We start from the raw sequence: 278,926 nt of genomic DNA, 5'->3' as shown, positions 1-278,926 counted from the left end.
GGAGAGGAACAGGGGTGACCTTAAAGCAGCCACACTGCAAGGTGTTCACCCAGCATGCACCGTGCATTCCTTATGCCTGTGTAAATGGAGGGTCTCAAGATGCTCCCCAGTCCCTCCTTCTGAGAGGGACAAACAGTCTAACCCAGCTGTGAGGATCCTGGGCACCCAGGTCCAGCCGCACTGGTGAAAACCGAAGTGGGTCTGGCTCAGAGGGTAGTGCAGTGTGACAGGGACTCAAACAGGGCAGGAACCTGGAGGCAGGAGCCGATGCAGAGGCCATGCAGAGGCATTCCTTACCCATCATGCCTTGCTCGCCCTGCTTTCTTATAGAACTCAGGACCACAAGTCCAGAGATGGCACCACCCGCACGGAGCCAGCCCCCCCCCCATCGATCTCTAATTAAAATGTTCTACAGCTGGATCTTAGGGAGTCATTTTTCTCAGGTGATGTCCCCTCCAAGCAGATGAGCCTGGTTTGTGTCAAGTTGACAGAAAACCAGGGGAGCAACCTTGTCTCAAAAAAAAAAAAAAAAGCAAACAAACAAAACAAACAAACAACAACAACAAAAACAGAAAAATAGAAGGTTAAACATTAAAAGGGAGAAAATATATAAATCTAAAATTTATTATCTAACATATATAAAGAATTCTGTCGACTCAAAAATACAGACAACCCAATTTAAAAAGTAGATAAAAGACTGTTGTTGTTGTTTCATGACAGGGTTTCTCTGTGTAGCCTTAGCTCCCCAGAAATTGAACTGTAAACCAGGCTGGCCTTGAACTCACAAAGATCTGCCTGCCTCTGCTTCTAAATTCTGGGATTAAAGGTGTGCGCTACCACCGCCACCACCAGCAGCAGCAGCAGTAAGAGACTTTTTGAAACAGGGTCTAGCTCTATATAGCCACAGCCAGCACTCACTATGTAGACCAGGCTGTCCTGGAACTCATAGAGAGGCACCTGCCTCTACATTCCGATTGTTTGGATTAAAGGTACCTGCCCTTTCGCCAGGCTTTTATAGACATTTTCTGAAGGTTCATAAATAGCACAAAGGCTCAAAATCATCAGTAGTTAGAGTGGTACAAACCAAAGCCACGGTCAGATCCCCTTTCACATCCACAGATAGCTACGAGAGGAGAGACTGAGGCTGACAGGTGCCAGGTCCTGGGGACGGTGTGTCAGGGAGGCAGGAGCCGCAGCAGGATGGGGAAGAACAGGAAGGAATACTCCGGATTTTTGTGCTGACTGAGTGTGGAGGTGGATGTGAGCCTTTGCGAATACACTTAAAACCGCTCGACTGAACGTTTTTCACGAGGTGAAGTATATGGTATGTAAATTATATCTCAATAAAGCGGCGATAAAAATACAAGGGAAAGGGCAGATGAGATGCGTGAGTCAGGCCTCCGTAAGGCAGCGTTAAAGAGAAAGGGAGACCCAGAGGACGGGGTGGGTACACACACTACATCTTCATCTATCTCGGTGTCAAACAATAGCGGCCAAAACCCATCAGTCGTACTGTGGAGGTGGGATCGGAGAGCAGCAGAAGAAACCACGGAAGAATTAAAGTTGATTGGGCTATGCTTATCATCCGGAGAGTCCTTGCCTAGCATGTGCAAGGCCCAGCACTACATAAATCGTCATGACCCACGTCTCCAATTCCATCACTCCGGAGGTAAGTCAGGAGAGACTTGGAACTTGGGTGTCATTCTCTGCTACATAGCAAGTTCAGAGCCAGCCTGAGCTACAAGAGTCTCTCAGAAAAGTTGAGGGGAGGTTGGAAAGATGGCTCAGCGAACAAGAGCCCTTGCTGCTCTTAACCAGGGATCCAGAGTCTGTTCCCAGCACCCACAAGGAGCTGCTTACACCTAAAACTCCACGGCCGGGGGATCTGACGCCCTCTTCTGGCCTCCTCAGGTGCAGCATGCACACTGCGCGCATCGTACACTCAGGGACGATACAGACACATTAAAAAAGAAGAGAAATCTTCTTTTAAAAACAGTAATTAGGGGTTGGGGGATTTAGCTCAGTGGTAGGCGCTTGCCTAGGAAGTGCAAGGCCCTGGGTTCGGGTCCCCAACTCCAAAAAAAAAAAAAAAAAGAAAAAAAAAAAAAAAAAAAAAAAACAGTAATTAGGAGTTGGGGATGTGGCTCAGTGGTAGAGCTCTTGCCTAGCAAAGCGCAAGGCCCTGGGTTCAGTCCCCAATTCAAAAAAAAAAAAAAAAAAAATTAAAGACAGGCTAGGCTGACTCATGACAGGCTTCAAATTGGTAGTTCAGGGATACTAAGCCTAAATCTCTGTTTCCAAGAACTGAGCAAGTCCAAGCAAGCCCAGGCCTCAGAAGCTGCCCCAAGAGACTGCCACCTGGCCTGGGGCAAGGACAACGGGTCAGCAGGAGTTTCCAGACTTCCCCAGCAACAGTTTCCAGCCCCTCCCCCTACCTCCCACCCCCTCATACCCCAGCAATGGTTCTGGAATGTCCCGAGAGAGAGAGCGAACAGATTAAGATAGAAGTCACCTGCTCCTCCCTGAAACTCCCCTAATGTGCTTTTAAATGAGACCTGCGAGCCCATCTTGGTAATGGGAGACCCCAGCGTGCTAGACTCCTGCAGAATAAAATGTTCTTTGCTTTTGCATACTACTTAAGTCTGGGGGTATCGTTCTTCGGAGAATCACGGACCCTTACAAAAGCATAAAATGGTTAAAAACTCAGGGATTGCTGCGCTTGGGACTCTTGTCCTCTTGTAGCCTTGTCCTGCCTCAGTGTGAGGGCTTTTGCCCTGCCTTACTGTGTCTTGTTTGTGTTATTTGGTCGTCGTCTCTTGGATGCCTGCTCCTTTCTGAAGGGAAGCAGAGGAGGAGTGGATCTGGGGAAGAGGGAGATGGGGGAACTGGGAGGAGCGTAGGGAGTGGAAACTGTGGTCCGGTTGTATTGTATGCGAGAGGAATCTTACAATTAAAACAAAAAATCTAAGAGGCCCAAGTGTGGCAAACAGTGCAAGCAGGCTGTGCCCTTTCCTCTTCCCTCTGGTTGGATTACATTCCCAAGGCTGGCCCCCAAGGTCCATTCCCTTGTAGGACCATTGGCTCATTCCTGAGACCAAACACCAAGGTCCAGCAGTCATAATGCTATTTGGCAGCACGGACTGACCTGTCCAATCAGGACTTACCAACTCATCCTAACACAGACTTCCCCTTGTTCTCCTTAAAAACCAGTCCTGCAGTCATGCCTGCTGCTGCTCCTTTGACAGATCCAGAGGCAGCCTCGCCACCCCCTACACTAACGAACCCCCACCCCTCCCTCCTGGGTTGAGAACGTGGTGTCTGGGTGTGTTCTGTGCCGACTGAGGTTGGGGGGTCGGGGCTTTCACGGGCATAATCGCAAATTTCTGCAACCCAGACGCCCTGGAGGCAGAACCCAGCAAAAGCAAAAAAAGAGAAGCATCTGAGGTCATGCTGGAAGTCACACTGCAGAACAGGCTAGAGTGGGAAGCCAGCGTTTTCAAATTTCCTTTCTTGGGGCCGGAGCGTGGTCAGGAGCATTGGCTGCTCTTCCTGAGGACCTGGTTCCATCCTCAGCTCCCACACGCACTCGCTACTGTCTGTGACTCCAATTCCAGGGCATCCACTGCCATCTACTGACCTCCATAGACACCAGGCACAGACATACATGCAGACAAAACATATATACATAAAGTGCATGTTTTAGTTCATTAAAACTGTTTATCCTCATGCCTCAAGTTCCGAATGAGATTCCATGGGCTTTCACCACCACACCTAGCTAAAACCAATTCTAACGCATGCATCCATACATATATACTCCAGGTCTTTGAGGTGAGAAATCCACTTCCCAGCATCCCCGTGTAGACTGAAGACCAGCTAAGACATCCAGCCTTATACACCGAATAACTACTGGATTCTCGGACCTTCTGTTGCTAGACAGCCATTGTTGGACTAGCTGAACATACACATGCACGGAGAGAGAAGAATTTACTCTGTAAGTTCTGCTGCTTTAGAAAATCATGACACACACATACATATACACACATAGGTGTATACACACATATATGTATATTTGGCTTGCTGCTTCATTCATTCATTTTTATCTTTTTACTGTTTTTATTTATTCTTTGACAATTTCATATCTGTGTGTACCATATATATATATATACACATATATATGTGTGTGGTATATATATATGTATATGTATGTATGTATATATATATATATGTAATTTGCAGTACTTTGGGTTGAATTCAGAGCATTATGTATACTAGACAAGCACCCTTACCTCTGAGTTCAGTGCACAGCCCTCCTTTTTTTTTTTTTTTTTTTTTTTTTTCTTTTTTCGGAGCTGGGGACCGAACCCAGGGCCTTGCGCTTCCTAGGCAAGGGCTCTACCACTGAGCTAAATCCCCAACCCCACAGCCCTCCTTTTCTACTTAATTTTGTTACTATAAAGTTAAAAAAAAATTCTTTAAAAGGCAAGCGATCATTTTCCCCTCCCGATTGACATGAGGACAGGAGAGCTTTGAAGGAGGCTCTGGATGAGCAGCCAAGCTCTGCACTGAGCCTCTTCCAGGGACCTGACCATAACGGAATCCTTGTCTCTGCCTCCCGCCAGCCCCGCTGCTGCTGTCCCTGGAATCTCCTGCTGTGGCAGATGTCCCTGCTCAGGCCTGAGCAAGGGTAGTGACTGACACACACAGTTTACCCCCAGCCAGCTGAAAGATCAAAGTGACACTTTGTCAAAAATGGAACGGTGTAAGGAGTTAACTGTAAAATTAATTAAATGTCATGCACTCAAAAACAGGACAGCCAGGGATGGGAGTAGAGCCACAGCCCCGCAGTCGGCTCGCCATGCCTCAGCTTTCACATACTCTTCTGTATTGCCCCCCTACCGTGCCAAGAAATTAGGGGTTTGTGCTGGCATCCCTGATACCTCTCCTCAGCTTCTATTGCTGAAATCCCAAGCCACCCCTCTCCCAGGTCGGATGCATGGCTCAGCTAACACACAGAGCAGACAGCTATTTCATCCAGGACTCAAAAAAAATTTTTTTTTTGAAAGCAAAAAAACAGTGTGTAAGGTAATTTTGTTCCAGATCTTTCCCTCCGAGTCATGAACATAATAGATTTGACTTTTTACTCGTGTACCCCCCTAAGAAGTATAAAAGAAAGGTTACACTGGCAGGCAGCTAGAAAAGCGTTTAATTAATCCCAAAGTGTGCACTTCGTTTGGAAAGTGCATTACAGAAGAACCCTGTGTCTACTGAACTAGATCCTTCAGGCTATTATGCCTCGTGCTGGAGAGAGTTTTCTGAGGGAGCCAGTCCCTTGCGGTCTGGAAGGCACTGCTATTAAACTGAGGTCTATGCAGGGACCAGGACTGAAGATGCTGAGAGTCCAGGAACTCTCCCCACACAGCAGGGACCGGTGTGTCTATGTTTGTAGAAGATCTGGACCCAAAGGCTGTGGGCTTCCTTCCTCTCTCCCGATGGTCGAAGCTGCCCAGATGGCTGGCTCTCTCTAGGTCATCCCCATCTGTGCAGCAGCAAAGGTATGTCCGTCTTTGGCTTGCTGGTTCATTCATTCATTCATTCATTCATTCATTCATTCAATCATTCATTCGTTTTGATGTTTTCTTACTATCTTTTATTCCTCGGCAATTTCATATGCACATACGATGAGTCTTTTTTGGATTTTTATTTTATTTCGTAAACGTGTCTGTTGTCTGTGCACACGAGTGCAGGTGTCCACGGAGGCCAGCAGAGGGGGTCAGATCTCCTGGATCTGGAATTGCAAGGCAAACTCTGGTCCTCTCCAAGAGCAGTACACACTCTTAACCAGGGACCCATCTCTCCAGCCAAATAAAATGCATCTTGATCATCCCCACCCCAGTTTCCCCTCCCAACTCCCCTCAGATAATCCCAATACATTCGCTCCCACATTCGTGTCTTCTCTAGATCTCTTTCTTTTTTAACTTTGTGTGTGTTGACTTGCATATATGTGCATCACGTGCATGCAGTGCTCATTCGGGACGGAAGAGGGCGCTGGATCTCTGGGCACTGGAGCCAGCATGAGAATTCAGAAACTGAACCCAGACCCTCTACAAGAGCCGCGACCGCTCTTACCACCTGAGCCCTCTAACCGTGCCCGCCTCCTTCCTCGCTCAGTGGCTTCAGTTGGTGCTGTCCGCTGGAATGCTGGTTGACCTCGTTGGCTTACTAAGGCCTTCCGGCAGATAGCCACAGCTGTGACCAGACAGGTCCAGAATTCAGTGTTTCCCAGCGCCCCTCCCTGTCTTCTTCCATGTTCCCTGAGTCTTGTGGGGTTGATAAAGATGTCCCATTTACGACTGCGCACTCAATGCTCACTTCTTCTCAACGCTTTGACCAGTTATGAACCTCTGCTTTTTTTTTTTTTTTTTTTTTTTTTTCTTTTTTTTTTCGGAGCTGGGGACCGAACCCAGGGCCTTGCGTTTGCTAGGCAAGCGCTCTACCACTGAGCTAAATCCCTAACCCCATGAGCCTCTGCTTTAACTGCTGCCCACAGTACAAAGAAGCTTCTCCGAGTGAGGCCGAGAGCCACAGTAACCTGTAGGAGGACAGACAAATATTTAGAAGACAACTTAATAACAGCTTCCCCCTTTTGAGCCTATGACCTCCTAAGGCATGGGCTTTGGACCAGGTTTACAGTCCGGAAATCTCTACTGTGCTCAAGAAACATCTCAGAAGAGAGGGGTATGAAAGATTGTAGGAGCCAGAGGACCAGGAAGTCTCCTGTGAAGTCGCGCCTCCTAGATAGGACAGGGAAGAGACGCCCATGAACTCTCCACAACACAGCTGCTTAGGCAGGCTTGAATAATGACAACACTGGTTGTCATGCCAACATGGATGGGGGAAATCTCACAGGGCCCCACCCCTAGGCAAAGAGCCGCCAATTAAAGGCTTACGGAGAGGGAGAGTTCGTCCTCCCCAGAGACAGCCCCCTAAACGGTCGTACTGATAGCAAACAGTCAGCCTTTAAAAATATACATATAAGCAACACTAAACGGACTAGGCAGCTGAATTGATTTGCATATATGCGTGTGTAACAACAACAATTAAAGAGTCAGAGGGCATAAATTTGAAAGGGGGGGATACATAAGTGCGACTGGACTACAGAGAAGGAGCTCAGAAACAATGTAATTATATATTTTTTAAAGATTATAAATACAAGGTCAAGAGAAGGTAAAAATCGCCAATTCAGAGATACAGGGGTTACTTTTAAATCTCTCTGGTTCTCCTCACCAGCCTTGGTGCTGTCCCCAGAGCAATCCTGTCCTCCCTGTGCACACTCCCCCAGACTCACCAGAAACTGGTCGTCTAAAACAGGGGGGAAATGCGGTTGTGTTTTAAAATCTTCTTTATCAGTTGGGTGAGTGACTTAGGAAAACAAGCTTAGGATGCTAGACACGGCACTCACCTCGACATGGTGTCCTCCACCCATAGGAGGTCAGAGTCTCAGGAGTGCAGAAAGCAGGACTGCAGGGCTGTGAGGAGGTGTTAGAGGGTGACAGGCTCTGTTCCACCCCAGCAGAGCAGCCACTTAGGTGGGGCATACCTATAAACCCCAGCACCTAGTAGGCTGAAGCAGGAGAATTATTATAGATCGAGATGCCTGGGCTATGGACGGAGCTCCAGATCAGTGAGGTGGGCTATCTCAGAAGGAAAGAGAAAGACAGAGAGACAGAGACAAAGAGATAGAGAGAGACAGAGAGACACACAGAGTCAGAGACAGAGAGAGAGACACACAGAGAGACAGAGAAAACAAGAGATGGGAGGGGCGTTCTCTAGGCTCCACCCTTTACTGATGAGCTATTGGCAGTCCACAGCTGCTGAAGAGGGAGGGTCATCTTCGCTGAGGAGTGGCCGCTGGTAGGTTCCCCATGCTCTGGTGAATGTCCCCACACTGACCTACGGGTAGGCAACACGAAGAAAACTTAACAGATTATCAAAGGTGGAGGAGGAAGAGAAGTCGTGAAGTTGGGAGGGGAATGTGTTGCTCGGTTACGAAAGAAATCGTGGGGAAGTGATATATTCATTGTATATGTGTAGAAAATTCTTTAAAGGTGGAAGAAGGAGGGATGGTGGCTGCTAGGGTCAGGACTGGGGGACGCTGAGTATTAGTTAGAGATAGTTTGACAAGACTACGAGTTCCCAAGTCAGCCAGTGGTGACAGGTGCCGAGGAAACTGAACATTCCCGGTGCCACAGAGCCACTGAGAAGTGGCCGAGATTCTAAGTCTTCTGAAGCACACATTTTACCATGATTTAAAGGAATTAATAATGAAGGGGCAACGCACAGGCTGTTCTATTAAAAAGGACATGGTGTTCTGCCTTACTGTAGGTGTTAACATGTCTCTGACTGCAGAACAGCTTGAAACCTGGGGCTAAGGTGCTTCAGTGGGTATTTGAGGGCGAGCCTGGGGCCAAGGTGCCTCCGCGGACATCTGAGGGTGAGCCTGGACTCTTCAGAGGTCTGGGAGGAAATGTCTCCTGCTCCTGAGTAATGACTGTGGTTTTCTGGCAAAGACTAAGGAGGAAGGAACTAAAAATACTTATTGGCCACTCTGCCAAAACTCCACAGCGCTCGGAACGCACCAGGCCAACATGTTGAAGCACTCTCCAAGGGAGAAGGATAGGCCTAAACACCAAGGTCAAAGTCATGTTATGCATTCCCTTCTGCCTCTCAGGGCTGCTGTTGTACAAGAGACAGGATGTCCAGTACTGCCCCCAGATAGCTCACTCTCCATCCAGCACAGAGACAGTATCCAGAGGAACTGGCCAGGTTCCCAGTCTGAACCCCCAGAGACACCATTCAGGCACCCAGCCTTGGGACCCAATAGAACTACCAACCAAGGCTGCAGGAAGCCACGCCCAGCCTGGAGGAAACCACGCCCAGGCTGTAGGAAGCCCCGCCCGGATCACCTACAAAGGCGAGGCAGCAGGAGAGAGGAGAAAAGGAGTAGGGAGACGTTCAGAAGGCTTATGCTTCTTTCTATGAGCCACTCTAACATGCACAAGAACTGTGGGCGATCTGGTCAGGATACCAGCGCTGACACAGCAGGTGTGGCACACAGCCTGGACCTGACCCATTTAACAAGCGCTCCGGTGTGCCAAAGCAGCTGGCCCACGGGACCACAGGGTGAAGAAGAAGCAAAATCTTAACAGGCATAGCAGGACGCGAGGTGGGGGACCCAGGCATGATGAGTCCCTGAAACCTGTCTTCACCTTGCAGGTTGGCATTGAAGCAGATGTCAGAAAGCTCTGTGCCCGTTAGTGTGGAAGAATATGACTCTCCGCCCAGCACCTCATTGTGGGTTTGGGACATTGTGGACCATAAAGGGGAAAGTGTGTCCTTGCAGGAAGGGTACATACTGACCTAAATTGGTGTCTTGGGCACCTCGTTCTGAGTCTTAATTTCCTTACTTAAGCAAGACTAATGAAGGCCGTGGGGCACGCATGCCTTCGCTGCCAGCACTCTGGAGGCGGAGCCAGCTGCATCTGCCGGTTCAAGGCCAGCCTGGTCTATAAGCCAGTTCCTGGCCAGCCGGTGCTACATAGTGAGACCCGGTCTCAATCGATCGATCAATCGATCGATCAATTGATCAATCAATTGATCAATCGTTAAATAGATAAATAAATCGTCACTGAAGCACAAAGGGGACAGTAGTCCTAAGGACTCCAACCTTTATCTTTATCTTTATGTTAAGAGTTAGAGTCCACTCAATTTTTAAAATGGTTTAACTGCCTATTTCTGTTTTTTCCAGACAGTGACTCGTGTACACCAGGCAAGCCTCGAACTCTCACTGTGTGGACATGGATATTCCAACCTTCCACACTTCCTGGCTCTGTCCAGGACTATAAACATGCACTACCACAGCACACTAAAACCCACTCTTCTTTTTTTATTTTTATTTGATGCATATGGGTATTTTGTCTGCATCTATATCCGATCACCACATCCATGTCTGCCTGGTGCCCTCGAAGTCCAGAAAAGTGTGCCAGACACCCTGGGTGGAGTTGTAGACAGTCGTGACAGTCGTGAGCTATCCCACGGGTACCGAAATTTAAACTCTGGTCCTCCGGAAGAGTCAGTGCTTTTTTTTTGTTTTGTTTTTTGTTTTTTTGTGTGTGTGTTCTTTTTTTCGGAGCTGGGGACCGAACCCAGGGCCTTGCGCTTCCTAGGCAAGCGCTCTACCACTGAGCTAAATCCCCAACCCCAGAGCCACTGCTCTTAATAACCCAGCCGTCCCTCCAACACCATCTCTCCTGCCCCCTAACGTCCACGATAACCTGCATGCTCACTTTCCACAGTACCGCTGTCGCAGGTGGGAAACCGGAGGACTGAAGTGGTCCAATCAGACCCCGACGGGCTTCGGGCGACTCAGAGGAGCAGGCAGGAACTCAGCCCGCACCCGAGGGGGTGTCAGCTATTGAGTCCTAAGACTGAGATCTTTCCTTCCCTGCACCAGATTACAGAGCCTGGACCCTGGCCAGGATATAATGTGTTATAACTTAGAGTAAGTTATTCAAATTATGATCACTTCAGGAACCATTTTTTTATGAGAAAATAAATTTTAAATAATAGCATTTTAAACTTTTTATGGCTACATTCGTCATGTGACCTGGGACAAGGTATATTTTTGCACCAAAATGGGACACATTAATTATTCCAAAGTAGCACTCACTGAGCATCAACCTTTGGGGAACGAAAGGACAGAACCTGACGGCCATTTTTGCCGCCTGCGACATGTGAGCCCACACGGGGTGGAAACACACACATGCACACACACACACACACACACACACACACACACACACACACACGTAAAGATACAGCAGTTGAGTCTGTAGGCCTAAAATAGGTCCCAGAAAAGCCACCGAAGAGTCCAAAACAGAGCAATAGACTCAGGTACAACTGTGTGTGTTATACGCGTGTGTATTTGTATGTATACGCATGCATGTGCACATTTGTGTGTATTTGCATGCATGCAGGTGTGTGTATGAATGTGTGCAGGTATGTGAGTATGTGTGCACATGCATGTGTGTGCATGTGTGCATTTGTGTGTGTGTGTCTGTTTAGCCATTAATTAAACACTAAACCTTAACTTTAGTCAAATCTTCCCACATCTTAAAAACAGGGAGAGAGAGAGAGAGAGAGAGAGAGAGAGAGAGAGAGAGAGAGAGAGAGAGAGAATTCTATTAATCAATAATTCTCTACCTCTCTTGACATTCCTCTGGGAACACAGAGAGTCCAAGCTCACTCTCTGTCCATGCAGGTTATTGGGATCAAACCATCCAAAGTTGGGCAATGGGAAGTACAGCTTTCTCCACAGAAAACCCACAACACAAGACTTTGTTTACCGAGAGCCATAAACAGGGCTGGAGAGACTGCTCAGCAGGTAGGAGCACTTGCTGCTCTTCCAGGGGACCCAAGGTCAGCAGTTACCAGGGCGTTGGGTGGCTCACAAACTCCAGCCCCAGGGGATCCAAGGACTCCCTGGCTTCAGACGCACCTGCACTCAAACAGACAGACAGTTAAATTTGAGCTTTTTGTTTAAAACTGTTAGGAATTTTGCCAGCGATAGCTCAGGCTTATGGCTTGGGCAAGTTTGTACAGTGCTGTTAAAATCCACAGCTGAAAGCCTACGGAGTCAGAGAATCGGTAGCCGGAATGATGGGGGGGCGGGTACTGTGGAAGTCACGCTGGTTGGTCAGAAGGTGTTGGGGGCGGGTACTGTGGAAGTCACTACAGGCTAGCTTCACAGGCAGGTGGCACTATGACCCGTTGCACACGCCCTTACAGCCTTGCCTTCCCATCACGATGAATGTATTGTCCAACTGTAAGCCACAAGAAACCCTTCCTTCAACTGCACCACAGCAATGATGTGTGCACTAATACACTCCCCCTTAAAAGCAACCGCACGTCCTCTCCAGCGGCGCCCATGAGGAAATACTGTTGTGTGGAAGACACCAAGGCTGCTTCATTGGGAACATGCTAGAGAAGGGGATCCAACTGACCTTCACTGGTTTCTTCAACCAGAATCAGGAGAGGCAGCCAGAAACAAGGGGTGTGAGGACGGCAAGCTCCCAGGGACCTGGCTCTGCACCCAACATGACCACACTAGCGGCTTCAATTTTGTTTGTTTGTTTCCTCTTTTGGTTGGTTGGTTGGTTGATTTATTATTTGTCTGTTTCTTTATTTTTGGTGGGGGAACATGGTTTTTGGAATTGGTTTGTGTTTTGTGGAGTCCCACCCCCCGCCCCCGATTCTTCTTTAATTTAATTGACACAGTTAGCCCTGACTATCCTGAAACTCACTCTGTAGACCAGGCTGCCCTTAAACTCATCAAGATCCACCTCCCTCGGGGTTGGGGATTTGGCTCAGTGGTAGAGTGCTTGCCTAGGAAGCGGAAGGCCCTGGGTTCGGTCCCCAGCTCCGAAAAAAAGAATTAAAAAAAAAAAAGATCCACCTCCCTCTGTCTCCGGAGAACTGGGATTAAAGGCGTTCATACTCAGCGCTTCAGGTCCCACCCCACACCCATCCCCAGTTCCTTGAGTATTTTTTTTTCCCTTTTTACAACCAGAAGAGCCCTGTCTTAAACAAGGCATCTTAAACTTAATTGCTCTTTTCAGCTGAGTGAGGGAAGAAAAAAGGAAAATATCCACTCCTTCATCCAGCACATGTCGGGAGCTCTCTGTGCGCCCGGGGCCGCTCTGTGAGGCTTTGGGGAGGTGAGGGTACAACAGTGGTCCTGGCCATGGACCCAAGTCCTTACGCCGCTCTGAGTGGAGGATATGATGAAGGGTCCCCAGGCACTGAAACAGCCACCTCACTTTCCAAACTTAAACTGAGGTGCAAATTTGCACTTTGCGTGAAAACGAGATGCAAATGTTCGATAATAAACAAGCGTATGTAAATTTATTTCCGTCCCTGCCCTCCGCTCCCCGCCCCCTCCCCATTTCCCCTGGATCTATAATCCTTCTACCGCCATTAAAAAAGAATTTAAAACAAACAAACAAGGTTTATCCTGAGAGCTTTGCACAGATTAGTTCTCACGGTGAGTAAAGCCCACGAAAGCACAGCTTCCGCCTGCAGAAAACCGGGATAACAAGGCCAATATCCATGGAAACCGACCCGAAACACGACATCCGTGACAGATCCTCGAAGGGACAGATAACCAGACCAGATGACCCTGTCTTAGGAATCTCGCTGTGGAATCTTCAGAGGGCCCCAGGAGAGGTCCACGCTTCAATCCCACACAGGATTTCAAGAAATCGTCTCCCCAAAAAACAGTCAGGGGCCTGCTGCCTGAGGGGCTAGAGGGGGCGGGAGGAGCAAACACTTGTTTCGGAGGGAAAGCTGAGCCCCACCTTCTCGGTTCACCCATCCCCTGGGGCTGTCAATAGCTCTTCCACCAAAGTTGCACGGGTCTGGGGAAATTTGCTCCAAACTTTGGGGAAAGGATAGAGAGGTGGCCCAGTCAGTAAAGTGCTTGCCGCACAAGCTCAAGATCCTGAGTTTGAACCCCAGGAGCCATGTAAAAAGGTAGGGCATGATGGTACACTCTTGTAATGCCTAGGGAAGTGGACACAGACAGGAGACATACCTGGAGCTCGATAGCTGAATTGGACAACCAGAGTAAGGGAGACACTGTGTCAAAACGGGCACCAAAATGGGCACTTGAGGAGTGACCCTCCAGGTGACCTCTGTCACACACACACACACACACACACACACACACACACACACACACACACCTTTAGAAAAAGGCTCTAACAATTCTCAGAGACTTCGTAGAGACCATGATGACCCACACGACCCCAGCAAAGCCTGGCCTATTGACATTTCTCGTTTAAAGTTTCTAGTACGGTCAGAGGGGTTCTTTGCAGTCCCAGGCACGGGAGGACAAGACTGGCTAGCAGCTGTCCCCTCTTTCTTTGCCAACTCTAGGCTGAACATAATTACAAACCTCCCTTCCTTGCTTCATTGGGGCCTTGGTGATAACTTCTGAGAGAAATAGGACTGTATAAATCACAGACAAAAATCTAATTACAACAGAGGAAGGCAGGCCTGCGAAGACAGCCCTAAGGTCGGCCGAAGGAGACTGGAATTGATTTCTTCATGAGGTCACGCACGGAGCAAGCAGCCTCCGGCCAGATGTGACCTGGCAAGCGCCCACATCTGCTACAAAGTATCCAAACTGCTGTTCCTCTCTGTACTCAGAAACTGATGGATGAGGCGGGGAGCAGGGGCTGTGCGCGCGCGCAGCAGCTGCTTGGCAGGCGCGTAGAAGGCTGCGGACCCGGCTACTCCGAGGTCCAGTCTTCTGAGTCAGTGAGTTTGATAATTGAGTTTATCCTTCACAATGAGCAAGATTCCAGCAAACCTAGACAGGACTGTGGAGAGCTTTTTGTGCTTCCGTGCTTCGTGAGCGAGGGCCATTAGCTTCCTGTGGCCTGCTTTTGGACATTCTGCCTTCGCTAGAGCTGGGATGGCACTTCGGTGTGGTTCTCCAGCCTCAGTGCCATTTCAAAACAATACACACACACACACACACACACACACACACACACAAAATGGGGGAGGGGCATGGTGGTACACACTTGTAATCGCAGAAATTTGAAGGTAGAAGCAGGAGGAACACAAGTTTCACAAGTTCCAGGCCAACCTGGGCTACATAATGTAAATTCTAGGCCAACTTGAACCATCTAGAAAAACCCATGGTGGGGGGAGGGGAGGGGAAGAGAAGAGAAAGGAGGGGAGGGAGAGGAATGGGAGGGGAGGGAAAGGGGAGAGTAGAGGGAAGGGAGAGGGAGGAAAGATAAGAGGGGGACTGAGGGAGGGAGGGGGAGGGGAGAGTCTTCTCAGACAAACCTGTCAGCTATGAAGATGCAGTTCTGAGGGTGATATTTAAAATACAGGCTCTACGTATGAGACAAGGCTTAGTAAGTAAAGGCCATTCCCACCAAACCTAACGACCTGAGTCCAATCCCCAGGACCTACATGGTGGATGGAGAGAACCGACTCTCATCTGGTTCTCTTACCTACACACATCCGCACACGTGCCCACATACATGCAGACACCCACACAATACATACGGTTAATGCGTGTGCGTGTGTGTGTGTGTGTGTGTGTGTGTGTGTGGTGTGTAGAGACTTTTATATTTTAAATGCCTTGTATCTTTGTGTTGTTTGGATTTTTGATGGATTTTTTTCCTTCTCTCTTTTTGGTTAATATCTATGTCTGTGTGCTGTGTGGATATAGGAATTACAGATGACCGTGAGCCACCCAACGTAGGTGCTGGGAACTGAACATGCGTCCTCAGGAAGAGCAGCAAGTACTCTTAACTACTGAGCCGTCTCTCCAGTCCTCAAACCCTTTTCCTCTGTTTTAAGAACGTGTGTGTGCATCTGAGGGGGTACAAACACACATGTGTTTGTGTGGAGGTCTGAGGAAACCTGGGGTGTCATTCTCAAAAAAAAAATGCCACCTTCTTTAAGACAGTCTCTCAAGGGCCTGGACGTCCCCGCTTAGGATAACTGGCTGGCCTTGGATCTCTGCCTCCCCAGCGCTGAGATTTCAGGGATCTGGCATTAAGTCCCATTCTTTCTTCTTCTTAAGTCCCATTTCTTCTTCTTCTTCTTCTTCTTCTTCTTCTTCTTCTTCTTCTTCTTCTTCTTCTTCTTCTTCTTCTTCTTCTTTTCTTTTCTTTTCTTTTTTTCGGAGCTGGGGACCGAACCCAGGGCCTTGCGCTTGCTAGGCCAGCGCTCTAACCACTGAGCCATCTCTCCAGCCCCCCGTTTCGTTTTTTTAATGTGAGTTCTAGACATCACACTCAGACCTTCACAGTTAGGGGGTGACTGTTTTATCTACTGAGCCATCTCCCCTGCCGTCGTCGAATTTTTTTTTTGTTTTGTTTTGTTTTGTTTGAGACAGGTTTTCACGTGTAGACAAGACGACCTTGAACTCTGATTCTCTCGCTTCTTCCGCCTGTCGGGTGCTGAGGTCACAGACGTACGCCATCCGCACCTGATGGCCCGGTCTCTAAGGTTATCCCGAGAATCGCAGAGACACAGCACTAAGAACCTGGGCAGGCAGAAGCACTCCGCTCAGCCAGCCCGGCTTACTTCAGTCCTGCTGGAACACACCAAGGGGCCAAGCAGGGCTGCCCCAGCCGAGCCAAGTCAGGGGACCTGACATCCACCGCCATCGCGTAAGTAGCTGTGTGTATCTCAATCGACTGAGCGTTCTTTTGTGGGTTATTTATTTATGCCTGCATTCGTAGATAGCTCCAGTAACAACCTAGAAACGCCAGACTCCAGAGAACAACGAGACAACGCAGAGGAGCCAAAGATAAAAGGCCTGGCGCGCGCAGAAATAATAATAAAAAAATCAATTCGGTTTCACAGATTACAAGTGGAAATTCCCGGGCGGGGGGCGAGGGGGCGGGGGGGGGATTCTGGAGACGGGAGAGAGATTATATTTTATGGGGGAGGGATACGATAACCGTTCTCTTCCCCGATTGTCTCTGAGTCACAGATTCACGAGGCGCACACACTGTCAGGATAATCCTAACAGGAAATCAATAGCATCTCCTGGATTTGAAAAGACACTATCTCGGCACGCCCAGCTCAGCTAACCAGGCTACACAGGATCTCCACAGAAACTTGTCAGACAACATTAATCTCGGTCCCGGGACCGTGAGTCGCCCTTAAACCCAAGTCTTGGTTTACTCCGAAACTGTCCTGATAATTTTTGAAAGAAGCAGTTGTGTTAGAAAGCATTGTCCTGGGGTTGGGGGTTTAGCTCAGTGGTTAGAGCGCTTGCCTAGCAAGCGCAAGGCCCTGGGTTCGGTCCTCAGCTCCGGAAAAAGAAAAAAAAAAAAGCATCGTCCTTCCTTAGACCCGCAGAACCCCAAGTCGACTCTGCACGACCCTGTCTCCTTGGGTAAACCAGATGCTCTCGAAAGCCTTCCTTACATCTGCGCTGTGTGATGGCCACGTCATCAGCCACCAGAGGCGGCCTCTGTCAGGGCAGATATGGCAGTGAGAGCAGGCTCAGTGGGATTTATGAGAACGCCCGGGGTTTTTTCTCCTTTTTTTTTCTTTCATTGAACTGAAACAGAACCCGAGTTAATATTAGAAAAAAAAAAATTGGGACTGGTGTCATCTTCCCGCTACAGGGCCTCCATGGCCAGCCTTGAACATTTACTATGAGCATTTTCTAGCTGAGTCCAAGCAGGATGAGGTCCTGACAGGACAAAGACTACAAATCCTGGCATTACCCCAATGGGGGCTCTAACGGTCCTCTGACTAAAGCACCTTTCTTTAGCAAGAAACTAATTTAATTGTTACAAAGCATCAAGCTTATTAGTGTCAAGTTTGGATTTAGCAATTGGCTGTGCCCTGGTATCAGTTTGCTTGGGCAGCCATAGCAAAGGAAGAGAAACTTGGGAGCTCAAACCCCAGTTTCTTTCTTTCCTTTTTTTCTTTTCTTTTTTTTCTTTTTTTTTTTTTTAAGATTTATTATGTATACAGTTTTCTGCCTGAATATATGCCTGTACACCAGAAGAGGGCATCGGATCCCATTACAGATGGTTGTGAGCCACCATGTGGTTGCTGGGAATTGAACTCAGGGCCTCTGGAAGAACAGTCAGTGCTCTTAAACTGCTGACCCATCACTCCAGCCCCAAACCTCAATTTCTTAAACAGTATACATGATGCTATATGGCATCCCATAGCTGAACACGGGAAAGGAAAACAGAACTTGCCAGCAGTGAAGGTTTTCTGAACAGTCAGTGACCGAAAAATTAACTCAAACGCACAATGAGTCTGAGGCGTTCCTGAAAGTACCTGCCCACGTTGCACCTCGAAACTCCACTGTGGCCCTGGTTCTGAGCAAACAACCATCACGACACCCAAAGCGAAAGGATGCTGCCGGAGACCCCTCAGTTCAGATCCTGTGCTGTTGTCCACTGGGAGCGGCCATGTTTTTACTGCACATACAAAGTTTCCCACCCAGACACACAAACACTACAGTCTAATTCAGAATACAGAGCTTTTCAAATTCTCTTCCTTGGGGCTCCTCCGCGCACACACGCACCAAATCCGCGTGGCCTCAGGTCAGACTGCGTCAGAGTGTTTGTTTTTTAACGTCCCTGTCTGAGTTCCATAAGAAAGAAGTGATCAATATATTTTGATTTAGATTAGAGTTTTCAAACATTTCTGAAATGGCCCCATGTGGTGGCTAGCATATGCGTAACCCAGGCAACAGCACTCTTTGGAGGTGGGGCCTTGGAGTGGGCGTGGCCTTGTTGGAGTAGGCGTGTCACTGTGGGCGTGGCCCTTAAGACCCTTGTCCTAGCTTCCTGGCAGTCAGTCTTCTCCTAGCAGCCTTCAGATGATGTAGAACTCTCAGCTCCTCCTGCACCATGCCTGCCTGGATGCTGCCCTACTCCCGTCTTGATGATAACGGACTGAACCTCTGAACCTGTAAGCCAGCCCCAATTAAGTGTTGTCTTTATAAGAGTTGCCTTGGTCATGGTGTCCATTCAGAGCAGTAAAACCCTAGCTGAGATGACCCCAAACAGGTCTCTGTCACTTTGTACTATGTACTTGTGCCAAGCAGAGCCCTCAACATTGATATTTTTATAAAATCAAAGGATCAATAACTCGGAAGAACACTGATGATGGGCTACAACCTGCAATACAGACATCCAGCCAAGGCTTCTGCGCGTGAGGATAAGCACAACCGTATCATTATTACACAAATGTGCTTTTGTCGTTAGTAAATGGTAAAATTACATGTATACTAGAGAATTGTTTTCAAACAAATATCCTGAGAACTGGGGAGTTGGCTGGCTCAGCAGCTAAGAACATCTGTTGCTCATGCAGAGGACCTGGGTTTGATTCTTGGCACACAAGTGACGGCTCACAGTTCCAGGGAATCTGACGCCCTCTTCTGGCTTCCATAGGCATTAGGTATGCAGGTGATTTATAGACGTGTGTAGGCAAAGCACTCATACTCATTAGAGAGATGATAGATAGATACATAGATGATAGATACATAGATGATAGATAGATAGATAGATAGATGATAGATACATACATAGATACATAGATGATAGATAGATAGATGATAGATAGATAGATACATAGATACATAGATGATAGATAGATAGATTGATAGATGATAGATAGATACATAGATACATAGATGATAGATAATGATTGATAGGTAGATTGGTAGATGATAGATAGATAGATAGATAGATAGATAGATAATGATTGATAGGTAGATTGGTAGATAGATGATAGATAGATAGATAGATAGATAGATAGATAAATAGATAGATGTCACTTCTTTTAAAAAAAAATTGGGCTTATTATATTCCATCATAGGAAAGGGAAGTTTTCACAAGGTCCCACCCCTCTCTGAATCTGTAGGTGGTGAATAATTAAATGATTACTAGACACACATTTTCTTTTCATTTTTTTTTTTTTTTTTTTCTTTTTTTTTTTTTTTTTTTTTTTTTTTTTTGGTATTTCAAGACAAGGTTTCTCTGTGTAACAATTCCTGGCTATCCTGGATTCACTTTGCAGACCAGGCTGGCCTCGAACTCACAGACATCCATCTGCCTGCCTCTGCCTCCCAAGTGCTGGGATTAAAAGCGTGTGCCACCATGCCCAGCAAGACAGACATGTTCTTTTTTTTTAAGATTTTATTTATTTATTTATTTATTTATTTATTTATTTTACATAAGTACACTGTAGCTGTCTTCAGACATACCAGAAGAGGGCATCAGATCCCATTACAGATGGTTGTGAGCCACCATGTGGTTGCTGGGATTGGAACTCAGGGCCTCTGGAAGATGAGTCAGCGTTCTTAATCGCTGAGCCATCTCTCCAGCCCAACAGACATGTTCTTTAGTCGTGTAGCCACTGGTATGCTACCCATACTCCTGTAAATATCCCCTCACCGAAGCTACTGTAAATAAATCGAATTAAACTCAGTGGTTCACAGAGCCCAGGAGAGAGGTGTGGAAGGAGGCGTAGTTGCAAAAGGAGATAATTGGGAGAGAAGCCGGGAGCGAGAGGCTAAGAAGGGCTGAATATAATCAAAGTACATTATGTACACAGATGGAAACGTCGTGATGAGATACAAGACTGTGTATAACCGTATATTCTAATAAAAACTTTTTAAAGATTTCTGGGGTGGGAAGAGTCATGAGGGGAGAAGCCTAAGAATCCCCAGCCTAGGCAACGGAAACTGCTTCTCTCCAGTCTGAAAATGCAATTCAATTCTGGGTGTTGGCACAGTTGTGCTCTCTCTGGCTCTGCAGGACGGTTCCTCCTGAGCCTTCCATTTCTGCTGCTTGCCTGGTGTCTCTTGGCCTCTAGCTGCATTGCTTCTGCCTGCCGCACAGCCAGCCTCTCCCTGTGTGTCTCCACACCGCCTTCCCTCTGCCTGTGTCTGTGTCCAAGTCTCCCACTTCGTAAGGACGCCATTCAGTTTGGACTAGGGCCCACTCCAGCGGCCTCATTTTAATTTAATTACTTAAAAGGTCCTAGTTTCTAACACTCTCAGGCACTGGGTGTTAGGATTTCCTTCAAGGTATGAATTTAGGGGACCCGAGTCAATCTAGAAGAGCCTGTTCCCCCGAAAGGAAGCTTACATCCTGTTAAGTGAGATTAGATGACCCCAAACGTGAGAAGGCTGTACCGAAGTTTCTAGACCTTCACATAGTTGACCACATAATCTTGTCTTATGGTGAGTATTATGTGCATTGTGTGGGCTCTGGAAAAGATCTCTGATCTCTACTCATAGGAACCTCAAATATCTCCATATATTGCCAGATGTCCTCTTAGGGGGCACCACGCACCACGCACCACGCACCACGCACCACGCACCACGCACCACGCACCACGCACCACGCACCACGCACCACGCACCACGCACCACGCACCACGCACCACGCACCACGCACCACGCCACGCACTCACGAGACCACGCACCACGCATTCACGCACCACGCACCACGCACTCACGCACCACGCACCACGCACCACGCACCACGCACCACGCACCACGCACCACGCACCACGCACCACGCACCACGCGCACAGAGCAGTAGGCATCCTGGACTCAGTGGAATGCAGGTCAAGTTTCTCTTAAAATTTTTTTTAAATTTTTTTTTCTTTTTTTTCGGAGCTGGGGACCGAACCCAGGGCCTTGCCTTGCGCTTGCTAGGCAAGCGCTCTACCACTGAGCTAAATCCCCAACCTGCAGGTCAAGTTTCTCAACCCTGTAAGAGGACCGAACACTTGGGAGAGGACCAGGTGATCCGAGCAATGAACCCCAATCGACTCGCCAAGCGTCTGCACGCAGGCATCAATCAATTCAACAAGTATTCGCCAAGTACCAAGTATGTTTCAGGGCTGATCTGGGAACTGCAGGGAAAGCAGAGGAGATGTTTTAAATCTGTCTTAACTATCATACGTTTCAGTGGGAAGACAGTAAATAAAATATATAGTACAACAGGCTCTGGTATTAAAATATAGTACAACAGGCTATGGTGTATGCGAGTGAGGAAACGCACAACAGTAAGAGTGTGAAGTGTCGGGCTGGACAGATGGCTCGGTGGTTAAGAGCACTGACAGCCCTTCCAGAGGTCCTGAGTTCAAATCCCAGCAGCCACATGGTGGCTCACAACCATCTGTAATGAGATCGGACGCCCTCTTCTGGTGTGTCTGAAAACGACAGTGTACTTATATATAATGAATGAATAAATAAATCTTTAAAGAAATAATGAAGTGTCGGGAGGGGGCAGTGCTGACATGTACAGCTGGTGGCCTAAAAGGGACCCAGATGGAACGGACCTAGGAAGAGAGGGCCCTTAAGCCACATAGAGTGGGAGCCGCCAGGACAAAGGCAGAGGTCTCTGGAGTTCCCAACAAGCAGAAGGCCGAGCCTGAAGAGAGGATGACCAGGAGGAACCTGAGGGGCAGTCAACAGGAAGAGGTGGGGGGGGAAACAGTCAAGGGGAAGAGGTGGGAAGGGCACAGTGGTCCCCTCTTGTCCAAGTGCCAACACACCAGCACAGTATCCACCTCTACAGATGCTAGGCTTCCTGTATATCTACGCCACCGTAAAGTTGATTGGTCAGGGCTAGAGAGATGGCTCATCAGTTACGAGCACCGACTGCTTTTGCAGAGGGCCCAGGTCCAGTTCATTGCATCCATGCAAGGCAGCTCACGGCAGCCTGTGACTCTAATACGAAGCCCTCTTCCGACTCCCTGGGCTCCCGACACACGTGGTGCAGACACACGCATCAGGCGAGCACACGGGCACATACATAAAAAGTATGTTCTTTCAAAAGTTTAATTTGTAAATTAGGCCCAGTGAGGCCCTGTCTCAGAAAGGACGGGGTCAGGGGCATGAGAATGAACAGTGTTTGCCAAGCTTGCACTGAGCCCTGGCTTTGTGCCCCTGGCACCACACATGTGTGGTGTTGCACACTTGTGATTCCTGCCCTTGGGAAGTGAGAGGAGAGAATCACAAAGTCACTCTACAGTACGAAGCAAGCTGGAGGCCAGACATAGAACCCTGTCTTAAAGGGGCTTGCAGCTAAGACTAAGGACATGAGTTCAATCCCCAGGACCCGCACGGCGGAAGGAGAGAACTGACTACCACACAAACATAGTAGTTTGTACTCACACGCAGGTGTGTACATGCACACAAGTTAATAAATGTGCAATGAAAATTCGCCACAAGTCTTTCTCACAAAATACAGTGCCCTCAGATTTCTTTCCCTGGTGACGTGGGGTATATGACGAAATGAGGTTTAGGGAAAGACATAAATACAGCGCCAAGTAAGGTCACATGATCACCGTGGCGCCGGCCGTGGTCGCTGATCAGACGATTGAAATGAAGCCTGCCGAGTGGGTAGCTCATCCAGAGTGGATCCTGCAGGCTCACGTCTTGGGTGAGACGTGGGAAAGACTCGAGGTTTCATCCCACCGTTCAAAACAGGGTACAGCTTTTAACCTGTTTACTTCAGTTTTGGTGCCTTGGACCTCAGAGAACCCAAACCACAAAAGCAAACGACAGAGAAAAGGGATTTTCTGTCGTGTGTGGTTTCCAGGACGAAGCTCTAAGAGATCTGATGGCCCGGATAAGCTGAACCCAGGGTTCCCTTACTCCCCACAGGGTCTTAAGAGGAAGGGGCAGCTCAGCACTGTGCAGCTGTGTTCTTCCCTCCCACGATGCTCTACCTCCCAACACCCAGAGTAGCTAAGAGCCCATGAGCCACCTCTGAGAGGGTGAGCCGAAATAAATCTCCCCTCCTGCCAGTTGGTACCTCCAGGCATCTCACTACAGTGTAATGGCGACCTGAACTCTGGACACTTTTTCCAAGTGTGTCTTGTGGGACAGGGTGCCGCATGTGTGTGTTCATGTGTGTGCGGGGGTCAGAGGTCAGCACTGAGACCTCAGTTGCTCAACACCTTACGTATTTTTAAATGCTTGTGGGTAATTTTCCTGCGTGTGTGTGTGTGTGTGTGTGTGTGTGTGTGCACGCGCACGCACCACATGCGTGTTTGTTGCCACAAGAACCCAGAAAGGGACATCAGATCCCCTGGAATCCCAAGGGATTATAGATGGTAACTGTGAGCTGAACCTAAATCCTCTGCAAAAGCAGGCAGCCCTCTTCACTGCCGAGCCACCTCTTAAGCTCCTAGGAACCCCTACTTTTTGAGACAGGATCTCTCGCTGAACCTGGGACGTCTAGGTTTGGCTACCCTGGCCGACCAGCTTCCTCCCCAGTACTGGCATCAGGAGGCCGCAACTACACAGCTCATTTTGTTGGTGCCGGGGATCTGTCCTCAACCCCTCATGTTGCTGTGGCTTCATGCTTTGGTGACAGCTACCTCCCCAGGCCCCAACGACCTTTCTCATTTTTCTTGGAGCCAAGATATTACCGTGTATCCCTCGTTATTACGAAACTCGCTGTGTAAACCAGGCTGCCTCTTTCTCACAGCTCCAGTTGCCTCTGCCTCCGCTTTCCGAGATTGGAGGCGTATACTACCCTGCCTGGTGTGTAGCTCCGTGCATTTAGTATATCCCCACGGCTGTCCCACCGTTCATCTTTGGGACCTGGGCGTCAGTCCTGGGACTCCTCATTGATGTCTGTAGCAGAACCAGGGACAAGCTGACCTAAAGCCAGTGCTCAGAATGTCCCCCCTTTCCAGAGAGAGTTCAGATTATGCCCCGTGTCATGGTATGGTTAACGGTGACTCTTTTCACTCTGAGAAGTAATTCTAAGATTACACCCACCTTAGGCTCACTTTCTCTGCCATGAAGTCACCGAGTGGCGTCTCTCGTCTCTGGGGTCTCTCTCTCTCTCTCTCTCTCTCTCTCTCTCTCTCTCTCTCTCTCTCTCTATCTGTGTGTGCCTGCATGAACGCGGGTGTTACACACGTGTATCTCATCCATACCTGCCACAGCTTGCTGGTCCATGAGCTTTAGGGGATTCCCGTCACATCCCCTCATAGGGGTGTGCACCGACTCCTCGGCGTAGGAGGGGATTCACGCTCAGTCCTCTCGCGTATTCGCTAAGTGCATTCACCCCTGAACCACCTTGCCAACTTCCAAAGGGTGCAGACCTTTGACGACTCTGAAGGCCAGAGGGTGCCGCGTGTTGGTTGGAATAGGATTGGCCCCCACAGGCTTATGTACTTGGGTGCTTAGTTGTTAGGGACTGGAACTGCTTGAGAAGGATTAAGAGGTGTGGCCTTAGGGGTTGGGGATTTAGCTCAGTGGTAGAGCGCTTGCCTAGCAAGCGCAAGGCTCTGGGTTTGGTCCCCAGCTCTGAGAAAAAAAAAAAAGTGGTGTGGCCTTGTTGCGGGGAGCATGTCACTGGAGATGGGCTTAAAAGTTCAAGCCAGTCCTAGTCAGTCTCTGTCTGTCTCTGTCTCTGTCTCTGTCTCTGTCTCTGTCTCTGTCTCTGTCTCTCTCTCTCTCTCTCTCTCTCTCTCTCTCTCTCTCTCTCTCTCTCTCTCTCTCCTGCCTTCAGATCCAGACATAGAAGTCTTGGCTACTCCTCCAGCAGGTCTCTGCCTGTGTGCTGCTATGCTTCCTGCTGTGATGATAATGGACTGAACCTTTGATCCTGTAAGCCGGCCCCAATTGAATGGTGTCTCTTTATAAGAGTTGCCGTGGTCACGGGGTTCCTTCACAGCAACAGAACACTAAGACAGTGACCGGTTGCCCCAACTCCATTCCTAGAAATGCTTCCCACGGGCTCATGGATTTGAACACTTGGCCCACAGTGCTGGTGATGTTAGGGGAGGGTGTTAGGGGTGGGCACAGCCTTGTTGAAGGTGTGTGTCAGTAGAAGCCTTGCCCACTCATAGTTCAGTCTCTGCGCGAGGGTCGAAGATGTGAGCCCACAGCTGTTTCTGCCGACATGCCTCTGCTCTGCCCTCACGGACTCTGTAAGCCAAGTTAAACGCTTCCTGCCTTATACTGTCTTGACCATGGTGTTTATCCTGGCAAAAGGAAGGTGACTATGACAAGGACTGACTAGAGTCTGCCTCTGTTGGGACCCAGAAGCCTGAGCAGGAGACGACCAGCAGAAAGCAGATGTCCACTGGGGGTTGCAAGTGCGTACAACAGCCTGGGGTTCACGTCTCTCTTCTGATGCGCGAATGACACATCTAGATTGGTAAAGACTCTGGCTGTGACGGTGCCCTACCCCGTGGGGACCATCTGCTTATTTATAGCAAATCTCCCCTTACCTGTTGACATTTCCGCGCACATGCCAAAGCTAATAGAAATCGGGAAGCAGGAGGGAGGTGGAGATCTGGGGTGTTGGGGGTGGGCTCCACCTTTCATTAGCCAGGCAGGCTGGCGTATATGGTTAGAGACCAGGGAGTTGGAGATACTCAGCTCAAAGTCCCCTGGGGTGTGCTCACAATGAATGAGACACAACAACAGGCGAAAACAATGGTGTTTCGTTTCATTCTGAAGTTTACACGTACAGTGGTCTACCCCAGCCTTCTGTATCCATGGAAACCAGTTATGATGCTACAAAAGAGGATGCTGGCTACTGCACGAGAAAGGAATAGTAGCAATGGAAGCTAGCTTTGAAATGAGCCGTGGGCAGCGGGAAAGACTTACACGCCCAGATCACAGTCTCTCTTTTCTTTTTTTTTTTTTTTTTCTTTTCCCCGGAGCTGGGGACCGAACCCAGGGCCTTGTGCTTGCTAGGCAAGCGCTCTACCACTGAGCTAAATCCCCAACCCCCAGATCACAGTCAATCACCAAGGCAAGCCTGGGCAGAAATACAAGCGGGAACTTGGAGTCAGAAACTGAAGCAGAGGCCATGGTGGAGTGCTGCTTACTGGCTTGCTCCCCACAGGTTGCTCAGCCTGCTTTCTTTCTTTCTTTTTTCTTTTTTTTCTTTTTCTTTTTTTCCGGAGCTGGGGACCGAACCCAGGACCTTGCCCTTGCTAGGCAAGCGCTCTACCACTGAGCTAAATCCCCAACCCCTCAGCCTGCTTTCTTATAGAACCCAGGACCACCAGCCTAGGAATGACACCGCCCAAAGTGGGCTGTGCCCTCTCAACCAGGCAACCAAGCTAGGTGGTGGTGACTCACACTTTTAGTCCCAGCACACAAGAGGCAGAGGCAGGCAAATCTCTGAGTTTGAGGCCAGCCTGGTCTACAGAGTGAGTTCCAGGGCAGCCTGGACTACACAGAGAAACCCTGCCTTGAAACCAAAGTGGGGAGGCGTTAAAAAGAAAGTAAGACAACACCTCACAGGTTTGTTTACGGGACATTCAGATGGAGGCATGTTCTCAATTGAGGTTTGTAGCAGAAATGGTGGGGCCACTTCTGCGTAAACGGGGTGAGGCTGGGGGTGGGGTGGGGGCAGGGGTGGGGGTGCAGCTGCTAAAGCGTCTCCCACAGGAGGACCTAATTGAGGACTGCCTGAGAAACCATGGATTGCTGGTGCAGACAATGCCAGCCAATCGGGAACCGCTGTTTAGAAGAGATACTTTCTTGGGAGCAATGGGGATGCGGGAGGATGGTATTAATGGAGCTTGCTGCTCCCAGAGTCTGTGTTCTTGACTCTGCGCTATCTCACCTCCAACCCAAGGGCAGGTAGGGTCAGGCAATGAGTAGTCCAGGGCACAGGCAGCCTCTGGCACCCAGGTTCCTTCTTCCTAGATGACCCTGGCTGTGTCAGGTTCATTAAAACAAAACAAAACAAAACAAAACAAACAAACAAAAAAACCCAAACCAGCCAATGTAACTCACTCATCCTACGCTTAATTCTGACCCTCTGGACAGCTGGGTGGCACACGCCTGCACCTTTCTGCTTTATTTTCAAGATTAAAAACAACAGGGTTTTCCCTCTGGTCACTGGAAAAGGGCTCCCTGCGTAGAGCAGTGGGCTGGAGGGCAGAGCTCACACTTGGGATAAGGTGTCAAATCTAGGTATCAAGCAGGACCACCATCCTTCGGAAGGTTCTTCCTGGTTCCAGGGACAAATGTCCTTGGCTTTGGGTCACGTAGCTCCTATGTCTGCCTTCACCCCCAAGTCTTTTTCTTATAAGAACCCTTATCATTAGATGTAAGGTCACCCCTAAATCCAGGGCAATTTAATCTTGAGTTCCTCAGTCTTATCTGCAGAAACGTTCCCAAATTAGAATCGCATTCCCAGGTCCTGGGGGTCAGGACTGAGATGTACCCTCGGAATGCCAACGTCTCCTTCCAGGGGACTTTGACGGGCAGCTTTGGTGGTTTGCAACCTAAGCCTGCATGGGTGTCTCTCTGGGCCTCCAGGTTTTGGCTGATTTCAGAGGAGTCAGGAGACCAGTTCCTACTATTCTCAGACCCCGGTATGCAAGGAAGCATGAGCTGTGCGGTGGTAATTCCAAACACTGTAACCACGACCTCTTTGTTCGCCTGCCTATTTTCCGAGAACCTCGTGGGCGACGGGGAGACTGATTCTGGAGGTGCGCCTAGCTCAGGGTGAGGACTCCCTTTGGGCTTCCTTGAGAAAAAATGTATCTGTGAATCCTCGGATCTTCCCCCACTCAAATGACCCCTGCCGTTGGCTTAGCAACCGGCTTATACTTCCAACACAATCAGACAGGTTTGGAGTGAGGAGGATCGAAGAATTAGGGGGAGTCAGAAATGCTCTCACACTTACCAGCCTCCGCCACTCCACCTCAGAAGGGATTTTGAGAGTGCCATGCTCTATAGAGAAGGGAGGGGCTGTACTCGAGGCGTTCGGTGATTGATACGACCCTGCCAAGCTCCTATCTAGTTTTGGGGGCTGGCAGAAGGATCAGGCAGCAGGAGAGAGCCTGTTTCTCCAGGAAGCTGAATAATCTTGGAGAAGCCCCCCACTTTGGTGGCCCTTCCTGCGGCCTTCCTGTGGGGAAGCAGGTAAGTGTGAAGCCTCGGGCAAGTTCATTAGCTTGTCAGCCTTGGACAGGGTTTTGGCGGAGGGTTCTGGTGGTGATTTTCTTCTCTGTGAAATAAAGACCAGGGTGACAAGCTGCCTGTTAGTACATCCATCACTGCCTTCAGGACTCAGCGTTGTGCCTCCAGGAGCATGCTGGGCTCTAGTGTAGCACGCTGTGCCCTGAGCACGTGGTGGCTTTGCAGTTGTGGCACTGAGCCCCTGAGAGAATCTACCAGTCAGGAGAATGTGGAAGAAACCCCTTTGCATCTCGACTGCCACTGCAGAAGCACTCTCTGTTCCTGTGACCTACAGGGCCTACAGCACCTTCTCAGCCAATAATGCTTGTAGTGCCCAGGCCCGGTAAGCCTGACCAGCTTAATACTAGAAACCAGGAGCAGGAAGGCAAAGTCAGGGGGGGGACAGGGGGAGGGGAGAGAGGGCAGGAAGGGGAGGGAGAGAAAGGAGGGAAGGAGAGGGGAGAGGAGGGAGAAACGGGGGAAGAAGGTTGGGAGGGAGAGAGGGAGGGAGGATGGAGGGAGGGAAGGAGGGAGGAAGAGAGAAAGGAAGGGAAGGGGGAGAGAAGGGAGGAAGGAGAGAAAGGGGGGGGAAAGAGAGGGAAGGGGAGGGATGGGGATGGAGGGGAGAGGGAGAGGCAGAAACAGAGAGACAGGGAGGGGGAGGGAGGGAGAGAGAGACAGAAACACGGAGGAGAGGGAGGAGGAGAAGGAGAGGAGAGAGAGAGAATGTGTGTGTACCTTTGTGTCCAGATGTGTGCAAGAGGAGGCCAGCTGTTAGTCTCCTGTTGTCACCCTCTACCTTACTTTTTGAGACAGTGCCTCACTGAAAGCTTGCTGCTACAGCTGGACAGCTCCAGGGATGCTCCTGCCTCTGTTTCCTCGGTGTTGAGGTCAGACACCGCACCTGGCTTTTTTACCTGGGTGCTAGGGATCTGAACTCACACCTTGAGCTTGCACACTAAGCACTTTACCAGCTGAGCCATCTCTCCAGCCACACGTGAATTCTCGACAGCCTAAGAATGCCGGAGTGCAGCCACACAGCCACAAATGGTCCCTCTGGGACAAGCGTCTGAAAAGGATGTCTTTTCCCACACATCTTCCCCCTCTCTACACTAAACCTCCAGGTGCAGTTTTCTCTGCCCTGTTCTGCTTTCCGGGCCCACAAGTCTGCCTCTGCTGGTGAAGGGACACTTAAAGCGGTTCCACAAAACTAGGAAGAGGGTTTTGGCCCAGTAATCTGCTTGCTTCCCTGTGCAATGTCCTTATCTCAAACTCAGAGATGTTATCTGGGAGTCAGAGCTGTTGAGTGGACGATATAACATTCCCCTGCCTCGGGGGATCATAGATAGCATCTTTCCACACCACATACCCCAAGGAATTATAAAGCAAAGCCCACGTTATCAAACACAGCTAAGAGTCCTCTGAAACGTCATCATACAAATTAATCTAAAAGAGAGTAAATAACTGTCTAGGAAGCCAACAGTGAGAAGGGACAACCTAAGTCTGGGTCCCTGCTGCTCTGCTCGGATGCCCACGGACTTCACTTCTCCAAGCCTAGCTTGCTTCAATGTAAAAGGAGGCCATTCATAATTACATCAGAATTGTTGAAAAGATTAAGTGAGATCGTTAATCAAGTAGCATAACACCTGGCACGTGGCAAACGGTCTTTACGAGACACGTCAAGCTTTTAGTTTTGGGGTTGGGGATGTAGGTGAGCGGTAGAGTGTCTGCTATAGCATGCCCAAGGCTCTGGGTTCAGCGACACGCGCACATTTGCACACACACACACTATACCACACACACACCACACCACACACACACCACATACCATACCACATAGACTACACATACATCACCCACATACCACACACCACACACATGCTATACACATACATCACATACACACACACATACCACACACACATCCACAAACACCATACATACTACATACCACACACACACACACTACACCACACTACACACACACCACATACCACATCATGCACACTACACACCACAAGCACACACACACACACACACCATACACAGACACACATACACACACCACACACACACCACACCACACACACACATACACACACACAACACACAACATACACCACACACACAAACACAACAAAGACACACACAACACAGACACATAAACACACCACACACACAACACACACACAAACACACACAACACACACACATACACACACACACCACATACCACATCATGCACACACACACACACACACACACACACGCCATAAAGATCTGTTTCGTTTCACTTCAGAAGCTGCTAACTGTTAGACACGGTCAGATAGTGGTTGGGGAAAGGGATACAGAAGTTCCTATAGCCTTATGGACACCTTCACTATCCCTAGCCCAGGGCAGCTTACTTACCAAAAACTAATGTGTCCTAATGGATGGTGACTGCTAATTCCCATTTTCAACCTGATGGGACTCAGGATCCCTACAGAAACCAATCTCTGGGCGTATCTGTGTGGAATTACGTGGATTAAGTTATCTGAGGTTAGAAGACTTGCCCTGATTGTGGGAATTGCTATACTCGTCTGCCCTGGAGTGAATAAAAAGGAGGAAGAGGAGTGGAGAGGTGGCCAGGTTAGAGCATCCATGGCTCCTTCAGACAACCTGTTGGTTTCTTATACCCAACCACATCATGCCATGTGGCTCACAACTGCCAGTAAGAAATCTCTCAGTGAGAATGCATCTCTCTCTGCTTCCAGTCTATAGATGTGGTGTGCCCAGCTGCCTCCCCACTGCAGCTGCAGCATGACCAGCTGCCTCCCCACTGCAGCTGCAGCATGACCAGCTGCCTCCCACTGCAGCTGCAGCATGACCAGCTGCCTCCCCACTGCAGCTGTAGCATGACCAGCTGCCTCCCACTGCAGCTGTGGTGTGCCCAGCTGCCTCCCCACTGCAGCTGCGGCATGACCAGCTGCCTCCCCACTGCAGCTGCGGCATGACCAGCTGCCTCCCCACTGCAGCTGCGGTGTGCCCAGCTGCCTCCCCACTGCAGCTGCAGCATGACCAGCTGCCTCCCCACTGCAGCTATGATGTGACCAGCTGCCTCCCCACTGCAGCTGTGGTGTGACCAGCTGCCTCCCCACTGCAGCTGTGGTGTGCCCAGCTGCCTCCCCACTGCACTGTGGTGTGCCCAGCTGTCTCCAGCTCCTTTCACAGTGCCTTCCCTGCCAAGATGACTGTACCTTCAAACTGTGAGCCAAAATGACCCCTTCAGGACATTCTGTTGAGTCGATGGGAAAGTGACTAGCCTGGGGAGGGATCTCCTCCTAGGACTTCTGCCACACCCGACATGTGTGTGCTAGTCACAAGTCACATGTGCTGCTTCCGGAAACCAGGGATACTCTGCATCAACAAGGCAGAGGGCTTGTGCCGGACTAAGCAGAGATGGTGCTGGAACCCCACTCCTCCTTAGGAAAGACATCATCTGTCACAAGGACCAAAACCACTTCCCTAAAGCAGAGCCCAATCTGGGAGAACCGGGTCAGGTGTACACTGCACAACGGTAACACTCCGGGAATTGTTGAACATTCTACTGCTGACTTCCTAGAAGCACTTCTGCTGGTAGCTTGGCTTTCTAGCTGACAGTAAGGACAGAATTTTGAAGTTTCTAATTCAGAAAGCTCCCAGAGGTCAGAGCTCCAGAACCATCTCCTCCCTCCCTCCTCCCCGCCCTTTCCCAGGCCTATCGGCCTGTCTGCCTGTCTGTCCTCCATGCACACGTAGAAGCAGAAGTCCTTGTCAAGCATCATCTTCTACTCCTCTTCACGTTGTATTTTGAGACACTAAACCTAGAGTTTGCTGGCTTGGCTCAGCTGGCTTACAGAGCACCAGGGATCCACCTGTTTCTGTTAATTCTCAGCGCTGGGGTCCCAATGGTGCGCACCACACCTGACTTTCACTTGGACGCCAGAAACCCAAACCCAGGTACTCATGCTTGCGTGGCAGACACCACACACTAAGCATGTCCCTGGTCCATATTCTTATTTTTTGTTTTATTTTATGTGTTTGGGTGTTTTGCCTGCACAGTATGTCGGTGTATCATCTGCAAAACTGGTACCCACAGGGCCAGAAGAAAGTGAGGGACCCCTAGAACTGCAGCTACAGACAGTTATGAGCTGCCAGGGGTTGCTGAGAATTGAACCCAGGTCTCCTGGGCCATCTCCAGCCCCATTAGTCCCTGTATTGGATCATAATAAAGCATAAAGGACATAGCTTTCCATCTTAACACCTTTTATTTGGGTTTTTTGTTTGTTTTTTGGAGGCAGGTTCTCTCTTTGTAGCCCAGGAGGGCCTCATACACACAGTCCTCTTACCTGGGATCAGGGGTTGCCAGCCCATGTCAGCCTCTCATACACAGTCCTTTTGCCTGGGACCACGGATATGCCATCGAAGCCTCACACTCACCCACTTCAGCAGCTAAGTCCACCCCGTGTGACCAGCATCCGGGACACTTGACCTTGTATATCCAGACTCATTCAATAGCTTTTCCAGACTCCCTCCTTCAAGGACCCCCCAATATTTTTTGTAAAATAAAATATGTAAAATCAAGATACAAACTAACCAGCCAACAGTTAAAAGGAAACTCTTCAAGCCAGACCTAACTTTGTGAATAACACGGGTCCCCATTCAACCATCAACAAAGTTGCCTTGACTGTCTCTTATTGGAGCTCTCACTGGGTAGGGAAGGAAGGCGGTCAGCACGTGGTCCAGATGTCTGTGCTTACCCTAGCCCAGAGCCATGGGATTGGGAGCAAGGCTATTGTCCCCATAGAAAAGCACCAGAGAGGTTCCTCACCCTCCCTCAAGTGAGAATCACAGAGAAACAACCAACAATGGATAAGGAAGAAGGCCCCATAGACATGGATTCTGACATGCCTCTATCCCCTGTACTCTGGACACTAAGCAGGAAGATTCCTATGACCTTGGGGCCAACCTGACTACATGGGGAATCCAGACCAGCCTGGGCTACTGGGCTAGAGTGAAAACCTGTGTGTGTGTGTGTGTGTGTGTGTGTGTGTGTGTGAGAGAGAGAGAGAGAGAGAGAGAGAGAGAGAGAGAGAGAGAGATTTGGCTGCATATATGTCTGTCTAAGGGTGTTGGAGCCCCTAGAACAGGAGTTACAGACAGTTGTGAGCTGCCATATGGGTGCTAGGAATGGATCTGGTCCTCTGGAAGGACAGCCAGTGTTCTTAACTGTTGAGCTCTCTCTCCAGCCTCAGGAAACTGTGTCTTAAGGTAACAAGGCAGAGTCTAGAGAGGTGGCTCGGCAGTTAAGAGCTCTTTTTGCTCTTCCTGAGGACCCCGATTTTATTCTAAGCACCCACAAGGTAGCTAAAAATTGTCACAAACTTCAATTCCAGGTGGATCTCTTAAGTTCTAGGCCAGCCTGGTCTACAGAGGGAGTTCCAAGGCTACACAGAGAAACCTTGTCTCAAAATAACCAACCAAATGAAACAGAACAACATAAAAACAAACAATAACAACAAAAACCCACAATGTTTTCCCCTAGTCTACTCAACCCAGAACACCACCACCCAATCTTACAGGTGGCTTAATAACCAAAGCTCAATCAAAGTGGGTCTAAGTATCAGAGCCATCCTGTACACCAGATTCAGTAACAAAAAAAAAAAGTTATTTTGTGAATTCTTTTTTGTTTGTTTGGTTGATTTGTTTTGTTTGCTTGATGCTGAGTCTCTGTCTATAGCTTGGCTGTCCTAGAACTTACTCTGTAGACCAGGCTGTCTGGGAACTCACTGAGATCTGCCTGCTTCTGCCTCCCAAGCACTGGGATTAAAGGTGTGCGCCACCAGCAGCTGCTTTAAATTAAAAATAATAATAAAAAGAAAAACTGTGTGCATTTTATTTCATATTAACTATACTTCAGTAAAACAGTACAAGAAAAAAGAAGAAAGTAAGCAAATTTTCTAGAGACTTAAATTGCTGGAGGAGGAGGGAGAGGCCGCAAAAGAGAGAATAAATGAACCTTAGGGTCTAATATACTTAATTGGGGTCCCAAAAGTCAAAAGAAAAGCATTTTCAAACGTCCATACTAGAAGCCCAAGGGGATGAAATTGCATCACCCAAATTCTGGAGAACAAAACAACAGTCATAGTAAAAATTTCTGCCTTTCTCTATTCTTTACAGATAGAAAAAAGATTTTTCAGATAAACAAAATGGGAGAGAGCTCTCCAAGAGCACTCGGCGCCCAGAGAATTCCACATGGAGTTTTGAAGCTGAGGGTCAATGACCCCAGAAATTCAACACAGGATCCAGAGCAAAGAAGTTCAGGGAGCATTCAGAGAATAAGCAAAAAAGAAAAATTCTCTCCCTGGAACGGAAGATTCTGGAAGGAAAGTCAGGGGCATGGCCCTGAAAGACACGAGCATCAGATCACCCATGGCAGTTACTGTTGCTAAGCCAACTTGATAGGATGTAGACTCACGTACACGATCAGCCATCTTAGAAACTCACGTAGGGAGAACTCATCTTAAATGTGGACAGCTTTGCTCATGCCCGGGGTTCTGGACTGTGTGAGAAAGCCGGTAGTCTAAGCTTAAGTAAGGGTGAGCCACCAAGCAGTGTCTGTCATGGTCTCTGCCTCCGGCTCCTGCTGCAGCTTCTGCCCTGACTTCCCTCATGATGGACTGTGACCCGGCCTGCAAAATAAACCCTTTCCTCCCCTAATTGCTTTTGCTCAGAGTATTTTATCTCAGCAACAGGATGTAACGAGAACAGTGAGGGAAATATAGACTCCAGGAGAAGGGTTAAAGCCGGGTAGTCACAGAGGGAGAAGGTTGGTAACATTGTTAATACTGCCGGGAGTTCTGGGAGAAACCATTGGGTCTGGGTGGTCTTCCTGACAGGCAGGCTCCTGGTTTCCAGGAGTTACAGAGTGGGTATAAAGGCAGCAGAGGGGTGGGGGGTGTTAAAGCCGTAGCTCGCTGTAACCCTCAAGCTACATCAAAGATGTTGCTCCCCTCCCAAGTCAGCCTTCTTCCAAGGCTTCCCCAGGTCTGCAATGGGCCTTTATCACTAAGTAGCTCGAACTGGACTGCAGGAATGACACCCTCCCCAACTCCTCCCACGGGTCTCCCAGATCATTCTGTCAGCAGCTCCTGCTGGTCCAGATCCAGTGAGATGTCAGTCTGCTTTTCTGTTGCGGTAGTAGAATTCCTGGGACCAGAGAGTGCACAAAGAAGTAAGGTTCAAGTGGCTTGCAGGGTTGTAGGCTGAGCCCGTTCTGCTGCTGGGCACGGCTGCTTGGGGAGGCAGAACTGGGGGGGGGGTGTTGCCAGGCTGTAGGAAAGTTCTGGGGCACTGCACTGGGAAAGTGCAGTCTGAGACTTGAGAGAGCCGGAGCTGGTTAGGGGGCTCCCTGGACCGATGAGGTCGGGACCTTTGGGTTCTCAGACTCTTGGACATCCAGGTGCCCCTGGGGAGGAAGAGCAGAGAGAACCGAGTCAGAGGCTTGTGAGCTGGGGACAGTGTCTAGCGGGGGGGGGGGGGGGGGGAGGGGAAAGGGTAAGGGGTCGGGGGAAGGAAGCTCTGGCTTGCCCCAGGGTAATTGTCCTTATCTTGAGACTCCTTATATGGGAGATTAGGCTGCAGCTCTATAGGCGAAGGCCTTCATGGCTCCCCATGGAGGAAAATAGATTCATAAAACCATATCCACCTTCTCAGGGTAGTCCTGAGATTAAATACCTCTTGCAGGGAGGGATGTCTGGGAAGGGAAGCTTATTGGCTAAGCCCTCGGGCCTCTAGGTACCTCATTAGCATAGAGAACCCTGTTTTGAGCCTTTGTGTCCAGACAGAGTTTCTTTTATGTCAGAAGCATGGCCCGTGTTCCCAGGCAGGAGTCTGGCAGGGAGCTGGGAGTCACCTAAGCCTCAGGTGTGCCCACCGAGTCGTCTCCGGGTCTCAACCTGCTCTACCTTACCAAACTTCCTGGCATGGTTTTACGTCCTACACTTAAAGTTTGGGAGGTTGAAAGTCTGAAGGTTTAGTGCTGGCCATGGTGAGGGTCTTCCAGAAAGGCCACATCAAGGGAGATGGTTTCGCAGCTGAAACTCCAGTGAGAAGAGAGATTGGGACCTGAGACAGGAGCCCCGAGACTGCCCCAAAAGAACCACATTCTTCCTTCTGGGATAGCACTGCCCAGTGACTACTCCTCTCTCATGTCATCCCACTGAGGACCAAGCTTCTTTTTTTTTTTTTTTTCGAGCTGGGGACCGAACCAGGGCCTTGCGCTTGCTAGGCAAGCGCTCTACCACTGAGCTAAATCCCCAACCCGAGGACCAAGCTTCTAACGCTCATGCCCTTGAGGAACAAACAACGTGCAAACCGTAGGAATGGGTAGCCTCTGTCTGACCATTGCTCCTGTCTTGCTCCAAGGCCACCTTCGTCCTGCCCCCAAGTCACGTCAATGACCTCACTACACACAGTGACCAACCCGTGACACACAGGCCACATGCACCCCAGATGGCTGTGAATGTGGCCCAACGTATTTGTAAATAAATGACCGAACATCTCAAGGTCAAGAGGTTGGGTACCCTTGCTCTAACTTGTTATTTTAGGTGTTGAAGGGGATAGAACTCACAGCCACTGCACAACTTAAAACCCTTTGATGGCTTCTCGCTGTAGTCAGAAAAACATTTCAGTTCCTAATCGGTATAGTTAAGCCCTGCCCCATGACTCCTCCCAGTTCAGCTCTCTAATTTTCTCGATACTTCCCTTGCCGTCATCAGCTGCACATGCCTGGTCCCTACCTGCATCAGCCACACGTGCCCTGGCTCCCCACCTGGCCCCAGAGCACGCCAAACTCCTGCCTCTCTCCCAGCCTCTGCGAAGGCAGATTCTTCCTCCAGGGCTCTTGAGGTTGGCAATTCACAACTTCCTCTTTGGACAGGTTTTCCTGGACCAAGGCAGTTGGTCTTTTACATAGAGCACTGTCTGTCACAAATCACCTTGCATACGGATTGACTTTTTTTTTTAAATAGTTTATTTATTTATTTTATGTGTATGAGTACACGGTGGCTGTCTTCAGACACACCAGATGAGGGCATCCGGTCCCATTGCAGATGGATGTGAGCCACCATGTGGTTGCTGGGAATTGAACTCAGGACCTCTGGAAGAGCAGACAGTGCTCTTAACCACTGAGCCATCTCTCTGGCCCCCCTTGACTCATTTTTAAGGTTTACTTTACTCTCATCCAGAATGACAATATCCATTTGAGCAATTGATGTGTTCCTTATCTTTGTCTTAGAGCACAAAGAAACCATCACACATTGTTAAAAGTAAAAAGTGTGGGGGTGGGGATTTAGCTCGTGTGAAGAGCGCTTGCCCAGCAAGCGCAAGGCCCTGGGTTCGGTCCCCAGCTCCAAAAAAAAAAAAAGGAAAAAAAAAAAAAAAAAAAAGTAAAAAGTGTCCTCCAAGAGCCAGTGGCCAAGTCCTCTGTGTTACAGTAGGATCCTGGCCAGGACGTTTTAGGCCTATGCTATTAGAGGCAAGATCTTCAATAACTCAAACAGTAAGGTGCTCATCTGGAAGAACATTTTAAAATGGGAGTTGACAGTGGGTTACAGGGCACATTCTCCTGGGCTCTGCAAGGCCCTCTCCCTAACACCTGACAGCGGAGATCCCCAGGTTCATTGTGACCCTCTGCTAGAATGTCCTCTTCCCTGTCACCTGACAGCTGAGATCCCCAGGTTCAATGTGACCCTCTGCTAGAACATCGTCATCCATCCAACTTTCTTTTTTTTTTTTTTTAGGAGCTGGGGACCGAACCCAGGGCCTTGCACTTGCTAAGCAAGCGCTCTACCACTGAGCTAAAACCCCAACCCCCCCATCCAACTTTCTTAACTGCTGAGCCATCTCTCCGGCCCCCTGACTTGTTTTTTTGTTTTTTGTTTTTTTTGTTTGTTTGGTTTTTGTCTGTATGTGTGCAAATGTGCAATCACGAGTGCGTTCTCTCTCTCTCTCTCTCTCTCTCTCTCTCTCTCTCTCTCTCTCTCTCTCTCTGTAACTCCACAAGCACAGAAACCCCTCTCCCTCTGTGAGTTGCTGAAACTCCGGTGTGTCCATTCCTAGACTCTACTCCAACTGCAAAGACAAGTGGGGCGGACACTGTGAGGAGACCCGGGGTTTCAAAAAGAAGCATGCGTAACAGTGTGGTCACCCAACACTGAGACCAGCAGAAGTCAGAGAGCATGAACTTCATACTCGCCAAGACCGTAGATTCTCCTGTCAGCCTGGGAGGAGTCAGAGAAAGATGACAGATGAATGGGGACAGCTGTGGCAGGCAGGACCAAACACGAAGGTGCTGGATCACCTGACCGTCCAATCAGGCACGCTGGGTCTTCCCAAGGGAGCTGATGGGCTGAGGGTAGCTTAATAGAGGCTGAGGCTGCTCAGACGACTGAATGGGCAAAGGTACCTGCGTCTGTGCCTGAGGACCTGAGTTCCGTCCTCGGGAGCCATGTGACGGAAGGAGGTCCCCTGAACACCTGGATCGGATGACATTGCAGGGGAAATGCTGAACCCCAGGGGCAGAAGCTGGGGATTAGAGATTTGGGATGTGTGCTTCATGCCAAACCAGTCAGTTTGGGAGTATCTAGTATGTCTCCCTGTCTTGATTCAATGTCTCCAGAGCCTCCGAGGCTGCCACTGGGGTTAGGTTCTCAGCCAGTGTGGATCAACCTCTCTGTGTGGCTGGCAGAGACAGGTGTGACTCTTCCTCTGGGTGACCCCGCTGCAATTATCGCCGTGGCTAAAGATGTCCGTGACAAGCCACTGAGTGCTCGGAGAACAGATAACATCAAGGAAATTTAATTCTTGAGTGCCTGCAAATTCCCTCTTCTCTTCTGTAGCTCAGGCTTCGTCCCTATCTGTCGGCTAACGGGGTTATCAGCCCTCGTGAGGGACAGGAAGAATGGGCCATGAATGGTAAGCAAGCACTAAATCCCAGCCCAGACTCCATGGCAGAGGAATAATAAAAAGATTATAGGTGATTCCTCCTCCTTAGTTACAGACAGAGAGCAGGGATTCAGGGGCTGGAGGAAGGGCAGGGCGGGCCGGCTGCTCCCCTCTCCTCTCAGGGCTAAAGGAGGTGAGGAAAGACCAGAGGGCATCTAGCTGGAGGCTGCAAATGAACTTATAGGACGCCCCGCGTGTTCGTGGGGCTTCCCGTGACCACAAGCTTACAGACAGCAAAGTTTATTTTGGCTCACGACCAATTGGCCTGACATTTTGGGGGCCTGTCACATACCAGGACAGAAGCAGAGAAAGCATGACTCACAGAAAGGGAAGAGGAGATTGGGGGGTCCATGTCTTAGTTAGGGACGCTACTCCTATGATGAAGCACGGTGACCAAAAGCAAACCGGGGAGGAAAGGGTTCACTTGGCTTACACTCCTATAGGGTAGTCCGTCCCTGAAGGAAGTCAGGACAGGAACTCAAACAGGGCAGGAACCTGGAGGCAGGAGCTGATGCAGAGGCCATGGAGGGTGCTGCTGACTGGCTTGCTCTCCATGGCGTGCTCAGCCTGCTTTTCTATAGAACCCAGGCCTACCAGCCCAGGGACAGCACCACCGACCATGGGCTGGGCTCTCCCCATCTAATTTAGAAAAGCCCTACAGACTGGCCCACAACTGCATCTCACGGAGGTATTTCCTCACCGAGGTTCCTCCTTTCAGATGACTCTAGCTTGTGTCAAGGTGACATAAGACTAGCCCAGCACAGTCCCGTAAGCCCTGTTGAGGGTACAATAAAGAACTAAGCCTACCCACACAGCTCTGCCCCCGAGAGTCCCCATTGACTGCCACCTACACCACAGTGGGGAAGAAGCCTATAACACACGCACACTGGGAAACATTTCTAATCCAAACCGTACCCTGCTGAATTTGAGTTTCAGATAGTTAGTATATCATCCCACAGTTAATGATATCAATCTCATGATGGTCAATATGGACTGCAACATGACGGGCACTACATTGGGGTGTGTGTGTGTGTGTGTGTGTGTGTGTGTGTGTGCATGCGTGTGTCCATGCACGCCTCTGAGCACACAGAGAATCCGACAACAGCTTTTTTTTTTTTTCCTTTTTCCTTTTTTCTTTTTTTCGGAGCTGGGGACCGAATCCAGGGCCTTGCGCTTGCTAGGCAAGCGCTCTACCCCTGAGCTAAATCCCCAACCCCCGACAACAGCTTTTAAGAGTCTGTTCCCTCTCTCCCCCCCTCTCTTCCTTGTGGGGTCTGGGGATCAAACTCAGATCGGCACACTTGGCAGCAAGCTCCTTCACTCACTGAGCCATATTGCTGGCCTGTACTGTGTTCTTGGCTGCAGATGCCATGTGACCCAGCAGCGGCCTCCTCAGGTTCCTACCATCAGGACTTCTTCTGCAGGATGGACCACACCTGGAACTGTGAGCCCAATGAAACCCTTCTCCCTTAAGTTGCTCTGGCCCCGTGTTTTGTCTCAAGGAGGAAAGTAGTTGACTCAATTACTCTTAAGCTACGTAGCTACTGTTTTCTGAAATGAAATCTCAACTCAATAAATCCTTTATTTAATGCGGCAGACCTGGGGTTGGGGATTTAACTCAGTGGTAGAGCGCTTGCCTAGGAAGCGCAAGGCCCTGGGTTCGGGTCCCCAGCTCAAAAAAAAAGAACCAAAAAAAAAAAAAAAATGCGGCAGACCTATCTCGGGAACGTGCTAGAAGGGAGGATCGCAGAACTGGGTTAAGTCATCAAACAGAAGGAACTTCTTGCCTGTCTATGGAGCGGCTACGTGAGAGCAGAACATCTTAGGGTCCTTGTGAATGTGTGACGCCGGAATGAGTTACTGTTTGAAAACCGAGAGGCCACACATGGGGCTCACAGTAGAATCCCAACAGTAGAATCCCAGCATGTGTGAGGTTGAGGTCAGAGATCACAGGTTCAAGGTCCTCCTCCGAAACATAAGTAGTTCGAATCCCCCCTCACCCCTGGGGTTATACCAGACCCTGCCACAGGAAAATAGAAAATAAAAATAAAAACAAATAATAAAGGTGCGACGGTTCGACAACAGCTGCATGTGTGTGTGTGTGTTCTGTGTGTGCACTCATAACAGCGTTTGTGTGTGCATAAAATAGAAACGACGTGTATCCATAGTTACAAAAACAAAGGTCTTGGGTGCTGGAGAGGTGGCTCAGTGGTTAAGAGCACTGACTGCTCCTCCAGAGGTCCTGAGTTCAAATCCCAGCAACCACATGGTAGCTCACAACCATCTGTAATGAGATCTGATGCCCTCTTCTGGTGTGTGTGAAGACAGCTATAGTGTGCTCATATATATATATATATATATATATATATATATATATATAAATAAATAAATCTTTAAAAAAACCCAAAAAACAAAAAAGGCTCACACATAAAGCGAATCTTTTAAAATGCATTGCGCATGTGTTAGCATAAGTTTTGCTCTGCCCCTAAGTCACAAGTTGCTTCGGAAAGTGCCAGGCCCTGGACGACAGTGGCTTTTTGGCACTTACTCTGGTTCCCAGAGTATGCCGGATGTGTGTTTTTTAACTTATAAACTTGTACAGCCCTTGGTTCCCATTATTTTGCCCACAGCACCTCAGGGTTTTTGGGAGGGGAGAAAGGAAAACAGCCAACCCTGGAAATAAACACATTCCCCGGGCCCGTGGTGTCTGGAAGTTAGCTCTCTGTTTGTCACAGCTAGTTTCCAACGAAATAGCGTGGGCCCAAGAGCAGACAGCCCCAGAGCATCCCTGAGTCGTTATTTATTCTGTCTGAGTGGTGATGAAAACCAGGTCATTCTCAATCATAGAAACACAGACCTGGGCATCGTGTAACATACCTTACGTTCCACTTATGTAACGCCTACAAGCTGTGTTTCCCTTCCCGAGCAAAGGAGGGACTGCAAGCATTCCTCTCTGCTCAAGTGAGCACTGCAGCCCAGTTACCAGTTAATACCTACAAACCTAAGGAAAAAGGAGGCAACTCAACAGAGAGAGAGAGAGAGAGAGAGAGAGAGAGAGAGAGAGAGAGGGGGAGGGGGGAGAGGGAGGAGAGGAGGGAGAGAGAGGGGGAGAGAGAGAGAGAGGCGCCCGTACACTTGCACACACAGCCTCTGTATGAAAATGTCAGCAGGTAGTTTAGCCCTAACCACAGCTCTGCAAAGGAAGGGAGAGAAGGAAGGCCTACAAGCCTGCAGGGAGAGGGCTGATGGATCACGGCTGTGGATGCTGTCATGGGGAAGCCTACCAAGCTTTTAAAAAAAAAAAAAGCTATTAATTTATAACCTGGGCCAGCAGCCTCCTGCAGGCTGACTCCACACCTACATGTCTCCAGCCAAAAGATCAATCCTAAGAGGAGTGGGCATCTTGGAAGGGACACGACACAGGCCCAGATGGCGCACATCTGGCTAAAAATTAGGATGAGAAAGGAATCAACCTCTCCTATCTACAGACAGGTGTTGGGATTTCCCAGGATACCAGCTTATGAAGGGCAAGCCGATGGCTGTGTGGAAGAACAACAAGGATCCCCGAGAAAAGATAGAGGTCATGTGATCCAACAGGTGGAGGAGCCTGAGCTGCTGCCCACCCCTTGATAACATAATTTCCAAGACACTTAAAATATTTAGATTATTGTAACCAAGACATTTTTAATAAGGCACCAAACAGCAGGCACCAGGTTGAAATCAATTAGACTCCGCTGCTAAATTATACGGGAGGAATTTCCGGCAGAATGGCTCTGAGGTAGGAACCACAGGTATATGTGCACGCCAGACGCAATTAAGAACCAAATGGATATTGCCTCCTCATTTACCCGGCAGGAAAAAAAAATGGCCAGGTGCTCCTAAATTCAGGGCAACGGTTAAGAAAAACAAAACAACACAAAACAAAAGCAGACGATAAGGCAGCTTTTGTGGACCACAAAGGGTGTAGGCAACCATTTTGGAGGTTTCCTGAGCTCGTGGAAGTCAGCATGTGAAAGTCAGGGAAGCCACCAGCGGCTTCCCTCCGGGGTTGGCTAGTGAGATGCGCGCCTGGGCTCAGGGTGGCTTTCCAACAGGCTCCAAAGGAGGGGAAGAAGCTCAGGCATCCCCCACTCGCCACCACCCAGAACCCGGGCCATAAGGGTCTTATATGTGTAGTGTGGCCCTGTAGGATGCTCCCCACCCACACATGTACACACACACCACATAACCCCCACTCTCACAACTGTACACACACACCATACCTACTCACACCCACTCACTCACTCACTCACTCACATACACACCCCCACACACAATTGAACACTCACCTCTCCACACACACACATATCCCCGCTCATATACCACAACCCCAACCCCACTCACACCCCAACACACTCTCACAGACTTCATACATGCTCGTACACACATAACACATCCCCTCCTCACACATCCCACACACTGGTATACACACCACACACACACTGAAACACATACCACATCTCCACCCAAACACCACACCTCCACCACACACTCCAAACACGCTCGTACACACACACACTCACACATATACATACACCACAATTTCATGCACACCTTACACGCTCACACACACACACACACACACACACACACACACACACACACACACACACACACACACACACGCCTTAACAGAAGCACATGCAAAGTTCCCGGCCTCGCAGCTTCCGGCCTCGGCCACGCGGGGGCGCAGTGCGCAGGCGCGTCCCGAGGGTTGCGGTGAGGCTCCGGGCCGCCAGGGGCCGCTGTGGCGTAGGCGGAAGACGCGCTGGGAACACCAGGCAGCGCCGTACCCTCTTAACTACGGCCTCGCCGGTTTGGCGGGGTGAAAGGTTGCGAAGATGGCGACGGCCTTGAGCGAGGAGGAGCTGGACAATGAAGACTATTACTCACTGCTGAACGTGCGCAGGGAGGTGAGGCCCGCGGCGCGGCGTCGGCCGGGCTGAGGCCCGGCTCGGTGGTTCTGGACGGTCGGACGGGTGGCTCTGGCTCCGCAGCGGCCCCGGCAAGGCCACGGCCCGGCCAAGAGGCCGCGTGACCCCGCCGCTGTGCGCGCCTGCCAGCCATCGAGCTGCCGGCACCGCCGCGACCCTCGCGCCCTGGCGCGGGTCCAGCGTCCGCCCGGCTCTCCACGTCCTGTGCGTGGTGTGCACCGTGCTCAGACCGGGTCGGGGCCCACGCAGTCGCTGGACCGGGACGAGAGCCCCGGGGAAGCCGCTGCAATGGGGTACCCGGTCCCCGCGACCCTGTCCCACGCTCCCCCTACACACTCCTGCCATAGACTAGGGGTTAGGGTTATCGTCCTGAGACAGCAGATGGGCAAACGGAGCCCGGGACACCAAGGTCAAGCCTCTCCAGGGCTCAGTCGGACCTCTCAATCTCTGATGCTACCGAAGCGGAGTCTACCCGCACAGGCTAGCGTTTCGTGCCCTCCTTCAATCCCTTGAGCCTTTGCCCAGAAATTAGAGAGCAGGACCTCCCCGGCCTGGACTCAAGGGGCGACGGACGAGCAAGAAGTGCTAGGCCAGAGACGCACCAGCGCTCTGACTAGGCTTCGGCATCCCAGTCAAGTGGATTCGACGCGGTCTCCTCGAGAATAAAAAGTCAGCCGAGAGACCCACACTGTCTGGCACGTGTATATTTCTCAGACGTTCTTATTTCTCGATGGCTAGTCCGCACTTGAGCTCTGTCAGAGAAGGGTTTCCGGAAGGCTTCCAAGGTCACGTCATAGGGTGCATTCGTGATGTCTGTGGCTGCTGGGCCCAGGCTTCCAGCCGTGCCAAGACAAGTCCCAATCCTGTCTTTTAGATTTTTCTGGTAGTGATCAAAAGTAGCCGAATTGGGCCATCAGCAAAGCTAGTCCAATTACCAGTAAACGTTAGTTTGTGTGCTAATAACATCTTTCCGAGTGTTTTGTGCACAGCTACCTGTTGAAAGAACTGTCTTGATGTCTCTTTAAATTGTGAGAGCCACCCTCATAAAAATCGAGGGAACAAACAGGTGTAATTCATCCATGGGCAGACTAACTCCAGAAACCCAGCTCTTGAACTCCACTGCTGCCTCAGTTTACCACTCCACAGGCGGCAAAGCTCTTTGTCCTGATACTGCGCTCTGTGTCAGCCACTGCTTACTACAGAAACTGCCCCGGAAATGTTTCCTGGACTTCCGGGTCTTATTAAACTGCAGCTGGGCACCTGGAGAGTCTCATTCTGCATTTATAGCTGAACTGTCCTTAGACTTTGAGCAAGTTGTTTCTTTGACTCCTAGTCACTTAGCAGTTGAATGGAGCTGTAAATTTTCCCCTGGGTTGTTTTGGTTTTGTTTGTTTGTTTGTTTTTCTTACACTGGGTCTCTGTAGTGCTGGCAAGAACTCACTGTATAAACCAGGCTAGCCTTCAACTCTCAGAGATCTGGCTGCCTCTCAAATGTTAGGAATAAAGGCAAAGCCACAATGCCTACATATTTCCTGGTTCTTGAGAAAGCAAAGTGGTAAAAGGAGCCGACCTTTCTGGGATGGGTCTGTTGTTTTGTTTTAAGTCTCTCAGTGTCCTGGCTAGTCTGGGCTGTTAGCATCCATTTACCTGTTTGCCAGAGCTCCTGAACCTGTGCCACTGTGGGTGTTCAACGACATGTGAGCCCCCTGGGACTTGAGGCCTTTGATTGCTACTGCACTGGGATAGGAGCCAAAGAAACACTTCTTTTAAAGGAATGCTTACTTCTGCCTGTGAGTGCAGGCACTCCCCACATTTATAACTAGATGAAGTCCTCACCACACAAGCCTCTGTCCCGTGCTGTTCTTGTCAGCACATTCAGTGTCGAGTGCCATCATATCTGCTTGCTGACTTTGTGGCTGCTGCTTCTACTGGAAAGAAAGCTGTGAAGATGGTGACATTGGTGCTTACTAAAGGTTTGCTTTATTTTCTCAAACCTAAAGTAGAAATAGCATGCTTTAGCTGGAGACCAAGCAGGAGAAATCTTCATTCTCAGGCTAGCGTGTGAGAGTGTGTGTTTGTGTTGTGCGTTGATGAGTGTCTGAGCAGCTGCTGCGTTTGCTGTCTGTTCTGACCCTGGTTGAGTCACTGTAGGAATCCACTCCTCTTCCCACCATCACTCAGAAGTGCCTTCAAAGGGCGTTTTCAGAATGATCGGCGTCCCAGCAGGCTCAGTCTTCTCCCTAGGAGAGCTGCAAGAGAAGCAGCTCTGCAGAGCCAGGACATTCATTCTGTGCGCAGGTTATAAGCACTGAGCTGGGCTGCATTCTGTTGGTAGAATGTTTGTCTGACATGCATGAAGCATGGTCCACACCAGGTACTGCATCTACTGAATAAACTGGGCACAATGGCACTTGGGAAGTAGAAGCAGGAGGTTTAGACATTCAAGGTCATCCTCAGCTACACAGTTAGTTTGAGGCCAGCCTGGGCTACCTGAGATCATGTCTCAAAAAGGTAAAGAAAAAATCAGATGCAAAAGAGAATTTAATAAAGTAATAAGTGCCAGAAATCTCCCTTCTTAGGTTTTAAACTGCACATTATCACTCTGAATCTCTATGTCAGGAGGTAGCCAGGACAGCCAAGTCCTGCTGTAAACAAAGCTGATGGCCCTAGTGAGGCAGCCCCTCCCACTGTTGTGGCGCTTCACCCTCACCCTCCTAAGTCATTCACCGTTAGTGGACCTCACCGAACCAGGTTGGCTATGTGGTTTTGTGGTGTTAGATGCATTATCAGGATTGAAATCAGACTCTTCTGATCTCTGGGGTGATTTTTCTAAACTGTATGGAGAAAGAATTCCTCAACAACAAATTAGCATTAAATTTACCGATTGTTAGCTTTTTGCAGGATTGTTTCCTTTAGATTTGTCTGGGTGCTGTGCATGAATATGCATATGTGCACATACGCATTCCTGTGGGTAGTCATGAGCTATTGGGGGGCACTAGGAACTGAACCTTGGTCCTCTACAGCAAGTGTGCTTAACCACTGGGTTATTTCTATGGCCCTTTTATAGAATTCTTAAACTGATATAATTTAAACCCAGTTTATTCCTAAATAATATGGTCTGGTTTCTTCTTTATTGCTCTTATTCTATACTTTAAAGAATTTCATTTTAGCAATGCATTCTGAAGCAGTAAGATTATCATGAGTTCATGATATCAAGACCAGCCAGGTCTATATTAAAAACAAACAAACAAACAAACAAACAGAAACCCTGTCTAAAGAAACCCGACTGGTCATATGTAGTTTTTTTGATCAGCCAACCTCTTTTTCAAAGCAGGGAGGTTTGGAGTACTGGGGCTTGTTTTTCGTTTGTTTGGTTTTTGTTTTGCCTGTCAATCGTGTCTGTGGCGCTTTGTTTGTCTGAAAGTCAGAGAACAATTTGCAGGAGCTGGTTCTCACCTTGTGTGATGTGGGTTTCTCTTCATGAGGTCAGTAAGGAGTGTCCCATGGACACATGTTCAAAGTGTGACACTTGTGGCAGTGATTGTGAATCAATGTTTGCCTTGGGCGTGTAGGGTCAGGCCTGGCTGTCCGCAACCAGAATTGTCCAGGTAGCTACATTCTTTCTGACCAGGAGGCTCAGGGCCAGGAATCTTGCCTGCACCTGGCCTGCAAGTTCTTAGCAGTGGAGACACCAGTGCTGAAGAGAACACATGGGCTTCGTCCCGGTACTCCTGACAGGAGGTGTACTGCTCTGCCTGCTTTCGTTTTTGTGTAATTATGTGTAGTGCTTATTGTATGTGTGCACATGCATCATGTAATTACATGGATGGGAGTCAGTTCTGTCCTTTCATTGTAGGAACTCAGGGCATCTGGCTTGGCAGCAAGTTCCCTTACCCACCAGATGACAGCGTACAGGCCAGTCTTGTTTTCTTTGACACAGAAATGTGGCTAACAGGCTGGGTGTGGTAGCACATGCCTTTAACTCCAGGACTCCAGAAACGCCTGGAAGGAAGTAACGCTGTATAAAGCGCGTACTGTAAGCTCAGGTTATACACCCTGCCGTTTGGGTGGACTGTGTGTAAAGAACTGGACAGAAGCAGTTATCCCGGTGATGGGAATGAGGTTCTGCTTATTGTGAAGCTATACACAGCATGGTGGAGCGTGGAGGGTAAACACAAGGTCAGGAGTTCAAGGTCCACATCAGCTCTGTTTGAGGATACCCTGGGCCACATGATACCCTACAAAAGACAAACCAAAAAGGCATGTGTGTGTGGACAGCCTTAGTATATATGCCTTGCACTGGAGACGTGACTTGGTGGTAGAGAGGTGCCGTGTGCACAGAGACTGGGCTGCATCTTCAGTACCACAGGAAGAGAGGGCGTCAGAATGTATGCATTAGGTAATTGTGCCCAGTTTACCGTGCTCCTTCTTGTCCAAAGAGCTGAATTTCTTTTTCCTAAACAGTATTGCTGTCCTTCGATCCATGCTTCCTGCAGAGTTGATTTAGGGTGGGGACTCTGCTGGAAGGTGAGCCTTAGCACGAGATGTCCCACAGAGCAAACATGAGAGATGGGAAGTACAAATGGAGGGGACACAGGTGCTCCAAAGAGAGAGAGAGAGGCAGGCGGGAAGGAGCTGAGGAGCAGGTGCAGCCAGGGTGACAGAGGCAGGTATGAGAGCCAGGCAGCCTGTGGTGTGGACAGCATGGAGGGTGCTTGGCCAGGTTCAATGTCCTCTCAATGTAATTAGCCAATAATACAAAGTTAAATTTACTTCGTTAATGAACCATAAGCCAGTTAAGACCTTCCTGCTTTGGGCATTTCAGTAATAGCTTCTTGAAATTTTTATGCTCCGGTTTTGCATTACCCAGTCAAACACTTTCCTCTCAGATTTCAATTGAAAGCTTTTGTGTTTATTGTAAATTTGGTAATAAAACAATAGAGAAGAAAATACAGGGCTCTGCTTAGCTTAGTTACGGGGCTGGACGTCTACTTTTATTAACTGCCTGTTTTAATTTTGCTTATTTCATTTATAGCTTCCTTGTTCAAATAAGGATTTAAAACAACAAATTAATATATTGTACACGTTTCAAAGAGGAGCCAGGCACACATCTCTGACAGGGAGAGACAGCCGCTGGCAATGTTGCTTCCTTGCTGCTGTTAGGATAAGGACGCACTGTGATTCCACTCTGAAAGGAACAGCCACCTTTGAGTTTCCTGAACTGTGCGATCTACTCCTCTGTGTTGGAGTGCAGTGTTCCTTCCCTGGTGTATAGAAGCCCAAGAACTCTCGAGAAGGAAAATGCCAAGCTAAAAGAGATGGGCTGCTAGCAGTGCGCCTGAGTGGGCAGGGCGGGGCAGATGTGCACAGAGGAGATTAAGTTCCTGTTGGGGAGATAGGGTCTGACCTACCTATGTTGATGGAGTCCAGAAATTCCTTCCACAGGAAATCTGGAGCATGTGTCTCAAGGGCACTAGATAAATACGTGGGCATGACCAGGAAGAGTCATGAAACCCAAGGTATGTCACAGTAGAGAGACGGGTGAGATGTGGTATGTCTCCTTGGTGACAGAGCTCAGACACAGAGAAGGGCGTCTGGTGGTGTAGCCCAGCTTCTTGAACACTGAGTTCCTCTGCATCTGTTGGTGGTGTGCACAGATTGTAATGGAGCCTCAAAGGGTGGCTTTAATGAAGACAGTCTCCCACGTGGGGTGGGGTCAGATATGACGTAAGGCAGCCTCAGCTGAACAGATGGTAACTTGCCCAGTCTGAACCTGTCTCTTCACCCTTAAAGTCGGGCAGTTCTGCTGTCTGCAGGGCTGAAGTGCGCTACATATCTGATACTTCCTGTAGAGACGAACATACAGTTCTCTGCACACGCCAGTCTGCCTGCCTGTCTTCTTTGCAGGGAATAAAAACGAAGAGTTGGGTGTGGTGTCACTGGATGGTGGAGGCTGGAGACTGGGGAGTCAGGGTCAGCGCAGGCCGTGTGGAGAGCTGGCTGGGTGTAGTGTACGCCTGCGTTACAGCACTTGAGCCAGATTGCAGGGACGGCTGAGTAGAAGGCCAGCATGTCTGTATAGCAAGACTTTGTCAAAAAAGAAAAGAACAGGTTGTCTCAAAAAAAGTGTGTGTGTGTGTGTGTGTGTGTGTGTGTGTGTGTGTGTGTCGGTGAACGCTGTAATTAGCTGCTGACGTATGCAGAGGAGTCCCTGGCAGTCCCCCCTGTATATTTCCTTGAGTGGGCGTGCAGGTCGTTTGGACACCCCGCCACCCTTGCCTCTAAGACTTCATCTCCTGTACCCCAGGCTTGTGAACCCACTGGGTATTGGAGGGCAACTGCACTCCTGATCCTCTCTCCTCCATGCCTCAGTGACTGGTCTCTTAATCCCTCTTATTTTCTGAGTTAGTGTTGAAGTTGGACTCCACTAAAGAAATTAGTGGGGGGTGGGGGAATAGAGAGACAGATACTCCCAGATCATAATGCCGGTGTGGAAGAGGTCGAAGGACAACTGCAGGGGTCATCTCTCTCCTTTGGGTTGTCACCTTGGCAGCAAGTGTCCCATCCACTGAACTGTGTCACTGGCCCTGGATCCATTTTGAAAGCGTTTAATAAACCAGATGTTTTATGTTTCCTCTCTGCTTTGTGGTGACATTTACCTCTTGCACTGCAAAGAAACTGATGAGTTCCTGCATCTGTCACCACCGTGTTCCCTGCACAGAGATAGGAAACGCCCTGGTGTGAGGTGACTGCAGTTGCCACAGTGCATTTCCACAGCACTTCAGCCGAACAGTACAGGGCTGTTCTTAACAAACGCCTGAGAAAGGGATGAGCAGAGGGACAGGTGTCCAATGAAGCGCCTGCCCACTTCCTGCCTCCCTCCCTCCCTCCCTCCCCAGCAGCACTTATATCAGCCTGCTTCCTCCGTTCTTCTGGCGTGCGTGTGCCGCAGCCTCTCTCAGCTGGTGCAAGCTAAAGTCACACAGTGCCCCGTAAGGGCTCTTCGCCTTGCCTTCTGACCACCCTGCTTTCTGTACCACTGACGTTAGCATTCCTGACCTACCACCAGCTTAAGTCCCTGTGTGCGTGCTTTTTCTTTTTTAGATTTATTTCATTTTTATGTGTGGAGTCGGATTCTCCTAGAGCTGGTGGTTGTGAGCTGCCAGGTGCGGGCACAGGACCTGCCCCTGGGTCCTCTGCAAGAGCAGAACAAGAGCTTTTAACCGCTCAACCATCTCTACAGCCCTTCTTCATAGGTCCTAAGAATGAAACCACATCTAGTCTGTTGTCTCCTGAGGGTAGGGGCCATCCTGTGGTGTTCATTTCTTTGGTGGTACCCAGAGCCTAGCTGACATCAGTCATCCTGCTGACAGGAATGGTATGGATCTGCTGCCCACCCCCACCCCTACCCCCACCCCGGCTCACCTGTATAGGTTTGTTTTACTTTGTGGAACACCCACCCTTAGAATTTTGTTTTGTTTTGCATGAGTGTATGTTGTTGCTGGGGGTAGATGTTGGTGTTGAACTCAGAGATTATGGTGGTCACCTTGTCCTGTGGGTCCTGACTCTGTCTCCTGAGTACTGGCTTTTTTTTTTTTTTTTCCCCTATTCTTTTTTTTGAGCTGGAGATGAACCCAGGGCCTTGTGCTTGCTAGGCAAGCGCGCTACCACTGAGCCAAATCCCCAACCCCCTGAGTACTGGCTTTAAGCAGGCTGCCACACCCACCTGCAGCTTGCACAGTACAGAGGGAGGATCTGAACTCTGGGTGTATCGCTCCATCTCCGGGATCCCCACTACCGCTGTACTGAGCCTCCAGTTGCTGGAACAGCCTTCTAGTTGCTTCAGGAACTGGCTACTGGAAGGAATTTCTTCATCTGTGTTTTAGGAAATCTGTGCTTCTCTTTTTTTTTTTTTTTTTTTTTTTCGGAGCTGGGGACCGAACCCAGGGCCTTGCGCTTCCTAGGCAAGCGCTCTACCACTGAATCTGTGCTTCTCTTATGAAAATTGCGTGAAGTCAGATGCAAGAGGAAAAGAGCAGATTCATACACAGGGGCTCGGGCATCTCTGCAGGCCTGCGGAGGCCCTGGAGACGAGCACAGCTCTTTCCTACTGGGTTTGGCCCTTTCCATCTGACAGATGGTGACTGTCTCCTCTCAGGCTCTTTATTGCAGGGGGAAAGGTTGCCTGTTTGCTGCCTTTCTCACCAACACCAGTAATGATGTCTGTAAATGAAAACAGTTTCCCATGGGGGGCGTGCGTGCACAGCCGCATTCTGCAGTGCACAGAGGCCATGCACAGCTGCACTTTGCAGTGCACAGAGGCCATGCACAGCTGCACTCTGCAGTGCACAGAGGCCATGCACAGCTGCACTCTGCAGTGCACAGAGGCCATGCACAGCTGCACTCTGCAGTGCACAGAGGTCACGCTGTCTAAGACATCTTTTCCTACTTGACAGGCTCTTCCTCTGCGTGGTTGAGGTGTTAGCCATTAAGGACAAGTCCGCCAAGACCCAGCCTTGCGTGTGGAATCTCCCTGAGACAGGAAGAGGCAGATCTCTGAGTTCCAGGCTACACAAGGCTAGCTATGTAGTAGAAGGGAAGACTGTGCTGAGTGGCAAACGGTCTCGGCACATGAGGGGTAAGGCTGCGGAGTAGGACACATTACAGAAGGGCCACATCCAGTCTCCCGGCCCTGAGGAGAGAGAGCAGGGTTTAGACTCTGCTGACACAGAGACTTAGTGACACAGTGAACTGTGGCCCCTTTCTTGAGGCAGCAGCTCCTGTCCAGACCAGCACAGTGTTCACTGGCTCCCAAGTCAGCCTCTTCCCTATAGGATCATTTTCCAAAGTACAGGCCTTTACACAGAGGCGGCGGTGTGGCCTCGGCTGTGGCCATTGCGTAGACTCCCCTATTGAGTAGGGAGGGTACAGGCTTCAGAGAGAGCTAAGCTCTGTTCTTAAAGTGGTGTGTGGCTGAGTGAGTGCCACTCCCTGTGCTGAGCGTGCTCTGTTGCTCCTTGCAGGATTGAATTAAGAGCGGAACTATTGCCATTGTAAGCACCTTGCAGCAAGCATTGCTGGCTCTTTGTTTGCCTGGCACACAGTAGGACTATTCCCGGTGACTGGTGTGTGGAGACCATGTTGCTTGTTCTAGGCTGTCCATACGGCACTTCCTGCTTCAGATGTTTGAGTCCCTCAAAAACAAAACAAACAAACAAACCCAAACAAACAAAACCACCACCAAGCACTGAGTATGACAAACCCAGGGCTGCCAAGAAGGCCACTGAGAAAAGCTCTGTTGACAACCTGAGCTTGCTTCTCCCCTTCCCCAGGATCCACATGGTGGAAGGAGAGAACAGCCTCAGACAACCGTTCTCTGACACATAAGTGTCATGTGTTCGTGTGCACACACAGAAGATGTGGCAAATGTTAAGGTTTGAGGCCAGCCTGGACTATCCAGTGCGAGCCTGTGTCTCGGTGTTGCTGAGAGGACGTGGGCTGCGTCTCTCTGCGTGTGCTGATGGTGGGTGTTCTCTGTCCGCGCTATGGGGCGTCTTCCTGACTGTGTCTGCCATTGCTTTCCTCTTCCAGATTGCTCCTTATTGTCTCTGTTTGTAACAGGGAGTGTGTGTGTGTGTGTGTGTTCCAGTTGTAGGGCATGTCATCCTGAAAAGAGCTAATCTGTTCCTTTCTAACTGAGTGTTCTCTCACCTTGCACAACTGTTCTGGTGAGCACTTCCAGTCCTTTGTTGAGCAGAAGCCATCCATGCCTTGTTTCAGAATTGTGAGTAGGATCAGGTATGTGTGTGTAGGGGTGCATGTGTGGGAACAGGTAGGGATGTGTGTGTGTGTGTGTGTGTGTAGGGGTGCGTGTGTGGGATCAGGTGTGTGTAGAGATGTTCCTTTCATGGGCACTTCTGCTGGTCATAGCTGGTTCTCCCCACCATTATGGGCTCTGGACATCAGACTTCCCAGCTTGCACTGCATGTCCCTTCTCCACTCGTGGAGCCACCCTCAACCCTGGTCCTTTTGTTCTGTGTCTTGCTTGATGCTGAGGAGTGCGCTGCAGCCCTCCCAGGACACCAGCTTTCTTTGGAGGAAGGAAGGAGGCGTGGGCAGAGAATACCAGCCTTGCAGAATGGTTCAAATTGTTCTTTCCTCTTCGGTTTTTAGAATATGTTGAGAAGAATGAACCTGTGTTGGCCATGATCTTATTTGTTGAGTGATTTTTTTGTCATTTGCTTGAGGGATACTATTTGGTGTTTGAAACAGGGTCTCATTTTATAGCCTAGGCTGGCCCAGAGTTCATCCAGGCCTCCTTCGTCTGGCTCTTGAATGTGCTGGGATTACCGGCATGATCTGTCAGGCCTGGCTGCATTAGAGGCCTTGATTGCCGACTCCTATATCCTGAACAGTTGTGAGCTTGTTCCCCACTTTGTTTGTGAGTCCATCTGTCCATCTTTTAAAGGTTTTCTTTCTTATTTCCTTTTTGTGTTAGTCTGTCGTCTGCTGCTATGATAAAATGCTTGAAGTTGGGGACTGTAAAGAATGGAAGGTTGATATAGCTTGTCTCTTGGGAAGTATGTGAGGCATTCCAGCAGCTTCTCTTCGCCCTGGTAAGGAAAGGCCTTGTGACAGTGAGTAAGGAGTGGCAGTGAGCCGTGAGGAGCCTGTGAGGGATGGTAATGGGGAGCTGGAGCAGCTGGGGTCCTGACCTTTTCCCTAGGACAAGCCACAGCCCAGTCTCTTTAGCATCAGCTCTGGGGACCCAGCTTCGGGCACACTTGGGGATACTCTTGTGGGTGGGTGGGTGGTTAGTTATGTGATGTGTGCACACATATGTGAGCCTGGGCGAATGAACTGTGCATTCCCAGAGGCTACAGGAGGGTGAGAGGAACGACCAGCTTGTCAAATGAATGCTGCTGCCTTTTGAGCCCTGGTCCTTGGGATCGAGCTGTGAGCTCCCTTGACCATTGAGCCTCTCCCCGGCTGTACTTCATGGCTTTAATGTAGTGGATGATAATCCCAATCTCTCCCCAATACTGCCTTTGATTCATCCGGTAGGCTTGGCGTGTTATATTTTATTTTCCCGTGCTTTAAGTATTTAGCCTGCCTTATGATTCCTTCTTTGGTTCCTGAAGGCTGAGTGGTGTGTCATCTCATAAGCACAGGTTTATGCAGTCTCTAGTCTCCTCTGATCGGCTTCTAGTTTCATGTGAGGATAGGAATGCCTGTCTATCTCTAGGATCTGCGGCAAGGCTGGACAGATGACTCAGAGCTTAAGAGTGTTTGCTGTTCTTCAGAGGAGCCGAGCTGAGTTCCTAGCACCCACGTTAGCAGCTCACAGCTACCTGTAGCCCTGACTTCAAAGGAGCTACGTGTCCCCTTTCTGGCCTCTGTGGGCACTGCACACATGTGGCATAAACAGACAGACAACCACACACATATGTTCGTGCTCACACAGAAGAATAGAAATCTTGTTAAAAGATCTATGGAGGCTTAATTTGTAGCCTAACATTCTCTTCAGATGACTGGGGCTATCAAACTTTCAGATTTTAAACTTGGGACATCTCTGGATTTTCCTGTGGAAGTTTAGAGATAAATGTAGCCTAGGTGCCCTTCTTAATGGCATCTCATTACCTTCCGAAATGGCATCAGGAGCTGAACGGTAGTGAGAAAGGTTATCATTTATGAAATATCGAACCAGTGACCTTAACTACTCAGTTGTGATGAAAGGCCCAATCTAACCTTTATTGAATGTGATATTTATTAAAAATGAAACTTCTCATTTCCATTACTTAATCAATAGCACTCCATGCCGTTTATTAAGATGATTAAAGGTGGTGTTGCAGACTAGATTCCTGCTCTCCAGACACTTGGCTTAATTTTAATAACCAGGAAGTGTCTTTCTAACTAACCTAGTCAGTCAGGTCCATTTTGTCCTATACTGGTAACTTTGGTAAGACACAGGAAAGAACAAAATTTGCAGGAAGAAGGCCAGACTGTCTCTCACCTATAATCCCAACACTGAGGGAACCGAAGTAAAAAAAATGCATGAGACCACATTGAGGCCAGCCTAGGCTACATGGTAAGTAAATGCATGAGACCACATTGAGGCCAGCCTAGCTACATGGTAAGACCCTACTGCAAAAACCCAGGGAGCTGGTAAGATGGCAACAGGCAAAAGTCTGCTACCTGAGCCTGATAACCTGAGTTTGATCCTAGAACCCACGTAAAGGTGGCAGGAAAGGACAGACTCCACTGAATTACCCTCTGACCTCTACGTGTGCAGTGTGTCACCCTCATGCTCATACGTGCCACAGATAGAAACATGCTTACACAGTAATTCTTGTTTTCACATAAGTGCGGGGCCTGGAGGACAGAAGCTCGGGGTTAGGAGTGCTTGCTTCTCTTCCACAGGACCAAGGTTCCTAGCACCCATGTCAGGTGGCTCACAGCATCTGTAACTCCAGCACCAGAGAATCTCATGTCTCCTCCTGGCCTCCACGGACACCTTGTACACACAACACCTTTATACACATGTGCACACATGTGTAGACAATCATGTGAATAATCTTTAAGAAACAAAAAAACTGCAGGCTAGTGGTGGCACATGCCTTTAACCCCCAGCACAGAGGAGGCAGGGGCAGGCAGATCTGTGATTTTGAGGCCAGCCTATTCTACAGACCAAGTTCCAGGACAGCCAGGGCCAAGTGGAGGAACTCTGCCTTGAAACAAAGGAAAGAAAAGTTTGCAGAAATGAACTGCAGTTTGCAGTAACTTAATTTTAAGTCATAGCAGTGAGCTATCAGAAAGATGTGTGTTTTATTTTCTGTTTACTATTGTGATTCAAATGTAGGGTTCCCTGCAGTTGACACGGTGGTGGAGCAAGAAGTATGGTGCATGGTTATTACTATGAGCAGGGAAAGACTCAGACAGGGAGAAGAGAGGGCTCAGCCATGGGACTGATGCCATCTGAGCACAGTCAGTGGGTGTGGTGCTGGTCCACTGTTCCTCACAGCAGGGCGGTGACCCTCCCACGTCCCAGTGCTGACAGGGATTGCTCTCCAGTGGTGTGCACTGCCTGGCTTGAGTGTGAGCAAACTGGTGTATGCCTCACTATAGCTAAGGAGAGCCTTGACTCTAGGTTTCACAGGGAGGGACCAGCAGGTTCTGAAGAGCCACCATTTGTGAGTTTCCTGTGTGTTGGGCTGTCTCACCGTCATTAGAAAGCTCTCTCTGGGGCAGCCGTAGGCGCTTACCTAGGAAGCGCAAGGCCCTGGGTTGGTCCCCAGCTCCAAAAAAAAAAAAAAAAAAAAAAAAAAAAAAAAAAAAAGCTCTCTCTGTCTCTCACCCAGCATCACAGGACTTGGAAGTAGCACAGGCTGGGTCTAGACACAGCCGTCAGATTCCCGAGCCTGCCTTCTCAGCCACTGGAATGGAAGGAAGGTCAGTGTAGACCGTCCAGCAAATCACAGAGGCAACCAGATGGAGAGGGAGGAGAGGCAGGTAGCTGAAAGCTGCTCTATGACCCCATTCCCAAGTCTACGAAGAGAAGGTCGAGGAAGAAATTGGTGACAGGGACAGTCAGCCTAGTTTTCCAAGGCAGAGAGGGTTGTTCCGCTTGGTCGGTGACCCTCTTCTGATGGATCAGCTAGCGGGGACCTCTTGGCAGCTCCTGATTTAGAGTGGCAGTACACAGCCACATCTGTGCAGCAGACAGACAGCTGGGCTCTATGGCTGGGCTAAAGGACAAGCTGTGGGCTCCGCCTCCATATTGAGCTTTTTGGAGGTCAGCCAGCAAGTCCTCTGCCCACCTCACACCTTCCCAGCTCCCTGTCTCCCTTTGGGTGCCTCGGGACCTAGATTTCAGCACCTGCCTGAGGTGCTGCTGGGAAATGTGCAGAAGTCATGCTACCAGAGAGAAATTTGTCCTGGAATGGGAAAGGTTCTCGATGCATATAGAGAAATGTCACATGTCCTTTTCTTTATCACTCTCTCCCTGAGCTCACTGTGTCCCTGGAACCTCTCCTTGAAGACCTACATGATGGTACCTGACCCTAGTGTATCACCATCCTTAGTGTCCCATCTCCACCTATATGGCTCGTGTCTTGGGTCCCTCTTGCCTAGTTGGTGACCCCACAGGATGCTCCCCTTGTCAAGATGTGCATGGGGGAGGGGCCACTTCTCCAGCATCACCTATGATAGACACCAGTGGTCTTGGGTGTCAGGCTGGCCAAGCAGACGGTCCCGGGGCCATGGAAGGACTCAGGAGGGGCTCTCAGTGGCTGTCCAGCCAAGGAGATGGCTGTGCTGGCCTCTTCCTGCACTCTATGCCTGTGTCCCATAGGCCTGTCAGGAAAGACTTGCTTATTGCATTTTCTGTATAAGCCCTGGCTGCTACAGGCTAAAGAACATTTTCCATATTCATGTCAGAGGCCGAGTTAGGAGGCTGTTGCTTTTGCACCCTTGTCTTTAGCTTTCAAGAATTGGTAAATGCCAAGTCCTTCTGTCAGAGGATTCAGCGGCCATCTTGTGCCTGTGGTACCTCACTGTTTTCTGTGTGCTGTCTGCTGTGGGTGACTTAGCTGATGTGGAACCAGGCAGCATGTGAGCCAAGGTGGAAACAGCCTTTCTCATTCTCTCTGATAGCTTGTCCCCAGCAAACCCTGTTGCTATTGATGTACATAATTGATCACTTTATTAACTGTGGAAATGAAGCCTTATTGGGAAATAAAGCATAACTTGATTATGTCCTGTGCGGAGGGCAGAGTGGAATGCGGCTGACAGTCCCTGTTTCAAGGCTGACTCTGTAATGACAGTGTTTAAGTGCCATTGATCCCCTCTAATGGAATTTCTCTTCCTAGGCCTCTGCTGAAGAGCTGAAGGCTGCCTACCGGAGGCTGTGCATGCTTTACCACCCGGACAAGCACAGGGACCCGGAGCTCAAATCACAGGCAGAGCGACTGTTTAACCTTGTGCACCAGGCTTATGAAGGTCGGTGGGGGCTCGGCTTTATGCACCCAGACATTCGATTTTTAAGAGACGTGGTTTGTAGAAGATAGAGAGCCGGAGTCCTGAGAGGTGTAGAAAAGAAGCACTTGCTTTGGTACCTTTTACTACAGAGCCCTTTGAGAGGCTCATTTTTTGCTCTGAAAATCAATATGTGCCCAGTAAGAAGAAAATGGGGGTGCAGATGAAGGAACGGGCCGGGTCTCGGTGGATGGGGGATGCCCAAGCTCCAGCCGGTTCCTAGTGTCTGCTTGGGGTGGGAGGATAGACTGATGCTTGGAAGCTACTTGTTTTGTGTACCCTCCACCCCCAACCCCCTTCCCACCCTGGCGAGAAACTACAAGGACTTTTTTTAACCCGGGTGGTTTTATTGGTTTTGTATCAGTCAGTGGAAGAGGGTCTAACAAAAGCCGGTATGAGCAGGCTGTGGGAATAGTTATTCAGGAGCTTAGATTTATGGCTTACACATAAAGAAGAGAACTTGGGATGTGTTTGTCTATGGGAAGGTGGAAGGTTCTGGAAAGAATGGTAGCTTCCTAATGCCAGGGAAGCTTCATGCCACCAAATTGGACATTTCAAAGCGATTAAGTGGTAAAAAAAAAAAAAAAAAAGTTACACAGTGATTTAAAAAATAAAAGCTAAAATGCGTTGTCTCTCTTGGTATTTATAGGTTAGGAAAAATCAGTTACTCATTCCAGACCCCTGTAATCTGTCCTTAGCCAGAGGCCAAAAGTTAAACACTGCGTCTCAACGTGGCAAGACTCCTCCGCGCAGGCCAAATAGTGGGTGGCAGATTTTACCTTACCATTTTTTTGCCAAGGAACTAAATTTTGACCAGGGATCAGTAGTATATACCTTTAATTTTGGCAGGAACAGGTAGAGTTCAAGGCCAGCCTGGTCTACAGAATGAGTTCCAGGACACGGGGGTCGGGGAGTGGGGATTTAAATTGGAATGACTAGTAAAAATTGGGGAGTGGCATATGATTGGCAGTCTGGTGGTGACCAAAGCCTGTAAGTTCTGATGTGTAAGGGGCTGCAGGGGTTCTGCTGTCTCAGGTACGTGCATGGCTTGCTGTGGAGCTTAGAGACCCAAAGACAGGTAAACAGAAAGCCCACCTCCCCGTGAAAGTGCTGCAGCAGGCACGGCAGCAGGCAGGCCACATCCTGGTCAGCAGAGTCCTGGATGGGTGCTTTTTTATTCCATTGGTTTAGCTCAACAAGTGTGGCTCTTGTGTTTTCCAGCGGCCCTCATTTCTTTCCCCTCCATTAGATTTGAGTATGGATAGGCTTATTTACGTCGCTTTTTAATTAGTCCTAAAAATATATGGGATCCTCAGAGAAGAAATAACACAAAGGTCCCCAGCATAACTCAGAGCAGAGCAGGGGTGACAATTCACTCCGGGAATCTGAACGCCTCTTTCCCTCACTGAGGGCGCTGTCCTCAGGTGACATGGCCAACAGGGTTGTGGATGGTAGTCACACACCTGTGACCCCAGGTTGAGGCAGGAGGGTTGGGATGTTCCCCAGGTTGAGGCAGGAGAGTGGGATGTTCCCCAGGTTGAGGCAGGAGAGTGGGATGTTGACTGTCAACTGAATTTGAGCCTGAGCTACAGTACTGTAATCTTAAAATATTACAAATAAAGACAAGTACACCACAAACAGAGGTCTCGGGATGAGTAGTGCTCCCTAGTAAGTCAGCCGTCTGGAGTCCTGCAGAGTGCACCAGGAGCAGAGAGGGCCCAGCAGCCTTCTCAGGCGGGCTTTCTCATGGGACATACTGAGCTCCTGACCTCCAGCACTCGGCCGGTAGAGGCCGTGAACTGGGATGTTTAGGATATCCCCAGCTACATAGTGAATTCAGATCCAGCCTTGTCTACCTAAAACAGTCTCAAAAAACTAAAGTCTGAAACAGAAACAAAACGCCTCTGCTTTAGAGCTGTCAGAGCCACATGGTAGCTACAGTTAGGAGCCCTGCACCCAGGAGAAGCCCAGCTTTCCCATCTGTAGCCTGGGGAGGGAAAAACATTTAGTTGGAAGATTACAAAAAAGACAGACAGACAGACAGTCCCCAGGAGGTCTGGGAAGGCAGTGGGGGACTCTCCTCCTGACCTGTACAGTGGGTTTTCAGGACTGAGGGGAAGTTCATGTTGTCTATTGTTTGATTTTTCTTTTTTCCATTGCAGTGCTTAGCGACCCCCAGACAAGGGCTATCTATGATATATATGGGAAGAGAGGCCTGGAGATGGAAGGATGGGAGGTAAGAGAAGCTGGGGCCACGGAGGCCATGATGTCTGTGAGACTATGATAAAGCACACCAGTCACCACAGCAGCCCTAGGGACCTGTGACAGACCTAGCTGTAAGGCACTGAGATATCAGAATGTTTACTCTGCCCCTCCCTGGGGCAGGAGTGTGGGCACGCCACTAAATGTACTGTAAGACCTCAAATAGCTACAGAATATATAGGTGTTGTTACTTGATTATGTCGGAAGGCCTATGTGCTGGCTCCCATGGGATCCCATTAGACGTCAGCAAGAGATGTGCAGACAGTGCCAGTTTCCTGTCACCTCCCTCACGTAGAACTCCCCCTGAAGTTCCTCTGGTAGTTGACTCATGCTGTATCTTTCCCTCCGACCCTGACGTGATGCCGGTCTAAGGCTTGAGCTGTGGTGGGAAGGAAGCAGAGCTGACTGGTTCTGCTGGGGGCTGGAGGCCACCCCATCTGTAGCTGTGCTTTGATGGACGCAGGACGCATCACCGTGGACTATAACTACAGAGATTTAGTCCTGGGAGGTTGTGTCGATTTCCAGTGGCTTGTCTGAATCACCAGCTTAGCAGCATTGGACCTGAGTCCCTCTGGGGAGCCCTACCCTTTGAACTAGGCTGTGTTTACACTTTGTCCCATCCTCCATGCCATATTGTCATCGCCCTTGTGGCACAGGCTCTGTGTGTCCTGCCTAGCTCCATGGACGTTTGATTTCCGGCCTCTAGCTTACTGGAAATCTCAGTGGTCAATTATTGCTCTGCCTCACTTAACCAAATGGGAAATGACTCCAGTCGTTTCCAGGCTCTCTCCTCAGACTTTGTGCACTGCTCGGATCAGTTACCAGAACTGAGGACTGCATTCGGGGCCACTGGCTCCAGAGACCTCGTCAGGACTAGGGTTTTGATTTCTGGCATTGTTCCGGCACTCCTGGAATGGTGGAATCCTCTGGCAAAATAGAACTTAACTACCCCTCACCAAAGCAGAATGTCTCCCACTGGCACGAAGCAGGTGTAACAGTAACCGTGCAGCCAGGCACTGGTGGTGAGATGATAAACTGCATTATTTTAGGAAATTTAATGGAATAGAATTCTCACTAAATCTCCACTGTACACAGCCAGGCATGGTGGCTCACAGAATTCGCAGCTTTGGGAGGCAGAACCCAGGGAACCATTCATTGGAGGCCAGCCTGGGCTACAGTGAGTTCCAGACAAGCCTTGGCTCTGTAGAAGATCTTGGAAAAAACAAACCAAAAAAACTGGAAGCGTCTGGAGCTGTAACAGCGCCAACTGTGCAGTTGGAGGCTTTTTCCTGAGTTCCTCAAGGAGGGGCTGCAGGGTTGGAGAGTCAGTAGGAATGTGCAGTGCTGATCTTGTAGACTTGACTGGTGGTCCATGACCAGATGAGACCTGACACTGGCTGGAGAGACAGCTCAGCCATTTGGAGCACTGGTTGCTCTTCCAGAGACCTAGGTTCAAATCCCAGCACTTACAACTGTCTGTGACTCTAGTCCCAGAGGATCTGATCTCTATTCTGATTTCCACGGGCACCAGGCACATGAATGGTGTAAACATTCATTTTAACAAAATACCCAAATGGCATAAAACAAAAATTTAAAAATTAGGAAATTTTTTTAGAAGTATTAACATTGAACCAGACATGGGGGCTCATGCCTTTAATCATGGTGCTCTATGGGGTGTGGGAGGCACAGACAGGTGGACTTCTGAGTTTAAGGCCAGCCTGGTCTACACAATAAGTCCCAGGATATCCAGGGCTATACAGAGAAACCTACCTGTCTCAGAATAACACCCAACCCTCAAAAAAAGTTGACTTAGGCTCCTAGACTTTTTAGAGCCACCAAAGCCCAGAGACTGTGGCTGTGGACATTCTCCCTGGAGGTAAGCTGCCCATCCCCCACCTGCCCCGCACATGTCCCACTCGCCCTCTTTATGGGTCTCTGTGACTAGCCCTGCACGGTGACCAGGGACTGACTGGTCCCGGTGAACGAGGCTTCCATGAGTTCACAGGCTGCTAGTGATAAACTCTAGGGTTAGGAACTTACCCAGCATACAGCGAAGGTCTGGACACCACATGCAGGGCTGCCCTCCCTGACCACCTTTTAGTGTCAGAGTGTCGGGTGAGTGCTAATGACAGAGGCCTGTGGTGACAAGAAGTACCCTCACCGCTGTGGAAGGACAGTCGGTTCTGATCCTACACCAGCCATGTAAAGTGTGGGTGCAAGCGGAAGGAGCTGGGCTCTTCTCACTGGAGTGCGAGCCCCACAGGCCGCAGCAGCTGTCAGTTCATTCCGCCAAGGTCTGAGTCCCAGACTGTCCACCCCGCCCCCACACTCTACCTCTCTCTTGGGGGCTACGGCTTGTGCAGCTGGAAGCAGTGTCCTCAGAAATGGGGGCTACGGCTTGTGCAGTTGGAAGCAGTGTCCTCAGAAATGGGGTACTGATGTCTACGGTGGCCTCCTCTCCTCATGAAGTGCTGCCTCTGAAACCTCAGCCTCACGGCCTTCCTGTCGTGACGCAGTAAGAAAGGCTGTGCTAGAGCGCCCTAGTCTGTCACAGACGACCTCGCAGTGTACACATGACTCTCACGTTGTCTGCTATTGATCCTTGACTGCTGTTGGACCTGAGACTACAGAATTACTGGCAGCTCCATGCTGAGCCTCCTGTCATCTGCAGATGGGATTCTTTTTTTTTTTTCCTTTTTTTTCCGGAGCTGGGGACCAAACCCAGGGCCTTGCGCCTGCTAGGCAAGCGCTCTACCACTGAGCTAAATCCCCAACCCTGCAGACGGGATTCTTATGCACCCATCCACCCCTCATGTGACTAGAGACACAAGCTCTATAACCCACAGGGTGCCTTGTTGACGGTTGATTTCTTGATACAGAATTTGAACTGTAGAATTTCCTTTGACAGTTCCTACAGCCTCTGAGAGGTTATTAGAATAAAGAATGTTGCTCTCTGGAGAGCCCAGAAACTAGCACAGCCTTGCTCTCCTCACAGGGTTGGTAGAAGCTCTTTGCAGTTCCTTCTGTATCTTTTAGAGCCCAAGGGTGGCAACACTGGCCCCTAGCTGTTATGCGCATGTCAGACAAGAGTCCAGCTCTCCAGGTGTCCTGGACCCTCAAGCTGTCTCCTTAATTCTGTTCCCAGGTGGTGGAAAGAAAGAGAACACCAGCCGAGATCAGAGAAGAGTTTGAGAGGCTCCAGAGAGAGCGAGAAGAGAGGAGACTACAGCAGCGAACGAACCCCAAGGTAGCCAGCGCCATCTCAAAGAGAACCTGGCGAAAGCCAGGTTGAAATAATGACATTTTTTTTTTGAACTGACAGAATATAAAACTAGGTGGGGCGAGGGCTTGTTATCCCAGCGTGGTGTTCGGGGGGGGGGGGGAGGACTGCTCTGGCTACAGCAGAGGCAGTGCTCAGACCTGATGCAGAGGAGGCTCAGAGAGCCTCTAAGACCTGTCCTCCAGTCATGCCAACAGCTCAGGCACTGACAGCGGTCCTCTGTGCCAGTCAGACTGTGCAGGCCATATCTAGCTTGTAGCAAACGGGCCTCTATCATCCCAGACATTGCTGCTGTGTCTCTAGATTGGAATCCTCCACACAGTTGTGACCAGTTAACCCACTGACATTGTGGAGGCAAGCCTCTCTTACAGCATCTTTTTCCTTGTCCTGGGAGGTCACTCTGAGTTATGCCCCAGCCAGGAGGCAAACGGGTATCTTATAAGTTTGAGGTGCCCATTGGACTGACTGACTGACTGGCTTAGTCCTGTCCAGCATTGAATGGGTGCTGTTTGCTGTTCAGGCCCTGTCTGGGCAGCCCTGCTGCAGCCTGTTCTGTCAGGATAAGGAGCTGGTAGCCTTCCGGTGGCTCTCGAGGCAGCCCATGTCTTGCAGTGAGGCAGAGGAGTAGGGAGCATCATTGCCTTCCTGAATGAACCGCACAGGACGGTTCACAGGAGGACACGACAGTATGAGAGGACTTTGTCTCCAGAGTAGGGACTGTCCATTTGAATCTCGGGTCTCAAATGTGTAAAAACCTGGTGTGGTGGCCAGTGCCTCTAATCCCAGCACTTTAATGCTGAGATGGGACTGCTGAGTTCAAGGCTACCCTGGGAAGCTCAGTGAGGCCTTGGCTGACAGTAAAGGTGGGGCGAGGCATGTCTGGCACTGTCGCTCAGCAGTAGTGTTTGCCCACCTGGTGTACACAGGGCCTGGGTTCAGTTCCCAGCCTATGAAACAGAGTATATGAGGTGACTGACAGCTTCCCAAAGAACCTCTCCCAGTACAGCCCAGGGCATGTGGGTCCCCTGTAGGAGAGACTGTGGTGTCATAGAACCTATACAGGGGCCCTCCCTCGGACTCAAAGTCATCTCTAAGGTTGTGGGTGGGGCTCCTTCCTGAAGAGCACATGGCTGTCGTGTGGGGTCCTCTCTATCCACCCCCAGAATGCCATCTTTAGAGAACTAAGATAACGGAATGGTTTATTCTCTTTTCTGCTTCTGGGATGATGATAAGAAAGAGGGAAGTGAATTCTGTACCTGCTCCTGAGTAGTTTAAGTCCCTGCTTGGATCCATGGGTGTGGATCGTGGATGCAGCTACCCATTATGGACACAACACCCCCTCCCATCAAGCCCCAACCCAAGTGGACTTGAGCCGTGCCACAGTCACAGCACAGGGCTGAATGAGTCAGAAGTCTGGGGTGCTCCATTGCCCCTCCTGCTCAGTAGGGGTCTCTAGCCCTGGGGAGGATCTGTGGGAAGGTCAGTGTTGGTGCGGTCAGAGGATGGGTAGTGAGCAGACAGCAGCAGGCTGAGGCAGCTCAGCTATCCTGACTGGAGTTTGCAGCTTCTAGAAAGGTCATTCATGCGGCTTTTACAGCAAAAAGGCTGAGTAGCATGGGTGAGAAGCAGGACTGACAGGTAGGCAGACTTGAAACAAGCTGTTTGACCTGTGTTCAGTGAGGACAGCAGTCCTCACTATTGTGCCAAGTTACTGAAAGATTGACTAGACACAGGGTAACTCTGATCTCACCAGAAGGTGACCCCACTGTGCAGAGGTGAAGTGGCGCTGGTCACAGTAGGTGAAGGACCTAACTGAGCGTCACATATTTGTACCGAAGGCGCATGGTAGAGTGCTGGGCTTGGAAGTGAAAGCCCCAGATCGAGTTCAGAGCTGCCCTCATTTGCCTATACAGATAAAACCTCTGTCTGCACTTCACTGAGACAGCCCATCCATAATGAACCAGTGTAGAGGAGGGGACTGTAGCTACAGACGTGAAGTTCACGTGTATGGACTGGTGACACTGGTTCTCACTGGGCCACTCTGCCCTTCCTTCTGGTTTGCGTGTCTGGTTTGTACGACCCACCACACTGCCTTTTAGAGCCTGGAGACTGAGCAGAGTTGCTGGGGGAGGTTATCATGTCATGTGAGCTGGTGTGATTCCTGTCTGTCCATAAAGCCCCCAACGTGGCCATGGACCCAGAGCAGCCGCCTCCTTCCCTCCCTCCCTCACGGGCTTCAGTGCTGACAGGGTTTGGCTGTCTGGCATGGGCCTGGCTCTCTGCTGACTGACAGGGTTTGGCTGTCTGGCATGGGCCTGGCTCTCTGCTGACTGACAGGGTTTGGCTGTCTGGCATGGGCCTGGCTCTGTGCGACAGTGACCTGGAGTCCTCTTAGCTCTTTCCAGGCCACACAGGCTGATAGGCCTGGCAAAGCCTCCTTTCTCCCTTCAAAAGGCTCCATTGTCTTCACACACCAAAGGCTTAGAGTGTCAGCAAATACGTGAAAAGCAGTTAGAGCAAGGAAAATAGGTAATCATACAAATACTTTTTTTTTTTTTTTTTTTGGTTCTTTTTTTCGGAGCTGGGGACCGAACCCAGGGCCTTGCGCTTCCTAGGCAAGCGCTCTACCACTGAGCTAAATCCCCAACCCATACAAATACTTTTAAATCCTAGAATGATTTCTTTTTTTTTTTTTTTTTTTTTGCCCTCCCTCGAATGATTTCTTTTTTAATTTATTTATTCTTTCATCTTGAGTACACTGTAGCTGTCTTCAGACACCAGAAGAGGGCATCGGATCCCATTACAGATGGTTGTGAGCCACCATGTGGTTGCTGGGATTTGAACTCAGGACTTCTGGAAGAACAGTCGGTGCTCTTAACCGCTAAGCCGTCTCTCCAGCCCACCTAGGATAATTTCATAAAGACATATAAATACATTGCTCACTTTTATTTTCTCCTGCGATTAAAGGCATAAACTACCTTTTTTGTTTGTTTATTTGAAATTTTGTTATGGGGCTGAAGAGATGGCTCAGTGGACAAAGTTATTTTGCTGCCAGTTCTGACAACCTTATTTTGATTTTCAGGGTCCATGTGATAGAGTTCATTCACAAAGGTTGTCTTCTGACTTCCACATGTGCATGTGTGCATTCATACATGTTCTCTCTCTCTCTCTCTCTCTCTCTCTCTCTCTCTCTCTCTCTCTCTCTCTCGATGATTGCTTAGGTTTCCAAGGTAGAGCACGCCATCAGCATGAGCCTGCTGTGGCTTCAGTCCGTTCCATGGAATGGTCTTGGGGTTATAAAGCCTGCTGGCCTTGGCTACAAGACAAGACGGGGGAGGGAACCCCCTTGGCACCCATGTTGGTTGTGCTCAGAGGCAGAGGGCTAGAGAGGGTCTCATGCAGAATGAAAATGTGGCTGTTGTGTGAGAAGTTGATCCAGCCCTGGGCTTATCATGGTAAAGAACTGGCTGCATTGCCTTTAGGCCTTGGATCCCCGTGGGACTGTTGTGTACAAATCTCTTACCTGAGTTACAGGCTACAGAGGGCCGAGGCTCTTCCCTTGCTGACACATTCCCGGCTGCTCCTTCCTTCAGTTATAGAGTCTACATGGTCTTGATTGTCAGACTGGTTCTGTGGCTGCTCAGCACCACAAGAGCTGCCTGTCCGCCTACCGTTTGCTGCTGTCACTGCCACAGGGCACCTCAAGCTAGAGCCAGCTGAAGTGTGTGGCTTTAGAGGGATGAGAGTCCACAGAGGCCTGGCAGCGTTGGCAGTGAGGGAGGGGTAGGCACGGCTGGAGCAGGAAGCCAAGAAAGCAAACTGCAATTCTTGGGAGACTTTAAATCCCTCCAGCCAGGCTGGACCACCGGAACTTCCGCAGTCAGGGCCACCAGCTGGGGACCAAGTATCTGAGTGCCGAGCCCACTGCAGACATTCATTCAAGTCACCACACTGCCTTGGGGAGACCCTCGGTTAATAAAGAGTCACTGTTGAAATTGTAAGGATCTGTCTCCAAAAGAAACGGGTGGGTGTATTTACCCATAGCCATTAGTGAGAAAGTGAAGGTTGCTACAAGCCTTTCAGCTGTGGTTTCTCTCAGGAAGGAGCAGTTTCTCTTAGGAAGGAGCAGGAAGGCTATTGATGGGAAAAGAAGCAGGGGACCTTGTGGCTGTGAATGTGTGCTTGTCACATTCTTCTGATTGGCTTGGCTGAATAAACAGGAAAGTGGGTGGGGGCCCCTGGGCTGATTATCACCAGCCTACAGGAGAAATTAGCAGGGTCCTTACTGTGGGTTAAGCTTCTAGTCCATGCACATCAGAGTTACAGAGGTCTGTGTCAAGGATCTCCATCTTCCAGCTGCGTGGCAGCTCAGTTTCCAAGGGTCCTTGCTGCTGTGTGAGGGACACGTGCCACCTGCTTCCGTGTGGCCATGTTTAGACACTGTCCCACAGCGTGTCCGCAAACTGCACCCCATTCTGTACTGTGCAACCTAGAGCTAAGAATGGTGCTTTCTTTTGAGTTCTGTAAAATTCAAAAGAAGAATGTTTTGGGCAGGAGAGATGGCTCAGTGGTTAAGATCACTGACTGCTCCTCCAGAGGTCCTGAGTTCAAATCCTAGTAAACCACATGGTGGCTCACAACCATCTGTAATGAGATCTGATGCCCTCTTCTCGTGTGTCTGAAGATGGCTACAGTGTACTTATAAATAAGTAAATCTTTAAAAAGAAGAAGAATAAGAATTTTTTTTGTTGTTGGGCATGCTGGTGCACAACTTTCCCAGCAGTTGAGAGGTAGAGGCAGGCTGAAATCTGTAAATTTGAGGCCAGCCTGGTCTATAGAATTCAGGACAGCCTGGACTACACAGAGAAACCCTGCAGTTGCCTAGAGCCCAGCAACATGCAGGCCATGTGCCTGGTTTGGGTTACAGCCCCATAGCTGAGTACCCAGGTGTGACAGCTCCATTCATGGAAGCTGGGTATCAGAAAGACAGAGTGCAAGGTTATGGCTTGCCTTGTAGAGACAGAAGGATAGCCACAAGTTCAAGGTCAGCCTAGATTTGCTTTTTGGACCATCTAGGGCTCCTTTCAAACAAACAAACAAAATTACCAAAATTGTGGCCAGCTGTGGTAGCTCACGCCTTTAATTCCAGCACCGGGGAGGCAGAGACAGGTGGATCTATTAAGTTTGAGGCCAGCTAGAGTTAAATAGAATCAAGTCCGTGGGTTAAAAATGGTGGTAGGGACTAGAGAGGTGGCTCAGCGGTTAAGAGCACTGACTGTTCTTCCAGAGGTCCTGAATTCAGTTCCCAGCAACCACATGGTGGCTCACAACCATCTAGAGTATCTGATGCCCTCTTCTGTGTGTCTAAAAACAGATACAGTGTACTCGTATAAATAAAATAAATCTTTAAAAAAAAAATGGTGGTAGACGTTAAAAGGTCTTGTTCTTTATGAACGCTTTCTTACTTTGACAGGAGTGTGCTTTAGGGTGCACACACTCAGCCAGAAGCTTCAGCGGACATCCGAGCTCTCGGTCATGTGCCCAGTGGTCCATATTTGCCGTAGTCTGTGTGTTGGAATCTGTCAGAACTCAGAGGAACCTCTCACTCCTCTCAAACCTGGGGGTTCTCATGAGAAAACCCACGGTGTTGGAAGTGAATAGTTGCTGGTGAGCTGCAGCCGTGTGGGCATAGGGAAGACATCCTTCTACTCTGGTACTGCAGCAAGACGCCTGCCAAAGTTTATTTCCTGAAGTGACTGAAGGGCAGTAGGTGGCATCTGGGCCCTCAGGAATGAAGAGAAACCTTTGTCTACTCAGGGTGACCCGAGTAGCCATTTCCAGAACAGTTAATTCATCCTTCAAGTTGTCACTGTGCCCTGCAGTGTCCTTGGCTCATATCACCTCTCCAGTGTAGTTGTTTCCCATAGATTTGGATCAGTGCCAAAGGCTGTTGAGTCTGACGTCACTGGCCTGTTAGAGTTCTCAGTTATCCTGGCCTCGTCTAAAGAACAGCAGGGGGCTTAGTTTCCCTTTCTAATGGCTGCTCTAACTTTGTTGAACCAATCGCTTGGTTGTTAGTGTCTGCACTTTCGTTTATGAAAGGTCTTGCTTATAGCTTAGACTGACCTGGAAATCGTGATCCTCCTGTCTCGGTGTCCCCATTGCTAGGATTCAGGCCTGTACCATCATGCCTTGATGATTATGTACTATTTGAAAAGCTTTCAGACCCAGACGTGGTGCTGGGATTAAAGTCATGTCCACAACAGTCGGCCTGCACCGGTGGTGGAGGGGGAGGAGGGGGAGGGGGAGGAGAAGGAAGTGGAGGAGGAGGAAGAGGAGGAGGAGGAGGAGGAGGAGGAAGGAGGAGGAAGAGGAGGAGGTGGTAAAGGAGGTAAAAGGAGGAGGAGGTAGAGGAGGAGGTGGGGGGTGGGGGTGGTGGAGTTGGTGGAGGAGGAGGTAGAGGTGGAGGCGGAGGAGGAGGAGGAGGAGATGGAGAAGGAGGAGGTGGAGTTGGTGGAGGAGGAGGAGGAGGAGGAGGAGGAGGAGGAGGAGGTGGTAGTGGTGTAGAATTGTTGAATTGTTGAAAAGGCACCCAGGGCCTTATACATCCAGACTCTACCAGTGAACTACATCCTCAGCCTGCAACCACCTGAATCTTGTCATCACTTCTGGGGCTGACTGGACCTCACTGGCTAGCCGTGGGCAGACGCCTCCCTGCTGTGTAGTCAGATGCTGTCTGAGTCCTGTCACTCACAGATCTACTGCTCCAGATTGGAGAAAGATCGATTGGTTGGTTGTTTGGACTCAGTTTCTTTTTGAGCAAGGGTTTTTCCTAGGTAGATCAAGTTGGCCTTGAGCTCAGTTTGTAACTTATACTAGTCTGGAACTTACTACAATCCTCCTGCCTCAGCTTCCCAAGAGCTAGTATTCCAGCATTCAAAGAAGTCCAGAATTGACAATAGCTTCTGCAAACAAGTCTGTTCATTGGGGTAGCCTCAGAGTTGGGTGTGGCCTGGTGGTTTTTTCCTTTCAGTTCTTAGCCAGCTTGGAATTTCTCTCAGCATGTGAGTTCTTGGGTAGTTGCCTTGATTTGCATATCTAGTCTCCCGCAAACATGGAAGTCCCCAGATGGAACAGTTTCCCGTGTCTGACCAGCGGCCAGCACCAGCACACCCCTCCCGCTTTTCCTTCTTTGTCTTTTTTTTTTTTTTTTTTTTTTTTTTTTTTTTTTTTTTTTTTTTTTTTTTTTGAGCTAAGGACCAAACCCAGGGCCTTGCAAGTGCTTTACCACTGAGCTAAATCCCCAACCCCTTCCTTCTTTGTCTTTACATTGCAGTTATTCGAGTGTTATTGGGGGGCAGGACGGGGTATATACCAGTCATGGTGGTCAACACTTGTAATTCCAGCTCTTGAGAAGTATGGCAAGAGAATTAGGAGTTCAAAGCCAGCTTCAGCCACATAGCAAATCCAAAACCTTTATGGGTTACATAAAACTCTTTTTTTTTTTTTTAAGATTTATTTACTTTATTTATTTTAGTACACTGTAGCTGTCTTCAAACACACCACAAGAGGTCATCAGACCCTATTACAGATGGTTGCGAGCCACCATGTGGTTGCTTGGAATTGAACTCAGGACCTTTGGAAGAACAGTCAGTGCTCTTAACCACTGAGCCATCTCTCCAGCCCCTACATGAAACTCTTGTCACCAAAAAAATGTTTCTGTTTAAAATGTCTTCATAGTAGAATATGGAGGTGCTGCTCTTGGGCATTCTCTGTTTGCCTCCATTCAGAACAGTCCTTAGTGATTCTAAAGCATTGTATTTATGAATGTGCCATAAAGTGCAGACACGGGTTTGGGGATTTAGCTCAGTGGTAGAGCGCTTGCCTAGGAAGCGCAAAGCCCTGGGTTCGATCCCCAGCTCCGGAAAAAAAGAACAAAAAAAAAAAAAAATAAAGTGCAGACACTAATCCTGTGCTAACCCATTCCACTCCAGAATGAAATTAAGTTTAACTGGTTGGAAGCGCCAGTTCCACCTAAGACTCTACCTTGTCCTAAAGAGACATGCCAAGAGGCTGTCAGTAGCCTTTGAGAGATCTCAAACCATCAGAGGACGTGTTTGGTTCAGGTTTTCCCTCAAACTGGTATGTCGGAATGCCCCTCTGTTTTCAGTGACTGCAAATCTCTTGGTGTTTTGAAACTGAGCTCTTTAGAGCTGAGCGTGTGGAGCACACACTTCTGATCCCAAAGACCAGAAGTTGTTTGACCCAATGAGACCCCCACCTCAGAGGTGGGGACCTCTAATGTCAGCACTTGGAAACAGAGGAGGGTTTATCTAAGTTTAAGACAGCCCTGCATTGCGAGTGTAGCTTTCTTTCAAAAGAAGAAAACCTAAAACATAATAAATAAGTGACAGTTTAAGAAGAAGTCTGAGCCAGGCTTACAGCTCGGGTGCACAGGCCTCGGTGCTGGGGGTCAAAGGTCAAGGCCAACCTGACTCATGCTCTGAGGAGGCCGAGTGGTGGGGAGCTGGCCTAGCGTGTGCCAGGAAGGAGGAAGACAGACTTGCAAGTGTGGCTGTCTGAGAAGATGGCATTTTAATGCATTAATTAATTAACACATTGGTTAATTGATGCATTGATATGTTGATAATTTTTAATGAAGCCATTTTCTTTTATTATTATCTGAAGACTGTGTCATGACAGCAACCATCACCAAACAGCAGACACCTGTGGATTCCGAGGGAACTGCCGGACACAGCCCTTGCCTTTTATTTACTTTTTTATGGCATGTGAGGGGAGAAATTGTCAGAAAAATATCAAATAAAAAGAGGAAACTTCTGCTTTCTTTGGAAAGTCGGTTGTGTCACAGGATGTTTTGCTGGGACTCACAGGTGAAAGGGTATTTTGCTACAGCAGACTCGCGGACGGACACGGGATGTTTAGAAGGCCATAGCTATGACCCACAGGCAGCGGGAGCTCCAGCATCGCTTCACTTTGCTTGGCCTCTCTAGTCTTCGCTGACCGCACACGTGTATTGATTTGCCTTACATTGCCGTGTTGAGCTTCACTTGTGGTGACGTCATAGAGAGAAACTTGCCAAAGAGCCTCTCGTGAGGTTCTGGGGTTTCTTCTGGATCCATCGCAGTTGCTGATTTGGGTGTGCTGTCTGCCAGGTGGGCTGGCTTGGGAGCAGTGGAGACTGGACTGTGGGCCCAGGGCGAATAGGTAAAGTCAGAATACAGTCCAGGGGGAGGACTGAGGATCCCGCTGGACAGACTCCCTAAAGGAGAGGTGAGTGTGACCTGCCAGGGCCCCTCTGCCGTCTTCTGGAAATTACACTTTCATGTGGAGGGGATGTGGTACGTCTGTGTGAAAATCAGAACCACTTGCACTGCTCTGTCCTTCTCTTCCATTGTGGATTCTGGAGACTGAACTCAGACCGTCAGGCTTGGCCGTAAGTAAGGGCCTTAGCCATCTCCCAGCTCCACTCTGGAATCTTAGTTCAAAGCTGCTATTGGAGGTGCTGATATGTCATGAAAAGTCTTGACGACAAAACAAGGTGAAGCTGGTGTGGTCCCAGGCTGCTTGTGGACGGCACGCCCTGTGAGACCCCAGTCTGCCACTCTCCTGCTCCCGTGAGTCTTCTATAGCTTATGAACACCGGGTAGAATGTTTAACTTAGCTTTTATCTTAGCGCCTGCCTGTGACTCTGGCACTGGAGAGGCAGATGCAGAAGGGTCGCCACAGTGGGGCCAGCTAGTCTGAGCTTTAAATCAGAGGCCAGCCAGGGCTACAGAGCAAGCAAAACCCTGTCTCTGAAAGGAAATGTTTGAAGCTGGGGATAAACGTTTGTTTTGTTTGCAGGTGCTTGATTATGCCTGAGCTGTCTTGATCTTCTGAGTTCAAAAGATACTCCTGCCTCCAGCAGCGGGACTATGCCCCCAAACCAGAGCCTAAAGGCCACGGCTCCAAACAACAGCTCTCCTTAGCCCTCTGCAGCCCCAAGTGGCCTCTGCCTCCTCCCTTAGGCTCCCACGAGGCCGTCACTTACATCACTTACGTCTGTGCTTGCACATCCCCCACTTTGGGACACTGATTTACTTCTGGGGTGATAGGAGTAGCCGGCCTTGACTTGGCGATGGTTCAGTGAATGTCATCATCTGTCAGAACATTGAGTCCTGCAGGCGTGGTAGCACACAGAAGCCCAGGCCCTGGGGGTGGAGACGGGAAGACCAGAGGTCCAGAGCCGGTCGGGACAGGTTGATCCCACTGGGGAGAGTAAAGACCGTTACCCACATTCTTTGGTCAAATTATTCAAGCTTTACTTTCTATCAGACAGGACTATTTCCCTGAAGTGGGGTTTGAGAAAATAGCATCGAAGACAGGAGAAGGTCCAAAACACTGAAGGACTGGGGGAGGTTCCAGGGTTGGGGGTTTCCAGAGGAATTTTGGTTATATAGAAACTTGGTGGGCTGGAGAGATGGCTCAGTGATTGCTCTTCCAGAGGTCCTGAGTTCAATTCCCAGCAACCACATGGTAGCTCACAACCATCTGTAGAGATCTGATGCCCTCTTCTGGTGTGTCTGAAGACAGCTACAGTGTACTCATATATAATAAAAAAAAAATCTTTAAAAAAAAAAAAAAAAGAAACTTGGCTAAACATTTCAGAACTATGGGCAGAATGTCTTATCAGAGTGGAGGTCAAGATAGAGGGTGGGGAATGTGTCGAATTCCAGAAAATGGATCAAGACCTGATCAAACCAGAGTTTTACAGAAAACAAGAATGAACTCGTTTTGATCTTGTAACAACATAGCTGGGGGGGGGGGGTTGAAACAGGGTTTCTCTGTGATCCTGGAACTCAGTCCGTAAGTTAGACTGGCCTCGAACTCACAGAGGTCTGTCTGCCTTTGCTTCCAGAGTGCTGGGATGAGAGGTGTGTACCACCACCGCCTCACACAAGATCGTTTTTAATCTGAAAATGGAGTCAGGCTGGTCCATCAGCTTATCCTATAATCCTAGCACTCGAGAATCAGAAAAGCCAATGTGAGCTACAGAGTGATTTTAGACCAGCCACAAAGTGAGTCCTTGTCTTGCAAAATAATAGGCTGAAGAGAAATTAATAAAAATGTCTTTTTTGTGCACATGTGCACGCGCACACAGGGTTAAGGTATGTACCCATGAGAAAAGTTAGAGCTTTGAACGAGGATGATGACCGTGGTTTCTCAGAGTAAGCATTTTTAGTCAGTGTGCTGTCTAATTTGATGTTAATCTGACACCGGCTCTAGTCATCTGAGAGGCAAGAGCCCCAATTAAGAAAACCCTCCATGGGCTTGGGCTGTGCAGCGCCTGTGGAGCCTTTCCTTGATTGGCAATTGGTGGGGGAGGGTGAAACGCATGGTGGGCGGCGCCATCGCTGGGCTGGTGGTCCTGGGTTCTATAAGAAAGCGGGCTGAGCAAGGCAGTAAGCAGAACGGCTCCATGGCTCTGCGTCAGCTCCTGCCTCCAGGTGCCCACGCTGTGTGAGGTCCTGTCCTGACTTGCTTCAGTGATGGAGTGTGGAAGTGTAAGCGGAATGAAACCTTTCCTTCCCGAATCTCGTTTGGTTGTGGAGTTTGGTCACAGCCATCGTGATCCTAACTAAGACGATCATGAGCGAGAGTTCTGCATAGCATTTCTTGTGAGCATGTGCACATTTTGTCCCTGCTTCTTGGTCTGGAGGGCACTCTAGATGTGAAGGTGCTTAGTCCACAAAGCCCCTGTCTGGGTGATAAAGCCCGGGTACTGTGTGGTGGTCCCTGTGTGCTCAAGTCATGTGGTTCTTGCCCCTGGTGCACGCTCCTTTGGTAGGTGGGCTGGCCGGCTCTTCCAATGGAACTGGTGTTTTCTGGCTCCGATAGTCACCTGCAGCTTCTATTTGAACTGTGACGTTCATGCTGTGCGGGTTTCATGGGGCGCTGTCCTTCCGTGAAGTCCGGTGCCCGATCGCTCTGCTTTAGTGCTTCTACTCCACAGATACCAGCATTCTGCTGACTGTTCGTTTTTCTGCCCCAGGGAACCATCAGCGTTGGAGTAGATGCCACTGACCTCTTTGACCGCTATGATGAGGAATATGAAGATGTGTCCGGAAGTGGCTTCCCGCAGATTGAGATTAATAAGATGCACATATCCCAGTCCATTGAGGTAAAGCACAGACCTCTCCACACAAGTCGAGCCTGGGCCTGAGCTACTGAGGCGCAGTGCGTGAGCAGCTGGAGGAGAGTCGCCCAGGGCTCGCCTCCTCTTTATGAAAGGCTGCACTTAGCCCCTGAGGGGAGAGGGCGAGGGAGGACACGCAAGCGCGTTCCATTTGGCCTTGTTCGTTGCTGCTTTGCCCACACAAGGCAGCTGAGTGCCAGTGCTCAACTCCCAAGGCCCAGGTCTTGCCAATTAGGAATGCTAATGGTGTAAGCACAGAAGCCCAAGGCCGTGGTGATTTCAGGAGAGAAGGCAGCTCTGGCCGGCAGATAATTCTCAAAGCTTTCCTCACTCTAAGTACTCGACCGTGTAGAAGACAGTAGCAGCTCTGGTCCTGAGCCAGGGACCAGAATGCAACCCCCTGCCCTGGGTGCAGTAGGCCAGGCCATTCTACTTAGACACCAGGGTCTCTGCCTCCAAGGTCTCTTTATTTATTGCCAAGTGCATGACCGTGCCCCACGGAGTTTAACATCAGGAACCTTGCTGCTCTGAAGAACTCTTAATACTGCCAGAACCCTGGAACTAGGGAGCCCAGGGAGCCCATTATGGGACGGCACATGATGGGGTCTCCATGTAGCCTCTGCCATGGTTCACCAGACTCCGTGTTCAGCCATTCCCTGTGGGTTTTGCAGATTGTCTCCCTTGAAATTCTGCTGCTCAACAGGTAGCTCAGGGCGTCTCCCTGATAAGAGCAGGCTGTGGGCTGGGTCCCCAGCACCACATACAGAGAGATATGCAGATGGCTGGACATGACTTTACCTCCCAGCACTCAGGACACAGGGCAGGAGCCTCATCGATGTAGCCCACAGCCAGAGCTACCTAGTTAGACCCTCTCAGAAGCAAAGCTTTAAAAACTGAAGTAGCACCTTTGTGGTCGCATGCATTGGTGTGAAGCAAGAAGAGACCAGAGCAGGCCGCCTGTCCCTGTGTGCTGGCCTACTAGGGGACCTGTGTCCCCATTGCATTCGTTCACTTGCTACCAGCAGCTGTCTTCTCTTAGGCGCCCTTGACAGCTACAGACACAGCCATCCTCTCTGGAAGTCTCTCCACCCAGAACGGCAACGGCGGTGGCTCCATTAACTTTGCACTCCGACGTGTCACTTCTGCGAAGGGATGGGGAGAGGTAAGAGGTCCTGCTAGTGACCAGTCACAGCCTGAGGTGCCCATGCTACAGCATAGCGGGTTCTAAATGCCCAGCGTCCTCACACTGCTCGCCTCAAAGGAGAGAGCTGTCTTGTGTCGGGAGCCCCAGCAGTCCACTGAACCATTTAAAGTTGGGGTCAATCAGTGTCCTTTGCAGTGCTAACTCCAGCAGTCCAACCCGGGGAAGTCTGTGTCCTTGTTTGAGCTGACCCTTGGCTGTAACAGCAGAAGGTGGTGCCCGTCACAATGTCTGCTCCATGGTTGGGGGCAGTGAAAGTGCCAGCGCTGCTGAGCAAATGCAGCTCAGTAAAGAGACCCTGCACCGGTGCTTGGAAGTCACCAGGCTGGAGTACGAGGCAGGGACCCTTCCCAGCACCAGGGGGACCTTCCTGTCAGGGGAGCCAGCACCACAGGGAGCCATGTGGAGTTGCATAGCTGCCCGTAGCACAGAAGGTGTGGACTCTCCGTCTCCTTCCCCTCTGACCTGAGCCAAGGAGGTCAGAATGCAGGACTGACTTTTCTTTGGAGGAGTCTCTGTCTACAGCCAAGGCTTCCTGTGGATCTGGGGCTGCAGTCACCTCCAGGGCCAGAGAGAAAACTGAAACATTAGGCGTCTACCAGGCCTCTGGCCAGGTGTAGGCCAAGCCCTGGGCTGCAGCTGTAGGAGGGACAACAGCAATGAATGATTTCTCTGTTTATTTTTCCAAACAGTTGGAGTTTGGAGCTGGAGACCTCCAGGGACCTTTATTTGGTCTCAAGCTGTTCCGTAATCTCACACCAAGATGGTAAATATACAAGATACTCCTCTTTGGTGCTGTGTTAACGTAGGATAAGAGAGCCCGTGAGTTCTTGTGATTGTGAACATTTGAAGTGACTTGCGTGTGAGCACAGTTGGACAAGTGTCAAGGGCAGCCTGCAGCTGGAGAGAGCTCTGTATTGGAAAGCACAGCCCAGCCCCAGCACAGCCCAGCCCCAGCCGACTTCCGTCTGTGCTGAGAGGCTTCCCAGCTTTCCAATGGACTAGAAGACCATTTGCCTTCTAGTCCTGTGAGGATCATGAAGCAGTGTTTGTAGATGTGTGGGTCGTCCCACCCCACCCCCTAGCTATGGGACTGCCTGGTCTGCTGGACTTGGCCACATTTTTTTCGGCGGGGGGTGGGGGAGGAGACACAGGTAATGGCCTCTGTCGCTGATGGAGGACACACCCTGCGGCTTCTATCTTCCTTTCCTTCCCTGCTGCTGGAGCAGAACACTGCTGAAAGCGGCTTAGTGGGGAAGGTTTGTTTCCACTCAGCTCCCGGTCACAGCCGGTTACAGTGGGAAGTCTCAGCAGCAGGAGCTTGAGGGAACTGACCTCTGCACAGCTGTAAGTAGGACAGAGAAGCCGGGTGGTGGCACACACCTTTGATCCCAGCACTTCAGAAGCAGAGGCAAGTGGATGTCTGAGAGTTTAAGGCCAGCCTGGTCTACATACCAAGTGCCAGGCCAGCTAGGGATAATCTGTTCTCACTGATGTAGAACATCTGGGTCATCCATGTCTCCCTCCAGAACCCCCTGCTCTATGGCCACTTCTAAACTCAGTCCTACAAGTTGCTGAGTAGAACCAAGCAAGTAGTTATGCAGAGAAAGGTCAGGTCAGAAGCTGAGGGCTAGCCTCAGCTATTCGTGGAGAGTCTGAGGCCGTAGGACACAGAAGACTGTGTCAGAACAGAGTTGCTGGGTAAGGTGAGGTTTAGTGGTGTGTGTGCCCATGGTCCCCACTGCTCTGGAGGTCGCAACAAGATACTTACAAATTTGAGACTGGTGGTGACTATGGATCCTGTCTTTTGAGAGGAAAAGGCATGCATGGTTGTAAACACCTGCAATCCCATCATTCGAGAGAGAGAAGCTGGGAGATGAGGAGTCCAAAGCCAGCCTAGGCTACACAGCACGTCAGACCCAGCCTCCTATTACATGAGACCCTGTCCCCCAGAGCACATGGCCCTGTGGAATGCCCTCCCTCTCTCTGGCCAGTGTCTAACCTGCTTATCCACCCACCAGATTGTTTCCCTCTCTTTAGGACAGGTTCCAACCCTAAATCTGTGGTGAGCCTGTGGTCACATTCCTGTGTCTCTCACCTCTCTGAGCGTCTCTTGGGACTCTAGCTGTCTCATTCTCTCTGCTGGATCCCCTAGCTCATGTCTGCTGAAGCAGAACAGGGCTGTTTCAGACAGATAACAGACATTGGGCTGGGTCCTGTGGAAACTAAGGAATTGGCTCTTATCCGTTTAGCTGAGGGAAGGTCCTGGAAGGGTGTATAAAGTGATAATGATTAAGAGTTAATGATGGAGGATGGCTCAGTGGTTAAGAGCACTGAGTGCTCTTCCAGAGGCCCTGAGTTCAATTCCAGCACCCACATGGTGGCTCACAACCATCTGTAATGGGATCTGATGCCCTCTTATAATAGTGTGTCTGAAGACAGGGACAGTGTATTCATATAAATAAGATAAATCTTTTTAAAAAGTTAGTGTATCACAGTCACCTTTCTGGCAGTTTGTCCAGGGAGAGGAGAGCAGACTGCGCAGTGAACGTCTGAGCCACAGCTGTGTCCAGCCGCTCTCCGCCTATTGTTATTCCGGCTTGAACCAGAAGGTGGCGCTGCTCTCCTTTCCTGCCAACTTCAGGGGCCTTCCTGCACAGTTGCTTTTCTGTCTTTTCCATTAACTAGTTCACAGCAGGGATGGATCTCAGGATCCCTCGGGCAGGTTTTAGAGATTGATGGTGTCTGAAGAAATGGCTCAGCAGTTAGGAGCACTTGCTCTGGGGGAGGGCCCGAGTCCCAGTGCTCACACCCACAGAGCAGCTCACGATTGTCGCAAGCCCAGCTCCAGAGGACTTGGCAGGCATGTGGGACACATAGGTGAGTGTAAACAGAACATTCACATACAATATTTGTAGAGTTCCACCCGTGGGTTCTGACTCAGCCTGGCATGTGGTTGAGGTGGGTGGCTCTCCTCTGTTCACGTTGATGTCACTTGGGGGCTCCATGCTCTGGTTCAGCAGGCTCAGATCACTGTCTTACGGCCCGGGCCGCCTTCTGATAGCTCAGGCACAGCAGTTAGGGACTGACAGTGGATGGCAGGGAGTGAGGGTCCCCAGGGAGGACCCTAGAAGACTGCTGCTTCCTGTGTCTGGTGCTGCTGCTCTCCTGGCTTCGATGTTCAGCCTGACGAGAGGACACAATAGAAGAACTAAGAGCGCGTGACAGCTGGACCCTTTCTGTCTGTCCCCAGCTTCGTGACGACCAATTGTGCTCTGCAGTTTTCATCCCGTGGGATCCGGCCCGGCCTTACTACAGTGCTAGCTCGGAACCTGGACAAGAACACCGTGGGCTACCTGCAGTGGCGCTGGGGTATCCAGTCAGCCATGAACACTAGCATTGTCAGGGACACGAAGACCTGCCACTTCACTGTGGCCCTGCAGGTGAGTAGAGGACCTGCAGTCTGTATCAGGGCTGTGGCTCCTATGCTCCTAGGCCCTGAGGGGGCAGCTCTCCGGGGACGGCCTCTAGTGTTGAAGGAGGACGTCAGGCACTCAGGTACCTGTGTTCAGATCATTTTAAAGTAAAGCAGCTTCCCGTCCTTATATCAGAATGATGCTCTTGGACACTATGGGGGAGGGTGGGGTGAGGAGAGGTGAAAGGAAGCTGTTGGGAAGCGGGTCTGCAAGCGAGCCAGCGAGCGAATGCCCCTCAGTCCCTCCTAGCTGCATGGGCTCAGTGTTGCCAGAGGGTTTTCGTGAGAGGCTGATCTACAACCCTCTGGATAGAGATCTCAGGTGTCTGTGGTTGTGCGCTTTATAATGTTCCTGTGTGTGGTGGATTTCAGAGTGAGACCATGTCACCCAGGGGAGTCTCTGGTTCCTTAGTTTGTGTGAGAATCAGACAGTGGCTGAGATCATGTAGCTGCTGGTAATGCTCCCAGGCCTGTAGCTCCCTGCCTGCAGATGCCCAGCAGGGTAGGAGGCTGGACACCGCCCTCTACCCTGCTGAGGCTGAACTACACACCTTACTCCTCTCCTCAGCTGGGGATCCCTCATTCCTTTGCACTGATCAGTTATCAGCACAAGTTCCAGGACGACGACCAGACGAGACTGAAAGGGTCCCTCAAGTAAGTCTCGGCCTTGCTGGCTGGCACAGGGTGAGCTGGCTCTGGGGCTCTCAGGTTGGAGCCGTGATCAGCATCTGTGTGTCATTCTCACAAGTGTGATGCCCTGACTGCCTCTTTTTTTTGGGGGGGGTGGAGGCTGGGGACCGAACCCAGGACCTTGCGCTTCCTAGGCAAGCGCTCTACCACTGAGCCAAATCCCCAACCCCCCTGACTGCCTCTTGCTGGGAGGGATTTGCTGCTCTACAGCTGGCCCTGAGAGGCCCAACTGCTAGAGAGCCTCCAGGGTATTCTCAGATCTGCGTCACCCACATGAGCATCCTGTAACTGCTTCCACGCATGATAGGGATTAAGGGAGGGAGGGAGGAAGTATAGGATCGATGCTGTTTTCAGGCCTCTCACATGAGTGGGCTGTGTGTGCAGGAAGGAAACTATGCCAGCCGCTGTGTTTTGCCCCACAGGGCAGGCTTCTTTGGGACAATAGTGGAGTATGGAGCTGAGAGGAAGATCTCCCGACACAGCGTCTTGGGTGCAGCTGTGAGCATTGGCGTCCCTCAGGGTGTGTCTCTCAAAGTCAAGTAAGTTAGCCTGACCCTTGCTGACCAGGGCGTGGGGTTCATTCTTGAGTGTGCCATTGCTTCTGCCTGAGCTACACGAGCAGAGGTGAGGGGAGCAGACGCCGCAGCGAGTTAGTGGGGGCCTAGCATCCACCTTCCCTGGATGACCACTGGGCCCTCACCTCACTGAGCCTGCCCAATGCCACCATGGACATCTGTAGCATCGCCTTGTCTGACAGCATGTCAACACACCCTTTTCTCCATGCTACTCAGTTCTTGAGTCAGTAGGGTTTGACTGTTTTGAGATCAGTCTCCCATAGCCAAGGCTAGCCTGGAACTCAGACTTGGGATCCTCCTGCCTCTGTACTGAGATGTGTACACTTGTAGCTTCCTGGTTTGCTCTTTTGTCTGTTGCACTGCACTTGGGCCTCTTCCCCAGCCACCCTGGAGGTGTGGCCTTTGAGCACCTGGGCATCTTCCTTTGCGTGCAGAGGGCAGCTCTCCTTGTTCTTCTACCTCTGTGTCAGTAGCTCTGCCTCTCTGACCTGCCTTAGACTGCTCTGTACCAGGACTCTTGGACACCAAGCTGTAGCTCTGATTTCTCTCTGGCTGTCTCCTCCTTTCTCCCAAAGAGGCCACTCTGGGGCTCCGTCCCTGTCTGTGGGCTCTTCCCATGTGGACCATGTTTTTCCTACCATCGTCTGCAGCTTTGGTGTCTGGATGGAGCCCTAAAACCCAGGCCCCATGAATCCCAAGGGATGGCTGTGCTGTATTTCCCACCTCCACCTCAAGAGCCCCATCTTGGCCTGATTCCTAAATATCTAGCTCACATGCAGTACCTCTCGTGTCTGTGGATAATCACATGTGCATGTAAGCCAGCTGGTATTAGAAATGACACTGCAGCATGTAGCTGTTCATACAGCATTTATAGTAGACATGTAAAGAAGCTAGCGGAACTAAGGCATATGGACGTGAGTCGTGTCTGCAATCCTAGCACCAGCAAGCCTGGAAGGTAACTATCAGTAACGTGCTTGCAAGGAGAGCTTGGTTTGATCCCCCAGAACCATGGGAACAGTCCAGTGTGACAGCATGTTCTGCACTCCTAGTGTTGGGACAGTAACGACAGACCCACCAATGCCTGGGATTCACTGGCTGGCCAGCCTAGCCTGCTAGCCACCTTCCAGGCCAATGAGGAATCTTGTCTAACAAAAGGGAAACAACTCCTTAGAATGAGACCTGAGGTTGTGCCTGATCTCCATACACAGGTATCCACTAAAAAATAAAAGTTTGGAGTATGAAATTCTATATTTAAGTTCCAGTGAATCAAGCTTCCCCCTTCTGCAGGTCCTGACTGCACATGGCGCGGACATAGTGCAAGCAGACACTCAGGCGCATAAGTCGTTTTCAACTATGCTTGTGAAGATGTGCAGATTTTTAACTATGCTTGTGAAGATGTGTAGAGTTTTAACTATGCTTGTGAAGATGTGTAGATTTTTGCAGAAGCACTGCCATTTTACATCTCCGAGCCGGGTTCCTGGGTCCTAGCGGTCAGGTTATGTGTACCATAGCCCTCTGTCTGGATTAAAAGCTCCGATGAGCCACAGAGACAGCCCAGGCACTGTATTCGGAGCTGGGCGTGGTCTGAGCACTTCTGCCAATTCCTAGGGAGAGGCTGTTGCCCTGTGTCCTGTGACAATATTAAACTGCCCAAACTGAAGTTTTTAAAAGACTTGTTTTTAATTGTGTGTGTGTGTGTGTGTGTTGTGTGTGTGTGTGTGTGTGTGTCTACACACTGAATTCAAGCGTTCTTGGAGGCCAGAGGGGTCAGAATCCCTGGAACTGGGCAGCTACAAGCCTCCAGCTGTGGTTGTTGGGAACTGAACTTGGAAGAAGGCCTCCATGACGCCACCGTCTTACTGCTAAGCTGCCTGTCTGCCATTAACTGTCTGTGCGGGTGGGGTCTCCCCCACCCCCCGCCCTAAGTGTGTTAAAGCTCAGATTTCCAAGTATTTGTGTGTGTAATAGGACTCTTGGGGGAAGGACCCAAATCTAAATGAATTCCATTTTTTTATAAACAGCTTTTCTATATCACCTTATGTTAACTCTGCAGTTTTGCTGACTGTGTTTCAAGGAGTATGTAAGTCTGAGATTTCTCAGCATTGGTCTGTCCCTGTCTCCAGTCTTGGTAACGTGTCCCTTCAAAGACATGGTCTCATTGGATAAACCATGGCAACCTCCAACTCACAAAGATCCAGGGGCCTCTGCATCCCCACTGCTGGGCTTAACGATGGGCATTGCCAAGCTCAAATCCTTCCTAATAAAAACATTTTCCAACCATGCAGTCCCTTCACAGTCTACTCCATCTTGCCAGTTTAATCTGCTGCCTTCTCAAGTCCTTGACTTGTTCGGAACACCTCACTTACTGACACAGGCTGTCAGCTCAGAAACTGCCTTCCTCTCCTCCGAGGCCTTTGACTCCAGTGAGGTACATACTCACATACTCAGCTCAGCCTTGGGCCTGGTGTGCTGGTTGCTAAGAGGTGTCTTCCAGTGGACAGAGCCAGCTCTCCTCCCTGGAAGACCTGACCCGTCCTGTGGGTTTTGCTCTTGTGTCCTCGCAGGCTGAACAGGGCCAGTCAGACCTACTTCTTCCCCATCCACCTGACGGATCAGCTGCTCCCGAGCGCTGTGTTCTATGCCACCGTGGGGCCACTGGTCGTCTACTTGGCAGTGCACCGATTGATCATCCGACCTTACCTCAGGACCCAGAAAGAGAAGTGAGTTTTACATGGAAATCCCATGCCTCCGTCTCGTCTAAACTGGAGAGAGAGCTGGAAAAATGTGACCAGTTAATGCCCAGAGAGTGCTTAGCATGGCGCCTGGGTCCTGACAGGCACTAGTCAGCCAGCCACAGGGAACTGTGCTCCCTCCCTGGCCAGCCAGTCCTACTCAGAAGTGACTAGATCTGCTCGATAAAGTTGAGGCTCTAAACAGGACCAGCAGAAATGCTGCTATATCCCTCTCTTTAACCCTAGACATGTCACCTGTCACTGAGCTTGAAGTGGAATGGGTCATTCTGTGCTGCACAGAGCAGCTGGCTTTGTGGTTTCTTGTGGGAGCCAAAACTGAGGCCAAGCATCCCTCAGAAAATGGAGAGGCCCTTCTGGCTGCCTGTGACCTCCGCATGTAGGGATCCGCTCTTTCTGATGTGTGAGACCCGGAGAAAGAGCGTGTCCCGTCAGGTCTCTGACACACGGCTGTGAGAGCTGACCTGGAGCCCTCGTGTTTTCTGTAGGCACAGTATCTATGTGCATCCAAGGTAGTCTGGATCACTCCTGCTTGCCGAAGCTGTCTCCCAAGGAGACAGCAGTTTAGGACCTTCCCTGGAGGAGGTGGACAAGGACGGCGATCTCAAGCTAAAGAAAGATGTATAGTCTAGCCTGGGGTTGTTTTGGAAGTATCTTTTAAGTTCTAAAAGTAGAAACCCAATTAAGATCACAGACTGAACTCTGGGCTCAGTTGGGCAGGGGGCGCAGTCTGCTCGCTGTAGAGTGACTTGTGGTTGCTTCTCTGAAAGGGAACTGGAAAAGCAGAGAGAGAACACAGCCAGTGACATCCTGCAGAAGAAGCAAGAGGCAGAGGCCGCTGTGAGTGTCCCACCACTGATCCGCAGAGCTCAGGGCAAGCCTCCAGACCCTCCTGGCTCATCCTACTGAAGCCGGGTCTGTGACCCCAGACAGACCCTGGCTTGACTTCACCCACAACCTCGTTCCTCCTGAGCGTCCTTGTCTGAGGGGCATGTTCCCTGGGACAGACACAGCTCCGGAGTCCCAGCACAGCTGTGTGCTGTCACACATGGTTTTCTCCTGTGCACTGCCTGTTACAGGAGACAAGGAAGCAGAAGGTCATGACTTAATACCAGGGTGCCACTGGGGTTTGTGACACGGGTGAGAGACCACGTGAGCACATGCATGTTCCTAGGCAAATGTGCCTGTTTGTGGGGTAACACATAGCCCTACCCAGCTGAACGGTTCCACAAAGAGCACGTCCTTTTCAAGAAATGTAGAGGTCCAGTTGCCCACGTGAAGTGTCTATTTTGAGGCAGGATCTTACAGTATATTCTAGATGACACCGTACTTATTATGTAGCCCAGGTTAGCCTTGAGCTCGTCACTGTGAATCTCTTTATTCTTAAGCACTGACCGTGTTCTCAGTAATTTCTCATCTGCATGTGCAGAATCACTGAGGAGGAAGGAAGGTACTGTCCTCCACTGGTGCCATCAAGTGGGCTCATGCCAAAGTCTCAAATAGGTCTCAGGGCTGCAGACTTGTGAAGGGTTAGCTGAGCCCACAGCATTTGCCCCTTTCCCTTCCGTTCCTTGACTGGACGTCCTGACATGGACACAAACTGGGTGTTTATCGTGCTCGGACCAAAACAAGCCCAGGGTTCCCAATGTCTTCTCTCACAGGTTCGGCTGATGCAGGAATCTGTCCGGAGGATAATCGAAGCAGAGGAGTCCCGAATGGGTGAGAAGGCTTGCCCTCGCTGGCTGGGGCGGGGCTAGGCGGGGCGGGGCGGGGCTCTGGGGTTCTCAAATTGTCAGAGAGACGTGGCAAGATGGCCTGTGTCAGCCACTGCTGCTCTGTGTCCAGGGCTTATCATCGTGAACGCCTGGTACGGAAAATTTGTCAATGACAAGAGCAGGAAGAATGAGAAGGTGAAGGTGATTGATGTGACCGTGCCCCTGCAGTGTCTGGTGAAGGACTCCAAGCTCATCCTCACAGAGGCCTCCAAGGTACAGCACCAGGTCACCTTGGCCACCTGCTCCCAGGATCCAGATTCATGTGACAAGGACAGTTAGGCCCCAGGTGCCAGCTGACATCCGGCAAAGCCTCCCTGGTGCTTGTGTTTCCTCCATCTGCTGGGTTCCAGGAGAGGCTGTGGGCAAAGGAGTCATCTCTGTCCATGTCTGGCAGGCTTTGGGCTGGGCTGAGAAAGGGGCTTGAGGACCAGTCTGGCACTACCCAAGTAAACTAAATTCTCCTTCCTTATTGGCTGTGATGTGTGCATCCTCCGCCAGGCTGTGCCCATGGTGGTAGAGCCTGACCTGGCCTGACCTGGCTCTCTGTTTGTGTGCAGGCCGGGCTGCCCGGGTTCTATGACCCCTGTGTTGGGGAGGAGAAGAGCCTGCGAGTGCTGTACCAGTTCCGAGGTGTGCTCCACCAGGTTCTGATGCCTGACAGTGAGGCCCTGAGGATACCAAAGCAGTGTGAGTCACCGCCTCTTACGCTCTGCCACCTTCCCTGGGCAGGCAGGGTCATCAGTGACATCAGTATGTGTGAGGTGACAGCTACTGGGTTCCCAAAGACGCAGAAATGCTTTGGCCCAGGGACTTGCCTTAGGAAGCAGCATTGGCCTCGCCACAGATAAAGTCAGAGCACACTCTTGGCCGGGTGTAGTCCTATGAGCACCGTGGAAGCCGAGCCAGATGGATTCCAGATCAGCCTGGGCCACATAGTAAAGCTCAAAAAGCGAGAAAGAGCAAGAGAGCGAGAGAGGGAGAGCAAGAGAGAGAGAGAGAGAGGAGAAGAGAGAGGAGAGGGAAAGGCAGGCAGGCTGGACACGGCCCAGCAGTTCAGAGCATATATTGCTTTTGCAGAAAACACAGGTTTCATTCCCAGCACCCACATGGTAGCTCAAAACCATCTGTAACTCCAGTTTCAGGACTTGACGCCCTCTTCTGGCCATGGCACCAAGCATGCATTGGTTCGTTCAGACAGAACACTATTAACAAAATCAAAAAAGGGGGGGGGATCGGGAGTGGCCCCTGTGAGTGGCTTTGTAGAAGTGGCACCTTTTTCCTGGGCACAGAAGCAGTTGCTTAAAGTTGAGTGTGGTGGGACTTGGGGCAGGGACCGGCAGTCTCTGAGCTCCAGGCTGGCCAGGGCTAAAACTTCAGGAGCAGCAGCAGCAGCAGCAGCAGCAGCAGCAGCAGCAGCAGCAGCAGGAGGTGCTGGGATCCTAGCCCAGCCAGGGGCTGCCGAGGGCAGAGAGGAAGCTTCCTTGGCCATTTGCTAGCCTTCCTGACTTGTTCTTTTCTTTCCCAGCTCACAGGATCGATACAGATGGGTAAACCGCTTGGGAACCTTGAAGAAAGAGGCCACGAGAACCTTTTCCTGGGAGGCTACAGATTTGGAAGCAGGGAAAACCCAGACATGAGATGTTTTAGTTTATTTCTCCAGAAGGTGGCACTGTATCAATTATGTGAAGGGACATGCAGACAGCCTAGCTTCATGGTGCTGTGGGTAGAACTGAGGAGCCCCCTGGCCAGACCCCAGCACGGCCATGTCTTCCCCAAGGATCATGTTCCTAGAGGTCACGCCCCTGGTCCTCCTCAAGTGGCTGTGCACAGCAGCTCTCTGGAGGCGTTTGGAACACTCTGCCCTCACACATGGGACTGCTCTTCCTGAAGCCCACACTGCTCGTGGGAAACATGGAAAGGAAGGAAGGCGTGTCGTGTGCTGCTCAGTAGACTTCCCACAAGCCACCTCTCTCTTCTGAAACGTCACCGAATGGACTGGAGAGGACTGCGGGTTTATAAAACTGCTTTTTATCTGAGAACAACGGGTTTGGAAACTAGTCTCTTTTCTTCCCACTTTTACAGAGCTTCTCAAATCATTCCTCCAGGCCCCAAGGTGCACTGTCCAGGCACACTGCCCACATTGCTAAGAGAAGAGGCCCTGCTGCCAGTGGACCCTTCACCCCACACAAGACCCCTGTCCTGCCTTCAGGACACCCTCCTAGAGAGGTGTTGGAAGGAGGGGACCTTTGCAAGGAGCGGGACAGCGTGAGTCTACCAAATCCTGGATATAGACCCAAGGCTGGCCCTGGAGCCTGCACCTCCAGTGAGTGTCCAGCAGGTGGCGATGTTGCCCGCCAGGCCTCACAGGGTCCCTTTAGGGAGTCTGCTCCTGGATCCCTTCTGGTGCACTCTGGATGTCACTGCAAGCTCTACCCTCTGAGCAGTGACTGCTGAAGGCGGCAGGCATTGCCTCAGCCAATCTCAAGACCCTTCAGTTTTTAAAAAGTTTTGAGTCTTATTTTTTTTTTTGGAGGCTGTTTCATTGCCCCCCACTCCCCAGACTGACTGCAGTGGGCACCATTGCATGAGCCCTGCCTCAGTGCCCTGTGGCTCCCTGGGCACTGATGCCCCTCCTGTCTGAAGCTGACTGGCAGCACTGCCCAACAATAAAGCTGACCAAAAGCTGAGGCTGCTTCTGTCCGTCTGCGCGCGTTACCGAGGGACAGCCAGCTGCCATGCACCGGGTGCCTCTCCACCCCTGCGATACAGAGCCTCACGATAAGGAAGTTAGCCTCAAGGTTTTGTGTTTGGATATTAATCAGTCTGGCTATGTGGTTTAATGTCCTTTGTGTGCACGGGTGTTTTGCCTGTGCGTGCTGTGCGTGTCCATGCCCCCCAGGAGTCTGAGGAGGGCATAGGATCCCCTGGAGCTGGAGTTCTGGATGGTTATGAGCCACCATGTAAGTGCTGGGAACTGAACCCAGGTCCTCTGCAAGAGCAAATACTCAACCACTGAGTCGCCCGATCAGTGCAGCAACCCCACCCCACCTTTGTTTCCTTTAAGGCATTTCCATAGTCAAAGTAGTCACAACCTGTCTGTCCCTTATGGGGTAGAGAGTTCTGGGCAGCCAGGGGACAACCAAGTGACAGCCTATGTGGAGATGTCAAAGGATTTATTCCACATTCACACAAACCAGGCAGACAAGGAGTTACTCAGAAATCCAGGCTGATGGAGGACCCCGGCCCTGCCTACCCTCAGAGTGACCCCTCTGGGGAGACAGTAAGTACCCCACAGGCTGTAAGAATGATCACCTCTCCTTCCCTGGGGAGTAGCTGACAGGGTTGTGACAGCTTACATTTGGTCACTGTTGCTGCCCCACAGCTGAAAGCCTCAGCCCAGGAGACCTGACTGTTGGGCCCTCACCTGACAACCGCCTCACAGCATCCCACCCTGCCTGTCTCAGGGCACCTTGCAGCATCAGCAGCGAGGGGGATCATCTACAGCAGGGCCGAACACCACTTCCTGCCAGGGTGCTGCCACCATCCCCACATCCCAGAGCCTGCTGGGACTCAGCATCCCTGTGCTGCATCGGCCTGCGGTCCCCTCTGCCCCCTCTGTCCCCGCAGTCCCTCCCTGTAGGCTCTCAGGCGGCCACATGTCCTCCGAAGCAGCAGCCTCTGGGCTTTCAGGCGCTTCCGAAGCCTCTTGTTTTCCTTCAACGTGAGGAAGAGTTTCTTTTTCAAGGTATCCAAGTCCAAAAGGGCATAGCTGTGATCGGACGGCTGTCCCGGAAGGGGCCTTTTCAAACCCAGAGGGCCGGCGGGCAGGCCCGCAGCCTCCATGGCCTCCGTTGCTTGTCTATCTGGTAACACCTGAGAACAGAGGTCAGTGAGGAAGAGCCTGTGTCCTCAGCAGGAAGGCATGAGCTGGGGCCACAGCTGCCCATCACCCTTCGGGTTTAGCCCATTTCCCCTTCGGAAACCCTGAGGAGCTGTCTCGTCTTACTGAGGAGCTCTGAAACTCAGCCACCTATCCCGCTGCTCCTGTTGGGTCCTCTGGGGCACTGGGTTTCTTCACTTTGTTTGCAGCAAACTACATCCCTCTGAGACCACCTTGTACCCAGGGCCTTACCTGTTGCATGGGGCCTTCAGTATTTGGAGACTGAAGCTCTTCCAGTGTAGCGTCCATGTTCCTCCCTGAGCTGTCCCCACCAGCCCCCACCTCAGGGCAGACCTGGGAACGGCAGGCGGAGTCAGACTGGCTGAGCTGGCAGACACCGGATCCTACAGCTGCCACTGTCCTACAGCTGCCACTGTCCGTCCCTGAGTAATCCCTGCACAGGGGCTACAGCCTGCCCTGTGCCTCCCTCCCACCCAGTCCAGGTCTCCAGCCCGAGAACCACTGAGCTCTCACAGCAGGAGGAGGGGGGAGCCTGAGGCCACAGCTTCCCTGAGGAAAGCACCCTGAACTCACAACCCTCCTGCCTTCAGGGAGTACGCTCACCTTTCACCAGACTCAAGGCTTGTGAGCACTGCCTGACCAGGAAGCCACACCACACAGCACTCTCACGGAGGGCAGCATCTGTTCTCTCCCTTCCCGATTGCAGGACAGGAAGTTGTCCCTGCTTCAGAACCTAATGATGGGCCAGGCGGTGGCCTGGAGGCACCCGAGTCCTCGCTCAGCCTAATGTGGGGCACACCTAACAATGCTGACTGAATCCAGCTTCGCTCACACTCGCTTTCACTAGATAATATCCCCAAATCCCAGGGCAGTGGCACCCACACACGTCCCTACAGCGCCCCAGACCTGAATCATTTGCACCCCCATGATGCCTGGTAACCACTCTCGCTGACACTTGCCCTACAGCAAGGATGGAAAGGTTCGGTTCGAAGCAGGTCCAAAGTCCCTGCCACCTACTGGCAGTGACCACAGTGGCCATCTGCAGCTTCCCACCAACTCAACGTGGGGGCCACTGAGGACTGTGAGGTTAAACTGGGGCTCTGAGCACGCTCAGACCTCTTTCAGCCCCTGGCCCTGCCTGTTCATCCTCACCACACTAAGAGCTTTCACACGGCACACTACAGCGACAGGCATGGCCTAAGACACCCTATGTGCTGTGGGCTGGAAGCTGTGGCAATCCTCCTGCCTCTGCCTTCTAAGAGCTGAGATTACAGGCATGCACCATCCCCCCTGGCTTTCTTCTTCTGAGACAGTCGTAGACCCCCAAGGTCGACTGAATATTTGATCTTCCTGCTTCCACAGCCATGGCCATAGCCTGCAGGCACAACCCAAATTTACACGGTGGTAGGAATCAAACCAGGGCTCTGTGCATGCTGGGTAAGCATCTCTGCCGAAGCTATAAATTACTTTTTGTTCGTTTTTTGTTTTTGTTTCTCAAGACAGGGTTTGTCTGTGTGATCCTGGCTCCTGGCTGCTCTGGCGCTCACCTTGTAAACTAGGCTGTCCTCGAACTCAGTAATCCACCCACCTCTGTCTCCCGGGCACTGGGATTAAAGGTATGCACCGCCACCGCATGGCAAACCCAGGGCTTCCTGCATGCCAAGGCCAGCACTCTAGCAACTGGGCTACATCCTCAGTCCAACTACAACTCATCTTTTTTTTTTTTTTTCCTTTTTTTCTTTTTTTCGGAGCTGGGGACCGAACCCAGGGCCTTGCGCTTGCTAGGTAAGCGCTCTACCACTGAGCTAAATCCCCAACCCTACAACTCCTTTTTAATAAAAGCTCCCCTCTCAACACACACAGACCCACTGGCTAGATGTCAGACCCGTAGCCTTCCTACCTGGGCGGGGTTCTGAAAAGCGAACACGGTGGGCACAGCATTGTGCTTCAGGTTCTTGCGGTTCCCGAAGGCGCTGAAGCACTCAGGTCTGAAGTGTTCGGAGCAGATGACTGTGTGCTGCTTGGGCTTGAAGTCGGCCCTGCCGATGTTGAGCACCCACTTCCTCAGCAGCTCGGGGCGGCTGAACGGGAACCTGTGGGCACAGCATTCCACGGCACGGCTTTGGAAACTCAGTAATCCACTCTGTTAGTCATCAGACAACTCTCACGGTGGCTTCCAGCGGCCTATGTATGAATCCCACGCTCATAAACATGGGCCAAGAGCCCAAGCGAGCTACGTTTCCAAAGCACTCGCCAGGAGCCACCTCTGGTCCTTCAAGAGCTCAACACTTGCCAGTCTCTGATTCCTGCCAGAAGGTGGCAGTGGATAGGACCAAGTCCCTGCCCTTCAGGAGCCTGCACCTCCAACAGTAACAAAGCTGGCTGAGGTGGTTGGGCTTCCAGGGAGCAGGTGAAAACAACAGGAAGAAGCCCTGTGGTAATCAGGGCCGGCCAAGACGACATTTGAACAGACCCTGCAGGAGCGAGAGGATAAGCCCTGTGGCCTTTACAAAGGCTGGGTGGGGGCGGGGACAAAGGGGCACCTGGAGGAAGAAGGACAAGACACAGGGCTTGATTTAGGTAGCAGGGGCATTCCTGTAGGTTCTGGATGAGGAGAGGGAGAGGCGAGTGGGGGAAAGGGTTGAGGACAGCAGGGCATTGTGAGAGCAATGACAAGTTAGTGAGCGACTCAAGCCAAGTCCGCAATCCCAGCACCTGGAAGTCTGAGGCAGAACTGATGTGAGTTCGAGGCCTCTGTTACAGAATGAGACCCTGGGTCAAAAGCAAAAACAGCCAGGTGTTGGCGCAGGCCTTTAATCCCAGCACTCCCGGTGGCAGAGGCAGGTGGATCTCTGAGTCTGAGACCAGCCTCAGTTGGCCTGATTGAGCTCCAGGACAGCGGAGGCTGGAGAGGGGAACTGGGAGAGAGGGGGGTGTGGGGGAGGAGAAGAGATAGAAAAGGATGAAGGGAAGGAAAAGCAAAAGCCAGGTATCAAGGTTTGCCTGAGGATGAAGAAAGGGGAAGGGGTGGGGTTGGGGATTTAGCTCAGAGGTAGAGCGCTTGCCTAGGAAGCGCAAGGCCCTGGGTTCGGTCCCCAGCTCCGAAAAAAAGAAAAAAAAAAAAAAAAAAAAAAAAAGGGGGGAAAGAGCTTCACGATCCCACGTTCCCACGGAGGACAGTCCTCGGAGGGCCAGGGTTGGGTGAACAGAAGTTTGGTGAGTTAGGAATCACATCAAGTTCAAGGTGCTCTTCAGACTGGCAGAGGTCAGAGCGGTAGATGGGCATCTGTGCCTGGGAGATCTCAGCACTGGGGAGAAGCCCTGAACGGCTCCATCTTGAGCTACCAGCAGTGATGGAGACTTGACAGAAGATCTGGGGCAAAGGTCAGCAGGCACCCAGGGAGTCACGTGGGAAGAGGCCTGTCCAGTCAAAAGCTATTGAGAGTTCATTTAAGACAAAGCCAGGTGACAGGAACATAGGAGCAAGAGCAAGATCTGGGTGGGGTGTGGAAGGGTCCAGTTCAAAGCTAGCCTGGGCTACACAAGACAAGCCCTCTTGGAATGAACAGAAACAACACTGGCCTGACTGAAGCACCAATGAACAGTCAGGAGGCCGACGGACAGGCAAAGGAGAGAGATCACAACATGGGGTACACACACAGATCAAAACTGTCCCCAGGAAGCCCACCAGGATCTGCAATGATTGTGTCATAAACACTTAAATCTGACAGTGGTGGCACACACCTTTAATCCCAACATTCTGGAGGCAGAGGCGGGCAGATCTCTGGATGTCAGTCTGGTCTACAGAGTGAGTTCCAGGACAGCCAGGGCTACACAGAGAAACCCTGCCTCGAAAGACCAAGCAAAATAAACAAAAGTTTAAAGATGTGGAGGTGTGGCTGTACAGCAGACCACCTGTTTACCCACTACTCTTGAAGGCCTGAGCTCCAGCCCCAATACCAAATACATTCTGGCACGTGTTCAATGGAATACTATGCAGAAAAGAACTCAGTGGTGCATGCGTGGCAAGGATGACTCTCGAAGAGCCCTGAAGTAAGGAAAGTTCAGATTCCATTTCTTAAGGCCACAGTAATCCGGGCCACATGCAGGCTAACTCCCTGTAGGTGCTAGCAAAGTCTTCTGTGGGCTGCCAACTGATGTGTGCACTTTTCTGTGGTTGCCACTCTTCAGTAGAAGCATTAAAACTGGGGGCGGGGAGGGAGAGCACGCCAGAGCGCAGGGAACTGAGCCCTGAAGGCACAAACATCGCTCGAAGCTAGAAGCTTTGAGCCTTGAAGGGTGTTTCCCTGGCTCAACACGAGTCATGCTGGGGAAGGGGTCCCGGGGCCCCACCACCTTCCCACAACCGCAGCCCCTGCCATGAGGCCAGGCCATACTGGAAGCATTCATTCCTCCAGGCCTCCTATGAGGTGACGCAGGCACGAGGGGCAAGAGCAGGGACACGGCCAGACACCATTCACGCCCATCTAGTTCGCACTGAGCATCTACTGCTTCCAGGCGAGGAGGGGGCGGCGGAGCTCGTGCTGTGAAGCCGCGCGCGGGAGCACCGCTGACGCCCGGCCCGTCCCCTCCCCGCAGTCCTGGTCCACCTCGCCCGCAAACCCTGGGCCTCCCGGACCTCTCGGCCGGTGAACTGAGGCCCGCGAGCTTTCCGTGGAGTGGGCTCCCGGTTTCCCATCCCTCACCGGTGAAAGGTGAGCTGCTTCCTGCGGCTGCTGTAGCGGTTGCAGCATTGCCGGGCCGCGCAAGACTTCGGCATCTCGGAGATGGGCCCACTGCCCCTCAAAAAGATGGCGGCTCCGCGGCCTCGGGGGCGGAGCCCGGGGGCGGGGTCTGCAGGCTCCGGGCGCTGCGAGCTGGACTTGCTCTGCTCCCTAATCCAGTCAAGACAGAGGAATACCTCCCAGAATTTGTGCCCAGTAACAACCTTGGGAACCTGGACTAAAAACGCGTCAACTCCTAACTCAGCTAATAGTTCACGGCTTCCAGGGATGATGGGTATCGGGGTTGGGTTTGTCATACTAGAGACAAATACAGGGCCTGACTGGCCTTTAACTCGGGGGGTGAAGGGTGGCCAGCACACCTGAGTAGACAAGAATGGTGGGAACTGAGGAATAGGGAAGACACGGGGTCTAAGAGCGAACTGGAGAAGTGGACCAGGAGTCACGGTCCCTTTGGGTCCCTTTGCATCGTGCTAAAAGCCATTATCAGTCAGCTTTGCCAGATCCACCCTCTGGCAAGAGACTGGGGAGAGCCACAGCGCTCTCTATTCACCACAGCACACCTAAGGAGACACGGACCGCAAAGTAGCAATATCTTTATTTACAAAATATACAGTTTCACAGAAACAGCTTGCTTTATACACATAAACATTATAATTACACAGAACATGTAAACGATGCTGTGTCTGGCCTGGCTGAAGCCAACGGGAAGAGTCTGCTTGGGGATGACACCTTTCCCTCCCGCCATCAGCCATCAACCAGGAGCCCCTAGAGGGTCGGGCCCAGTTTGCATAAACAAGCTGATTGCAGCTGCCCAGCTCAACCTACCCCCAAACCAAGGTGTCTGACTTCGGACACCACCCACAGGGAAAGATCCCCTTAAAAACATAAAGCAAGCAAACAGAAACTGAGATGTCCAATGTATTCCAGAGGCATTGAATAATCTCTGAGCACATGGATGTAAGAATGGCAGCCCCGCCGCTCCACAACAAAACCACACACATCTTAAATGCACTTAAAAACCTACTGGAACTTTGGTTATTCTCAGGGTGAAGACACTGGACAAGAACTGTCACGGGGCAGGTCTTTGGCAAATTCCTGACTTGTCCTGGGTGTTTGCCCCAGTCAGAGCCACACAATAGCCTAGGGACAAGACTGCTTCTGTCATAGCTCCTTCTCCTTAGCAAAGCTCTCCCTTGAAGTCTGCACAACCAACAGCTCAGCAGTACTTCTCTGTACTTTAACATGAGCAACAGGAGCATAAAAAAAGTTACTTAAACTGGGAAAGATGCTAAGACGAGAAAGGAAAAAAAAAAAAAGGCTCCAATTAGCCAAATTACAGTCTACAGTCTGAGCTCCTTTGCTGCTTAAGATACTGTAGGAGACGCCTGGTGACCCTGCAGGTGTTCCAGGAAGGGGAAGAAAGGTGACACACTTGGCCGCTCTGCTGTCTCATGTCTAACACAGAACACATGTGATAGATGGGTATGAAACACACCCATGGCTCTGCCAAACACTGCTGAGAAAGAACAAGTATTGGAAATGCCGGGGCGAGAGCCCACATCCTCCTCTCCTTCCTCCCCTGCCCCAGGACAGACCACCAGTGTCCAGGAGCTGAGCCAGCCCTCACCCAGATCAGGACTCTGGTTCACACCTTTGAAGCCCTGCAAGCTGATGTTACAGCAACTAACTCAGACCCCTGCCGCAGCACCCCAGGAACCCAACAGGTCAGCCTGTATGCAAGGCAGAGTGCCCTGACTCGTCACCCATTATCTGAAGAACCACACACAGGTCCCAAAGACAGTGTCTTCTGTGGACTGCCACTGGAGCAGCTTAAGGAGGAAACATGTGCTCCCACCGCACAGTGCTGGGCACCCTGGTCACCGACCACCACCAGCAGAGACGGGCACCAGTAGGACAGTGGCCAACACTTTGGGCTGTATCATGTGGGAAAAAATGATTTTTGTTTTTTACATCGTGCAAAACAAGAAACTGAGTTATGAACACAGAACACCTCCACCCCAACCCTCGCTCTGTGGAAAAATGGCTACACACTGTCCCTTTAAACAAACAGTGAAAAACCAAAGAACCACCACTCACCCCCCACCCAGGGTTCCTCTTGGGGACACCAGACCTCTCAGGAAACAGCTCCCTGTCTCAGAAAGTACAACTGAGGCAGGGAAGTGAGACCACAAAGGGGCGGGCAACTTGGACGGCTGCGTAGACACTTGGGATAAAAGAGCAACACTGAGAATAAACACAACACCTCCCAAGCACACAGGACACAGGACTGACAGCTAGCACCGCCCGATGGCTGGCGGGAACTGACTAACAATGACTGTGCGCACTCACTGTTAGCAGAAGCAGATCTGGTGCTCAGTCTGCCACCAATGCAGAGAACACAGCTGGAGCAGCAGCCCTGACCATTTTATCTGCTCACTAGCTATGTACAGTTCTATCTGGACGGCTCGTCCTTTGCTTAGGCACCTGAGTGGCAGGGTCTGCCCACACCAGAGCTGGGAGTTCTGTGCTCAACTAAGGGAGGCCAGAGCCCAGGCCCTTCCAGTCCCGCCTATCTCCTTGACAGCCCCAGATCAGTCCAGAAACAGCTTCCGGGAGCCCATTCGGGACCGGTTGGAGCGACGGATATCGAACTTGGAGTCCCGGCACTTTTGGCAGACAAACACTTCCGGAACATTGGACTTGCGGATCTTCGCACAAGACAGGTGGATCCAGGTGTGGCATTCGTTACACTCGATCATAGGGCGACCAGCGAAGGGCTTCATGCAGAAACAGGTGACAAGATCCCAGGAATCATCATCTGGAAGGAAACCAACAGTTGAGAGGTGGAACTCCTGAGCCCTTCTCCCCTGGGGAACTCTACGTCCATGAGACGCAGTGGCTAAGTGAGACCAAACATGGCTCCAGTGACCACTCATGGCCACACCACTTCCCACTCAGGCTGGCAGAGCAATCTGACTGTATCCAGGAGCTAACGACTCTTTTAGCATCTATTGGCCCTTCCTTCCACACTTCCTCCTTCAAATCCTAATCATACTCTGGTCCTACCCTAAGGCCTGGACTCTGCTCAAAGCACTCACCTGAGTCCACCATGATGTCTTCATCATTACCAGTGCTGTCTTCGTCTCGGAACACCACCTGCTTTCCCTGGCGGACAATAGTCCGTTTCCCTTCAGTTTTTATTTCTGTGACCTGATCAGGTGACACAGTAGCACAAGAACCACTTGAAGGAGTGTCAGAGTCCCAGCCCGAGCAGGGGTCAGCAGAGGCCTGGGGAATATCCTGCATGGCGGGACTTGAGGGGGCCTCCACATACGGGTCAGCAGCTTCCAGCTTCAGCAGGCTCCCCCTGTACTCCTCCTTCCCAGGCACGTCACTGTCCCTGCGCTTCCTCCTCCTCTTCTTCTTCAGCTTGTCCGTTTTCTTCCTGTCCAGCAGGAAGTCACTGGGCTTAGCTCTCTGCAAGAGGGAAGGCTGCAGGTGGCTGAAGCATCGGTCGGGCACTGAAGATGTAATGTCAGAGAAACCAGTGTCCCAGCCATCACTGTCGATGGTCCCTGCAGTGCTGTTGGCGGGACTGGGGCTGCTCCTCAGGGGGAGCTCCTGAAATACAAGGAGCAACAAGGGATAGTTGGTTATTAGCCACCCCAAAAGACAGGAGCACCCCCTCCCAGGTCAGTCCTCCTGCACTGAGCACACACAACCAGAGCCCGAGCTGCCACAGGGCTCGGCCTCATTAGCACAATTATAAATTTTTTCTCATTAGCATATTAATGTGACAACAGACCATCTCACTGAACCCTCACTCCCTGCCCCAGAGCCAGGACTAAGTTAAATAAGGGGGTTCAGACCAGGGTGCAATTGAGTGTAGACTAGCAGCAAGAGCTCACCTAGCATGCAAGGAAGAGGGCTGAGTTTACCCCCACCTTCACAGATCCTGCACAGAACTGTTCACTTATACCACACAAAGATACCTCCACAGCTTATTTTCCTCTCAATAAGGAAGAATCCCCTCTGTTTGTTCTGTCAACAAATACTTTTTCATCAAGTGAATTTAAGTTATTTCAAGTTTCTGACCTCGTTTAAAAAACAAATAACAACAAACCAGCTGGGCATCATGGGACATGCCTTTAAGGGAAAACAGGCAGATCTGAGTTCAAGGCCAGCCCGGTCTACAGAACAGTGAAAAAGCCCTGTCTAGGCAGGAAAAGAAAAAAACTGGAGACATTCCAAAATATTGCGAAACCTAGGTAGACAATTAGTGCCCCAAACAACAAGCTGAGTGCTGGACTTGTACATTCAGTGCTGTGCCAAGAGTGGCCCTGTGCTGTGTGGTACAAAGGACACACTGCATAGCAAGGAAGACTAAACCCATGTGGAGATCCAGATCCAGCCTGTAGCCTTGTCTGATGTGCACAGGCCTCCAGCAGCCTGAGCCCCTCAGTGGCTGACAGCCCTCCCTTCTGCCCTGCCCTTGGCAAGGAAAGCTTCAATGGACATGGAATTTAGGACATAGGTAAGAATCCTGTTAAGGCCCGGTTTTGGTATTCCCGACAACCGGCAAGACCTGGAGCCTATAAGCAAGAAAGTGTCCACTTATGTGGGCGGCCAGGGTGTCATCCTCTTCAAAGCAGAGGGACAAACAGCATTTAGTCCACTCTTCCTAAAGGCAGTCAGTCTGGCCAAATACTAGCCCTCTGCAAAAAAGGCAGAGCCACGCAAGGTGTTTGCAAACACAGTTTCCTGCTTGCTTGTTGCTGCAGGTACTCTCTTGAGATAGGGTCTGGTCAGATCATACTGGCTTGAATCTCACAGTGTAGCCCAGACTGGCCTCTAACAAATCCCCCCATCCTTCTGAGTGGAGAGGTCACAAGAGTGACTAGAAATAAACATTACATTTGTTAAACCAAAAGAGGGGGAAAAAGGATGTTAAATCATTTCCAGACAAGCCTACTACAGCTCTGGAAACCATGTTGCTGCCCTGAGCCAATCTAGGTCCCAAAGAAACTGACTCCTGTCAGCCGCCTGCCCAAAGCTGGCACCAAGTGCTTCCAGACCACCTGAAGCAGGAACCCAGGGTGCTGAGCATGTCCCTCCAAAACCTGTAATCATTACCTCCTTCGGATAGGGGATGTAGCCTGCATAGGCCAGCACGAAGGTGCAGAACTTGTTGAAGTCTTCCACAGTCCGGCGCCTCTTACAAGTGGGGGAGTACTCCTGTGGAGGGGAACAAAGACTCAGTGAAGGAGACTCCTGCGGAGGGAACTGACCAAAACAAAGCAAGCTGCAACTTTTATTACCAAGTCACAAAACACTGCAGGATTTAGTCTAGAAACAAGATAAGGTAAATTGGGGGGGGAGGGTGTCAAGAAACAACAGTTTTCTTAAGGTGGAAAGAGGAGTTTTAAGGTTCTGTGCCAAGAACACTGGAAACTGGCGAGGAGATAAAAGCCAGTCTATAGTCCACCTCTTGGCATTCGCCTTATCTGTTTGTCCCTGTGGGCCTATCCGGAGCTCCAGCATCTACATTTTTGCTACAGATTTCCCATTCTGAAAACAAACCACAGCTGTGGCTCTAAACAAATACATTCTAAGCGATTTCAAAGAGCAGCCACTTAAATCTTTCCTTGCTCTCTAAACCTGACTCCCTCCAGGCCAAGGCAGGGAGGGGACCCAGTGTCGGCAGCTCAGAGGACATCCTCACCCTAAGTGGAGCGGGATGCTGGACACTGAAGTGTTCCTCGGACTGAGTGAGAAGGGAAACATCGCTTTAGGTACGCACGTAAGACACTAGACCTATGAAGGATCAGCCCAGTGGCCATTCTCAACGGCCGCCACGCACCCACCACAAAAAGGGATTTTACTCCCGGGAAGGCGAAGCACCGCAGCTCCGGCAACATTCCCTGCGGTGGCTCCCCGCACCTTGTCGCCACCCCCACCCGTGTTCAGGTGCTCCGCCAGTTTGGAAGAGGAGGACACCGCGCCGACCTCCGAAAGCCTCCTGCAAAGCGGCGCGCAACGCAGCACTTTCAAACACGGTCCTAACTTGCTCCAGCAGGCCGCTCGCTCCCGCCCCTCGGCCAGCCCCGCAGGCGACCGGCAGCAGAGTGGGCCGCGCGCTCCCGGCACTTGGGAGGCCACAGGGCGATCCTACCGGGCTCCAACTCCGGAAAAACTTTAATTTCGCCCCAGGGAATATCGCGGGGGGGGGGGAGGATCGGGGCCTCGGACAGGAGTGCGGGGCGGCGCCGCAGCGGCGGCCAGGGACCCGCCCTCCCTCCGGAGCAGATGGCGCGCGCCGCCAGCCCACCCGCAGGCCCCGGAAGGTGCAGGGGCCCACCCGTGGGTGCAGGACGCCCGTGGGACCGGGGTGGGTGTCCCGGGGCCGCACAGGCCCCGGCGCCTCCCGCCCGCAGCTGAGACGCGGTGGACCCCTGGGGCTCCGCCCGCCCCCCCGCACACCCCGCACCGCGACCCCTGGCCCGGAGGCGTTGCGCGGGGCCGCTCCCCGGAAGGAGGGGGAGGGGCGGGCGCGGGAGACCGGCTCCGGAGTACGGACCCCCCGGACGCGGGCGCCGTGGGGGCGGGGCGCGGCCTGGCCGGTGGAGGGGGCGGCAGCACCGCGCGCGTAGCCGTTCCGAGGGGGCCGGGCCGCACCGGGGAAGTGGGGAGGAGACCCCGCGAGCCCGAGCCAGGGCGGCGGAGGGCCGTGTCCTCGGGGCGGAGGGTGGGCGCGGCGCCCGAGAGGACCGGCGGGGCGCAAAGGCGCGGGCCCGAGCTGGGGGCGCCGGGCGAACGTGGGGGAGGGAGGCCGGGCTCGAGACCGCTTCCCGGGGTCCGGCTCGGTCCGGAGTGCAGCGAAGGCCGGGGAGGGGGCGGCGAGGCGAAGCTCATACTCACCTCGGGGTGGAAGGCGGCGGCGCAGGAGTCGGAGTCCATGTTCCGGGTGGGGGGCGGCGGCTGTGGGAGTGCCGAGGCTAGAGTGCGGGAGCGGGCCCACGGGACGCTCAGGGCCGGGGGGCTCCGGCACCGAGCAGGGCGAGGGCGGACCCGACCGGGGAGGGGTCGCCCGGGCTGGATCTGACGGGGGGTGTCGGTGTGTCGCGTCGTAGGTTCGCTGATCCCGAACTGGAGTCTCCTCAGAGAACTGAGTGGAGGATGCAGCTCCCACGACCGGCGCTGTGGAGAGGCGGGAGAGGCACTGTGGGGGGCGGCGGCGGCGACAGCGAGCGGGAACCCGACCGGCTCCCCGACCTGACGCCCAGTTCGGCTCGTGTCTCGGGAGGGAGGGCGGGAGCGCCGTGAGGGTCGTCGGGAACTGTAGTCCGGGTTGTCTGGACTTCGTCATGTGGGGGTGTGGCCGGCGCGGCGCACGGCATTGTGGGAGTGGTAGTCCCTAGCGTTGCGCCGCGCCATCTGGAGACTGTCTCAGAACTCCAACTCCCAAGAGGCTTTGCGGCAGTGGACGAATGCGGAGGCGGTGCTGACAGGACTCGGGAGCCTCAGAGCGGGGGAGGTGCGGGGGCTCCCACCGCCCGGCTGGTGGGGGAGGGGCGGCAGCCCGCGGGCTACGCGGGGCGGGGTCGAGCGGCGGCCTGGGTCTCGGAGGGCGGTGGCCCGGGCTCCGCTTTCTCCCGTGGGGCCTCAGCTTCGGCCTTTGTGGGGCGGGGGTGTCCCGGCTGCTAGGGCAGGATGGGGGCGGGCCGCTGACGTCCGCGAGGGCGGAGCGCACTTGTTTTCGCGGCCGCGGGCGTTTAGCTAAGAGGTTCCTGGCGACCGCGGCGTTGGGCCTGGCGGGGTCACTTGTGGGCGCCCGGTTCGCGCAGCGGAAGGTGGAACCGAACTCCGGGACCGCGGAGCGCCGCCGCACACGCACCGGCTTTAGTTCGCTTTTTGTTTCTCTCCTCGCTGTCCTCAGGGCTGCGGCGACGAGAAACGCCGCCGCGCCTCCGGAGTTTCGCTTTTCCTGGGATCCGAGGCGGCCGGTGCGGTGAAAAGGCGTGAGCTGCGTGGTGCCCGCGGTGACTCCGAGAGCTGTTTGATGGTTGAGTGGGCAGTGTTCTCCCGTGGCTGTGGAAGATCGGCCCGGAACGCTTAGCGGAGTGCCTTGGTGACATTACCGTAAGGCTGCTACTGTTATTTTAACGTTAGTAATCTTTTAGAAGGAAAAACGTACGTACGTAAAATACATGTTCAGCATTACATTTGATAACTTTGAGAGCTGTCAGAGGAGCAACAAGATTTTAAGTTCGAGTGGGGAAGCTTCCTGACACATCCGAAAGGGGAGTATGTTTGGGAGCCTGTGAGTAAGTAGGTCCATCAGTGACCACTGCTGTTTTCAAGGTTCAGCTAATTTTTATGTGAACAGTGATTAAGATAGGAATAGGTGTGGCCAGGCGTGGCGGCCCACTACTTTTTAGCCAGCAGGCAGGAGCAGGTGGGGCAAGAGCTGGCCAGTGAGTTCCTGACCAGCCAGGCCTTTTGTGAGTAAGGGGGAGGAGGAAGGAGGAGAGTTGCTGCCTTACTGGGGACTAACAGCATGGGCCACATTAGACACTATCATAAGAGCAGACATCCGGTCGATCTCAGAAATACTACCGGCTTCAGTTCCCCAAGCCATAAAATACCTACCTCGATGATTTTACTAAATAAAGGTAGTTTGCTTCTGCTGTGGCTGTTGTTTTTTTTCGTGATGTGTGCAATAGTGAGACCCTGTGGAGATGATACGGTGAAGTAATACACAGATGAAACGCACGTAAATGCAGAATTACAACGCTACCTGATTTCTGTGGCCACAGCAAAGTCTGGAGATTGACCCCTTTGCTCATGGTCAGAGTCACCCAAAGTGGCTTAGCTTTTTTTTTTTTTTTTTTTTTTTTTCCCCTGTATAAAAAAAGGACTCCAGAGCCAGGTGTGCTCTCTGTAAATCCAGCATCCCAGGAGGCTAAGGCAGGATTCCTGAAAGTGTAAAAACCCCCACTCCTGGGTTACAGAGAAATTCTAAGGTTGACCAGAACCTTTTAGGAAAACCCTATCTCAGAAAGGTTGGGGGTGGGGTGCCTAGGATTGTAGCCAAGATCACCGCATGTGCTGTTCTATGCGCAGGGCTTTAGGTTAGGATCTTTAGTAGTTCAGAGGTAGACCAGCAGCAGTTAAGAGCACTTCTTGTGCTTGCAGAAGACCGGGGTTCAACTCCCAACACTCACATAGGAGCTAATAACCCTCCATAACTCTGTTCCTGGGAACCTAAGCCCTCATCTCTGACCTTGAGATCACATAGTGCACAGACATCCACGCTAGCAAGTCACTCCTGAGTCTGAGAAACTCAAACCACGCTAGCATGACAGCACATACCTGTGAGCCCAGAGTCTGGGAGACAGGTCAGTCTTGGTTCCCTAAGAAACCCCAAGCCAGCCTGGATGTCCCAAGACCCCATCTCAAGATGCAGATACAAACCAAGAAGTAAATGACACCTGGTCTTGGTTCCTTGTGCTAGAAAAATTCACAGTAAACAACCCAAGTCATTGTCACAGTAAGAAACTGGCTGAAGGACTGAAGGGCTCAATGGTTGGGGGTAAGCTCCGCCCTTCCAGAGGGCTTGAGCTTGGTCCCCAGCACCCACATCAGACAACCTACACTCTAGCTTTAGGGGACCCCATGCTGCTTCCACTGGTCTCCACTGGCCATACCTCCATATACACATACCCACACTCAGAAACACATATTTTACGGTAGAAATGGGTAGTAGGACTGTGTCCCATACATTTAATCCCAGCAATTGCGAGGCAGAGGCAGGCATTGTCTCAAAAAAAATAATAAGATGATTCTCAGTGTCAAGCCAGCACCTTTAATTCAGTGCTCACTCCACAGAAGCAGGTGGAGCTCAAGTGTGAGGCCAACTAGAGCCGTGCGTGTTGTGAGACTACTAAAAACAAAATCTTGTAAAAGATAGAAAAGGGGCGAAGAGGATAGCCCAGTGGTTAGGACCACTTGTTGCTTTTACGGGGAACCTAGGTTCAATTCTTGGCACCCACATGGTGGCTCACAACCATCTATATAATTCCAATTGCAGCAGATCCTGTGAGCTTTATCCTCCATGGACACCACACAGGAACATGATTCAGGAATATAAATGCAAGCAAAACACCCATGCACATAAATCTAAAAGTTAAAAAAAAAAAAAAAATGAGTTGAGGCCAGGCATGACTGACCGTTCATGGCTCTAATCCCAATGTCAGGGAGCCTGAGTCCGGGCTGTGCACAGAGTTCTGAGACAGCTTAGGCTACAAGTACACTGAGGTTGTCGCAGGCCCCCTCCAGAGGGAAAATAGGCAAGAGCTTGTTTATTCTGTGGCTGGTTAGCATGTGAAAGCCCGGATTTATCTCCAACACTGCTTAAAAAATCAGCAGATAGCCAGGTCATGGGGGTAGCACACGCCTTTAATCTAACACTTGGGCAGAGGCAAATTGAACTCTTAGGTTCAAAGCCAGCCTCTTCTACACAGTTCCAGGATAGCTAGAACTGTATAGAGAAACCCTCTAAAAAGAAAAAAAGAAAAGAAAAGAAATAGATAAATAGGGGACGAAGAGATGGCTTAGTGGTTAAGAGCACTGAGTCACTGACTGCTCTTCCACAGGTCCTGAGTTCAAATCCCACCAACCATGTGGTGGCTTACAACCATCTATAATGAGATCTGATACCCTCTTCTGGTGTGTGTCTGAGGACAGTGACAGTGTACTCACATAAATAAATCAAAAAAAAAAAAAGAAAAGAAAAACCCACTGGGTTGGGACTGGGCTGGGGATATAGGACCATGGGGGTACTAGCCTAATGGACATGAGATGAGGTCCTAGGTTCTTACCACAAAACTGCTTAAATTTTTTCAAAGGCTCATCAAGGGGCTGGAAAGATGGCTTTGTTGGTAGTCAGGAGTAAGGACTACTGTTACAGAGAACTCCAGCTCTGTTCCCAAGACCCAAGTGAGGACCCACATACGTGTGTGCAGGTGCATGTGCACTAGTGAGATGTCTCAGAGGCTAAGCACTCATACTGTTCTTGCAAAGGTCTGGGTCCTGCTCCAAGTGGCTCACAACCATTTGTACGTCGTCTGCCTCTAGAGGAGCCCAATGCTTGCTTCACAATTTGCGCTCAAATGTACTGACCCCACACACACAGGTGTATACATTTAACCGAAAGTGTTTTAAAATCTTCTAAAATGTATAGGTTGTTTTGCCTGCGTGACCCTCTACACCACGTATCCAGTGCCCATGGAGGTCAGGAGAGGGTGTTGGTCACGTGGTCCTCTGCAAGTGCAGCCAGGGCTCTCCAGTGTTTCAACCCAAGCTGCCTCATAGTCTGCAGCTGTGGTGAAGGGTCGCTCTCCTCGGAAGCGGTCTACCTTTTTTGTTTTTCAGGCACATTGTCCTATTCCTAGCTCCTTAAGAAACAGGTTGGCCATGGTATCTGGACCCTGGAGTCACTGTTTTTTAATTTCCTGCTAGGAGGGGAAAGTGAGTGCTTGACTCTCAGACAGTTGTGGTTGCTCATGAAAGGAGGAACAGAGCCCAACATTAGCCCAGGTGGCAACAAGTTAAAAATACTAAGAACACCATGGTTTCCCAGTAAGTAATTTGAGAACGCTGTTATTTTAATGGAGTTTCCAAATATAGCCCCACCTACCTAAATCTCACTGGCTCCTTCACTCGGGGGAACCTTGGGGAACACTCCCTGCCTACAGGTTTCACTGTGCTGGAGTGTGGGTGAGAATTTCACCAGAGGTTTGCTCTGCCCAGAGTGGTTCTCTGACGATGCAGCATTTGACATCCAGAGTGTGCTCTTAGAAATCCCCTATCCTCCTTACTCAGGAGGCTGCACGAATTCGAGCGCGAGGGTGTGTGTGTGTGTGTGTGTGTGTGTGTGTGTGTGTGTGTGTGTGTGTGTGTGCGCGCGCGCACGCGCGCATGTATGTGTCTATGCATGTCTGGGTGTGTGTGCATGTATGTGTCTCTCTGCATGTCTGTGTATGTGTCTGTGTGTATGTGTACCTATTACCTATGTGTCTGTGTTTCTCTGTGTGTGTCTGTCTGTATCTCTGTGAGTGCATGTATGTGTGTCTCTGCATGTCTGTGTGTGTCTATATCTTGAGTGTATACATACCTATGTACCTATGTGTCTGTGTTTCTGTGTGTCTGTGTGTCTCTGTGTATATCTATGTATCTGTGTGTATGTGTGTGTACCTATGTGTTTCTGTTTATCTGTGTATGTGTATGTGTCTCTGCATGGGTGTGTGTGTGCGTGTGCGTGTGCATATGCGTATGTGTCTGTGTGTGTCCCCTAGAACCATACTGTTTTCAGCTTGCGGTACTGGGGTTACATCATGAGCACATGTGTGAGGAATTGGTCAGTACTTTGCAGACTGAATCATCCGAGGGTGAATAGCCATGAAGAAGTCAAGTCAGTTCTTCTGTTGCGTTCATACCGGCAGATTACAAAGACAACACAAACCTGGAGCGATGGCTCAGCAGTTGCTGTACTCACAGGAGCTGGAGTTCAGCTCGCAGCGCCCAGATCAGGTAGCTTCCGACACCTGTTACTCCAGCCCCAGCCTCTCTTCTGGCCTCCTGGAACTCACACCAATGTGTACATCCACAAACACATAAAATCAAATTTTAAAAAAAATGTTTTTTGGGGGGCTGGAGAGATGTCGCAGCGGTTAAGAGCATTTTCTGCTCCTCCAGAGGTCCTGAGTTCAAATCCCAGCAACCACACAGTGGCTCACAACCATCTATAGTGAGATCTGATGCCCTCTTCTGACACACAGGCAGACATGCAGGTAGAGCGCTTATATACGTTAAATAAGTGTTTTAGTGTCTGTGTATATCCATACACCACATACATGTGTGCTCGGAGCAACTGGAGTTCAGTAGAAGGCATCAGATCCCCTGAAACTGGACTTTAAAAAGGTTGTGAGCGACCATGTGGGGTGCCAGTAATCAAGCCCAGGTTCTGAAGTCAGTGCTCCTAACCACTGAGCTGTTAAAAAAAAAAGTGCACCTTTAAAGAGCAGCACTCAGGAGACAGAGGCGGGTGGATCTCTGAGTCTGAAGACAGCCTGGTCTACAGAGTGAGCTCTAGGACAGCCAGAGCCACATGGTGAGACGTCCCCTGCCCCCAGAGAAAAAATATTGAGACAAAACCCAAGGTAACGACAATCCAGGTTACCTCTTGCCTATCTAAACTTAGAATCTGAACACCAAATGAAAGTGCTTTATTTTTCTTTTAACCAGGGATTGCCAGGCAAGCATGTTGCCCTGAGTTTGGAGTGTGAGTTAACGTGTGTTTGGGACAGTTCTACTGGGTGGCCCAACCTGGCCTCAAAATCAAAATCTCCTTCAGTTAGACCCCCGAGTGCTGAAATTAGGCCCATGCTACCACACCCTGTGCAAATAGTTTTTGATCTAATATTCTGTACTTACATGAGTGAGCTCAAGTTTACGTCACAGTAGGGGCGGGGAGCAGAGGAGTCTTGTCAGCTGGTTCTCCACAGCGTGAGCTCCAGGCTCAAGTCACCGAGCTTAGGAACGAGCATCATTGCACTGAGCCACCACCCCATAGGCCCAGAACTTTTGTTTTGTTTTTATTTAAGTAGTGCCAGAGGTTAGATCACTTATCAAACATTAAGTTCACATTATCACAACCAAATTCCTTAGGCTAGGCGTAGTGACGCAGGTCTCCGATTTCAGCATCTGAGAGGGAGAGGCAAGCAGATCTCTGTGAATTCAAAGCTAGCCTGATCTACACAGTAAGTTCCAGGCCAGCCAAGGCTACATAGTGAGACCCTGCTTCAAAAAAAAAAAAAAAAAAAAAAAGAGGAGGAGGAGGAGGAAGAGGAAGAAGAAGAAGGTAGCAGCTTGTGCAGATTTTTCTAATTTCCCCCCAGGACTGGTGTTTGAAACTAGGGCCCATGCACGCTAAGCAACCATTCTACCCACCATTCTGTACATTTCTCCAGCACCGCTTGTTTTTTCTTTAGAAGAGGCGAACCAGAATTTTCATTTTAAAGACTTATTTATTTCATGTATATGAGTACACAGTCACTGTCTTCACACACACCAGAAGAAGGCACCAGATCCCATCACAGATGGTTGTGAGCCACCATGTGGTTGCTGGGATTTGAACTCAGGACCTAGGGAAGAACAGTCAGTGCTCTAACCACTGAGCCATCTCTCCAGCCACTTTAATGACATTTAATATCTATAAACTCCTACTTATCTGACAGTTTAACATCTCCCTCTCCACAGAGGAGCCTGTGCCACACCAGGGTGCCGGATAGCCCGAGAGGTCTCATCACCTTAGCTCAGCCCAAAGTGTCCTCACATTCAGTCTCACTGTGTGGATGACCTTGTCACACTGCATGGAGGAAATGTCTCACATTCCCATGTTGAGCCCTTGAGGCTCCCAGGGAGAAGGAGGACTAGCAAGCATGCCTGGGTTTGTAGGCTACACAGAATTCCACACACAGCTGAGAGGTCTAAATCTGGGCCTTTCTATTCTCACCACATTCCTGGTCTCCAAGGCCTGGCAGTAAGTTTGACGGTGTCATAATTAGCTAAAAAGGATTTAGGTTTACTTATTATTCTATTTGTGTGATTGTTTCAGCCGCATATATGTATGTGTGTGGGTGTCTGCACCATGTGTTTGCCTGGTGTCCTTGGAGGTCAGGAATGGATATCAGCTCCTCTGGGACTGGATTTACAGACAGTCGTGAACCGTCACATGGGTCCTCTGCAAGAGTAACAAGTGCCCTTAGCTTCTTAGCCATCGCTCCAGCCCCTAAAATGTTAATAATTTAAAAAACAGATGGAGGACTGGAGAGAGAGTTAAGAGCACATGTTCTCCTTGCAAAGGACCCAGGTTCGATTCCCAGCACCCACATGGAGGGCTCACCACCTCCTCAAGGACCAGCACATGTGGTGCCCAGATACATTTGGAGGGAAAACTCTCACTCATAAAATAATAAGAAAATCTAAAATATTTTTAAAACAAACAGAAACACACCTAAATACCTTGAGAAAAATGTTAACTTTCAGAAAAAGTAAAAGGGCCATGGTTTGAGCGCTCAACCACTGAGCTAAATCCCCAACCCCTGGAGTTCAGTAATAGGCGGTCTTCTGGCTAACTGTAAGGCCTAGAGAACAGTTCCTAGCACCGCAAACCGAAAAAGAAAACCCAAAGATTTCTACAAAATTTCTGCGTTTTTTTTTTTTTTTTTTTTTTTTTTTTTTTTTTTTGGAGCTTGGGACCGAACCCAGGGCCTTGCGCTCGCTAGGCAAGCGCTCTTCCGCTGAGCTAAATCCCCAACCCCGCCAGATCTCATTACAGATGGTTGTGAGCCACCATATGGTTGCTGGGAATTGAACTCAGGACCTTTGGGAGAACCGCCAATGCTCTTAACCTGTGAGCCATCTCTCCAGCCCCTTCTGTGTTCTTTTGACAAGGTCTCGCTATGTAGCCCAAGCTGGCCTCAAAGCTCAACTCGTGGGGCTGGAGAGTTGGCTCGGCAGCAGACGAGATCACTGACAGCTGTTCGATCCCCAGCACCGCTCCCGTGATGGTTCGCAACCATCTGCAACTGTTCAGTGTGTGTGGTGCTCCCTTTTGAGCCCCTCAGACACAGAGCGAGTGAGGAAGTACGTTGAGCCCAGAAAGACAGGAAGGCAGAATCCTCATGCAAGGTGAACACATCTGATAAAAGGTTTCAACGAAAAAGAAAGAGCCCAGCGTAGTTTAGATAACTGTGCATATTTAGTATCAACGTGTAAGGAAAGCACCTTGAGTTTTAATTAATCTTCATACACTGTTGATGGCAACACAAATGCATCACTCCCCTTTTCCAAACCCTCTGACTGTCAGGGTGCTGGTGTCTCCTTCCTCAGTTGGTATTGTTCTGTGTGAGTTCCCCGGGTAGGCAGAAATACACGAATAGAACCTGCTGAATCTGTGTCCGCTGACTGTGTGCGCATGGTTTCAGGGCTGACGAGTTTGTACTGGACAACCAGTTAGGGAACCCATCGGCGGGAAGGACTAGCCCTAAACCATTGACAGCTGCTGGTATTTCTTTGTCCAGGGCTGGGCAAATCTCCTCCTACCACGTTAGGACCTCCCTTGACATCTCATTGTTTCAATCTTGTTTATGTAGCCATTTCTAGAGGGGGCTGCTTGACAGCTGAACCCCTAGCTTCCTGGCTCTTAAAATCTTCCTGCCTCCTCTTCTAGGATGCTCCCTGAGCCGTAGACGGAGCAGCCGATGTAGATGTGTCCACTGGGGTTGCTTCTGCACTGTGTCCACTTGTGGTTTTCTGTCTCCTTTTGCTGCAAAGGGAAGTTCCTTGGACTGAGGGAGGGGGAGGTAATGCTGAACTTACGCCGCAAAGATGGCTCAAAAACCAAGCTTGTGGGCATAAAAGTAGTGGCCGGGGTATAGTTAATTCTTTAATTAATTTTTTTTAAGTTAAAAAAAATTGAGGAAAGAGGACACCCGAACCCTGCCATTCTTTTTTTTTTTTTTTTTTTTTGGTTCTTTTTTTTGGGAGCTGGGGACCGAACCCAGGGCCTTGCGCTTCCTAGGCAAGCGCTCTACCACTGAGCTAATTTCTTGTGGGAGAGGCAACGACAACATTCAGATCCAGTGGAACCTGAGCAGGCGAACAGCACCACGAACTCGTGGACATTAGTTAATTTTTTGAGACAGTGTCTCACTGTAGTCTTACCTGTCCTGGAACTTGCCATGTAGACCGGATTGACGAGGAACTCACAGAGAGAGTTCTCTCACCTCTTCTGCCTCCCAGGCATTGGGATGAAAGGCCTGACCAAGTGTTGGCGAGATGGCTCAGCAGTTAAGAGCACTGACTTGGGGCTGGAGAGATGGCTCAGAGGTTAAGAGCACTGCCTGCCCTTCGAGAGGTCCTGAGTTCAATTCCCAGCAACCACGTGGTGGCTCACAACAGTCTATAATCAGGTCTGGTGCCCTCTTCTGACCTGCAGGTGCATAGGTGCAGGCAGAAAGCTGTATGATGTATACATAATAAATAAGTAAATGTTAAAAAAAAAAAAGAAAAAGGGCTGGAGAGATGGCTCAGCGGTTAAGAACACCTGACTGCTCTTCCAGAGGTCCTGAGTTCAATTCCCAGCAACCACATGGTGGCTCACACCATCTGTAAAGAGATCTGATGCCCTCTTCTGGTGTATCTGAAGACAGTGACAGTGTACTTATAAATAAATAAATCCTTTAAAAAAAAAAAAGGCCAGGGTTGAGGATTTAGCTCAGTGGTAGAGAGCTTGCCTGGCAAGCGCAAGGCCCTGGGTTCAGTCCTCAGCTCCGAAAAAAAAAAAAAAAAGGCCTGGCCAAACTTAATTATTATTATCCTTATTAAAGATAATATATTATAATTCTTATTAAAGATAATATTATTATATTTGTTTGCTCAGTGCTAGGAATTGAACCAGGGCCTCATGTATGCTAGGCAGCTGCCCTACCACTGAGCTGATCCTCTTACCCAGGTCTTGTTTCTCCCTGCCTGCATTTTCCTTCTGTAACAAAAGTACTATATACATCTTAGGGAGGGAACACAGGATGGGCATGGTGACACGTCCACAATCCCAGCTCTTAGGAAGAAGCTAAGGCAGATCATCACCCTGGCCAGCCTGGGCTACATAGTGACTTCTGGGCTAGCCCGGATTACATGTCACAAAATCTCTAAAAAACAGAGCTAGGGAGGTGGCTCAGTAGGTAAAAGTGATTGTCAGGAAAATGGGGATCTGAACCCAGCTCTGAGGCAGAGGCAGGCGGATCTCTGAGTTCAGGGCCAGCCTGATCTACAGAGTGGGTTCCAGGACAGCCAGGGGCTATGTAGAGAAACCCTGCCTTGAAAAAAAAAAAAAAAAAAAAAAAAAAAAGGACATCTCGGTGAGGCTGCAGTGGCCACACTACTCTCCGAGCTTCACCAGGTCACCCAAAGACCACAAGAAGAAGAAGGATGCTGGAAAGTCAGGCCAAAAAAGACAAAGTAAATAAATCTGGTGGCAAGGCCAAAAAGAAGAAGTGGTCCAAAGGCAAAGTTTGGGACAAGCCAAGCAACCTCGTCCTGTTTGGCAAAGCTACGTCCAACAAACTCTGTAAGGAAGTCCCCAACTATAGCGTAGGACTCCAGCTGTGGTCTCCTCCAGACTGGAGATCTGAGGTCCCATGGCCGGGGCAGCCCCTCTGGAGCTACTCAGGGAAGGACGTAGGAAGCTGGCTTCAAAGCACAGAGCCCGGGGCTGGGGATTTAGCTCAGCAGTAGAGCGCTTACCTAGGAAGCGCAAGGCCCTGGGTTCGGTCCCCAGCTCCGAAAAAAAGAACCAAAAAAAAAAAAAGCACAGAGCCCAAGGAGTTGACACCAGAAACACAAAGGGTGGGGACGCTGCTGGTGAAGATGCATAAATAGATTCAATCAGCTGCACATTTGGGAAAATAAAACTTTATTGAATCAAAAAAAAAAAAATCCCAGAATCCACATACATGCTGACTTAATGGAAGCTGCTGCAATCTCAGCACTGCTACCTGGGAAATGGGGTGGGGGGTGGAGAAAGGCAAATGCTTGCAAGTCTAAAGTCCACCTGGTCTGGATTTTTCGTGGTGAGAAACTAACAAAGAGACTGTTTTAGGCAAGGTGGCAGTCCAGCAGGTTTGGCTACTTTTAATCCCAGCACTCAGGAGGCAGAAACAGGTGGCTCTCTCTGAGATCCAAACAGCCTCAAAAACAAGTCAAGTCAAGGGTCAGTCAGCACCTGAGGCTGTTGCCCCCTGATGGCTCAGACGCAGGGTGTTCTGACCAAACTTACAGGGATGAAGAAGACACATCTAACAAAAGCAAAACCACAAGAAAGTTCAAACTAAAACAATTTTAGGGCTGCCTATAGAGCTACACAATAAATGAAGCTGGAGCCAGGCCCTGGGTTCAAACCTGAGAAGCTCCAATAAAGAGAAACAGAGAAGACTCATTCCCCCCTCTAGGTGGTTTGTACAGTTGGGTCCCATTATGTGCAGTCTGACATGACAGACCTAGCATGGGTCCCACTGTGTGCAGTCTAACTTCACCTATCATGCATACATGCATGTCCTCCCATCTCAATAACTACATAATCGTTTTTTCAAGGGTGCATAACAGGGCTCATTTGGTGGGCAAAATAACCCTTTTATGTTTGTCGTGAGGGGAGCAGAGAGCAGGGAACAGAACTCAGTTGATAAAGTCCTTGCCTTGTGTGCCTGAGGCCCTCGGTTCCATCTCCAGTAGAAATGAACAAACTCCACGCTCACTTCTCAGCTGTAGCATTTAATCCTGAGGCTTCATGCTGAGTGGAGCTGACTCTGAGCAAATGTAGCGCTTTTCTACCAGCATCCCACTTCCTGGCTGCTCAGCCTGTCAGAAAGACTGTGTGTAAGCTATTGGCCAGCCTCCTGGGCCCAGGAATGCTGCTCTGCCTTTAATAGCTGTGTGAACAGTCCTTCTATGGGCAACAGCGGTTGCCTGGGTACCTGCATGTTTGCCTCCTTAGAACCTGTGCTTCCCATGCTGACCCTGAAATCTAGACCAGATGCATTCTCATGGAACAGGAGAGAGACTCCTCCTGTGGAAGGCCTGAAAGGTTTTAGAAATGGGATAAAACAGAATGACTCCATCTGAGGCTGTGTCAGCCTAGCAGACAGAGAGGATCGACCCCAAGGTGCTTGGCCCTCCCAGGGGCCAAAGCAGCAGGCTTGAGGCTGGAATGCTTTCAGAAAGGAGGTGGGAGGGAGGCAGTTAACTAGCGAACTAGGCTATGTGTCTCACGCCACACTTGCCTGAAACTAAGCAAAGCAAAACCCAAATACGGCTTCTAAGTTGGGGGGGGGGTGGAACCTCCCTTTCCGAGAGTCCATACACACACATACACACACACACACATATTTCGTGAATTATATACAAACAGTCCCCACTGCATCACCACTCAACTCTGACTGCAGACCGGCTCTCCAGCTTCTCAAGCTGCTTCCCTGACGGACCTCGAGCTGGACCCATTGAGCCACCCAGAGGACTGGAAGCCTGAGCATCCCCCAGCAGACCTGCCCCTACCTTTTTTTTTTAGGAGACTGCTCAGAAAGAAAAGCTACTACTTTGCTTTGCTGACTAAACTTGACTGCGGATGCGCTAGAAACTCAGGCATGAACACAGTGGAGCACATTCCTGGAGTCTGGCTCCGATTTGCTTAAACGCGCCAAGAATAAAAGAGGACGACGAAAGCCCTTCGACTTGTTCGTGGTTTTGGTGCTGAGTTGTGAAAACTGTTTGAAATCTGACTGGACCAGGTAGCTATCTCTGGAGCCACTGAAACTAAGGCTGGGTCGTCGCTCACAGATGTCCTGAGGTTCCCCGGGGGCGCAACAGGGAATCTGGGACCAAAGGGGTGATTACGGATTCGGTCGCCTAGCTCGCCCCTCCAGGCCTCTTTCTACAAACCACGGTGTTGGGGAGTGGTTAGCCCTCACTTGTCACCCGCCGTTCCCAGCTGAGCGTCAGCTGGAGACGACTGGAAACCCCGGAAGGGAGGAAAGGGACCGGCGTAGGCGGCGGTGACTCAGAACGCAACGCTGGGAACAGAAGGGTTAAATGGGCAAGGTTAAGTGGCGCTCCGCCCCGACAGACCCCGCCCACGGAGGCCGCGGCTGGCCTGCGTATTTATAGAGGCGGTGCCGGGCGCGCCAGGGCGTCCCTGTGACCCGCAGCCCCGCGTCATGGAGCGGCCGGCGCCTTTGGCCGTGCTGCCCTTCTCCGATCCCGCGCACGCCCTGAGCCTGCTGCGCGGCCTGAGCCAGCTGCGCGCCGAGCGCAAGTTCCTGGACGTGACCCTGGAGGCGGCGGGCGGCCGCGACTTCCCCGCGCACCGCGCCGTGCTGGCGGCCGCCAGTCCCTACTTCCGCGCCATGTTCGCGGGCCAGCTGCGCGAGAGCCGCGCGGAGCGCGTGCGCCTGCACGGGGTGCCGCCCGATATGCTGCAGCTGCTCCTGGACTTCAGCTACACCGGCAGAGTGGCGGTGAGCGGCGACAACGCCGAGCCGCTGCTGCGCGCCGCCGACCTGCTGCAGTTCCCCGCCGTGAAGGAGGCGTGCGGCGCCTTCCTGCAGCAGCAGCTCGACCTGGCCAACTGCCTGGACATGCAGGACTTCGCCGAGGCCTTCAGCTGCTCCGGGCTGGCGAGCGCTGCGCAGCGCTTCATTCTGCGCCACGTGGGCGAACTGGGCGCCGAGCAGCTGGAGAGGCTGCCGCTGGCGCGCCTGCTGCGCTACCTGCGCGACGACGGGCTGTGCGTGCCCAAGGAGGAGGCGGCCTACCAGCTGGCGCTGCGCTGGGTCCGCGCGGACCCGCCGCGCCGCGCGGCGCACTGGCCGCAGTTGCTGGAAGCTGTGCGCCTGCCCTTCGTGCGCCGCTTCTACCTGCTGGCACACGTGGAGGCCGAGCCTCTGGTGGCGCGCTGCCCGCCTTGTCTGCGCCTGCTGCGCGAGGCCCGCGACTTCCAGGCGGCTCGCTACGACCGGCACGACTGGGGGCCCTGCCCCCGCATGCGTCCACGCCCCTCCACCGGCTTGGCCGAGATCCTGGTGCTGGTGGGAGGTTGCGACCAGGACTGCGACGAGCTAGTCACGGTTGACTGCTACAATCCGCAGACCGGGCAGTGGCGCTACCTGGCCGAGTTCCCCGATCACTTAGGCGGGGGCTATAGTATCGTGGCACTGGGCAACGACATCTACGTGACGGGTGAGTGCGCTGGTTGATTTCCAAGAGAGATATACTCAGGACCTGGCATTCTAGGACCGGACCTAGCCCTTGGCAGGGCGACTGCGTTAATTTCTCCGCCTGCTTTCAAGTTAGAAGCTCCCTGTACGAGCAGATACATAGTTCCTTTGTGGGTCTCTGTGCCCGGTGTGGTACAGCCTGCCTTGCTTAGCCAACTCCTTGCCCCGAGGTGCCTCCCTCTTTTGGGTTGGAAAAGACCCGGGCTTTGACATGGCACAATGGGTGCTTTCTTTTAATCCCCAAGGAATGCGGGGACAGGATGCAGGCTGGCGCCTGATGAGGCATCTCTCCCTCCCCAAAGCGGGGACATTTCTCCCTCCCTGTTAAGCCACAGGGGCCTCCTGACTCACGGCTTTGTCACCAGTGACAAGATTTCTTAGAGCCCTGCACCTAGGCGGTGCACTGTGGATCACATGGTGTTTAGGCTGTACTAGTCTACGACTGTAAACATGGTCACATGTTGAGAGATTTTCTTCCAGTTACTTGGCTGAAACCCCAAAACACTGCCGAGTCACGGTAGGCGGGCCCCAGCCTGCCCCAGTCCTGGGCTTCTCCCACGTTTTTCACTAAGGATGAATCCCTGATCAAACTGGAGGGAGGCTACAGGAGGCCAACCGGGATGGCCTCTGGAACTGCTATATAAGGAAAGACCACTGAGGCCTCTGGCCCTATTATCAGACGAGCAGGCGTGAGGCTGGGTCGTCACCGGGGCTGTGCCCAGTGTGGCACATTCCACAGAAAGCTTACTCTGATGCTGCTATGTCTAGCAGAAGAGGGGACACATCGTGACTCGGTTCAGCGTCAGCTCTGCCTGGGCATTCCTGACCAGCCACCCTGAATCCAGCCCTGTGCTGTACCCTGCCACAATGTATCCCTCTTTAACCGCCTGAGGCTGGCCCAGTATTGTTTGGGGCTCCTCCCTTGCCACCCTGCCCCCATCTCCTCTGAAGTCTGGCTGGTGATTTTGAGCAGAGAACGCCTTCCCAGAACTGGCCAGACTTGCCCTTGGATAAATGTCACAGCTGAACAGCTAATCAGGTTCAGGCAGGTGGCCCCGACCTTGCATTCAGCTGCTGGTAGGGGATTTTCCTGAGGGTCAGGGAAGCCACTTCAGCTGCTTCAGACCCGAAGACGCCTCAGACTCTCCTTCCTCAAAAGCTCTGGGCTGAGAGACAGACAGAATGTCTCTGTCCCGTCCAAGGCGCCAGTGGGGAAAGCCAAGGGGCACAGCCCCCAGGATTCCTGTAGTCTCCTGATAGCATGAGAGTTTCATGGTCTTAGACCTACTTTACATGTCTGTTTTGTTTTGTAAGACAGGCTTTCTCTGTGTAGTCCTGGCTGTCTCTGGAACTCTCTCTGTAGGCCAGGCTGGTGTAAACCTCAGAGAGATCTGCCTCCTTTATGGCCTTTTAAAAAAGGCTTTTGTGTACACACACACACACACACACACACACACGTCCGTCACACTTGTATAGCTTTGTAAGAATTTCAAATGAAATACCCCTTTGCTCTCCACTGAAGTGCCAACTAGAACCCCAGAGTGTGTGGAGGTGTGGCTTGCCGGGTTAGGTCTCTTGGGGGATGGTGTGGATTCTCATCTTGTACTGGCACGATCCTGGTTTGAAAGTACCCAGAGAGTCTAAGATTTGGTGGCCACATCCCACGTTCGGTGACTACTCAGAAGGAGCCGCCCAGACCCAGGCTGGATGTTCTGAGTTAGTTAAGTGTGATGGTTTTGGTGGGGTTGGGGGGCAGGGAAGACCTAAGGCTGTGTGGGTAGGGTACTTTTTGTTTTATTTTTTATGTATATGGATATTTTGCCTGGGTGTAACCTGTACCACGTTCACACCTGGTGCCCACTGAAGGCAGAAGAGGGCATTGGATCCCCCTGGGACTAGAGTCATAGATTCTCATGAGTTGCTGTGTGGGTTCTGGGGATGGAACCTAGGTCCTCCCAAGGGTAGCCGGTGGTCTCCACCCTCGTTTCGTTTCTTGGGATGGGGTCTCATGTAGCCCAGGGTAACCCGAACCCCTGAGTGCTGAGATTGTAGAAGTGTTGCTGTCTGGGGAGCAAACCACGCATGCTATGGTAAACGCTCTGCCAGCTTAGCTGTGACCGCGGTCCAGGACTGCTGAGAAGGGGCATCTTTCGGCCTTGGTTTGATAGCAATTTCTGGGTCTGTTTGGTGCCTCAGTGACAGCTTGGTGAGGCCCCTAAGAGGACAGATGCATTTTGGGTGACAGAGGTGAGACCAATTGCTCCCTAGGGAGAGGCCAACCCTGAAGTCCAGGAAGGCACAGGTGGATGACTCACGGCATGTGGGCTGACCCTCTGTCCTTTGTATGCCCCGGCAGGCGGGTCCGACGGCTCCCGGCTCTATGACTGCGTATGGAGATACAACTCGAGTGTGAACGAGTGGACGGAGGTGGCTCCCATGCTCAAAGCCCGGGAGTACCATAGCTCCTCCGTGCTAAATGGGCTTCTGTACGTGGTGGCAGCTGACAGCACCGAACGCTATGACCATGCCACTGACTCCTGGGAGGCCCTGCAGCCCATGACCTACCCCATGGACAACTGCTCTACCACTGCCTGCCGGGGCCGACTCTACGCCATCGGCTCCCTGGCGGGCAAGGAGACCATGGTGATACAGTGCTATGACCCAGACACCGATCTGTGGTCGCTGGTGAACTGTGGCCAGCTCCCACCCTGGTCCTTTGCACCCAAGACTGTGACTTTGAATGGACTCATGTACTTCGTCAGGTGAGGCCGTGGTGCACTATTTGGGCTCCTCATCCCTGTGCCCATTTCATAGATGAGTACTGGCGAGGGGGCGGGTGGAGCAAGCTGGGAACAGAGGCTAGGGGGACACCCTTTAGACCATTGCTGTGGGCATAAGGTGTTTTCTTACTCAGGCCAAATCAAGGATAGTGGAGTCTTGGCAGTGCCTAGCTAAGCACCCAGTGGTTTACCATGAATGCACCCACCGGCCACATATATGTGCAGACCGAGAGAGAGAGGCCTCAGCTCTACCCTAGCTCTATCTTCAGGTTTTGGATGACTGGTCTGGTCACAGTCAAACACACCTTGACTAACTGACTACTGGGCATCTGGGAGAAAAATTGGATGTCTGTATGCTGGCTGTGTGTGCGTGTGCGTGTGCGTGCGCGTGGTGTGTGTGTGTGTGTATTCGTGTGTATTCGTGTGTGTGTGTATTCACCACTCCCCTTCCTGGTCCAGAGTCTGCCAGCAGCTATAGGGCAGGGGCGGAGGGAGGTGGGGAGGGAAGGGAATGACAGGAGTTGCCCGCTGTTTCCCTTTGGTCACTTTGATCTGGGACCCCAAAGGTGGGTGCCCTCTGCTCCTGGGCCTGGAACAGCAACGCCAGACCTTTGCCTGTACTGCCCCTCCAACAGGAGGTGGCTGCGCTCTGAGTCTAAAGGGGACACAGGTGTTTTGCTCTTCATCTAAGTGGCTGAGGGGCCTGGTGTCTTTAAATCCCAGGGCCTGAAGATCTGCTTTGAGACTGCCCTGGAACCTTCTTGGATCCTGTTCTAAAACTGCCTGGCTCTTTGCTAGTCCTCCCCACCTCCCGTGATATCTTTAAGAAGTGGGAGGGCCTGGCTATAAATAGGACGTGGTAGAGTGAGTGCCAGGTCTTTGCTTCAGCCCCTCTACAGTGGCTGCCAGCCCAGTACCTTTGAGAATGCCCTGCCTGTCCTATGGTCCTAGGGCAAGATGTTCCCCATGGCTGTTCTGGGTCCTGACACCTGCTGGCTGTCCTTACGGATGGGAGTCGGGGTTGATCGCTGGCCCTCCACGTGGAAGTGGGAGGGTTTTGCCCAGCTAGTGGTTTGCTTCTGTGCCATCCGCACAGGAAGCCGGTTCAGCCCAACCTGAAAGTCTGGATAAAGGAAGGCAGTGTTAAAGGAAGGCAGTGTTCCGTGATCCGTTATAACCCTGTGTCCAGAGGGCTCCTATCTATGTCTTGATAGCCCTGTCAGGAACACAGCCAGTGCTCTGAAGGCCATGGCATCCTGTGGCTATTATCAGTGACCAGTGAAAGAGCTGCTATCTGGGGCCTCCTGCCGTGCACCGACTCCCATGCAGCTTCCTAGAAAAGGCAATGATGTTGACCATGACTGGGAGGGTAGCAGCCTTGAAGAGAGGAATAGAGAGCCCTGTCCAGCCCGGCCCCTTCAAGCTGTGACTCTTTGGTCTCTGCTGGAAAGAAGGCAGGAAGTGTAGAGATACCTAGTGGGTTTGAAGCCAGCCTGGACTAGAAACCAAAACTCTGTCTCATAAATACATATAGGAAGAGTCAACAACCGGAGGGCCGTCCGGCACTCCCCGCCCAAGGTGCTGCTTCTGTCTAACCAGCCATCTCTCCCTCCATTGCCCCACAGGGATGACTCTGCCGAGGTGGATGTCTATAACCCCACCAAGGACGAGTGGGACAAGATCCCATCTATGAACCAGGTAAATCCGCGGGTGCGGCAGCACTTGTAAGCCCAGGCTAACCCCGGCTTTTGCAACTGAACTGTCATTAGATTATTCGGAGGACAGTCATGGTGGGTGGAGCTTCTATTAAGGTCCTCTCCAGGTGTTCTCTGAGTTCATGGATGAGTTTTCCACAGACAGACAGCAAGCGCAGGGGCCCCAGGGCGGGTGTGTTTGTGTGAACGCCCGCAGCCATTGTGGCTAAAGGGAATGGGCTCCGACAGGTGTCAGGATACTGGGTACTCCTACTTGCTTCCTGAGGAATTGGCATTGGTGACGTAATGCATTTATTGGACATTGTGTGTTGTGTGCTCGGGGCGGGGTGGGGTGGGGGGAGCCCTCACTGCTGCTGCTGTCTGGTCAGGGTCACCTGTCTGTGCTTACTGAGAAGAAACAGTTGATGGCGTAGTGACCCTTGCAAAGCTTTGTAGCATCTGACCGGGGTCCCTGGCGGCTGTACCAGCATGCTCTGTCCTGTGTTGTACAATGGAAAGACCAGACAAGGACAAGCATGCCCTACAGGGCCGGTGCAGGGGTGTGCTGGGTGTGGGCCACACCTGGAGGTCATGCTGACTACATGGGGGAACCCCATTTTCGAGTCTGGGAACAAGAAGCATTGTCCCGTTTTGTCTATACTTCTAGAAAGCTGGCTGAGGGTGGTTCTTGGTGCTGTGGTTATGATGTGCTGGGCTAATGCCTGGAAATTACTAGAGTGATGGGGGAGAGAGGTCTGCCCAACCACAGTCAGTCCCCTGCCTCTCTCACACCCCTGCCTTGACCCACAGGTACACGTTGGGGGCAGCTTGGCCGCCCTGGGAGGCAAGCTCTATGTCTCTGGGGGGTATGACAACACCTTTGAACTCTCGGACGTGGTGGAGGCATATGACCCAGAGACCCGGGCGTGGAGTGTGGTGGGGCGGCTTCCAGAGCCCACCTTCTGGCATGGCAGTGTGAGTATCTTCCGTCAGTTCATGCCGCAGACACCAGCAGGGGGCCGTGGCTTCGAGCTGAACAGTGGCAGCAGTGACGTGGATGCAGGCCACCACAGGCTGCCACAGAACCCCGAAGAGCTACAATAGCCCAGGCCTGGCCCAGAGGAGGGCCTTGGTGCAAGGGGCCTGGCACCTGTGGGGGAGCGGTTCGGGAATGCTCAGTGAGCCCCTCGAGGCACCGTGTGAAGGTCTCTGCATTCGGAGCCTATGTCACAGCTTCTGGGGACAAAGGCGGTGGTGACCACCAGCACGTATCAGCCTTCAGAAGTCACCTCCGGTTTGTAGGATCCAGCTCACCACTCAGGGTGCCTCTCCTTGCTGCCCACTCTTGGGCCTGTGTGCTTGCCAGAGCAGAAAGTCCTGTCATGGTCGGAAAGGGACCTGGCCTGGAGCGTTTGGGAATCCAGGAAGACAAAGGCTAAACGCCCCATCGGGTACCAAGGATCCTTGTAGCCGGTGCTGCAGGTAGAGGGGGTGTGTTCACACCATCTTTGGGGTCTCGCCATACAGGGGTTAAGTACTGAGACTGACCCGGAGGGCCGTCACAGTGTGAGCCCAAGGTCTGTTCCTATAGCACATGCTCTCACCTGGTGAGGCGTCCCTCCCGGGATCCTGCCCTGGAGGACATGAGCAAAGCTCATGAAGCTGGCTCGCTGCGGCTCCTCCTTGGAAGCCTCACCTACACTTGGCTAAGCGCGCAGCTACCGGGCCTGGGAGCGGAGACTCCTGCTTCTAAAGAAGCTGCGTGGGGCGCCCCGGCACTTGGCTGTGGGTTCAAAATGCTTGTGGTTTGACCTCGAAAAGAAGCAAGAGAGTTGGGAGCCGTAAGAGACAAGTTGGCTTTGTCTGGCTTGAAGGTGTACAAGCCGTCATCGGGAGAATTTTTCTGCCACGTGTGGAAAACCTAGGATTTCTAGGGTCGTAGGCCCAGGGACACAAGTACTACCATGGCTTTAGGGGGATCCCTGGGTTTCTCTGTGACTTTGAGTGGTTTCGTGGGTTTGGGAGCCGAGACCCCTTTGTACACAGTAGGGTTTTGTTATCTTTCTGGGGAAGAGGCCATTAGGACTTTCTGTTATGGACAAAGGCAAAGTTGAGAGTTAGCTTTTCCTAGTGATCTCAAGGGCGGGTGAGGCTCTAGGAACAGAAGCCTCTACCCCACCACATGCCTACTGCTCCCTCCTTGGCTGGGTGGCACCTACCTGCTTCCTGTTTGATGCTGTGCACTGCAGATGTCAACTCTTGTTGAGTTTGAAAGCCGTGTCCTAGAACACTCTGCTGGGCACCTGACCCTGGGAGAGACAGTAGGCATGGGGCAGTGCTGTCCCGACCCAGGCCCACTGGGGAGCCAGGGTTCCCTTGGGGATGTGCCTTGTTTCTTTCTCTGGGGCTGCCGGCCCATCCCTCCAGTGCCTCTTCTCTGAACCTTAAAGAGCTGCCTCCCAGGGCCACCTGGAGGGGTCGACGCTCTGCTATGGAGTGCCTTGGCTCAGCAGGGCCTGTGTGTGTGGTACTAGTCTACTGCCGGGGACAGACTAGGAGGCTTGCAGAGGAGGAGCTGCACTACTGCAGTCCCGCAACCTGCAGACGTTCCTGCATTACGGTGCACACTTGCACTGGTTCCCCCCTGCCTGTCTGTGCTCCAGAGCCACTCAGGCTTCCATATCAGGGCCCTATGACAACTAAAGATAGTAAAAAAGTAGGCAGTTCCTGTGGACCCAACCAGGAGTCCAGGACTGCCCCTCCCTCGGCTTCACGTCCGCCACTGGCTCGGGGCTGTAACCCACCGCTTAACACACATCTCTACACTAACAGGGATTGAAGCTGGGCCACCAGGGTACGGGACTGTCCCTGTCACGTGTATAAAGCTTTTATATGTTAGGACAAAATTAAGTTATGAGACGTTCTGTGCCTGGTGTCGGATGATGATCTGTGAGGGATTTTTCTTCTATTTATGACTTTAGGTCGCCCTCCTTAGGAGGGCGGCTCAGTCGCCAGTGACTGGGTAGATTTGTATATTTATTTTTGTCCGTTCTGTAGCTTCTGTGTCCAGCATCCTAAGGTTTTAGGATGCTTCCCTGATTTTTGAAATAAAATGTTTCCTATATGCTGGGTGTCGTGGCCTTCATTTTTGGACAGGGTTTCTCTGGGTAGCCTTGGCTCTCCTAGAACTCACTTTGCAGGCCAGGCTGGTCTCACTCACAAGAGATGCACCTGCCTCTGCCTCCCAGCTGCTGGGATTGAAGGCGGTCAACAGGTGTGAGTCTGGGGAGCCCAGCATCTGGGGGAGCTTGCCTTACAGAGCCTCTCAGGCCCTGTGAGTAAAATATACATGTGTGAAGGTATGACTCTCGTCCATAAAGATGGATCTATGCCTTGGAGGGTACCTTCACCTGTGGGTGGTGAACCCCAAAAGGCTGAAAACCACAGATACATTACAGTTCATAACAGAAGCAAAGTTACAGTTATGAAGTAACAATGAAAATAACGTTAGGGTTAGGGGTCACCACAACAGAAGCTATGTTAAAGGGTTGCAGTATATCTAAAACCAGAGTAGGCAGGCGCCTGTGCTGGAAAGGAAGCAGGCTTAGGATCCCTGAGGGTGGATGGAGGCTCTCCTGTGCTAAATGCTACACCACTGAGCCACACCCCAGCTCTGTAGCCTGTAGCATCTCCAGAACAGAACAGAAGCAGCTTGATGACTGCACATTGCTTCTACCTCAGCTCCTTCAAGGAATGAAAGGGAGTCACGTGGGTGTGTAAGTTTGAGTGAAACCATTTTCCTAGGCTCCCAACTCCAGTGGGGATCAGTGGGGTGAGGGATGGGGTGGGAGGTGGGCATGGATATGCCATCCCTTGGAACAAGGGGATTAGGCAAAGCCTACCAGAGCCAAGAGCACTGATTCAGCCTGGCTGGTGAATGTCCGTGTCTGACACTCCTATCAAGGCCTATGCCTCCTCTAACAGGGAAGTGCTGGTGACAGCCTCAACCAACAGCGTGGCAAAGATAGTACCATACACTACCTCAGCTGCCACAGTGAGGAAGGCCCCGGAGCTCCTGCTACACTAATAGGCCAGGCAGGCATCTTCAGAGCAGAACCCCTACCCCTGCCAATAATTCTGCGGAGGTTCCCTTCTCAGTACGTGGCTGAGAAGCATGAGTGTGTAGCGTGTTCTAGCCCATGCAAACATGCGGGTGAAGTAGGAGCTCGCTCAGGCGCATAGGCAAGCAAAGGAGTTAAACAGGATTTAAACAAGCATCTGCAGTACCCCTGACCCACGGCACCCTTTCTCGTTCAAGGAAGGTCTGCACCAAGACAGGGCCCTCCCCAGGGATGGAAGCCATCAAGGCCAGCTTGCTCCGCTGCCACTACTGTGCTCAGCTTCACTGGACTTGCTTACCGCTGGCCAATGAAGCCATCACCACGGGCCCTGGCCACTCTGTCCAACTTCAGAGGCTTTAACCCCTGGCTGGCCTCACCTACACTCTGGTAAATAAGGACACTACCTGTTGGTGCGCAAAAGTGAGGGACATGTGGACGCCACCTCCACCCCCTCCTCAGCTTTGCTGGGGTTACCAGCGCTGGGCAGCAGCTGAGCTCAGGTCAAGGACTGAGGGGATTCCTGAGGCGATGGCTGGGAAGGAGCACGTCAGTGCGGTTCAGGCCTGCAGTTGCAGATCACAAAGAACGAACCACTGAACAAGGGAATTCTAAGTCACATGTTTATTGGTCAAGGGGACACTGGACAGGCTACGTGTCACAGTCCTCGGGGACAGCAGCCGTGATGATGAGAGACGGCTCCAGGACCCCGGAGCTAGCAAAGCTCTCCTCTGAACACAGTCTCTGGCTAGGGAGTTGGGAGGCAAGGCCACCCTGGGTCAGGGACTCCACAATGACCTCTGCGGAGCCCACCTCCAGGTCTGCAGGTGGCTGGAGAGCCACCACCACCATCTTCTCATCGTCGATGATGAGGTTCCGGAGCTTGCGCTGCCGAGGGTTGTAGTTCTCCACTCTATCATGGATCTCCATGTGCCTCCGCAGGTGAGCCTGGGGAGAAGCAGGCGCTCAGAGCTGGGCACGGAAGGGAGGAGGGGAGCAGGAGACCCAGCCTGGCCTACCTGCCGAGTGAACTTGTAGCCACATTCGGTGCACTCGAACTTTCTCACGCCTTTGTGTCGTCTGACGTGCACCCGTAACTGTTCCACTGCTGCGGGAGGAATGGGACCGCGGGCATTAGGAGCAGGGTCTCCTGACTCCAAGGCCCCACTGCACCGCATCGAGGTCACCGCTGCCCAGGTGCAGGGTGCCGTGCCCCCACCCCACCCTCACAGCAGCTCCACTCATCTCTTCGCACATGGAAGATGGAGCTGGCTGGAAGGTTCTAAGAGCACCTGGAAGCCACTGCTGCCCCTGATCTCTGTGTAGACCCTCCAACCCAGGTAGGCAGGAAACAAGCCAGGCCCTCTGTCTACCGCTTGCTGACTAATTACCTTTGAAGGTCTTGCCACAGATCTGGCAGAAGTGAGGTCTGCCCTCCTGATGACGGCTGGCCACATGCCTCAGAAGGGGGCCCTTCTCAGTGAAGCGCTGCTCACAGAATTCACAGCTGAAAGGCCTCTCACCCGTGTGGGTGCGGTTGTGCTTGTCCAGGCTGGCTGTAGGGGACAAAGTGGGGCTCAGTACCTGTCTCAGCCCTGAGGCAAGGAGGGGATGGGCCTGCCTCACCTTGGGTGCGGAAGGTCTTCCCACAGAGGTGGCACTGGAAGGGCTTCTCTCCTGTGTGTGTGCGCAGGTGCATGTTGAGGTTGGCCTTCTGGGTGAATGCATGGCTGCAGAACTCACAGACATACGGCCTTTCATTCCTGTTCGGATGGGAACACAAGGCAGAGGGTCATTACCCTGGGGAAGCCCTCCCCTTCCACCCACTCTGCTGGAGCTAGAGGTGCTAAGCAAGCAGCAGGGCTTGGGTGGTACCAAGCAAGGGACACCACTATTCCCAGAAGCAAAAGACAAGTCTATTCTGCAGCGAGTCAGGAAGCTAAAGGATTAAGAATTAGCCCTAGGAGGCAGACACTTGCCTCAGCCTGAGTCCTTCCCACTAACCTAACAAACCTGCCTGTCTCTCACCTCCACCCTGGAAGGGCTATGAGTGCTACACTCGAGGAGGGGGAGGAGGAGGGGAGGAGGAAGGTGAAGAGGAGGAGGAGGGGGAGGGGAGGAGGAGGGAGGAAGAAGGTGAGGAAGAGGAAGAAGAGGGGGAGGGGGAGGGGGAGGAGGAGGAGATGATGCCGCTTCCTGAGGTAGCACGGCCACACCAGAGAGAGCAAGCACTCGTTGATACCTGTGCTTGGCCTTGATGTGCATCTGCAGCCCATTGCGGCTTGAGGCCCGGTGCCCACATTCCTCACACACAAAGAGCTTTTCTCCACGATGCTTAAAAGCCTCGTGCAGCTGTAGCTCCGTCCTAGACAGGAAGCACTTGGCACAAGTGGGGCACTGCAGGAGGGTGAGACAGGCAGAGGGAGTGGATCCAGGTGAGGACAGGGCTGAGCTGTCCAGGGGCCACAGGAACCCCAACCCTGTTTGGCACTTACTGCGTGGGGTTTAGGGGCTCCATGCAGCTTGATCATGTGGCTCTGCAAGTCCTTCTTCTGCATGAACTGCTGGGAGCAGGAGGAGCACTGAAAAAACAGGTCTAGTCAGGTCCAGTGCAGTCGGCACCATCAGTGCCCTGCTCTCAGCACAAGGGGAAGGGCCTAGTCCATACACAAGGACACTCCATGATGGCTGAAGGTTGGCTCCAAAGAGGGGGCGCTATTCAGCCATCTATCCCAAACCTCCAAACACTGCTGACCAAGTAAGGCTACAGACAATGGCCCTGTCTACAGACGTAGTGTCACTGAATGGGCAAGGAAGGCAGGATTCAAGGGAGAGGTGCCAGGTACCACCCCAGTCAGACAGCTACATACACCCTCTCCCCACAGCCCATGGCCCTGGGATAAGTGGGCCTGACCTTGTAGGGCATCTCCCCTGTGTGAGACACCATGTGCACCCGCAGCTCCATCCTCCGGCGGAAGGTCTCCTGGCATACGGAGCATGTGAAGACCTGGCAGTGTGAGGGGCAAGCAGGGCCAGCATCAGGGAGGGCCTCTGCCTGCGACGGCAGCCTCTGCAGGGGCTTCCAAACGCTGCTGGGAAGTGTCTGCCTGGGGTAGGGGATGCTGGGGTAGGAGAGGGCAACATGTAACCTGCCTGCCTTGACCATCAGAGCACTGCACACTACCACACGCCAGACCCTTCTCGGCTCCAGACAGGCTAAAGACAGAGCCAGCTGGTACTGACCAGTCTCTGGGAAGAGAAGGACGGGATTTAGCCAAACACTACCCACTTGGGGCTGGGGGGCTGACAAGGTGGCCCTTCCCAGCAGCCATCTCCCACACACACTTTTCTTACTCCAAAGAGTAAGATGGAGCTGGACCAGGAGCCCAGGCAGGCAACCCCAAAATATCCTTGCAGGGCTTTATCTCTCGTGCCCTCTGAACTCATGAGTCCCACATGTACTAGGATGTGGACGTGATGACATCCAAGGCCCCCGCAGATCTCATTTTATAATCCCGTAGGGTTTCCTGAGGATCCTTCCCAGATGGCTTGAAGACACAGGCTACTATGCTGCTGCCCACAACTACTTGGACCAATCCCAAGTACCTGTTCTGAGCGGTTCATGCAATTCCGGGCTTCATGCTCCAAGAGGTTCTCCTTGCGAAAGTAACACTTCCCACATTTGGGACACTCGAAGGGTTTCTCCCCAGTGTGTTTCCTGCCAGGAAGAGAGGCCACAGAGGCGTGGGGGCTAAGAGGGTTTCCCAGCTCTCTGGTACTCAGGACCTCTCCAGCTCCTGCTCCAGACAAACTGTGCTACCCAGGAGGAAGAACCATCCTGAGGCTAGCTGGAGTTAACCATGTAGGCTTAGTGAGCCCCAGGTCGGTAATGTAAGAGAAGGCTACAGCTTAGAGATCCTCGGGGAAGAAAGAAACAGTGGCCACAGGTCCAAATGGCCCCATGCTGGAGAAAGCCAGGAGCCAGGAGAGGCCAGGCCTACTTCTGCTAGCCTCCCTAAACCTCAAAACTTTACTGACACAAGCTAGTTGACATCCTCTCCTCTGCAGGCCCCATCTTCAACATCATGGCAGAGGACAGGTGATATGGCTCAAGCCATAGAAGCACTTTTCTGGACTCAAGTTCAATTCCTAAGACACATATGGTGGAAAAAAACAAAACTCCCACAAGCTGTACTCTCATGTCTACACGTGGTCCCCCACCCCCGACAAAGGAGTAAGTAAGTAAATGTGAAACTCCACGACCAGATTCTGCCCACCTCATCTCACTGGTACCAGCAAGTGTGGCTGTAGCCGTTCATAAGGTCCGTGAGTCAGCACTGGCTCCTGGCTCCCTACTATCTCTCCAGGAGGCTCTATTAAGTCCAGAAGTCTTTGCAGAAAAGGCGGCCCTCTTTACCTCTTGGCTCACAACCCTCCAGTGCTTCCTATTTCATACTAAGTGAGCCCAGTGGGCAGAAGACATGGGTAACCAGTTGCCAAATGCCCAACGCCAGGTTAGGCCCTAACCGCTCAACAGGCAGGCTTACTCCCAGGGGCATTACTGCTAGCCTGTTCCCAGCCAGAGGGCTCTCCACAGCGAACGGCTTCCACACCTCTTCAAGTCTCATCTGCTAGCCTAGATGGGTGGCAGAGGCTTGTGATGTCATCTCAACTACTTTGTCTGGATCTTATTTTTTTTTCTCCTGGCACTTTGGGGAGTGAACCCAGGGTCTCACATGTTAGGCAAGCAGATTAAGACTGAGCTATATCCCCAGCGCATTCCCAGCTGCTACAAACTGAGGCAGAAGGATCAGAAGCTCAAAGCCAGCCTGGATAATTTAGTAAGGCCTGGATGTAGCTCAGGGGCAGAGACCCTGAAGGTCACAGGGGGGCAGGGGGTCTCTTTGAGCTTATGATCCCTCTGCCCCACCCCCCAGGCCACAGTTATTGGAAACTAACCCTAGTTATACAACGGACTCCAATTACCAATTCCTGGGCTCTTCTCTCCTACTCCTCTCAAACCGGGAGTCACATACTGCAGCCCCAACTGGCCTGGAACTCGCAAAGAGTCCAACAGCGCAGGCTCAGGCTGTCTGCTTCATTCTAAAGCACTGTTCCTCTCCTGCAAGACTGTCTGTATCTGTGCTGCATCTGAGGGCTACATCATCTTGTCCCAAACCTAGCAGCTTGCTGAATAAACTACACAAGCCCTGACCTCCGCACCATGGGTAGCATGGAGTTTCTTGTATGTCCAGAAGCCAAACTTACTCCCGTCCTCTTCACTGCAAGTATTCTCGCCCCTGTAGTCCCTGACACTGCAAGAACTTCAGTTTCTCTTTTCTTTTGAGACATGGTGGTCTCCCTATATAGTCCTGGCTGACCTGAGACTCACTACCCAGACTCAAACTTGCAGCAATCCTCCTGCCTCTGCTTTCCAAGTACTGGGATCACAGACAAATGCCAACACACCTAGATACAAAAATCTCTTGAAGCCATTCCTTCTCAGTTCTCAGGGGCATCAGCAAACCACAGACCAAGGAAGGAAGAACATAGCATGGGCAGACATGTATAGCCTCATCTACCCAGAGGCCAAACCCTAGGCATGACAAACAGGCCTCACTCCTATACCAGGTGAGCACTAGTGGCTTGACAGAGTGACACACTGACGACACAGCCTGGCTTGGTACAAAGGCAACTGCAGCCGACTGGTAGAACCACACGGCTACTGAGCAGCTGAGACAGGCTTGTGTCTGTATCACTCATTTTCGGTGTGTGGAGAGCACTTTTTTCAAGACAAGATTTCTCTGTGTATTCCTGGCTGTCCTGGAATTCAGGCTGCAGACCAGGATGGCCTCAAACTCAGAGATCTACCTACCTCTGCCTCCTAAGTGCTGAGATAAAAGGTGTGCACCACCAGGCCTGGCCTGTGACACTGGATCTCAAGTAATTTGAACTCAAAATAAGTGAGGTATGGTGGCACATGACTTTTATCCTGGCACTTGGGAGACAGATGAAGGAGGATCTCTGAATTAGAGACTAGCCTGGTTTACACAATGAAGATCACAGGACAGCCAGAGCTACACAGAGAGACCCTGCCTGGGATAGGGGACTTTGTTGTTTTGAAACAGTCCTAAGACTAGGTATGGTGGTGCACATCTTTAATAGCAGCACTCAGGAGGCAGATACAGGTAGATCTCTAAGTTCTAGGCCAGCTTGGTCTACGCAGTAAGTTCCAAGTCAACTTGGAAAAAGAAGTGGGGAGGAGACAGGTGGTAGTGGCACAACCTTTGATCCCAGCTCCGGAGGCAAAGGCAGGCTGATCTCCGTGATTTTGAGGCCACCCTGGTCTACAGAGTGTTCCAGGAAAGCCAGGGTTACGCAGAGAAACCCGGTCTCACAAAACAAACAAGCAAACATATTAAAAGCCCTACAAAGCTAACGAGAGGAACAAACCTCCAAGCCCTCCGGGGTCCCTGCTAGACAAACGGTCCCTCATACATAACTGACACGCAGAGCTAGCACTCTCAGAGACACAGGCAGCCTCTGACCTTCCTTAAGATCAGCCTCTTGTCACAGCCTACACTGCCTATCAGACCTCAGCTCCAGCTTGGGAAGGGGCCAGAGGCTTGTCTCATGCTTCATGTGGGCAGAGGCCTGCCGATGGTCAGTCAAACTCCACAGTGGGTAGAATCTACTGACCGAGTGTCCACAAACCCATAATTCACAGGAAGACGGGAAGAGGGGGCAAGTGACCAGGCAATATTAGGGCCTGACATAGAACCCCCAGCCCCACAGAGCCCAGAGCAGGGGAGTACAGGGCCCCTTCCCGCAACGTGGAGGGGCGGATAGGGAAAGAAAATATAGAGAAACAGAGCATTTACCTGTTGTGGACTTTTAGGTAGTATTTGCTGAGGAACTTCTTATGACATGTGGGACATTCGACCGGAACTGCCGCACCTTTTCTGCCCTCGGTGGGCTCCGCTGTGAGGGAGCCTGCACCCAGGGCTGGCTCTGCCACACATGGCTTTCTAATCACTTTTGACTTCCTCCTGGTCAGCACAGTCTCGGGCTCAGATGCATAATCGCCATCACCATCCCTGTCGTCCTCAACTTGAACTACCACTTCCCACTAGAGTAGAGGAGGCAGCAGGAGGGGATAGAGTCACCCAGGTATCAGCAGGGACCTGCCTTTAACTCCAACATAAGCCCCACCCCCTGGACGGTCCCTTCAGCAGAGACCCTTTCCCTCCGGGCCCAGAGAAGACGGCAATGTTGGACTTGGAGCACAATGGCTGTGTTAGCAGGGAGCTGGCCAGGTTGACTAACCTAAGGAAATACCTGTAACCCTGATGCTCACTCCACCCCAAGGAAGCTGGCAACTATGGACAAGTGTAGCTCGCAGGAGGTCAGCTGAGACCACTGGCTTCCTATGTTTGCTCCGGAAGTGCCGGTCTTTACCCTTATGCCTGCCTCCCCAGCTCAGCACCCTGGAAACAGTACCTCATTGCTTTCGCCCTGCAGTGGGGCACCTTCAGCCTCGAAAGGCCTTGGGGGCTCTTTGCTGTCCTCAGACTCTTTGTCCTCTGGGGGAGAAGGCTTCAACACCTGCTTGAGTTTCCCACAGAGGAAGGCCGGGCTGCTCTGGGCAGGTGTGCTGAGCTGAGGCTGCTCGCGGTCTCTGGGCTCCTGATCCACAGAGGCCAGGCTCAGAGTCCTGAAAACTTCCTCCTCATCCAAGTCTGTTGGCTCCTTGAGGTGGCTTTTCACATCCTGGGAGGAAGCTTGGCCCGGTCCACTCTGTGCCTGTCCCGCTGAGGTTTGGGGCTGGAAGCTCTGACATAGCTCCACAGCCTCAGGCACCCTCAACTCTTTGGCTGCCAAGAGCACCTGATCCCTGTTCCCTGAGGTGAGGGCGAGGTGGCCAGTGTAGAAAAAGTCCAGCAGGAGGCCAAAAATCTCAGCAAAACCTGCAGGGAGGACAACGCTGCCCCCTGAGCCATCCCCGTAGATTCTCTGGAAGAAACGGCTGCAACACGCCAGGACACTCCAGTGCGCCTTGAACACCAGGCCCCCCACGTCCAGCGTGGCGTCGCAATACTGGCCCTTCTCACGCTGCTTGTTGAGTTCCTGCAGAACCCTCACGCTGTGCTGTACGAATGAACCATCCATAATCTGGAAGGGAAGGCAAACATGACACTCTGGCCAGCCCCAATCGGGGAAGCCCTTTTAGACTGACGGTGAGATGGACACTTTAAACATCCACCCATGTCGGGATGAAAGCCTGGGTCAAGGTTAGAAGGTGCACACGGGGCACACAGCCAGCGTGGAGTGACAGCATCTTGGGGGCGGGGAGCGGCATGGGTTGGTCAGAGGGGAGAGAGCGGGAGAGGAAGTGCATGGCGCGAGACAGGACTGGGTCCGTCGGGATAGGGTGCTGGTGGGAGAAAATGAAAATGAGAGTTTGGGGGACAGAAAAGCGTGGACGCCAACTGATCTGTAGCGCACCCAACGCACAGCCAGAAGGGCAGGGCGGCGGCTGCGCACAGGTGACCCAAGCCCACGCCGCGCCTGCACGTCGCGGGCGGCAAGCGGAAGGCGGCGGCCACACTCTCCTCAGAGCCCGAGGCGCCTCCCTCCCGCGCCCTCCTCACCCTGCCGGTCCTCCCGGCTCGCACCGGCCTCACTGCTCCGGGCTAGACCACTTCCACCGCCCACAAGACTAACTACTGCCCGGCCCACAGCGCGGAGACGCCGCCGTCGCCGCGCCGGATGTGACGTATAGGCGCTCAGGCCAGAACCGGACGGCTCGGCGGCGCAAAGTCCTTAGGTCCCGCCTCGAAGGCGGACCCTCAGAGAAAGGCCAATGGGCAGCATAGAGGGCGGGGCAAGGGGTAAATTCAACTGCGCTGCGTCTCAAGTCCGGAGTTGCCAGGTAACACCAAGCTGTGCCCTAGACTCCCACTCCAGCTGGCTGAGCGGTCCCAAGCTCTCCCCACACCGGAAGAGCAGCCAAGAAACCACACACACACACACACATACACAGTTCCCGACTTTATTGCACTGGATTCTTCCGCGTGCTTATACACCGTAAGCCGTGCTGGAGCTCTCCCAGACACCTCAAGCTCTCCGCCCCACTGGACCCGCCACCTTCAGCACAAGAAGAGAGGCTCCTTCCCGTCTGCACCTTCCCAGTGGATCAGGTAGTGCCGCAGCGCCTCGTGTAGTCCTGGATAGAGGCCTGAAAGTGTTCTGTATTGTTGAGTTCTGGACGGCAGAGAATCACATAGCACTTGGGGAGGAAGTAACCGCTGAAGCCGCCGCTCAGTGTGGTCAGCCCTGCCAGCACATTGACCGCAGGCAGGTAGCTGCCCTGGTAAATGCTGGCCATGGTGAAGAAGGCGATCCAGGATACGAAGTTGAGGAGCAGGCTGAAGGTGACACATTTGGCTTCATTATAGTTCTCTGGCAGTTCCTTACCCAGGTAGCTACAGACGAAGGTGCTGATGGAGAGGAGAATGTTGTGGGTGAAAGCCAACAGGAAGCCTACAGAGTTGACCTCTGTGCACTCGAGAATCACCAGATGGGGGAAGCGCTGGTATTCCCTGGTGGGTCGTGGGGTCCACATTACAAGCCACGTGAGACAGATGAGCAAATGGACCGTGGAGCTGACAATGACGAATAGACCTGCACCATGGTTTTGGGCCCAGGTACGGTAGAATGTGGGCACCTTGGTAGAAAACTTGAAGATGATGACCAGTTGGAAGGAGCGGACTGTCAGGCAGGAGAGGAAGATGGCAAACCCGAGAGAAAAGAGGGGCTGACGCAGCAAGCACGCGGGCACCGTGGGCTCCCCGAAGAAGCTATAGAAGCTGCAACTTCCGGCCACCAGGGAACCCAGCATGAGGAAGCACAGCCTACCCCCAGCTGACCTCACTACAGGTGTGTGAAAATGCCAGGCAAACAGGCCAGCAGTCCCAACCAGCAGCAGCAGCAATAGCGTGTTAGCTGCTATTAGCACCAAAGAGATGGGTTCATGCCAAGCCAAGAACTCCACCGTGCGTGGGAAGCAAGTAGTGCTCTCCTTGGGTGCCCATTCTTCTGTTCCACAAGGCTGGCAGATGTGAAGCTCTGAAAGGGAAGACAAGGTTTCTGAGAACCAGGTGAGCAGAAGGAAGGGGAAGATGGGGGAAGGGAGGTCCAGGTCCTGCAAGATTCTGGGAGAGTTGCACCTTGGCAGGCAGGTTTTTGGAGCCATAGTGAGAAGTGAGCTTAGAACAGCTACAGGCTAAGCACGTCCTCAAAGGCTCAGGATCCCAAAGGGGGTTTGCAAATACAGAGAGCTTTATGCAGCTCTGCCTACACAACCATCTTTAAAAAAAAAAAAAAAAAAAAAACCGGGCTGGAGAGATGGCTCAGTGGTTAAGAGCACCGACTGCTCTTCCAGAGGTCCTGAGTTCAAATCCCAGCAACCACATGGTGGCTCACAACCCTCTGTAAGAGGTCCGATGCCCTCTTCTGGTGTGTCTGAAGACAGCTACAGTGTAGTCATATACAAAATAAATAAATAAATCTTAAAAAAAAAACAACAACAAGATTTCTTATGTATACAGCAGCGTTCTGCCTGCACGAAGAGGGTACCAGATCTCATAGATGGTTGTGAGTCACCATGTGGTTGCTGGGAATCAAACTCAGGACCTATGGAAGAGCAGACAGTGCTCTTTTTTTTTTTTTTTCTTTTTTTTTTTTTTTTTCGGGGCTGGGGACCGAACCCAGGACCTTGGGCTTCCTAGGTAAGCGCTCTACCACTGAGCCAAATCCCCAACCCCAGACAGTGCTCTTAACCTCTGAGCCATCTCTCCAGTCCCAAAATGTCTTATCTTTAAATGGGATCCGATGCCCTCTTCTGGTATATCTGAAGACAGCTACATAAATATGCCCATATAAATAAAATAAATAAAATATTTAAAAAATAAGGTTTTTTTCTTTTTCTTTTTTTTTTTTTTTTCGGAGCTGGGGACCAAACCCAGGGCCTTGCACTTGCTAGGCAAGCGCTCTACCACTGAGCTAAATCCCCAACCCCTAAAAATAAGATATTTTTTTAATTTATTTATTCTTTTATGAGTACACCATTGCTGTCTTCAGACACAGCACAAGAGGGCATCAGATCCCATTACAGATGGTTGTGAGCCACCATGTGGTTGCTGGGATTTGAACTCAGGACCTCTGGAAGAGCAGTCAGTGCTCTTAACCGCTGAGCCATTTCTCCAGCCCAAAATAAGATATTTTTGTCTCTCTCTGCAAGATTTAACCAGATCCACTTTCTGTGTTCATACTCCAAGATATCTGAGTCCTGACTCCCTGGTGATGGATGACAGATACTCCCATCACCACAGAGAGATTAAAAGAATGCATCCCCCTGCGGTAAGCTCCAAGGTGAGTTCATAGCCCCCTACTGTGCTCCCTGCCCTCCGCTTTGAGTCAATGAAAGGGGCACATGGGCTATAGATGTGCTAGTACGTGTGTTTAATTCAAACCATTCAAGTACTTGACTCCTTGGCACAGGGAAAGGGCTTCATATAAACAGCACGGCCAAGGAGTCAAGTGTGTGTTTGAATAAAGAGGTTGCATTTAGGACCAGATCTGTGGGAGCTGGTGGGTGTGGAAGCAGTGCTCTGACAGAGAACACACCAAAGTCTGAGGCTTCCCGATGGTTATCAGAATTCAGCCCAGTGGCAAGTGTCCTCCAACCTGTACCCAGCTGGTAGTTGGAACAGGCTTGGCCCATGGGAAGCGGCACTATTAGGAGGCGTGGCCCGGTTGTCACTGTGTAGGCGGGCTTTGAGGTCTCCTAGTGCACATGTGTAGAAGAGAGACCCTCCTCCTGGCTGCCTTCAGATAAAATGAAGACATCTCAGCTCCATCTCCAGCACCAAGTCTGCCTGCAGTCGGCCATGCTCCCTGCCATGATGGACTGGACCTCTGAAACTGTAAGCCAGCTCCAGCAAAACGTTTGCTTTTGTAAGAGTTGCCTTGCCTCTCTCCTTCCTCTGCTCTCTCCCTGTCCCTGCAGGCTGTTTCTCTCTTCCTCTCTCACTTCTCTCTCCCTTCCCATGACAACTTCCCTGACCTCAGTCCTTGTGGCCAGGGAACTGAGAGCAACTTCCCAATAAACCTGCGTTTAATTAAAAAAAAAAAAAAAAAAAAAAAGAGTTGGCTTGGTTATGGTGTCTCTTCACAGCAATGGAGACTCTAACTAGCACACTAACTGACAAGCCAGTGAGCCGGAGTCCAGGGCCCTTGGATGCTGGAGCACTCACCTTGGCTACTGAAGCACTTACCACCTTGGTGCTGGAACACTCACCTTCTTCCTATTCCCTCACCTTGGGTGCTGGAGCACCCACCCTCTTGCTGTTCCCTCACTTTGAGTGCTGGAGCATTCACCTTGGGTGCTGGAGCACTCCCTTTGGATGCTGGAGCACCCACCCTCTTGCTGTTCCCTCACCTTGAGTGCTGGAGCACTCACCTTGGGTGCTGGAGCACTCACTTTAGATGCTGGAGCATTCACCTTGAATGCTGGAGCACTCACCCTCTTGTTGTTCCCTTGCCTTGGGTGCTGGAGCACTCACCTTGGGTGCTGGAGCACCCACCCTCTTGCTGTTCCCTCACCTTGAGTGCTGGAGCATTCACCTTGGGTGCTGGAGCACTCACCTTGAATGCTGGAGCACTCACCTTGGGTCCTGAAGCACTCACTTTTGATGCTGGAGTACCCACCCTCTTGCTGTTCACTCACCTTGGGTGCTGGAGCACTCACTTTAGATGCTAGAGCACTCACCCTCTTGCTGTTACCTCACCTTGAATGCTGGAGCACTCACCTTGGGTGCTGGAGCACTCACTTTAGATGCTGGAGCATTCACCTTGAATGCTGAAGCACTCACCCTCTTGTTCCCTTGCCTTGGGTGCTGGAGCACTCACCTTGGGTGCTGGAGCACCCACCCTCTTGCTGTTCCCTCACCTTGAGTGCTGGAGCATTCACCTTGGGTGCTGGAGCACTCACCTTGAGTGCTGGAGCACTCACCTTGAATGCTGGAGCACTCTCTTTTGATGCTGGAGCACCCACCCTCTTGCTGTTCCCTCACCTTGGGTGCTGGAGCACTTACCTTGGTTACTGGAGCACCCACCCTCTTCTGTTCACTCACCACTCATGTTGAGAAAGGTCCCAGCTTCGCAGGGCACGCACTCAAAGCAGCAGTGGTGGGAACCCACAACCACCCTGTGGTGCCCTGCCAGACAGTCCGTGGTACACACTGACATAGGCACCTGTTAGAAGCCACAGTGGTTTGCAATCACACAGGAGCCCAAGTTAAGGGACAGCTCACAGAGGGGAGAGATAATCTGTGCTGCCGCCCTCCTGGTTCACTCTCACAGCACAGTCTGGGGCCAGATGTGCCAGGATCCAGCTGGGCATCTGTTTGACAACACGTGCGGCTGGCATCCCTGAGAGGACTGCAGATCTAAGGTGGCCTGACGTGTGGGGCCCCTGTCCTGCTCTGGGTAGGTGTCACTCCCCAGGTTCCCGTAACATAAAGCAGTTACCTGGTGAGCAACCATGTCCTTTTACCTGATTGTTCTTCCCGTGCCACTGGATTTTTGTCTTATTTATGTCCAGATGAACTGGAGACAGTGAGGCAGAGCCAATGACCTCAAAGGTCCATTCAGGTCCATTCCAGTCCCAGGCGATGATGTCGTAGTAACCTAGAGCATCCCCGTTGTCATCGAATGCCACAGTATTCTCATGTAGAAGAAAATTCACCTTGTAGATCTGCTGAAGAAGCTAGGGTAGACAGATTTCATGAAGCCACCATAGACCACACAGACCCAGGCAGCCCAGGAAGCAAGCAGGGTTCTCTGATGCTTCCGCCCTGGGTGGTCCCAACCTCGCTGGTTCCTTCCTCGCCAAGGCAAACCATTCCCACTCATAGAGATTCCCTTGACCCCTGGCCAGCCTCCTCAGAGGAGACCTCTAACAGAGGACTCTTTTGTAAACATCCTTGGCCTTTGACCCCTCTGGGGCATGCTGGGTAGATGAAGACAAAGCTCAAAGAAGTGAAAGGTTTCTATAGGAGACGACCACCAGCCGGCTACCCGCTGTCTCCTCAGATACTCAGCGTACCCTTACCGCTGGGATTGGATGTTCTGGATGCAGACACCTTGGCTGGAACCTCTTACCTGCCAGGGGTAGACTGGGCCTCTGGAACAGATCTCAGAAGTACATCCCAGGAGCTGGTGGAGGCCGTGGGCCACAGCATACACAGCCTCATACACTCTGTAGGCGGCACTCATGGAGAAGGCTCCAAGCGCGGGCATGTTATGCGTCGTGAACGTGTGGCACTCCCGGCACAGCTGGTTAGTGCTGCACCAGGACCCCTCCGGGCAAGCTCTGGGAGCAGCTGTTACAGCCCTGACATAAGACTCCTCAAACTCCTTCAGCCCAGGGACTTGTCTCTGCTGGATGGTCACACCGAGCACCGTCCCAATGCCTTGGATCCCAGTCACGCCGGTGATGTACGTGGAGATGGCCCAGTCTTCTGAGGCGACCCACACTTTGCCAGTCAGGTTGGCCAGCACCACGGACCTGAAGAACACTCTAGCCAGGTGCCGGTTAGAGAAGACCACAACCACGGTGGTCCTGGCCTGAGCCAGATGCTGCATCATGCTCTGCATCCTCGGGTCACCCACCCGGGCAGAGAAAGGCACGATGTCCTTGAAGGCGACGCAGATGCCCCGGGGCACGGCCAGCTCCTCCAGCGCCTGCACGCCCAGCTGCCCGTAATCACCGTAGCTGCCAATGAGCGAGATCCACACCCACCCAAAACTCTGCAGCAGCTGCACCATGACCTCCACCTGGTGCCGGTCGCTGGGGACGGTACGAAGGAAAGACGGGAACTTGCGCTTGGCACTGAGTACCACGCTGCTTGCCTCATAGCTGATCTGTGGGGAGGGGTTCCATCCAGTGGGATCAGCAGCATCCCCATAACCGAGGTCTGCCCCTCTCCCACAGTGCTCACCCAGTATAGAGGGATGGGAAGAGGGCAGGCTTCTCTAGGGAGTCCCAGGGGCTGTGGGGATCTGCCTGACAGAGAAGCGAAAGGGCCACCTGTTTTAAAACATGGGACAAGCCACGCTGTCTTGGCCATAGGTCCTCAGCATGAATAGGGCAGGGCAGGGGACCTTAACTCTCAAGCTGAGGGGCTCACTTCCATCCGGCACCCTGTCGTGAGCTAGGGTTCCCTCTGAGAAATGATCAAGTTTGAGGAGTATATCTCTAATTCAAGGGAAGAATGTTCTGGAGTGGCTACGGAGCCAGGGACTGATGAAATCACCTGCATGAGGGGTTTCGACACATCACTAAAAGGTGGAAGGTTTAACCAGGTATGGCAGCACTTAGGAGCGGGAGGGAGGAGGGTCAGGAGTTCAAAACTGCTCTGGGCTGTGATGCAGGTACAGGGCCAATCTGGCCTACTGGAGTCCCTGTCTCAAAAAGCCAAAGGAGAAAAGATGAAAGACGGGCTCTGAAGGGAAACCACACTTGGAAGATGATCTAGAAACTGTCGGTAAAAACCCAGGGGGCCACGTACGCCATGGCAAGGCTGCAAAGGAAAGTGACCTCAGCACAGAGCGGCTGGTGGGGAAAGTGGGTGAGAGATGCGTGCTCACAAGTCACAGTGCCAGGTCTCCACGGCCTGCAATGGACTGCAGGGAAGAGGAGACCAGGGAAATACTGGGTGCCTCAAGGGCAGACGGACCCTCCCTGGAGACTGAACTTAAAGATGAGCGGAGAGGACATGAAGCCAAGGACAGCACCGTGCAAGGAGCCGGTGGGCAGGAGGGCATGTCACTAAGAAACCGTGTAGAATAAAGGACTGACAAGCGCTCGTTGGGCTTGGAGCTCTGCAAGATACTCCTGCTACAGCTGGATCAAGTGAGGACAGAATCCAAGGCTGAGGCACAAAAGGAAGAGCCAAAGAAGCTACACTATTTGTTCTAGGAAGCTCAATGGCAAAGGGTAGGGAGAGCCAGGCCCATAAGCACAGGGGACCCAGAAGAGGGATCACTGTCTGCTTAGACTGCTGAGCACAGCAGGGACCAGGCTTAGGGCAGTACAGAACCACCAAGGAACATCAAGGAAGGAAGACACCACACCAACAGGTGGCAGTGTCTGACCTGGGAAGTAAAGGCTGTTTGGATGACAAAGGCAGACTTTGGATGGAGGGAAGTCGCAGAGAGAGAATGACTAGGTAGCAACACTTCCGAAGGGAAGACAGAGGACCAGGTGGAGTGCTGTGCTCCTTTAATTACAGCACTTGGGAGGCAGAGGCAGGGGATCTCTGTGAGTTTGAGGCCAGCCTAGTCTGCATAGTGAGTCCCAGGACAGCTACATAGTGAGACCCTGTCTCAAAACAAAAGAAAAGGGGGGCTGGAGAGATGGCTCAGCAGTTAAGAGCACTGACTGTTCTTCCTAGAGGTCCTGAGTTCAAATCCCAGCAACCACATGGTGGCTCACAACTCTGTAATGGGATCTGGCGCCCTCTTCTGGTGTGTCTGAAGACAGCTACAGTGTACTCATATACATAAATAATATAAAAATAAATATCTATTAAATAAAATAATAAATATAATATAAACATAAACAATTTTTTCAAAAGAAAGAAAACTTTTTTAAAGGACCAGCTTTCCCAAGATGGGTGAGGCAGAAGTCTGGAAGCAGCTCAGAGAAAAGGAGGCAGGAAGATTGGGCAGCAGCAACACAGGCAGGATGGCTGCAACCCTGGAGAGCAGGGACTTCAGGGAGAGCAAGGGACAGCCTAGCCTCAGAGAGAATTGCAGTTCCCATTGCCCTCCGCCCTAGAGATCCCTGAGGCCCAGCTTACCAGGGGCATCAGGAAAGGACCCAGCAAGGCAGCGGTAGTGACAGCGTGGTCAGTGTTGTCAGGCCCGATGAAGGCCACCACCTTGGAGGAGTGGTTGCGAAGGTCTTTCTGCATCTCTATGTGGCGGGGCCCTTGCAGGGCAAGCACCCTCAGGGTGGCATACACATTGGCAGATTCTGAGCACACGTCGTACAGCTCATACCCCAGGGTGATGTTGGGAAGCAGGGCCGAGGAGTTGTTTATCTCCTCAACAGTGAACCGCATGGCTTGGAAGAGGTGGTAGCCATGGCCGTTGAAGCTGTCAGGCCTGTAGGGAAAGCCCTGTGAGAACTGAGAGGTTAAAGCCCGCCAGGTGCTCAACTCAGCAGCCTCCTGCATCCCAGGCTTTGGGGGGGCAGAACAGAAGCTCTGAGGTTTCTGTCCAAGCCAGCACCAGCCTGAAACACCTTGCCTCAAGTTCTCAGAACTGAGACTGTCACACATGAGCAAAGTGTAGTTAGTGTCTTTGTTGAACGTACAAAGTTTTCTGCTCTCACAGGAACGTGATTTTTTTTAAAGATTTATTTATTTAATGTATGTGAGTACACTGTAGCTGTCTTCAGACACACCAGAAGAGGGCATCAGATCCCATTACAGATGGTTGTGAGCCACCATGTGGTTGCTGGGAATTGAACTCAGGACCTCTGGAAGAGCAGTCGGTGCTCTTAACCACTGAGCCATCTCTCCAGCCCAACATGATGGGCTAATAAAGGAAAACAAAGACCTTTCCTTCTCAGCTGCTGCCATTCTACAGCATGTAAGCCTCCGACCGGTATGTCTTCAGATTGGATGGTACAAGAATGCTTGGCTAGGGCTGGACTGTGGCTCCTCCTGAGTTCAACTCCCAGCAACCACAAGGTGGCTCACCACCATCTGTAATGGGGTCTGATGCCCTCTTGTGGCGTGTCTAAAGACAGCTACGGAGTACTCATATATAATAAATAAATCTTTAAGAAGAAAGAATGCTAGAGTACCTAAATGTCTGTCCAAGCCTTAACCTAAGTTCCTAATACGTTGCTCAGCGACTTTTGGCATGGCGTTGGGACAGAATCCTCAATAATTTCTGAAGTAGCCCTAAGCATACTTTGGCCATTTATACTACATATTTGAAGTAGTGTTCTCAGCAATGAACTAATTAACTCTGAAATAATTCTGTGTCTGGAGGTTCCAAGTATTCAGCTGAGATTTATGTAAAAAAATAAATACATTCATCTTATTAGTATGCAATAGTCTTCCTTTTTCTTTTCTGTTTTCTTTTTTCTTTTGTTTGTTTGTTTCTTTCTTTCACTATATAGCCCTGGATGGATGGCCTGGGACTATATAGATCAGGCTGGCCTAGAACTCACAGAGATCCAGTGAGTGCTGGTCTTAAAGGTGTGTATGGCCATGCCCAAATACCTACCTATTTTGTATACCTAAAGTCATGTTACAAAATTCCCAGGGGGCCGGGGCTGGAGAGATGGCTCAGTGGTTAAGAGCATCTGATACCCTCTTCTGGCACACAGGTGTACATGCAGATAGAGCACTCATACATTAAACAAACAAACAAACAAAGTTTAAAAAAAAAAAACCTCAGGGGTACTGGAGAGGTAGATCAGTGGTTAAGAGCACTGCCTGCTCTGCCAGAGGTCCAGGGTTCAATTCCCAGCAACTACACGGTGGCTCACAACCGTCTGTAACTCTAGTGCCAGAGGATCTGATGCCCTCTTTTGTCCTCTGTGGACACACGACAGTTGGATATATTTGTAGGCAAAATACCCACACATACAAAAAAAATCTTCAAAAAACCTTTTCCAGATAAAAATCGCCCTGAATGCAAAAGTGAAGAAGCCCTGCTCTAAAGAAACGGGGTTAACACACACATCCCCTTCCCCCGACCCCCTCAGCCTCAAGCACACAGAAGCAAGGGCACAGGAGGACGACTTTACAGAACTAGTTCACGTGATGGTAAAGTTCAAAGTTCGCAGGGCCGGACAGACTGCTGAGTCTGAGGACAGACGGATACTCTGATCCTTCCCGGGACCCCTGCCTTCTCTCTGAAGGCCTTAAATGGATTGCGCGCGGCCCATTTACTGCCCATTGGCGAGCTCTTTCATGCAGCCTATCCATCTAAATGTTAACCACGGCAAGAACACCTCTTTCACAGTAGCAACTAAACGAGTTTGAGCCAGCGACTCTAGGCGCCATGTCTTGGTCAAACTGATACATAAAGTTAACCATCACACCCGCCTCACAGGGCTTGACCTAAGCTGAGAGCTCTCGGTTTTGGTAGCTGTCGTCACCAGGGAGGGACACACACGATCAACCTGCCCTGTTTCCCAGCTCTCTGACTTTTAACCGCCCCCCCATTTGTCACCTGTGTCCCCAGAGCGAATTGAGAGCCTCACTACCTCTTCACCATAAGATCTGAGTTACCTGAGGCCAGTTTTCTCTTCCTTTTTAAAAAATATTTATTTATTTTATGTATGTGAGTGCACTGTAGCTGTCTTCACACACATCAGAAGAGGGCATTAGATGCCGTTACAGATGGTTGTGAGCCAGGTGTCCCAGAACCCTATGTCCCGGCCAGCAGTCAGGCAGGCATCATGTGCGGTGCCAGTGCTCCGGACCTCCCTTCCCAGCGTGAGGCTTACATAGACTGCACGCAGCCCCCTCGAAAAGGAAACCCCTGAGGAACTGCACTTGCCTGCCAGAGAAAAACCAGGAGACTTGAACGGAGTTACAACCCACTGGGACGGCAAAAACAAAAGAATATAGTGCAGTATAAATAATAACACCCAGGGGGCTGGAGAGATGGCTCAGCGGTTAAGAGCAGTGGCTGGTCTTCCAGAGGTCCTGAGTTCAATTCCCAGCAACCACACGGTGGCTCACGATCAATTCCCAGCAACCACACGGTGGCTCACAACCATCTGTAATGGGATCCAATGCCCTCTTCTGGAGTGTCAGCGACATGATACCCATATAAATAACTCAACAGCACGGCAAACTAGGGATGGACTCCTAAAGCTCCGGACTTGGACTTCAGTCATTATAGATTGCTGGGGACTGGCTAGCTAGCTCAGGGGCAAGCAGAGAGGTCCTTCTTCATTTTACTCTAAGGGAGAGTCTCTGTGACAGGACTTCTGGCCTTAGCTGGCCTTGAACTCACCGTGTAGCTGAGGCTGACCTTGAACTTGTGATCCTCCTGTCTCCATCCCCCTAGTACGGAGATTATATGTATTGCATGCCTTAGCCACCAAATCCAGCTGATACGGTGCTTGGAGCCTAAACCCAGAGCCTCACGTACAGGCACCAAACAGATACACCCCAACCCACTAAGGGACAGCTCTGCTGGCCCCTACTTACCTGTCACAACTTGTCACCAGAGGTCTGTGTCTCACCTGCAGACAGTCACCATGGAGGGAGAACAGACCTGCAAGGAGGAAGTCCCCAGGAAGGCTGAAGCCTGGAGAGGACTCCGTCCTTTGGCAGCCGAAAGCCCAGCAGTAGACCAGCTGCAGGCTGAGCAGCAGGTGAGCAGCCCAGAAGAGCATGCTGGCCAGCCGTCGTCCCTCTGCCCAGCATGGCTGAGCACAGCTCTGACGAGGGCTGCTTAAGGGCCGTGAAGGACAGCTGCCCAGACGCTTTTTTGTAACTTCATGCCCTTGAAAGGGGTGGGACTGGAGCCCAGTTGTGGAAAGGCTGTGGGTCTTCCGGACTGTGGTCTCTCTCAGGAACTAGGCAGGGCCAGGACATGGATGGACACCAGGTGGATCCCTGAGACCCCCTCCCCTGGATAGTTGTGGTTTTTGTCCTTGTTCAGGCTCACCTGTCTCAGGAAGTGAGCCCTGCTGGTTTTCAGGGAGGAGAGGGAGGGCTGGGGCACTGAAGGTCAGGCTTACTGTCAGGGACCTGGTTTGTTTGTTTGTTTGTAAGTGTTCTCTTGCTCTGTCACCTAGGCTGTCTTTGAACATCAGAGCTCAAACCATCCTCCTACTTCATTCACAGGAGTAACTGAGCTTACTGCTGGCTTGTGTCAACACAAGTTACAGAACATAGTAAACCTCGCGTAGTAAACCTGAAACCAGGCTTCGCAACGACCGCAGTATTCAGACATTCAAAGTGTGAGCTAATCATCACGGTTTAACCTTGTTGTCCAGGATTGTTCCCATCTGCCAGAAGACAAATGTATGCAAACCCAACATATACAAATGGACTGGATTTGTTTAAAATGCCAATCCTGGAGGGTTTTTTTTTTTCTTTTCTGCAAAAAGAAAAAAAAAATCCCAGGTGGATTTCCTGAGAGGTGGCCTGGTGGTTAAATCCAAAGGGGTTTGGCTCCCCCGTCTCCAACCGGCCAGGGTGGGCTTTTGCATAATGTAAATGGGGCCCCGGGTGGGACCTCCAAGCTTCCCTCCTGCAGCTGAGGGGTGAGGTCCCTGATGATGTGCTGCAGACGCCGGCCGGGAGGGGGCGCCAGCCGCACCGCACGTCTTCCGCTAGGGGGCGGGGCGACGCGATCTCGCGAGATCGTCCCGCCGGAGGGGTTCCGGGCCAAGCATGGCGGAATCAGAGGTGATGCTCCGGCGGGTTCCGAGCCGCTCTTCCTGGCAGCGGGTCCGCAAAGCCCGGCCCCATCTCCTCCTCAGCCGTCGGGGCCGTCGCCGGTTTGGGGTCCTCACTCGGGGCGAGCTGCGTCGCCTGCGACGGCGGCTGCTGCGGGCGCACGCTTTGGGCGGGGACTGGAAGCTAGGTGTCCCCGCGGGCGCGCACGTGGCGGTAAAGTGCAAAATCCGAACCCGCAGCCGGCCGGCGTCCCGCAGCCAGCCCACGCCGAGCGTCCCGCCGGTGCCCTGCACCCGGGTCGGGTCATGCAGCCTGCTCAATCCCCGAAACCATTCCACGCCCCAAAGCCGGGCCGGGCGCCCGGTCCTAAAGGTGTCGCCAAACATCACCCAACCCACGTTGGACTTAGGCTCGGGCCGCGTGTTGCTGATGCTACCGCCCGGAGAGGTGAGTCGCCCGCGAGACACTGTTGGTGACCGGACTATTACGGTCCTCATCCTCCTGCTCCGGAGCCTGGAGGCCTGCGAGCTATTAATGGGTTGGGTTTACTGGCACGTAAGCCGCCAGCGTTTCCAGGTGTTGGAAACCATTTAACACTACCATCTCTCACGGGAATATCAGTTAACCATTTCTTTCCTCTGTTTATGGGCCGAAAAGACAAAGTAAGTAACTTGCACGAGGTTAGACAGTAGCAAGACAGAGCCAGGAGTCAAACGGAGGCAGTCTGACGTGGACTCTGGTGCGAGACATTGCCCCTCTCATGTCCAGAAGTGAAGCCTCAGGAATAAGCATGCTGTTGAGCCTCTTTAAGCATGGGGTGTGAGAGAGTGTTGGGAGCTGCAATGGAGGTACCCTATTTAGGATGAGGTTAAAAACCTGACAGATGTTGGTTACTTAGTGGAGTGTAGTTCGTTTGTTTTTGTTTTGAGTGTGTTCCGCCTGCATTTCTGTACACAAAGCTTGTGCAGTGCTTGAGGAAGCTATTACAGAACATGGGAGCCTCTGAAAACCTCAGTCGTGCAAGGTTGTGAGTCGTCATATGGGTGTTCGGAACCAAGCCCCGGTTCTCCAGTAGGGCAGTCACTGCTTTTATCCACTGAGCATCCTTTGTGGGGCCCCAGTGCTATGTAGTTTGATACTTAGGCATGGGTTTCCTTGTCAAGTGAGGTGACATGCACCCTGAATGCAGGGATGGTTGGATTTTAATGATTGGAAGAACAGCCTGTTCTACATAGTCAGTTCTAGGACAGCCATGGCCTTGAGGCCCTGAATCAAGAAAGAAAAATCATTTTGATAGGCAAAAGGCAAGTTAAGGTGTTAGAATTTTTCTGTCTTTAGTATCAGTATCCATAATGTTTTTTTTCTTTCCCTGCTAGGGTTTTACTTTTAGTGGGATCTGCCGTGTGACTTGCATCTACGGCCAGTTGGAAATATATGGCCATATCATCAAACAAGGCCAGCCTCCTCAAGATGTCTTTTCTGTCTATACCCACTCTTACCTGACCATCAATGGGGTTCCGTACTCAGAACCTGAGAAAAGCAAGAAGGGGATCAGAAGGGAGATCCGGGCCCTGCTCAAGCCTTACATGAAACTCGGTAATTGGCTTACACCCTGATGATTCTAAGAGAGAGCTTGTTCAATGTTCTGGATGCTGTGCTCGAAATCCTCACAGGGGCATCGTAAGTTCTTAATGTTGAAGCCAGTAGGTAGCAGACTTGGATCATGTGTCTCTACCCAGACGTAGAAACGTCAGCTGTACCCAGTGATGCTCTTGACAGCCTAGAGCTTAGCAGTTGGGACGAGACCCTGCAGGGTCTCCACTCGTCCCTGAGGTGTCCTGCTCTTCTCTTTGCAGATGACAGAAACTGGGTAGTGCGGTATTTCCCTCCTCTGGGCTCCATTCTGATTCTGGAACGGCTGCAGACTCGCCTTGTGGACTTCTTGAGGACCTATAAGTGTGCCTCATACGTGCTCCTGCAGGAGGTAAATCTGGTGCTCCTTGATCCTTTGCACCAGAGCAGTCAGCTGAGTGGCTATGTAGGGACCTCTCTGAGAATGATCGTCCCCTCTGTCCTGTGAGTGGGGTAGGTGTTCTGGGGAATCGAGTGTTAGCAGAAGATAGTCTATAGAGAGAGATGTATTGTGGGAAAGCACTTGTTGAACACCTGACTGATGTAGGTTCCATCCCGGGTACTCAAGGCAGAAGTGGAGGAGCATTCCTGGTGTTGTCCTCTGACGTCACATCTGAGTCATGGCATTCACTTGGATAGGTGCTTACAACACACTCTGGTGTAACTTGGGAGGGGAGGCAATGGGGTCTAGGCAGCATCACTTCAGAGGAAGTTAAGGTCAGGGAGGAGCCTGACCAGGGTTGTGGGCATTGCCGTCTAAGGTGGTCTGAGAAAGGGACACGTAAAGAATGAGGATCTGGACCAGACAGGTCTCAGTAGGTTGCTGAAGGGTGGCCTCACGATGAGGTCAAGAGGTGGGAAGAGAGACTGAAGGGTTCAGAAGGAAAAGACTTTGTCTGACAGGGAAAGAAGGAAGTGAAGCGGATGCTCGGGGCTAAGTGTGCTGGAGCCAAAGTTCAGCAATGCCTGTGGTGAAGGGGAATCCTGAAACAGCCGGCGTGAGTCCTCAGTGGGATGAAAGGAGAGAGGAGGCAGGCAGAGGGGACGGTGCTGAGGGAGGAACAGAGAGTTCTGTGTGTGTGTGTTCATGTGTGTGGTAGCCAGAGGATGCCTTACGTTTTGTTACTCAGGAGTTGTCTGTTGAGACAGAGTCTCTGGCTGGCCTGAAGCTTGCCAAGTAGGCTAGGCTGGATGGATGGCATTCACAGCCTGTGTCTGCACCTCCCGGGTAATGGGTTACCAGGCATTTGTTTTGTTTAAATAGTGTTTTTATTTTTATTTTATCTGTCTGTCTGTCTGTCTATCTTGCATTTGTTTATTTAGAGACAGGGTTTCTATGTGTAGCCCTAGCAGTTCTGGAACTTGCTCTGTAGACTAGGCTGGTCTTGAACTCACAGAGCTCCTGCAGCCTTCCAAGTTCTGGGATTAAAGATGTGCTCTACCACCAACAGGCTTTAAAGTAATTTTTTCTGCTTATTATTTTATGTGTGAGTATTCGTGTGTACCCTGTGTGTACCTGGTGGTGAACCTCCATATGGGTGCTGAGAATCAAACCCCAGTCCTTTGCAAGAACAAGAAGCGCTCTCTTTTTTCCTTCCTTCCTTCCTTCCTTCCTTCCTTCCTTCCTTCCTTTCTTTTTAAAGACTTATTTATTTATTTCATGTATGAGCACACTGTAGCTATCTTTAGACACACCAGAAGAGGGCATCAGATTCCATTACAGATGGTTGTGAGCCACCGTGTGGTTGCTGGGAATTGAACTCAGGACCTCTGGAAGAGCAGTCAGTGCTCTTAACCATTGAGCCATCTCTCCAGCCTTCTGTTTGTTTGTTTAAATTAATTTATTTTTTGTTTATTTTTGTGTGAGACAGAATTTTCTGTGTAGTCTCAACTGTCCTGGAACGCCACTCTGTAGACCAGGCTAGCCTTTAACTCTGTCTCTGCCACCTGAGTGTTGGGATTAAATGCCACCCAAGGTTGCCTTGAACAAAGTTTCTCTTCCCTTTTTTGTTTTTTGAAACTTACTCTTCTCATGTGACTCTGGTTGTCCTCAACCTTTTTTTTTTTTTTTTTTTTAAGATTTATTCATTTATTATATATAAGTACACTGTAGCCGTCTTCAGATACACCAGAAGAGAGCATCGGATCTCTTTACAGATGGTTGTGAGCCACCATGTGGTTGCTGGGAATTGAACTCAGGACCTCTGGAAGAGCAGTCAGTGCTCTTAACCACTGAGCCATCTCTCCAGCCCTGTCCTCAACCTTTTAAATGCTAATGTTAAGCTTAGAGAGGTAGAGCACTCTTTTTATCCCTGGACTCAATCCGGGAGGATCTATTGTGAATTCAAGGCCAGCCTGGTCTAATTTGGGAAGCCAAGACAATGAATTAATAGATGTGTGCGAGCTAAGATTGCAAATGTGCAACAGCCTCCCACAAGACAGTTCATTAGCACAGTAGCCTGAGGCCGAATGAGGAGAGGAGCGCACCCTAGAATCCTTTCATGGCTCCGGAGCACTGGGAAGGGAGGAGAAGGGAGGGAAGGGAAGCGGTTGGTTGTGGGTGTGCTTCTGGGAATGTCAACCCCCCCCCCCAAGATGAGGACTGAACCCAGGGCCTTGAGCTTGCTAGGCAAGTTCTCTACCACTGAGCTAAATCCCTAACCCCGCTTCTGGGATTGTTGTTAGGCATTTAATTATGTGGGTGCGCACAGATGTCTGCAAAGCCTCTGTGGAGGGCAGAGTTAGATCCACTCGACATGGATGCTGGAAACAGAGCTTCAGTCTTCTGGAGGAGCTAGAAGTCCTCCTAACCTCTGGGCTACATCTATACACACGTACACACGTACACACGCACACTCTGTTGTTGTTTTGGAAGCAGAGTTACTATGTACCTTGATCGGACAGGCCTCAGATTTGCATCCCCTTGGCTCTTGGATTACATAGATTCCACTACCTATGGTGGCTCATGTGGTTAAATTTTATTTACTTCTTTATTTGTGTGGGTTGGGTGCTTGCATGAGGTGTGCGTGAAGGAGGCCGGAACTTCCTGTGGAATGTGATCCTCTGGCCGTCCCCACTCACTGGCTGTACAAGGGCTCTTGCTGAACCTTACAGGTCTTCCCGCTAACCAGCTTTTCCCAGGGTTCCCGTCTCTGCTTCCCAAGTACTGAGATTACAAGAAGCCACCACAGCTCCTTAGCTCTTCATGGGCACTGGGGATTGAACACTGGTCCTAATAACTAGAGTTTTAACCACTGCACCATCTCCCTAGCCCTTTGTGTGACTGTATTCTGAAGAGGTTTTTGTTTTCATTTATGTCTGTGAATGCCATTTTCAGATGGCATCAGATTCCCTAGAGCACAGCTGACTGTGAGCTGTCTGACATGGGTCTGGGCCTCTGCGTGATCAGAAATCACTCCTAGCCACTAAGCTCCTCTTCAACTTTTTTTTTTTTTTTTTTTTTTTTTTTTTTTTTTTTTTTTTTTCGGAGCTGGGGACCGAACCCAGGGCCTTGCGCTTCCTAGGTAAGCGCTCTACCACTGAGCTAAATCCCCAGCCCCTCAACTTTTTTATTTTAAAGATTTATTTACTAAATAAGTACACTGTAGCTGTCTTCAGACCAGAAGAGGGCAGCAGATCCTATTACAGATGGTTGTGAGCCACCATGTGGTTGCTGGGAATTGAACTCAGGACCTCTGGAAGAGCAGTCAGTGCTCTTAACCTCTGAGCCATCTCTCCAGCCCCATCATCGACTCTTGATTACATTTTTATCCTCCCCGTGGAAACTCTAGTTGTGGGAGGCACCCAAGGCAGGAACGCCGCCCTTGATTACACTGAGCTTCTGGTTGTATGACAGGTGTTTGTGGGAGGTTCCTTCCTCCTCTTCGGCTTGGTGAACATCTTTCACCCTTGCCTCCCGTCAGCAAGCTCTTGCCCTCTGTAGTTTCTGTCTGCTTCTGGCAGGCCTCAGGGGAACACACTACCCTTTCCTCTTCAGCTGCGGTCGCATGTGCGCTGGTTCTGGCCTGTGTTTCGAGGCCTCTCTGAGCTTTTCCCACTGTCTCATGCCTTCCTTATCTCCAGAGGCAGCCTGAGCGAGGTGTGGGCTGAGGAAACAGACTTGCACTTGAGAAGAGCATGGTGCTGATGGTGCAACATGTGATTTCGGGGTCTGAAAAGAAGGGAACCAAGTTTTTTTGTTCATGACACAACTATATGATGTTAATTAACTTAGAAGCAAACAAACGTGCGTTTGTTGAAGACTTCTCTTACAGTTTCAATTGTTATATTTCAGAACATTCTTGTTCGGGATAATTCTGAATTTGTAGCTCTGAATAAAATTGGCATCAGAAGACAGAAAAGGAAGAAAGGCATTTGCTTGAGTGAGAGCGGACTTTGTGCCCTGGAAGAGTTAATCAGCGTGTCCTGTGGTGAGTGTTGCCTGTTGCAGACGCCTGTGTCCCTGAGGCCTCAGTCACTGCTCGTGACTAGAGTCCGAGGACTGGCTCACACCAGGGCTCACTGTTTGTTTTACCTGCAAAAGTAGATGGCTGCCCTGTCATCCTGTTGTGTGGCGCTTGTGACATTGGAAAATCAACGTTCAGTAGAATACTGATTAACCACTTATTAAATAGGTAAGCTCCCTTGTGTTTTCATTGGTCATCTGGGCGTGAAGTGAGATTCAAATGGAGAAACTCAGTTTTGTTTGATCTTCTAAGGTGTGGTGGTCTCACTCTCTAGACCAATCTGGCCTTGGTGATTCTCCTGCCTCAGCCTCCCCACTGCTGCGATTACAGGCATGAGCCACCATGCCCAGCTTGATGGACAGACTTGAGTTGGGGGTGTGTTTAGCTCTGTGTTGTCGGCTGGGCCATGACTCTCTGCAGTGCGGTAAGCCCGCCTCACTCCTGACTCTGATCTGCAGCAGAGGGTACTTGGTCTCCATCTGTGCTGGCCCAGGTTATCCCCAGGCTCAGGGCTGGTCCCAGTGCTAGTTCGTAGAATACCCTGATGTTGTGAATGGCACAGGGCCCTCGCCTTTTGGAGTACAACAGCTACAAGGCTGCACAGGATGATGATACTTGTGTGTTACAAATTGTCCCACAGAGGAAGGCTGGCTGAGACCTGTCTCTCTCTCTCTCACCATTTTCAGCATTCCTGGGGTTGACTATCTGGAATGTGATCTGGGGCAGACAGAGTTCACTCCTCCTGGCTGTATTTCTTTACTTAACATCACAGAACCACTTCTGGGTAAGTATTCCATGTTCTTAATGTCTCAGGCTACTCACAAAGTTCTGTGTACAATGGAAAATATGCAGAGGAAATCACTCTGCCTCAAGCTTCCACAGCACACTTGAGCATGTTTATACTTTAAGAAATAGAAATATTGGGTTCGGGATTTAGCTCAGTGGTAGAGCGCTTGCCTAGCAAGCGTAAGGCCCTGGGTTTGGTCCCCAGCTCTGGAAAAAAAAAAAAAAAGAAACAGGAACTTGCATTTAGAGTGAGTTCGCTGTGTGCAGAAATATTTTATGTAAAAATTTTTTTTCTTTTTTTCGGAGCTGGGGACTGAACCCAGGGCCTTGCGCTTGCTAGGCAAGTGCTCTACCACTGAGCTAAATCCCCAACCCCCTTATGTAAAATTTTTGAGAAATTTTTATGTGCGTGGCGTTTCACTTGTGTGTGAGTCTGGGGTTTCTGGATCCACTGTAACAGGAGTTACAGACAGTTGTGAGCTGCCATGTGGGTGCTAGGAATTGATGCCAGAGCCTCTGGAAGAACAACAGTGCTCTCAACTGCTCCACCATCTCTCCATCTACTCTTATCTGCTAAGCACTTATTTGCTGTTTACTCTAGTTCTGTCCCCAGGATTTATCTGTTTAGTCTTGGACATGACTCACTCAGTCTGGCTGTTCACTATGGTCTAGGCTAGAGAATGCATCAAACTTAATCTCAGACCAAGGAGGCAGCTTGATGGATGAAGACCACCTTAGGTTCCTCCTTTTCCATGTGGCTGTGTGCCCTCCTGATGCATGTTTGCGGCCTGCGGTTCTGCCCATCCAGCTATTGAGTGGTTGGAGTGAACCGTGTACATGTTTCATGGCTCGTTTGTGGAGATGGGAACTTTGAAGAGTTTTTACTTCCAACCTTGGAGGCAGTGTCTCTTAGTTTTCTGCTACTGCCCCGCATATCCAGACTAGCTAGCCTGCAAGCTTTTAGGCAATGCTCACCTCTTCAACCCCTTCTCCTGGAGTCCTGGGGTGCAGATGCTTGGGCAGCACCTTTCCCCACTTACTGTGAAACCGCCTGTCGGGGGGGCGGGGTCTTTATTTTGGCTGCTGTGAACATTGCTGCTGCCCTAGGCACAGTGGATAAGCACACAGTCCAGACCCAGCTTTCACGGCAGTAATGTGAGCGTAGAGATGTGCCGTTGCTGGGTAACGTGAAAGTCTGTTGCCACCAGCAATGCACGGTGCCATTAACTGACTCTCTTGGTTCTTGCCAGTGGTGGTTATTTTGATTACAGACCCCCACACAGGCGTGAAGCAGGGCTTGAAGCAGGGTTTGGGGCTTTGGTTTGTGTTTCCATGACTACCGAGTGTCTTCCTCTTGAGTATTCATATTGTCTGCCACTTCTGTGGCCTTTGGTGTACTGGAACCTTCTCTATTGACTGGCCAGGCTTGACTTATCTTATGTATATGAATACACTGTAGCTGTCTTCAGACACCAGAAGAGGGCATCAGATCCCATTACAGATGGTTGTGAGCCACCATGTGGTTGCGGGGAATTGAACTCAATCTCTGAAAGAGCAGTCAGTGCTCTTAACCACTGAGCCATCTCTCCAGCTCTATTAATATATATTTTAACTGTTTTGAGGCAAGGTTTCTCTTTGTGTGTTCCCTCGCTGTCCTGGACCTCACAAGAACCACCTGCTTCTGCCTCCTGAGGGCTAGGATTAAAGCGTTGATCAACATGTCTAGAACACTGTTTTTAAATTTTATATTTGGTTTTGTTTTTAAGATTTATTTATTTGGTTGGGGATTTAGCTCAGTGGTAGAGCGCTTGCCTAGGAAGCGCAAGGCCCTGGGTTCAGTCCCCAGCTCCGAAAAAAAAAAAAAAAGATTTATTTATTTATGTATATGACTACACTATAGCTGTCTTCAGCCACACCAGAAGAGAGGGCATTAGATCCCATTATAAATGATTGTCAGCCACCAAGTGCTTATTTTGAATGGGAGTTAGGTACAAGTGTCTTGGCACATATACATACACTCATGGAAATCTAATGACAGATCGTGGAGTCAGATCTTCCCATGTAGGTTCTGGGAACTGAACACTGGCCATTAGCTTTATTTAATGATTTGTACCATCAGATTTATGTGTCTGTAGAGGAGAGAGTTGTGAGCACATGCGTGTAGGTACCACTGTAGGTCAGAAGAGGATTTCATAGTCCCCAAAGCTGGAATGAGAGGTGATTATCAACCCCTTGATGCTGGATACTGGGAACCAAAATCAGCTCCACTGTGAGAGTGGTTGTGTACCAGGAGGCTGGAGAGACGGCTCAGTGGTTAAGAGCACTGACTGCTCTTCCAGAGGTCCTGAGTTCAATTCTCAGCAACCACATGGTGGCTCACAACCATCTGTTAAGGGATCTGATGCCCTATTACGATGTGCTTGAAGAAAACTACTGTGGACTTACAATGGATAGATAGACAGACAGACAGACAGAATCTTTAACATTATATGTACCACTACTCGGCAAGGGGTTATTAAAAGGTTATTTAAATTTTCAACAGACTCCAAGCCCCAAAAGGTTCATAGTTGTGTCCCAAGTGCCCAGAACAAATAGAGTCCTGTCAGAACATGATTGGAATTCACTTACCTCCATGAAATTGGGGGTATTCTTGGTGGTTTGAGAATTCTTATTATGTTTGTCAGAGTTGGCAAGGACACAAAATCCTGACCACTAGTTTGTGGCCATGGCATGTGCTTAGCAGTGCTGTTTATGGAACCTCCAAGAGCTGTGGCTCTCAACCAACACACACGCACATGCGCGCGCACATGCACACACACGCACACACACACACACAGGGGATCCTGACCCCCCTTCCCCCCACAGTGTTACATATTAGATATTTACATTACAGTTCATAACAATAGCAAAATTACAGTTATAAAGTAGCAACAAAAATAGTTCTGTGGTGTTTGGGGTCACCTCCAAGGCAAGGAACTGTACTAAAGGGCCGCAGCACTAGGAAGGTTTCTAACCCTGATCCAGAGTCGAGAGGTCGTAGGCAAGTGCTTGGTTACTAACTGCCCCTGTTCTCATTTCCTAGGACCCCCTTATACCCACCAGAGGAAGCCACAGAAGATGGTGTATTTTGGGAAGACGAACTGTCACAATGAATACGAGAATTACATTGAGATAGTAAAATACGTATTCAGAGATTATAAAAGAGAGTTTCCACTTATCATCAACACTATGGGTTGGGTGTCAGGTAAGCTGTGTGCACACCTTTACAGGCTATGCTGTGGTATATCCATCCGTATATGCAGACTGTGGTGCTCAGATGACGGTGAGCATGGGAACCTCTAACTGAGAGCAGCCCTGAATGTCTAATCATACTGTGGGCTCCCAGTGCAGAGAATATAGGCATTCGTCATGACGTTGCACCATATGTGCTGCTTAGGATTGAACCCAGGACCTCCAGCATGCTCAACCATAGCTCCAAGTTCCAGGACTTTTGGATTGTTGCTTAATCTGTGTAGAGAATCTCTTAGAAGTCGTACCTGTCAGTAAAAAAGCTGATGGCTTATGAGCAGCGGCAGGAAATAGGAGGTGGGACACTGGCAGGAAGAGAGGGGCTTCTGGGAAATAGTGAAAATAAAAGTTAGAGGGAGATGCTGAGAAAGAACCTAAGGAAGAAGCGGGTTGGGACTGAAGGAGAGGTAACTGACCGTGCGGAAGACAGAACAGTGTGAATGGGTTAAAAGCTGTGAGCTCGTCATTGAATGAGCCAAAGCTACGGCCAATGCGTTTATTAATAAGTAATCAGCCTCAGAGCGGTCATTCTGGGAGCAGGGGCTGGAAGGAAAACCACTGATGTGTGTGTGTGTGTGTGTGTGTGTGTGTGTGTGTGTGTGTGTGTGTGTGTGTGTGTGTGTGTGTGTTTTCTTTTTGCTCTGTAGACCAGGCTGGCCTCAAACTCAGATCTACCCTGCCTCTGGTGTGCACTGCCACTGCCTGCAGTGCCCATGGAAACCAGCAGAGGTGGCAGATGTTGTCAGGTGTGCACATGCTGCCTGGCCATGCCTTCTGTTTAGTGCTTTACCTGTGCCTGTGGCATCTTCCCTCACAGGTGACGGGCTGCTGCTGCTTGTTGACCTCATCCGAGTGCTGTCTCCCAACTATGTCGTTCAGTTGACTTCTGATCGCAGTGAACCAATGCAGCCTCTCACCTCCGAATTCGTAGAGCTCACAGATGGCCTGTATACAAAAAGCAAGATCAAAAGATACCGAGGTTTTGAAATTCCAGAATTTGGAGACAGTTTGGGATTTGCTGAGGAAGAGAAAGAGTCTAGTCCAGTTCCCGTCTTCACTGGACATATACTGCTGACTGTTTACTCAGAATTCTTAAGTAGTAAAAATGAAAAAAACAGGTAAGTGCAGAGTCACTTGGAAGGACGCCGTCCTGCAGCAGCCAGATGCTTGGGCGTGGTCTCCGAGCCGGTCATGGTGGCTCTTGCAAGTCATCCCAGCACTGGGGAGGCAGAGATGGGCATCATGGGTTCAAGGCTAGCCTATAGTACTCCGTGAAGCCCTATAGACAAAGAGAATAACCCTGCTATGGTTTTCAGGTTTACTATGGCTTACTTGTAAAGGAGAGTGGTTCCCAGCAGAGCACACAGCAGGGTTTCAGGTGGAGATTGCAATGCGTGCGTGCGTGCGTGCGTGCGTGCAGGTATTGTACAGGCCATTTAACCAGGGTCTTGGACGAGTTGACAGACCCTCCAAACTGAACCACATGTCCAACCCTAGGGTTTGGGAATATCCTGAGAGAGCAGCTTCTAGTGTTGCCTGATGTGTGCTGTCGCTGGGACACTGTTGTGGGTGTGGTCGCTGGGACGCTGTTGTGGGTATAGTGGCATGCTCTGTCACTGTGGTGCTGTTGTGGGCATGGTTGCTGTCATTCTCTACTCATGGTGCTCTGTTCTGCTTTTCAGGGTCAAATACAACAGGATTTTTCGAGATCTGGCGGTGTTGGGCTACCTTAGCCAGCTGATGCTTCCAGTGACAGAGCCACTTTGTCCTTTGCACAGCCTGATACCCTATCAGGTAATCGAGCTGGGGGGCAAATTCTCTTATACTGATGTGCTTGAGGCTTCTGAGTCGCGGTGAGCGCTTTTCTGCTCCTGGGTCACTCTTTGCTTGCCTATTCTCAAAATAGCCCTGTGGTCTGGGCTCTGATGCTGTCCCCATTTTTCAGATGGGGAGACTAAGGAACAGGGAGGCTAGGTTGTCTGGAAGATGCAGAGCTGGCATTTGGTCCTCGGCAGGCGGGCCTCAGTGTCTGTCATGTATTGTAGTTTCATGACAGCAGTAACTTATCTGATCTGGTGGCTGCCCCAGATTAGCACTTGCAACTAGTGGTACCTGCTGCCTTAGGATGTCTCTGGATGCTGTAGGGCTCTGAGCCTTTCTGGCAGTACCTGGTACCTAGAGCACCTCCTGTGGGCCTAGTTACTCGTGTCAGGTTCCAACACCAAAGCATCTACTACATGGAGTGCAGGCTGCTAGGAATTGTGTTGGGGGAAACCAGTGTTGTATTAGGATCTAGGGTGATGGATGGAGATGGTGTCAGGTGATTGAACCCAGAGCCTTCCCATGATGTGGGAACACTCAGCCTACACCTCCCATGCATGTCTGCATGCACACAAGCACGCGTGTGCGCACACATACAGAGTCACGGAGTCTCAGGTTACTTTCCATTGCTGTGTCAAAACACTGGCCATGGCAGCTTATAACAGGCAGAGTTAATCAGCTGGGCTCACCGTTTCAGAGGCTTACAGTGAAGGCAGAACAAAGGCAGGGTGGAGCAGCAACCGAGACCTGGCGTCTTGGTTCACTCACTGGGAAGTATGCGAGCCTTTTTTTTTTTTCAAAAAAAAAAAAAAAAAAAAAAAAAAAAAAAAAAAAAGATTTATTTTCTATATGAGTCCACTGTAGCTGTCTTCAAACACACCAGAAGATCCCATTACAGATGGTCGTGAGCCACCATGTGGTTGCTGGGAATTGAACTCAGGACCTCTGGAGGATCAGTCAGTGCTCTTATCTGCTGAGCCATCTCTCCAGCCCCCAAGTATGCAAGTCTTAATACCTCAAAGCCCATCCCCCAGGGACACCTCCTAATCCTTCTGAAACAGTTCCACCATCTGGGGACCAAGCATTCAAGCTTCTGAGTTTGTAGGGCCCTTCTCACCCACACCATCAGCCTGACCGACAGACAGACACACACAATGTCAGTGTTTTGTCTTAAACCAGGAAGCATTTGCTTTGAAGACAAAGCAATTAGTGTCATCACACATCTCTACTGTAGAACAAGAATTCCTGGTGCTTCACACGGGAGAAAACTTGGGACATAATTACCTGGATATGCCAAAAAAATGTCACTTGGTGTTTGTGTCTGTAGGAACAGAGGGAGGTGGCAGGTGGCTGTGCCCTGGAGCCTGTGCTCTGCTCTTGTGTTTCTGAGGGGTGCAGTGGAACTGAGCTTTGCTACTGGGTGGGTTTTTCTCCTCCCATCCTCTGTCTTCCCCTCCCCCAGTTTACCTCCTATCATTAGGTAAGAGAGAGAGGACAACGGGGAGAGAGGAGACAGAGAGATCCTTGAGTCTGATTTCTTGTTTCTTTGAGCAAGACCTACTAACAAACACAATCAACCCTGCCCTCAGGACCTAGTACTTACACAGCCACGAAAAGTTCCCAGAATTCCCCGTCACAGGATCTCATTCACACGATCTTACTGCAGCTGGCAAAGCACCCTCTTAGCTGCTGTGGACAGTCCTAAGCAGCCCCATGGCCCCACACCACACCTGAGATTAAAGCAAAAAATGCAGTATTAAGGGATTTCAGAAGTGTCACCACGCTGACTTGTGGCTCATGTTCTAGGTCACAACAAAGCCTAAAGATGTGGGAGGTTTGCTTCTGAAAAGAAGGAAACCAAGAAAGCCAGGAAGGGAAGCTGAGTGGAGTCTGCTGCCAAGACCTTTAGTGCAGCCCCGGGGCCCTGTGACCCTGACCTTCCTCCATGACTCATTCCTGAACAGCTTTCCCCAATCCATCTACAAAAAGCTGTCCTGAAAGCCTGCAGCTGACACTGTGCTGCTGGCCTTGCCTGTGGTTCAGTTTGTTTTAAGTGAGGGAAGAAGAATGAGGATAGGACAGGAGTCCGGGAAGAAGGAAGCATAGGCCTGGCTGCCTCGAACTTGAGGTCCTCCTGCCATGTGCCATGAGAATCGGAATGGACCACCTCACCCAGTGCTCTGTGGTGCGAGGGCTTCCTACATTGTAGGCCAGGACTCCATCAACTGAGCCATCCCCTAGTTTGTGCTTTCAAACCCCTAGCTGGATGTGATGGCATGTGCCTACCACCTCAGCCCTGGGGAAGATGGACACAAGATGGCTGGGGCTTGCTGGCTGGGCAGTCTAGCCAAGTCAGCAGGCTTTAGGTTCAATAAGAGACCCCTTTTCTTAGAAGAAAACAATGGGAACCTGGGATGATGCTCTGTTGGATTTTGTTTTGAGGCAGGCTGGTCTACATGTTGAGTTCCAGGCAAGCCTGGGCTACATAGTAAGACTGTCTGCAAAAGAACCATGTGACTTTAAACACCACAGAGAGATGGAAGTGGTCATACCCACACTTACTCTGACCACACATGCGTATACTCAGCATCTACACATGTGAGCACACACGAACACATACAACATACTTAAGAGTCTTTTAAGTCAGCCGTTGTAGTCCATGCCTGTTAATCCGTGATCAGGAGCCTAAGGCAGTAGACTGTCCATTTGAGGTCTGAGGAAAGCGCGTCTCCATACGGTAGAAGTTAACCAGAGGTGCACATTTGCGTTGTATTCTCCAGGTCCCCTTCAATGCCGTTGCTATCCGGGTCACGCACGCCGACGTTGCACCTACCCACATACTGTACGCTATGAATGCCAGCTGGGTCGGCCTTTGCAAGATTGTGGATGATATGAAAGGCTACACTCGGGGCCCCATTCTGCTGGCCCAGAACCCCATATGTGACTGTTTGGGCTTCGGTGAGTGAACAGTAAACAGTGCCTTCTCCTTCACTCTCCTCCGCTGGCGACAACAGACCTTCTGTGTGATGCTGTAGTATTTGGTTCTAGACAGGAATCACCTTTCGCTGGAGAAATTAATGTCCTTCTCTGTGCTACTGTATGCGGGATCAGTTTTTTTTAACCTACATCACATTCTGTTAGCTTTTTTCAGTCCTTCACGGCTGTGGGATGTCCAAATTCTTTGAATGGCACTTTCTTAAAATTTATTTTTAGATAGGCATGGTGACTCACTTCAGGAGGCCACAGGCAAGTGAGTCTCCTGTTTGAGGAGACTCTTGTGAAGCTAGCAAGTTCTTGGACAGCAAGGGCTATGTAGACCCCTGTCTTAGAAAACCAAAAGTCATTTTTAATTACGTGGGTGCGATTGGGTTCCTAGTGCTGCCATCGCAGCTGGTTGGTGTGAGCTCCCTGAAGTGTGTGCTGGGAGCTGGGCTTACGGAGGATGAGCAGGTGCCCCTTTTCCTGCTGGGCCACCTCATCAGCTCCACAGCTGCACATGGTATTCTGAAAGTAAGACACCGGGTCTTAACCCCTGACTTCAGTCCTTGTGTCTGCATCATATGCCTGGTGCTCTCAGAGGACAGAAGTGGGCATCAGACCCCATGGGAGTAGAGTTCCAAGTCACCATGTGGGTTCTAGAAATGGAACCCAGGTCCTTTGGAGGAGCAGCAAATGCTCTAAACTGCCGAGCCATATATTCACCCCCAAAATTCAAAAGTAAACCTCTTAATGTCACCTTTGACCTTCAGTTCTCTGTGGTTGAAATGTGTCCCTTTGCAGAATGGCTGACCCTGCTCTGTGTCTTAAGGTATCTGCAGAGGCATTGACATGGACAAGCGGCTGTACCACATCCTCACCCCTCTACCGCCAGAGGAGTTAAGAACTGTGAACTGTCTGTTGGTTGGCACCATTTCCATTCCACATTGTATTTTCAAGAATCAGGTGAGTTGACAGGAATAGGCTTGCAGGGAACCTGGGCGGGTGAGACTGAGCTGACACTGCCAGCGGTCGAGGCATTGGGGCCTTGTAAGACATACACCTCTTTACTCATTTTTCTATTTCCATTTTATGTGCATTGGTGTTTGCCTGCCTCTGTGTGTGCGTGCGTGCATGCGTGAGAGGATTAGTTGTGAGGTTCCACGTGGTTGCTGGAATTGAACCCCAGCCTCTGGAAGAGCAGCCAGTGCTCTTAAGCACTGAGCCATCTCTCCAGCCCTGTTGGACACACACTTCATTCTGTGGTTTGAGTGACAAACAGTTCCTTGTGGACAGGTCTCTATGCTGTTGCTTTGTATTTCTGTTTCAGCCTGGGACTGAAGGGACAGTTCCTTACGTCACCAGGGATTATAATTTAAAACTTCTTGGAGCATCAGAGAAAATCGGAGAGAGAGAGTATAGAAATATACTACCTAGACACAAATCACGGCAAAGAAGAAAATGAAGCCTGGGTGTACAGAGAGACTTTCGCCTCGACACATTGTCCCCGAGCCTAGAGTCAGCAGACTGAGCGGGCTGTGTGGCTGCAGACCTCGTGCCCATGCCCAGTGTTCATGTAACTGGAAAATGTGCTGTGGTAAGAGTCATTCAAGCCCCTTCGTTTTTTTCCCCTCTAAGACACGGAGGGCCTCATATAGCTCAGACTGGCCTCAGTACTCTGGTCCTCCTGTCTCACTGTCCAAGGGCTGTGCATCCGGCTTTTGGTCTCATACTTGGCCCAGACCTTGCCGACTGGTTGTCCTGGGTGTGTGGTGCTCCTGGAGAGCTGGGAAGCATTGAAGAAAGCTGTGGTGTCCTCCAAGAAGACCAGGGCCACAAAAGTGTGCCTAGAAACTGAGTAGCAGGCTGACCACAGGTTCTCGGGTGCAGTGTACGGACTGGCAGGGACCTGAGCAGGCTCAGTGGCCGTGAGTAAGAGGCTTACTCCGTTGAACCTTGTGGACCTTAGCACCCCAGTGCGGCGGCTCATTGGCCTGATCCTTTGATGCTTGCCATCGAATCTCCCAATGCTGCAATCAAGTGTTAGAGGACGGTACGTCGTCTAGTTAATTTCTGGGTCTTTAATCATGAGGCTTTATGTTGAAGAACTTGCTCTGACATTCAGAAAGCCTCCACGTCAGTTAAGGAAATCCACGGCTCCCTAATTCTGGGGATGTTCTGACTGGGAATGTTCTGACAGACCTTGAGGCTGAGATACTACAGCCTGGGACAGACACACATATGCCTGGCTTGGGCAGACCTTTGCTATCAACGATTTCTTCTAAGGCCCCAGAGGCCACTGCAAGTGGATGTTGCAATCCGGAGTGACTGGGTCGGGTCATTTTTGTGGTTGCAAAGCAGGACCCTGAGGAGCCTCTTGGGCTGGCATGATGGATCTGACAAGACTCCACCTTGCATGGACTCAGGAAAGACCAAGGCTATGGAAGGGTCACAACATTGATTGTCTCTGTCTTGTCTGTAGTCATAGGAGTGTGGCCAGTCTCCTTTGCTTGGCACCATCTTTGTGGTGGCCTCAGCATCTGAAAATCCTCCGAGGAGGCAGAGCTGCCTCTTCTGGATTAGTCGGATTGCCTGTAGATCACTACTCCCTGCCCCACCCCCAACACTATCTCTGTCTCACTTGAGCTTGTGGTGAGCCTTTGCAGAGAGGAGGAGCTCTTCCTGCCCAGGCAGTCTCTGGGCTCCTGATCCTCGAGCCTCTGCTTCCTGGGTGCTCAGATCACAGGTATGTGCCGTCTTAGCCTTCCGGACAGTTTTAAGACAGCCTTGGTCACCTTCATCTCCCTCCCCGGGTCTTCCTGTCTTCACAATAAAGATCCCAAGTCCAGGTCTCCAGTCTGCATTTTCCCTAAAGGGTGAACTTTATTAGCTTTTAAATGCTGGCCTTGTCAGTCTCCACCAGCCAGTAAGGGCCCCTGTCAGCAGTAGAGGGAGCTGTGGGCACTGGCCCGGTGCCTGTGAGGAGTAAAGGCCTCTGCCCGGATTCCCCGAGGGGAGATCTTTCTTTGGATGCCTGGCTTTGGTGAGACCTGGAACAGCTAGCTGTCTGTCCATGCGATTATGGTATCAGCATTTGGGGCGAGGTTTTGGCTCTGCCATCTTTAGGGGGGTGGGGAGGTTGTGTTTGGATACAGGATCTTGCCATGAACAGGCTGGCCTCAGACAGACTCCTGCATGGTCCTTCTGCCTCAGTTTCTCAAGTGCTGGTATCACTGTGTTCCATGTGCGTGGTTTCTGTTTAGATATTCTGGTCCACTGTAGTCTATGCACACACTTATTTTTTTTTTTTTAAGATTTATTCATTTATTATATAAGTACACTGTAGCTGTCTTCACACACACCAGAGGAGGGCATTGGATCTCTTTACAGATGGTTGTGAGCCACCATGTGTTTGCTGGGAATTGAACTCAGGACCTCTGGAAGAGCAGTCAGGTGCTCTTAACCACTGAGCCATCTCTCCAGCCCTGCACACACTTATTTTAAAAACACCACTGAGCCATGAGACACAAGTTGCCAGTCCTGTGGCTCCTTAAAGTCACACCTTACAGCCATATCCTGGGTCGGGGATTTGGCTCAGTGGTAGAGCTCTTGCCTAGCCAGTGCAAGGCCCTGGGTTCGGTCCCCAGTTCCAAAAAAAAAAGTCAACCTTAGGAGTTGTTATCCTTTTGGTCATCACTGGGGATTCAAGACCCAAGAACGCGACAGTGCAGAGTCTGTAGGAGCAGGCTGGGTGCCTTGGATTGACTGCTCCAGAGTCTGGGCAGAGGGGAAGGAGGAAGGTGGCCACATCCTCCACCTGGATCTCTTTAATAAGAGCTTCTGACTTGGGGTTTCTCCCTGGTTCATGACGTGGAAATCAGATGATGTTAACCTACTAGATACATAGGTGAGAGGAGCTGCTGGATGGGCCCAGGGCCTCATCTCACCCAGACACCCACCACACTGAGGCAGGGACACACAAGCCCCCTCCAGGCTGTGGTCTTGATCCACTTTCTATCCTGTCTCTTCCTCTCTCTTCACCCTTCCACCCCACAGTATCTTACTCTTGGCCCAGGAGCCTAGAGCTCATCGCTAACCCGGATGCTAACCCGGGTGCCGGGTCTGTAGGCGTCCACCTCCTCTTCTAACCTCCTTACCATTCTTTGTTGGTTAGCTGTGGATGGCGGCATGGTGGGTGAGACGTGGCACCATGCTGTTGGAGCTGAGTGAGCCATATTTTACCGCCTAGGAGGGCTCTGCCTGGTATCAGTTTCCTTCTCCGTGTCACAGAGAGATGAACGGGATTGTCTATAAACAGCCCTGCCAAGGCCCTCCCCTCTTAGCCTGTCTCTTGTGGTTGCTTCAGGGTTGTGTCCCTTGAGAAGGGTGTTACACATATGTCCTCACTGGCAGGTGAAGATCACGACAGGCAGGTGCCTTGGTTGCCACTGATAAACTACATCCGCAACCCTTCCCCCCTCCCCCACATACTGCTTTAAAAACTGTCTGTGGCCCCTGAGTGCCCACTGCATAGGTGCCACTGTGAATCTTGTGAGAGCCACACCCAACTCCATGTAAGTTAATAAAGTCATTCTCCACAGTGTGCGGCCCCTAGCCTCTCATCAGCCATGAGCTTGATCATTCCAGTTTCTGAGAACGGGTGGACTGTTCTGTTGAGATCTCAGCCCGAGACTGGCTCTATAGACCAGGCTGCCTTTGAACGGCCTCTGCCTCTGCCTCCGCCTCCCCAGTGCCGGAAGTAAAGGTGTGAACCCCAGGACTAGAGGTGTGGCTCAATAGTCGTGAGTGGAGTGGTGCTGTTTATACGGAGGATCCGTGAGCTGCCATGTGAGTGCTGGGGCTTGAACTCAGGTTACAGTGACACCTGAACTGGCCTTCGAAAGAGATTTCCTCAGAAAGTAGCCCAGGGCAGCTCTGGTTTTCCCCAACTTGCTGTGCCCTAGCAAACAGAACCAGACTTTGCTGATGGGCTCAGGCTCAACAGCAGCTAAAAGAAAGAAGGGGACCATCTGTGCTGAGGGAGGAAGGGCCTGTGACAGACCTGCAGGGCCTCTTTGGAAAGGCCTCGCACAGTTAAATGCCCCCGAGCCCTGCCAGGAAAGAGCAGCTGGAGGACGGGCAAGGGCACAAACTGAAAGGGGATTCACCCAGGCATACGGTGCCTGGATCGCACATGCCAGGGCTGAGTAAGCAAAGCCTTGGGGATCAGCAAATAGAGCTGAAGTGGACAGACCAGGGGCTACTCTGGGAAGTCGAGTTGTCATGGCTTCCAGCCCACTGTCCTTGGGACAGGCAGCAGTCACTGGCTAGAGTTCTAATGCTCTTGAACATGGTAGTTTCTGGCTGTGACCAGCTCTGCCAAGTAGAGAAGAGACACCCAACTCCTGGGCTGTTCTCACCAAGCAGCCCAGCAAGGTATCTGCTGCTGGCCATGGGATCAAAGAGAGAAGGTTCTCCCTACCGTCGCTTTCTAGGAAAGGAATGGGAGGTATAGCCATAAGTTCAGGAGTCTACATATACTATTCTTAAAATACACTGCGCTCAGGAGACCAGTTTTGGAAGGTAGCATGTTGGCAGAACCGAGAGCCCTTGTGTTTTTCTTCTGTGCAGGCAGATTCTTCTGGAGAAGTTAAGGGCTGGTGTTTGGAGTAGAAGAAGTCCTTCAGTGTTGAGATCATAGGTAGGCAGTAAGGGCGCGTGGTTGGAGGGCCCAGTGGAGCATCAGCTCGATCCTACCAAAGTCTGATTTCCACCTTGCAATTGACTCTGGCCTTCATTCAGAAGCTGGCAAGTCTGATTTCTTTTTTTCTGATTCTTTAGAAAGAAGGCTTGAGGGAGTAGAGTAAGGAGAAGCAGGTCTCAGAGGGGCCACCAACATTCCATGGTTGCCAAGTTGTTCTAGATGCTGTCAAACCTGCATAGGGCTGGAAATTTTCTATAGTCGATGGTGAATCGGTGGTAAATCAAGAGCTTAGAAGTCAGCCAGACATGGTGGTGTATGCTCGCCTTTAATCCCAGCACTCGGGGCAGAGGCAGGGAGTTATCTGAGTTCCAGGCCAGCCTGGTCTGTAGATTAAGTTCCAGGGCAGCCAGAGCTCAGGGCTAAACAGACAGACAGACCATGTCCAAAAAAAAAAAAAAAAAAAAGATGGAAATCAAAGGCTGCCAAACCTTTCATTAACAGTTGAAAAGAGGGGTTGGGGATTTAGCTCAGTGGTAGAGTGCTTAGCACAAGGCCCTGGGTTCAGTCCTCAGCTGGGGGGGGGGATTATGTATAAAAGCAGTTAAAAAGAAAAATGTTGGGGTTGGGGATTTAGCTTAGTGGTAGAGCGCTTGCCTAGCAAGCTCAAGACTCTGGTTTCGGTCCTCAGCTTCGGAAAAAAAAAGCCGAAAAAGAAAAATGTCCAACAGGCTGCCTAGAAGGTTTAGGATGTAAATAGGTTTGCCCTGCGCACCTGGTGACCCAGGTTCAAGCCCCAGCAGCCACATAAAAGCGGAAGGATAGAATCATCGCAGAATGGCCTCCACATATGTCATGGGCACACGCATAGGGTAACACTTAAAGCATATTTAATAGTGTCTAACACCTCCACACAGACTACCAAATCATGTATATTAGAGGTAGATCTCGGGCTGGAGAGATGGCTCAGCAGTTAAGAGCACCGACTGCTCTTCCAGAGGTCCTGAGTTCAAATTCCAGCACCCAGCACACCCAGCTCACAACCATCTGTAATGGGATCTGATGCCCTCTTCTGGTGTGTCTGAAGACAGCGACAGTGTACCTATATACATGAAATAAACAAATCTTTAAAAAATTAGAGTTGGGTCTCCATTGCTGGGAGAGTCTGAAAGAGTCCCCACTCCCAATTTTGTTCAGGAAGGGCCACCAAACTCCTTTGCCCCTCAGTTGTTTTCTAGGAGTTTTTTGGTGGCACCGACTGAATGTAAGCCACGAACATACACCAGGAAAACCCTATCCCACAAGCTATGCTGACCTACCAGGAGCCATACAACCCTGCCAGCCATTTCTTGGCTTCATGACATTCACACTGTTGGGTGATTTTCCTTTCACTTATGCTGTGGATACAGATGCACATGTGCATGTGGAAGCCACAGTTAATGTTCAGGAGTTCACTCTCCCTCCACTAGGGGTCCCAGGGGAACCAGCTCACCTCTCACCTCTCACAAGGCCAGTGTTTTTACCACTGAGGTATCTCTCCAACTCCTTCACCTTGAAACCTGTCTTCCAAGATGGACATCTGGGTCACTCTTGTGAATGATGCCTTTGTGCACGCTCTGTGCCTGTATGTCTGCACCTGTGAGAGAGTAACCACAGAGGGCGTGGCTAGAAAGGGAATATTGCTGGGGAGAAGCTTCAGCTCCCTGAATGCTGCTCCCCCTGCCCCTGTCCACTTTCTAGGTCTGGTCACATAAGTGTGTTGTGTTCCCAACATGTGAGGTAGGAGGCAGGACAGGCCTTCCCCTCATGAGTCCCCAGCTGGTGTCTCTCTATCCACTCTCCTTACTGACATCCTGTGACTCTTGGCAAGAGGTGTGTAGACCTGAGCTTAGAGGGACAGACTATGCATAGCCTTCTTGATTTTCCCGTGTTCAAAGACCCTTTACACAGGAAGCTTTTAAGACAGAGCCTTAAGGTAGCACAGGCTGTCCTAGAACTCACTGTGTAGCCCAGGCTGGGCCTTGTGAAGGAACAATCCCTATTTATTAGCTCTGGGGTGTCAGCAGGTGACTCTGGCTTTCTGAGTGATGTTGCCCAGAATCTAGTCCCCATCTGGGAATTTTAGAAACCCAAGGGTTTTGTTTGGCTGGTTGGTTTTGGTTTTTTGAAACAGGGTTTTTGTAGCCCTGGCTGTCTTGGAACTCACTCAGTAGACCAGGCTGGCCTTGAACTCACAGATCTGCCAGCCTCTGCCTCCCAAGTGCTGGTTTAAAGTTTACCTCCACTGCCTGGCTTTATGTTGGGTTTTAGTTGATTTGTTGTTTTGTGTTTGAAACAGGGTCTCATGTAGCCTGGGCTGGCTTTGAACTCTAAATTATAAGTTAAGGCTGGTCTTGAATGCCGGATCAGGTTCACCTTGTGAACCACCTAATGTGGGTGCTGGGGACAGAACTTAGCAGGTGCTGTTCAATTGCTCAGCCATCCCTCCCACCCCCAACTCCCACCCTTTTTAAATGTATATGAATGCTGTATCTGCATGTATAGCTGCAGGCCAGAAGAGGGCATCAGACCCCATTACAGATGGTTGTGAGCCACCGTGTGGTTGCTGGGAATTGAGCTCAGGACCTCTGAAAGAGCAGTCAATGTCAATGCTCTTTTTTTTTTTTCTTTTCTTTTTTTTTTTTTTGATTCTCGCTCTTTTCCCCAACCCCTTTTTCTTTTTCTTTTTTTTCTCTTTTCTTTTTTTTTTTTTTCGGAGCCGGGGGACCGAACCCAGGGCCTTGCGCTTGCTAGGCAAGCGCTCTACCACTGAGCTAAATCCCAACCCCTGCAGTCAATGCTCTTAACCACTAAGCCATCTCTCCAGTCCCCCACTCCCGCTTCTTTTAAGACAGAATTTCACTCTAGAGCGCTGGCCAGCCTGGAATACCGTCATATGTAGATCTGCCTCGAACGTGCTAGTGTGAAAGTCCATACGGCCACACTCAGCTCAGTAGTACTGTACTGCAGGGATGGCTAGCTGGGCACAAAGGTAAGAGGATGGCACCAATGATGGCCCAGAGGCCCATCTCTGGGACCCACATGGCAAGAGATGACTAACTCTTGAATGTTGTCTTCTGGCCTGGTACATAAATATGCTGCTACACATGTGTACGCACATACACATGCACACGTACACACACGCACACACGCATGCATATACAATAAGCAAAAATTAAGTATAAGAAGTCATTTCTAGGGGCTGGGGATTTAGCTCAGTGGTAGAGCGCTTACCTAGGAAGCGCAACGCCCTGGGTTCGGTCCCCAGCTCCGAAAAAAAGAACCAAAAAAAAAAAGAAGTCATTTCTAGGGACATTCATGTTAGCACACACCTTTAACCCCAGCACATGAAGACAGAGGCAGATGGCCTCCTTGAGTTTAAGGCCAGCCTGATCTACATAGACTTCTGGGTCAGCCAGGGCTACGTAGTGAGACTCTGTCTCAAAAAAAAAAAAAAAGAAGAAGATTGTTTTAACTATTTTCAGGATGACCGTAGTCCAGAAGGCTTGTGGTTCCTTAGAGTGTGTTCACCGTGAACATAGCAGGAATTCCCTGCGGGCTATGATGGCACACAGCTGTAGTTCTAGCACTTAGAGACAGGCAGAAGGACCACAAGCTTAGAACCTACCTGGGCTATGCAGTGAGACACCAGCAAAATAAAATAGCCGGGCATGGTGGCACAGGACTGGGGTTGGGTGAGGGCAAAAGCAGGCACATCTCTGAGTTCCAGGCCAGTCAGGGCTACCCGAGGAGACTCTGTCTCAAATGAGTCGATAAACTAGGCAGACGGCTAAGGATGTAGCTTTAGCAGTAGACCATTCCTTGAGCACCTACAAAGACTGTTAAAATCTAAGGCTGATCAAGAAATAAGAAAAAGGGGTTGGGGATTTAGCTCAGTGGTAGAGCACTTGCCTAGCAAGCACAAGGCCCTGGGTTCGGTCCCCAGCTCCGAAAAAAAAAATAAGAAAAAAATAGTAAGTCTGCACATTTCCCTCTTCTTTTGGTCTCTATGACCACTGTTTCAGGTCGGGTTTCCATTGCTCTGAAGAGACAACATGACAATGGCAATTCTTATAAATGACAACATTTAATTGTGGCTGGCTTACAGGGTCAGGGGTTCAGTCCGTTATCATCAAGGCGGGAACATGACAGCATCCAGACAGGCATGGTGCAGGAGGAACTGAGAGTTCTACATCTTTATCTACTGGGCAAAGACTGATATTCAGGCAGATAGGATGAGGGTCTCAAAACTTAGCCCACACACTGTCACACAGTGACACACAGTGATACCCAATGGTATCACACAATGACACATAGTGACACACAGTATCATATAGTGAGACACAGTGACACAATGTCACACAGTGACATACAGCAACACACAGTGACACACTGATACACAGTGTCATACAGTGACACAGGGTCACACAATGATACCCAGTGTCACACAGTATCACATAGTGACACACAGTGACACAATGTCACACAGTGATACCCAGTGACATTCAGTATCACACAGTGACATGCAGTGATACACAGTGACACACAGTAACACAGTGTCACACTGACACACAGTGAGACACAGTGACATTCAGTATCACAGTGACATGAAGTGATACACAGTGATACAGTGTCACACTGACACACAGTGTCACACAGTGAGACACAATGACACACAGACACAGAGTCACACTGACAGTGAGACACAGTTTCACACAATGAGATACAGTGACACATAGTCACACAGTGATACACAGTATCACACTGACACACAGTGTCACACAGAGACTCACAGTGATACACAGTGTCACACTGACACACTGTCACACAGTGATACAGTGTTAGAGAGTAACACAGGGTCACAAAGGGACACACAGGGTCACATAGTAACACACAGGGTCACAAAGGGACACACAGTGTCACATAGTGACACTCAGGGTCACATGGTGACAACTAGGCCACACCTACTTTAACAAAGCCACTCCTCCTAATAGTGCTACTCCCTGAGCCGAGGATATTCAAACCACCACACCCACTCAGAACAAGAGTGAGGGTGAAAGTCCTTGGAGCCATCAGGGGCAAGGGGCCCTTCTCTGGCTTCACTCTGCCCTAGCCCCCTGCTTCAGGGCCTGCATCCCCTGGACGTTCAACCTACAGTGAACAATGCACCTCCACTTAGGAACTGAAAGTCCTGTATGTCAGGAGTTGGAGGAGGGCTGGAAGAGCAGCCATCTTAGCTCAGCCACCAGGTATGTTACTGCCCCAGGGCCTTTATCCTTGCTGCTTTCGGCCCAGGTGCATGGCCAGAGCAGTCTCAGTGTCCCAGACTCTGCTTCATGTCTCCTCCGTTAGAGAGAATGAGTCAGGAAGAGTGCCCTGTCCTTCCCCCCTTCTCAAAGGGTGAGCGAGTCAGTGAGCATGGGAGAATCCTGAATGGGAGGCTCCCCTGGACAGACACCCACTGCAGCAGGAGGCTGGCCTCTGTAGGTTCGCCTGTGTCCTGGGCTTGGGCAAAGAACAGACTGTGGCCTCCATGACCAACAGAAAGACACAGTGTGGGTCAGAGACAGCCTGGCTGTGCTAGGCATGTCCACCAGACAGCGATGGTGATTTCCAACCACCAGGGCCAGTGTTTCGACAATGGGTTAGATGTTTTGAAATTCCAGCTGTCCTGGGAGTCCGACCTCTCTTTGTGGTCAGAGACTGGCCTAGAAGCCTTTGTTCCCTGGACAGGCGCAGCCTCCAGAGGGCTCAGCCTTTCAGTCTGTCTGGCCAGGTTTGAAAGTCTGTGTGGCCAGCAGCCGGAATTCGCTGGAATGTGGTCATTCTTTGCTGCCATAGGCTTCTGGAAACCTAGGCTTCTCCCCACCCTCGCTGAGAGGCTTCAGGCAACCAGCTGACTGGACAACTAGAGCATAGGGCAGCAGCTAGCACGTAGCTTCCCTGGGAGTCATCAGCTCTGTCCCTTAGGAACTAAGGGAATTTTGCCACCTCTACTCACACAGGTGAAGAGACAGTGCCCACTGCACCAGGCCTGGAGGGATTTGGAAGGTCAGTCCCTGAGTGAGGATGTTAACTGTGTAACTGAGTACAGTTTTCTGGCCAATGAGAAAACATCCCTGGCTCCTACAGCTCTCCGCCATTCTGGGCATGTACAGAGACTGGGGGACTGGGATGGGGATGGGGCTCCATGTCCAGACAGAACAAGAGTGTAAGGGCCATCATCTGAGTCAGGAAGGCCCCTCCTGAAGATCTAGTAGCTAGAAGGAGGAGGCTGAAGGTCAGGTACTGGGGTCTGAGTGGACCCATGTGGGTATGTGACCACACCCCCAGGGAGCACAGGGCAGGCTTTTAGTCAGAGAAGGGACAAGTTCGGGTTTTCATTCTATCTGTGCAGTGTCTGTTGGCTGTTGTCTACTAATCCTCCATCATGGGGCTGGAGAGATGGCTTGAGGTCCTGAGTTCAAGTCCCAGCAACCACACGGTGCCTCACAACCATCTGCAATGGGATCCAATGCCCTCTTCTGGTGTGTCTGAAGACAGAGCACTCACATACATAAAATGCATGAATAAATAAATCAAAAAAAAAAAAAAAAAAGTCGGGGTTGGGGATTTAGCTCAGTGGTAGAGCGCTTGCCTAGCAAGCGCAAGGTCCTGGGTTTGGTCCTCAGCTCTGAAAAAAAAAAGAAAACAGTCCTCAGTCATGTCACCCAGACACTAAACTTGAAAGTCAGTCTTGTGAACTAGCACAATCCCAGAGCCATCCCAAGAGTCAATGACGTAAGTACCCCATATTTATAGGCTGGGGTCCATGACACCCCACCCCCACCCCTCAGCCCCCAGACATGACCTGAGCCTGAGCCAGACTAGGGCAGCTGAACACTGACAAATTCTGGAAGCAAAGCAGAGAGTGGTGGGGGCAGCTGGGGTACGGCCAGCCAGCCCCAGGCTGCGCTTGTCCCCAGGCTGTGGTAGGTGCATGGGTAGGTGACTACTGTCAAGCCAGTGGTGGGACAATGACTGGGCCTTCCATAGGAGTAGGAGGCTGTGGGAGGCCCTGGGGAGGCCGTTATCTGCACTGTCCCCAAACCATTGAGGGTCCAGGAAGACCCCATTTTGAGACCCATAGCTAAGTAGCCTGAATGGTCAGGGAGGGTTTTTGACATTGGTAGTGTTCTCAGAGCCGGGGCAGGATCCTCGAGCGAGAGTCTGCCTGAGCCCCATGGCCTCTGGACTCAGCACTGAAGAGAGAAACAGAGCGGGCTGGCTGAGCCCAGAGTGGATGTCTGGCATGAGTCGTAGGGAACCGGTGAAGAGACATGTGGGACAGAGAGGGGACCAGTGAGGGGGATCTTGCAGGAATGCGTGGAGAAGCAGTTGTGAGGGGTGTGGCCAGGCACCCTGCAGTCCCCTCTCTCAGGGCCAGATCTGCACAGATCTGCTGGCCTTCAGGTAGGCCTTGCAATCCCCGTTTTGACCGCACTGGCCATAAGCTCTATTTTACTGCAGTCCCTGGTATTAAGGGACAGCACAGGAAGGGGGCGGGGCTCTCTCCAGCCCTCCTGGAATCCTCAGGCCTGGTCCTTCATCACAGACAGTTAAATCTCATTTGTCTGATCTAGACTTCTCAGATGGAAGAAGGGGAAACTGAGGCTTGAGGAACCAGTGACCGGTCCTGCCACTTGCTCCCCCTGGTCCATCTATTACCATGGGGCCTGCCACAGGCAGAAGGGCTTGGGCTTGGGGCTGGAGCCGGGCTGAGGCTACAAAGATGGTCTGGCTAGAGGCCTGGTGGTTACCCACAAATAGACTGAGGCCTCAGCCACACATCTGGCCTTCAGAACTAATACTGAGGGGAGGGGTCTGTGCTGCCCACACTGGGCTCTGCTATTCCCCTCTCCTGCAGGAACCAACACAGGGCATTCTGCTCCCTGCCAGGCAAGTGGCCTCTATCCCACCCGGGCCTTTGCCAGGGTCCCTAGAGAACACTGGTCCTTTGACACGTGCTTGCAGAAGGTAGGGCGATTCTTCTGTGCATCTGGAGCAGAGGTCTGGTCAGAGGTTGCGGGAGCAACGCAGGATAGAGCCGGAAGGTTTGGAAGCAGCCCACGCCCATTGTCAGCAGGTTATAAAACAGCTCCCCGGTGCCGCCACTTAATTTTCAACAGGCTCTGTGGCAGACCTGCAAGGAGACGCTTCGCATGCAATTGGGCAGCTGGTACACAGCTGGTTCTCCTCAGCTGTCCTCCTGGCAGATGGCCTTCAGACAAGGGGAGGTGAAGAAAGAAACGCTGGTCACCTGCCCCTGAGCATCCCAGGGGACCACAAAGCCTTACCTGGTGAGTGGGAGGGATGGAGCCCCTCATAGGAGGGGAAAAATCTACCCCTGGTGCTGGAAAGGTGGCTCAGAGGTTGAGAGCACTTGTTCTTGCAAAAGGCCAGTGTTCAATTTCCAGCACCTGCATGGTGGGTTCATAGCTGTTCCAGTTGCAGGGGATCTGATACCCTCACACAGACATACACACAGGCAAAACACCAGGGCACTGGTGTATATGTATGTATATGTGTATGCGTATGTGTATATGTATGTGTTTGTATATGTGTATGTGTATATGTATGTGTTTGTATATGTGTATGTGTATATGATATGTATGATGTATGTGTATGATATATGTGTATGTGTATGATATATGTGTATGTGTATGTGTATATGTATATGATGTGTATGTGTATGATATATGTGTATGTGTATATGTATATGATGTGTATGTGTATGATATATGTGTATGTGTATATGTATATGATGTGTATGTGTGTGATGTATGTGTATGCATATGTGTATATGTATGTGCTGTGCATATGATACGTATGATGTATGTGTATATGATATGTGTGATGTATGTGTATGATATATGTGCACATAGATGATGTATGCGATGTATATGATGTATATAAGGTATATTATGTGTATATGTATGTGTATATATGTATATGTGTATATGTATATGTGTGTATGTGTATATGATATATATGTATATAATTATGTATATGATGTATATTATGTGATATTGCATGTATGTATATGTATATGTACATGTATTAGATAAAGTTTCTCTGTGTCCTGGAACTTGCTCTGTAGACCAAACTGGCCTCGGACTTACAGAAAGTCTCCTGCCTCTGCCTCTCTAGTGCTGGGATTAAAGTGCACCACCTGGCACTCTCTCAACCCATTTTTTAAATAGTTTGTGTGTGTGTGTGTGTGTGTGCACGCGCGCGCGTATGCTCATTGTTGAGGCCACCAAAAGAGGGTGTGGGACTCCCTGGAGCTAGATCTACAAGCAGTCACGGACATGGGTGCAGGGAGACGAACTCCAGCTCTCTTCAAGAAAGAAAACAAACTCTGAGCCCCTCTGAACCCATTGTGCAGGAGGCAGGACTCAGAGCCAAGCCCAACCTAGAGAGATTCGCCTGTGGAGGCCGAGCTTCGGGTCAGGGGTCATCGGAAAGGAGAAGGCATGCTGCCGAGGACATTAGGGTCACATTCGGGAAAGGCTTACAGAACTGAAGTCGGTGACAGCCACCACTGCCGTGGGGACATTAGCCAGCTTTGGCCACCTGCTCCTCTTCCTCTTTTGACCCCTTACTCAGCAAGACCTTGCAGGGGTCTGGTCCCCTGGCCAGGCCCTCAGAAGGCACTTCTGCCTGTCAGGAAACAGCTGTGGTTGGCAGAGGATTCAGCCTCTCCCCAGTTCAAGGCCATTGCTTAGGCAACGGAGCTGCCAACTCCCTGTACTTCTGTCTGTCCTGTCCCTGGCTCCTAAGCCAGCAGTTTCTCCCTGGAACTCAGAAGGATCAAGAAGTCTAGACAAGGGGCAAACCTCCGGAGTCCAAGGCTTTCAGCCCCGGGAGGCCCAAGTGGGGAGTGCCTGCTGGCTGCTGTCCACTCCGCATGGATAGAGGTTACCTAGAGGCCCGAAACTAAGGTAAGCCCGGGCTTCAAGGAATGAGTTTCTAGATCAGGCCCACTCACCTGCCTTGCTCTGGTCCCTGATGCTGTAGTGACCAAGAGGACTCTTGTGGGTGGGTAGGCTGAGCAATGAAAGCTGCCTCTTGTCGGCTCAGTGTGGCCCAACTGTGAGAACGGGGTGCCGGGGCACTGCCAGTGTTCTCCTGCTCCCTGGCGCTGTGTGGCCTTTGGGTAAGTCACCCACTAGAGACTACAGAGACTACATGCAGGCCCCCCTGGGCGTAGCTGTCATTACCCTCGCTCCAGCAGGCGTCAAGACCCTCAGAAAAGGCACAAGTGTCCCCCGGCAGCTCCTGACTGCAGCAACTTCACGTTCAGTCTGGCTAAGGCTCCGTACTGAGTACTGGGGGGTGGCGGTGGGGGTGAGAAGAGGAAGTTGTTTCTTTAGACCCAGTCCCACTGATCCGCTGAGGCTGCTTCCTGCTCTCTTACTTGGAGAGGTGAGGCTGGGATGTGGAATGAGCGTGAATGGAGACAGGAAGGTACAAGCATAGTTAATCAGGAGAGTCACATTTGGAGCCCATGCAGTCTGTAGCACGGGTGACAACTCCCAGTTCTGCAGCTCTGGCCTCTACTGGAATGGACGGACGCTTGGTGGCACTGGACAATCTCACTCCCGAATACTCAGACCCTCCCCTCCTTGTTCTAAGCATGAGCCAGGACACCCCCGACATCCCATAGCCTCATATCCAGTCTACATGGATGTCTGTGACCGAGGCTGGGGGAGTGGGGGGCGGGGTGGGGGGGCTGTGCTTGTCCACTACAGCCCTGTGAGGCTGGAGGCGGGCGAGGCAGGCAGGCATGTGGTTCAAATTACGCCAGCTTCCCCTTGGCACCTTAGCCCTCTGCTGGGGGTGTGCAGGCTGCGGCAGATGGCCATCCCTACCACTCCCAGGCACCCTGCAGCCTTCAGTGACCCTTCCGCCACCCTACTAAGCGGCTCATCCCACTTTGCCTGTGCCTCTCAGCTGCGGGCATCTGATCTGGTTGGGCCTGGCTCTGCCACACCCAGGCCAGCTCCCACGGACCTGGCAGGCTAAGGAGGTACAGGCAGGGTCAGACTGAGAATGGCTGAGAGCCCAGAGCCGGTGCCCTTTACTACACTGAGTCTGAATTTCTTTCCTTTTTGACTCCCTTTTGAGGCGCTGAGGACTAAACTCAAGGTTTCCTGCATGCTAGTACACTACTCTGGAGCCATAGCATCAGCCTTTTGAGGGTGAGGTGGAGGTGGGGGATCTTGAATAGCCTTGAACTTGCTGTGTGAGAATGACATTAAACTTCTGATCCTCTCACATGTACCTCCCAAGATTGACACACACACACACACACTCACACTCACACTCACACTCACACTCATACACACACTCATACTATAATGGAGATCAAACTAAGGGGTTTGTACAGGCTACACAGGCAACCACTCTGCCAACCAAACTGTGAATCTAGCCTCCTTTTCGCATTTACTATTTTGAAAGTGGAACTCGCTACTATGTTGCCCAGGTTGGCCTGAGCTTGGAGTCCTCCTCCTTAGTCTCCTCGAGTAGCTGGGTTTTCAGGCCACCTTGCTGCCCTGTCCCCTAGACTCCAGTTGGCTTTCAGGCTCAAATCCAAGTTCTACTTAATTTCTTTTTAGAGCTTAGATTCTCTCTTGTGGCCTGGGGACAGGACCCTCTCCCTGGGGGAAGCTGCTGTGGGGCTGCCTCCAGCCCTTGGTTGGGTTTTTGTCTTGCTTGTTTGCTTATCTCATGAGTATGGGTGTTTTGTCTGCAGGTATTGTGCCCCCAGCCTTTTAATTAAGCAGCTTGCTTTGTTCTTCTGGGTGGATGATCCAGGGTGATCCGAGATGGCCCAGCAGTTAAGTGCACTGGCTGCCTTTCCAGAGGACCCAGGTTTGATTCCCACGTCACCACTCACTGTAACTCCAGTTCTAGGACTCTAGCGCCCTCTTCTGGCCTCTGTGGGCACCAGGCTCAAAAGTGGTGTCCAGGCAAACATGCAGACTAAACACCCACATATACCTAAGACAAAACAAGAGAGGTGTCTCAGCATGACTTGATGAAGCTTGTGTCCTTGAAGGACAGGTGGAGAAACACTGCTGGCGAATTTTCAGCCTGCGTTTTGGGATAAAACCTTGGCTTGAGAAGCCATGCTGAAGGGGGCTGAATCCCAGGTCTAATTTTGGGGGGCGACCCAGAGGACCTGCTTGTAATCCCTCTTGCTCTCAGACATCTAGTGAGGGAATGGACTGGTTTGGCTTGTGCTGTTGTTTTAAGATTTATTTTTATTAATTGTGTCTGCATGCTGATGTCTGTAGATGGGTGCAGGTTCATGCAGGGACCAGAGGCATAGGGTCCCATGGAGCTGAAGCTACAGACAATTGTGAACCTTCTGGCCTGGGGGTTGGAATCAAATGCAGGTCCACACTCAAGAGCCAGAGCTCTTTTTTCTTTCTTTCTTTCTTTTTAGATTTATTTATTTGTTTCATGTATGTGAGTACACTGTTGCTGTCTCCAGCCACACCAGAAGAGGGCATCAGATCCCATTACAGATGGTTGTGAGCCACCATGTGGTTGCTGGGATTTGAACTCAGGACCTCTGGAAGAACAGTCAGTGCTCCTAACCACTGAGCCATCTTTCCAGCTCCAGAATTTTATTTTTTATTTATTTTATGAGGGCATCAGATCTCATTATAGATGGTTGGGAGCCACCATGTGGTTGCTGGGATTTGAACTCAGGACCTCTGGAAGAGCAGTCAGTGCTCTTAACCACTGAGCCATCTCTCCAGCCCGAATTTTATTTTTTTTTATTTTTTTATTTTATTTTATTTTTTATTTTTTTTATTTTTTTTTTTTGGTTCTTTTTTTCGGAGCTGGGGACTGAACCCAGGGCCTTGCGCTTCCTAGGCAAGCGCTCTACCACTGAGCTAAATCCCCAACCCCCCGAATTTTATTTTTTAAAGCCAGGGTCTTGCCATATACAGCCCCAGTTATCCAGGAGCTCCCCTCCCCCAGCCTCCACACTTGCGGGTCTCAAGCTTCAGTCACCTTGCCCAGTTTTGTTGTGGCTGAGACGAGGTCTAGCCTGGAACTTTCTGGTTTCCAACCTATGCTGTTGGTCCTCCAATGTTCTCCTCACTTCACCCCCCAACCCCACCCCGGCTCAAGATGGAAGCCAGGCCCCACCCCTTCTCCTGTGGTTCTTTTCCTTGGTTACTCTGTATCCAGAGCCCTCTCATCCCCTCAGCTTTTCTTCTTAGGACTTGCCCTGGAGCCTGTGCTGCAGGAAACATTGTGGCTTCCGGATGGTGCTGGAGGTCCTTGGCCCAGGCTCATCTACCCAGAACACAGCTGTTGCTGTGGGTCACAGATTGAGGAAGGAGAGGGTCATTGGCAGCTTGGCGAAGGGTGGAGAGAAACTCTAGAGAAAGCCTTGCCAGCAGAGCTGGCTCCATACGTAGGTGAAGGCTTGTGCCCTCTGACTGCCTGGAAGACCTGAGCCCAAAAGAAGTGTGAGATACACCTGAGCTTCTGGAACCTGGCTTTCCCACAGGTGCCTTCAACCCTCATTGAGAACCTGTGAGGCAGCTGGGGCTGTTCCGGGTCATAGGTCGTGGTGGGGACCTGGAATTGCTCCTGGGGCAGCACATTTTTTTCCTCTGAAAACTTATCTTAGCAAAGAGACCAGGAAACAATTGCACTTTTTTTCCGGGCCTCTGCATCCCCAGACGGACAGCCCATCTCCTCGGCGGGGGCTCTGAGGGGGCTGGGAAGGCAAAATGTGTAAAATGTCTGTAGGAGGGGAAGAAAGGCGCTTTGTGTGGGGCAGGGGCCCTGGCCATTGGTCAGATGTAAGGCCCCTGGCCGCTCCCAGAATGCTCCTCTCCCTCCCTGAGGAGGGCCATGACTGCCGGCCCAAAGCCTGCCCCAGGGGTCTCTGCTGCTTGTTTGCACCCGGGCACCACTGTGTCCAGGCCTTGGGGACGGAGGACCCTGGAGTCACCCAGCTTCTGAGGGTGCAGACCAAGCAGGGGACACCTCAGGTTTCAACATGTTTCTCTACTGGAGGAAGCGGGGCACCTATGAGCTGGAGACCCTGCCTGGTGACCTGGGCCAGCTGGAGCTAGGGTCTGTGGAGCGTTTCTCCTGGAGCTCCGCTCTGGATATCATCGAGGACTTGGGGGGTAGGTGCAGCCATTTCCCAGAGGGCTTTCACGAGGCGTGGGCACCTGGTCTGCCTGGCCACTCCTGCGGGCCAAAGCCTGCAGCCTGCTTGCTGTGAATATGATGCTAAAGTCACTTGCTTGTGGTGGTGTGGGGTCCCTAGACCCTCTGGAGAGCCTCTGCAGAGGCTACGGGGGCCCAAACATGAGGGTCAGAGCGTAACGTGCACCTTCAGGTGGTCTTGTCCCTCCCCGTGGCCAGTGCGCATGCCTGCGCCTCACCAGTCTTGGAGCTGAAGGCCAGGGGCACCTGTGACCTACCTCTCCTATTCCGGCCAAGATGAGGCACAGGGCTGAGCCTGTCTAGTGTATTTCTGATCTAATTGAGGGATGTGGGCGTTTCTCATATTGCCCTCCGATTTATAAATGTGCAGATAGAACCATGACAAGACTGCGACCCTCAAAGGGCAAAATATTGGGGTGTTCGGCTCCGAGGCCTGTGGCGCGTAGCAAAGGGTAATTGTATCTCTGGTGTTCTCATGAAAGGCTAGAGGCACTCCCTGGGTGACCCTGTGGGACGTCTCCCACAGTGGCAGGCCGATAGGATCCCATTTGGGAAGGCTGTAATTGTTCTTGCTGCCGGTCTTGGTTCAGTCGATGAGTCAATTTGCTCCGGACTGGGCGCTGTGGGCCTGACCCGTGCTCCGCTCTGACGAATTGCCGGAAAACAACCCTGGTCCATAGAAGCCAAACCAAGTGTTGATGACCCAGCTCGCAGAATGGCTGGGTACCACCTTTCACTCGCTTATTTCCGGCCTCCTACTCTGGGCTCACTCTCCAGGCCCCAAGCAAAGAGGAGTCTCACCAAGGACAGAAATTCCCCATCTTGGCTTGAGTCCTTTCATGAGCCTGTTCTGCAGCCAGAAGGGCTAGGGAGGGCTGGTTCGTCCTGGGGTCTGCCACAAGAAGTTGGGGGAGCCCTGGGACCACATAGCAGGATAAGAAGGAAGGACAGGTGCTCTGGGGGCTTGAAGTGTTGGACAACCCTCCAGCTGTGGTGCTCTTGAGACCCAGGTGGCTGCGAGGAGGAGGTGGCCTGATGGCCTACTGTGGCCCCAGAAGTGTGTATGCGTGTCTCGAGGAGGAACAGCGCTGTTGCCTTAAACATGGATCCGTGAGGGGCATGGAGAAGTGGCAGAGGAGAAAGGAAGTTGGTTTAGAGAGGGAAGAAATACACAGCTTGAGTCTGGCCAAGGGTAAAATGGCCTCTTCCCTCAGCAGGAGAACATCTGCTGTCAGAGGGTGGGATGGAGCCGGCTGCAGGAGGCCTGTCCGCTTCACGGCTCCATTTGTGAGGTTCCTGTCAGCCCGGAGACGTCACCCATGTTACATGCTATCCGGCTACAAGCCAGGGGGACTCAGCAGGAGTGGACTGAGCTCCATGGGCACAGAGGTGACAGATGCCACTCTCCAGGGTTCTCCTGCCTCTTTACCTGGGATGTTCGTTCTCCTGCCTCTGGGGTTCCGTCATGACCAGCTGCCTGCAGCTTTGGAGTGCCTAGGTCTCACACACTGGTTTTAAGTCTTGGTCCTGAGTCTTCATGCCAACCTTCTAGGCAAGGCGTGTGTGTGTGTGTGTGTGTGTGTGTGTGTGTGTGTGTGTGTGTGTGTCCTTTATTCTGGTGCAGCTCTGAGGTCATAAGTGGCAGCACTCAGACACCCACTTGCACCCAGGCCCCGCTCTTCTCAGGGTGGGCAGAAGCCCTGGTGAGGCACTTAGCAGCTGGGTAACGGCACGTGAGCCAATCCCAGGAGGAGCTGAGCCGCTGGGTGGGTGAGCCAGGGCACACAGCTGCCTGTGTAGGCTCAGTCCTTTACTGCCAGACAGCCAGGCCCTGGCCAGGACCCATGCGGATGGGTGTTGGGCCCCAGAACCACCCCAGCCTGGTGGGGGGCAGGGCCCCTGTACAGAACATGACCGTCCAGAATTGGAATCTCACACCCCTTCTGCGGCCATTCTTTCTGTTCTTTTCTCGGTTCCTCCGCGGAGCCTCAGGAGGAAGGCCGCAGCCAGCAGATGGACAGATGAGCCTAGACCCAGGGGAGCCTCAGGCAGAGGAAGTGGCCAACGGGCCACAAGCTTATGTGTTGGAACGATGTGGACAGTCTCTCTGGCCCCAGGAAGGAATTTTAGATGTGTGTTCCCACCTCTGTGACTGAGCCTGAGGGGTGTGGAGGGCAGGGCGGCAGGGCGTTGGTTAGAGTCTGCAGCACCAGGGGTGATGTCCGTGATAAATCTGGGTCATAGGCAGGAGCCGCATAGGGGGGCCATGGACTACACTTACTCCTCATGGGGTCCCCATTTAACCAACCCGTGTCCCAGATTCCCATAGCACTTTGGGTAGGGGGGCTTGATGACAGGGTTTTATGTAGTGGCCATTGATCCCCATCTTTTGCTATATCTATTGCTGTGCTGAAACACCACGGTCAAAAGCAAGTTGGAGAGGAAAGGGCTTATTTGACTTGCAGATTGCAGCCCATTATCAGGGGAAGCCAGGAACCTGAAGGCATGACCCAAAGCAAAGGCCATGGAGACTTGCTCTCCATAGCTGATGATAACTTTCTTCCTTTCTTTCTTTTTTCTTTCTTTCTTTCTTTCTTTTTTAAAAGATTTATTTATTATATAAAAGTACAGTGTACCTGTCTTCAGACACACCAGAAGAGGGCATCAGATCCCATTACAGATGGTTGTGAGCCACCATGTGGTTGCTGGAATTTGAACTCAGGTCCTCTGGAAGAGCAGCTAGTGCTCTTAACCACTGAGCCATCTCTCCAGCCGTCAGTTAAATACCCTAGGACCAACCACTGTGGGCAGGGCCTTCTCACACCTACACACCTATTGTTTTTGTTTTTGTTTTTTTTTTTTAAGATCTCTCTCTATATATCTAATGTACATGAGTACTTTATCTGTATGTACACCTACACACCAGAAGAGGGCGCCAAGATCCCATTACAGATGGTTGTGAGCCACCATGTGGTTGCTGAGGCTTGAACTCAGGACCTCTGGAAGGACAGACAGCACTCTTAACCCCTGAGCCATCTCTCCAGCCCCACACCTATTGCTAATGAACAAACGAGCCGCCTCACAGACTTGTCTACAGACCAATCTGATGGAGGTGGGTCCTCAGTTGAGAGTCCCTCTTCTCAGCTACCTCTAAGATTGTGTCGTCAACAAAAACAGCCAGCAGAGCCCCAGACCCCATACGTAGCTGAGGATGCCTTTGTCTTCCCCCACCTTAGAGTTCCCAACAAGGACTGGCACAGTTGCTCAAGCATGGACAGGCTCCCGGGAGGGCAGGGCTAGCGTGGGAGGGGGCATTCAAGGCCACAGCTGTTTCCTGGGAGGGACAGGCTTTTGGTGGCCTGGCCTGGTGCCCGAGAGGTAGTGGGCAGAAGGCTCATCTGTGTACCAGCCCTCGACCGAGGGTTCTGCTGGAGAGTCTGAGAGGAGGCAACAGTCATACTTCTCTCAATAGATGCAACTGTCGTAGACCAGGCTGGCCTCGAAATGGCCTGCCTCTGTCTCCACAGGGCTAGCGGCACGCGTGTGCCGCCACCACCTGGCTTCCTTTTATCACCTTTATGTTTTGAATGCCCGCTACTGGTTGTTTTATTTTTTTCCTTTTTGCCTTAATTTCTTTTTTTTTTTAATTTATTTATTTCATGTATATGAGTACACTGTCGCTGTCTTCAGACACACCAGAAGAGAGCATTGGATCTCATAACAGATGGTTGTGAGCCACCATGTGGTTGCTGGGAATTGAACTCGGGACCTCTGGAAGAGCAGTCGGTGTTCTTAACCACTGAGCCACCTCTCCAGCCCTCGCCTTAATTTCTTAAGTTATCTTTTAATTCTTTTGTATTTGTATGTTTTGCCTCCGTGTATGTCTGTGTGCTACTTTTTTTTTTTGGTTCTTTTTTTTGGAGCTGGGGACTGAACCCAGGGCCTTGCGCTTCCTAGGTAAGCGCTCTACCACTGAGCTAAATCCCCAGCCCCTGTGTGCTACTTTTGAGCTTGATGCCTGCAGAAGTCAGAAGAGAGTGGATTGGATTAGAATTGGACTATAGAGACTATAGAGTCATTTGTTGCTCGGAATGAACCCAGGTCCCTGAATAGCAGCCAGTGCTCTTAACCACTGAGCCATCTCTCTCCTCCCCCCCCTCCCCCTCCCCCTCCCTCCCTCCCTCCCTCCCTCTCTCCCTTCTTAACTTCTTTTGTGTGTGGTATATGTACATGACTGTGCATGTATCTGCATGTGGATGTCAGAAGTTGATATACGATGTCTTATTATTAATGATTAACAAGTAGGATTTCTCTATTACATAGCCCTGACTTTCCTGGAACTCCCTATGTAGACCAGGCTGGCCTTAAGCTTCCAGAGTCCTCGTGCCTCTGTCTTCTGAGTGCTGGCATTAAAGGTCTTTGCCACCACACCTGGTCCATATTACTTTTTGGGACAGGGTCTCTCACTGAACTTGGAACTCGCTGGTTGTGCTAGACTGTCTGGCCAGCGAGCTACAAGGAGGGGTCCGGTGGCCTCCACCTCCCCAGTATAGGAGTTACAGATACAGGCTGGATTTTTATATAGATGCTGGGGATTCGAACTCAGGTCCTTATGCTTAAACCATCTCCCCAGGTCCTAACTCTTTTTTTTTTTTTTTTTTTTTTAAAGACACTGTTGGGATTGAGGATTTAGCTCAGTGGTAGAGGGCTTGCCTAGCAAGCACAAGGCCCTGGGTTCGGCCCCCAGCTCCGGAAAAAAAAAGAAAAGAAAAGAAAGACACTGTTGGAGCTGGAGAGATGACTCAGTGGTTCAGAACACTGACTCGGGGCTGGAGAGATGGCTCAGAGGTTAAGAGCACTGTCTGCTCTTCCAGAGGTTCTGAGTTCAGTTCCCAGCAACCACATGGTGGCTCACAACCATCTGTAATGGGATCTGATGCCCCTTTAGCCAGGCAGAGTGGAATTTCGGGATAGCTGGGGGGCTAGATAATTGAGAGACCCTGTATTAAAAAACAAACAAACCAAAAAAAAAAAAAAAAAAAAACAACCAAAGAAAACATCACGGAGATATCTTACCTTCCTCCCCACACTAGGTCCCCAAGATAGGGGTGGAGGGACTGGAGAGGTGTGTCAGTGCATTTGTGTTCAGCTCCCAGCACCAAGCTGGGAGGGTCACACCCTCTTCTGACCTTCATAGGTATCTACATATATGTGCATAAACATACACAAACATTTACATACATACATACATACATACATACATACATACATACGTACATACTGACCTGCCTCCCCTTGACGGTTCCTTCTCTGAAGGGGCTGGTGGCTTCCCATCAGGGACCAGCAGACACCACATAGGTTTTGACTAGTGAGAGGAAACCTTCAACAGCAGACAGAATCCCCTGCAGGTGCTCAGCTTGTGAGGGCTGTTCTGAAAGCCATCTGGAGAGGATGCGGAGAAAATAATAGGTTACTTCAAAGGCGCAGCCCAGGACAGGGAGAGTCAAGCAGGAAGACCCACCTGGAATCTAGATGGGTTGGAACAGGGCAGAGAGCAGCATCCCTGAGGCAAGAAGAGGAGGAAGACGTTGGTGGCCAGTGCTAGAACAGGCATAAAGGAAGGGAACCCTGGAAAGGGCTTGAATAGCCCAGGGAGGGGCTGGCGTGAGCCATAGGGTGTAGCACCAGTTTGAGCCGGTCTCAGATAGACACAACTTGAGAACTGGAACATTCTGGAACATGGGTCTAGAGCTGCCAGGCTCCTCTGGTTTGTCAAGAGGAGCCAACAATCTGGATTTTTATGTAAAATCTACTGACTTTTCAAAGTTGGCAACCAACTGAGATTCTTTTGAAACACTGTGCTCAGCCAAACAAAACACGTCTGCCGCCTGGCTTCTGCCTAGTTCTGGTAGAGATCGTGCCAAGGGGGAGAAGCCAAAGCTGGGTGTCCTGTGACTAACAGGGGGTGAGGTGCTGACCGGCAAGTGGGTTTTTTTCCCAGGTGAGGGAACCCGATTAGCCGGAGGCTGGCTAGCCAAGGGAGCAGGAGATCAGCTAGGCCATTTCAGACCTAGGGAGACAATCATGGCCCCCAACCAAGCCCACTCTTTCTGTCTGGGTTGCAAGGGCAACAGATTGCCTGGAAAAGAGGGTCATGCTTACCCTGGGGCAGGGTGGAGGAGATTGTCTGTCCCTTTGCTTGCTCCCTCAGTCCAGGGACTGCTCTGGGCCCGCAGACATGCCCAGATCCTTCTCCCACGGGGCTTCATGCTTTGAACATGAGCCCGGGGGGTCAAAGGCCAGAAGCCAGATCATTGCACTCAGAAGCATTGGAGGAAGCACTCCAGAGATGACACATCTAGATGTATATCCTCAGGCTGTGGCCACCTCAGGCCATCTGGGCTCACGGTGGCTGTGGCCTGGAACAGGTGTAATTGGTCTCCGGCGACAGAGAAATAACCTGGAGTCTGCCGAGTAAGGAGCCAGCGGGACAGGAGGTGGGGGCGCATACCTGTGATCTCAGCTCTTAGGATGTGGAGGCAGGACATCAGACGGCCAAGGTGGCCTTCAGCCATTCCCTGAGTTCAAGACTGGGCTATGGAAACACGAGAGAGAGAGAGAGAGAGAGAGAGAGAGAGAGAGAGAGAGAGAGAGAGAGAGAGAGAGAGAGAGAGACAGACAGACAGACAGACAGACACAGAGAGAGACAGAGACAAAGAGAGACAGTCAGAGAGACAGACAGGCAGACAGACAGACAGACACAGAGAGAGACAGAGACACAGAGACAGACAGAGACACAGAGACAGACAGACACAGAGAGAGACAGAGAGAGAGACAGAGAGAGAGACAGAGAGAGACGGGGGGCGGTATGTGTGAGAGAGAATAATAAGTACTCTAGCACCTAACTGGTATCTTGAGAACACCGAGGCCTGGAATCTTCTGGGAGCAAGAGCAAACTCCTTGGGTGGGGTCAATGGGAAAGTCCCCAGGGCTGCTTAGTTGTGAACCAAGAGTCCGGATACCCATTCACTCTTGAGTCACCGACCTCCTGGAAGGCAAGGCTGCTGGGGCCAGGAGGACTGGTGGCCCAGGTAGCCTGTCAAGGTCTTCTAAGGGTCGGCTCCCACTTTTGTGCCAGGACAGGCAGCTGGCCCATGGCACAAGGGAAGAGGCAGGGATTCTGAGAAGGTCACTGCTGTGGTGAGTGTGGTGAATGTGGCCGGACCACAGGAAGCCCCAAGCGCAGGAATGGTCTCAGTGTCTCCCCAGAGAACAGCCGCCCAACAGAGTAGGCTAGGGGGATGCCGCCACCATTTTCTTCTCCAGGAAGCCTCTGCACGCTGTCTGTGCTCTCGATTCAGATACGCTGTACCACAGCCCTTTTCCCTGGAGCCCTCTCCTTACTATACTGGCTGAGGTTTTGTTGCTCCCCAAAAGTACCCCCTGCAGATCTACTGTGAGCTCCCTAAGACTTATCAGGGTCATTTCTAGGTCTTTTACATCCAGCCCAGGGCTTGACTCATATCAGCTGAGCAGATCCAGGGTGAAACTCAAGACCCTTCCACTCATTTACAAACACTGGGGTCTCCTAGACAGTGTCCATGTCAAACATCCTACTTCAGATGAGAGGCCTCCAGAGAAGGGGTCGGAGAACCTACTCTCTGACTTTGAAGGATTCTCCCCTGACCAAGCTGGTTCATCCCTACCTAGGTCTTGGCATCCCAGGGCCAGCAGGCACCAGTGGACAAACAGGGTCTGTAGGCTGACTCGGGAGCCTTAAGTTCCTTGGTGGAGTCTGGCTCACCTTGCCGAGAATTTTATTTTGTTTGTTTGGTTTGGTTCTTTTCTCTTTCAATTTTTATTTTGTGTGTGTTTGCCTGTATATTTGAACACCACATGTATGCCTGGCGCCCTAAGAGACCACCACGTCCCCTGGAACTGGAGTTATAGATGGTTGTGATCCACCATGTGGGTGCGAGGAACTGAACTAAGGTCCTAAGAATAGACAGTGTGTTTTACCATTGAACCATCTCTCCAGCCCCAATTATTAATTTTAGTGTGTGTGTGTGTGTGTGTGTGTGTGTGTGTGTGTGTAGCATGTACATGCAGATATGTCAAAACATGCATGTTAGAAGACAGGCTGGAGAGATGGCTCAGTGATTAAGAGCACTGACTGCTCTTCCAGAGAGAGGTTCTGGGTTCAAATCCCAGCAATCACATGGTGGCTCACAACCATCTGGAATGAGATTTGATGCCCTCTTCCGGAGTGTCTGAAGACAGCCACAGTGTACTTATATACAATAAATAAATCTTAAAAAAAAAAAAGAAGGGGGGTTGGGGATTTAGCTCAGTGGTAGGGCAGCCCTGGGTTCGGTACCCAGGTCCGAAAAAAAAGAAAAAAAGGAAAAAAAAAAAAAGGCAGACTTCCCCTTGCAGCTTGGGTTTGGGTTCAGCAAAAGCCCTTATCCTCAGCCATTTTTATGACCTCTTGCAAGAGGGTTGAAAACCGCTGTCCATGGGGGGTTGTGGGGGTTGCATGCCTTTAAATCGAAGCACTCTTAAGGTGGAGATGGGTGGATCTCTGTGAGTTCAAGGTTAGCCAGGGCTACACAGTGAGATCCTGACTCAAAAACAACAAAAAACGAATCAGCAATGATAAAATGTGCTCCCCTGGGGCTGGAAAGATGGTTCCGCGGCTAAGTGCACAGGCTGTTCTTCCAAAGGACCTGGGTTCAATTCCCAGTACCCGCGTGGCAGCTGTAACTGTAACTCCAGTTCTAAGGGATCTGACACCTACACACACAGAATACAAACAGGCAGAACACGGATATACTTTTTAAAAAGAAGAAAAAAAAAAAAGCTGTCTCTCTATTGATAATCCTATTTCAATAAACAATTAGGGGAAATTCCTCAAAGCCTTTTAGCCAGGACAGTGGTGCTCCTGAGGAAACTCAGTGGAACCTCGTGGGCTGGGCTAGAGGGTCTCTGGGTGCGGGGCTGGTAATTTTGCGAAAGTTAAGTTTGGTGCGTGCGCCGAGCTGGGAACACTAACAACCACAGCAGCAGCCGTTCAATGAGGCCTCCCGCCCCTGGCCCTCCCACCTCCGCCGCGTCCTCAACCCTGGATCCGCGGGTGGCAGCCATTCCGAACGAGTGGGGGCGCCGCACGGAGCGGAGGGGTGCGGGTGCCGCCGACCCGCGTGTCTGGGTGCGGGAGGCGCCTGCTCCTTGGAGGCACTTCCGGCCGGGGCGGCAGCCGCGGCGGCGTGGCCACCGTGCAGGAGACCGCCTGGAACCGGGGTGCACCGGCGCGCGTGGCCATCACCAGAGGGGCCTGGGGGGGCGGGGAGCGGGGAACCCGGCTGGGTGGGACCCACCTGGGACACGCCCCGTCTCTCGGGGAGGCGCCGTCGGGGGCCGCCTGCCCCCGCCCCCGCGGCCGCCCTGCGCTCCGCCCCCGCCCACCTGCCCCGCCCCGCCTCGCGCGCCAGGCGGCCCCGGCGCTCGGTTCCCCCGCTCCCGCGCTCGGTCCTCGGCTCCCGCGCTCGGTTCCCCCACGGCTCGGCGCCATGGGTGAGTGCGGTCCCGCGGACGGTCTGCTTCCCCCTCGCAGGCCGACTGGCAGTCCCGGTGGCTCGGAGGGCGTCGCGCGCGGTGGGGGCCGGGCCTGCCCCGGGGAGGGCCTTGCTGGAGCCGGGTGGACGCCGGCCTCTGCACCCGGGACTAGCTGCAGCTGCCGGGTCCTCGCCCCTGCCCCCTCGCTGCGGCGCTCAAGCCTCCTGAAAGAAAGGGCATCAGCTTGGAGGGGGCCAAACTTACGGTCAGAGATAGACAGAAGGGGACAGAGGTCGACCCAGGCCCGGGGAAGGGAATGTCTGACTTCAGAGGGTCTGAGTTGGAGAGAGAACAGGGTTAGAAAGGGCATCTTGGACCCTCGGAGTCCCCCTCCTCCTGGCCCGGATTGCTTAGAAAGTCTGGGGCCCCGGGAGGTTACCGAGCCCCCCTCCTGCTAGTAGGACGGAGGGAGTAGCCGATTTCCAAAGACTCCCCCCTGGAATCTGGACAATTTCCCTGGGGAACTGCACAGAAAAGGGCTCTGCAAACAGATCCCCCTGCAGATAAGTTGGCGTTTAAAAGAGAAAAGGACACTGACTTCCTTTGAAGGCAGAAGTGAGGAGTCTGCCCCACGGGTCCCCTGACCTGGAGGACACAAGGGCCCAGGGGAGTGTGGGTGCTACCCCCATCCCCAAACTGATGCCCTCTGCTTCTCCACAGAAGACCAGAGCCCTGCAGAGGAGAAGGGACTGCGCTGCCAGAACCCAGCCTGCATGGACAAAGGCCGGGCTGCCAAGGTAGGGGGGCTGGATAGCTTGGGGCATGGGGGCATGGGTAAGTTCTCATTACCCAGGATGCTGTGGAGCCCTTACCTGGACGAAGTAATGTCCTCTGGATTCAGGAGGACTGGTTTAAGAGGAGAGGGTGTTCATGGGTCAGGAGTAGTGGAGCGGGGAGACATTTCAAAACAAGGAACAGCCCCACGGGGGTCCTTGCCACCGCCTGAGGATGTGGGTGGGAGCCACAGCCCAGCCTCACAGGTGAGGAAGCAGAGGGTTAGGGAGGGAAGGGTCCCACGGTTTGGTTTGGTACCTGGCCACTAGTCCTGGGCATAGTTCTGGGATACTGTGGGGCTTGAGTGAAGCTGTGTCTATGGAGTTGACGAAGGGGAAGAGGGAAGGGGCAGTTGGTCTTAGAGTCTGAGGAGTTGGGATAAATCAAAGAGAATGGAGTCAGGGGAAGCTGTACCAGCAAAAAATATCACTTGGGCACCTCTGCCTGTGACGGGCTGGGCTCTGTGCCACACGCTTTCTGTGCCTTACCCACGGCTGTGGCAGCGGGGGAGGTGTTGTCACCCTGCCTTGCAGAGGAAGATACCGAAGTTCAGAGAGGTCCTGTGACTTGGACAAGGCCCCACGGTTCCTAAGAACCTCCCAGCTCACATTTGTGTGACAATGGTCATCTCCAAGGAGGTATCAGCTTGCTCCTCCCTTCTGGGAGGGGTCCCAGGCTCCTTGCCACTCACAGGTGAGGCTCTGGAGAGATGGTTTGACCTAGTGGCTTGTGGCTGGCAAGTGGTGGACCGGGGATCCGAACCTAGGATTCAGATCTGTAAAGCCAGGATCCCATGTTCCTAACTTCCACGCACCTTGGCCCTGCCAGCTGTGGGAGATTTAAAATGCCGCCTCCCCACCATTCATCCGGCACAGGAGGCCCATGGTCAGAAGGAACATGAGGACTGTTCTGGGGGTGGGAAGAGGAGGGGGCGGCCTCCAGTTGCCGTGGTCACCAGGCAAGGGGGCGGCTGTGATGTCAGATACAATCTGCTGGCTCCGGTGGTGCCTGGCGTTGGGCTCTGGTGTTGGCTGGCTGCCTCTCCCCCAGATTGGCAAGCGGGCTGGCCCCAGCTCCTCAACACATTTGCTGGGAACTGAAGCATCTGTCTGACCTAAAGGGGTGACAGAGGAATGAGACATTGTCCCATCCCTCCCAGGGCCTCCCCGGGGGCTGGGACAGGGCCCCAAGCTGCTGTGGACAGGTCTTGTGGCATGAGGAGAGGGCTGGTCCCTGATGAGCTGCTGGCCCTCTGGTCTGCATGGGACTCAGCTCAGCTCCACTGTAGTCATGGGAGAAGAGGAACAAGTAACAGTTTGGTGAGAAGGAGTGACAGAGGTCCGTCCTGATGCTTTCGCTTCTCACTGTGGTGATAGGTGAGGTGCCCTGGACAAAGAAACCCCCACAGGGCGAGACTGTCTGAGTAGAAGGCATGTCCTTAGTCTGGAACTGTTAGCAAGCCAAGGCCATCTGCCCACAGGGCTGCACCTGATTCTGTGAGGGCTCCCCGGGGGGCTAGGACTTGTGAGATCTGCCTCACCCCGTGGTGTTCTGTCTCTGGACTCCACGAGTGTCGGGGTTGTCCTGATGGACTTTCTGAAGGCCGGAGAGCAGAGTGAGCAGGGAAGGGGTGTGGGCTGTGAGATGGGAGGAGTCAGCCGGGGAAGGTTGAACCGGAAGGATGAGCTTCATCAGGAGCACTCTACCTAATTCTCTGTCAGGACCAGACGCCCTGGAGACCCATGGCTCAAACTGTTGAGTTCCAGGGTCGTGCCCACTTCTTTGCAGTTGTGTGGCCCTGAGCAGCCACTGCACCTCTCTCAGTTGCCCTGAGGGTTTATTTATATTCGTACACTGTCGCTGTCTTCAGTCACACCAGAAGAGGGCATTGGATCCCATTACAGATGGTCGTGAGCCACCATGTGGTTGCTGGGAATTGAACTCAGGACTGCTGGAGGAGCAGCCAGCGCTCTTAACCGCTGAGGCATCTCTCCAGCCCTCCCCTGAGGTTTTTAAAGAAGCCCTCCATGTAGAATGCTCAGCACTGTCCCCTGTGCTACCATGTTCAGAAGCACTAGCGGTGACCCTGGAGTTCGTTTGTAGAGCGTGTGTGTAATCAAGCCTGTCTCCTGGGCTTTGGATGGACTCCGTGTGGCTCCTCCCTGAGAGATTTCACAGGGCTCCACCGCAGTCTGCCCAATGAATGCAATGGGTATAGCTCACTGGGAGGGAAGGGAGGGGAGTGTCCCAGCCCTCTTACAAAATAGCCCTAGGGCAGTGGCTGACTACAGCCCTTTGCTGGGTATCCTTACGTCAGCATTCTGGTCAAGGTCTGCTGAGTTCCTTGGGTCATGAGGGGACATGGTGTTGGGCTGATACTGGACCACAGGCCTCCATACAGAAGGATTTGGAAATCCTCAAACCAAGGAACCAATCCTAGCAGTTTGCCGAGAATACCGTGCAGGCCCACTATGTGTCTGGTGCCGGCGGCCCAGCCTGGTTGGTTGAGTCCGTCCAGTGGAATGACTGACACCAAGCAGATGATCTGCCAAGGCGGGACTTCCTGATCTCATGCCTCCCCCCACCCCCATTCCCAAGCTGCCCCAAGGAAGACAGGGAGGCAATGCTCTTTCTCCCTTCGGCTCTCAAGGGCCTGGCTAGGAAGGCACGTTCTGATTCCATATTGAGAAGCTTTCGACACCAGCGCTATCCCTCCACCCTTCAGTCAGGAGCCCCTCATCCTTGGGAATCTTAATGGAGAAGGGGCTCTCAGGAGGGGTTGGGTGGGTGGGGATTAGATAGGGTAACCCCAGAGCTATGGAGGAAATACAGGAGGAGTCTGGCGTTTCAGGATGGAGGCCGGTAGACTCTGCAACCCGCACCCCTTCTTGTCCCTGAGCCAGGATGTGTAGGATGCCCTGAGCACAGTGACAGAACTGGCCTACCTCTGGGGCGATACTTTGGGACTAAGAGACAGGAAACCAGAGAACCCTTGGGAATGGCGGGGTTTTGGGGGTCTTTGGCAGTGCCTGGTCCTATTAGAGGCTAGTCAGCTATAAACAGGCAGGGCCCTGCTTACTGCGAAAGGAGGGAGGGACCAGAGGAACAGTGAGGGTGGATCACTGTGCTAAGTAATTTGGGGGAACAGTTGAAAACTTGGGGTACTTTACACCAAGATCAGAGGCGAGGAGCTACCTGGTAGGGCCCAGTTCCGCAGAGCCAATGCTGGGAGTTGGGACCCCAGCTGTACCATTCTGGGGTAAGGGAAGAAGGGTAGGATTGTTTGACCTGCTGTGGCCCTGCACCCCACAGTCCTGAGTGCAGTTGTGGGCTACAGGGAGAGGAGAGTTACAAGCTACCGAAAGTGGCAGGCATGGTAGTACATGCCTTTAATTGTAGTCCTCAAGAGGCTGAGGCAGGAGGATTACTGGGAGTTCGAGGTTGCCCTAGGATGGATACATAGCAAAACCAGGAGAGGCAGAGAGGAAAGGGCAGTTGGAGGGATGGCTTAGGGGTTTACAAGGCCAGCTGCTCTTGCACAGGATTGGCACTCAGTTTCATCACTTACAGGGAGCCTTAAAACCACCTGAAACTCCAGTTCCAGGGGTCTGACACCCCCACCTGACCTCTAGCACTGGGTATACACATGGTGCATAGATACGCATGCAGATAAAACATTCATACACATGGAGGAAGGGGGGGGGAGGAAAAGACTGGGCTTGGCGGCACATGCCTTTATTCCTAGCATTCAGGATAAAAGGGAGAACTCTTGAGTTCAAAGCCACCCTAGTCTACATAGAGAGTTCCAGGCCAGCCAGGGTTATGGAAGGAGACCCCCTTTAAAAAGCAGGGAAGGCGACTGGAGAGACGCCTCAGCGGTTAAGAGCACTTGGCTGCTCTTGCAGAAGACCTGGGTTCCCTTAGCCGTTCCCAGTGCCCACCTGGGCGCACACAACTGTCTGTAACTCCAGTTCTAAGGGAGCTGACGCCCTCTTCTGACCTTCCGGGATGCCTGTGGTGCCCATGCATACGTGCAGGTAGGATGCTCATAGACACCAAATAAAAACAAATATATCTTTCTTTTCTAAGAGACCCAGAGAAAGGCGGGTGGTTTGAGAAGAGCAGTCAGCCTGGTTTAGGGCTCAGTCTGCAGGCTTCCCTTAGCTTGTTTCCTGGCTGCTCCTCCAGCCAGGACAGTTTCCTGTCACCTCCTTTCCCGAGGACCTATCTTCCAGCCCAGGTGATTTCACCAGTGACTTTGAACAGTGCCAGCCCTTCATATATAGTGAAGCTTACTGTTCACTCCCTAAAGTCAAGATCCTAGCTCGTCAGTACCCCAAAGCCACCGCTTGGTCTCCTGCCACCATCCGGCTCACAGGCAGGACTTCCTGAGTGACCCATTTTGCTACAGCCCAATGGGTGGTGGCACCTGAGACTGTGCACCTCTGGGATCTGACGTGTTAGCTCAGTCTGGGCTGTATGGAGGAGACATGTGTCCTTAGGTGAGGCTCACTAGATGGACGACTGACTGGGTGGGGGGGTCCCTGAGTGAAAGAAAGGTCACTGAGTGAAAGAATTCTGAGTTAAGGAGCCTTACATCTAATAAGGCCTACAGTTCCTTACTGAGGGTCCTGATGATGCTACCTCCATTTATTTAGCAATGGCATGTGCTTAAACACTACTCGGTGGCCATTAGGCGTCTGTGGTTGTGGTGTTGGGGGCCGTTGACTGGTGAGGGTGTGGGCTCAGGGGAGGGGCCTAAGCCTGTGGGGTACTTGGGAGGATGCTGTTCCAACCCTGCCCTATCTGGAAATCCCGAAAAGTCCCTGGGGGCCAGCAGAGGGCACATGAAGCTGTGCCTCAGGCTGCCTGGGGAGAGAGGGCCTCGGGAGAAGCCCTGGCCAGTCTAGGTGGGAGACAGGGAGATGGGGGCCAAAGGGTTCCTAGGCCCTACAAATAAATGCCTTGGGGACCTTCCTTGGGTGACTTTACTCAGTGGCCTTGTTCTTGCTATGCCTGGGCCCCACATCAAGGTCCAGTGCCCACGAGGATACAGAAGCTGCCCTCAAATAACACGTTCTAGGAATGCCCAGTGGTTCCTTCACACAGGTGAGGAGATTGCTGTCTTTGGGAAAGAACAGAGGGAGGTGGGGCACAAGAGCTCCTCAGCTTCCTCCCCAGGAGCCTTCTCAGTGCCTCCAGGGAAACAGGTACTTCAGGAGCCGCCTTTTGCAGGGCAAGATTCACAGACTGCAGCCCTTTCCTCCTGCTTAGCTCTGCTTCCCGGCAGGGACCCTCAAGGGGAAGGGGCCTGTAGACAGGCTTCTGGTCCCATGCCGTCTGTCCTAGGTCAGGTCCAGAGACCCACAGGACAAAAGGGTGAGGCCCAGGCCAAGGGAAAGGAGGAGGCCCGTGAGCCGCCTGCAGCTCTGAGAGCCGCCTGGCAGAGCCACCCCACCCTGGCTGGCCTGCCCACGCATGCAGGCTCCACCCTTGGATATCTGAGGTGGCGGGTAGAGCCCTGGGCCATCTCTCAGGGGAGCCCAGCCCTGCTAGAGAAGCCTAGGGCGGGCAAGTGTGCCTTTCAGACAAGAAGCCCCGGCTGCTATCTCTCCGGGCTGCTATCTCGGGGCTGTCCGTCAGCCGTGGGCCGGGCACTGAGCTGGCTCTGGATCTTGCCCCAGATTTGTAGCTCCTGCTGGACCCAGAATTACTCTCAGGCCAGGTCGGCCCTGTGTGGACTGTGGACGTCCACACAACCCTCTAACCTTCTGGAGTTGGGAAAAAAGGGCTAGGACGGGAAGAGCTTGACTGGGGGTGCCTTGGGGGTGCCTTAGGGTTCCATTATCATCAGCTTCAGCATCTAGTTCCTGGGTATCAGTTTTCAACAAGGCAGTCCCGACTCGCCCTGGAGCTAGGCTAGGCCCCTTCCCCAGAAATGAGAGGCTAGGACCTCAGGGCTGCTTAGCTCCTCTGTGCAGTGGGAGGGCTTTCCCCTCCCTCTGTGGCAGGAGCTAGGGTTCCTCTCCTCACCTCCATTCTGCCACTTCCTTTACCCTACATCCTGGCCTGGGGCTGCAGGGCCTTGGTCCCCTGAGCAGCAGCCTCCACCCCTGTTAGAATTGCCAACCCCATTGCACGACCAGAGCCCAATCTCTCAGAAGTCCTTTTTAGGTGCATGTCCTGGCCCCAGTGATCTTTGCCTGCTGGGGCTTAGTTACCCCATCCCGGCAGGATTCTCTCCAAGCCGTCTTTGAACTCAGGACCCCGTCGTCCACCACTTAGCCTGCGCCAGTGTCCCAGCCCTATGCCATGCCTGAGCGATGGACGGGCAGAGGTTCCAGCCACAAGCGTGCATTCACCCACTGTGCACTGACGACCTTGGGGCAGCCTGCAGCCTCTTCAGGCCTTAGCTTCTTCCCGTTAGGTTGGGGGCAATCATTGTCTCCTCTCCTGCCTCTCTGATAAGAGTGGAATCTGTTGTTCAATTCCTGGGTCAGGACGTTGGGGAGACTCAGTGGAGAGCAGTGGCTGTCTTCCTAGTGTGGCACCCGGACAGAGGCAGAGGACCGCAGCAGGACCACATGCATCTGAGGGACACTCACCTGCCTGGTCAGGCACACCCAGGTTCCAGGAGGAGGGGGAGGCTGTGTTGGTGCTTGGCCGCTTGGCCACAGGCGAGATACCCTCCTGGAGAACTTCTCCGTCCCGAGTCTCCCATGGCTGAAACCCCTTCCCTTCCCTTCTTCTGTTCCTTCGTTGCTCCTGCGTGTGGCTGAGGGCCAGGACCATCCTGAAGGCTGAGGACACAGAGTGAACCAGACAGACACCAAGGCCACCGGCCTCTGGCAGGGAGGAATGACCAAGAGCAAGGAAGTCACATGATTAGAAACCTGGAGAAGGAATTAATTCAACACCAGGGACTCGGAGAACGAGGCTGAGGGGTTATTTCGAGAGTCTTTTGGGGAGGTAGGATTGGGGCCCGGAGCCAACCATTTGAAGGTTGAGCACATGCAGTTCTGGATAGAGCATGGGGGGTGAGGGGTCTGTGCTTCGGGAGCCATGGGGACACCAGTCAGAAGGCCAGAGGACAAACGGCCACATGAGACTGGCCAGGAGATGAAGACAGAACCTGGCTGTGGTGGATATTTTCTATTTATTTATTTATTTATTTATTTATTTATTTGGTGCTGGGGACTGAACCCAGGGCCTTGCGCTTGCTAGGCAAGCACTCTACCACTGAGCTAAATCCCCAACCCCATTTTCTTTTTAATAAGATAAAAATTTTTAGTTTTCAAGGGAGTTACTTATATTGTCAGTGGTGAGTGACCTAGCCTCTGGGGTGAAGGTAGCCCCTTGAAATCTAAGCTTAATTACTTCTCTAAGAGCCCTCTCAGAAGTCCCTGCTTCCTCCCTTTCCCCATGACGTCAGGTATAGGTGTCATCTCGGGGCTAGGTGTGCCAGTGACAGTATATATGCCCCTTACTTGGTCCTGCGGGATTTCCACGGAGGCCATTCCACAACTTGAGTCAGAAGGCGGTGTTTAGGCCAGGCGTGTTCACTCCTGTAATCCCAACACCTAGCAGGCTGAGGTAGGAGAATTGCCTAAAATTCAAGGCCAGCTTTGGCTATAGGAGTGGGTTCCTATCTCCAAAAACAAAGCAGGGCTTAGCTCTAGTTCCATTGGAAGAGGGCTTGTCCGGCACTCAGTCCCGAGAACCATGCAAAGCAATAGTGGTTTATTAGCTTTCTCTACAGCTGTACAGTTTCTACAGTGAATCCCTTTATATATGTGTGTGTGTGTGTGTGTGTGTGTGTATGTGTGTATATGTATATATGATATGTGTATATACGTATATGCATATGTGTGTATGTGTATATACATATACATGTGTGCATATATACATACAGGTGTATATACACATATATGTGTATATGCACATATACATATATACATATATGTGTATATATGCTCATATATATACATATGTGTATATGTGTATTATGCACTATATATATACACATACATACATACATACACACACACACACACAGGGGACTTATTGGAATGGTTTGCGGACTGTCGTCCCACTAATCCAACAGTGACTGCCTATGAGCAGAAAGTCCAAGCATCCAGAAATTGTTCAGTCCATAAGGCTGGTCTGAGATGGTCCTCAGTAACGCTGGAATCCCACAGAAGTAGGCTTCCATCACAGTGAAGGAATGGATGTGCTAGCAAGGTGAGGGCCAGCAGGCAAAGAGCAAAAGCTTCTTCCTTCCATGTCTTTATATAGGCTTCCAGCAGAAGGTGTGGCCTGGGTTAAAGGTGTGTCTTTCTCCCTAAAGATGCGAATTAAAGACCAGTGTCTTCCTACCTCAAAGGTCTGAACTAAAAGTGGACTCACCCACTTCAAACCAAGCCAAAAAAAAAACAAAAAAAAAAACAAAAACAAAAAAAACCAAAAAACCTCTCAGAGGTGTACAATTTCTGGATTGTAGCCTGCTCTGCATGGAGTCAAGTTGACCACCAAGAGTAGCCATCACCGTGGTAATCACAGCGCCGTGGAGATGCAGGCAGACCAGAAGTTTAAGGTCTCGAGACTGTCACATACCTGTCTGGGTTTTAACCACCATGACTGTGCACTTGCCTTTGTGTGTCGACATTAACTGTAGGAGATGGAAGGGGATAAAGTGGCTGCCTCACTTCCTGGGGGTGAGTGTAGAAGCCCTTTGATAACCACACTGGAGACAGCCCCACCCAATCCGGACAGGGCGGCTTGTCGGGTGGTGCTGCACGCCCTCTGGAGGCAGAGACCCAGCCTAGTAATACCTGGTGACCTGCAAAGGCCTGCCTTGGGGTTTCACTGGCCCAACTCCCAGGGGACAGCCCAGGTCCTCCACCTTTTCCCACTAACCCTCCCCCCACCTCCCGAGTCTCTCCCAGGTCATGTGTTCCATTGGAGTCCCTGCCTCTGCCACTGGAGCAGATCCCAAGGGGTATGAGGAAGGGGGTGTTTGTAGGGCTTTGCAGAGAGCCCGACATGGGCCTCAACCACAGGATGCTGGAGACCTAGCGAAGAGAGTTGTCCCTGGGTGCCTAGCAAGCAGCGTCCTAGGATCCCAAGGACGTTAGTCCGTAAACCAGCTGCACTCCTCTTGTGTGGCGTCTGGGGCCCCTGGGGTGGAGAAGCACGGGGTTGAGGCCCTAAAACCGGGCTTCCAGTCTGTACTCTGGCCTGAGTAGCCCAAGCTGGGAGTGGCTGGGGTTCCGCGGGGTGTCACCAGCCCAGCCCCCCAGGCGCGACTGCACAATGGCAGGAAGCGGGGCTCGGAGCTTTGTCCCTAGCGCGGCGCAGACCGTCGCTTCCTCCGGCCACCATGGGGACAGGACCGGGCGTCTCCGGGCGCCGAGCGGCAGCCAGGCCCAGCTCCGAGCTGCCTTCCCCAGATTCCCAGTCCCTCTGGGTCGGGGGTCATGACCGCAGCAGCGAGAGCCAGGTAGGGGGCCGTAGTTGGGGCCAAAGCCTAGCGGGTGGTGAGCATAACTTAACTTGATCCTCCCCACTCCCCTCTACAGGGCCGCGGGATGGCTGAACTCCTGCCTAGACTGCAGCACACAGCTGCTGGGAGTGGGGGTGAAGCTTGAGGGGGGGTCCCCACCTTCAGGCTAAGAGGCTGGGTGGCAGAGATGCCCCTCAACCCTTTTCCCTCTTGTGTCCCTTGACTCCGGACACACCTGTGGGGCCCAAACCACTCCTCCCCCTTTCCTTCCTCTGTCCACACCCGGCCCAACCACTCAGCCTCAGCTTCTCCTGCCTTTTTCTCTCAGCCCCGTGTGAGGGGAGGGCCTGTTTTCCAGTTCTCTGTTCCCTGGCCCGCGAGTGGGACGGAGGGAGATGGCTGCGCCCATGTGTCCTCTGTATTTGTGAGGGACGTCCCCTTTGCCGGGTTGGGCTTCTCCCACAGTAGGGTAGTGCAGTTGCCTACAGAGGTAGGTTTGGTGGGCAGTAAGTAAGGGAGTGGAGGGAGGGGCTCACAAGTCTAAGAAGAGAGGCCTGGACCGGAGTCTAGCTATGTGAATGAGCCTGCTTCAGTGCTGGGGAGACCCTGGTGGTTGTCTATAGGGATCTGAGGCAGGGGGAGACTTCCAAAAGGGCTTTCCCTGCCCAACCCCATCCTCAATTTTCAGCTTGCGAATTCTGGGGATTCCAAAACGTCCCCCTTACTTCATATGGGAACTCTGGTTCAGTTCCCAGGACTGACCCTTGTGGTCCCCTGAAGCCTAAAGGTCAGAGGCAGGATGGAGCCACAGCTGCTGTCAGGGTAGGAGGGCCGAGGACTGGGAAGGGAATCCCTTGAGCAGGCTAGTCCAGTATCGGCCAGAGGGAAATGACACCCTAACCCCCACTATGTAGCCCTGGTTGTCCTGGAACTCGCTGTGTAGACCAGGCTGCCTTTGAACCCACAGAGATCCCCCTGCCTCTGCCTCTGGAGTGCTGGGATTAAAGGCGCTCGAGGCGCTGTCTAAAGGTGTTGACTAAATTAAAAAGAAAATTGTGGCCCGCCCTTAATTAGGAGCCCTTCTCTGGAGCCTACAGTTTGGCTTGGTCTCTACTGTGTCATACTTAGAGCAGAACCTTGGCTTGGCTGGAATGCCGCCACACCTGGCATTGACAGCCTGAAGCTGTGTTAGTCAGCAGGGGGCTGAAGCTGGGAGCCCTGGCTGGGCGGGTGGACTAGGAAGTGCCTGGAAAAGCCATTGAAGGGGAGCCGGGGCTTCTCCCCAGATCCTGGTCAGAGGCCCCCCCAGAATGGGCAGAGGCGGGTCATTCTCTATATGCCCTGTACATAGGTACGTATTTTCCTGTCTTTATCAGCAGTAACTGGAAATATTTCCACGTCTTGACCACCCGCTGTCAGGAATCTGGGTCTTGACGTCCTCCACGGGACCCAGTTCCTGTCATCTCCCCAGGGGCAGGTTGGCCACCTGCTGACTGCTGTTGGTAAATCCAGAACCTTTTCTGTCACAAGAGCAATCAAACTAAGATTGGTTTCTTCCTGGAACCCACCCTCCCCCAAGGCTGACCGGGCCCGCATTCCTCCACGCACCTCTCCTTTGTCTGATACCTGGTAGCAGTGTGGACGTGAGTAGGTCGGGTCTGGCATCACATTACACAGGCTTCAGGCCCTGGCTGGGCGTGTAACCTTTGACAGTTTACTTTTCTGAGCTTCACACCCCTCTAATGGAAAGTGAGGATGAAGGGAGGTGACACGGAGATGACCTCAGTGTAGCCCCTGGCAGAGGAGGAGGAGGAGGACCACTCGGTGCCGATCGGGCTTTCTGCTGCCTCTTCCTCCCTGCCTGCCCGCCCCCTCCTCAGTCACTGTCTAAACCATCTTCCTCTTGTCTGTCTTCTTGTTCATCTCTTTTCACGCTCTCTCAAGCCACTCTCTCTCTCCTTGCCTAGTTAATAAAACATACGAACACTGAGCTGGCAATATGGCTCAGTGGGTAAAGGTGCACGCCACGGATGCTGGCCGCCTGGATTTGTCCAGGCCCATTCCAAGGCTTTGAATGAAGTTGATTAAAAGGTTAGGCCTGGGCTGGAGAGATGGCTCAGTGGTTAAGAGCACTAACTGCTCTTCTAGAGGTCCTGAGTTCAATTCCCAGCAACCACACGGTGGCTCACAACTGTCTGTAATGAGGTCCGATTCCCTCTTCTGGTGTGTCTGAGGACATCGACGGTGTGCTCATATAATTAGATCTTTCAAAACAGAAAGAAGTATTAGTCCAGCATGGAATGTTCAGCAAAGGGAGCAGATTGAAAGGCTGGAGACCAGTTGGAGGCTCTGAGTGGGTATAGCACAAGTCCTCTTAGAACAGGCTTCCCTCTGACCGCTCACAGAGCTGACCAGAGGAGCTGGGGAGACCAGTTAGCAGGCTACCGATGTCATCTGTCTGAGGAACCATCGGGACAGCAGCCACTGCTGAAGCTGCAGGTCCTGACTCAGCCATACACACACACACACACACACACGCACGCACACACACACTCGGAGGCAGGGCAATCCTGTGTGTGAAAGAAAACAAAAAGGAGATGAAGCAGGGAGTTTAATGTCATCCTCACTTACATAGTGAGTTGGAGGCCAGCTTGGCCTACACAAGTCCATCTTAAAACTCCCTTTCCTGCCCTCCCCCCAAAAAGAAAAAGGGAACCCATACACCCACTCCTAGTCGTGGCCGGAATGATTGGTTGATTCGGGCACAAGCCATCATTGTGTGTGGAAGCCCTTGAGGTGGCTGGACAAGATGACAAATCAGGGCTTAGCGGCTGAATCTTCTTAACTGCTGGGAGGGGCTGGAGGGCTGATAGCTCACCGGGGTGGGGAGCATTTACTGCTCTCTGGTCTCCAGCCCCCACCTTGGATGGCTTGAAACCGCCAACCCGAAGCTGGCCTCTGTGCAGACAGACAGACACACACACGCACACGCGCGCACACACACACACACTGGGGAGCTGGTGTAACAGGTAAACGTGCTTACGGAAACAAGCTGATGACCTGTTCCTGAAACTCACAGTAGAAAGTGATACTTTATTCCTAGAGGTGGTTCTCTGTTACACACACACACACACACACACACACACACACACACACACACACACACACACACAGTTAAAAAAAAAAAGCTAGACCGGAGAGATGGCTCGGTGGTTAAAAGCACTCACTAGCTATTCTTGTAGAGGACCCAGGTTCAGTTCCCAGCACCCACGTGGTGGTGCACCGGCTTCTATAACTCCAGTCCCTGGGTCTCCAAGGATGTCCTCTGGCCTCCCCAGGATGTACGCTCACATGATATGCATAAATGCAGGCAGATGGGCATACATAAAATAAACTTCTAAAATCTTGCGGGGGAGGGTGTTTCAAAACAGGGCTCCTCTGTGTAGCCCTGGCTGTCATGGAACACTCTCTGTAGCTGGCCTCAAACTCAGAGGTCCCCGTGCCGGTGAAGTGCTAGGATCAATAGTGTGGGCCACCGCTGCCCAGCAAACTTTATAAATCTAAAACAAACAAACAAAAAACCTGGGCAGTGGTGGAGGAATCCCAGCACCCGTGGGTGGGGTGGGTGGAGGAGGCAGGTAGGTCTTGAGTTCAAGGCCAGCCTGGTTTACGGAGCCAGAGGGAGTTCTAGGAGGTACAGGCCTGTAATGCTAGCTACTCTAGGGCTAGAGATCAGAGAATCACAAGCTTGAGGCAAATTAAGGAGGTGAGGAGGAGGGAGGGATTGGTGGCTGCCTGCCTGCCTGCCTGCTGAGCTCTGGTTGACTCAGGCCGCGTGGGATTTCTACGCCAGAGCAGACCTGAGGAAAAAGCCTGAGAGGAGGCAGATGTGGTGTGGCTTAGTCTCCGAATCCGGAAGGTTGAAGTATGTCAGCATGCTATTCTTACAACTCTGAAGGCCTGAAGTATTTAAAGATGAAAACCGGGGGAAGCCAGGCACCGGTGGCTCACGCCTGTGATACCAGCAATAGGGAGGCTGAGGCAGGAGGATTGCTCTGAGTTTGAGGCCTGCCTGAACTATAGAGTGAGATCCTGTCTGGTACCGCCACTCCAAAAAGGGGAATCTGTAACCCCAGCCTGACAGAAGGCTGGGCCAGGGAGTGTGGAGAATTGCCTGGAAGCCGTGTGGAGGCTGTGCTTTTCCCCGGGAGGGGAAGAGGGGAACAGAAGCCAAGGGCTGAGGGAACCCAGGACGCTGTTAGAAGGTGGAGAGGTTGCCTCCTGCTCACGGAGGGAAACTTGACCCTGCAGGAAATGGGAGAGTCGGGGTGAGAGGGTGTGGGCAGATCTGGGAGGAAGAGCCGGCTGCAGATTGGAGCAGGGCCAATCACGGGAAGCCCCAGCTGCCCTGGGTGTGTGGTGGACGGGAGGTGGAGGTGGGAGACTGTGAGCTTCTTGCTGGCTTCTGGAATTATTATTATTATTTTTTTAAATGGAAAAAGCAGGAAGTGAAGTAGAACTGCACTGGGGCCAGGCCATTGTGCGGTAAGCCCTTGGCAGTTGGATGCTAAGAAGCTGACAGCCCTCCAGGAGGCAGGAAGAACAGATACATATAGATAAATATGGTAAATTCAAGCACAAGTTGCCAGGCAGGGGTGTTTTGTGTGTGTGTGTGTGTGTGTGTGTGTGTGTGCATCTCTGCGTGCACACGCATGTGTGCACACGCCTGCGCATGTGTGTCAGTGAACAACCTGCTTTAGACTCTTCCGTAGCTCTGTGCTGGGCCTAGCAATCCAGGTAGAGTCTACTTGAAGCCTCGGATAGACCTTAGACCTGAGAGCAGAGGGCCCAGGCAACCAGGCTAGAATGCTTATCAGGGTGTTCCGATGTCAACTGAAGAACAAAACCAAGGCCCTTTTGGGGAGCTCTTTCTGCCAGAAAACCCCTGGTAGCCCTGGTCCACTGCTGATTGTCTGGTCTCAGGGGCAGGGTTTGTTTTCCTCTGTATTCCTTGGAAGCAAGTAGTGGACACTCGGGAAGGTTGTTCGAATGAATTGGCTAAGGGAAGCAGAGGGAACGTGGTGGGAGAAGATGGTGGATGTCCAGAGTAGTAGCCTGAGGGTTATGTCCGTCCGTCCGTCTGTCTGGAGCCCATCCTGACCCCACGTCTCCACCCTTCACCCACAGGTATGCCATCATGCCGACTGCCAGCAGCTGCACCACCGGGGGCCTCTGAACCTGTGTGAGACCTGTGACAGCAAGTTCCACAACACCACGCATTATGACGGGCATGTCCGATTTGACCTGCCCCCGCAAGGCAAGTCTGAGACCCAGCCCCGCCCTGGAACTCTCCCAGAACCCTGGGTCTGGGCGGTAGCAGTGTTTGGGTGGTGGTTGGAACCTCGGTGGGGTCGCGTGAACAGCAGGAGAATGAAATACAAAGCTTTAGGTCCATCTCCTCCCCTCCCACAGCTGTCCCTGCGCCCTTGGCCAGGGTCAGCCCAGAACCCCCTTTCTTCCCCAAGTCTGTGTATCCTTGGGGCCACCAGGAACTTCTTTGGGCAAACTCCACTGGCCTAGGAGAACAGACGTGATAGCCACCATGTTTGGAGGGTACGTGGAGGAGGGATTCAGAATCCCCTCCTGTTGAATAGAAGCTATCTCTAACTCTGACAAGATACCCAGACCAACTGTCACGGATCCCAGCTGGTGAGAGAGACAAAGGGACTCTCCACTCCCCCAGGATTCCTGAGACTTTAGGTGTGGTCCAGGCAGAGGGGGAGGGGAGGTCTTAAAGGAAGAGCTGTGACTTGGTCCGTGTCTGGGACAGCCTGTGAGGCTTGGCCTTGTTACCCTCGTGCTATAAAAAGGTAGCATGTCACTGAGGTGACAGGTGGGTTTGTATTTGGGGTGGGGCATCACCTGTGTATGCTCACAGAGCCTATGGTCCTTTTGGGTGTGTGTGGAGGGGTATAGATAATAATGTTTGATACAGAACTGTAGGGCTTGAACCACGGGGGACAGAGGAGCTAGGGAGACCAAGGCGCTGTGCCTCTGTAGGAGGCCATATTTAAGGGCTACGGATGGACCATACAGGGAGCAGGGATATAACTCCGGCTCCCTTTCTCCAAAGGTTCCGTCCTGGCCCGGAATGTTTCCACACGGTCCTGCCCTCCACGAACCAGCCCTGCTGGGGACCTGGAGGAAGAAGACGAAGGTTATACCAATGGAAAAGGGTAGGTGTGGTCCATGGGCAGAGCCATCATCCTAGAAGTAAGATACATCTGGGACGTGTATGTCAGGGTCCTCCTCCAGAGGACCCTCCCCACCCCTGAAACTGCCCCAGATTAGGCCAACAAGCCCAACTGGCTTGAACTAGTTAACCATTGTGTGTGACTCCGGTCTTGGCCACCAGGGGGCGGACAGTCCCACATAGGCAGCAAGCAGGGTAGAAATGCATCCAACTGCTTCCAGTTGATGAGGGGTGGGGAGCCTAGCGAGACTCCCACTTACGTCCCACGCTGGTGAGGACCCACCAGCACCTCAGTGTCTGCTTCCCTACAGGGACCGGAAGAGCGCCGGCCTAAAGATCTCTAAGAAGAAAGCAAGGAGGAGGCACACGGATGTAAGGAACCAGGAGGGCTGATGGCCCTGTCTCTTCCAGGCCTTTTCCTCTCCTGAGGCTAGTCTCCCCGCTCTGAACGCTAGGGGATGGGGTCTGGAGTGAGCATGGCCCTCCCTTGCCTCCCTACCCTTCATCTCAGAGCTGCCAACCTGGCCCAGGTCTGGAGGTGGGCAGGAGCTTCTCAGGCAGGTAGAACATCAGGAACCTCTCTAGGAGTATGGCTGGGGAGATCTCTGGCCTTCCCTCCCCGTTGAGATTTTCATCTGGATGGTGACGGTTGGAGGAGCTAACAGCCCAGTGTCCTCTCAGGACCCAAGCAAGGAGTGCTTCACCTTGAAATTTGACCTGAACGTGGACATTGAAACAGAAATCGTGCCGGCCATGAAGAAGAAGTCACTGGGGTAGGGCTTGAGGAGGAGGTGGGGAGGGAAGATACGGCTCCTTTGTCGGGGTTTCCAGTCTCTGCAGGGTGTGTGTGTGTGTGTGTGTGTGTGTGTGTGTGTGTGTGTGTGTGTGTGTGTGTCTGTGTGTGTGCTGCTTTTCTTTGTAATTGGGGTGTCAGCTGAAGCGGTGTCTCGTTGGGCTGGGGAGCCGTATGATTGTCCTCCTAAAACATTCCTTCCTGGGGTACAGGGAGGTGTTGCTGCCTGTGTTTGAGAGGAAGGGCATAGCATTGGGCAAAGTGGACATCTACCTGGATCAGTCCAACACACCCCTGTCCCTCACCTTCGAGGCCTACAGGTTTGGGGGACACTACCTGCGGGTCAAAGGTGAGCAGAGCCACAGGCCCCCGTGTCTGGGTGGGATGGTTGGGGCCTCCTGGATACGGAGCCCTTCCTGGGCTCGGGTTCCTATTGGCCATGATTCCGAGCAGGCTCATTAGCATACAGGTGTCTCTCCTGGGCATTTGTCCTGGTGCTGGCAGGGTGGGGCTCCCAGGGAGGGTTACTGGGCCTAGCCTGAATCCTCAGGGAAGAGAGGACGAGGGCCCTATGTCTCCCATACGTGAGCACTGAGGACTTCTTGTCGTCCCAAAATGCCACCCCAGCCAAGCCGGGGGACGAGAGCAAGGTGGAGCAGGGAGTGAAGGATTCCAAGTCCCTCAGTTTGCCAGCCCTGAGGCCCAGTGGGGCTGGGACCCCTGTGTTGGAACGTGTGGACCCTCAGAGCCGTCGAGAGAGCAGTCTGGACATCTTGGTGAGCAGGAGGGAGAGCTTGTGGAGTGTGGGTAGGGTGGGTAGGGCCGGAAACCTCCTCAAGGAAGACCCATCCTGGTTCCTACCCTACCTCGCTTCTGCAGGGTTGTGGCCGTGAGGACCTCAGTTTCTCCCTGTGTAACTCTAAGGTGATAGGATTTGTCTAGGGCCCAGGGAATCAACACATGGAGTGTGTTTGTCTGTGGGACAGGAAATGAGCACATTTGTGTGGGGGAGTGAGAATGTCTCACCTCCAGAAGGGAATGTTTCATGGATCTTGTCTCTTCTTCCTTTTTTTTTTTTTTTTTTTTTTTTTTTTTTTTTTTTTTTTTTTTTCGAGCTGGGGACCGAACCCAGGGGCCTTTTTTTTGAGCTAAATTTTTTTTTTTTTTCTTTTTTTTTTTTGTTTTGTTTTTTGTGACAAGGTCATACCATGTAACCTTGGCTGTCTTTGAGAGGTGGCCTGGTCTCAAAGCCCTGGCTCTGCCTCCTGAGAGCTAAGACTAAAGGTGTACCCCACCCACCTGGGGTTTGGGGTTATTTTTTTGTTTGTTTTTGTTTTTTTGAAGGGGATGGTGAAGGCAGGATTTTTTTTTGTTGTTGTTGTTGTTTTGTTTTTTGTTTTTGTTTTTTTTTTGTTTCTTGTTTGTTTTGTTTGTATAACCTTGGCTGTCCTGAAACTTGCTCTGTAGATCAGGCTAGCCTTGAACTCAGGTGTGCACCTGGCCACCTGGGTCTTCTTTTTCTTTTCCTCTTTCGGTTTTGGGCGTTTAATTTTTTTAAAAAAAGATTTATTTATTATATATAAGTACACTGTTGCTCTCTTCAGACACACCAGAAGAAGGCATCAGATCTCATTACAGATGATTGTGAGCCACCATTGTGGTTGCTGGGAATTGAACTCAGGTCCTCTGGAAGAGCAGTCAGTGCTCTTAACCACTGAGCCATCTCTCCAGCCCAGGCATTTAATTTTTTAAAAAGATTTTAATGTGTATGAGTGCTTCTCCTGCAAGTGTATATGTGTACCTGTATGTGCAATGCCCTTGGGGGCTATAACAGAGCATCAGATCTGTAGCAGTTGGGTTACTGTAGGCAGTTGTGAGTTCTCACATAGGTGATGGGAACCAGACCCTGGTCCAGTGCTTAGTGCTCTTAACCACTGAGCCCCAGTGGGACCTTTTGAAGCTCTGACTGTCGGTGCCACAGAGTGGTGTGTGTGTGAGTGAGAGAGAGACACACAGAGAGATATTCTTCCAATTCCTGCCTGTAGTCAGGTGGTCTGGGGCAGTAGTCCAGGTAGGTTGGACCTGTGTCAACATCTGAGTCTCCGGGGAGGTGGTAGCCTAGGACAAGGATACAGAGACCCTTTTGCCTGCTTGGTTGATCTGGGGCCCTTGAAACCCTGGTGTGGAGCTGTCAGGCCGGTGGGAACTGCACCTGACCGTTCCTCCCTCCCTGGTCAGGCTCCTGGCCGCCGCCGTAAGAACATGTCTGAGTTCCTGGGGGATACCAGCATCCCTGGGCAGGAGTCCCCCGCACCTTCCAGCTGTTCTCTGCCCGTTGGCAGTAGCATTGGCAGCAGCGGCAGCAGCGAGAGCTGGAAGAACCGGGCGGCCAGTCGCTTCAGTGGTTTCTTCAGCTCCAGCCCCAGCACCGGTGCCTTTGGTCGGGTATGTAGCCCCGTGGGTTCGGTCTGAGCAGAGCAGCCAGCTAACCCAGACCCTGACCCTGGCCCCTGTCCTGGGTCTCCTCACAGGAGGTAGATAAGATGGAGCAGCTGGAAAGCAAGCTACATGCCTACAGTCTCTTTGGGCTACCCCGGATGCCCAGGAGGCTGCGCTTTGACCATGACTCCTGGGAGGAAGAGGAAGACGATGATGATGAGGAAGATCATTCAGGCTTGAGGCTGGAGGACAGCTGGAGGGAGCTCATTGACGGCCATGAGGTCGGTGTAACTAGGAAAACGCCCCGCTTGGCTGGTTTAGCGGTAGAGGATCTGTTAAGCAGCAGATGTCTTAACAGTCACAGCCCACATGCTCGGGATGGTGGCCTTCCCCTCCAGATCTCCGTGTTCCTATCAAGATGATGAGGAGGCTGCATGCCGGGTTGCACACCCTCCCTGACTGTCTTCACACACCCGAGGCTGCTGGCTAACCTGGTACCCTCCCTCCCTCTAGAAGCTGACCCGTCGGCAGTGCCACCAGCAGGAGGCGGTGTGGGAGCTCCTGCACACAGAAGTCTCCTACATCCGGAAACTCCGTGTGATCACTAACGTGAGTGTGGGACCCCCCGACCCATGTTGCTTCTCACATGCGTGTACAGGCCGACTGCGTGTGCGTGAGCCCTCGCTAAGCTGGGCTCTCCTGGCTGGGTTTGAAAACAGGCAAGTTAGTCAGGGCGAAGAGGGGATTCCTTCGAGTGCCTGGGAGGGGACTTCCCGCTTGTTGGTGAAGCCGGTTTAACCTAGATGAGGTCTCAGTTGTTCAAAGGCTGCTTCTGAACTCCTGCTCTGTGTCGGGTTCCCAGGGTTGGCCACCCTGGGCGGGACAGAATGGATAGCACTTAGGGCGGTAAGCTGGGAAGAGTAGTATGGCTTCCTGAACAGAGACTGAACCAGGGCAGAAGTGACCCAGAGCATTCCATGTGTGCTGGGAAGACATTCTCCCCAGCTCTTCTGATAGGACAAGTCAGGGTGACCCCCTCCCTCAGTTGGGCCATGGGTGAGTTGGAGTTTCCGGGTGTAGAGGTCCAAACACCCTCTTCATCTCTGGGTGCTTATGGGCCTTTCCTGGAAGGGGTAGCTAAGAGTCTGGGTAGGACTTCGGGGCCGGGACACCACCCCTACACGACCCTGCTGCAGTGTCCCCTCCCCCCACAGCTGTTCCTGTGTTGTCTTCTTAACCTGCAAGAGTCGGGGCTCCTGTGTGAGGTGCGACCTGGCCTGGGGCGGCGGCGGGGGAGGTACTAGGAAAGAGGCGGGGCCTAGCCGGGGGCGGGAGAGGGGCGGGTACTAAGTACCTGGTCTGGGGCAGTGGCGGGGGAGGTACGGAACTTGGGCGGGGCTAACCCTGAGGAGTGGGTGGGCCGGGGTGGAGCCAACCCACACTAATGTTTGCCCAGGTGGAGGCTGAACGCTTGTTCAGCAACATCCCTGAGCTCGCCCGGCTGCACCGCGGCCTGTGGAGCAGCGTGATGGTGCCGGTGCTGGAGAAAGCGCGGCGGACGCGGGCGCTGCTGCAGCCCGGCGACTTTCTCAAAGGCTTCAAGATGGTAATGGGCAAGGACACGGGAAAACTCCCAGGGCTGGATCCTGCCTGCCCATCTAGTTCCCACTGACCTTAACCCCAGGTTACCTCTGTGGCCAAGAGAGGAAGTAGTAGGTGTTGATGACCTGGGTTTGAGTCCTTGCCACCTAGCTCTGGGGGTGACTCTCTCTGAGTCTTAGAACCCTCTCCTGGAAAGGCTTCCTTGCTGGGGTGGTATGGGAAGCCCCTGGACACCTGGGATCCGGAGGTAACAGGTGCCGTTGTTCGCCTTGAGCCAGTTCGGCTCACTCTTCAAGCCGTACATCCGATACTGTATGGAGGAGGAAGGCTGCATGGAGTACATGCGCAGCTTGCTGCGGGACAATGATCTGTTCCGCGCGTACGTCACGGTGAGGGCCTGGGTGCAGGACCTTGGGCGCAACTGGATAGGGCGGGTCCTGTGTGGGCGAGGTTAGAACTGAGCTCCGCCCCCTTCCCATAGTGGGCGGAGAAACACCAACAGTGCCAGCGGCTGAAGCTGAGCGACATGCTGGCCAAGCCCCACCAGCGGCTCACCAAATACCCACTGCTGCTCAAGTCCGTGCTGAGGAAGACGGATGAGCCCCGCACCAAGGAAGCCATCATCACCATGGTAACCTGAGTGTGAGCAGAATGTCCCGGGTTCCATCTCTCCCAGATCCTAAACCCCATCACCTATCCTCAGATCAGCTCTGTAGAACGCTTCATACACCACGTGAACACGTGCATGCGGCAGCGGCAGGAGCGGCAGCGCCTGGCGGGGGTGGTGAGCCGCATTGATGCCTACGAAGTGGTGGAGGGCAGCAATGATGAGGTGGATAAGGTAAGCCGGCAGGAGCCCCTGGTGTCCTGAGAGCACCGGCTTGTCAGAGGGGGATGCTGCTGCAGATCTTCCCCTTCGCACCTGACCCCTCTGACTTTTTGTCTCACGTATATAAAGTTCCTGAAGGAATTTCTACATCTGGACCTGACAGCACCCATGCCTGGCACCTCCCCTGAAGAGACGCGACAGCTGCTGCTGGAAGGGAGCCTGAGGATGAAGGAGGGGAAAGATAGCAAGGTGACCCCAGGATACCCACCCTACAGCTTTTGTCCCACTTGCTCTTTGTAGGTTTTCTGTCCTTCCTGAGGCTCTCCCGGGCGGCCGCGGGTCAGTGGTTTATAACTGTCTAGCTAGTTACATGGTAACTGCCCTAGTTTGCTTTCCATTGATATGGTCAAAAGCCATTTGGGTAGGAAAGAATTTCCTTGGCTTTCCTGAGGAGAGCCAGAGCAGGATCCCAGAAGCAGGAACTGAAGCAGAGGCCGTGGTGGGATGTTTCTTACTGGGTTGCTCGGCCCGCTTTCTTACACAACCCAGGGCCAGCTACCCAGAGATGGCCCTGCCTACCGTAGGCTGGGCCCTCCCACATCAACCATTAGTCAGGAAAATGCCCCAAAGATTGGTCTACAGACTAATTTGATAGATGTGTTTGTCTCCATGATGGGCCCCTCTTTCCTAGCTTGTCTCAAATCGACAAAGAAACTAGCCAGCATGGTGACCTAAGAACAGGGGACAGATGCCATAGGACGAATGCCCTCCTAAAGTTTACAAAGTATGGGCTGGAGAGAGATGGCTCAGTGGTTAGGACCACCGACTGCTCTTCCAGAGGTCCTGAGTTAATTCCCGGCAACCACATGGTGGCTCACAACCATCTGTAATGGGATCTGATGCTCTCTTCAGGTGTGTCTGAAGACAGATACAGTGTGCTCACATACATAAAATAAGTCTTTTTTAAAAAAGCTTACAAAGTACAGTAGCAGGGTCACAGCTCTTGAAGGTGACAGGGAGTAACATATTCTGCAAAGCCAAGAGCTCCCCAGAACCTTGCTATTGAGAATCTCACTGTTTCCTCGGTAAGTAAATGCTTGCAAATCCCGGTTTAAACATCACCTTCCTTTTTAATTTCTTTTTCTTAAAGGTTTATTTATATATTTTATGTATATGAGTACACTGTCATTATCTTCAGACACACCAGAAGAGGGCATCAGATCTCATTACAGATGGGTGTGAGCCACCATGTGGTTGCTGGGAATTGAACTCAGGACCTCTGGAAGAGCTCAGTGCTCTTAACCGCTGAGCCTTCTCTCCAGTCCTATTTCTGATTTTTAAAAAAGATTTACTTCTTTATGTATGTTTTATGTTTATGAACACTCTACCTGCATGTACACCTTCATGCCAGAAGAGGGCATTGGATCCCATTACAGATGGTTGTGAGCCAACAGGAGGTTGCTGGGAATTGAACTCAGGAGCCAGTGCTCAGCTGAGCCATCTCTCCAGCCCCTCCCCTTCTCTCTCTCTCTCTCTCTTTTTTTTTTTTTCCCCCCGGAGCTGGGGACCGAACCCAGGGCCTTTCGCTTGTTAGGCAAGCGCTCTACCCCTGAGCTAAATCCCCAGCCCCTCCCCTTCTCTCTTTATGGTGGATTGAGTCCAGGTCCTCAGGATTGCTAAACAAACCCTGTAATGTGGTGGCACGCTCCTAGGGTGTTTTTTTCTCTTTTCCATTAAACAATGGAATATTTAATGTTTAATAATTTATTATATATGATTATGTATAATCATAAATTAATACTATTTAATAAAACTTTTTTGCAATAGGGTCTCATGACCCTCAGAATCACAGTATAGTTGAAGCTGGCTTTGAATTCATTTTGTTGTTTTGCAACAAGGTTTCACTATGTAACCTCCACTGGCCTGGAACTCCCTATGCAATCCAGGCTGGTCTCACTTACAGAGATCAGCCGTTCTCTGCTTCCCAAGTGCTGGGATTAAAAGTGTGAACCACCATGCCCTGCTTGGGCTCCTTTCTCTGCCTCTCAAGTGCTTAGACTAAAGGTACAGGACACCATGCCTGAATACTTACTGTTTTGTTTTTCCCTGAGGCAAGGTTTCTTTGGGTAGCCCTGGCTATCTGGGAATTCTCTCTGTAGACCAGGCTAGCCTTGAACCCAAAACTAGGCCTGCTTCTGCCTTCCAGAATTAAAGGTATGCACCACCACTGGCCAGATCACTTACTGTTTTGTTTTTTTTTTTTTAAAGATTTATTTATTTATTATATATAAGTACACTGTAGCTGTCTTCAGATAAACCAGAAGAGGGCATCGGATCTCTTTACAGATGGTTGTGAGCCACCATTTGGTTGCTGGGAATTGAACTCATGACCTCTGGAAGAGCAGTCGGGTGCTCTTAACCGCTGAGCCATCTCTCCAGCCCTTTTTTTATTTTTGAGTTAAATCATAAGTATGCATATCCTTTCTCGCTCCTTTGTTTCTTTCTCAGACAAGGCCTTCATTAAAAAAAATATCGTCTTTTAATTTTGAGGCTCAAAGCTGGAGAGATGGCTCAGTGGGTAAGAGCACTCGCTGTTCTTCTGAAGAAGCCCCAGAGTTCAATTCCCAGCCTCCCCAGAGCCTTCTGGATTTGTAAATCAAAGCGCGCTGGCTTACTGTTGATAGGCCTTAACTGGCTCAGTGCTTGGGCACTTCTTTTTTTTTTTTTTTGGTTCTTTTTTTCGGAGCTGGGGACCGAACCCAGGGCCTTGCGCTTCCTAGGCAAGCGCTGTACCACTGAGCCAAATCCCCAACCCCAGTGCTTGGGCACTTCTAAATTTCCCCACAGCCAACAAACTTTCCGCTCTGGCATTCCTGACTTAACACCTCCTAAATCTGTATCTTATCTCTGCTGCCCAGGCTTCTTCTGGGCAGACGCCCATCTTTGCTTCTGGGCAGCTTTTCCAGGGGCTGCTTTCCTTCTTGTACCTACATTTTGACTGTTACCGCCTCCTGTTCCTTCCTGTGTGGTCTGTCCTACCCATCTCGTGGTGTCCTATACCCTTTCATGGCGAACCCTCTCTTCCGTTCTCCTGCCTGGGAACCTAAAGGCCCGCCTCTTTCATCTGCTATTCTATTGGTTCTTTATTGATCAATCAAAAACCAGGAGAGATGGCTCAGAGGTTAAGAGCACTGACTCCTCTTCCAGAGGTCCTGAGTTCAATTCCCAGCAACCACACGGTGGCTCACAATCATCTGTAATGGGATCTGCTGCCCTCTTCTGGAGTGTCAGAAGACAGCAACAATGTACTCACATATATGAAATCAATATTTACCAAAAAACAAAAACAGTTGGGGACAGGGACCTTAATTGTTTGGACATACAGATTCCTGATTTTGGGGGCTGGATTAAGACAAAGACCAATCCTAACACCCCATGGCACTTCACAACTGTTTAATGCTGTCTTCTGATGTACAAAGTACCCACATATGTGATTAAGAAAATATACTTCGGGGTTGGAGATTTAGCTCAGTGGTAGAGCGCTTGCCTAGGAAGCGCAAGGCCCTGGGTTCGGTCCCCAGCTCTGAAAAAAAGAGCCAAAAAAAAAGAAAAGAAAAGAAAATATACTTCATTAAAAGACGAGTTTTATGAAAGTCCTTTTATGATAGGAAAGTGTTTGACAAAAACTGAGCTCCCAGAGGCCACTGGGCTCAGTGGCATGTGCCATCAAACTGTTGCTTGGTCCCTGTGTCCCCACAAATACATATATACAACCAAAAAGCATCTGCCTGCTGACATGCAGGGGCTGGAGAGATTGCTCAGTCATTACAGGCACTGCCTGGGTTCAGTTCCACAGTTAGACGGTAACTCTTAGCTCCATGGCACTGGACATGCACATGAAACACATCCATTCAGGCAAACACCCACACTAATAAAAACAAAGGCCAAACTGCTTTTAAGCAAATAAGTAAAATGCAAGTAGATCTTTAAAACAAAACAGCAAAGGTTTGCACCTAACCCCAAGAGCCTCCTGTGGGTGACTCTGACTCCGGCTTCCCCACCACCACCACAGATGGACGTGTACTGCTTCCTGTTCACTGATCTACTCTTGGTGACCAAGGCCGTGAAGAAAGCGGAGAGGACGAAGGTCATCAGACCACCGCTCCTGGTGGACAAGATCGTGTGCCGGGAGCTTCGGGACCCTGGTACGGAATTCTGCCCCTCTGCTCCGGGTTATGGGGCCGCCATGGGCAGGGGCCAATACTAACTCAGCCTTTCGGTGACCAGGTTCCTTCCTCCTCATCTACCTGAATGAATTCCACAGTGCTGTGGGGGCCTACACGTTCCAGGCCAGCAGCCAGGCCTTGTGCCGGAGCTGGGTGGACACTCTTTACAATGCACAGGTGAGAGGAGGGTGAGCCATGGGGCAGCCGGGCTCTGTTGCACACGGCTCAGAGAGGGCAGCCGGGCTCTGCTGCACACGGCTCAGACTCTGCGTGCCCACTCAATCTGCAGAACCAGCTACAACAGCTGCGCGCACAGCTGCTCTGTTCACAGGAGCATCCGGGCAGCCAGCACCTCCAAAGCCTGGAAGAGGAGGAAGATGAGCAGGAAGAGGAGGGCGAAGAAAGCGGTACCTCAGCTGCCAGCTCCCCCACCATCCTTCGAAAGAGCAGCAACAGCCTGGACTCTGAGCACTGGTACGTGTTCCCAAGGCTGCATGGTGAGCTTGGGCCTCGGGCCTATAACCCCCGGGACTTGAGAGCTGAGGCAGGAAGGTTACCTCAAGTTTATGTCAGGCTTAGCAACAAAATAACAACTTGTGTCACCAAAGGAAAAGAAAATGGATGGCAGGGGCCGTGTGAAGGAGGACCACAGAGAGGAGGTGGGGGCAGTGATTGGGATGTAAAGTTAATAAATAGATAAATTGGGGGCGGGGGGGAGAAAGACAAACAGACTTATAATCTACCCAGCAAACCAAGGTACATGACTCAATCCCATTCCAAAACTTGAGAGGTGGAGGCAGAAGGATTGCCAAAAGTTTGAAGCCTGCTTGATCTCTGTAGTGAGCTCCAGGACTGCATTACCCAGACCAGGTCACACACAAAATAAAAGCATTCAGCAGGGACCATGGGGACAAGTCCCCTAGTGGGGTCATCTGGCTCAGCACACAGATATGCTCTCTGAATGGTATGAACCCAGTGGGAGTCGGGATAGCTCTGTCTCCTGCTAGGATCCTGGCACTGAGGGCAGTTTTCAACACACTCCATTCCACGTGGCTGCCTGGAGACTGCAGGTGTCACCCGGGTCAGGACAGGATACTGATGTATGGCTATGCAGACTGCAAGTCTGAGCTGCTAGGGCTCCGGCTGCTTTATTAACTCCCTTCTGTCCCCCACAGTGCCTCAGATGGCTCCACTGAGACCCTGGCCATGGTCGTGGTAGAGCCCGGGGAGACACTGTCTTCCCCCGAGTTTGACCGCGGTCCCTTCAGCTCCCAGTCGGACGAGGCCTCTCTCAGTAACACTACTTCATCCATCACTCCCACCAGTGAGCTGCTACCCCTGGGCCCCGTGGACGGCCGCTCCTGCTCCATGGACTCTGCCTATGGCACCCTGTCCCCCACTTCCCTTCAAGACTTTGCGGCTCCACACCCTGTGGTTGAGCCAGTACCCGTGCCTCAGACCCCCTCACCCCAACCCTCACCCCGCCTCCGCCGCCGCACTCCGGTTCAGCTGCTCCCTCGCCTGCCCCACCTGCTCAAGTCCAAATCCGAGGCTAGCCTCCTACAGTTACTGTCAGGAACCACTACCAGCGTCTCGCCCCCGGCTCCCAGTCGCAGCCTCTCAGAACTGTGCCTGATCACTATGGCCCCTGGGGTTAGGACTCAGAGCTCCCTTCAGGAAGGTGGGCCTGGCTGGAATTGTCCAGGGGCGTGTGGCCCCTGCCAGGGCCCTCCGTTGTCAGAGTCTGAGAACAGACCCAGCCACATGGCTAGGGGACCAGCAGATTCTGCCAGAAGGAAGTGCAGAGAGATGCCTTGTGGGACTGTGCCCAGGGTGCAGCCTGAGCCTTCCCCAGGGATCTCTGCTCAACACAGGAAGCTGACCCTGGCCCAGCTCTACCGTATCAGGACCACCCTACTGCTTAACTCCACGCTTACTGCCTCGTGAGTGGCCCAGCTAGGGGAGGGACAGATGGCTCTGATGGCACAGATAGCACTAAGTCTTGGTAATGGGGTAGTGACAGCCATGCCTTCAAGTATCGGCCTTTGTCAGTTGAATGGGGAAAAACTTTAGACTAACATAGTACCAGGCGCGGCTACCTCTAGTAGGCCGTAGTTGGAGGGGAGAGGGGACCATGGAAGAGGGTGGGTTAGCTAGAACCATTTTACGATTGCCACCAGCCAAGGATGGACTTTTCTCCCCACCCCTTGCAGGGAGGTGTGAGCAGGAGACCCCTAAGGGTGCCACTGATTAAGGGACAGCAGAGAGCGCTGCCTTCTGGGGATACGGCACCTGCTTCACTGCTGCCTCGGAGTGTGTGGAGACCAAGGAGACCACCCCCCCAAGGGCACCACTGTCTGAGGACATCAGAGAGCCCACCTCCCGGAGGTCACAGCACCCGTTTTGCTGCTCCGTGTGTGTGTGCACGCGCGTGTGCCAGAGCGCCAGGCAGGATGGTTTCCGGATCACCTCAAGGCCGATTTGCACTTTGCTGGACTGGATGGAATGGAGAAGGGCCCTGTAGAGCTCCAGGCCTTGGCTACAATGTTCCACCCCCTTGTCCAGGCAGCCCCTTGTCCTCTGCTCTTGATGTCGCCGGCCCTGATCCTCTGGGCTGGGCTCCAAGGCTGGGCTCTCACCGTCACCTTGGTTTGGACTCATGAAATGAGTCCGTATCCCTCCTGGTCATGCTGGCCTCTGAGGCTGGGGCTGGGCTCTGTCAAGCTGCGTATTTATTGACTTTGGCTCTTCTATAAAGACTTGTATATACTCCCCTGGAAAGAGTCCTGTGGTTCTGGAACCTCCTTTGTTCCCTGCTTGGGCTGGGCTGGAGGGCTGTGTGTCTCGCCAGCTGTAAAGGGGCCCCTGTGGAAGATAACAGGCCAACATCCCAAGACCACCCTTGTTTCCTGCCACAGCAGAGAGGCTGCTAGTCATTGGAGCCTCTGGGAAATAACTTCTGGACCCTGTCCTTGCTGAATCTTCTAGACTCCAGAATCTAGAGGGCATTCCTTAGAACTCAAGGTTCTGTCCATCTCAGCGCCCATACCCAGCTATTCTGGAAGACGTATGTGTCCTACCTAGGTTGCCCCACCCTGTCCCAAGTACTTGAGGCCCGGATAAGAGTTGCTTGCTCTGGACTCTCCAGCAGTGGTTCTCAGGACTGGAGCTAGACCCAGGGTAGAATCAGGACGCAGCTTTGTGGTCTTAGTCAAAGCTTGTGTCAACTTCTAGTACGCAGTGTGCATGCACCACACCAGCGGAGAGGGTCTCCGTCTGGTAGAGGGGCATATTCCCACAGCTTCGGAAAAGTAGCAGACCCCACCCTGGCCATCCCCTGAGGGAAGCTGTTCTGGAAGGCGCGGGCGGGCAGGCAGGCTGGCTCTAGTCTAGGAACACAGGGGCTGGGCTAGTGGGGAAGCCCCGGGCTACACAACGAGAGCAGCGCTCGCAGGGCCCAGGCGGTACAGACCGCAATGGAGCAACGGCCGCGGGGCTGCGTGGTGGAGGTGAGTGGGGTCGCAGGAGGCCAGAAAACAGTCCAGAACCCGACCTGCAGCCCTGGAGCTAAGCCTCGAAGGGAGGGTCTAGGGGAGCTTCTCAACGCCGCCGAGTTCCCTGCGGGCCGGGTTGCCTTCACCAACGACCTAGTTAGAGGCTCGGGCGCGCCCTTCCGCTGAGAGGAAGCACAGGCTCCCGGGGAAAGGGGTCTGGGGGCCTCCACCTCTCAGAAGGCATGGCTGGGGGCAGGGTAGCCGAGTCTTGCTGGGTAGAAAGGAAATGGGCAAAGGGGGGAAGGGAGGCCTCCTCTGTTGTTCATAAGCTGGTTTTGTAGACAGGGAGAGGGAAGCTATTCCCACTCCCCTAACCCTGTTCCGCCCAGGAGCCCGAGAAGTGAGTTTACTCGGGCAAATGATAGGGCTTCAGGAATGGAGGAGGTGCCTAGGAGGGAAAGGTCGCCTCCTGGGGCAGCCACACCTGGGTCAGCTGCACGTGTTCTCCAGCCTCTATTCCTACCATCGCTGCTGCTGCTGCTACTGCTGCTTGGTGGCCATGGCCAGGGCCGTACGCCTGGCAGGTGTGACTGTGCCAGTGAGTCACAGAAGAGGTATGGCCAGCTTTGTTGCAGGGGCTGCCCAAAGGGTAAGTGTCTGGAAGGGTAAAAGGCAGGGAAAAGGAGGGTAACCCGAGAGAGGGTCAGGTAGGGTGAGACAGGCTAGGGATGGGGTCCAGGGAGGTTGGGTGGCAACGGGCGGATGAGAAGAGCCAGAGATAGGGAGGGAGAGAGAAAAAGCAAAGTATAGGCACACAGGTTCCGGGAGCCGTTGACTCTAAGCCTTGCCTGTGTCCCACAGGACACTACATGAAGGCCCCCTGCACAGAACCCTGTGGCGACTCCTCATGCCTTCCCTGTCCTCCGGGCACCTTCTTGGCCAGAGACAGCCACTTTAAGACTGACTGTACCCGCTGCCAAGTCTGTGATGAAGAGGGTAAGGGGGTGGCTGCCCAGGACTCAGGGGACAGGCTTTCGAGGACAGTCCATGGCTTGTTGTCCTGGGTGAGAGAGGATGGAACACAGGTTCCATCCACCACCACATATCGTGCCTTTTGCCTTTCCCCTGTGTCCTTCCTGTCTCCACGTGGCCTTAGCCTCTGGTCAGTCATGAGCAGCCTACTTCTTCTACCTGTGGGGTTAGCCAGTGCCGCTCTCCCAGGGAGGTCGTCCCCTGCTTCTATGTGGTGGTCAGTGGCTCTGACACCACATCCGTGTTCCTACGTCCGTGTTCCCACATTCCTGCACCCCCTCTCACAGCCCTTCAGGTGACCCTGGAGAATTGCTCCGCAGAGTCGGACACTCACTGTGGCTGCCAGTCAGGCTGGTGTGTTGACTGCTCCACCGAGCCGTGTGGGAAAAGCTCACCTTTCTCATGTGCCCCCTGCTCAAGCTACGAGCCTACAACATACCGTGAGTACTCTACTCTGGGCTGTCTGCCTCCGAGGCCTTTTCTTTCAACTCCGTTCTCTCCCGTCCTGACACAAGCCATCTCTTGGTCTGCAGGGCCCTGCCCGCCTGGCTTCTACATACACGGCAATGGCTGCGCGTCCTGCCCCACGTAACTTACTGGCTGTGCTGGGCCCGAGGGAGGGGAGGCTGGGAGCAGGGTGGAGACTTGGGGAATAGTTATTGCAGGTTTAGAGGTAGGAAGAGATGTGGGTGGGGCAGCTTGGCTCCGCCGTGGAAGGGGCGCTTCCGGGCAAGCAGAAATGGTGAAGGGTTGTGCGTATACATTAAAGGGAAATATATATTCGCTTTCGCCCGGAATCTTCCTTATCCCTTCCCCTCCCATATTTGGGGGTAGATTTACGGTTTATTTGCTTACGCAGATAGGGCTTTGAAACTTCGGCTAAGGCTGGATTTGCTGCTAGCACTTGGCAAGCTGAGGGATTTCAGGTTTACCCTCTGGATGTGGCTGGCACTAGGATGTTCTTCCCAGGGCTTCAGTAAGGGGAAAGGTTACCCAAGCCCTTGAGTACCTGCTGCTTCCCAGACACTGACTCCAGGTGCGAGGGCCACCACCCAGGAACTGAAGAGGGATTAGTGATGGTTATTTTTTCAGCAACACTTAGAGAATGTTTGGGGGCAGGGTAGAAGTCCACCCCTTGCAAGATGGGGTGTGGGGCAGTGCCGGGAGCCTTCAGCCCCGCCTTACTCCTTTGCAGGAGCTTCAGCAGCGTTTGCCCTAAGGCTTGCACTGCTGTCTGTGGCTGGAAGCAGAGTAGGTGAAAACACTGGGGCTTCTGGTGGGAAGGCTGGGGAGGGCCAGTGTGGGGCAGGGTGGCCGCCAGCCTGCTCTCACCAGCTACTGTTTTGTCAGTGTTCTGGGTCCAGGTGCTTCTAGGGGCCTCGTTCCTTCTTGGGACTGTCCTGATCTTTGCATACTGTCGGTGGCAGCCTTGTAAGCCTGTGGTCACTGGTAAGTCCATGCATGTAGTATACATACATGTACTATATGCACGCATTAAAAAAAAGCCTGGGGTAAGGATGGGTGCTCTAGGGCCCCGGTAACTTGATGCAGAAGGGGAGACTGAGGGAAGGAGTGTGAGGGGAAGAAGAATCCAAGAGGTGCTGGACTAGCCCTTGCCTAGGTGCTGACCGGGCCCTCTCTGTCTCTATTAGCAGACATAGCTGGGACGGAGACCCTGGCCTCACCACAGGTAATTATCACAGTCCTGCGAAGAATTCTGGCTCACAGAACGAGGAGAGTTAACATGTGCTAGCTTGATTGCTAGCACAGGTTAGACCCTAACAGACAAGTATGCTAAGGGCTATCAGTGGAAAGGACCATCTCCAGCACCTGCTCTCAAGTGACCGTCTCTGGGAGTCAGACAAGTACCCCAGGCCTAACATTCAGAGGGATGAACACCTCCAAAGGGTTGGGAGATAGACTTCCAGGCAAACACAGAAGTAGCCTTCTGCTGGGCCACAGGGGTGTGTGTGTGTGTGTGTGTGTGTGTGTGTGTGTGTGTGTGTGTGTGTGTATGTGTATGCGTGCGTGCGTGTGCGTGCGTGCGCTACAGAGCCTATGGGAGGTGATTCTGCTGACTGAGTCAGGGGATGTCCACCTGAAGCCAGAGACCAGCAAAGAGGCCTCTCTAGATACACATGACTGACTTGGCCCCTCTCACCTTCCAGACTACCCATTTCTCAGCATCAGACAGCGCCCACACCCTCCTGCCACCCCCAGGCAGTACTGGGAAAGTCTGCACCACTGTCCAGTTGGTAGGCAACAACTGGACCCCCGGTTTATCCCAGACTGAGGAGGTGGTCTGCAGGCAGGCCTCACAACCCTGGGATCAGCTGCCAAACAGAACTCTTGGTAAGAGAGCAAAATGGCTTAGGCTTCCCCCTGTCGTCCCAAGTCCAAGGTGGGATACTTGTTTCACGGTCGACTTCCTGTCCTCAAGAGTGGTGGCTGTCCTGCCTAAAGAGGTCTATTAGGGGGCTGGAGAGATGGCTTAGTGGTTAAGAGCACTGACTGCTCTTCTAGAGGTCCTGAGTTCAATTCCCAGCAACCATATGGTGGCTCACAACCATCTGTAATGGGATCCGATACCCTCTTCTGGTGTGTGTGAAGACAGCTATAGTGTACTTATATGTGATAAATAAATCTTTTTTTTTTTTTGGTTCTTTTTTTTCGGAGCTGGGGATCGAACCCAGGGCCTTGTGCTTCCTAAGCAAGCGCTCTACCACTGAGCTAAATCCCCAACCCCAATAAATAAATCTTAAAAAAAAAAAAAAAGAGGTCTATTAGGTCCTCTGTTGAAAAGTATCCTCACATCTCTGACCCCACCTCAGGCCCTCCTCTGGTACCTCCGCTCTCGCCAGCGCCCCCTGCAGGTTCTCCGGCTGCTGTGCTCCAGCCTGGCCCGCAACTCTACGACGTAATGGATGCGGTCCCAGCCAGAAGGTGGAAGGAGTTTGTGCGCACGCTGGGGCTGCGGGAGGCAGAAATTGAGGCTGTGGAGGTGGAGATCTGCCGCTTCCGAGACCAGCAGTATGAGATGCTCAAGCGCTGGCGGCAGCAGCAGCCTGCAGGCTTGGGTGCCATCTATGCGGCCCTGGAGCGCATGGGGCTGGAAGGCTGTGCTGAGGACCTGCGCAGCCGCCTGCAGCGCGGCCCGTGATGTGAGGTCCATCAGCCACTTTGACACTCGCGTGACCCTTGAAGGAGCCTTAAGTATTGTTACTTATGCGTGTAGACATTTTATGTCACTTACTAACCCCCTGCCGTGGTCCTGCGTAGCAGGGCTGGCTGTGTCTCACCCCTGCTTACCTGCAGGGAACTCCAGCTAAGGGAAGAGTCATGGAGAAATACCAGAAGGGGCCAAGTGATTGGTTTGCTCAGCTGTTAATTAGCCCGAGTTTGAACTTGGTATTAAATTTCGTCAAAAAAGCAACTGCTGGTGTTTCAGTGGGAGTTAAGGGTGTTAAGTGGAGCTCTGGTTCTGTTTCCCCAGGCTTTGAGTGGGCTGGGGGTTCTGACGACTCGGGAACTGAGGTACAGTGGAAACCAGTGTCTTCCTGGGCTCACACAGCTGCTCTTCCCGTGTCTGCCACTACGCAGCAGCCTCAGAAGGAGAAAGTCAGTAGGACGGCGAGTGAGAGTGAATGAGAGGCACAGTTGGCGGATAGAGGTTTAATGGGGGAAGGAAGGGGGTGGGGGATAGGGTGAGGAGCAGGTACAATTGCGGGATCCCTGGCCCTCCACTTACACCATTGGGGGCAGTGAAAGGGTCCAGGGAGCTAAGGGCCTGACTGGGAACTTGGAAGGCGTAATTGGGGCGGGGGGAGGGGGTGGTACGTGTAAAGGTGGGGCCCCTCAGGAGCGACAGCTCCGCCCCTACAGGCAAGTTTCATCCTTTCTGGTAAACAAATGACTGAGAGGAAACCCTCACAGGGGATAAGAAACGCAGCAACTTTGGCCAGCACAGATCTGGGTCGTGGAGGGAGGAAAACCCCTTCCCCGAGCTCGGGGTCTGCCTCCACCCAGGATGCGCCAGCAATGTGGGTTCCGGGCTGCGGGGGAGGGGGCTGCAGCAGGGCGTGCGCCCTGCAGGAAAAGTCACCACCCACGAGGCTGGGGCGAGCTCCGGCTGGGTCGGTGAACATGCAAATATATGTAAGTGAGCATGCAAATGAGCATCTTTTTTCTTTCTCTTTTTTTCTTTTTGCGTCAGCAGCCTGGGCACTTTTTTCCAGGCGACAGCAGGGGTTCGCGAGAGCACTCCAGCAGCAGGGTTGGGGGTGTGGGGACAGGGAGGGATAGGGAAGATTCCGGCAGGCACGGAAGGGAAGGGCTCAAGGCTCCCATCCTTCCGCACCAACCTGACAGGATGGGGCGGGGGCTGGGGGCTGCTCCCCATCTCTCAGAGCTCGTGAGGCTACACGCAAGAGGCTGAGACTCCCATTACTTAGGGATCTCCCCCTTCTTCAAGATGACCTGTCGCTGCCAGGGCGCGAGCTTGGCCTCGTCGTATCCTAGTGTCCGCAGCTTCTCCGACTGTTCTTTCGCCCTCTGGATTTCCTCCAGCTTCTGCCGCTCCTCCTCTTTTCTGTTTATGGGTGGCAAAACTCAGCGATGCCTGGGGCCAGATACTGGGACAGGCCAGACACCCGGATGGCAATGGCAGGGAGGGAGGGAGCTAACGAGGACAGGGGCCTACACTGCCTAGGAACCAGGGTTTTCATGCCGCCATATTGGAGTTAGAGGGATACTCAGAAGAAAGAAAATTGGAGTCTGAAATTGGATTATTATTTTGTAGAGGAATGTTACTGGAAAGAGATGCTGGGTCATTAGGTGTCCCCGTGTGAGGATTGAATGTTACAGAGTTCACGGGATCCGTGACAGGAGGCCTGTCATCGGAGACAGGACCTGAATTGTTAGGAAGCTGTCAATCCAAATGCCCAGGGAATAGGGTTGAGGTGCTGGGGGATCTCATTACTGGGGATCAGGCCATCGAGCTACCTAGGGACAGGTGCTCTGAAAGGCCAGAGACTGGGGGTGTAGCTCTCCCGCAGAGTGCTTGCCTGTAATACTCAAGGTTTGATTCCCAACTCTGAAAAAGCAAAAGGGCACATCTGCTGCTCTGTTGTCGTCGGGGTTACCACTAATCATATCTGGTTATGGAACCATCGAAATGTTCAAATTGGCATGCACATGATATTTTGAAAACTAAATTTTGTAAGGAAAGAAATGTGTGTGTGTGTGAGAGAGAGAGAGAGACAGACAGACAGAGACAGAGAGAGAGACAGAGAGGGGGGGTAGTCTTGATGTATTACAGGCTAGCTTCAAGTCTGCTGTGTTGACAAGGTTGACTTTGAACTGACTCTCCTGCATGCTGGAATCACACACTCAGGCCACTACTCTAGGGGTTCTATTTTGGTTCCTTGGTCTTCAATTTCATTTAGTTGACTGTGTGTGGGGTGTCTTGCCTGCATGCATGTCTGCATGCCTGGTGCCTAAGGAGGCCCAAGAGGTCATTGGATTCTTTATAACTGGAGTTACAGGCCATTTTGAGCTGCCCGTGGCTGCTGGGAGTTGAACCTTAGTCCTCTGGAAGAACAGTAAGTGTTTTGAACTGCAGAGCCATCTCTCTAGTCCCATGGCTCCAGCTCTCTGCAATACTAGAGACTGAACCTAGGGCTTCCAGCAAGCTAGGCAAGCACCCTACCAACTGAGCCTCCCCAAGCTCTCATCAGTGACGTTCACACTGAAATGCTGAACATAGTTTCCATACATTGGGCTAGGAGTGTGAAGATTAAACACCTATATCTTCTGAAAAGTTTTCTCCCAGTGTGGCTACTACAAAATCTAAAATTAAATACGTGGGCACACTATCTTTCCATCGGACAGCACCCAGCTAGATTCCTGTGTACCGAGATTAAGCTGAAAGGAACACGTGGATGATGGAGTTTATCGGTCCTGGAACTGTCCTTGGGGCTGGAGAGATGGCTTGGCTGTGAAGATTGTGTACTACTACTCTTCCAGAAAGATTCAAGTTCGATTCCCTGCACCCACACTAGGTGGCTCATAACCACGTGAAACTCCAGCTCCAGGATCTGATACTTCTGACCTCCACAGGCACCTGTGCTCATATGTTCCTACACACACACACACACACACACACACACACACACACACACACTTTAAAAAGAAAAAGGAGCATTGTAGGCTAGGACCAATAAAGGTTGTTGGGGTTTTTTGTTTGTTTTTGTTGTTGTTTTGTTTTTTTAAAGTCACATTTAGGTCAGGTTAACCATGAGGTGACTGTGAACCAAGGACATTCTTAAACTCCTAATCCTCCTGCCTCTACCTACCAAGGGGATTATAGGAGTGTGCTAACACCCACTTGGTGAAATGCTAGGCTACTAGGAGACGGGGTCTAGGTAACTTAAGAATGTAATCAGAGCATTAGAGCTAGGCTTTGAGGGACAGGCGCTAAATAATTAAGGGTCTTGTGTCATCATTGAGAGCTGAAAGGTTATGGGACCATGTCTGAAGTAACAGGCTGGCTGGAGGAGCACGGGAAAGGCCCCTGGGGCTGACTGTGGGAAGAGGTGGCAGGTTTGGGTCAGGACCATGCTTACCGCTTCTGCTCCCTGGAAAGAGAAAGAGACAGGGTTAGATGGCCTCATACCTTCTGAGACAGTCAAGACACGATGCCAAGAGTCTCCTCCACTCACCTCTCCTCCTCCAGCTTCTTCCTAAGAATGTCTCGTCTCCAGGCGGGCAGGCTGGCCAGCCGGGCCTCCTCCTCTTCTTCCTAAAACATGACCACAGCATCAGGACCGGCTTGGCCTGAGGTTCCCAGGTTGGGGGCATGCAAACCCAACACAGGGGATGTGGAGAATTCAGGGACTGCAGACTGTAGATGTGTTTGCAAGGAAAGACCCCCCTTTTTATGATTTCCTATGATGCAATCCCGTAATGGTGCTTGGTGGCAGCCTCTGTAGACGGGGATTCCTGCTCCCTAGTGACCCCAACCAGTTTCCTACAGGTGGAGCCACATACATAGATCAGAGGAGGTAAAAAGGAGGACAGGAAAGTAGTTGGGTCCTGACTTCCCACAAGGCAGGTGCCAAGATGGCCCCAGGCAGATGTAGACTTGTACCACATACTTGGTGAGCTCAGGAAGGCCCAGGCTGCCTCTGTCTCCCCTGTGGAGGACCGGCTGACCCAGACTTGCTCCTTTCTTAGTGGAACAACTATGAAGCTATAATGACATGGGGAGAGGGGTTCCGACACAGCCTATAACAATGTTTTATTCCTTCGATGTTACAGAAGAGAAGGTGGGGGGGGGCTCTGCGCACGTCACACACCACACAGAAGAACATTGCACAGGCCACGGAGGTAGCAAAACCTAGAGATGGAGAGATAGAACCTCAATGCCTCAGGGGACCCAGAGTCCCTTAACTCAGAATGCTTCTGCTGTCTGGCTTCATAGACAGAAATACTGACTCGCCCCCTCCAAGCTCACAAAAGCCTCACTTCCTCCCTCCTAGGGACCTCAAAGGTCCCAAAGAAGCAGACTTCTTGAAAACCTGGTTCTTTCTGATTCTGGCCTCTAGATGTCACACAGGCGTCCAGGCACAAAACTAAACTCTAACTTTGCTGTCAGATGTCAAAGAGTTCTGCCTCTTTCTCCTTCCAAAAGGAGAAGCTCCGGTCAATATAGCGGCAGATGGCCTCATTACTGAATTCGCCCATCTCAGACACCAGCTCCAAGGGCTCTTCAGTAGGGGGTTCTGAACTAGGCAGGGCTGAGGTTGGGGGAGGTGCAGCGGGAGGCAGTGGCGGCAGCACAGGGGTTGGATCCTCTGTTTGGCCCTCTGGCGGGTCCGGTGATGGTACACATTCTTTGGTGGGCTCCTCTCTTTCTTCTTCCTCCTCCCCTTTCATTTTGTCTTTCTCTTCCTCTCTCTTCTCTTCTTCCTCCTCCTCCCCTTTCTTCTCCCTATCTTTCTCTTCCTCTCTCCTCTTCCTCCTCCTCTTTCTTCTCCCTGCCTTTCTCTTCTTCTCTCTTCTCGTCCTCTTCCTTCTCCAGTTTTTCCTTCTCTTCCTCCTTCTCTCCCTCCTGGTCTCGTTCCTCCTCCTCCTCCTCCTCCTCCTCCTCCTCCTCCCTCCTCCTCCTCCTCCTCCTCCTCCTCCTCCTCCTCCGCTTCTTCCTCCTCCTCTTGGGTCTCTTCTGGAGGCTCAGACTCGAGGCTGTCTCCGAAGAATTGGCGCCTGAGGTCTTCAAAGCCATCCTCCCAGCTACGCGTACCGGCCTCCACCTCCTCAAGCACTGCACGGTGGAACTGACGGATAAGCTCCCACGGGTGGCTGCCCAGACGGTCGAACATCTCATAGCACAGCAGGTGGCGGAATTTCCGTTCCTCTCGGCTCAGGCCCATCTCCAGCAGCTGGAAGTAGCCGAGCATGAAAAGATCCAGAGTGAGACTGTCGTAGTTCCGCGGAGTGCCGCCGTCGAGTGGTGGCAGGAAGTGCTCGGGCCAGTACAGACCGTGTGTAAGCTCCCTGGGTGCCTGGCGTGATGGCACCTGCCTTAGAAGGCTCCTCCAGTGGCCCAGCAGTTTGCCCACCACCTGTCGCTGCTTTAGCAGCTGTAGCAGCCGCTCTTCAGGGCCACGGTTAGGGTCCTCATCAGCTGTTGGCTGCTGGAGAATGTCTTCTGCTTCTGGGAGGGGACCGGCGCCGGAGGCCACCACCCGGGGCAGCAATCTGCGCAGGCGCGCTTGGGCATGACGCCCAGGTCCTTGGAAGGTCCACTTGCGCCAGTGCTCCAGGAAGAGGTAGACGATGCGCTCCTTGCGCATGTCGATGTAATCCTGGACGCCAGACAGCTCGGTGGAGAGCGGCGGCCTGCTAGCTAACTGCTCAGGCTCCGGAAGAGCTTCCTCATGATGCCATGGTTCCGATGAGTCCAGAGTGTCCAAGGGCTCCTCTGCAGCCCACAGGCCATTAGCGATGGTGGCTCTCTGTTCACTGGAACCAAGTGCCACGTAATCCTCCTCGAGGATGGGCTCCCGGTCCGGGGTACTGGTGGGCTGAGGGAGTTGGCGGCGCAGGCTATGTGCGGGCGCTGCGCCCTGGGTGCGCCGTTCATACGCGGCGCGGAGGTCCTGCACCGAGACGCCACATTCGAGGATCTCCCGTGCCACGGCTTCCCGGCACCAGCTGAGCGAATGGGAACGTCCCAAACAGAGTGGTCCAGGCCTTGAGGGTGCGTCTGGCAGCGGCGCCAGCGGTTGGCCAGTGTCTGCAGCTAGCAGTTCCGCCAGATGCGCCGGCCGGCCGCCCAGAGTGGCCAGCAGCGTGGCCATGCTCTTGAGCAGCGTAGAGATCTTGCTGCACCAGGCAGGCAGGTTGGCCGCGCGGCCATGCATGCGGCGTGGGTTGACCGTGAAGCGTGGTGCTGACAAGGCGGCAGAAATCGGTAGCAGCTGCTCCAACTCCAGTTCTAGCTGCTCCAAGCGGGCCTCCAGTTTCTTTGCCTTGTGCAGCACCTGCAGGTTCTCAATTTGCTGTTCGATGCGGAGGATGTCTGCCTCAGTCATGAGTTCGCCAAAAGGCCCCAGGATGGCGTTGTGTTCGTGAGAGTATCTCCAGCCCTCCGGGGGGTAGCAACAGGAGCTGGCCGCGGTTAGCTAATGCGGGGAAGACAAAAGAGGGGAGGGGCGGGTCTCCCTCTGGCCCAGCTCCCGCAGCAGAGCCGGCGACCTTTTGCTAGTCCTGGGTGGTGTAATGGCTCCGTTGGGCTGCGTTTGCAAGGACTGGCCGCCTGGCTGGCGGGGAGAGTGTACTGCAGTAAGGCTTCGGCTCCCGACTCTGAGCAGTGGTCACTTTGGTTGCTGGTAGAGGGCACCGGATGGGGCTGCGGTGCTGCCTGAGGCAGGGAAAGCAGGCCTGAAGACCAGGTCTCCATGCCTGGCTCGGTCGCTCATTACACCACCCAAAGAACACGCGAAAGGCGTTGAAGCTGAGAGAGGCACAGAGGCCTTGCCTAACTGATCTACAGCATAGTATTTCCAAGCCGGACTCTAGCGCTCTTCTCCTGTCACCAGGTCACAGAGCCTTTCTCAGGCTTTCTGTGGTCCAGGGCCAGCCTAGTCAGTCCATGGTCAATGCCCGGATGAAAGCCTCCCCCCTCTGTCTCTGCCTCTCTCTGTCTCTCTCTCCCTCCCTCTCTTCCCCATCTCTCCCTTACCCCCCCACTCCACTCTTACAGAGACTAAAAGTTACAGTCGACCCCACTTCCCCAACAAACTGCCCCCCACGCCCCCAGCATGCTCAGGGGCCTAATCCAAACCTGTCAGCTATCCCAAACCTGTATCCTGACTCACCCTTGTCACCCCACACTCCAACAACACCCCAGAGACACATCCGCTGTGACTTCCTGACCAACCCATCCTTCCTGCCACCTTCCTCCTCACCCCACACTCTCCCTAATCTGCTCTTGTGTGTCTCCCATTCCCATCTCACCCTGGGCTACTACACCACCAACCTCTACCCTGTCACCACCCCTGACCCATAACTGTCAACTGGTTGAGTGGTGCCTCAGTCTGCTGTGTCCCTGATCAACCCAGTGTCTCATAAAGCTCAATTGTCTGTGACCCCAAGTTGACCCTCTCATATCTTAGGGACACTTACTTGCTTGTACACATACATACACACACACACACACACACACACACACACACACACACACACCCCTCCACAGCAACCTTGATAGTAGACTTTGGTACATCCATTGTGAACCCTCAGAGGACACAACCTTGGTACAGTACATGGCCGTCAGGGAACATTTGTTGGATGACCAAATCATCTTACAGATGTGGGGATTAAGATGGAGCAAATCTCAGCGGCAGCAGCAGCTGGAGAGTGACCTTGTCAGGACGGAGCTCAAGTCAATCTGGATGCAAAGAAGGCCTCTTTGGACCACTCCGTGTGGATCCACTCAGGACATTGTCAGAAATGCAGAATCTCAGTCTTTGACCCCAAACACACACTATACTCTTTTTAACACGGCCCCTAGTGACCGGAAGGCACGTTAGAGTTTGATAAACACTGACAGCTCGCTCCCAAGGGACCGATAAAGGTAGGAGGACTGAGACCAGTATATATGCAGGGTAGCCTATATTCCTGCTTTTCTCCAAGGTTAATGGGCTTTGCTGGAGGTCAAAGGGTCCACAAAGGATGACAGGTGACCTGGGAAACAGGCTGTAGGCTTAGTGTGCAGACCCCAGGGCTTTCTAGGAAGCCCTGCCCACCCACCTTCCTCCGCTGCTCCTCTTCCTCCTGCATTTTCTGCTGCAGCTTCCGGACCATCACCTGGCGCTTCCATTCCGGGATGGGCCGGCCCTGCTCATCAAGTGTGGGGATGAGGGCCTCCACATCCAGATGCACTCCTGGTGCTAGGGTGGCAGGTGGTGCCGGTACTATGCTGCCATTGAGCAGTGCCTGAGGCCCAGAGGCTGGTGGGGTGGGGCTCCGGGCCCGAGATGGCGCAGTTGACACCCCAGGCTGTGATGACTCAGGCTGCCGGGAGAAGCGGTAGGGCTGAGCACTGGGCAGGCACTGGGAGCCCGGGCGGGGCACCCGTCCAGTGCCTACCTGGGAGGCTGGTTGCCCGCTGCCTGAGAACACTGTTGTCAGCCCCTTGCTCTGCGGTGTTGGTTTCAGACTCTTGCCTGCTTTTATTTCAGCCAGCAACTCCGAGTTGTCACCCGTTGGGGACATCATGTTGAAAGATTTGGTGCCTGCCCACAGGAGAAGAAGCACTCAGTGGAGGGAAGGGTACCATTCGTATTTCCCTCCTGCCCCCAAGGCCCCCTCTCCAAGCCAGATGGGTGGGGCCCACCTTTGGGCCCAGAGGAAGCTCTCCGGATCCTGGAATATCAAAAGTAGCTTCCGGGGCCCCCAAAGGTGGGCCGTCAGTTCCCAGTCCATGGTGACCCCACCAGGTCTTACTCACTGGGCATTCGGCCCCCACGTAGAGGCCCCTGGGAGTTCATGGCGGCTCTCGGGCCAGCCCTGGGGACTCCAGCAGATGTCTGCCCACCATCGACTGCCCAGCTCCAGAGCTCAGACCCAGCTAGCCACCCAACCTTTGTCCCAGGTTTCTTGGCTCAGCCCCACTAGGGCGGAGTCTCCCTACGGCTCTCTCCCTTCATCAGCAAAGCCAGTGACCCTTGGACTGAGCCAGCTGGAGCCTTCAAGGCCATAAGACTCAGGACTCTGGAGTGCCAGTGCCACCCAGCTGGACCCTCCCTGGCCCCACACCCACAGACAGACAGCAGACATACTGACTGCAAGCGGAGCATACATTTATGGCAAAGCACCGCATGGCCCTAGGGGACCTTGGAAGGAGGAGCTTACTGAGGACATGGGAGAGGGCACAGGAAGAAGGGCAAGGCCAAAGGCATGCAAATACCTGGGCAGAGTTTGCATTTTCCAGCAGGGCTGGCGGAGGTGGATGGATGGTGGAGGAGTACTTGGGGAGGGAAGGCTTTGGCCCCCAAGATCTGGGCAGGAATAAAGTTATACTAGAGGCCATTAGATACCAGGGCTGGTGAACCAGAACACATCCCAAAGAGAAGGATAGCCAGCCGCTGGCCAGTTCGTTCACTTAAGCAAAACCGGAAGCCAGACACTAGATGCTGTGATGCTGTGGGTGGATGTTCGGGGGTATCAGGTACTCTCACCTGCTGGCCCCTAGCAAGCCCTTTCCTCAGTCCCAGGCCCATCTGCCTCATTTTTCTGGGCAAGCCACCTCCCCCAGCCCACGCCTCAGCCTCAGCCTCGAGCCCGCCAGCCAGCCAGCCAGCCGGCGCAGCTACTCACTCTTCCTGTGTCTCAGGACTCTCACTTCTAGGAACGGAGAGGAGAGAATTGACAGAGAAGTTAGAGGAAGGGGGGGGGGGGCTGGGGTGAATCAGGGACAGCAAGAGGGCCAGGGAGGGCAAAGGGGGGAGAAGAGGGGTGGAGCTCTCCTGCCCTTGTGACCCTGGCTCAGGCCACTCTGGGGCCCCACAAGGGTGGTCCATCCAGACCTCTAAGGGAGGCCATCTTGTCATTGGGGTTGGCTGGAGCAGACAGAGTCTATTTTCCTTTTGTCCCTAGTATGGTCTGTAGAGGAAGGAGAGTTCTGTCAAGTTGGGGATAGACTGAGGAGGGTTTTCCAGAGGCTCAGCCAGGAGCCGGCATGTTACCACAGACTCCATAGGAGCTGCTCTGGGCTGGGTCAAAGAAATGAAGCTTGGGTTGGAACTACCGAGCATGGTTTCCGCACGGTGCCCTGCCGCACTGGGATGCAGCGTCCAGCAATCCAGGTCTCCTGAGAGATGCGAAGCCCCTGAGGTAGAGAGTGTGTCTGGCGTGCTCAAGGGGCGCCCTGGTTTGTCCTTCACAATCACCATCACCACACACACACACACACACACACACACACACACACACACACACACACACACACACACACACACACAGCTAAGGAAAGGAAATTGTGATAGGTTGCTGGGACTTGGTCTTCTTAGCCAAGCACAGCTGATCAGTAAGAGTTCGGTCAAGGCTGAGAAAAGCACAGGGGGTGGGGTTGGGGATTTAGCTCAGTGGTAGAGCGCTTGCCTAGGAAGCGCAAGGCCCTGGGTTCGGTGCCCAGCTCAGAAAAAAAGAACCAAAAAAAAAAAAAAGAAAAGAAAAGAAAAGAAAAGCACAGGGGGGTGTGCTAAGCTCGAAGGAACAAGAGTTGGAGGTCGGAAAGTTGGAGACTAGATGCAGGGTACAGGAAGAAAGGAGCACTCAGTCCCTCCCGCAGGTTGCTCAGAAACATCAGCCACCAGAGCCCCGAGGCTCTCCCTAGCTCAAAAAGAGAAAGCCCAAAGAGGGCAGGTGCCTCGCCAAAAGCCACACTCAGCCCAGTCCTGCCGTGGGACGGAAGCAACTCAAAACTTTTCCTCCCCTTATCATGTACAGGGTAGGGTCTGGAAAAAAAAAAAGAGTCCGGAAGAAGGACCAGGGACGTCGCAGCTGGGGAGGGGGCGGTCTCTAGTTTCCCTCCCCCTTTGCAGCTGGCGCCGCCCCCACCCCGCATCCCGCCCCTACTCACTGCCAGTAGAAGACGAGGAACGCCGCTGTCCGCAGGCTGCGCCCGCGCCCTCGATGGGCAGAGGTGGGGCGGGTGGCGGCGAACTCAGGGCCTCGGGCAGGGGCGGCGGCGGCGGTGGCGGCGGCAGCTCCCTGGATGCTTTGGAGTCCGCGGAGCAGCCGTTGTGCACGTGGTTCCCGGGGAGCAGCGCTGCCTGCGGGGGAGCAGAGGGGCCAGAGAGTGAGGAGTGTGAGACAGGGTTCGATCCCGTGCAGCCCGCAGGTGCGGGCTGGTGGACACGCACCTCCTCGCTGTGGGCCATGCCCGGGCGTGCGGCCAGCGGCTCCCCCGGGCTGCGGCCCAGCTGGCGGTAGTAGTCCCCCGTGCTGGGCTGTTTACTGAATGAGCGCTGTTTGCGGTCGGAGTCCTGCCTGCGCAGTCCGGTGTTGTGCCTGAGCAGCAGCTCCGAATCCTGCCTGAGCAGCCCGGAATCCTGCCTGCGTAGCCCCAAGTAGCCGTCGCCGGAGCTCGGCTGAGGGAAGACAGTGGCGGATGATGCTCTTGGCCCGGATGCCCCCTGCGTCTTCCTCCCCGCTCTTTGCCTGGGGGGCTCGTGGCCAGGGGCCGTCGGGGGGCGCAGCTGGCCGCGTCCCTGGGCCCCCCAGTTCTCCGTGCAGGATGGGGCAGGGGGCGAGAGGACCTTGGCGAAAGGGATGGCTGACAGGGAGGGGTCTGGGTTAGGGCCAAGGGCACAGGGGCCCTTACTGAGGCCAGAAGGGGCGGACCCAAGGGCGGGGTGGCCCAGCCTGGACGCCAGGGGGAGCCTGCCCTGGAACAGTTCCCACTTAGCCCGCCCCGAGGGCTCGGCTGCGCCCTACTAGCTGCTCCACCAGCCGCTGGTGAGCGCACGAGGAGCTTAGAAGGCTTTCTGTCGGGGGTCGCGGCCTGGAGGGGCCCCTGTCTAGAGCTGGTACCCAGGGTCGCTTCTGCTTGTTCATGGGGCCCACAGCCTAGGGCTGCTCCTACCTGCGACTGTTCCGGTGGCCCCCGCTGTGCACCTGGCGGCGGGGGCAGCACGGACCCGACACCTGCGTTACCTGATCCTTCCTCTCAGGTTACAGCCCGGCCCGCACGCAGCCCGCCTATGAGCTCAGTCGGCCTGACATCACCCAGGGTCCGCCAATCCCAGGCTTAACCCCTAAGCAGGCAGGGATGTCACGGAGCCCCACTGCACTGCCACCAGCCAGGGGCGGCTCCGCCCCCTGCACTTCGTTTCCCACTAGTCCCCAGTACCCTACCTTCATCCTCCCCGCCCTCAGCCATTTGCCCGGACCGCAAGAAGGCCTTGACCTCGGACAGTGAAACTACTCATTTTTGTCCACCCACCCCTCCATTCCAGGTCGCGCCCTGGCCTTTCCCTCCCGAATCTGGAACCCATCGCTATCCATGTAAACGACACCACACCGGGGCCCAGGCCTCAAGTTTCAAGTGTGGCCGGGTGGGCTCGGGTGACAAAACTACTCGCTCCGTTGCTCCCCGCTAAGGTCTGCACTGGGCGAGGGAGAAGAGGTGGTGTGGCCAAAGACCAAATGACCAGGTGGGGGCTGTCCCTGACCCAGACTCATGCTCGTGCATCTCTGTTGTGGTCTCAGACCCCCGTCCCCACTGGAAAAGGTTCACGTGACAGGAAACACGACACGCCGGATTTGTTTTCTGGGTCAGCCAGCCCCTTCACTAGAACCACAGAGGTGTACAGCCCTCAACCCAGTTCTAACCGACAGTTTAGTCACCCATGCCTGAGGGGGCAAGGGACGGCAAGTGCACACAAAGGGCCCTTTGTGGAGCCTATTAGCGCCTGCACTTCTGCACGAACACACCACAGAGGGGCATGGGGAAGTCCTGGCACTCAGGCCCAGTGAAGGGGAGTGGGCAGGGTTTGGGGGCAAGTCCCATATGCTGTACCAGGCTTTAAAAGCAGGACGGCTTCCACCATTCTACAATTTCTGTCCGGCTTTCTTTCTCCCCTCCAGATTTGGAAAAAAAAAAAATTAAGAGAACTTGGTACACGGAAGGGCAGTAAAAGGATGGTGTGGAGTCCCTGTGAAGGCTGCCCCTCCCAGGCCGCCTCCGCCCCATGACCTTGTGACCTGGCTCACCTGTGCAAACTGATAGTTCGGCTCCACCTTGGGGTGGCATGCCTTGGGCTGGGGAGAGAATTGCAAGGTCTGGGCTCTGGCAAGACTTGATGGGTTTGCCACCCTACACCTGGCCACCTGTAGTCATGAGTTGCCCCCTCATCTCTCCCTCTGATGACCCTGCTCTCACGTCTGACCCTCCTCTGCTCCCTAGCAAAAGTCCAAAGGCCTTAGGTGTTCTGATCTCTCACACTGATCTACCCCTTCCAAAGGGTTTCCTTCTCCTTACATAGATGCTCCTCTTCCGCCCACCCAGGGGTTACGGAGTGGGAGGGGAGTTAGCATTGGAGAAAACCTTTTTCCTACCCTGGGGAAAGGAAGGGCTAGCCTCAGCCTCTACTCCCCTAGCCACCCTGCCAGCAGCAGATAGCAGACTCCTCTAGTGCTCAACGTCGTCACCCACTGTCTGGCCCTCACCTTCACCCATCACATTAATCAATCTTCCAGAGTGCCTCACCCAAGGAAGAAACTTGAAGCATCACTCTCCTTACCTTCTGTTCGTGCACCACCACAGCCTGGCTCAAGTGTCCTTCTTACTGTGCTCTTCTCTGCCTGAGCCCTGTCCTGGAAGTGTTCACCACATCTGAATGCCTTTTCTGCTAACTCCACGATGGCCCTGACACTCTGTGGTGGGCGTGGCACAGCTCCTCACTGGGCCTGACTAACTGGATCTGTGTTCTTTCAACCTCAACTCCTCATAAGAATGATGACTCTGGGGCTGGAGAGATGGCTCAGTGGTTGGGAGCTCCGACTGCTCTTCCAGAGGTCCTGAGTTCAAATCCCAGCAACCACATGGTGGCTCACAGCCATCTGTAATGGGATCTAATGCCCTCTTCTGGTATGTCTGAAGACAGCTACAGTGTACTTATATATAATGAATAAATCTTAAAAAAAAAAAAAAAAGAATGGTGACTCTGTCCCCGACACCATCTCCAACCGTCAGCCCTGAGTTCTCAGGGACCTTGCTAGGACCCTCAGCTCTCAAGCTTGCCCTGAGCCCAGGAAGCCCCATTTATGACCGCAAGTCAGCCAGGCCAGCTCCCCATTGGCCCAGTGCCCAGTCCATCCAGACTTCCTGCTAGCCACCAGGGCCAACATTCTACCTACCTCCCTTCTGAGGGAGTCCACCTCCACGTGGCGGAGTTTGTTCTTGGTCTGCATGTAAATGTTATCCAAATGCAGCCCCACAGGGGGATTGGGAGCTGGGTAGCCTGGTGGAGGTGGGGGCAGCTGTGTGCCTGGGGGTGGTGGTGGTGGAGGGAAGCTTGGTGGTGGCGGTGGTGGTGGTGACAGTAGGGATGAAGGCTTCCCTTGCTTGCTCCGAGGCTCTGGGTTCAGCATGTCCATGTAGCTCTGTAAGTCTGAGGATCTGGTACCTGGAACCCATCGGGTGGCGAGGCAGAAGAACAGACAGAAGTTTGCTGAGCCTACCCAAGACCCAAGCTGTCTCAGCTGCAAACAGTTTATCCAGTGGCAGCCTATTAGCTTGGTGTGGCTTGCTGTGGCCTCCACAGTAGGCAGGAGGGTGATGCTGTTGGGTTTCAAGGGGACACTTTAGGAAGTTTTGGGTTCCAGGGTCCCAGTGGAGGAGGACTGCTTGGCAGGGGTCTGGCAGGACCGGGAGTCAGGATGGCTACACTCAGTCAGTTCTGCAGGCCACCTGGTGGTGGGAAGCAGACACTGCAGGCGGTGGGACTGCTGTTCAGGGTGTGGTCAATGCGTACACTTAGGGCTGGCGCTGTGTGAGGATTTTTGTTATGTGTGTCTTTAACCCTGTGTTTACGTGTGTCTGTTTTGGACTGGGTGACTTTGGGTGTGGGTGTCCATGTTTGTCATGGGGAACCAGAGGGCTTCCGTCTGTGATCTAGGTGTATGTACGGGTATTACCTGCATAAGTATGCGTGTGTGCTTGTGTTGATCACTGAGTCATGTGTTGGGCCTGTGCGGGGTTTTGTGGCAGGGAGCATAACTCACACGTGTCCCCTCTCCATGTTAAGACATTGACTGGGGGGCTGGAGAGACTGACTGCTCTTCCAGAGGTCCTGAGTTCAATTCCCAGCAACCACATGGTGGCTCACAACCATCCGTAATGGGGTCTGATGCCCTCCTCTGGTGTGTCTGAAGACAGCTACAGTGTACTCGCATGCATAAAATAGATAAATCTTTTTTAAAAAAAGACATTAACTGGCACAGACAGACAGAATGGCCCCGTGCTTCGATTTGTGTCTCCACTCTTCCTACCATCCACTCACCTCGAATAGAGCGCTGACCCTTGCTGCTGGAATAGCTGGAGGAGCAGGAGTCATAGTTGGAGAGGGTGCTGGTGGGTGAGCCAAGGTCAAAGTTTGGCGGCTGGACCGACATGGTGGTGTTGGGTGAAGACATGCCTGAGTCCGGCTGCTTTGCCTCCAGGTCCATGGATGGATCCCGGGACAGGACTCGGTGTTCCAAGCTCTGAGGGAAAAGGAGGGAAGTTTTGGGCTCCAGGGTCCTGTGGGGATAACCTCCAGGACTCCTATCATGAACCCTCACTGAGCAGCCTGCCTAGACACTTCCTGGTTTAGGGCACCATTTCTGCATGTTCTTAGAACAGGAGTCAAGAGCAGAAGCTCCCAGTTGTACCACATCAGGCCTCAGAGAATCTCCCACCTAGCTCTCCTCATGCTCAGGAAAGTGGACACATGGATCCCGATGTTCAGGACCCTTGGGAAGGAGGGTCTAGCCTGTACCCCAAAGGAATGCAGCCCTGCACCTGCCTCTCCCCTCTAATCAGAAGGCAGAAGGCCTTGGCTCCTATGCATCTGTGGGCAAAGGACCCTGGGGGCTGTACTGCAGGAAGAGGAAGAATATACTCGACTGACTTCCACTGCCTGGCTGCAACCTAACTTCCTTGACCTACCAGCTGCCTACCTAGAGCCAGTGCACCTCCTGATGGTGCTGGGAGGAAAGGCTGAGCCCTAGATGGGATGTGCTAGCCCAGGCTGTCACCTTCCTCCCACCGGCTGGGCCTCTGAGTGCAGGCCTGCCCCTCCCGCTCGCTCAGAGCAGGTCAGGGCGAGGGGCCAACTTACATTACCCATGATGTCCCTGCTACCGGCAAGCCTGCTCCTCCTCCTCCTCTGTAGCCTCCTGCCCAAGGATACTCCTCCCTGCCCCTTGCCCCTCCCTGCCTGAGAAGTGTCACAGGCCCCCTGGGAGAGGGGAGCAGGCTGGCACCAGGTAACGGATCAGCAGCCCTGCTTATTGGCTCTGTAATTAGTGTTTGCCTTTTCTGGGCCAGCTACCTCGGTGACTTGGATCTGTCATTGCTGCTGCCGGGCCTGCCTGGGCAAGGGGGGCAAATCCTGCTGCCTACCCCGTTCACTTCAAGGAGTCCAGGCCCTGTTGCCTACCTTGTGAAGGAAAGTGGGACCCCAGAAGATGGCTTGGCATGGCAGGGAGAGACAACCTGCAGGTGCTTTTTTCTTGACGGGCACTAGGTGGCAGCATTGAGACCCAGCCTTGACTTCCGTAGGCTACAGAGGCTGGGACGCGGGGCACACACAGGCTTTGCAGCCTGGAACAAAATCTTTAGTTTCCCGTCCTCTACTGTGCCATGGGATTATGAGCATTATGTATTGGTATTTTCTGCGCCTGAGTTGTAAGTGCCCGTCCGTTAGTGGGAATAGCGGTATTTGCAAAGGTGTTGAAAACTGGTGACAGACCACCGTGTGGCACCTAGCACATGCCTTAATTGTGAAGTGCCAATCAAACGGCAAAGATGGACTAGGTCACACCTGTGGCGCACAGGCCAGAGAGCCTACCAGCGTCAGAATTCAACAGTGGCTTATGGCTGAGTCAGCATCAGAAACTGGAGCCCAGTAGGCTCTCAGGAGGTGCTGGAGGGTCGCAGGGGTGGGGGGGGGAGTGGCACTGGGGCTACACACGTGCAGCCTGAGAACAAAGATACTCAGTACTACTGGTCCAGATAGAGACCTCTCAGCATCCACCCCCCTGTACTCCCCATGATGAGGCTGTTCGCTCCTTTACTCTGGGAGGCCCTCTCTGGAAGTTCATTTCCTAGCCTTTCAGCCTGCTTGACCCCTAGGCTCTACTGTACTGTTCCGATCCCCAACCAGGATCACCTCCTCATGCTAGCAAACAGAGCAAGCCCATTTGGCCTTCTCTCCTCCATCTTTTCTCATGGCTGGGCTAGACGCTGGAGATAGCATCCCTCTGACGGGGGCTATGAGACCCATCCTTTCCCTCTTCCTCTGCTGCCCCAAAGTGGGCATTGAATTATCTAGGACAGGGCCCTGGACTTGGGGAGACCCACACCTGAGCCTGAGTCTTACCGGGTCATCTTGTGGCTTTGTAAAGTACATAATAAAAACAATTTACAAGCATATATCCTTTTCTGGTTATGAGTTAACTACAAAGTGAGCAGATGTGTACTAGTCAAGACAGGTGGCTCCTGTCAGGGGCTACTGTACGTAGCTGTAATCCTAGCTATTTAGAAGGCTGCAGAGGAGAGGCACAAGTTTAAAGCCAGCCTGGGCAAATTAGCAGCACCTTACTTATCTCAAAGTCAGTTTAAAAGGCAGATGGAGAGAAACCTGGAAATGTAGCTTAATGGTGCATCACTTGCCTAGCACTCCCAAGGCCCTAGGTTCAACCCTCAGCACTGAAGCAGAGCGAGAGAGAGAGAGAGAGAGAGAGAGAGAGAGAGAGAGAGAGAATAGTTCATAGTCACTGGATTCTATCATTTACTGGGAGTGTGGAGATTCACTTTAAGTTTACCCATCTGTGAAATGGGACTACGACCACACCCTACAAGAGTGGTTCTGTAAGATTTAAGTCAGATAATACATGTGGGTGGGTGAAAGGTCAACTTGGCAGGCTGTGTTTGGCCTCTGGCTGTCCTCAAGCCCCACGGCAATTTTGAATCTCAAATGGTGCCTCAGGCAAGTGGCTTCACATCCCTGCACTTCAGCTTTCTTCTTGGTAAAAGGGCATGACTCTTATTTTTGGGGTTAAATGGTGAGATGGGATAACACCACACCAGCCCCTTCTGGGTCATACCAGGGTTTGCACTGTACGTAGGTAGCGGGAGCAGTGGGTGTGGCCATTGAAATCAGCCAGGTCCGCAGCCGTATACCCATCGTGGTCGCGGACCTCCAGCCCCGCACCATTCACCGCGAGGATCTGGCAGCACTGTAGGGGGGCGGAGCATGCAGAGCTGGGTCCCTCGGCCTCCCTCGGGCACTCCAGAGAAGCTGCAAGGACAGCGCGCAGCCGCCAGAGGGCGACCGCAAACCCAGGCCCCGCCCCGCCCACGCCCCTCGCCCACTTTCCAGCCCCGCCCCTCTCGGGCCGCCCAGACCTCCAGTTCCCCGTTCTCAGCAGCGTCATGCAGCGGGGTCCCGCCCCACAGGTCCTGGGAGATCTCTGCGCCGTGCAGCAGGAGCCAGCTGAGCACTTTGGTGTGGCCGCGACTAGCTGCAAAGTGCATGGCCGTGGCGCCGTCGTGGTCCTGCTCCGAAAAGCTAACGTCCGCAAAGCTCACCTGTAGTGGGGCGGGGAAGAGGGCGGGGCTTGCTCTGGGCCCCTCCTGGCCCCGCCTCGGCCCCAGCAGGCCCCGCCCATTCCCGGCGCTGTCCCACCCGGTGGTCCACAGCTCACCAGCCACACCAGGACTGGGTTGTGGCCCATCTGCGCCGCAGCATGCAGGGGGGTCATGCCGTCTTGGGCGCGCAGGTGTGGATCTGCACTGCACTCCTGCACAAGGTACTTCGTCACTTCCAGGTGGCCCTCCTGGCACGCCAGGTACAGGGGCGTGGCACCGTTGTTGGTTTGGGCATTCACTCCCCTGCGAATAGGCAACACCCAGCGTGGGCTCTAGATGCCCACTGCACTCTCGTCAAAAGCCTCCTTCCACCCTAGACTGTCTCTGTGGAGTGCTGAAAGAGGGCAGGTGACAAAGAGGATTTGTCACAGGTTGTCCCTGAGTTCTTTGGCTCAGCCATACACTGCTGTTTCTAAGAGTGCCTCTCCACTCTCCTCCACCCCTCCTTATTTTTATTTTATTTTACTGTATTTTTCAGACAAGGACTTTCTATGTAGCCCTGGCTGTTCTTCCCAATGAAGACCAGGTTGGCCTCGAACTCACAAAGATCTGCTTGCCTCTGACTCTTTTTTTTTTTTTTTTTTCCGGAGCTGGGGACCGAACTCAGGGCCTTGTGCTTGCTAGGCAAGCGCTCCACCACTGAGCTAAGTCCCCAACCCCTTGCCTCTGACTCTTAAGTGTTGGTATTAAAAGCAGGCATCAACATGCCCAACTAAAATTTATTTTACCTTATAGTTATATTTACTTACCTTTTTATTGATTTTATTTTTTCCTCTTACTGAAAATAGACTCTTTTACCGTAAGTTATGTGTGTGTGTGTGTGTGTGTGTGTGTGTGTGTGTGTGTGTGTGTGGTGTCATGGCACAAGGCAGTCAGAGGACAGCTTTGGGAAGTCAATTGGTTCTCTCCTTCAACCATGTTGTTCCTGGTGATGGAACTTCGGGCATCACCCTTAGCTGCAAACACAGCAAACATTTTTACCCTTGGCACTATCTCACAAGCCTTAGACCCACCTTTAAGTTGGTCTCTATAAGGACATGATTACCTGGTTTCTTCTACCTTCTCAGCCACAGTAGCTATCACTGTGTGCCCCAACACTTGCTGTCTGAACTCCGCCTTCCTCAGGTGTCTCCCCATTTGGAACGGCCCACTCTTTCCTTCTAAAGACTCAGAACACACCCCTCCTCCCCGAAACTTTGTCCTTTCTCCTCACACCCTCTGGAGGCCCCTCCCACCTTGGGCCATTTCCTTTGGTAGCCTGGTATGTTCGGTTGGCTATAACTGTTACTGGCCTGCGCCTCTCCGAGGAAACTGATTTCCTAGAAGGCAGGGCTGGAGGTTTCCAACTAAAATACAGCATGCCCAATTAAATCTGAATGTCGGATGGACATCAAGTGGTATTCTAGTGTTTGCCCAGTACTGCACCCTGGGTTTCACAGTGGATGATGCTTTAATGATGTGCATGTATCTGTGTGTGGGTTTGTGTATAGGAATACAGGTGCCTGGGAAGCCAGAGGTATAAAATGACCATAGGCGGAGAATCCCAGGTGGGTTTGAAACTCAAACTTGGGTCCTCTGCAACAGTAGCAAGCGCTCTTAGCTACTGAGTTATCTCTCCAACACCCTGAGCAGCCTCAGATTTACTATATATTGGGCATTTATCTCAGAGTATGGTGCTAACAGGTATATCATTCATTTTAATTAATTAATTCTTAGTTTTTGTTTTTGTTTTTTGTTTTGTATTTTTTTTTTTTTTGGTTCTTTTTTTTCGGAGCTGGGGACTGAACCCAGGGCCTTGCGCTTCCTAGGCAAGCGCTCTACCACTGAGCTAAATCCCTAACCCCTTGTTTTGTTTTTTAAAGCAGGGTTTCTCTTTGTAGCCCTGGCTGTCCTGGAACCTTCTCTGTTTGTGGATGAGGCTGACCTCAGACCCAGAGACCCACCCACCTTTGCCTTCTGAGTGCTGGGATTAAAGGCATGTTCCACCATGCCTCTTTTTAATGTTTTAATAACTTTTTTTAAAAGATTTATTTCGGGGTTGGGGATTTGGCTCAGAGGTAGAGCGCTTGCCTAGCAACCGCAAGGCCCTGGGTTCGGTCCCCAGCTCTGAAAAAAAGAAAAAAAAAAAAAGATTTATTTCATGTATGTCAGTACACTGTAGCTGTCATCAGACACACCAGAAGGTGGCGCCAGATCCCCACTACAGATGGTTGTGAGCCACCATGTGTTGCTGGGAATTGAACTCAGGACCTCTGGAAGAGCAGCCAGTGCTCTTAACCATTGAACCATCTCTCCAGCCCTTCTTAATGTTTTAAAAGATTTATTTATTCTACCTTATGTGTATGAATGCTTCGCCTGTGTGTACGTGTGTGCACCAAAGAGGTCAAAAGAGGGCGCTTTCTGAAACTGGAGTTACAGATTGTTGTGAACTTTTAACTGGGTGCCGGGAATCAAACTTGGGTACTTCAATAGAGCAGCCAGTGATCTTAACCACTGAGCCACCTCTCCAGTTCGGATAAGTCCTGTTGTTATTCCCACTTCAGAGAATAGTAAATGGGATAGGAACACACAGGTATCTGTGGGATGCATGCCTGTGGAATGTGGCCCACTGTAGGCACACAGATAGTGAAGTGGGGAGAGCAGGTGGGACCTGGACTTTGTGGTCCCCATTATGGTCTAGCTTTGGATAATTACTAGTCCTTATCCTTGCTTTCCCAGCTCAGCCCCGGTACCCCACTTGGGTACCAGGAACCCAGCCCCACAGGTGAGATGCAATCCAAGAGTACTGAATCTGCCTTAGCTACTAGGCTGGTACCGGTTTGGACTTTCCAAGGTGCAGTTACCAAGAATGGACACTAGGTGGAGCCATAAGCTACTCCAGACCCATCACCTGCCCATTCAGGTCTGTATACTCAAGCTGGGGGATGGGGGTGGGGTGGGGTGGGTGGGGGTAGGGTGTCCATCCTGATACTCTGTGATTAGCCCTGACATCACAGGGCTCTCCAGCCTCTCATATTCCCACCCAAGATTATTCTCCGTAGCTAAGAATCCAGAGCGTCGGGGCTGGGGATTTAGCTCAGCGGTAGAGCGCTTACCTAGGAAGCGCAAGGCCCTGGGTTCGGTCCCCAGCTCCGGAAAAAAAAAAAAAACCAAAAAAAAAAAAAAAAAAAAAAAAAGAATCCAGAGCGTCAATCTGGCTCATCAAGCCCCTCCCTCATCCATCCAATGGCGTGCATGTCCCTCCTCCGCTACCTGGCTAATGCACCATCCCCTTTGTCACTGCAACATGATTTAGGTCCTTGCTCCTGCCGAGGCAAGCATGCCTTCTTCTCCTTACCCACCATCCTCCCAGCAGCCCCGCTTCTCAACCTACATCCCTGACCCCAAAGCCTCTCTCCCAGGTTGTATACCGCGCCCTATCCCCCGCCCCTTGGTTCCCATTTCTTGTCTCTCCTGACTCCTTGGTGTGGTCATCCTTCCCTAACCCTGACACAAGGCTGTCGCTTGGTGATATCACATTGAATCTGGCTCTTTAGATGTCTGGGGGCAAATAGGTACCACAGCATGTTGTCCCCAGCACGTCACCCATGTCAAGAGCAAAGTGAAGTCTGGGGATGTAGTCGGCATTACAATGCCTTCCTACATATGAAATGTTCTGGGTTTCCAGACTCAGCAACACACTCGTGCACACTCACACTCGCGTGCCCACTCACACGCGCCTGCGCTCACACACGTGCACACCAAGCATCCTGGTACATTTCTATCATCCCAGCACTTGGGAGGCTATGACAGCATGATTACCGAGAAAACTCCATATCTAAGAACCTAAACTAAAATGAAATGGAAAATAAAGATCAAAACCATCCAGGCAGGGCCTGGATGACACAGGGCAGGCAGGAGACCCAGCCGTCAGCTGCACACCTGTTTTCCAGAACCTCGCTGGCTCATGGCTCCAGCCTACAATCCCAGCAGCATCTTCGCCCCCACACACTAGTGTGTCGGGAACAGCCTGCTGAATTTTTCATGACCGACACTCAGCAGCCTGAATTATTCACCCCCCACCCCCGTAACCAAGGTACAGTGAGTTCTGGGGTCCTGGGGAGTGGAGGCCAAAGGGGGTGACCCTTAGGGCTTGCTGGGTTTTCAAGGTAGGAGAAGCAGTTTAAACAACAAAGAAAGCTGGACTCTCTATGAGCCTTGCCCTTCCAGCACCTTCTAGTTGGCAGGTAGCCACCATTTAGGAGTATCCAGCTACCTAGAAGGAACTAGGCATTGGAACCCACTTCCTCCCGACAGCTGCTGGCTGCCACTCCCAGCAGAGGCTTGGCACCCATCCTCACCTGCCCTCAAGGCTTCTATTGAGGAGTGGGAGGCTCAGGGCATGGGGCACCTCTGCTGATGGCCCCGAGAAAGGGTGCAACAGTTCTCATCTTGCTTGGTATAGAGGTGAGAGAAATGCAGGCTCCCTCAGACTCACTGAAGAAAAATCACAAAGCTATGGATAGGCATAAGGAAAGAGCTCAGTCTGGTCTACATAGCGAGTTCTGGGCCAGCAAAAGCTACATAGACAGACCCTCTCTTAATTTTCAAAAATGATTACTGACTGATAACCACAACTTTTAATGCAAGAGTTACTTCATTACCAAGCCTAGAAATTACCAAGTTTCACAGCCTTCCCCTATCCAATCCTTCTTATGGTCTTGAGGGTGGATTTTAACACTGTTCCCCTTTCGCAAATGAGGACACAAAGGCCAGGAAGGGCTAAGATCATTTGATACAAAGTAGACAAAACTATGATGTGAGCCCTAGTCAGAGAGAGAGAGAGAGAGAGAGAGAGAGAGAGAGACAGAGAGAGAGACAGAGAGAGAGACAGAGAGAGAGACAGAGAGAGAGACAGAGAGAGAGAGAGAGAGAGAGCGCAGCTGCAGCTATGCTGTGTCCACACCTTTCTTACCCGTCTGTCTGTCGGTCTGTCTGTCTCCCTCTGCACATAGGCCTCTACCCTCCTCTCAGGAACCCCTTTACTAGTGAGCTCAGGTATGCATGGGCCGGGGAGCAGACAAGGGCCAAGGAGAACCAGGTTCAAGTGCCACCTCCCTCAAGCTGGGACACAGTGTCCCTTTCTGAATTCTCAGACCCATGGTTGGTTGGGATGATGCTCCTTCTTTGTCTGATAGGATGAGCCAGGGCCAGTGGGGCAGGCAGCAGGTTAGTCTGCTTGTCCTGTGTGTGTGTGTGTGTGTGTGTGTGTGTGTGTGTGTGTGTGTGTGTGTGTGTTCATGCCTGGCTCTCCTAGCCCCTAGACTCCACTCATCACTATTCCCCAGTCACCGTGAGACCCCAGGACAGGATCCTTTGCCCTCTGCAGCCTCAGTTTCCTCCTGGGGTAAGAGAGTGCCGCTCTCTAACCTCTCATAAGCTTCTGTGGGTCAACCTTAAAGCAGCTTGTGAAGTGTCTTCTGGGGGAGGGGGTGTTGGGCCTCCCAGTGACTGCCCTCTCCCCGGCCTCACATAGCCATTGTCTAGTTAAAACCTCTCCTGACTGGCTGAGCACTACTCACAGGAGGGTGAACACCCTTCCCACCACCTGCTCCTTGGCCACCCACAGGTTCATTTGTGCACAGAACAGCTTCTGAAACTCTAAATGTTCCCATCCCACCTCCAGGTCAGCCATGTTGGGAAAGGACAAGCTCTCGAGAGATGGTTTCACACACTCCAGGTTGAACGTAGCCAAGGATAGCCCTTGAACTTTTAATCCTGTAGGCCTAGACTACCACTCTGTTTATATGGTTCTGGGGATGCAATACAGGGCTTTAACATTCAACCACTGAACCACACTAAGACTCCCTATTTAAAGATTTATTATTTTTATTTTCTGTGTATGTGTGAGAGCCCAAATGTTTGTATGCACACCACATGCATGCAGGTACCCACAGAGGGCAGAAGAGGGCACCAGATACACTGGAACTTGAACTACGGGTGGTTGTGAGCCATTATGTGGAGGCTGGGAACCAAACTCAGGTCCTCTGCAAAAGCAGCCAGTGCTCTTAACCACTGAGCCATCTCTCCAGCTCCACTACTCCCTCTCCTTCTGGACCCTAAACTCTGGAGTTTGAAAACGCTACTCCAAAATTCCCTGCTGCTCTGAGCAATGACCTTAGAGCATAAGTGGTTTGTGGTTTTCCTCCTGGGCAATAAGATGTGATTTGAACAAAGAAGCCATTCTGTCAGAAGAGGGAGTGTTAGTCTATTTCTGAGGGCTTCTGAGAAATCTGTTCTAACTTATGCCAGCGTACAGCTAGGGCTACCACAAAAAAACAAGGAGTGATCAGTCAGGCTTTGGTCAAAGGGTAAAATTTCTTACTCTTTTGCTGCCAGGAACATCTGCCCTGAGGGAGGTCAGGAAGTCTTTACATACAAGTGTTTGTCAATCACAACTCCAATTTATGCTAAGAGCTTGGCCCAGGGAGGGGGAAAAAAACCCACAGACTTGTTTTAAGGAAGGTACTAGACCAGTTCACTGGTGTCCTGGTCCACCAGCAAGCCTGGCTCAACTTCATTGTCAGGTTAACTAGACTTAGAATCACCGAGGAGACACCTCTGGGCGAGATGTGAGGACGGTTACAGAGAGGTTTAGCTGAGATGGGAAGTGGCCCTATGATCTGGGGTCCTGACCTGTTGGAAATTGGAAGAAAGCGGGGAGCCAGCTGAGCACCACATTCAACTCTCTGTTTCCTGACTGTGGACATGTCACCTCAGGTTCCTACTGACTTGCTTGCCTCCCCCCTCCCTCCCCAGTAACGGACTATATCTCCTCTTAAACTACAGGTCAAATCCTTCTGCTAGTTGCTTTTGTTAGTAGTTTGTCACAGCAACGGAAACAATGTATACACCTGTGACATTTCCAGCACTTGCATCTCTCCCAACCTCCACGAGATTCTCAACTCTGATGCCCCCAGCCGCGGCCACGCCCCAACAGCGGGGGCGGGGTTTCCTGCCATGGCCACGCCCCCACTGCGAGCTCTGCCATGGCCACGCCCTCTTAGCGGAGCTCTGCGCTGCTGATCCCCTCTTACTGGGGTATCTTCAGGAGAGGCCTTTCCTGTCTCCTCAACTTAAAGGACACCCCATGGCCTCCTACCAAACAGTCCAGTTTTACTGCGTGGCACGTATCTCCCTTGTATTCTTCTCTTGTTCGTTTGTTTAGTTCGTTCCGTGAACATATATGCTTAGGACAGACCTGCAAACCGATATACCTGTGAATGGAAGAGTTCTGAACAAGCTGGGGGAACTGTAGATCCCCAGTGCTGGTGGGCTGGGCAAAGAGTTTACACCTATTTGGTGAGTGTATATGTATGAAGAAGCAGCCAGGCCAGGAGCTCTGTGCCCACCGTGGCCTCCGCCTCTCAGGTAGAGTGGGTCCACTTGCCGAATGGGCACAGGGAGATGAAGACGAGAAGTTCCATCTAAAGGCACAGGCAGTAACTTGTCACCAGGCATAGACCCAGGATTCCAGACTCATCAATCAGCAAACAAAGGCCCAACTGTGGCGTGGCAGTCACTGGGCCCACACGGTGAGGAAGATAAGCCTGTAGCTTCATTAGTCATGGAGTTCAATAGAAAGAAAACACACAGAGAGACATGTAGGACAGTGTCCAAAGATGATAAGGGCCCAGGAGCCTGAGAGAAAGACCTCAGATCCTTCCCCTCTCTCCAGTCTTAAAGCTCAAAGTCAGGGTGAAGCCCAGATTCCCCCATCCCACCGCCCAAAGCAGACATGGCAAAGGCAGAGGGGATGGGGTGGGGGTGGGGCGCTTGGATTCAAGAACGCTGTCGGGCTGGAGAGATGGCTCAGTGGTTAAGAGCACTGACTGTTCTTCCCGAGGTCCTGAGTTCAAATCCCAGCAACCACATGGTGGCTCACAACCATCTGTAATGAGATCTGATGCCCTCTTCTGATGTGTCTGAAGACAGCTACAGTGTACTCATACATAATAAATAAATAAAATTTATAAAAAAAAAAAAAAGCACTGAGGTCCTGAGTTCAATTCCCAACAACATGGTGGCTCACAACCATCTGTAATGGGGATCTGATACCCTCTTCTGGTGTGTCTGAAGACAGCTACAATGTACTCATATACATGAAATAAATAAAGAAAGAAAGAAAGAAAGAGAGAGAGAGAGAGAGAAAGCAATCAAGCAAAGATGTCTGCCAGCCCTTTGAGCCTTTTGCCCCGGGTGGGGTTGCAGACATTATATGTACAGTGAGTTACTTGTGTCCCTGGCCAGGACTGTCAGTCCACCCGTCTCCCTCACTCCCAGGCACAGCCTCCAGGACTCCCAGATTAGGGGTCTCCTTTCTGCAGGTACAGTACTCAGAGGAAAACCCTCTCGAGCTGGAGGAGGGGTTCTACAGCAACTTCCGTTTCTGGAAAGATTCAGTCCAGTGAACTGGGGTGGACTAGAGAAAAGAGTACAGTGTGTCCCTGTGAGCTCTGTGCAGTGCCCCCAAGGTGTAGACCTGCGCTCACCAGGCCCTTCCCAAAGCTGCCCAGCCACCCAGATCCCCCGTGACCTGTCAGCACAAACCCATGGTTACCCAGAGTCTCCCTGGGTAGGATCGAGTTTCCCACAGGTAGGGATGGCACCCTTCCTCCCTCACTGAGGCACCAGAGAGAGCTGAGCCCTTGTGAATAATTTACAATCCTTCACAGCAGGCCTGGGAGCCTGAAGAGAGCAGGGAGCCACAGCTTCAGGGTAGGCTGTGGGGTCCTCTTATTGGACTCTGTAGTCCTGGAGAGTCCCACAGCCACGGTCAGAGGTTACATGGGCACACCAGCCCCTGACCCCAGTTCCTAATGTTCCCTCTTGCCTGAGCTCAGCCTGGCATCCATACAAAGGTCCCTCCCCTTTTTTTTTTTTTTTTTTTTTTTTTTCCGGAGCTGGGGACCGAACCCAATGCCCTAGGCAAGCGTTTACCACTGAGCTAAATCCTCAACCCCGGTCCCTCCTTCTTATCAACCTGGTCACACACCACGGCAGGGATCGGAGCCCAGGTCCTCTGTCTAATTCCCTGAGATTCATGGGGACTTCTGGATGGTCTGGCGGTTCCTCAAAGAGGTCATTTGGCAGTGAGTCAGCACCAGGGCCCAATCTTACTCAGCACTTGGCATGGCCTGGGAGGGGTCGGGGTATCCAAGGGCTTTAACTCACAAGTGTCACGGCAACGCTGCTGGAGTCTTTCTACACGTGGGAATCTCAGCCCATGATGGAGGATTCTAGGTTTGTCATTAGTGGGCTTCTCACTAAAGTGGAGCCAAGGGGCTAGTAGTTCTCATTAGAACCTGATGAGCAGGCTTGGTGCCCAGAACATTGCCACCAGCCTAGACCTCTAGCTACACTGTGTTTGAAGGAGAGTGATTATAGTATATGACCTGTCCTCTTAGGAACTCAGTGTCCTGTGCTTAAAAGTGAGGGAGTGTGACGGGCACGTCAGAACCATAGCCTTGGGGTCCAGGACATGCCACAGGTATGGCCTGGCTCCAATCTGAAGGGTCTAACAGGAGTCTAGGCCAAGGCTTTCTAGGGCCGCCGATGGTGGCAGGTCAGAGCACACACTCAAAGGTCTCTGGGGCCACTGGCTCTCACATGTCCTTCAGCCCTGCCTTCTGAATATCTTCACCTCAGTGGCCACCAAATGGCTATGGGGAAAAGCCACCCCAGCAGAGCTCCTGTTGGTCCACCCACCCAATGTCAGTCAGGGGAACCCTTGCCAGGAGTCAAACAGACTCATCCTTCCTGTCCAGAGCTAAGGAGACCACGGGTGCCTGCCCTTCAAGGCCTATGTCCACACCAGTGTCTGTCTGTCCTGTATGGACACGCTGGCCTCCAGCATGCTCCCTAGTGGACAGTCGGCCTGAGGCAACGTCAGAAATGGATGGGTGATGGTTCTAACCCCCCTCACCTTGCAGCCATTTTCCTCCTGAAGCTGGCTCTGCCTACTTAGACAGATGCCAGTCAGAGCCCTCACCCCCACATCCTGATGGTGGCTGCTTACATCCTAAACCTTTAGGGAAAGCCCGTGTCCTTTCCCAGAGGCCCCTGTCCCCACAGCACACCTAACACCTGGCTGCCTCCTTCCCCAGACTGTCAAGGGCCACTTTGCTCTGCTGTGACTCTGCATGCCCTCCCTGCCCCCAACCTGTCCCAGGAGCTCCCAGTCATTTAGATTGGGGTCCCAGAAAGGCCTCCCCACCAGTAGCAGGACTGGGTTGAGAGGCCACAAAACTGGAAGATTCTCCAGAGGTGGCCTGCTCAGGGCTCTGGGGATAGGAGGGCTGCTCTCTCCTTACCTTCTCCCTGCCTAAGTCGGGTCTAGAAGGCGCTCATGACTCATCTCCCTACAAACAGTCGTCTCAGAGCTGGGGATGGCCACCTGCTGCAGCCAAGAGAGTGACCTGGCCTGCGTGCCCAGTATATCAAACGCAAGAATAATCAGCAAGGGAGCGGGCATGAGGAGCACCTGCTCGCAGGGTGGGAAGCAGAGGCCGTGGCCCTGATGGGCTGGGTGGAAGGGAGTTGATTCACTTTGGCTGGATCTCTTAGGTCTGGGCCTCTGAACCCCCGATGGCCGCTGACACAGGCACTGCTAGAGACTACTGCAGTAGCCTCTAGGCACTCCTCAGAGCGTTAGCCTCTGTACCCAGAGACCCCCCCTGAGGGGAAAAGTCCTAACGTCACGTGTGGTATCACAAGCCTGTAATGTCAGCCCCTGGGGAAGAGGTGGGCAGAAAGAGCAAGTATTCTTAGTCTAGGCATGGTAGTCATTCAGGAGGCAGAGGCAGAGGCAGGGGCAGGGGCAGGGGCAGGGGCAGGGGCAGGGGCAGGGGCAGAGGCAGAGGCAGAGGCAGAGGCAGAGGCAGAGGCAGAGGCAGAGGCAGAGGCAGAGGCAGAGGCAGGGGCAGGCAGATCTCTGTGAGTTTGAGGCCACCCTGGTCTACAGAGTAAGTTCTAGGCCAACCAGGGACATATCTCACCATAAACAAACCAAAAACCAAATAAAAGAAAGAATACGGAAGGGGCTGGAGAGATGGCTCAGAGGTTAAGAGCACTGACTGCTCTTCCAGAGGTCCTGAGTTCAATTCCCAGCAACCACATGGTGGCTCACAACCATCTGTGTTGAGATCAGATGCCCTCTTCTGGCCTGTAGGCACACATGCAGGCAGAAAGCTGTATGACGTATACATAATAAAGAAACAGATTTTTTTGTGGGGGGGGAGGAAAAAATATAGATCAGGAATTCAAGGCCCTTTAGTTATAAGCAAGTTTGGGGCCAGCCTGAGCTGCATGAGATCCCATTAAAAAACATCCTGGCCCGGAAGTGGAGCTCCGCAGTGGACTTCTTGCATGTGCAAGGTCCCAGATTTAATCCCCAGCACCGAAACAAAGCAATAACTGGAAAGAAAGTCCTTACTCAGGGTAGTGCCCGACGAGAAGCTTCATGGAGGGGAGATCTCCTTTGGCGGCAGCGTAGTGAATAGGCAGGGCGCCCGTGTCCGTGGTGATGGCAGAGTTCGCACCGCCCTGGTACAGCAGCCAGTTCACCACATCCGGGTGGCCAAAGCGGGCAGCCAGGTGCAGGACCGTGGCACCAGAGTTATCTTTTTCCTGTGGACGAGAGCTACTTAGAACCCTAGAGCCCAAACCCGCTCTTGCCAGTGCAGGCCTCTCTCAGGAGGGCGGCAAGTCCGTGTGCTTCGGCTAAGTCTAGTTCAGCTGGCTTTTGGGGTGAACTAGATCCTAGGAATTCAGATCCTGCCTCTGTCCTTAGGCAACTCCTGGCTGGCTTTGACCCTCAGGTCATAGGCAGCAGCCTCATGTAGGTCTCTTGGAGGTCTTCAGGGCGTGATGGACAGTTGCAAGGACACAAGAGGCTTCCAACACAGCAGGATCATAGCAGGAGTCTGGGGACAGTCTGGGCATAGGCCTGGCACCCAGGGAACATTGTGGGGCAGAGCAAGGCCAGGAAGGATGACTCGTGTAGGCTAGCCCACCAGGCTGGCATTAGGATCTCCCTGCTTCCAACCCTTGTTCCTCCTCTTCCTCATTCCCAGGTGTCTCTTGCAAGGGACAGAGGCTTCCACCTCCAATAACCCAACCCCCACACAAGAAGCCGCCCTCCAGTAGACTCCCATGCACATGGCTTCAGGAACAAGCTGTGTTCTTGTGCTGTGGAGGAAGAAGAGATTGCTGGGCACTGGTCAGCAGGGCCTGGGGCAGCCAGCCAATGGCGTAGGTGTGTACCAGACGAAGGCTCCTTGAGAGGCTAGGTAAAACCCCTACAGACACCTTCTGGGTTTGGACCTGTTCTTCATATATACCTACGGTGTCTCTCTTTGGGGAAGGGGCTGTTCACGGGCAGGGAGAGAAGCTCCCAGTCCCCTCCCGCCCCACGCCCAGATCTCTGGACTTGGTCTGCTGCATTTGAGATTGGCGTTATCCCAGGACCCCACAACCTGTCTCTCAGCATCGAGCACTCAGACATCAGGGATGGTTGGGATTAGAAAAAAAAGTGTGGAGCATCTGTGAGAGGTGACCGACCGGGAAGTAAGGTCTCTCCTCCTCTCCCTACAGGGAGAAGATACCACAGAGACACAAGGCATAGAGACTCCGAGGTAAGGGGATCTCAGCAGGAAGACTCCCGATAGGAGAAAGGGATGCAGCGGGTTGGCTTCCCATCCCTCAGGCAGAGGCAGAGAGGATGATGGGACAGAAAGCACTGGCAAGAAGGAACTAAGACGCTGGAGGTCCCCGCTGTGTGTTGCAGGTGTGTGTAAGCTTGCTCAGTCTGTTCCCCGGAGCTCAGGCATGGGCAACTAGAGGCGGCCTAAGTGAGACCACAGTGATGGAGATCTGGTGTCTTAGTTCTTGAGAAAGGCCCTCTCTCTCCACTGGCCTTAGGGATATGGACTCTAGGGCATCCCTGTAGCTCGAGGCTTCTGCACAATGACAGCAGTATGAAGTCAGTGGTCTAAGTTCAAGGTACCATCAGCTGAGTAGACCTTGGGAGCCTCATGTGCTGGGGTCTACAACCTAAGTCGTTTATCTCTGGGCCAGACAGAACCAGAGATGGAGGTCAACTCTCCCAACCGGGCTCTGCCCCCAGCTTCCTGGGAGTAGAGGACAGGACACAAGGTTACTCGTTCCTTCCACCTCCTGTGTGGTGATAAGAGAGGCTTCCGGCCAGTGCTGGGCTTGGAGTCAGGGAGGCAGCTACCTCCCAAGAGAGCCCAAGGAGTGGACCATGTGGCTGCGGGCCACATGGCTAGGGACTCCTGATAACAAGGCCAGGAGATAAGGGAAGGAGAGAATCTCCCAGAAAGATGGGGAGGTGGAGCTTGCCCCCCAAGGACAGCAGGTGGGAGCTGTCTTGGATTTTGCTAGGCCACTGCAGACTAGATGGAGACTGGCTCTCACCCCTTCCATGTGCAGCTAACCCAGGGGGCTGTTTTTGTTTGTTTGGTTGATTTTGGTTTTTTAAGACGGGGTCTCACTCTGTACCCCAGGCTGACTTCAAAGTCACAGCAATCCCCCTGCCTCAGTCTCCCGAGTGCTGTGATTACAGATGTGAGCCATTCAGTGGTCACTGTCAGCTGGAAATCGGATACGCTCCCTCTCTTAGCAGGCCGCTCAGGCAACCAGAATATCATCCCAGTTCCTTACCTCAGCCTAGGAGATCCTCTAGGCCTGGCCTGGTGGCCTCCCATCCCCACCCCTCTCCATCACCCTGATCTCCCCAGTCTTCTTCCAGCACAAGAATGTGCACACCACAGGAGGACGTCTCCCTTCTTTTCTCTGTGCTGAGGGCTCTGCTCGGCTCATCAGCCAGGACTCCTGCTGGTAGGTCACACCCCTCAGTGACACCAGGCACAAAGATCCAGGTTGGGCTGAGAAGTGAGGACCCCCAAAGTTGCTCATGTCCTTGGGCCCTCTTATGCCCTTAGGAGAGCTCCTCCACCTCATGTCCCGCTGCCTTTGTCCCTGACTTAGTGGTATATGCATCTTGGCCTGGGGGGATTTCTGAGACCCTTCGTATTCTCAATCCAGACCTGAGCCTGGTGGCCCTGGGTTTCTAATTTGGCAGCCAAGGCCCATCACGGCCCCGCCTTCTTCCATCCTGGGTCACTCCCTCCAGAGAGATCTCTGCCTTCCCTAGGAGATACCAGCCTAACAGAGTCCAGCTCCCCGCACGATCCCTGCTCCCCCAACCCCCGGGTTTTCCTAATATCAAGCAGCCAGGAATCTAGCCAAGTCCTCAATCTTAGGGGCCCACCTTATCTAAAGCCTTTTGGAAAGAGAAAAGTGCAGGGCTCAGCCTAGCCACGAGCACGTCTATTTTACCCATCCTTGAGCCACAGGAGGGCTAGAGTCCTCTTTGGGCCCAAGCCGTCTCTTAGAGTGAACTCACCTGCACCCTGCAGCCACCCTGTGTGAGCAGCCACTGCAGGCAAGAGAGGTAGCCCGTGGCAGCGGCATCATGGGCTGGTGTGGCGCCGTTGCGCGCGCGGGACACAGCTGGGAGGGCAACCTCCTCCACCAGGTAGCGCAAACAGTGCAGCTTGCCTGAGCGGGCCGCATGGTGCACCGGCAGGGCGTCTAGCGGGTCGCGCAGAGAAGGCCCCAGCAGGCCGGCGGCGTGCAGGGACCTCAGCACGTCCAGGTCGCCCCTCCGTGCCGCCTGCATCGCCTGTTCCAGGGCCATTGTGTCACCCTCGGCGCCGCGATCCGGCGCTCAGTGGGTCGCCCGGGGCGTCATGCAGGTGGCCCCAGGCTCCAAGAGCAGCCGGGCGGTGCAGTCGGAGGAGGAGTGCGGACCCGGGAGGCAGAGCGGCTGCCAGCCGGCTCCGGCTCTGCGATCCCGGGTACTCAACTCCAGCTCAGCGGCGCTCTGGGGCGGGGACCCCTAGAGTGCCCACTTAAGCCTAGGTTCCGCCCCCGCCACGCCTCTTCTCTGCCCCGCCTCCCCTGCCCTGGGCCCTCCCCTATCCCTGGCCGGCAACAAGTGTTGATGCGCACTTTACTAATTCTCGCTGCGCACAAAAACTGAATAGGATTCTAGTACCCTCCAGACACAGACCCACTCATTCACCTGCCCAGTGGTCATTATGCGTTGTTTCAGGTGCTGGGGACGCTAGCCAAGAAATGACGGCAATTACAAATGTCATTAGAACCCGGCAAATGGGAGTTAGAAAATGTTTTCTTTTTTTCTTTTCTTTTTTTTCTTTTCTTTTCTTTTTTTTTTTTTTCGGAGCTGGGGACGGAACCCAGGGCCTTGCGCTTCCTAGGCAAGCGCTCTACCACTGAGCTAAATCCCCAACCCCAGAAAATGTTTTGTCACAGGCATCAAGAAGGTGCCTAGTGGGGTTGGGCATTTAGCTCAGTGGTAGAGCGCTTGCCAGCAAGCGCAAGGCCCTGGGTCTGGTCCTCAGCTCCAAAAAAAAAAAAAAAAAAAAAAGAAGGTGCCTGGTGCCTGATCTGATTGGTAAGAAGGGACGTTCAAGGCCAGGGGACTAGACGCCACTGCCCAGAGGTTTAAAACGTCCCACCAAGTGCAGAAGAATGTCAACTGCTCCCTCCTCCATGCTCAGGACTTCAAGGTCCCTCTAGAATATAGAGCCTAGACCCAAGAAAAAGATGGGAGACGGGAGTAGGTAGAAAGAGAAGGGGTTGGGGATTTAGCTCAGGGGGTTGGGGATTTAGCTCAGGGGGTTGGGGATTTAGCTCAGCGGTAGAGCACTTGCCTAGCAAGCGCAAGGCCCTGGGTTCGGTCCCCAGCTCCGAAAAAAAAAAAAAAAGAAAGAGAAACAAAGGAGGGAGCCAGCAAAATGATTGGGTAAAGGTGTCTGCAGACAAGCCTGACAACCTAAGTTCGATCCCAGGGACCCATGTGATGGAAGGCAAGAATGAGCTCATCAAAGTTGTCTTCTGACCTCCACATGCACACCGTAATACATGGCCCCCAAGTAAATACATACAATGATTTGGGGAGGGGTGAAGCCCTCAAAACTCATATGTTCTAGTTCTTAAGTAAAAGGAAGTTAGGACAAGAGTGTCCTGGTGGGCTTAGAGCTGTTTGGACCAGGATGCAGAAGACTCTGTTTACCCAGGCTGGTGTTGGGAATGGGAGAGTAGACCGTGGACTTGAATGCCTGGGGCTGCCTAACTAAGAGACCAGAAATGAAGTTCGAGAAGGCTGGGGACTATTGGAGAGATGCTCCAGTGCCTTCGTCCACAGAGAGGGGATCGCCATTGTGAGCAAGGAGCCTGGGAAGTGTTGGAGGGTCCAGACAGGTAAGCATTAGGTCAAACTACCCTAAGGGGCATAGCTGGTAACAAGTCATGGGAGCTGGAGGAGGCAAGGCCCGCTGGACCGGAGCAGAGGCTCCCAGAAAGGAGGAGTTGTGCGATCTGTGGGAACGCATCAAGCATATCGGGCAACCTTGAAACGGCTCGTGCTCTTCCTCTTCTCCCACGCACAGCGGAGGTCAGTCAGAACCCAGCCCCACTCCCCGGTCGTAGTTTCAATCACTGCCTGGCTTCTTTCTACCAACCAGGGCAGTACTGGAAATGTTGGAAACCGAAGCTGTTTGCAGAACCCAGAGTCCAAAAGTGGGCCTGGGGCAGTCTCAGATACCATTCCCATTTTCGCCACACGGTGGCGCAGTGCACGGTGGCCTCCAGAGCTCTCCTGTGAGCTCAAACTTTGCCACCGTTCCTTGCATGCTCAGTTGAGTTTCCAACTACTTCCGTTTAGCTGTTAAGGCCTCATTCCTCCTTAGGACCTGCGGTTATTGGGACCTGTCGCTTCTTTCCAGAGGCTTCCAGATTCCTTACAGTGTCATAGCTTCGCTGCCGCTCGGTACTTTCTGAACTAAGTACTTTAACCTACACTAACAGGCAGGTGCCCCTAAAGGCCAGCAAATATCAGGGATCCAAACTCAGATGCTGGACCCGGCTTCTACTCCCCTGTATCTGCTTCGTGGCAGAAGTCTTGAAATTCTTCCACCCTACAAAGTTGCTGCCTTGACCCTGGACACCTCACGTGTTGTGTGTGTGTGTGTGGGGGGGGGGTTGTTGTTTTTTTTTTTTTTTAATGCATTGCTCCTGTCCTCAAATCCCTCTGAGTCAGTACCAACTCAGCCAGCGACAACGACACGAGACAATTACACATGGCTGACCAACCTCTCAGATTCCCTGAGGACACAGCTAACATTGAGACTGGGAGCCAGGCCCTTTGAGCTGTGCCTGTCTCTCTGCCCTATCTGACTCTTCGACTACACAGAGTCCTGTCCAGCAGTCCAAACAGCCCTGTCACGGGAGGCACAGTATAGAACCCTTATCACTACCCAGGCACAGCGGGAGCCAGGTTCTTCATTCAAACTGTTAATCTTTTTTTTTTTTTTTGTTACCAATATATTTATTCGAGGAGATGTGTCTATCTTACCATGAGGGGAGGACTAGATGGCGGCCTATGTGACCTGTGCGAAACTGCACGGGTGACTGAACCTTCATGCCCAGTGTCACTGGCACAGATAAGAGGATGAGGACGGACATTTTGAGGAGTTACACAGGAGGAGGCGCTGCCCTTGTGTCAGGGAAGTAGTGTTGAGAACAAGGGCAGAACCCAGCAGTGCCAGCCTCCGGCCCAGGCCCAGGCATGATGGTGCCCTATTTACAAAGCAGAGGGGGTGCTTCCGACTGACTGGCAGGATGAGCTGGGCTGAAGGTGCAGGGATGCTTTGGAGTGACCTTTGCCTCCACAGCCTTCCTCTGCCCGTGTACAAGGTGGAGACTCAAGGAACTCTGGGCAGGAAGGGGATGCCACCAACACTGCTCTCCCAGGCTCCCCCAGGTGACCCACCTCCACCAGCCCACATCTGGACAGACACACGGCAAATATGGACAGGAAGCCAGGCTGTGCTGGAGTCTCCCTCAGGCGTCTGAGATGATGGGTCCTCACCAGGGGTAGGCCAAGACCCCGTAAATGTTTGGTCAGGAGACTTAGGTTACTCCAGGGCAAAGCATGACCCTGATGACACCCGACAGAAAAAGGCTGGAGCCACGGAAGAGCTGGCCCTGCACACTCAGGTACTTCCAGCAGTGGATCCAGGACTTGAACACAGGGGAATACGGAGGGAGTCCAGCCTGCAGTCCACAGTTGTTCACCGCCATGAGATCTCCAACGAGCGGGAAGGGATAGGTCAGCATGTTCACTGCAATCCCCATTGCAAACTTGGTATAGCTCCGGATGGCCAGGGCCTGGCTGAACTGGGAACCTGGATTCTGGTCGTTTCTCAGCCCCCCTGGGGTGTCACTCAGGCTGTCGTCAACCAGGTAGGCATTGATGAAGTGGGCCAGCAGGTTACAGCCCCACAAGAAAACCACATCACTCAGGAGGTGAGGGATTAAGCCGCTAAAAAAATAAGGTGAGCAGAGATGAGCAGGGAGGAGACCTCCAAACTGTTAATCCTTAAGGAGTTTTTTGTTTTGTTTTGTTTTGTTTTGAGTGGCTGGTTTTGAGCTTGCTAGCATCTCAGGCTGGTCTTGAACTCCTGGATCTTTTTCCTTCTTTATGATGTCGGCATTACAGGTAAGAGCCACCCACCCTACCACCCTAAGAGAGGTTCAACTCTCATTTTATAGGTGTGGAAACAGAGGCACGAGGGGATTGTTTTGTTTGTATTTGTGTGTGTGTGTGTGTGTGTGTGTTGGTCACAGTGCATGTGGATGTCAGAGGACAGCTCACAGGAGTTTTCTCTCCTTCCACTAAGTGCATCTTGGGGATTGATCTCAGGTCATTGGGTAACCGGGAGGTGCCCTTACCTGCTTTTTTTTTTTCTTTTTTTTTGGAGCTGGGAACTGAACCCAGGGCCTTGCGCTTGCTAGGCAAGTGCTCTACCACTGAGCTAAGTCCCCAACCCCCCCTTTTTTTTTTTAAGATTTATTTATTTTATTTGTATGAGTCCACTGTAGCTGTCTTCAGACACACCAGAAGAGGGTAGCAGAGCTCATTACAGATGGTTGTGAGCCACCATGTGGTTGCTGGGATTTGAACTCAGGACCTCTAGAAGAGCAGTCAGTGCTCTTAACCACTGAGCCATCTCTCCAGCCCTGACATGGTCTTTTCTTAAAAGCCCGGGGCGACACATATGATAAGGGACAAACATGACTGTCCAGTGTGCTTCCTCCCTCTCCATCCCTGGGTGGATTTTCTCTCCCTGCAGCTCCCCTCTGCCTTCCCCAGTCCAGGAGTGAGCTTTGGAGCTCCCTCCTCTCCTTGCAGGGCCTCTCATAGCTCTCACCTCCAAGCTGGGTGAAAATCATTCTTAGGCACCTCTCTTGGCCAAGGGCTAGTACATTTCTCAATACCCTAGAAAGGACCAGGGACAGAGTGTGTCCCCATGGTACTGAAGGTCATCCTAGATCCCCTAGAGCCTGAGCCCCACTTTCTGGACACCTTACTACCTCACCCAGGTTCTCTTGCTTCTAAAGGCCTCCATCTTCCAGATCCCTAGCAAACTCCCAGAATCCTTTGGTTAAAGAGAGGGGTGCATTACCTAGTTTAAAATCCTTGGGGTTGGGGATTTAGCTCAGTGGTAGAGCGCTTGCCTAGGAAGCACAAGGCCCTGGGTTCGGTCCCCAGCTCCGAAAAAAAGAACCAAAAATAATAATAATAATAATAATAAAATCCTCAGCGTAGAGGAGACTTAAAATTGAGGTAGCTGTCTTAGCACAGGAGTTTGCTTTCTGCCCACAGGTCGTCTAATAGTCATCTACAACAACGGAAAGGGATGTTTCCACACTCGCCCTAGGGGCTAGGAGCAGTCTTTGACCAGAGTAGGGTGGGCTTGGGGAAACTGAGTGAGCTGGTTGGTCAAGGGGCCCACACATTCCCCCTGCCCCCAGACAGGGTTTCTCTCTGTAGCCCTGGCTGTCCTGGAACTCACCATGTAGACCAGGCTGGCCTCAAATTCAAAGATCCACCTCCTGCCTGCATCTACTTCTCAAGTGCTGGGAATAAAGGTGTGTGCCACCACCATCCGGTTTTTTAAAATGAAATTTTACTTTTTTTCCAACTGCTTGTATATGTTGTGTCCGTGTGAGGATTTGTGCACATGACTGCTATGCCTGAGAAGTCCAGAAGAGGGCGCCGGATCACCCCAGAACTGGAGTGACACGTGCGAGCAATCGGATCTGAAACGCAGGTCCTCTGCAAGAACAGTACTTGCTCTTACCCGCCGAGCCCTGTAAACTCCTTTTTGGGCTCTTAAAAGATAATTAATGACTGAGTATGGTAGCGCACTCCTTTAATCCCAGCACCCGGAAGGCAGAGGCTGGCTGATCTTTGTGAATTCGAAACTGGCCTGGTCTACATAGTGAGAGGCTAGCCCACGGGCATGCTAGACCCGACTGTGAGAGAGAACCAGGGAATCAGGTAGTCGCAAGGCCTGCTGGGACAAATCCTCATAGTTAGGACTGTTGGGTTGGTGGAAATGAGGAAGCGAAAGTCGAAAACAGCGAGCTCGGAGCTTGCACAAAGTAACATCTTGGCAATGGCAGTGGGTCCTTGTGTGCCATAGACAGAAGTAGGACTGAGCCCTCTTGTCCAGGCTGCCCTGGATCCCTCTCCTGGTGTACTGGCCTCCACCGTTTTCGAACGCCTGCTGTGGTAACCCTTCCAGGTATTTGGGGCTAGTGAAGGGAATGGGGCTCGATGGCAGGAGGGAGGGGTCCTCCTAGTACCCTGAACAGAGCCCACCCTGGCTCCGCCCTACGAGCGCTTCTTACTGGCTCTGGTTGTGCCGGTCTCCCTTCGGGGTACCAGACTGCCCCAAAATCTCAACAGGGTCCGAGGGGGTAGCCGTTGCCCTACCAGCCGACCAAGGGAGGGGAACCCGCAGCAGATGGGCGGGGGACGCCTGCCAGTTTGCAGTAGCAACGGCCACGCGTTGTGGAGGCGTGTCTGGGCCCGCTGGGGCCCAGAGAGGAGCAGCAGGGGCACACACCCAGGACCGCCCCTACTCGCCGGTCATGTGACCTTCGTCTGTCCCACAGGTGGAATCCGGAGTCCAGAGCCTGTTGAAATGAAATGAACTCCGAGGACCCTGGGTTGCCTTTTCTTGGGGACCGGGTCTCGGGTTTCCTTTTCACAACCTAGGCCCAGGGAACCAGGTGATTTGGAAATCAGTGGGGTGCTCTAGATTTTATGGAGCACTTAGAGCCAGGTGTCCAGCGACCCCGGTCTTGCTTCTGGCTGCTAGGTCAGAGAAAGATTGGACCTTGCAGACACTGGATTTTCATGCCCAGCTTAAAGCACTTGGTAGAACAAATCTCTCCTTTTAACCCTGTTGTATCTCCCTAAGGTCTCTCTGCAGCCGCTGGACACCTTTGGGTGGCCTAGGGAGGAGCTCGCAGACCTGTAGGCTTGAATGAAGTCATAGGATGCTGGAGAGGAGGGGAGGCCTCCTGTCCAGGGGGTCAGTGCCCGCACATCGCGCGACCCCGCCACAGATGGGACTCTAAGGCCAGAGTGGCATCCCTGGGGATGTCGCCGACTCGTCTTCTCCAGCCCCACCCAGTGCAGGGACAAAGGCGGGAGGAGGGTGAGGCTCTGGCCCGACTCTATGGGGGCGGGGCGGAGCAGGGACACAGCCTCCTTAAAGCCTAGTGGCTGATAGTTGCGCGCACTTCTTTGGCGCGAGCTTGGGCCAAGCTTTGAACTTGGTTACCGCCTTCTGTTTTCGCTCTGCCTTAAAACAGGGGCAAGGATCCTCCACCCCGAGGTAACAGACCCTGTGGGCCCGTCGCTTTCCCGCAGAACATGAAACTGCCTAGAGGAGTAGGGGACGCGGCAGAGCTGCGCAAGGTAGGAGCGGGAGCTAGGAACGCGTGGCAGGTGGAGTGGGCAATGGCGATCTTCCTAACTGTGGTCTCTGCGCTCACCCGCCCACGCTCAGAGCCTGAAGCCGCTGCTGGAGAAGCGCCGGCGCGCGCGGATCAACGAGAGCCTGAGCCAGCTAAAGGGTCTAGTATTGCCGCTGCTGGGAGCAGAGGTGAGTGTCTGGGAGCTCGGAAAACTGAAGTGGAGGGTCTTGGGGCGCCCAGCGAGGCGGCTGGGTCTGCGTGGTCCCTGGGCTCCATGGGGATCCAAGCACCTGAGTGTAATCTGCGCGATGGAGTGATAGAGACCACTGAGGGACTGACGAGCATTTGGGTGCAAGAACGAGGTGTTCATCTGCCCGTTTTATTGTGGGGTGTCTCTCTTGTCTGACCTGGCACAGACTTCCCGCTATTCGAAGTTGGAGAAGGCGGACATCCTGGAAATGACTGTGCGCTTCCTACAGGAGCAGCCTGCGTCAGTGTGTTCCACGGAAGCACCTGGTGAGTGACCATGCTCCCTGCTCGCCCTCCAGTTTGCACAGTTCTCAAAACCTGAGCCTCACGCTGCTCTCTGTACGCAGGGTCTTTGGATAGCTACCTCGAGGGTTACCGAGCCTGTCTGGCGCGCCTGGCCCGCGTGCTGCCCGCCTGCAGCGTCCTGGAGCCGGCCGTGCGCGCGCGCCTGCTAGAGCACCTGCGACAGAGGACTGTCAGTGGCGGCCCGCCCTCACTGACCCCAGCATCCGCTCCAGCTACAGCACCCTCTCCTCCGGTGCCTCCTCCAAGCAGCCCTGGACTTTGGAGGCCATGGTAGGTTCCTGGATGTTCCACAGGATCCTGCTGCTGGCTGTCAAGGGACCTAGCTGACATTCTCCATTGTGACTGCATCTTCTCATTCACTTTGAGAACGGTCTAGCTCCGACCACCCTGACAAGAATCGGTTGCTGTGACCTGTCTGGGTGATGAAACCTTCAAGGAAGGACTCAGTCAGAGGGGGAAATGGGGCCGAAGGAGAAAGAGCAAATATGTGCAGGGTGAGGAGAAAGAGGCCCACACTCCGACAGGAGGAAGTGGCTCTGGCAATGGGCCAGCCAGCGCTGCCTCGGTCACACCTGCCCTAGTGTGGGCAGCAGACCAAGGTCTGGTCCGGAAGCTCACCTGGGCCTGGTGCAGTCTCCTGCTCTGCTGGGCCACTACATTTCCAGCCACGCCTGCAGCTCAGCTGGGCTTGTGAACCTCTCATGGACTTTGACCGCCCGCAGAGCACTGAGCAGGGCAAAGGGAGAGGAGGGCAGCCATTCCTCCACCCCTGGACTTCCCTTCCCACTGATCTGTATGCAGGTGGCTTTCCATTTTAATTCTCTAAGTGTTATTTCTCCCCACTGTGAGGAAAGGGCAGGATGAGAAGGAGGCTTCCCTGTGGCTGTAAGGGAACCTTGTGGCTTTGGAGGAGCAGAGCACATGGAGGAACTCTAGAGAAGCAGAGGAAGGACCACCAGTGGCCTTGCCTGCTTTCTCTGGGAAACCACTCCCTGGGTCCAAGGCAGTAGCTACTAGAAACAACTTGCTCAGAAATTATTTCTACCAAATGGAAGCCCGGAAGCCCAACAAGACTCGGAAGGGCTTTCAGATCCCAGGAGGGTGCTCCACAGAAAGTGGGAGGATTTCTGAACCACAGTCACTCCAAGACCATGGAGATTTGCTGAACACCACAGAAAGGCTGCCCCACCCTCACCCCCTTCGCCCCAGTCTGTGCTGGGGACCAGGACACTAGAACCAGGAAGACAGACTGACTGGGGAAGGGACAGTCACTATCTACTTGGCTGTACGCATCTATGAGGAGTCTGGGCACAGGTTTAGGTAGTAGGAGGTGGGGGAGTTGGAGGCATTCTTAAGGCAGTGCTGTGCTGGGCCTGGTTACCTCCATTGTAAGCTCTTGGGAGGCAGGGCTGGGCATAGTGCTCCTGTGTGTACCTCTGCGGCACTAACTGCACAGTGGCTGTGCAATAAACAGGGTGAATTAAAGGAGCTGATGTGACTGGCTTACATTGTATCGAACCGTGGACAGCCTGGCTTTTGCTTAGACCACCACTCCAAGGTCCTAGAGCAGCAGTTCTCAACCTTCCTAACCAGGCGACTCTTTACTACAGTTTCTCATGTTGTGGTGAGCCCCCAGCCATACAATTATTTTTGTTGCTACTTTATAACTGCAATTTCGCTACTGTGATGAATCTTAATGTAAGTATCTGTGTTTTCTGATGGTCTGGGATGACCCTGTGAAAGCTTCATTCGACCTCCCCAAAGGGGTCATGACTCACAGTATGAGAGCCACTATCCTAGGACCACCCATATATTTGTCCAACCAGGAACAAACACAGTCTGTTTTCTTGTTCTTTTTCTTTTCTTTTCTTTTTTTTTTTTTTTTTTTTTCTTCCGGAGCTGGGGACCCGAACCCAGGGCCTTGCGCTTGCTAGCAAGTGCTCTACCACTGAGCTAAATCCCCAACCCTGTTTTCTTGTTCTTAGTGGAGCGAGAAGAGGCTGAGAGATCACTGGCCTCTAAACTCACCCAATAGGCTCTAGGCTTCTCCTTGGGTCTAAACAGACATCCTCCTGTCTCCACACAGAAGAATTCTCGATACTGGTTTACACAATGAGTTTTCAGCCATCTTTCCCTGTGGAGTGAGACCCCCGTCTCAAAGGAAAAAAAAAAAATCTCAACACTGTTACTTCATTTTATTTAGTGGAATGATCTACCTGTTTCTGCTTTCCTGCGTGTGTGCTGGGATTAAAGGTGTGCACCACCTCCTGCAGTTTAAATTTACTTTGTTTCTTCATTTTGTGTGTATGGGTGTTTTGCTCGCATCACCTCGGGTGCCTTATGTCTGGGGAAGTCAGAAGAGGGCTTGAGATCCTCTGGAACTGTCTATGAGTGGTTGCGAGTCACCGTTTGAGCTGTGGGAATCAAACCATAATTTTATTTTTGAGATAGGGTTTTACTACACAGCCCTGGCCCGTAACTCACTGAGATCTGCCTGCCCCTGCCTCTCTCAAGCTCTGGGGTTAAAGGCGTGCCCCACCACACGGGACCCTCCATGGGAACTGACTGACCTTCCACTTCCTGCTTCTGACCCTCTATCTCGGTTCTAGTTCTGTGACGAGTATTGGCCTGGCCTTAAGTTATTAGGCCACAGAGTGGAGTGCGTGTGTATGGATAAACTGCTGACTCACGGGGCCAGGCGCTCTGGAGAACCCGGGCCCTGGCACGTCCAGGTGGGTGACGTTCTCAGTCTGAGGCAAGAGGCCAGTTTCTCAGTGGGATGTGCTGCTGGGAGACTGAGAGGGTCTAGGCTGGTGTTCCTAGCTGAGCTGGTGAAGGGGGGATGCCTGAATCCTCTTTCACAAGATGCTCCGAGTGCTTCTTCCCGGCGGCTCCTTCCGTGGACCCAGAGACCTGGCTGTGTCGGTGTTCGATAGAAGCTGTTTCAGAGAGGCTCTCGTGCATCCCTCTTGACCATTTGTGATTACAAACACCCGCTACCATGGCCACCTAAGCAGACATTTTATGACCCTAAACAGAACCATGACTGACTAAGAGCTTTGGGCATCTGCCCTGAGACGACCGGATGTTGAGTCTAACTCTCTGAGTGGGATGTCACGCCAGCTGGAGAAAAGACTCCTATGTTTCACAGAACTCCAGTGGGAGAGATGACTGTGGTTTAGGAATGCCACAGTGCTGGGGTGCCTGGGAACCCAGTTTTGCCGAGATGTACAGTTCTGAGGAGACCGGGGCTTTGAAGGGGCCCCTACTTGCCTCTCTGGTATCAGACGGTGAGAAAAGTCTGTATCTGCCTTCAATGAGCATGGGGGCAAAGGAAGAGCTGTGTCTTGTAAATGCAGCCTGCAGTGCAGCATTCAGATCGCTCTGTCTGCCTGAGACTCCGGTGCCTCAGCAAACAAGAACCCACTGGTTGCTTGGGACAGAGCAGAATGGATCTAGGCTGCAGGAGACACCCGGAAGATGCTGTGTCCCTATAGAATCCTCTAAGCCCTCTCTGTGAGGTGGAGGGATGGTGGGTATGGAAGGAAAGCCTTACATGTGAGCATCTGCGGCAGTCTCTGGCCACGGCAGAGCTGATAAGGGTCATGGGCTTGCAGCCCATGCCCAGGCACCCCTAAGAGCCAGGTTTCACCAGTTGTCCTCAATGAAGCCAATAATACCAGCTCAGTGAGTAGAGACGCTTATGCTCCGGACTGGCGACCTGAGTTCAATCCCCAGGTTTCAGTGGACCGAACAGTGGACAGACAGAACCTGTTCCACGAAGTTGTCCTCTGACCCCCACATGCACGCAGGCCACGGCAATGTGTACCCTCTGTGTAATAGCTGGTAATAACTGACCGGGCATGGGGGCTCATGCCTTTAATCCCAGCACTCGGGAAGCAGAGGCCAGCCTGGTTTACAGAGTGTGTTTAGGAGAGTCAGGGTTGGGGGTTTGGGGATTTAGCTCAGTGAAAAAGCCCTTCCCTAGCACGCCCAAGACCCTGGGTTAGGAACCAAACACCAAAAAAAAAAAAAAAAAAAAAAAAAAAAAAAAAAAAAAATTAAAAAAAAAAAAAAAAAAAAGGGTTGGGGATTTAGCTCAGCGCGAGGCCCTGGGTTCGGTCCCCAGCTCCGAAAAAGAGAAAAAGAAAAAAAAAAAAAAAGAATAACCAATAGGAGAGTCAGGGCCACACAGAGAAACGGTGTCTGGAAAAACCCAAACCAAATGATAACAAACAATGACAACAACAGATAATAATAATTAATAACGATAATAGATAATAATTAATGATGATAATAGATAATCACCGCTGCAACAACAGAAATGACATTAAACGTGGTAAATAGTGGTAAATAAACTAAAGATTTATTCAATGTGGCCACACCGGGAGGAGAAGCAACTCGATCCGGTGACTTCCAGATCTCGCCGTGAGGGGAGGGTTTAAACAGAAGGGAAGAGGTATGCTTGGCTAAGCAGTCCTGGTCAAGGTGTGGGCCCACCCCATCACAGTCTCAGCTCTAGTCTCTCCTGCAAGGTGGTCTGACGGGTTGTCAGCTCTGTGTGGAATTGTCCGTCTGGCACCAGGCTTCAGTCTTTTCTGTCTGCCAGCATGACATGCCTGGAGAAGTCCTAATTCCCCCGAGCTGGTTGTTCAATGGTTTGCAAGTCACAGGGAGGAGCACCGGTTTCTGTTCATAATTTCTGCCTTGGGGTTAAAGTCTCAGCAGGCTGGCTAGTGGTGGCTTTGTTCTCGACAAGGTTCTGGAAGCTTTGCCCACGCACGGATTTACAACACCTAGGCCCTTGTAACTCGGATCATTTTTAACCTTTTACATATTACTTTTCACAGACATATCAGGTTCTCTGCATGGTTACAGAGAACAGCTAACGAGGCCTGTGGCCTTATTTCCTGAAGCCTTAATTCCTATGTGGGCCGCCGAGCTGCGTGTGTATGTCTCTCTGTGCTTCGCGGGGCTGCACCCACTCTCTGAGAGCTGCCCGGACCTGTGTTATCCTGGAGAAAGGAACCACCCACCGAGGCTTCCCAGTGAGTAACGAGTTTCACTTGGGGTTTTCAGAGGCCCGGGCAAAGACTCGAGCACTTAAAGCTGCTCCAATAAAACGTGAATAATGGTTTTAGGATCCTGAGAAAGGCGCTGGTGGGGGACATACCCTACACCAGCGGCTTGTTACAGAACGGCCACTAGGGGGCAGCAATGAGCGGAGGTCTACAGATTGTCACCCGGAGGAGGATGACCTGATGTTGGGGGGGGGCTCTCCCGTCCCCCGTTATTGTTCTATTATAAAATATCACCGCAGGAGAGGGAGCTGCTGCAGCCACTGTGCACTTGGGGAGAGCCTGACAGTGGAAAATGCCAAGGCTGTTTTAATATCACTTTGATTTCGTGGACTGAGGACGAGTCCTGGTATCCACTTCGAGGGTCCATGGAGAAAATGGGGAGCTGCCCAAAGGTGGACAGCAGAAAGCCATAAGAAATACCAAATCCAGCATCTGTACGACTCCCTAGCACTTGCTGCTTTCCCAGAGGACTCCAGTTTGCTCTGTGGGATCTGACTCTTTATTCCGTACCTTTTTTTTTTTTTTTGGTTCTTTTTTTTTTTGGAGCTGGGGACCGAACCCAGGGCCTTGCGCTTCCTAGGCAAGCGCTCTACCACTGAGCTAAATCCCCAACCCCCTGACTCTTTATTCCATGGGCACCCCCTCCCCCAGCCTCCCTCACCCCCGATCTCCCCACATACCCTTGTAAAAGTAATTTAGAAATAAATACTTAGAAACACACAATCTAAATCCAGGCATAGTAGCTTGCTCCTGTAATCAGCACTTTGAGTGAGTGAGGCAGGAAGATTGTGAGTTCAAGGCTAGTCTGGATAACATATTGAGTTCTGGGCCGGCTTGGGCTACTAGATAACACCCTGTCCCCCAAACAAAACAAATATAAGCACCCCATTCACAGTCCAAAGGAGAGCAGGGCAGGAAAAGGAATAGAGGACAGAGGGAGCAAATGGGACAGACAGACAGACAGACAGAGACGATGCTTAAACCCAAGTATACGGGGGCGGTCATGGGGTACAAATGGCCTATCTGCTGCAGTCACAGGCATAGACGGTCAAGCGACATCAGACCACAAGACACTGTATGTGGGTCCTCTTTCTTCCCCTCTGTTTCTTAGAAATCCTGTCCCCCAATTTTTTTCTTTTGAGATTTTATTTTATTTGTGTGTGTATGTGTGACTGCATGTGTGAACGTGTGTACATGCGTGTGCACATGTGAGATCAAGTGCCCATGAGAGTCAGAAGAGAGCATCAGAGCCCCCTGTTGTCGGAGTTCCAAGTACTTGTGAGCTGCCCCCTGTGGGCTGGGAACTAACTAAAAGGAGCTGTTAACTGCTGAGCTGTCTCCCTAACCCCTAGAGTCACAACGTTTATTAGATTAAAAAACAAAAACAAACAAATACCAAATTTCAGAATGCTGTGGATTCTCAGTGGTGAATGGGACATCCAGAGTGATAAAAACATCAACAAGAAGACAAACGAAAATTATTAATTTGCAGCTCTTTAGTCCCTGGGCTTCAAAGTGCAAGATGCTAAAACGCACCCGGGCTCTAAGGCCATCGTTCGGCAGCAGCCTGTGTGAGGGAGGCCCTACACCCAATCCTCAGTACAGAAAACATTTCACTGAGAGAGACGGTCAAATTCACAACTCACTGTATCTGAAGATTCAAACCTTCCTCTCTAAGTGATCGATAAACGTACACAGGAAATCAGTAAGGGTGTAGAAGACTGGAAGATCACCAACAAACTTGACCCAGATGGTCCTTCACAGCCAACAGCAAAACAAACACCATCTCAAGAGGGCATAGAAGAGTTGCCCAGGAGGCCATCTGCTGGGATGTAAGAGAAGGCTCTGTAAATCTGAAGGAAATGAAGTTATTCAGAGCACTCTCCAGCCACAACGGAATTTGATTAAAAATCAACAACAGAGAAAGAAGCAGGCGGCCAGTGCAGATGCGAATGCGAATGTCGGGGCAGGAAGGCTTTTGAGAGCTGAGGTGAGGCAGGTCAGATACTCAAGGGGCTGCGTGTCTCAGGCAAGGAGAGCTCTAAATTGGTGCTGCAGGTGCAGGGCTGTGCAGACAAGGAGCACTCTTATACGTAGGCTAAGTAGGCAAAAGGAGTAGAGAGATGGCTCAGAGGTTAGGAGCACTGGCTGCTCTTCCAGAGGTCCTGAGTTCAATTCCCAGCAACCTCAGGGTGGCTCACGGCCCCCTGTAACTCCAGTTCCTGAGTTCTAACGTCCTCTTCTGACCTCTTCAGGCACACGCACATTTCATGTGCGTGCACACAGGCAAAATGCTCACACATATAAAGTAAAATAGAGATTTCAAAAATCGGAAGCCTAGCAGGAAGAGACTGTGATTCCATACTGGGCTAACTTGAGCATATGCACTCTCAAAGCCCGCCCATGCAGTGACGCACTTCCTGCGCAAGGCCACACCTCCTAACCGTGGCCAAACATTCCAGCTTTATCATGGAAACCGAAGGTTAGGGGAAAATGATCACCAGCTAGCGATAGATGATCCAGCCTATCTGGGCTGAAGGGCGTCTTGCAGTTTGGAAAGTTGTTCGTCTGAACCATCTAGGAAATAGACTTCCTTGGAAGCACACATGTTCCCTGTCTGATCTCAGGAACAGAGGGGCTACTGGTCCCTTCCCCAGAACCATCCCAGGGAAAGAGAGATTTCGAAGGGCACGGAGAAGTGGCACAAGCCACCAGAAAAGCCGGCAGAGTGGGGAAGGGAGTTGCATGCCCTTAGTCCTGCATGAGGGCCATTAAGAGGCAAGCGGCCCGGCTTGTTGGTTGATCTACAATAGTTCTCCACAACAGCCATAGTCAATTATAGACTGAGTCTGAGGGGCCTGGGGTTGTAGCTCAGTTGGGAGCCCAATGCACAAAGCCCTGGTTGGATCCCCAGCACCGAATAAACTAGTGCCAACCTGTTATCTGGGCAGTGGAGGCACGAGGGTCAGCCTTGGCTACAGTTGAAGGCCAGCCCCGGCTTCATGAGACTGCGACTTTAAAAAAGAGAAGTGAAGAAGCTAAAGTTGGAAAAGCTCCAAGGTATCACAAATTAGATTAGCCAGCTGTGCACGCACAGACCCCGGGGACGAGAATGGTGAGAGCAAATTGTCTTCCCCGGAGGGAACCGCACGGAGCTGAGGAATTAGACAATGTGCAGAACGGGGAAGGCACGGAGCTTGGAGACGGAAGCGTGACGCCTTGTTTCCATCTGCTTGACCACCAGTGTCTCAGTGACATCCTCACAGTCTGCGGGAGGCGATGTTACCTCTGCTGAATCCCAGAGTAGCTAACCAGACTCCATTGTAAATCTTAGTTTCGCTTCCTGGCTGACCTCCAGCTTCGCAACTCTGGGAACCTTAAACACACCGGAGTCCCTCCTTTGCCCTCTGTCTTCTGGTTGGAGTCACCGGAACCTGTCCCGGGACTCTTTAGAGCATCTGACCAAATGTCACTCAGCCTGGTGACTGGGTTACAACCTGATGAGCCACAATAATCTGAGACTTCAGCAAGTCAACTATGCATTAAATATTGATTCTAGGGGTTGGGGATTTAGCTCAGTGGTAGAGCGCTTGCCTAGCAAGTGCAAGGCCCTGGGTTCGGTCCCCAGCTCCGAAAAAAAGAAAAAAAAAAAAAAAAAAAAAGAAAAAAATTATTGATTCTAAGCACCAGTGAAAGATCCCTGGAGACTCAAATCTTGGGATGACGAGACCCCCCAAGAACTCACACAAGACCGTCCTTGCTGTAATCACATGAGGTTTATTGATAGGAACCAGTGCACTGGAGTCGAGACTCATATCCCACAGCAGGGGCAGTGGAGTTGGACCGGAGAGGCTGGGAGAAAGGGTATTTAAAGGAAGAAGCCACAACCCAAGGGGGCAGGGATGGCGTCATTGGAAAAATCACAAGGAGAAGCTTCCTGTCTCTCAAGATTGCTTAACTTTATGGTCCGCTAGTTCCTAGAAGCTTCCTGCTTCTCACGGTTGTTCTCTAAGATTTTAATCTAACTTTATGGTCAGCTAGTTCATGGAAGAAGCTTTCTGTTATCTTTACTAGGTCTGGAATCACATATCTAAGGACCCTAAGGACCCTATCTTAAGTCCTTCTATCTACTTCCTGGGAGAGCAGGCTCAAGAAATGTGACCTTTTACCTACTTACAGGTAGAGGGCAGGGTCTGGAATTTGAGGTATTTAGGGCTTCTTAGGCTCCCATCTTTCACTGGTGCTTAGAATCAATAATTTTTTTTTCTTTTTTTCGGAGCTGGGGACCGAACCCAGGGCCTTGCGCTTGCTAGGCAAGCGCTCTACCACTGAGCCAAATCCCCAACCCCTAGAATCAATATTTAATGCATAGTTGACTTGCTGAAGTCTCAGATTATTGTGGCTCATCAGGTTGCATTTTTAAACTTCTGACTTTTTGGCTGTATTTTTTATTCTTTCACTAGAACTTAGTTCAGCCCACATTAAACGCACTAAAAAAAATATTGCCCAAAACTGAACAAAATTATGGGGCACAAGTGTGTGTTTTTTTAAAAGATTTATTTATTTTATGCATATGAGTACACTGTTGTGGGATGATGTCACAGGTGAGGCAGGTACAAGATAGAAGGAGGCCTGTCATTGGACGAGAAGGAAGGATGGGCGGGAGAAAAGTCTGAAGGAAGAGGAGGAGACTGGAACGAAAAGGAAGAAGAGACAGGAGGGAGAGGGAGAGAAGCCGTGGCAGGTGACAATATGGCGGGTGACGTTAAGATTCCACGCTGTACCTTTACAGGTTGTTATGAATGTTTTTAAGGGATGGATATGTACAGGACTTTGTATGTTTAGGTGGGCAATTATATCTTATCAATTGGGTCAAAGGTTATTGTGTTGTGTGTTCTTTTATGTGCATATTTAAGTGTAAGGGAGTGTGGGGCAGCTGGTCTGGGCCACCACGGAGTTGGAATGTGTGCTTCTGGCAAGATATCCAGCAAATATCTTGGGGCACTGCGGTGCCAGACCTAGTGGGGATAAAAGACAACCATACTATTTTTGTTTTTTATATTTTTACAACAACACACTGTAGCTGGTCAGATGAAGGCATTGGATCCCATTACAGGTGGTCCTGAGCCACCGTGTGGTTGCTGTGAATTGAACTCAGACCTCTTGTGTAGGGAGCCGTATTGGATTTGGGCCTGGCCGCTTAAAACTAGCCAAGGACACTTTTCATCAACAAAACAAAAAATTTTGATTAAATCCTTTTTCTTAACTCTTTCCTCTCTCCCTAAGTGAGCGCTTGATCTCTCCTATGAATCCATAGCTTCCCCATGACAATCGGACGACAATTATTCGACCGGTCCTTATCTCCCTCTCCAGCGACTCATGAGCGATACGGCCTGAAGAGTCCTCGATTCCCGCTGCAGCTCTCTTATCTCCGTCGTCCTGTAGTTGGCCTTGCTTCAGGGTCCCTGTTCGGGCGCCACTTGTCCCTGCCAGCGGGGACCCAGTTATTCAGGG

At 52.0% G+C, this 278,926-nt stretch overlaps 11 protein-coding genes across 15 annotated transcripts; 6 read left to right on the top strand and 5 right to left on the bottom strand.

Annotated features, from left to right (window-relative positions):
• The first annotated feature begins 44,388 nt into the window (after positions 1-44,388).
• On the top strand, positions 44,389-90,459 carry Dnajc11 (DnaJ heat shock protein family (Hsp40) member C11). Its single transcript, XM_032894085.1, has 16 exons — positions 44,389-44,514; positions 59,403-59,532; positions 61,731-61,804; positions 64,976-65,077; positions 77,163-77,291; positions 78,346-78,468; positions 79,200-79,273; positions 81,761-81,950; positions 82,551-82,636; positions 83,095-83,211; positions 85,812-85,967; positions 86,768-86,837; positions 87,659-87,716; positions 87,843-87,985; positions 88,330-88,459; positions 89,298-90,459. The coding sequence occupies exons 1-16, from the start codon at positions 44,443-44,445 to the stop codon at positions 89,321-89,323; spliced, it is 1,680 nt and encodes a 559-aa protein (XP_032749976.1). The 5' UTR covers positions 44,389-44,442; the 3' UTR covers positions 89,324-90,459.
• Positions 90,460-90,928: 469 nt separating this feature from the next.
• Thap3 (THAP domain containing 3) lies at positions 90,929-96,566 on the bottom strand. The gene is made up of 4 exons (XM_032894096.1): positions 96,380-96,566; positions 93,574-93,766; positions 91,905-92,006; positions 90,929-91,645 (listed from the first exon to the last, which is right to left on the bottom strand). Exons 1-4 carry the CDS (start codon positions 96,451-96,453, stop codon positions 91,343-91,345), a joined length of 672 nt encoding a protein of 223 aa, XP_032749987.1. The 5' UTR covers positions 96,454-96,566; the 3' UTR covers positions 90,929-91,342.
• A 430-nt stretch (positions 96,567-96,996) lies between these two features.
• Positions 96,997-103,711, bottom strand: Phf13 (PHD finger protein 13). The gene is made up of 4 exons (XM_032894072.1): positions 103,337-103,711; positions 101,552-101,653; positions 99,517-100,039; positions 96,997-99,236 (listed from the first exon to the last, which is right to left on the bottom strand). The coding sequence occupies exons 1-4, from the start codon at positions 103,373-103,375 to the stop codon at positions 99,010-99,012; spliced, it is 891 nt and encodes a 296-aa protein (XP_032749963.1). The 5' UTR covers positions 103,376-103,711; the 3' UTR covers positions 96,997-99,009.
• Positions 103,712-117,217: 13,506 nt separating this feature from the next.
• Positions 117,218-125,906, top strand: Klhl21 (kelch like family member 21). The gene is made up of 4 exons (XM_032894060.1): positions 117,218-118,270; positions 120,665-121,070; positions 122,714-122,786; positions 123,593-125,906. Exons 1-4 carry the CDS (start codon positions 117,250-117,252, stop codon positions 123,884-123,886), a joined length of 1,794 nt encoding a protein of 597 aa, XP_032749951.1. The 5' UTR covers positions 117,218-117,249; the 3' UTR covers positions 123,887-125,906.
• A 1,605-nt stretch (positions 125,907-127,511) lies between these two features.
• On the bottom strand, positions 127,512-135,680 carry Zbtb48 (zinc finger and BTB domain containing 48). Its single transcript, XM_032894047.1, has 11 exons — positions 135,552-135,680; positions 134,401-135,072; positions 133,782-134,029; positions 130,507-130,618; positions 129,815-129,907; positions 129,396-129,482; positions 129,143-129,297; positions 128,527-128,663; positions 128,292-128,456; positions 127,920-128,008; positions 127,512-127,848 (listed from the first exon to the last, which is right to left on the bottom strand). The coding sequence occupies exons 2-11, from the start codon at positions 135,067-135,069 to the stop codon at positions 127,552-127,554; spliced, it is 2,052 nt and encodes a 683-aa protein (XP_032749938.1). The 5' UTR covers positions 135,070-135,072; positions 135,552-135,680; the 3' UTR covers positions 127,512-127,551.
• A 266-nt stretch (positions 135,681-135,946) lies between these two features.
• Positions 135,947-147,400, bottom strand: Tas1r1 (taste 1 receptor member 1). Its single transcript, XM_032894036.1, has 6 exons — positions 147,213-147,400; positions 143,829-144,135; positions 141,127-141,888; positions 140,519-140,731; positions 140,097-140,217; positions 135,947-137,028 (listed from the first exon to the last, which is right to left on the bottom strand). The coding sequence occupies exons 1-6, from the start codon at positions 147,398-147,400 to the stop codon at positions 136,097-136,099; spliced, it is 2,523 nt and encodes an 840-aa protein (XP_032749927.1). The 3' UTR covers positions 135,947-136,096.
• A 988-nt stretch (positions 147,401-148,388) lies between these two features.
• Positions 148,389-166,683, top strand: Nol9 (nucleolar protein 9). 2 transcript variants are annotated; one of them, XM_032894024.1, is made up of 12 exons: positions 148,389-148,859; positions 149,789-150,008; positions 150,269-150,396; positions 154,339-154,474; positions 154,591-154,678; positions 155,197-155,294; positions 158,379-158,540; positions 159,402-159,702; positions 160,267-160,378; positions 163,186-163,363; positions 164,214-164,347; positions 164,712-166,683. In XM_032894024.1, exons 1-12 carry the CDS (start codon positions 148,407-148,409, stop codon positions 164,844-164,846), a joined length of 2,145 nt encoding a protein of 714 aa, XP_032749915.1. In that variant the 5' UTR covers positions 148,389-148,406; the 3' UTR covers positions 164,847-166,683. The 2 variants fall into 2 exon arrangements, with proteins under 2 accessions (XP_032749915.1, XP_032749907.1); XM_032894016.1 differs by having other exon boundaries at positions 154,588-154,678.
• Positions 166,684-192,862: 26,179 nt separating this feature from the next.
• Plekhg5 (pleckstrin homology and RhoGEF domain containing G5) lies at positions 192,863-221,828 on the top strand. Of its 2 annotated transcripts, XM_032893990.1 has the most exons (22): positions 192,863-192,944; positions 193,647-193,723; positions 208,450-208,579; positions 209,396-209,498; positions 209,827-209,887; positions 210,197-210,288; positions 210,521-210,657; positions 210,936-211,084; positions 212,547-212,753; positions 212,840-213,028; positions 213,261-213,356; positions 213,962-214,012; positions 214,204-214,353; positions 214,628-214,738; positions 214,831-214,980; positions 215,053-215,190; positions 215,308-215,427; positions 219,251-219,383; positions 219,466-219,581; positions 219,694-219,878; positions 220,580-221,055; positions 221,274-221,828. In XM_032893990.1, the coding sequence occupies exons 1-22, from the start codon at positions 192,941-192,943 to the stop codon at positions 221,327-221,329; spliced, it is 2,931 nt and encodes a 976-aa protein (XP_032749881.1). In that variant the 5' UTR covers positions 192,863-192,940; the 3' UTR covers positions 221,330-221,828. The 2 variants fall into 2 exon arrangements, with proteins under 2 accessions (XP_032749881.1, XP_032749875.1); XM_032893984.1 differs by lacking the exons at positions 192,863-192,944; positions 193,647-193,723 and adding an exon at positions 203,140-203,259 and having other exon boundaries at positions 220,580-221,828.
• Positions 221,829-222,187: 359 nt separating this feature from the next.
• Tnfrsf25 (TNF receptor superfamily member 25) lies at positions 222,188-227,363 on the top strand. The gene is made up of 9 exons (XM_032894005.1): positions 222,188-223,547; positions 223,760-223,894; positions 224,218-224,370; positions 224,464-224,518; positions 225,126-225,181; positions 225,281-225,379; positions 225,583-225,620; positions 226,099-226,282; positions 226,762-227,363. The coding sequence occupies exons 1-9, from the start codon at positions 223,334-223,336 to the stop codon at positions 227,088-227,090; spliced, it is 1,263 nt and encodes a 420-aa protein (XP_032749896.1). The 5' UTR covers positions 222,188-223,333; the 3' UTR covers positions 227,091-227,363.
• A 224-nt stretch (positions 227,364-227,587) lies between these two features.
• Espn (espin) lies at positions 227,588-260,622 on the bottom strand. 3 transcript variants are annotated; one of them, XM_032893961.1, is made up of 16 exons: positions 260,320-260,613; positions 257,326-257,519; positions 245,909-246,095; positions 245,610-245,792; positions 245,309-245,440; positions 242,500-242,701; positions 241,355-241,632; positions 240,209-240,250; positions 238,357-238,584; positions 238,074-238,266; positions 236,810-236,836; positions 235,580-235,725; positions 235,241-235,504; positions 230,650-230,729; positions 230,554-230,565; positions 227,588-228,518 (listed from the first exon to the last, which is right to left on the bottom strand). In XM_032893961.1, the coding sequence occupies exons 1-16, from the start codon at positions 260,611-260,613 to the stop codon at positions 228,374-228,376; spliced, it is 2,607 nt and encodes an 868-aa protein (XP_032749852.1). In that variant the 3' UTR covers positions 227,588-228,373. The 3 variants fall into 3 exon arrangements, with proteins under 3 accessions (XP_032749852.1, XP_032749844.1, XP_032749862.1); XM_032893953.1 differs by lacking the exons at positions 236,810-236,836; positions 240,209-240,250 and having other exon boundaries at positions 241,355-241,623; positions 260,320-260,622; XM_032893971.1 differs by lacking the exons at positions 236,810-236,836; positions 238,074-238,266; positions 238,357-238,584; ... (6 more) ...; positions 257,326-257,519; positions 260,320-260,613 and adding an exon at positions 235,941-236,108 and having other exon boundaries at positions 235,241-235,725.
• Positions 260,623-267,612: 6,990 nt separating this feature from the next.
• On the top strand, positions 267,613-269,109 carry Hes2 (hes family bHLH transcription factor 2). Its single transcript, XM_032887460.1, has 4 exons — positions 267,613-267,777; positions 267,869-267,964; positions 268,193-268,292; positions 268,373-269,109. Exons 1-4 carry the CDS (start codon positions 267,733-267,735, stop codon positions 268,603-268,605), a joined length of 474 nt encoding a protein of 157 aa, XP_032743351.1. The 5' UTR covers positions 267,613-267,732; the 3' UTR covers positions 268,606-269,109.
• The last annotated feature ends 9,817 nt before the right edge of the window (positions 269,110-278,926 follow it).

This window comes from Rattus rattus, chromosome 1 (genome assembly GCF_011064425.1).
Source record: "Rattus rattus isolate New Zealand chromosome 1, Rrattus_CSIRO_v1, whole genome shotgun sequence".
Classification (NCBI taxonomy): domain Eukaryota; kingdom Metazoa; phylum Chordata; class Mammalia; order Rodentia; family Muridae; genus Rattus; species Rattus rattus.
Note: the sequence above shows the minus strand (reverse complement) of the source record. Positions and strands in the feature narration are given on the sequence as shown.

Bases quoted from the DNA above. Each gene is read 5' to 3' on its own strand.
- Phf13 (XM_032894072.1), bottom strand. From the start codon at position 103,375: ATGGACTCCGACTCCTGCGCCGCCGCCTTCCACCCCGAG. The intron at 100,040-101,551 runs GTAATGATTACA...CTTGTATTTCAG, and splicing joins ACATCCCCTATCCGAAGGAG to GAGCTCCCCCTGAGGAGCAG. The intron at 99,237-99,516 runs GTGAGTGCTTTG...GTTTCCTTCCAG, and splicing joins AGACATCATGGTGGACTCAG to ATGATGATTCCTGGGATCTT.
- Nol9 (XM_032894016.1), top strand. From the start codon at position 148,407: ATGGCGGAATCAGAGGTGATGCTCCGGCGGGTTCCGAGCCGCTCTTCC. The intron at 148,860-149,788 runs GTGAGTCGCCCG...TTTCCCTGCTAG, and splicing joins TGATGCTACCGCCCGGAGAG to GGTTTTACTTTTAGTGGGAT. The intron at 164,348-164,711 runs GTGAGTTGACAG...TTTCTGTTTCAG, and splicing joins ATTGTATTTTCAAGAATCAG to CCTGGGACTGAAGGGACAGT.
- Klhl21 (XM_032894060.1), top strand. From the start codon at position 117,250: ATGGAGCGGCCGGCGCCTTTGGCCGTGCTGCCCTTCTCCGATCCCGCG. The intron at 118,271-120,664 runs GTGAGTGCGCTG...ATGCCCCGGCAG, and splicing joins CAACGACATCTACGTGACGG to GCGGGTCCGACGGCTCCCGG. The intron at 121,071-122,713 runs GTGAGGCCGTGG...ATTGCCCCACAG, and splicing joins GGACTCATGTACTTCGTCAG to GGATGACTCTGCCGAGGTGG.
- Hes2 (XM_032887460.1), top strand. From the start codon at position 267,733: ATGAAACTGCCTAGAGGAGTAGGGGACGCGGCAGAGCTGCGCAAG. The intron at 267,778-267,868 runs GTAGGAGCGGGA...GCCCACGCTCAG, and splicing joins ACGCGGCAGAGCTGCGCAAG to AGCCTGAAGCCGCTGCTGGA. The intron at 268,293-268,372 runs GTGAGTGACCAT...CTCTGTACGCAG, and splicing joins GTGTTCCACGGAAGCACCTG to GGTCTTTGGATAGCTACCTC.
- Plekhg5 (XM_032893984.1), top strand. From the start codon at position 203,140: ATGGGGACAGGACCGGGCGTCTCCGGGCGCCGAGCGGCAGCCAGGCCC. The intron at 212,754-212,839 runs GTATGTAGCCCC...GTCTCCTCACAG, and splicing joins GCACCGGTGCCTTTGGTCGG to GAGGTAGATAAGATGGAGCA. The intron at 219,879-220,579 runs GTACGTGTTCCC...TGTCCCCCACAG, and splicing joins AGCCTGGACTCTGAGCACTG to TGCCTCAGATGGCTCCACTG.
- Zbtb48 (XM_032894047.1), bottom strand. From the start codon at position 135,069: ATGGATGGTTCATTCGTACAGCACAGCGTGAGGGTTCTGCAGGAACTC. The intron at 130,619-133,781 runs GTAAATGCTCTG...TCTTCCTGGCAG, and splicing joins TACCTAAAAGTCCACAACAG to GAAACACACTGGGGAGAAAC. The intron at 128,009-128,291 runs GTAATTAGTCAG...TTCCTCCCGCAG, and splicing joins CTGTGGCAAGACCTTCAAAG to CAGTGGAACAGTTACGGGTG.
- Dnajc11 (XM_032894085.1), top strand. From the start codon at position 44,443: ATGGCGACGGCCTTGAGCGAGGAGGAGCTGGACAATGAAGACTATTAC. The intron at 44,515-59,402 runs GTGAGGCCCGCG...TTCTCTTCCTAG, and splicing joins TGCTGAACGTGCGCAGGGAG to GCCTCTGCTGAAGAGCTGAA. The intron at 59,533-61,730 runs GTCGGTGGGGGC...TTTCCATTGCAG, and splicing joins TGTGCACCAGGCTTATGAAG to TGCTTAGCGACCCCCAGACA.
- Thap3 (XM_032894096.1), bottom strand. From the start codon at position 96,453: ATGCCGAAGTCTTGCGCGGCCCGGCAATGCTGCAACCGCTACAGCAGC. The intron at 93,767-96,379 runs GTGAGGGATGGG...CTGTGCCCACAG, and splicing joins AAGCAGCTCACCTTTCACCG to GTTCCCGTTCAGCCGCCCCG. The intron at 92,007-93,573 runs GTAGGAAGGCTA...TGCCGTTCCCAG, and splicing joins CTTTTCAGAACCCCGCCCAG to GTCTGCCCTGAGGTGGGGGC.
- Espn (XM_032893961.1), bottom strand. From the start codon at position 260,613: ATGGCCCTGGAACAGGCGATGCAGGCGGCACGGAGGGGCGACCTGGAC. The intron at 238,585-240,208 runs GTGAGCCAGGTC...GTCTTCCCTCAG, and splicing joins CGAACTATCAGTTTGCACAG to CCGAGCTCCGGCGACGGCTA. The intron at 236,837-238,073 runs GTGAGTAGGGGC...CTCCGTTCCTAG, and splicing joins TTCCTCGTCTTCTACTGGCA to AAGTGAGAGTCCTGAGACAC.
- Tas1r1 (XM_032894036.1), bottom strand. From the start codon at position 147,400: ATGCTCTTCTGGGCTGCTCACCTGCTGCTCAGCCTGCAGCTGGTCTAC. The intron at 140,218-140,518 runs GTAAAAGGACAT...GGCTTCTAACAG, and splicing joins GGCACGGGAAGAACAATCAG to GTGCCTATGTCAGTGTGTAC. The intron at 137,029-140,096 runs GTGAGTGAACAG...CTTCCCTTTCAG, and splicing joins GACCTTTCTCAACATGAGTG to AGCTTCACATCTGCCAGCCT.
- Tnfrsf25 (XM_032894005.1), top strand. From the start codon at position 223,334: ATGGAGGAGGTGCCTAGGAGGGAAAGGTCGCCTCCTGGGGCAGCCACA. The intron at 225,182-225,280 runs GTAGGTGAAAAC...CTGTTTTGTCAG, and splicing joins TGTCTGTGGCTGGAAGCAGA to TGTTCTGGGTCCAGGTGCTT. The intron at 225,380-225,582 runs GTAAGTCCATGC...TGTCTCTATTAG, and splicing joins TTGTAAGCCTGTGGTCACTG to CAGACATAGCTGGGACGGAG.